Raw genomic sequence first — 287,005 nt, 5'->3', positions numbered from 1 at the left:
GAATCTTTTCAAAGCGGCTAAAAACGCAAAAGTGGAGCTGTCCTCGACAAGTTCGAGATGCACTGCTTTGGTGGCAAGACATATGAATACCGCAATATAATATTTTCTGGTACGCTGACCTCTACCAACGATAGGAAGCACATTAATTGGGGCCGGCATAGTCAAGACCGGTATGTGAAAACGGAGCAGAGGGTTTGACTCGAACGTCTGGAAGGGCTCCCATCAGCTGAGTAGCCGATTGAGCTTTCTGGCGAACACAAGTTACGCAACGATGTATATACCCACGAACTAAGGATCTTGCCGATATTATCCAATATTGCTGCCGGAGAACTCGGAGGGTCAATTGGACGCCTCCGTGAAGAGTGCGCTTGTGCACATGGTCGATTAGAAGTTCGGACACGCGATGCTTCGGCAATACAATGGGGTGCTTTTCGTCATAGCTGAGGGCCGAGTGCTCGAGCCGCCCGCCAAGCCGAATTAATGAGTGTTAAAGTACTAAGGGACTTTAACGTGGGTCCGGATGAGGAAACAGACAGGGAGAGAAATTGTTACAAGTTTTTCAATAACGTTTTTATTTTACAAAAATAGAACTAAACTTATCACAACATTAGAACAAAAAAAACTAGAAACTAAAAGAAAAAACTGACGACGGCTCCTATTGCGGCCTCGTCTCCTCTTTCTTTGCCTCCTGTTTAATTTTCTACTGCGGAGGCTTTCTGAAACAAAAGAATCCGCCTAATAAATACATTTGCGGACAAGTCAACAATCGCGCGCTCGTCATCTGTTTCTCGCGCTCCAGCGACAGTCTGGTGTGCTTGGAGGGGAGAGCTAGCTGGCTATCTAGCGCTCTAGCTAGTGGACTGTATTCTTCTCTTTCTGGTCGATGAGATTCTCTTTCTACGATCTCACCGACGCGCACAACCGGGTAGACGAGCTTTTCTCCGCTCTACCGGGTTCTCTTTGCAACGCCACGGACGGGAAACCAAATGGAGGTTGTAAGGCTCCAAGAGGCTATATCCCGCGAGCACGCTCCCCGTGCGGGTGGCGTTTCTACACCACCCACGCAAGAGGACGTCTTGTCCTAGTTCGGCTCCCTCGTCAGCTGCTCCTCAGGAGCGACCTGCGGTATGCACACGTGGTTGCCAAGCCGGCGATTCCTTCATCAAAGGAACGCCCGGCAGCCAGCCGTGGCTACCTCGACGGAGGCTCCTGTCCCGAGGAACTGGCCTGCGGCTCACCGATTCAGGACTCAATCCCCTGCAATTCCAACCACCCTACGTTCACAGCCCAGTGTGGTCGACTCACAGCTGGTAGTGGGTGTAGCGATGGAAGGAAGGCTCTTCGAACCCTTTGCTCCACCGTACGCTTAGGCCCTACTTATTGTCCCCTCACGACGGTATATTGGAGCGGGTTCTCCGACGCCCGATGCACGGAGAGCACCACGAAGTGATATTCTTTCTGAATATCTATCTTCCGGTGGCTCCTACGCCGTATAGCTCTAATCTTGGTCGGTGAAACTTTCCACCCCACCGGTCGGTGTACTCTCACTGGTACACAGGACGGGTGGTTCCAGTGGGTTTCGTATGACCTCTAGAAACGGTGAACTACCACTAGGTGATACCTGTATGTCGGTATCAGCCCTCCAGTAGCTCTAACCGGATAATTGGAAGAAGACTCAAGGCGATCCACACCGAATCTCCAACGTCGCAGTCGCATCCACGAACTGCAACGTTCAATCACAATCCTGCGTCTACGATCGCTTCACACTCGGCGTGCCTTGCGATCGCTGCAACGTCAGGCAGATTGTCCGTTTTCTGGGGAAAATCTCCAGTCGCTATGACGAGATTTTCCAATAAACTATTTGCCCGCAAACTGATTCTATTACGAGGAGAGAGATCGGCTCATCCACCTCGGAGCTCGTAGGGAAATGGGAACGCGACCGTCACAAGGTCCGCTCTCGATCGCCGACGGCTCAAGAATGAACCGTGACGATCTGCAAGCAGCGACGGCCGCGGCCGGCTCCGTCGCGCAAGCGCAGAACCGGGTAGCTACGCCTTGCGTTGCTGGGCCCGGGCTGCTACGCGCCGCGTGGCCACGGCGCGGCGCTGCCGCGTTTCGTCTATCGATCTTTTTCCGATAGATCTCTTTTCTCTCTCTTTCTCAGCGCTAACAACACATTCCTAGAATTTGCTCCAAAACTCGAGAATTTCAGTGAAGCTAGCTTGAAAAAACACGTAAATAGCCGCGGTATACCAATCTGAACGATGGAAAATTTCCATGTCAGCACAACCATCTAGAATTACGCGAATTCCATATAGATACGGGCATCGCGGCCGAGTTTCTGCGTCTCGGACTCATGCGATATTTAAACAATGAGTCTTTCCCGATGACCGGGTGTAATGAAAAAAGCGAACTAGATTTTGGAAGCGGCACCTTGTTCTTTAGCAATTTAAGTTCGGCGTTAAAGTAATTCTTTTGGACATAGGACATCCAAAAGAGAGAAGCGGCGCGTATTTCGTCGACAGTCAGCGTCCGTGAATTCGGGGATAGCGGAACTAGTTTTTTACGCGTTCTTTGAGTAAATCTTAATATATACGCTGTAACTCGACGGAGTCGAGTCCAGCTCGAGTATTGAGAAGGAAGGTCCCATTCTACAAGCGAAGACGCGTGGTGCACGTATGATTTGTGAGATTCAGATAACGCGATCTCACGCGTGTTTTGTCCGCCTGAATTAGAACGGTTATGGTCCGGCCAGAACACGGACGGACGGGACAGCCAGTCCGGTCCGGACCACCACAGCTTATGAACTGCAAGTTCGGAAGCGCAGATGCCGCGTGATGCGCAATCAGCTGGATTATCTTGAGATCTTACATGTTTCCACGTCATTTGTGGAAGGCGAGTCTGAACGTCGGACACGCGATTAGCAACGAATGTATTCCACGTAGACGGATGTTGTTTTAGCCACGCCAGAACTACCGTAGAATCGACCCATCCGTAGACGCGGGGAGTTTGAAACTTTAAGGAGGACAAAGTCCACTCGAGCAGTCGCGTTAACAATACGACCGCGTTTAATTCCAAGCGCGGAATGCTTACAGTTTTGAGCGGAGATACTTTACTTTTTGCTGTCAGCAATGTAACTTGAGCTTCGGATAGAGAGTGAAGGACTCTTAAATAAACCACGGCAGCATAGGCTCGATGTGACGCATCGGCAAATCCGTGTAATTCTATCGCGACATTATTGTTTCGCGCGCCGGTCCAGCGAGGTATTCTCACTTCACTCAATTGTGATAAATGTTCGCAATACTCGTGCCATTCCCTCAGGGGCTGCCAGCCTTTCAGCTGCAGTACGGGCTTAACGAACCCGGGGTACCCGAGTCATACACACACCGTAAGCCTCCTGTTGGTCGTCACAACGACCCATTCACAATTCCCTATTGGTTTTGTGAATGGTACGTGACGGCAGGAGGAACGGGGGTCTTGGCTTAACCGCCTGGGCCACGAGTATGGCGACTCTATAAAATCGCCCTCTAATCCTAAGCTATGGTGCGCGGCGATGGGATGCATGGTTGGGGGAGGAGGCCCAATCCCAAGCGACCACCTCCGGGGAACCTGCCGAACCCCCGGAGTATTAGGCTTACCCGGGTAAGGCGGCTCTGCCCGGGTGGACCTTTATTTCCGACCATCTCGTGGGACTATTATGGACACAGAAAATAAAATGGGGATGGGGCGGGTTTTGTCGGTTGGGGAGGACGGAGACGGGGTTGGGGTTAGGGTGGCGGCGCTCGCGCCCCACTCAGCGCCAGGTCCGGCTTCGTGGAGGGTGGAGGAGGACGACGAGACGGCGTCGGTCTCGTCCTTCTCCTCCAGCACGAGCCACATAGGCTCTAAGAGGAAGAGGACGGGGCAGGCCGTCGTCGAGGTGGGCGGGGCGATGAGCCCGTCGGTGAGGCTGAGTTGCCTCAGGGACGAGGTGACCGAGGAGATATCGGAGAGGATCTCCTCGTCCCTGAGGCGGGTGGAGAAAGTCACCGCTGCCTGCGCCCTTAAGGGGCAGAAAAGCGGTGGCGCGGAGGCCCTGAAGGCCGCGGCGGAGGAAATGAGGGAGGCGGCGCGGGAGCTCAGAGGGCGGAACGTCCGTCTGCAGCTCCTGTTGGAGGAGGAGCGACAGGGGAGGAGGAGGGCAGAGGCGCTGTGGAACAGCGCGGCCCTCCCTCCCATCCTCCCTCCTCCTCCACCGCCGCGTCCCTCGGCGGAGGTGAATAAGCGGAGTGCGGCGGCAGTGGTGCGGGGCACCGCGGGCCCCTCCACCCGCACTCCGCCCGTGAAGAAGTCCCCGTCCTCCTCAGAAGACGATCTTCTGAGGAGGATTGGGGACATGATTGATGGCAAGCTGGCCGCCTTCCGGGAGGAGCTCCTCGCCGGAAGAGCGGTCAGCAGGAAGGCGGTGCCTCCCCGACCTGTTCCGGTACAGTCGGGGAAGGCAAAGAAGGGCGGAGTGAAGGCTCCGCCCAGCGTTGCGCCACCAGGGCCCCGAGTCGCGACCCCCAAGGGGGGTGGTGTACCCGTGGCCGCGGTGGTCGCGCCCTCCACAGCACCCTCCCAAGGGGGGGTGGCGTGGAGTGAGGTGGTGGGGCGGAAGGCGAAGCGGGCGGCGAGGAAGGCCTCGCAACCGCAGCCTCCGCCTCCGCCGGCGGCGGCCAAGGTAAAGGCCGCGAAGGTCGGGAAGGCACGACCAGGTCGTCCCCCAAAAACGGCAGCGGTGACGCTGACCGTTGCACAGGGGGGCGACCTGACCCTCGCGGAGGCGATGCGGCTCGCCAGGGAGAATATCTCCCTGGAAGAGCTGGGCATCGCCTCCGTGAGGGCGAAGAGGGCCGTGACCGGGGGTCTCTTGCTGGAGATCCCCGGTGCAGAAGGCGGCGCGAAGGCGGATCGTCTCGCCCAGAGGCTCCGGGAGCAGCTGGGCGAGCGAGGTGTCCGGGTCGCCCGGCCCACGAAGCGCACGGAGATGCGCATTTGTGGGCTGGACGACTCGGTCAACGCACAGGATGTGTCCCGTGCCCTTGCGAGGGCGGGGGACTGTCCTGTGGAGGACTTGCGGATCGGAGAGATCCGCAGGTCGCCCTCCGGCCTCGGGTCGGTGTGGGCCCGGTGCCCCCTCTTCGCCGCCCGTAAGGTGGCGGAATCCGGGAGGGTGTTGGTGGGGTGGGTTTCGGCGCGAGTGGAAATCCTCGCGCCGCGCCCGCTCTAGTGTCACCGCTGCCTCGAATTGGGGCACGTGAGGCAGTGGTGCACCTCGCCGGTGGACCGCAGCGGTCAGTGTTACCGCTGCGGTGCCAAAGAGCACCGTGCGAGCCAGTGCTCGGCGGCCCCCCACTGCACGCTGTGTGCGGACATGGGGAGGCCAGCCGATCACAGGGTGGGGAGCAAGAAGTGCTCCCCCCCCTCCCGGAAGGAGAGGAAGAGGCGGGCTGCACCGGCTCCGGTGCCGAGGGCGGTGGCATCGTCCTCCATGGAGGTGGACGGTGCTACGGGGACGGACGGCCGGGAGGAGGCTGGCGCGGCCATTAATTAATGCCGCCCCGCCTCCTCCTCCAGGCCAACCTCAACCACTGCCGCGCGGCACAGGACTTGATGTCCCAAGTCCTCGCGGAGTGGGGGGTTGGCCTGGCGGTCGCCGCCGAGCCGTACCGCGTCCCTGATCACCCTCATTGGGTGGGCGACGCGGACGGCTTGGTGGCGACGGTATGGGGAGGGGGCGACGGGTCCCCACCGTTCTCCTTGTTGGAGCGCGGTCGGGGATTCGTCGCCGTGGACTGGGGGGGAGTCGCTGTGGTGGGGTGCTACATTTCGCCCCGTAGCGGTCACGCTGCGTTCGAGCTGTACTTGGCCGAGGTCGCGGCATGCGTGCAGCGCTACGCGGCCCGGCCGGTGCTGGTCCTGGGGGATTTTAATGCCAAGTCGGTGGCTTGGGGATCCCCCAGGACCTCCGTTCGCGGCGGGATCCTGGGCGATTGGGCGGCGGGGCTCGACCTCCGGGTATTGAACCGGGGGTCGGAGCACACATGCGTGCGGCGATATGGGGGGTCCATCGTGGATGTTGGATTCGCGACCCCCAACGCCGTGCGCATGGTGTCGGGTTGGCACGTGGTCGCGGGGGCGGAGACACTCTCCGATCACCGGTACATCCGGATGGAGGTCTCCGCCGCCGCGAGTGCATCCCGACACGGCCGCCTGCGTGGCGCCCCACCACGCCGCTGGGCGCTTCGGCGCCTGGACAAGGACGCCCTGATGGCAGCTGCCCTCGCTGCAACTTGGCCGCAGGGAGCGGCCGAGTTGCCGAGCATAGAGGAGGAGGTCGCCCGGCTCGGAGCATTGGTCGCGGGTATTTGCGACGCGGCGATGCCTCGGGTCGGGCGGTGTACTGGTGGTCGGACGCGATCGCGGAGTTGCGAGTCGCGACTGTCCGCGCCCGACGCCAGTGCACCCGCGCACGCCGTCGTCAACGTACAGGCGACGGCGTGGCGCGAGCGAGGGCAGCTGATGACCTGTATGGAGCATACCGCGTGGCGCGGGTTGCTCTGCAGGTCGCCATCAAACGGGCCAAGACCCAGGCATGGAAGGAGCTCCTCCAGACCCTTGATGACGATCCATGGGGGCGCCCATATAAGGTGGTGCTGAATAAGCTCCGCCCGTGGGCGCCCCCCGTCACCGAGGGTCTTGACCCCCGGCTGCTGGAGGACGTGGTCAATACACTCTTCCCAATTGGGGAGAGGGGACCGCGTCCTCCGGCGGCGGCGGCTGTCCCAGTGGAGTGGACGGCCGAGCTGGGGGTCACGCAGGAGGAGCTGGCAGCGGCCATCAGACGGCTCGGGGTTCGTAACACGGCCCCGGGTCCGGATGGTGTGCCCGGCCGGGTTTGGGTCTTGACCCAGGGCGTCCTTGGGGCCGACCTCAGGCGGTTGTTCGACCGCTGCCTGAGGGACGGGCGATTCCCCCCCAGTTGGAAGGTGGCGAGGATGGTCCTCCTCCGGAAGGAGGGTCGGCCCGCGGAGTCTCCCTCCGCATACCGGCCCATTTGTCTCCTCGACGAGGTGGGCAAGCTCTTCGAGCGTGTGATTGCTGCCCGCCTCGTCGAGCACCTGTCGCGGGGTGATCCCGGTCTGGCCGACAGCCAGTTCGGTTTCCGGGGGGGCCGATCGACTATCGACGCGATAGGTCGTGTGAGGGCCCTCTCGGAGGCGGCCGTCTCCCGGGGAGGGGTGGCACTGGCAATATCCTTGGATATTGCCAATGCCTTTAACACCCTCCCCTGGGAAGAGATAAGGAGGGGGCTCGAATATCATCGAGTCCCCCCTTGTCTCAGGGCGGTCGTCGGGGATTACCTCCGCGGCAGGTGGATCGAGTATCCGGGCCGGGATGGTGATATGCGGAGGGAGGTGTACTGCGGTGTTCCGCAGGGGTCGGTCCTCGGGCCACTCCTGTGGAACATCGCGTACGACTCGGTGTTGCGGGCCGGCCTCCCCGACGGCGTCAGCACGGTGTGTTATGCGGATGACACACTGGTGCTGGCCGTCGGGGCGCACTGGGGGAGGGCCATGCGTCGCGCGGAGGAGGGGTCGCAACGCGTCGTCGACCGGATCAGGGGGATGGGGATGACGGTGGCGGTCCATAAGACCGAGGTGATTGCGTTTCATTCACCTCGGCAGGATCCGCCACCCCCTCTGATTCGGGTGGGTGGGGCTGACATCGAGGTGAAGCCCCAGATCAGGTATCTGGGGCTGATCCTCGATAGCCACTGGCGTTTCGAGAAGCATTTCCGCTGCCTGGTCCCCCGGTTGGAAAGGATGGTTGCGGCTCTGGGCCGGATCCTGCCCAACCTGGGGGGCCCGGCGGGCCGAGTTCGTCGCCTCTATGTGGCAATGGTCCAGTCGGTGGCCCTATACGGGGCCCCCGTCTGGGCGGACGACCTGGCTGCCTCCCGGCGCAGCATGACTATGCTGCGTCGGGTGCAGAGGCGCATGGCGCTCAGGGTCGTCCGCGGGTATCGGACCATGTCACATGAGGCGGCGACGGTTCTAGCGGGGATGCCGCCCATGGACCTGCTCGCGCGGTCGCACGCGGTGATGTACCGGCACCGCGTCGACCGTCGCGCGGGGGTGGCGGCGGTCCCGGGCGGGCAGGAACCTGCTTGGGGCGATTTGAGGCGCCAGGCCCGGCAGTCCGTGTTGCTCGCGTGGCAGGAGCGGCTGGCTCTGCCAACCGCGGGGCACCGGACTGTCGGGGCTGTTCGGCCACTCCTGAAGGAGTGGCTGGACAGAGGCCATGGCAGCCTCACCTACCGGCTGGCACAGGTATTTTCCGGGCATGGCAGCTTCGGAAGATACCTGTGCCGGATAGGGAAGGAGCCGACGGCGCGTTGCTGCCACTGCGACGCTGAGCAGGACACGGCGGATCATACCCTGGAGGTATGCCCCGCGTGGGAGGGGGAGCGCCGTGTCCTGGTCGGCGTCGTCGGGCGGGATGTCTCGCTGCCGGGCGTGGTGCGCGCCATGCTCGGCAGCGAGGAGAAGTGGAGGGCCGTGGCCTCCTTCTGCGAGAACGTAATGTTGCAGAAGGAGGCCGCGGGGAGGGAGCGCGAGCTTCAGCGGCGTGCTGAAGCGCGCGCTCGTGCGGTGGCCCGAGGTCGTCGCCCGGTCGCGAGGCGTCGCGGGCGGCCGCCTCGGCGTGGCGGATGACCTAGGCTGGGAGGGGGGTCCTGAGGGGACCCTCCTCCCGCCAGGCGGCGCCGGGTCGGACCGGTTGGGGGTAGGAGTGCCTTCCCCTACCGGTCCGACGCAAGGGGAGGCACCCTCTGCGGTCTGGTGCGGCCATGAACGCCCGGCCGCCGAGGGATGGAAACGGGGTCGCGGGCGGTTGCGAGTTGGGGCTCGCAGCCGCCACTAAACGCGGCCCCGGGACGGATAGCGGCGGGATGGAGTGGCCCCGTCCCGCCGCTATGAGGCAGTGTGTCTACTGGGGGGACCGATTGTCCCCCCGGGGGATGGGCGCGAAAGCGCGGGCACGGGGAGGATACCGGAAGAATGCTTCGAGCGATTCCCGGTATCCTCCCAAAGCGTGCCGAAGGGTCACCGTGGGGTTTTTAGTGGGTAGGTCCCGCGCCTGTCGTTGTACGGGCGCGGGGAATCCCACACACCCCTCCCACCTCTCCCCAAGGAGGTGGGAGGGAGTCTTTCGAAGATTTTCCCCACGACAAAAAAAAAAAAAAAAAAAAAAAAAAAAAAAAAAAAAAAAAAAAAATACTCGTGCCATTTTTTACAAAGGTCGACAGGAGTTTCTTCGTCCCAATCTTTCTTTAGGAGCCAGAGCTCTTGAAGCATTAATTTTGCCACAATAATCACGGGGGAGGCCCATCCTAATGGATCGAATATCTTTGAAACGATCGAGAGTATGCTTCTTTTAGTACCTTTCGCGGGTAAACAAGAGTCGATGCGAAATCGGAAAGTATCTTCGGAAGGGTTCCATGCTACACCGAGAACTTCCTGAGACTCATCCTCACCGAGCGGATGGTCGGAAGTTGTTTCGCGATCTGAAGGAAGAATGTTTTCTAACAGTTCAGCCGCGTTGGCGGTCCACTTGCGAAGTTGAAACCCCCCTCGACTCAGGAGTTCGATTAATTGTCTACGAATTTCGCGGAGCGTATGAATATCGTCCGCACCAAAAATAGCGTCATCGACATAAATTGAATCTTGCACAACAGAAGTAGCGGCGGGAAGGTATGTGCCTTCGTCGAGAGCTAATTGATCTAAGACTTTAATGGCAAGATATGGCGCGGAGGCGAGACCATATGTCACGGTAAGTAATCGGTACGAAGAAATAGGCTGATTTTCGCACGGTCGCCATAACATTCTCTGATAGTCGGCATCCGCTGGATTGATTAGGATTTGTCTGAACATCTTTGCGATGTCCGCAGTGTATACGTAACGAAATAGCCGCCAGCGTAGAATAATAGCTGCTAAATCTCGCTGCAGTTTTGGACCTATCATAAGGTAGTCGTTTAACGATTTTCCGGAATTAGTTTTAGCGGACGCGTTGAATACGACTCTAAGCTTAGTCGTGCTACTGGACGGTCGCACTACAGGGTGATGAGGAATGTAGTATATGGATGAGATGTTCGAGGCTTGTTCTTCAATTTGTTCCATGTGACCCATGGAAAGGTATTCCGATAAAAAATCGTGATACTGAGACTTGAGATCCGGCTGTTTGAGCAACCGTTGCTCTAATTTAGCGTAAAAACGGGAAGCAACTTCTCGAGATCCTTCGAAATCGAATGGAGGTTTACTCTTAAATGGGAGCCGAATGATATATCGTCCTTGAGATGATCGAGTATGAGTATCGTGAAAAAAACGCTCACATTTTTCGTCTTCTTCGGAAATCGAGGATCTTACAGGGATTTCCTCGAGTTCCCAAAATCGACGCAACGAATAATCTAATTCTTCAGCAGATACGCAATTGACAAGAGAGGCTGATTCCTGACGGGAGTCACGCGATCCAATTGGTCCAGAAATAATCCATCCTAGGGCAGTGAGCTGAGCAGTGGGAGTACCGATCCCCTCAGGGGCTGCCAGCCTTTCAGCTGCAGTACGGGCTTAACGAACCCGGGGTACCCGAGTCATACACACACCGTAAGCCTCCTGTTGGTCGTCACAACGACCCATTCACAATTCCCTATTGGTTTTGTGAATGGTACGTGACGGCAGGAGGAACGGGGGTCATGGCTTAACCGCCTGGGCCACGAGTATGGCGACTCTATAAAATCGCCCTCCAATCCTAAGCTATGGTGCGCGGCGATGGGATGCATGGTTGGGGGAGAAGGCCCAATCCCAAGCGACCACCTCCGGGGAACCTGCCGAACCCCCGGAGTATTAGGCTTACCCGGGTAAGGCGGCTCTGCCCGGGTGGACCTTTATTTCCGACCATCTCGTGGGATTTTTATGGACACAGAAAATAAAATGGGGATGGGGCGGGTTTTGTCGGTTGGGGAGGACGGAGACGGGGTTGGGGTTAGGGTGGCGGCGCTCGCGCCCCACTCAGCGCCAGGTCCGGCTTCGTGGAGGGTGGAGGAGGACGACGAGACGGCGTCGGTCTCGTCCTTCTCCTCCAGCACGAGCCACATAGGCTCTAAGAGGAAGAGGACGGGGCAGGCCGTCGTCGAGGTGGGCGGGGCGATGAGCCCGTCGGTGAGGCTGAGTTGCCTCAGGGACGAGGTGACCGAGGAGATATCGGAGAGGATCTCCTCGTCCCTGAGGCGGGTGGAGAAAGTCGTCGCTGCCTGCGCCCTTAAGGGGCAGAAAAGCGGTGGCGCGGAGGCCCTGAAGGCCGCGGCGGAGGAAATGAGGGAGGCGGCGCGGGAGCTCAGAGGGCGGAACGCCCGTCTGCAGCTCCTGTTGGAGGAGGAGCGACAGGGGAGGAGGAGGGCAGAGGCGCTGTGGAACAGCGCGGCCCTCCCTCCCATCCTCCCTCCTCCTCCACCGCCGCGTCCCTCGGCGGAGGTGAATAAGCGGAGTGCGGCGGCAGTGGTGCGGGGCACCGCGGGCCCCTCCACCCGCACTCCGCCCGTGAAGAAGTCCCCGTCCTCCTCAGAAGACGATCTTCTGAGGAGGATTGGGGACATGATTGATGGCAAGCTGGCCGCCTTCCGGGAGGAGCTCCTCGCCGGAAGAGCGGTCAGCAGGAAGGCGGTGCCTCCCCGACCTGTTCCGGTACAGTCGGGGAAGGCAAAGAAGGGCGGAGTGAAGGCTCCGCCCAGCGTTGCGGCACCAGGGCCCCGGGTCGCGACCCCCAAGGGGGGTGGTGTACCCGTGGTCGCGGTGGTCGCGTCCTCCACAGCACCCTCCCAAGGGGGGGTGGCGTGGAGTGAGGTGGTGGGGCGGAAGGCGAAGCGGGCGGCGAGGAAGGCCTCGCAACCGCGGCCTCCGCCTCCGCCGCCGGCGGCCAAGGTAAAGGCCGCGAAGGTCGGGAAGGCACGACCAGGTCGTCCCCCACAAACGGCAGCGGTGACGCTGACCGTTGCGCAGGGGGGCGACCTGACCCTCGCGGAGGCGATGCGGCTCGCCAGGGAGAATATCTCCCTGGAAGAGCTGGGCATCGCCTCCGTGAGGGCGAAGAGGGCCGTGACCGGGGGTCTCTTGCTGGAGATCCCCGGTGCAGAAGGCGGCGCGAAGGCGGATCGTCGCGCCCAGAGGCTCCGGGAGCAGCTGGGCGAGCGAGGTGTCCGGGTCGCCCGGCCCACGAAGCGCACGGAGATGCGCGTTTGTGGGCTGGACGACTCGGTCAGCGCACAGGATGTGTCCCGTGCCCTTGCGAGGGCGGGGGACTGTCTTGTGGAGGACCTGCGGATCGGAGAGATCCGCAGGTCGCCCTCCGGCCTCGGGTCGGTGTGGGCCCGGTGCCCCCTCTCCGCCGCCCGTAAGGTGGCGGAATCCGGGAGGGTGTTGGTGGGGTGGGTTTCGGCGCGAGTGGAAATCCTCGCGCCGCGCCCGCTCCAGTGTCACCGCTGCCTCGAATTGGGGCACGTGAGGCAGTGGTGCACCTCGCCGGTGGACCGCAGCGGTCAGTGTTACCGCTGCGGTGCCAAAGAGCACCGTGCGAGCCAGTGCTCGGCGGCCCCCCACTGCCCGCTGTGTGCGGACATGGGGAGGCCAGCCGATCACAGGGTGGGGAGCAAGAAGTGCTCCCCCCCCTCCCGGAAGGAGAGGAAGAGGCGGGCTGCACCGGCTCCGGTGCCGAGGGCGGTGGCATCGTCCTCCATGGAGGTGGACGGTGCTACGGGGACGGACGGCCGGGAGGAGGCTGGCGCGGCCATTAATTAATGCCGCCCCGCCTCCTCCTCCAGGCCAACCTCAACCACTGCCGCGCGGCACAGGACTTGATGTCCCAAGTCCTCGTGGAGTGGGGGGTTGGCCTGGCGGTCGCCGCCGAGCCGTACCGCGTCCCTGATCACCCTCATTGGGTGGGCGACGCGGACGGCTTGGTGGCGACGGTATGGGGAGGGGGCGACGGGTCCCCACCGTTCTCCTTGTTGGAGCGCGGTCGGGGATTCGTCGCCGTGGACTGGGGGGGAGTCGCTGTGGTGGGGTGCTACATTTCGCCCCGTAGCGGTCACGCTGCGTTCGAGCTGTACTTGGCCGAGGTCGCGGCATGCGTGCAGCGCTACGCGGCCCGGCCGGTGCTGGTCCTGGGGGATTTTAATGCCAAGTCGGTGGCTTGGGGATCCCCCAGGACCTCCGTTCGCGGCGGAATCCTGGGCGATTGGGCGGCGGGGCTCGACCTCCGGGTATTGAACCGGGGGTCGGAGCACACATGCGTGCGGCGATATGGGGGGTCCATCGTGGATGTTGGATTCGCGACCCCCAACGCCGTGCGCATGGTGTCGGGTTGGCACGTGGTCGCGGGGGCAGAGACACTCTCCGATCACCGGTACATCCGGATGGAGGTCTCTGCCGCCGCGAGTGCATCCCGACACGGCCGCCTGCGTGGCACCCCACCACGCCGCTGGGCGCTTCGGCGCCTGGACAAGGACGCCCTGATGGCAGCTGCCCTCGCTGCAACTTGGCCGCAGGGAGCGGCCGAGTTGCCGAGCATAGAGGAGGAGGTCGCCCGGCTCGGAGCATTGGTCGCGGGTATTTGCGACGCGGCGATGCCTCGGGTCGGGCGGGCTTCTCCTCGCCGGGCGGTGTACTGGTGGTCGGACGCGATCGCGGAGTTGCGAGTCGCGACTGTCCGCGCCCGACGCCAGTGCACCCGCGCGCGCCGTCGTCAACGTACAGGCGACGGCGTGGCGCGAGCGAGGGCAGCTGATGACCTGTATGGAGCATACCGCGTGGCGCGGGTTGCTCTGCAGGTCGCCATCAAACGGGCCAAGACCCAGGCATGGAAGGAGCTCCTCCAGACCCTTGATGACGATCCATGGGGGCGCCCATATAAGGTGGTGCTGAATAAGCTCCGCCCGTGGGCGCCCCCCGTCACCGAGGGTCTTGACCCCCGGCTGCTGGAGGACGTGGTCAATACACTCTTCCCAATTGGGGAGAGGGGACCGCGTCCTCCGGCGGCGGCGGCTGTCCCAGTGGAGTGGACGGCCGAGCTGGGGGTCACGCAGGAGGAGCTGGCAGACGGCTCGGGGTTCGTAACACGGCCCCGGGTCCGGATGGTGTGCCCGGCCGGGTTTGGGTCTTGACCCAGGGCGTCCTTGGGGCCGACCTCAGGCGGTTGTTCGACCGCTGCCTGAGGGACGGGCGATTCCCCCCCAGTTGGAAGGTGGCGAGGATGGTCCTCCTCCGGAAGGAGGGTCGGCCCGCGGAGTCTCCCTCCGCATACCGGCCCATTTGTCTCCTCGACGAGGTGGGCAAGCTCTTCGAGCGTGTGATTGCTGCCCGCCTCGTCGAGCACCTGTCGCGGGGTGTTCCCGGTCTGGCCGACAGCCAGTTCGGTTTCCGGGGGGGCCGATCGACTATCGACGCGATAGGTCGTGTGAGGGCCCTCTCGGAGGCGGCCGTCTCCCGGGGAGGGGTGGCACTGGCAATATCCTTGGATATTGCCAATGCCTTTAACACCCTCCCCTGGGAAGAGATAAGGAGGGGGCTCGAATATCATCGAGTCCCCCCTTGTCTCAGGGCGGTCGTCGGGGATTACCTCCGCGGCAGGTGGATCGAGTATCCGGGCCGGGATGGTGATATGCGGAGGGAGGTGTACTGCGGTGTTCCGCAGGGGTCGGTCCTCGGGCCACTCCTGTGGAACATCGCGTACGACTCGGTGTTGCGGGCCGGCCTCCCCGACGGCGTCAGCACGGTGTGTTATGCGGATGACACACTGGTGCTGGCAGTCGGGGCGCACTGGGGGAGGGCCATGCGTCGCGCGGAGGAGGGGTCGCAACGCGTCGTCGACCGGATCAGGGGGATGGGGATGACGGTGGCGGTCCATAAGACCGAGGTGATTGCGTTTCATTCACCTCGGCAGGATCCGCCACCCCCTCTGATTCGGGTGGGTGGGGCTGACATCGAGGTGAAGCCCCAGATCAGGTATCTGGGGCTGATCCTCGATAGCCACTGGCGTTTCGAGAAGCATTTCCGCTGCCTGGTCCCCCGGTTGGAAAGGATGGTTGCGGCTCTGGGCCGGATCCTGCCCAACCTGGGGGGCCCGGCGGGCCGAGTTCGTCGCCTCTATGTGGCAATGGTCCAGTCGGTGGCCCTATACGGGGCCCCCGTCTGGGCGGACGACCTGGCTGCCTCCCGGCGCAGCATGACTATGCTGCGTCGGGTGCAGAGGCGCATGGCGCTCAGGGTCGTCCGCGGGTATCGGACCATGTCACATGAGGCGGCGACGGTTCTAGCGGGGATGCCGCCCATGGACCTGCTCGCGCGGTCGCACGCGGTGATGTACCGGCACCGCGTCGACCGTCGCGCGGGGGTGGGGGCGGTCCCGGGCGGGCAGGAACCTGCTTGGGGCGATTTGAAGCGCCAGGCCCGGCAGTCCGTGTTGCTCGCGTGGCAGGAGCGGCTGGCTCTGCCAACCGCGGGGCACCCGGACTGTCGGGGCTGTTCGGCCGCTCCTGAAGGAGTGGCTGGACAGAGGCCATGGCAGCCTCACCTACCGGCTGGCACAGGTATTTTCCGGGCATGGCAGCTTCGGAAGATACCTGTGCCGGATAGGGAAGGAGCCGACGGCGCGTTGCTGCCACTGCGACGCTGAGCAGGACACGGCGGATCATACCCTGGAGGTATGCCCCGCGTGGGAGGGGGAGCGCCGTGTCCTGGTCGGCGTTGTCGGGCGGGATGTCTCGCTGCCGGGCGTGGTGCGCGCCATGCTCGGCAGCGAGGAGAAGTGGAGGGCCGTGGCCTCCTTCTGCGAGAACGTAATGTTGCAGAAGGAGGCCGCGGGGAGGGAGCGCGAGCTTCAGCGGCGCGCTGAAGCTCGCGCTCGTGCGGTGGCCCGAGGTCGTCGCCCGGTCGCGAGGCGTCGCGGGCGGCCGCCTCGGCGTGGCGGATGACCTAGGGTGGGAGCGGGGTCCTGATGGGACCCTCCTCCCGCCAGGCGGCGCCGGGTCGGACCGGTTGGGGGTAGGAGTGCCTCCCCCTACCGGTCCGACGCAAGGGGAGGCACCCTCGGCGGTCTGGTGCGGCCATGAACGCCCGGCCGCCGAGGGGTGGAAACGGGGTCGCGGGCGGTTGCGAGTTGGGGCTCGCAGCCGCCACTAAACGCGGCCCCGGGACGGATAGCGGCGGGATGGAGTGGCCCCGTCCCGCCGCTATGAGGCAGTGTGTCTACTGGGGGGACCGATTGTCACCCCGGGGGATGGGCGCGAAAGCGCGGGCACGGGGAGGATACCGGAAGAATGCTTCGAGCGATTCCCGGTATCCTCCCAAAGCGTGCCGAAGGGTCACCGTGGGGTTTTTAGTGGGTAGGTCCCGCGCCTGTCGTTGTACGGGCGCGGGGAATCCCACACACCCCTCCCACCTCTCCCCAAGGAGGTGGGAGGGAGTCTTTCGAAGATTTTCCCCACGACAAAAAAAAAAAAAAAAAAAAAAAAAAGTGGGAGTACCGATTGGACCTTGACGAAGGTCGTCCAGTAAACGCGATCCGTACAAATCAGCACCGATTAAGACGTGAATCGGGTGACTGCTTAACGGGTTCGGATCTGCCAACGGCAAATCGCGTAAATGCGGCCAAGATTGCAAGTCAAGGCGCGCTCTTGAGCCAGCGTAAGAAGTGATGCGTTGATAAACGTGCGCTGACAGCGGAAAGGATACTTTAGCATTATGGCAAGATTCTAACTGTACGAGTACGCATGATTTTGATACTCCACTATATTGTTCCCCGAAGCATTGAATCTGAAGCCTCGCCCGATATCTTTTTGTATGCATCAACTGACAAACCGATTCAGAAATGAAGCTAAAGGAAGATCCTTGATCTAGCAACGCGCGGAGTTTGAAGGCACGACCTTCAGCTGTACGGAGCACAATCCACGCGGTAGCTAACAGTGTATTTGGAGAGGTGAATTTGGACGAGGAGACGGTCTGCACTGACGCCGGAAACTCTTTGTTTGTATCGTCGGATGCATTCGCTTTGTCGACGGAATCATTTACCGATATGTTGCAAGTCGTTTTGTTGAGAGAGGTAGCGGCTCGATGCAAAAGTGAGTGATGCGTGCGCTTACACAGAAAGCATCGACCAGTACTTTTGCACTCGGAAGTAAGGTGACCGGAGCGTAAGCAATTAAAACAAAGTCTATTTTGTTTCACAAATGAAACACGCTGATCCAGAGACTTAGCTTTATATCGTTCGCACTTAAAGAGCATATGATTACCGGCACAGTCAACACATTTAACAACCGAGACGTTATTAACGCTTGATCGATTCCTCGGTGCGTCGAAAACGACTTTGTTTTTGTACGACGGGCCGTCGTTGGCGGCGAGATAGTCGGTGAGACCGCGTATGCGAAGAGTCATGAACTCGTTAATTTCTTTATATGTGGGATACTTTTTAGAACTGCCACGATGCAAATTCCACTCGTCGCGGGTGCGTTTCGAAAATTTTTGCGCAATCAAATACACTAAAAGATCGTCCCACGAATCAACAGCGCGGTTAAGGTTTTTTAACGCGGTAAGGGTGGAAGTGACTGTATCCCGTAAACGCTTGAGCTCTGTCGCAAGCTCGGTCTTCATCGGCGGCAAACTAATAAATTTATGAATGTGCGAGTTAATGAGAGCAGTCTCATCTTCGTATTCGTCGACGAGCAATTTCCATGCAGCTACGTAACTTTCGTCGGACATGCTTATATTATCTATTAAGAGTGCCGCGTCACCGGTTACATTAGTTTTCAAATAATGTAGTTTTTGAATGTTTGAGAGCGACTTGTTTGCGTCGACGAGCGATTCGAATAAACCACGGAAGTTTCCCCATTGATTGAAATCTCCGGAAAACTTCGGAAGCGAAAGACGCGGTAATTGCGATGATGCGGAGGCAACAGAATCGTGACAAATAGAAACGTTACTTTGCTCAGACTGGGGTTTTCCACCGACGTCCAGCTGGGCAATGGCGTCGCTGAGAAAGTCAGAAGCGTCGAAGTAGGCGTCCTCCGCGTAGAGAAAAGTGTTGTCCTTGAAGTAGGAGATGCCCATCTGGTCCTCCGCTTTGGTAGACTGTAGTATCAACTGGTGGGTTGCACGGCATTCATCCCATAGTTTCTCCAAATTCTCCTTTCGATTTTTTGCCCTGGCTAACGAAACTTGAGCCTTTGGAAGTTTCTTATAATTAACGATCACTCGTCGTATCGCGGCAATGGTGGTGATCTGCTGTATAAAAAGGCTTTCTGCTCTTTCGGCCATGATTATAGTTCGAAGTGAGCGTGAGTCGAGTAATTAGCCTCAACGAATCAAACAATTTTTCCGCGATGACCTCGCTAGAATCACACGCACGGGTAGGCGTGGAATGGATAAAGGCACTGTTTTGAAACTTGAGTTTGTTTTTTGTTTTTTGTTTTAACGAAACAGCGCGAAGAGAGCGGATTGTAACGGTCCGAACAGGTCTCCGTCCGAGTGGAGAGCGTGGAGCGAAACAAGGTCACGGCAGTTTTCCCGAAACCAATACTCTTAATTTTTAATATGGCTCACACTGAACTACGTACACGAGCACAACCGAACTTTTACAGACACAGTCACCGCGGTTTATCCGGCTCGAAGGACCATTATGTTTCGGCTCGGTCTATATTGAATAAACCAATTCGCAGTGTGGATAGGATAGATTGGCCCACGGAACTGTGGATATTCCGGCTAATGAACTTTATTCTCCCTTCGCGTCTTATTCTTATAAAGCCTGACGAGCTCACTGTTAACAGGGTTACTTCTGTATGAATCGATTATCAGTTACAGACTAACTGTGCGAAGCGAGCGGTTAAATTTTGTATTCGCCGGCCGAGTATGAAAAACTATCCGACGAGACTCGGGTGTGTTCGCGTAACGGCAATAACATCAAGCCTTGTTGACGAGCTGCCAGCGGTTACGCCAAGGCGCTTTGAATATATGATATTGAACACTATTTTTAATTTCCTCATACGATGTAGGTATCTTACAAACAAGAGATTGAGCACACATCATATAATCATTTTGCTCATCAATCTCATTATACGAAATAGGTGGACGATGTTTAATCCTATCACTCCTTCTTACCTCGGGTGATAATTGCCTTTTATTACTAGATGAAGGGCCTGAAATATCTGTTTCAATTACAGATTTATTAAGTTTATGACTTAATTCGATATCTGTATTTGCTTTTAGTGTTTCGGATTCTACTATATCTGATTTATTACTATCAGATTTATGAGGCATCACTGATTTTGACTGCATGTCAGATGAATCAGTTTCAGACTGTACCATTACAGGCCTGGATTCCAAGAAATTTGTCTCATCTACAATCATATCCCTAACTATGGCAAATTTATTACTTTCCACGTCCCACACTTTGTACCCATTCGGTTCATATCCGACTAGAATACCTTTCCAAGACTTTTCTTCGAATTTTGTTTGTCTTGTTTTATTATGTATGTAGACCGTCGAACCGAAAATTTTTAAATACTTTAATTGAGGCTTTTTATTATGCCACAATTCATATGATGTTTTTGACTCTTTTAAAGCCTTAGTCGGGGTTAAATTTATCAGAAACGTAGCAGTAAGGACGGCTTCACCCCAAAAAACCTTTTCTAAATTTACCCCGGCAACCATTGCACGAGCCCTTTCTGTTATTGTCCTTACCATACGTTCCGACACACCATTTAACTGTGGAGTTCGAGGAACCGTTAAGTGGTAACTAATACCCTTTTCAACAAAATATCCCTTCATCTCGTTTGACAAATACTCTCTCCCGTTATCACAATACAAATTTGCAATTTTTAAATTAAAATGAGCTTCACTCTTAGCTACATAGTCTCGAAAGACTGAAAATACATCTGATTTATGTGTGATCAGGTACGTAACGCAATAGTGAGTGAATTCGTCTACAAAAAGAACAAAATAATTTTTGTCATTAATTATCGAAGGAGTGATTGGACCACAGACATCTGAATGTACTATAAACAATGGTCGTTTTACATGACTTTTGTCTTTTGCATTTCTGAACGGTAATCGTGCTTGTTTTCCCTTTATACAAGCTTCACATAATCTATCATGGACTTTAACTTTATTTAATTGGCCCATGTCTAAAAACATTTCTTTATTCTTTAACTCTAAGAATTTATTTTTCCCGATATGGCCTAATCGTTGATGCCATAATTCATAATTACTGGTTTCATTTAATAACATCGTTGAATTTACTTTATTTGAACAAACCGTAAATTCTATACCAGTTAAATTGTTCAGTGGCTTACCTGACCTAATGACCTTACCACTTTGAACTATTTTGACGCCTTCTTCGTCAAAAATTACGGTCATGCCGGCCTCTTGAATGCGTCGTACCGACAATAAATTGTACGGCACATCTGGGCAGTAGTAGACCTCCTCGATTGTACCTGGGATGCCCATATTCGTAGTTATCTGCAGCGAGCCCCTTTTCGTCGCTGCGATGAAGGTCCCGTTCTTCGCCACGGAAATTTTTATTGGCTCTTCCAAAACTTCAAAATCTCTTGTTAAATCCTGCCGATTGATCAGGTGATCCGATGCGCCCGAATCGAGCAGAAACGTTATTTTACTTCCATCATTTCCTTGATGAAAGTCCCCAGCCATAAATGCAAAGCTGGAGGTATTTTCCTTCGATGTAGACGGTGTGTTTTTCATCTGCACCGTCTGTACAGTTTTATCTTGCTCAGCCTGATGCTGATGCTGTATTGTTTTTTTATAATAATAACAATCTTTTTTATGTGACCTTTCCTGCCACAGTGATGACATTTAATAATATTTGTTTTAAATGATTGAAATTGTCGTCCTTTCAATTGTCCTTTATTCTTCTTAGACACATTTTTATTTCCGAAGTTTATTTTCTTCAGAACTTTATTTGTGTTAGAAAACTAAGGGTTCTAACCGGGGTCCGGACGAGGGAAATACTAGGGAAAGTGATTGATAAGTTTTTATTTGTAATTTTCGCTTGTCGCAAAGCGACAAGCCTTTTACTTAAATTTAACAAAAAATTAAAAAATAAAAAAATATAAAATTACAAAAAAAAGAATCAGTTTTTAATAATCCGGCCGGGGGGTTGCTTCACCGGCGTGGCCCCGGTTGGGATGGACCTTGGTTGCTGTAACAAAGGTTCGTTCAGATTAAATACGTGCGTACACGTATCGTAAACACACGCTCGTCAGCTGTTCGCCTCGCTCTCCTAGCGACTATCGGTGCGCTGGGAGGGGAAATCAGCTGTCGTTTAACGTGGATCAGTGGACTGTAAATTTGTACTTGTTCGCTGATAATTATTTATTAAAATTATCAGCGAGACTTTTACCCTGAACAGAAGAGAATTCACTCGTATCTGTCGGGGGCGACTTAGCCACGGACGGGTCACCAAATGGAGGTCGTAAAGCTCCAAATGGGTGGATCCCGTGAGCACGCTCCCCGTGCAGGTGACGTAGAAACGTCGTGCGAGGTGAATTTCTGCGACACTGTAAAATTACTGCACGGCGACCGTTTCTACCGGGGACCGTGACAGTAAAGTGTCCTTTGCAAAAAATCCCTCGCGGGTCCAACCGCACTATAAAGCCTACCCGGCGACCGTGTTACACGGGGACCGTATTTGGTAGGCGGCGTGACGGAAGGTGGGGCGACCTTGAACCCGAACTCCTCCGTAGGGTGTACGGTCGACTCGTACACCGACGGGTTTCTGGAGAGGGTTTTTCAGCGACCTTTGCACGAAGAGCACTCCACGAGGCGGTACCGATTCAACGGTATGACCTTTGGGAGGCTCCAAAGCCGTATAGCTTTAAAGGGATTCTGGGTGGGTACACCCTGAGTCCCTTACGTCGCGGTCGCGGCAACGACTGCAACGTACAATCCTTCCTAGCAAAGGCGGTCGCGCCACGCGCAGCGTGTATTACGACCTCCCTTTTGTCGCAGTTAGATTGTTATGGGAAAACTCTAACCGCAGCAACGGTGAGAATTCTTTAAAAAACAAGTCCAAACGTGATATGCGAGTCCGTACTTGAGGAGCGAGATCTTCTGGGATCCGCTCCCGTTCGCAGTCGGCTCGTGAATAATTGCGAATATCGTCGCGGATCGACAGACGAAGACTCGGTCGCGCCTTGTCGTCGCGACGCGGCGCTGCCGAATTCAGCTGTCGATCTCTTTTCAATATATCATACGGTTCTCTCTCTCGACGCTGACGTCACGATACCGTTTAAACTGGTGCGAAGCGAATCTTCGCGTGAGGTCTGCGTACAAAAACACGTAAACGGCCGCGGTTTTAAATCGTCCGAACGTTCAACGAACCTGACGAACGCTTAACCTTCCGCAGTGTCACGTACACAAACGGATACGGGAATCGCAGCCGAGAATTTAATATTTCAGACTAACGCGATTTTAAATAGTTTTTTAACATATTTAAACAATTTGCTTGAAGTACCTTCAGGCTTGTATCTCGCGACTCGTCATTTAATTTGACTTCATGATCAAGAAGTCGAGTCTTAACGAATGCCAGCGTTAAACTATCCTCCGATAGAGTTTCAATGGCGGTTATCACACCGTCATAGGAGGTAGGTAAGGTTAATAATAAATGAGACACCTTGTCTGTCTCTTCAAGTCTCGCACCCGCTGCTGTAAGCTCCGATATAATCTCATCGAACACTGAGAAATGTTTTAATAGTGGTGTATCGTTTTGTAATTTTAGTGTTAATAATCTCTTTCTTAACGCTAATTGAGTAGCAAGGCTTTTTCGCTCATAAATCGAGTCCAAATTTTTTATCACTTGTCTCGCACTATTGTTTGTTTCCGCAAAACTTAAAAAAGAGTCTGCTAAATATTCAATAATTATATTCTTTGCAGTCTTATCTGCTCTTATCCACTCGGCACTTAACATATCCGGAACTTCGTCGTCGATAACACCAATCACATTTACTTCTGTTAACAACGCACGAATTCTAAATTTCCAGACGCTATATTTCTCACCATCAAATGCTTTAATGTTCCTTTTCATGTTACACCTTCCATTGTTTCTTTAATATTTATAACAGCTATACACTAAATTACACTAATTATTACACTACGGATTATTATGCTAAGATACACACACTAGTATTTAAACATATATAGACAGCAATTATAGTTTTTGCTTTTAAGTTCTTTTTTTTTTTATTCCACACTACTCGCAGATAGCACAAAACTAAACTGGGCCCATAACCTATTGGAAATAGGTGGTGGAATAAAAAAAACAATTTACTTTATACAGGGTGGGGCAGTAACTATTAGCACCTCAGATATCTTCGAAACTATAAGTTTCACAGAAATATTTGCTAAAGTAAATTGCACAGTACGAAGGGCGCTATTGGGTGGCGATAATAGTTTTTTGCAGGTGGAGGTACTTCGGACATTTCAAGGTCACATCCATTTTTTTAAATGGATCGGTATGTTTTTGCTTCCGTATCACGATAGAGGATCTTAAAACGAGTTCAACGACCTATTACACAAGGTCATTGAAGGTCATAGAAAGTAGAGAAAGGCGATAATACTTATGGTTTTGGTAGTAAATGAAACATACGTATTGTCAACAGTAGAGGAATGCGTTATGCTTACCGTTTACTTCACTGAGAATAAACACTGCTTGAAGGACACTTTAATAGTTTGCAGAGTAAGATAAACATCATAAGATTAGTATCGATAAATCGGTCAATCCGGCACGATGTATCTGTTTAAAGAGCAGGTTGATATGCTTCTTATTTGTGGCGAATGCCAACAAAATTCTGTAAGGGCGAAAAACTTGTATGCTGAACGATATCCACATCGGTCTCAGCCTTCGCGTCAAAAATTTAAAAATGTGTATGATAAACTTAGGCAAACCGGTAGTTTAAGTGTTCGTAAAAGTGAACGCCAGAAACGAGTAATTAACGAAGAAATGGAAATCGGTATGCTCGCTAGTGTGTCTAGAAATTCTCATATTAGTTCGCGACAAATTGAACGCGAATCTGGCATTAGTAGGAGGAGCGTACTTCGCATTTTGCACCGTCACAAATTTCATCCGTATCATGTTAGTCTTCACCAAGAATTGCATGGGAACGACTTCATGAATCGCGTTGAGTTTTGTCGATGGGCTATACGTTAGATTCAAAACAATGAGCTTTTTTTTAATACCGTCTTATTTACTAATCAAGCAACATTCACAAATCACGGGAATGTTAATTTGCATAAGATGCATTTATGGGCAGCGGAAAATCCACATTGGCTGCGACAGGTTGAACATCAAAAACAATGGTCTGTGAATGTATGGCGCGGTATCATAGGTGATAAAATTATTGGACCTTATTTTATCAATGGAAATTTGGATGGCAACGTCTATGCTAATTTGATTAAGGATACATCGGGTCTTTTGCCAGAAGAGTTACCTTTATTTACACGACAAATCATGTGGTATCAACATGATGGATGCCTAGCACATTATTCATCGATTGCGCAAAGGGAACTCGATGAAAAATTTCGAATCCAATATCGTGGCCAGCTCGTTCACCAGCCATAACACCTTTAGATTTCTTTCTGTGGGGAACACTGAAAGAGAAAGTGTACAAAGAAGTACCAACTACATCTCACGATATGCAACAGCGAATTATTGCAGCCTGTGCATCAATAAGTTCTGACGCTGTAAGACTTGCAAGTCAATCAATCGTAAAAAGAATCCAACGGTGCATTGACAGTGATGGTCACCATTTCGAACACCTACTATAAACATGTTTCATTTACTACCAAAACCGTAAGTATTATCGCCTTTCTCTACTTTCTATGACCTTCAATGACCTTGTGTAATAGGTCGTTGAACTCGTTTTAAGATCCTCTATCGTGATACGGAAGCAAAAACATACCGATCCATTCAAAAAAATGGATGTGACCTTGAAATGTCCGAAGTACCTCCACCTGCAAAAAAAACCATTATCGCCACCCAATAGCGCTCTTCGTACTGTGCAATTTACTTTAGCAAATATTTCTGTGAAACTTATAGTTTCGAAGATATCTGAGGCGCTAATAGCTACTGCCCCACCCTGTATATAACTTTTACTAAGCTTTTACTAAACACGTGGAAGGCACGTCTTCACGCTTTCAAAGGAACATACAGAATGAATAGGTCAGTGACGAAAAATTCGTCCCGTACCCTCAGACCCAATCGGTCCTATACTTTGTCTAAACAAGCCAAGGAAGGGACACAGCTGCACCCTCTTGACTTGTATTTCGAAATATACGCGTCGATGGTTTTTGTCACATAAAGAAAGCTTCCTCTTTTAGAAGAGAAAAAACAACAAGCCTCCCCACCCCGGGAATCGGCCGACTCCGAGAGGTCCCTCACGCGACCTATCGCGTCGATCGTCGATCGACCCTCCCGGACGCTGTACTGGCAGTCGGCCAGGCCGGGGACACACCGCGACATGTGCTCAACGAGGCGGGCAGCAATCACTCGCTCGAAGAGCTTGCCCACCTCGTCGAGGAGACAGATGGGCCGGTATGCGGATGGAGACTCCGCGGGCCAACCCGCCTTCCGGAGGAGGACCACCCTCGCCACTTTCCAACTAGGGGGGAATCGCCCGTCCCTCAGGCATCGGTCAAACAACCGCCTGATGTCGGCCCCAAGGACGCTCTGGGTCAAAACCCAAACCCGGCCTGGCACACCATCCGGCCCCGGGGCCGTGCTACGCGCCTCAAGCCGCTTGATGGCCGTGGCCAGCTCCCCCTGCGAGACCCCCAGCTCGGCTGCCCACTCAATTGGGACAGCCGACGCCGCCGGAGGACGTGATCCTCCCACCCCAATTGGAAACAGCATTGACCACGTCCTCCAGCAGCCGGGAATCAAGACCCTCGGTGACAGAGGGCGCCCACGGGCGGCGCTTATTTAGCACAACCTTATACGGGCGCCCCCAAGGAACGTCATCGGGGGTTTGGAGGAGCTCCTTCCATGCCCGGGTTTTGGCCCGTTTGATGGCGACCTGCAGAGCAACCCGAGCCATACGGTATGACTCATACAGGTCATCTGCCCTCGCTCGCGCCACGCCATCGTCTCTTCGTAGACGACGGCGCGCGCGGGTGTACTGGCGTCGGGCGCGCACACTCGCGACGCGCAATTTTGCGATCGCGGCCGGCCAGCAGTACAGCGCCCGGCGTGGAGAAGCCCGCCCGACACAGGGCATCGTCGCGTCGCAAATATTTGCGACTAATCCCCCGAGCCGGGCGACCTCCTCCTCTATGCTCGGCAACTCGGCCGCCCACTGCGGCCAAGTTGCAGCGAGAGCAGCTGCACATCATAGCGTCCTTGTCCAGGCGCCAAAGCGCCCAGCGGCGCGGTGGGGCGCCAACCGGGCGATGGTGTCGGGATGTACATCCGGGGGCAGAGACCTCCATCTGAATATACCGGTGGTCCGAGAGTGTCTCTGCCCCCCCCCCCCGCCCAACCACCTGCCATCCCGACACCATGCGCACGGCGTTGGTGGTCGCGACTCCAACATCCACGATGGACACCCCATATCGCCGCACGCACGTGTGCTCCGACCACCGGTTCAGTAACAGAAGGTCGACCCCGGCCGCCCAGTCGCCCAGGATCCCACCGCGAACGGAGGTCCTGGGGGATCCCCATGCCACCGATTTTGCGTTAAAGTCCCCCAGGACCAGCACCGGCCTGGCCGCGAAGCGCTGCACGCACGCCGCGACCTCGGCCAGGTACTGCTCGAATGCGGCGTGGCCGCAGCGGAGCGAGATGTAGCACCCCACCACGGCGACTCCCCCTCAGTCCTCGGCGACGAAGCCCCGATCGCGCTCCAGGATGGAGAAAGGCGGGGACCCATCGCCTCCTACCCATACCGCCGCCACCAAACCGTCCGCCTCCCCCACCCAATGAGGGTGATCAAGGACGCTTAGGATTCGAGGGCGATGTCATATAGTCGCCATACTCGCGGCCCGGGCGGCTAAGCCAAGGCCCTCGTTCCTCCTGCCATCACGTACCATTCACAAAACCAAAGAAGGAATTGTGGGTCGTTATGACGACCAACAGGAGGCTTACGGTGTGATAAGCATCAGGTACCTCGGGGTCGCTACGCCCCGTGCTGCGGCCGACGATTGCCAGATACAGCCCCTGAGGGTTGCATACTAGCTTGCTGATTTCTTCCAACCTTACTGCTTCCATACTACCTTACCGGTTGCCTACTAACTAACTGCTTGTTTACAAGCTTACTGCCTGCTTACTAGCTTTCAACTTGCTTACAAGCTTACTGGGCGCTTACTAGCTTACTGCTTCCATACTAGCTTACTGCTTGCTTAGTAGCATACTGCATTCTTACTAGCGAGCTGCTTGTTTACTAGCATACTGCTTGCTTATTACCATTCCGCTCCCTTACTACCTCCCTGCTCGCTTACTAGCTTACTATTTGCTTACTAGCTTGCTGCTTGCCTTCTAGCTTACTGCTTGCTTACTAGTATACTGCTATCTTACTAGCTCACTGCTTTGTTACCAGCCTACTGCTTGCTTTCTGGCTTACTGAATGCTCACTAGCACGCTGCTTGCGTACCAGCTTACTGCCTGCTTACAAGCTTACAGCTAGCTTACTGGCATACTGCTTGCTTACTAGCTCACTGCTTTCTAACTGGCATACTGCTTTCTTACTAGCCAGCTGCTTGCTCAATAGCTAACTGCTTGCTTACTAGCTTGCTGCTTGCTTAGAAGCTTGCTGCTTGCTTCTAGCTTCCTTCTTGCTTACAAGCATACTGCTTCCTTACTAACTTACTGCTTTGTTATTAGCTTGCTGCTTTCTATCTAGCTTACTGCTTTCTATCTAGCTTACTGCTTGCTTACGATATGACAGTTTTTTTACCAACTTACTGCTTTGTTAATAGCTTACTGCTTTCTTTCTTGCTTACTGCTTCCTTACGAGATGACCGTTTTCTTACTAGCTTACTGCTTTATTAATAGCTTACTGCTTCCTTACTAGCCTGCTGCTTGCTTTCTAGCTCACTGCTTGCTTACAAGCTTACTGCATGTTTACTAGCTTACTGCTTGCATACCTGCTTACAGCTTGCTTACTAGCCTGCTGTTTTGTTACTAACTTACGGCTTTGATACTAACTTACTGCTTTCTTACCAGCTCACTGCTTGCTTACTAGCTTACCGGTTGCTTACTAACTTACTGCATGCATTCCAGCATACTACATTTTTACTAGCTCCCGCTCGCTTACTAGCTCACTGCTTGCTTAATATCTTCCTGCTTTCTTAGTAGCTACTAGCTTTCCTTCTAGCCTACTACTTGCTTCCTGGCCTGCTGCTTGCTTGCTAGCTTACCGGTTGCTTACTAGCTTCCTGCTCGCTTACTGGCCCACTGCTTGCTTACTAACTTACTACTTGCTTACTAGCTAACTGCTTGCTTAGGTGCTTGCTGCTTGCGTTCTAGCTTACAGCCTGCTTACTAGCATACTGGTCCCTTACTAGCTTCCTCATCGCTCTTCAAGCTTACTGCTTGTTTACTAGCTTACTACTTGCTTACTTGCTTACTGCTTGATTACCTGCTTACTGCTTGCTTACTAGCATACTGCGTTCTTACTAGCTAACTGCTTTCTGACTAGCCTGCAGCTTTCTTAGTGCTGGTTGCTTACTGGCTTACCGCTTCCTTACTAGATTTCTCCACGCTTACTGGCTCACAGCTTGTTTACTAGCTTACTGCTTGCTTACTACATTCATGCTTTCTTCTTAACCTACAGCTTTCTTACTAACTTACTGCTCTCTTACCAGCCGAATGTTTCCTTACTAGCTTCCTGCTTGCTTACTAGCTTACTGCTTTGTTGATAACTTACTACTTTGTAACTAGCTTGCTGCTTTGTTACCAGCTTACTGCTTACTTAATAGCTAAATGCTTCCTTACTAGCCTGCTGCTAGCTTTCCTGCTTACTGCTTGCTTACCAACTTGTTGCTTGCATCCTATCTTACTGCTTGCCTTCTAGCATACTGCTTCCATACTAGCTTCCTCCTCGCTTATTAGATCACTCCTTGCTTACTAGCTTTCTGCTTGCTCACTAGCTTACTGCTTGTTTAATAGCATACCGCTTTCTTACTAGCTAATTGCTTCCTTACGTGCCTCCAGCTTGCTTACTAGCATACTGATTCCTTACTATCTTCCTCCTCACATATTGGCTCACTGCTTGCTAAGTAGCTTTCCGGTTGCTTAGTAGCTTACTGCTTGCTTACTAGCACACTGCTAACCACCTAGCTTTCTGCATGCTTACCAGCTCACTGGTTGCTTAGTAGCATACTGCTTCCTTACTAGCTCCCAGCTCGCTAACTAGCCCGCTGCTTTCTGACTAACTAAGTGCTTTCTGACCTCCCTGCTGCTTGCTTACGTGCTTACTGGTTGCTTACTAGCTTACTGCTTGCATACTACCATACTGCTTCCTTACTAAATCCTCTTCGCTTACTAGCTCCCAGCGTACTTACTAGCTTACTGGTTGCTTACCAGCTTAGTGCTTGCTTCCTAGCTTACAGCTTACTTACGGGCTCCCTACTCCCTTACTAGCTAACTGCGTGCTCTGTTGCTTACTGCTTCGTTACTACCATCCTGCTTGCTTACGAGCTCACTGCTTTCTTACTAGCTACCACCTCGCTTACTCGCTCACTGCTTGCTTACTAGCTTTCTGCTAGCTTACTCGCAGACTGCTTGCTCACTAGCTTAATGCTTCCTTATGTGCTCCCTGCTTGCTTACTAGCACAAAGCTTGCTTTCTAGCTTACTGCCACGTTACGAGCTCCGTGCTCGCTTGCTAGCTTACTGCCTGCTTACTAGCTTCTTGCTTGCCTAGTAGCTAGCTGCTCGCTTACTAGCTTACTGCTTGCTAACTGGCTCACTGCTTGCTTACTGGATTACTGCTCGCTTACTAGCTCAATGCTTCCTTACTAGGTTACTGCTTCCTTACTAGCTTCTTGCTTGCATACTAGCTTACTGCTTGCTTACTAGCTTGATGCTTGTTTACTAGCTCACTGGTTGCTTACTAGCTTACTGCTTGCTTACTAGCTTACTGCCTCGTTACCAGCTCCCTGCTCGCTTGCTAGATTACTGCTTGCTTACTAGCTTCTTGCTTGCCTACTAGCTTGCCGCTCGTCCACTAGCTTGCTGCTTGCTTACTAGCTTACTGCTTGCTTCCTAGCTTACTGCTTGCTTAATAGCTTACAAGTTTGTTGCTAACATAGTACTTTGTTACTATCTTACTGCTTCCTTACTAACTAACTGCAGCCAGCTAGTAAGCAAGCAGTAAGCTAGTTCCAAAGCAGTATGCCAGTAATCAAGCAGTAAGCTAATAAGCAAGCAGTAAGATAGTAAGCAAGCAGTAAGCATGTAAGTAAGCAGTAAGATGGTAGGCAAGCAGTGAGATAGTACGCGAGCAGGGAGCTAGTAAAGGAGCATTATCCCAGTACGCAACCATTAAGCTAGTATGCAAGCAGCAAGGTAGTATGCAAGCAGTGATCTAGTAAGCGAGTAGTCACCTAGTAAGCAGGCAGTAAGCAAGTAAGAATGCAGTAAGCTAGCTAGCAAGCAGTAATCGAGTATGCTAGTTGTGAGCTAGAAAGCGAGCAGAAAGCTAGTGAGGAAGCACGAAGCTAGAAAGTATGCAGGAGCCTAACATGCCAGCAGTAAGCGAGTATGCAAGCAGTAAGCTAGTAAGCAAGCAGTAAGCTGGTAAGAAAGCAGTGAGCTAGAAAGCAACCAGCATGCCATTAAGAAAGCACTTAGCTATTAAGCAAGGAGTATGCCAGCCAACAAGCACTAAGCTAGATAGCAACCAGTGTGCTAGTAAGCGAGTTATGATTTAGTAAGCAAGCAGCAAGCCAGTATGCAAGGAGTAAGCTAGAATGCAAACAGCAGGCTAGAAAGCATGCAGTATGCGGACAAGCTAGCAGGAAGCTGGTAAGCAAGCACTGAGCTAGGAAGCGAGGAGGAAGCTGCTAAGGAAGCAGCATGATAGTAACCAAGCAGTAAGCTATAAAGCAACAAGTAAGCTAGCAAGCAAGCAGTATGCTGCTCCTCCAGACCCTTGATGACGATCCATGGGGGCGCCCATATAAGGTGGTGCTGAATAAGCTCCGCCCGTGGGCGCCCCCCGTCACCGAGGGTCTTCACCCCCGGCTGCTGGAGGACGTGGTCAATACACTCTTCCCAATTGGGGAGAGGGGACCGCGTCCTCCGGCGGCGGCGGCTGTCCCAGTGGAGTGGACGGCCGAGCTGGGGGTCACGCAGGAGGAGCTGGCAGCGGCCATCAGACGGCTCGGGGTTCGTAACACGGCCCCGGGTCCGGATGGTGTGCCCGGCCGGGTTTGGGTCTTGACCCAGGGCGTCCTTGGGGCCGACCTCAGGCGGTTGTTCGACCGCTGCCTGAGGGACGGGCGATTCCCCCCCAGTTGGAAGGTGGCGAGGATGGTCCTCCTCCGGAAGGAGGGTCGGCCCGCGGAGTCTCCCTCCGCATACCGGCCCATTTGTCTCCTCGACGAGGTGGGCAAGCTCTTCGAGCGTGTGATTGCTGCCCGCCTCGTCGAGCACCTGTCGCGGGGTGATCCCGGTCTGGCCGACTGCCAGTTCGGTTTCCGGGGGGGCCGATCGACTATCGACGCGATAGGTCGTGTGAGGGCCCTCTCGGAGGCGGCCGTCTCCCGGGGAGGGGTGGCATTGGCAATATCCTTGGATATTGCCAATGCCTTTAACACCCTCCCCTGGGAAGAGATAAGGAGGGGACTCGAATATCATCGAGTCCCCCCTTGTCTCAGGGCGGTCGTCGGGGATTATCTCCGCGGCAGGTTGATCGAGTATCCGGGCCGGGATGGTGATATGCGGAGGGAGGTGTACTGCGGTGTTCCGCAGGGGTCGGTCCTCGGGCCACTCCTGTGGAACATCGCGTACGACTCGGTGTTGCGGGCCGGCCTCCCCGACGGCGTCAGCACGGTGTGTTATGCGGATGACACACTGGTGCTGGCCGTCGGGGCGCACTGGGGGAGCGCCATGCGTCGCGCGGGGGAGGGGTCGCAACGCGTCGTCGACCGGATCAGGGGGATGGGGATGACGGTGGCGGTCCATAAGGCCGAGGTGATTGCGTTTCATTCACCTCGGCAGGATCCGCCACCCCCTCTGATTCGGGTGGGTGGGGCTGACATCGAGGTGAAGCCCCAGATCAGGTATCTAGGGCTGATCCTCGATAGCCACTGGCGTTTCGAGAAGCATTTCCGCTGCCTGGTCCCCCGGTTGGAAAGGATGGTTGCGGCTCTGGGCCGGATCCTGCCCAACCTGGGGGGCCCGGCGGGCCGAGTTCGTCGCCTCTATGTGGCAATGGTCCAGTCGGTGGCCCTATACGGGGCCCCCGTCTGGGCGGGCGACCTGGCTGCCTCCCGGCGCAGCATGACTATGCTGCGTCGGGTGCAGAGGCGCATGGCGCTCAGAGTCGTCCGCGGGTATCGGACCATGTCACATGAGGCGGCGACGGTTCTAGCGGGGATGCCGCCCATGGACCTGCTCGCGCGGTCGCACGCGGTGATGTACCGGCACCGCGTCGACCGTCGCGCGGGGGTGGCGGCGGTCCCGGGCGGGCAGGAACCTGCTTGGGGCGATTTGAGGCGCCAGGCCCGGCAGTCCGTGTTGCTCGCGTGGCAGGAGCGGCTGGCTCTGCCAACCGCGGGGCACCGGACTGTCGGGGCTGTTCGGCCACTCCTGAAGGAGTGGCTGGACAGAGGCCATGGCAGCCTCACCTACCGGCTGGCACAGGTATTTTCCGGGCATGGCAGCTTCGGAAGATACCTGTGCCGGATAGGGAAGGAGCCGACGGCGCGTTGCTGCCACTGCGACGCTTGGCAGGACACGGCGGATCATACCCTGGAGGTATGCCCCGCGTGGGAGGGGGAGCGCCGTGTCCTGGTCGGCGTCGTCGGGCGGGATGTCTCGCTGCCGGGCGTGGTGCGCGCCATGCTCGGCAGCGAGGAGAAGTGGAGGGCCGTGGCCTCCTTCTGCGAGAACGTAATGTTGCAGAAGGAGGCCGCGGGGAGGGAGCGCGAGCTTCAGCGGCGTGCTGAAGCGCGCGCTCGTGCGGTGGCCCGAGGTCGTCGCCCGGTCGCGAGGCGTCGCGGGCGGCCGCCTCGGCGTGGCGGATGACCTAGGCTGGGAGGGGGGTCCTGAGGGGACCCTCCTCCCGCCAGGCGGCGCCGGGTCGGACCGGTTGGGGGTAGGAGTGCCTTCCCCTACCGGTCCGACGCAAGGGGAGGCACCCTCTGCGGTCTGGTGCGGCCATGAACGCCCGGCCGCCGAGGGATGGAAACGGGGTCGCGGGCGGTTGCGAGTTGGGGCTCGCAGCCGCCACTAAACGCGGCCCCGGGACGGATAGCGGCGGGATGGAGTGGCCCCGTCCCGCCGCTATGAGGCAGTGTGTCTACTGGGGGGACCGATTGTCCCCCCGGGGGATGGGCGCGAAAGCGCGGGCACGGGGAGGATACCGGAAGAATGCTTCGAGCGATTCCCGGTATCCTCCCAAAGCGTGCCGAAGGGTCACCGTGGGGTTTTTAGTGGGTAGGTCCCGCGCCTGTCGTTGTACGGGCGCGGGGAATCCCACACACGCCTCCCACCTCTCCCCAAGGAGGTGGGAGGGAGTCTTTCGAAGATTTTCCCCACGACAAAAAAAAAAAAAAAAAAAAAAAAAAAAAGTAGGCGTGCAGTAGGCTAGAAAGCAAGCAGCAGGCTAGTAAGACAGCAGTTAGCTATTCAGCATGCAGTTACCAGGTAATCAAGCTGTAAGCTCGTAAGCAACCAGTAAGCAAATAAGCGAGCAGGAAGCTAGTGAGGAAGCAGTACGCTAGTATGCAAGCAGTAAGCCAGCAAACGACAAGTAAGATAGTAAGCAAGCAGCATGTTGGTAAGAATGCAATTAGCTGGTATGAAAGCAGCTAGCTATTAAGCAAGCTGTAAGCTAGCAAGCATGCAGTAAGCGAGTAAATTAGCAGTAAGCTAGTAAGCAGCTATTAAGCTAGTAAGCAAGCTGTAAGCTAGTAATGAAGCTGTAAGCAAGTAAGGAAGCATTCGCCAGGCAAGAGGGCAGTAAGTTAGGAAGAAAGCAGGAATCTGGCAAGCAAGTAGTAAGCTGGAAAGCAAGCAACAGGCTAGTAAGGAACCAGCATGATAGTTAGCAAGCAGTACGCTGGAAGCAATCAGTAAACTAGGTTCCTGCTTGCTTGCCAGCCTACTGGTTGCTTGCTAGCATACTGCTTGTATGCTACGATACTGCTTCGTTACTAGCTTCGTCCTCGCTTAATAGCTCACTGCGTGCTTACTAGCTTACTGCTTGTTAGTAGCTTACTCTTTGCTTACTACCTGACTGCTACCTTCCTACGTTCCTGCTTTCTACCTAACTTACTGCTTTCTTATGAACTTATTGGTCACTTACTAGCCTAACACTTCTTTAATAGCTTCCTGCTTGCGTACTAGCTTTCTTCTTTGTTAGTAACTTACTGTTTTCTTAATAGCCTGCTGCTTGCTTACTAGCTTACTGGTTGCTTACTATCTTACTGCTTGCTTACTAGCATAGTGATTCCTTACTAGCATCCTGCTCGCTTACAAGCTAATTGCTTTCTTACTGGCTTGCTGCTTGCTTTGTAGCTTACTGCTTGGTTACTAGCACGCAGTTCTCTCACTAGCTAATAGTTTTCTTACTAGCCTGCTTCGATCTGACCAGCTAACTGCTTGCTTACCAGCGTACTGCTTGCATAGTAGCTTACTGCTTGCTTACTAGCGTACTACTTCCTTAGTAGCGAATCACTTTCTTACTAGCCTGCTGCTCGGATACTAGCTCATTGCTTGCTTACTAGCTTACTCCTTGCTTACTAGCTTATTGCTTGCTTACTAGCTTACTACTTGCATACTAGCTAATTGCTACCTTACTAGCCTGCTCCTTGCTTACTAGCTTACTGCTTGCTTACAAACTTACTGCTTGCTTACTAGCTTACTGCTTGCTTACTAGCATTCTGCTTGCTTACTAGCAAACTGCTTCCTTACTAGCTTACCCGCTTGCTTACTAGCTCACTGCTTGCTTACTAGATTACTGCTCGCTGACTAGCTCACTGTTTGCTTACTAGCTTACCGCTCTCTTACCAGCTTACTGCTTGCTTACTTGCATACAGGCTTCTTACTAGCTAAGTGCTATCTTACTAGCCTGCCGCTTCCTTCCTAGCTTACTGGTTGCTTACTAGCTTACTGCTTGCTTACTAACTTACTGCTTGCTTACTAGCTTACAGCTTGGTTACTAGCTTACTGCTTGCATTGTTCCTTAATGCTTGTTTACTAGCTTACTGCTAGCTTATTATCACACTGCTAGCTTACTGTCTCACTGCATGCTTACTAGCGTACTGCTTGCTTACAAGCTTACAACTTGGTTTCAAGCTTACTGCTCGCTTACTATCTTCCTGCTTGCTTAATAGCATACTGCTTTCTTACTAGATTACAGATTGCTTCCGAACTTGCTGCTAGCTTTCTAGCTTTCCGCAAGCTTACTAGCATGCTGCTAGCTTAATAGCTTACTTGTAGCTTACTAGTGTAGGAAATGAAATTAAAATAGAATAAATGATGTTAAGTTTATTTGAACATGAAATAAAATAAAGGCTGTAAAAAATATAACTCGCTACGTCTTAACTCGCTCGTGTGGACTCTTCGACAGTTCGCTCGACTCTGCCCTTTTTTGTGCGTCTTCTAAACGAATGACGCCACCCACAACATTGACGGCATCGGCATCGATACCATTGCATAAACAATCATTCGGCTCCAAGCATTCGTCGCTTACTCATACCACTCGTGATTCACCCATACCATACACACACACACACCACATTCGGCCATCCTGCAGAGATATCTGCCCTCAGATATCAGATGTATTCTCACTATCCGTCAATGCATCTTCTAAGTCCTCAATCCACGATTTCAGGTATTCTGAAGTTGTCGATGTTTGTCGTGGCCCCTCGTGCTCACCTACTTTCTCTACCAAATACCGATCATTGCGCAGTACACGGGTAATTTGATACGGGCCTAAATATTTATGCGCAAACTTTAAACCTGGTCCTGATTGTGTCCTTTTGATAGCGACCAAATCTCCTTCGTGATAGTGATGAGCCTCTTTACGATTCCGGTTAAAACTACGCCGATTCTTCTGTTGGATTTTCAAAATGTTGTTTTTTACTTGCCGTCTCAATTCGTCTCGATTTTCTTGAAATAGTTCGTTCCACTCGTTGCTTATTATTTCTCGGACCTCGGGATTGTTCTTCAACCTCATATCAGTCCCGAATAGAATCTTAAAAGGTGTATTGCCGATACTGCGGTGAGGAGTTGCATTCAGGTAGTTTTGGCATACGTCTAGGTACCTGTGCCACTCATTAGGTTTTGGTGCGGCCAACGTAGTTAACACAGGAATGATTGTCCTGTTCACCCTTTCTACCTGGCCATTCGCTTTTGGTACCCCCGTTGTAATAAGGCCAGCTTCAATATTTTCTTCTCTGCAGTACTCCTGAAACTCTGCCGAAGTAAATGCAGTTCCACGGTCCGAAATAATCTTTCGGGGATTGCCAAAAATTTTCGCTTGTTTTTTCAAGTGGTTGACCTCTCCAGTACCGGTAGATTTTGTAGCATAGAGCCACACAAATTTAGAAAATCCATCTATCACTACGAATATGTGTTTGTAATTCTTCCGAGTTGACGGAAGCGGTCCTAAGTGATCAATGTGGTATACATCTAACGGAACGTCTCCTTTGTCGACAGGGTATAATAGTCCGTCTCGTTTTCCAGATTTTCGTTCAGCTAAAATACACGCAATGCAATTCTGAATCACTTTTTCCACTTTAGATCTTAGACCTTTGAACCAATAATCTTTTCTAACAAGGGTCTCGGTTTTACCACTAGAGAAGTGTCCGTTCTCATGCAACTGTCTTATTATTTGACCCTGCATAGCACGCGGCACTACTATGCGAACATCGTCGTCAATTACCTTAAACAAAAGTCCGTTTCTTATTACGTAGTCGCCATCATTATTTTGTGCACTATTCACAGAATCCATTATTTCCGATAACTCTTTGTCCGCTCATTGCGCTTTTCGCAATCTCACGAGCACACTCGTCTCACACTCACTGATAAGCATACACACCGGAATAGGCTTCCGACTTAGCGCATCGATATGTCGCATATTGCTCCCTGAGCGATGTTCAATAGTATAATTGAACTCCTCTAACAATAATGCCCACCTTGCAACTCGAACACATAAGTCTCTTTTTTTCATAGTGAGAGTAAACGCACGACAATCGGTTATTATTCTAAACGGTATTCCTAAAAGATAAACTCTAAACTTATGTAACGCTTTAACTATAGCTAATATCTTTAATTCATAACTAATGTATCGCGATTCTGCCTCTGATGTTTTCCAGCTCGCATAATATGTTGGATGGTAACGTTGATCGACATCGTCTCTCTGTAACCGGATGGCACCGAGTCCGACGCTCGACGCATCCGTATGGAGTTCTGTTTCCGCACCTACGCGGTATAATTTTAAAACCGGGTCACTGCTCAATGCAATTTTCAATTGTTTAAACGCTAGCATATGTTTTTCATTTAGTTCAAAATTTACGTCTTTTTTCAACAAGTTCGTCAAGGGTTGGGCTATTGTTGAATATTGTGGAATAAATTTACGAAAATACCCGGTTAATCCTAAGAAGCTCTGTACGTCTCTAACATTTTTTACTAATGGAAAATTCGTAACAGCTAATGTCTTACGCTTCGACGGACGTACGTGACCATCCTCAATTATGTGACCTAGATATTCTATGCTACGTTGAAGAAAACGACATTTCTTCCAATTCACTCGCAATCCATAATCACTTGCAATACACAATATCTCACGCAATCTTGATACGGCTTCATTTTCGTCATTCGCAGGAATAATTAAATCATCTATATATGTCAAAACAACACTTGTCTGTGTTACGAGCCAGGGCCGTGCAGCGCGCGTGGCCTGCGAGTGCGAGAAAGAGTATGGAATATGGTATCAATTTGTTAGTTAGGTACACGGACGAACCCGATGCGAAATCGGAGAGCCGCTAGGATAGTTGATAACGAGGACGAACCTGATGCGAAATCAGGGAGCCTCTGGGATGGAGTCACGTACGGACGAACCTGGTGCGAAACCAGGGAGCCGTAGGAGGGTGAAACGTCGTGAACGAACCCGATGCGAAATCGGGGAGTCACTAGGATTGTTGATAACGACGCAGACGAACCCAATGCGAAATTGGGGAGCTGCTAGGAGGTTGGAAGAAACGCAGACGAACTCAATGCGAAATCGAGGAGCTGCTGGGAGGTTGGATAAATCACAGACGAACCTGATGCGAAATCAGGGAGCTGTAGGATGCGGACGAACCTGATGCGAAATCAGGGAGCCGCTAGGATGGTAATAGATTGCGTGGACGAACTCGATGCGTAATCGAGGAGCCACTAGGTTGTAAGAGGTTGTATTTGGATTTGGGGATGTGTTAATTGAACTCGTAACTGTGAATTATTAAATATAATATAACCCGAGCGGTAAGGTTATATTATTATGGGAACGTTTAACTAATAATAATCGCTTTATATAATTGTGGGTTAAAGAAGTTGGGTAACTCTGATTTGATAATAAAAGTAGATATATTCTTAAATCAACAAATAAAATACAATTGTTTCGTGTATCTTATGTCGCGATCAAAGAATGAGTATATTTACCTAAAATGACCTTGCACGGTGTTGACGCACTGGCGATGCGGGGGTATGTCAGTTGGAAATAAAGGCCGCAATAGAATTTATGCCGGTTCACGGATTCTATATGGTTTGATACTAAAGGGTACGGTAGCCCGATCTCGCAAGATACAACTGACTATCAAATCGTATACGCGTGACAAGAGACGTGACGTTGACTCTAACGTGACGGTACGATTATGATCCCCTGAGTAATGAAATCACAGGGTTTATATACCAAAAAATCTGTGTGGGGCGGATTCAAAAGTACGTTAGAAATCACCGTGTGCACTATTCTCCGAATTGTATTAATTAACGGGCTGCTCTATTCTCCGAATTGTATTAATTAACGGGCTGCTGCATCGCGACGGAAGTGACCCCCATTTCAAAGGTTAGATAAGTAGCAGGGCGATTTCATAATGCACGCAAGTGGCAAGAAAAATTTGAGGAACGAAACGTTCGACATACGTAACATCTCCCCCCCCCAAGCTGAAACATCGCGTTATGCGTGATGCTTTCATATTAGATGGAAAGCGCCCTGTTACTTATTTACAAAAGAAAATAATAAAAGTCGCGAAAAGTAGAATAATTGAAAGCTAAATGTGTCGGGGTGTGTAGTATCATGTTGTGGTGTGTACTTATCGATACTGGTGCGTTGTGTTCTGGGTTTAAACCTTGGGCACGACGTAGCCCACCTCCAACCAGTGCTCGGCTACGTTCACAGGTGGTTGCCCCGGTAGTCGGTCCAGGTGGAGATCGGCAACGACTCCGTCTTCCGCGTTACCGATCCGGGATATTCGGCCTCTTCGAAGTAATGTTACGGATTGTAGTTATGTGTGAAATCAAGTCCTGTAAATAGTCTCCATATGATTTTAATTTCTCTTTATCTGGGAAGGAACTGGATTCTCGAGCTACTTTTCCAAAAATTAACTCGTATGGTGTGAAATTTGTTGCTTCGTGAACGGATGTGTTATATGAGAACATTGCAAAAGGAATTAATAAATCCCAATCTTCGTAATTATCCATGTAATGTTTGAGGTATTCAGTGAGCACGATGTGACTTCTTTCCAATGATCCATTAGTTTGTGGTCTGTATCCGGAAGTTGTTATTTGTTTGATTTTAAATATTTCTGCCAAATTCGTCATTAAATTTCCAATGAAACTAGTTCCTTTATCTGTTAATATTGCGCGAGGTGTACCGTAGATTGCGATAAAGTGTCGTGCGAAGGCATCTGCAATGGTCGCGGCTCGGATATTAGGTATTGCAACTGCCACGCAGTATTTCGTCAGATTGTCCTGTATGGTAAGAATATATCTATTTCCATTAGGCGTGATTGGAAGAGGTCCCACGGTGTCCAGTGATATTTTGTCAAATGCATCCAGCGGTGTGTCGGTGATCAACATGAGTTGGCGAGTCTTTGCTCGAACTAATTTTTGTTCTTGGCAACTTTGGCATGTCCTGATGTACTCTTGAATTTCGTTGCGCATTTTTGGCCAATGGAATTTTGATCGAATGCGTTTGTACGTTTTTGTTATCCCTTTATGTCCTCCAATTAAACTATCATGGGCTTCGCGAATTATGTCCAATCTATCCGATTCAGACGGTGTGGTGACAGCACAGCTGCATAGAGTAATTTGTTGATCTGTTTCGGTAAAAACTTCTTCTAATATTTTGTAAAATTTGTTAGCTGGTAATTTGTGTAAATCTCCTGTTACAGAGATTCGAAAGGAATTTATTTGATTTTGGTCCAGGGTATGTCTGAGAGTCTTTAACCCATGGGATACATCTTTTGCCGTAATATTGTCGTAAAAATTGTCAGAAATTACTATACTGAAGGTTTTAAACAATCCATTGTCTGAAGTCAATACGTGTCCCTTTTTCGGTTGCGCTGCCAAAAGATCCGGTTTATTAATTATTTCGGTGTCCAGTAATACTTTTCCTACGGTGGATATTAGGTTGCAATCTGCTGATATGAAGTGCGCGTAATGTCCGTTTTCCGCAGCGAGGGTGTTCGAAGAAACAGTTATTTTATAAGATTGTTTTGACGCAGTGTATCGGTGCTCGTTTTCGTCGGTTAAAACATCTGTGTCGGATGCGTATGGTAGGTAAGGGTCAGGCGTGTGGTCAAAGGCGTCAGGTAGCCGTTCTGCACTTGCTTCGGTTGCAACCCTTGCAGGTGGATGAATTATGGCTGGTTGTAAAATTTCGTCTGTAACATGCGGTGTTACCTGTGGAGTACTGAATACATTTTTACGAGGATTTTCCATAATTGTATTTTCATTATTGGTAATTTCAAGTGGTTCTTCAAAGGACATTAGGTCATCGGGTAAATTGTTATCTTCCTCCGGTAGTGTGTTCCTTGTGGAGTTTGCTGCTGGCAGTAAGTTGTTTATGATTTCCTGAGATTCGTCTGGCAATGTTACTTCGTGCGATAAGCTGGGTAGAGTTCGGTGTCTAGCTATTATCGGCGAGTGTTGAATTTTTCCATAAGAGGGGCCTTGTTCTTCGTCCGAGCTACTACTAGCCTCCCGGTATTTGGGTCGGTTTTCCCTATCTCGACGTAACTGTTGTATACGGTGACCTATGAATTGCTTATCGGCAGTCGGTGGTACTTGAGCCCGGAAGTCGGGATCGTCCTTTGACTCCCGCGGAATGAGCGGTAGACAGACTGATGGAGGGTTGCGCGATAACGCGTCCGCGTTCATGTTCGTTTTTCCACACTTGTGGATAACCTGATACTCGTATTCCGAAAGTCGTAATTTCCATTTTATTAGCCTGGAGGTCGGGTCCTTAACTGAATGTAGCCAGACTAAGGGACGGTGATCTGTGACAAGGGTGAATTTTGTTCCATAAATATAGGGTCGGAAATACTTTACTGCGTAAACCATTGCGAGACATTCCTTCTCTGTTGCCGAATAATTCTTTTCAGGTTTATTAAGGCTTCGAGATGCATATGCTATCGGTAAATCCTTTCCTATTTCCCCCTGGCTAAGTACAGCTCCTATGGCGTATTCGGATGCGTCTGTAGTCACGATAAAGGGTTTGGTGAAATCCGGATACTGCAATATAGGTTGTTGACAAAGTTCTTTACGTAATTGATTAAAACTTTGATCTTGTTCTTCTGTCCATTTAAATTTAATGCCCTTTCCTAGTAAATTGATCAATGGTTTTGACTTCACGGTGAAATCTGGTATAAATCTTCTGTAATATCCTGCTAAGCCCAAAAATTGTTGAATATTCTTCTGCGTTTTCGGTGTGGGAAAGTCTTGCACAGCTTTTAATTTTCTTGGATCCGGTCTTACCCCCTTTTCGGAAATTATATATCCTAAATATGCAACTTCTTTGCGTAGAAATTCGCATTTGTCAGTTTGAAGGGTTAAGCCCTGTTCCTGAAGGCGGTTCAATAATTTTTTAACTTTGATATTATGTTCTTGCAATGATGAAGCGTAAACGACAATGTCGTCCAGGTAAACGAAGAGGTCTGTTCCTTGTAATCCGGTGAGAACTTGATCCATGAGGCGTTGAAATGTAGGTGGAGCGTTCTTTAAGCCAAAAGGCATTCTTGAAAATTCGTAATGTCCATGCGGTGTGGTGAATGCTGTTTTTTGCTTATCCCTTGGATTCATTTCTATCTGGTGAAATCCACTGGCGAGATCAAAAACGGAAAAATATTTTGCTCCTCCTAATCGGTCCAAAATTTCTGTGATTTGTGGTAATGGATATTTGTCGGAGATTGTCTTTTCGTTTAATGCGCGAAAGTCTATTACCATGCGCCAACGTTTGTTTCCCTGTGAGTCAGCTTTCTTCGGTACGATCCATAAAGGTGAGTTGTAGGGTGATTTTGACGGAGTAATTATGCCTTGTGATAATAATGCGCTAACCTGTTTTTGTATTTCGTCCTGATGCACAGGCGGATATCGATATTGTCTTGTGTTTACTGGTATTTCGTCTATGGTGTGAATCGAATGATTAAAATCGGCTGCTTTTCCTAATTTGTCTCCAAGCAGAAAAAATCGGTCTGGAAATTCTTTTATTAAATCAGTGACAGATGCTCGTTCTTCCCTGTTTAAATGATTGGTATTTAGTGTATTTACGAGTTTTTCTATCCTATCTTCGGTGGTCCTGAATTTTGTTGGCTGTTCTGCATATGAGCAAAGGTCTTCGTCCGATGTGCTTAGAAAATCGTACGGTTCTATTATCTGTGGTTCTATCTCTACGTCGAGGTCTTCGCTGCTGGTGTTCGTTGCTAAGACGTGACATTTTCCGTTGTTATTTGTTACAGCTGCTTCCCCTACGTACAGTTGATCGTGAGTTTTAATACGTGGTAAATATCCTTCCTTTACTGTCGGGTTTGCTATTTTTACCGCGATTTGTTGTATCGTACGAGCTTCGAGCCTGTGTTTAGTCGGAGTTTGCGAGTTTAAAGATGAAAACAAATCATTGCGGTTTGAAAAACGTAATGGTCTAATAGGTTTGTCCCTTAATACCATGGTCCCATGATAATAAGAAATTTCGGCACCCTCTTGCATTAAAAATGGGCTTCCGATGAGTCCATCAGCGTCTATTGCAAGAGTTCTTACTATATAGAAAAATGCGGGTGTATCGTGAATATGGAGAATTGTGGTTCCTAACGTGTAAATTGGAGTTGTGGTTAATCCTGTTATTTCTATTTCTTCGCGAGAATTTATTATTGCTTTTGTTCCTAAAACATCGAGACGTACTAAGTTGATGGCTGCACCGCAATCGATTAAAAATGTTCCCTTTCCTAATTCCAGTTCTGGGACTTTGGTTTCGAGACGTGGGGCAGGTGTTTCTTTGATAAGGAGTCGTTTTCGAAGTGTACTGTTCTTTGACGACGGGTTTCGTTGCCGCTCATCGTGTCGCCGGTACGGTGAGCGCGATTGAAGTTTAAAGACCCGTTCGATTCGGCTGACGAGTCCCGCGAGTCACGTCGGTTTTTTGGATTACGCGGATTTTTCCTACAGGATTTCCCGTCGTGTCCCGTAGTTTCACAATACCAACAATATAATTTCGGTTCGCGATATCTTTCGGAATTTTTTAATATGGAATAATGATTTCCTTCATCCTTAGGAAAATTGTAAGAACGCCTCGAAGGGGAAATCGAGGGGCTCCTTTGTCGCACGGGCCATGCCGACGCATGTGGTTGTTCCTCTCGATCCTCTTGACCTTCGTATGTTCTAGCATGCCGCCCTCGGTCATAACGACTCGGCGAGCCAGGGTACGACACTTGATTGTCGCGGTGGCGATAATCTTCGGTTCCACGATCCTTTCGTGACCACCGTGCAGGTGATTCGTTCCGGGGCATTTGTCTCCGATTCCTTAGTTTCCTGTCTATATGCAGCACGGCGTCGTAAGCATCTTCAAGAGTCCGTATGTCTCTAAATTGTGCCGACACCTTCCAAGAAATACGATCCGGTAAGCCTTCGATGAAATTTCCCAAAACATCTCGTTCCATCTCCTTGATGAAATCTTCGGCGTTGTCCCGGTATCTTTCTCGAATGGCTCCGCGCGCGCAATAAACCAGGTGACTAGTCCTGTCGACGTACTGTCGCAAACTTTCACCCTCGCGAATACGTAAACTCGCGATGTCTACTTGGAAATACGACAAACTTTTTCCCGGCGCGAATCTTTTTTTTAAATGTTTAATCAATTCGCTAACACTCACGAATTTATGCTCTAAGGTGCACCTTCGTGCGGGACCTATGAGTTTAGTCAGAACAATCGCCAGATAATCGGCTTCCGAACCCTCAGGTATCAATGTTAACCCATCCTCCACACTTTGTGCAAAACGCGATAAAGATGGAGTTTCTCCGTCGAAAGTCAGTATCGTCGATGTAACGTTTTGTATGCATGTCTTTTGTGTCAAAAGTGACATTGAATTTGCAAGCGATAATGTCAAGTTCATAATATTGTTACGACGAAATATTTGCTTGTGAACTTGTCATTTTTAATAATTTATTTTAATTCAACTAGAGAAAACTAGTATATTTAAATCCAATTAACAATGTGTATTAACTAGCGAAAACTAGTATATTCTTAACAAGAGTTAACTGGTTGACTTAACTAGCGAAAACTAGTATATCGTCTAAATTCAAGAAGAGAAATTTCAACTTCTCAAGAAACCCAAAAATTACGTAGCGATTCTAAAATAGTTAAATCCCACCGCTGTCACCAGTTTCTGTTACGAGCCAGGGCCGTGCAGCGCGCGTGGCCTGCGAGTGCGAGAAAGAGTATGGAATATGGTATCAATTTGTTAGTTAGGTACACGGACGAACCCGATGCGAAATCGGGGAGCCGCTAGGGTAGTTGATAACGAGGACGAACCTGATGCGAAATCAGGGAGCCTCTGGGATGGAGTCACGTACGGACGAACCTGGTGCGAAACCAGGGAGCCGTAGGAGGGTGAAACGTCGTGAACGAACCCGATGCGAAATCGGGGAGTCACTAGGATTGTTGATAACGACGCAGACGAACCCAATGCGAAATTGGGGAGCTGCTAGGAGGTTGGAAGAAACGCAGACGAACTCAATGCGAAATCGAGGAGCTGCTGGGAGGTTGGATAAATCACAGACGAACCTGATGCGAAATCAGGGAGCTGTAGGATGCGGACGAACCTGATGCGAAATCAGGGAGCCGCTAGGATGGTAATAGATTGCGTGGACGAACTCGATGCGTAATCGAGGAGCCACTAGGTTGTAAGAGGTTGTATTTGGATTTGGGGATGTGTTAATTGAACTCGTAACTGTGAATTATTAAATATAATATAACCCGAGCGGTAAGGTTATATTATTATGGGAACGTTTAACTAATAATAATCGCTTTATATAATTGTGGGTTAAAGAAGTTGGGTAACTCTGATTTGATAAAAAAGTAGATATATTCTTAAATCAACAAATAAAATACAATTGTTTCGTGTATCTTATGTCGCGATCAAAGAATGAGTATATTTACCTAAAATGACCTTGCACGGTGTTGACGCACTGGCGATGCGGGGGTATGTCAGTTGGAAATAAAGGCCGCAATAGAATTTATGCCGGTTCACGGATTCTATATGGTTTGATACTAAAGGGTACGGTAGCCCGATCTCGCAAGATACAACTGACTATCAAATCGTATACGCGTGACAAGAGACGTGACGTTGACTCTAACGTGACGGTACGATTATGATCCCCTGAGTAATGAAATCACAGGGTTTATATACCAAAAAATCTGTGTGGGGCGGATTCAAAAGTACGTTAGAAATCACCGTGTGCACTATTCTCCGAATTGTATTAATTAACGGGCTGCTCTATTCTCCGAATTGTATTAATTAACGGGCTGCTGCATCGCGACGGAAGTGACCCCCATTTCAAAGGTTAGATAAGTAGCAGGGCGATTTCATAATGCACGCAAGTGGCAAGAAAAATTTGAGGAACGAAACGTTCGACATACGTAACATCTGAATCGGGTTACGAAATATATTATTGATATATTTTTGAAAGATAGCTGGAGAGTTGCAGAGACCAAATGGGGTTCTTAAAAATTCAAAATGCCCATCAGGTACTATAAATGCAGTGAATGTACAACTATTTTCCTCAATCGGGACGTGAAAAAAACCATCTTTTAAATCGAGAGTACTAAATATCGTCACGCCCTGTAAACGATCCAGCTGATCTTCTATCAACGGAAGCGGATAGCGATCTTTACATACTTTCTTATTAAGTAATCTATAATCTATACACAAACGCATTCCATTATCTTTCTTTTTTACCAGTACAATCGGACTGGCATATTCCGATGTACTTTCTCGCACTATTCCTTGTTGCATCCATTCATCTAACTGTTTATTAACTATTTCTCTTTACACTGGCGCTAATCTACGTGGAGGTTGATATATAGGTATATCATCTTTCAATACAATGTTCATTTTAATGTTAGACTTTTTAATAGTTTTAGGCTCATAATTACTTATTATATCTTCTATTTCTTGTTTAACGGTATCATTTTTAATATGCTGCAAATCTATTAAAGAATTAGTTACATTGTTCTCGGACTCATCGAAAGTATCTATGCAAAATATTTCTGGTACATCATAAGAATTCGTTACCCTGTTATCGCGTTTTGAAACCTCAACACTCTTACCGTCTAATGTCAATTTAGCCTCTTGCAACAATTCCAAGCCAATCAAAAAATTATGTCTCAAATATTCATCCGGTACCACGTGAATTAAGAATCGGAAAATATTTGTATCGATTTGTACGTTCGCATAAAAACTGCCTAAAGTAGTGACCTTACTTAAACCGAATCCTTTACAAGATATTTCTGTACCGTGTAAAGTTGGGCATCCTAACCTAATATATTGTTCGGCCTTCATTAAATGTAAATCGCTACCCATATCTATAAACGCTACTATCTGCTTACCTAGCAACGTAACAGGCTTGTATACTTTATTGTCCTGAACGGTCACTGCCGTATACTCGTTTACCTGCTTGTCCTGCCCCTTCTTACAATCCATGGCTCTGTGTCCGAAGTCTCGGCAAGCGAAACATCTTGGCCCTTTGCTTTTAACAAGACAGTCTACACCTCGATGGTTCCTCTCACAGCAATTGGAGCATCGTAATTGGTTATTCGGCACTTCTTTAACGTCTTGCTTTATTGTCTTCACTGGTGACCACTTGCTTTCCTTTGGCTTGATCGCTGGGTTGAACGGCAACGATCTTCCTTGCAAGGAAATCCTATCGAATGCTGCTAACATTTCCCCCTTAGTTGCTATCTTCTGCATTCGCGCCAGATCCCTTAATCCTCGATCAGGTATTCCTTCTATAATGTACTCTATCATTTCTGCGTCACTGATAGGTACGCGGTATCCTAAAATCACTTTTTGATGTACATATTCGCTGAACGTTTCTTCTTTCCTCCAAACACGCGCCTCAAAACGTCGTCTCATCTCAAGAACGCTTCCAGGATGGTAAAACATTTCCTGTAGATTCCTCAGTAATTCTTCTACTGACATTGCAATATGTTCAGGTTTCGAATGTAACTACTCAAGTGCATTACCCTTCCTTCGCGATCCCATCAACAGTTTAGCCATATCATCCGTCAGTTGATACGTCATTTTCAATGTTTGAACTTGACGCTCCCACGTGACGAATGTATTGCTACTTCCATCAAAATAACTTAATAAATCCGCAATGGCAGATATATTTACCGGTGGCGGTCGTCTTTGCCCCGTCGGTACGCTTGTTGATTCCCCTGCCTCACCTCTATCGAGATTAAGCCTCTGCATTTCTCGAAGTAATGCAATTTGTTGGCGAGCTAAATCAAGCTACCGCTCTACTAGTTGCTTCTCTCTTTGCGCAAGTTCCATTTCTCGCCGCATCTGTACCATATCACTTGCGCATCCTGAACTATTGTCACTCGCAGTTTCTTCGACCACGCTGCTAGTACATACTTTTAACCATTCGCTGGTCGGATCGGCTTCATGCAGCCGCTGAATCAATTCCGCTTTCAAACCAGATATTGAAAGTCCCTTCTCTCGTAGTTTTTCTTTCAATTCTGCGATGCAGAAATCACTTGCATCCCTCCTTACTGAAGCCATTTTACTGACCACCACAACTATGAGTCGTGACTTTCAACACTAGTCCTCGCAGTACACACTCTACACTTTCACCTCAACCCTTTTAAGGAAACTCTGTTCTCACAATACTTTACTGTCCACAAAAAACGTTCTGCTACGACTCGGTTTAAATTCTGATCGCGGACGTGCCCCCAATTTTGTAGGAAATGAAATTAAAATAGAATAAAAGATGTCAAGTTTATTTCAACATGAAATAAAATAAAGGTGGTAAAAAATATAACTCGCTACGTCTTAACTCGCTCGTGTGGACACTTCCACGGTTCGCTCGACTCTGCCCTTTTCTCCCAGGGCCAGCCACATGCATCTTCTAAACGAATGACGCCACCCGCAACATTGACGGCATCGGCATCGATACCCTTGCATAAACAATCATTCGGCTCCAAGCATCCGTCGCTTACTCATATCACTCATGATTCACACATACCATACACACACACACACCACACTAGCTTACTGCTTGCTTACTAGCTTTCTGCTTGCTAACTAGCCTCCTACCTGCTTTCTAGCTTCGTGCTTCCTTACTAACTTCCGGCTTGTCTTCTAGCTTACTGCATGCTTACTAGCTTACTGCTAGCTTACTCGCTTTCTGCTTGCTTGCTAGCTTGCTGCTTGCTTCTTGCTGACAAGCATACTGCTTCCTTACTAGCCAATTCTCTTCTTACTGGCTTCCTGCTTGCTTAATATCTTGTTGGTTACTAGCTTACTGCTTGCTTACAAGCTACCTGCGTTCTTACTAGCCTGCTCCTTGCTTAATAGCTTGCTGCTTGCTTACCACCTAAATGCTCTTTTGTTAGCATACTGCGTGCTTACTAGCATACTGCTTCCATACTATCTTCCTGCTTGCTTACTAGCTCACTGCTTGCCTACTAGCTTCCTGCTTCTTTACTAGCTCACTGCTTGCTTACTAGATTACTGCTTGCTTACTACCCTCCTTCAAGCTTACTGTCTCACTGCTTGCTTACTAGATTACTGCTTGTGCACTAGCTTGCAACTTGCTTAACAGCTTACTGCTTGCTAACTAGCCTACCGGTTAATTACTAGCCTAATGCTTGCTTTCTAGCATACTGCTTCCTTAGTAGCTTCCTGCTCGCTTACTAGCTCAGTGCTTGCTTACTAGATGACTGGATACTTACTAGCCTACAGCTTGCTTACAAGCATACCGCCTCCTTACTAGCCTGCTGCGTGCTTTCTAGCTTAAAGCTTGCATACTAGATAATTGCTTGCATACTAGCTTCCAGTTAGAATACTCGCATCCTGCTTGCTTGCTACCTTGCTGCTTGCTTTCGAGCTTACTGCGTGCTTTCTAGCTTACTGCTTGCTCACTAGCTTGCTGCTTGCTTTCTAGCTTACTGCTTGCTTACTAGCATACTGCTTTTTAACTAGCTAACTGCTTTCTTACTGGCTTCCTGCTTGCTTACTATCTTGTTGCTTGCATTCTAGATTACTGCATGATTACTAGCTTACTACTTGCTTACTAACTAACTGCTTTCTTACCAGCTTACTTCTTGCTTACAAGCCTGCTGCTTGCATACTAGCTTACCTGTTGTAAACGAGCTTACGCCTTGATTAATAGCAGGCTGCATTCTTACTAGCTTTCTGCTCGCTTACTAGCTCAAGGCTTGCTAACTATCAAATTGCTTTCTTAATAGCCTGTTCCTTGCCTTCTAGATTACAGCTGGTATCCAAGCTTACTGCTAGCTTATTTGCTTACTGCTTGCATACTAGCCAGCTGCTTGTTTTCTAGCTTAGTGCTTCCTTACTATCTTCCTGCTTGCTTACTAACTCGCTGTTTGCTTACTAGCTTGCCGCTTGCTTACATGCGTACTGCTAGCTTACTCGCTTCCTGCTTGCTTGCTAGTTGCAAACGAGCTAACGCCTTGATTAATAGCAGGCTGCATTCTTCCTAGATTCCTGCTCGTTTACTAACTCAAGGCTTGCTTACTATCAAACTGCTTTCTTAATAGCCTGCTCCTTGCTTTCTAGATTACAGCTGGCATTCAAGCTTACTGCTTGGTTACTAGCTTACTGGTCGCTGACTAGCTTACTGCATGATTACAAGCATCCTGTTCCTTACTAGCTCCCTGCTCGCTTGCTATCTCACTGCTTGCTTACGAGATTACTGCTTGCTTACTAGCTTGCTGCTTGCTATCTAGCTTACTGCTTGCTTGCTAGCATACTGCTTGCTTAATAGCAAGCTGCTTTCTTACCAGCCTGCAGCTTGCTTTCTAGCTTACTGCTTGCTTAATAGCTTGCTACTTGCTTACATGCTAATTGCTTCCACTCCAGCTTACTGGATGCTTACTAGCATGCTGCATGCTTTCTAGCATACTGCTTGATTACTTGCATACAGCTTTCTTACTAGCTAACTGCTTGCTTACTAGCATGCTGCTTCCTTACAAGCTTCACGCTCGCTTGATTGCTCACAGCTTGCATACGAGCTTACTGCTTGCTAACTAGCTTACTCCTTGCTTACCTTCTCACTGCTTGCTTTCCAGCTTAATGCTTGCTAACTAGCGTACTGCTTCCTTACTGGATTCCCACTCGCTCACTAGCTCACAGCTTGCTTCCTAGCTTACCTGGTAGCTTACTAGCTTGTTGCCTGCTTTGTAGCAATCTGCTTCCTTACTAGCATACTGCTTTCCTACTAGCTAACTGCTTTCTGTCTAGCCCGTTGCTTGCTTACTACCATACTGCTTGCTTACTAGCTTACTTGTTGCTTACTAGCATACTGCTTCCCTACTAGCGCCATGCACGCTTACTAGATCTCTACTTGCTTACTAGCTTACTACTTGCTTACTAGCATACTGCATCCATACTAGCTTCCCCCTCGCTTACTAGCACGATGCTTGCTTACTGGTTTACTGCTTGCCTTGTATCTTACTGCTTCTTTACTAGCATAATGTTTTCTTACTAGTTCACTGCATGCTGACTAACTTACTGCTTGCTTAGTATCTTACTTCATGCTAACTAGCGTACAGCTTCCTTACTGGATTCCCACTCGCTCACTAGTTCATCGCTTGCTCCCTAGCTTGCCTGGTAGCTTACTATCTTGTTGCCCGCTTTGTAGCTATCTGCTTCCTTACTAGCATACTGCTTTCCGTCTAGTTAACTGCTTTCTGTCTAGCCCGATGCTTGCTTACTACCATACAGCATGCTTACTAGCTTACTTGTTGCTTACTAGCTTACTGCTCTCTTTCTAGCCACCTCCTCGCTTACTAGCTCACAGCTTGCTTACTAGCTTACTGCGAACTTACACGCTTACTGCATGATTACTAGCCTGTTGCTTGCTTGCTAGCTTACCGCTTGCTTCCTAGCCTACTGCTTGCTACCTAGCTAACTGCTTGTTTACTAGTATACTGCTTGCTTGCTAGCTTACTGCATGCGTTCTAGCTGACAGCTTGCTTTCTAGCTTACTGCTTGCTTACTAGCATACTGCTTGCTTACAAGCAAACAGCATCCGTACTAGCTCCATGCTGGCTTATTAGTTTGCTGCTTGCTTTGTTGCTTACAGCTTGCTTTCTAGCTTAATGCTTGTTTACAAGCTTGCTGCATGCTTTCTAGCTAACAGCTTGCTTTCTAGCTTACTGCTTCCTTACTAGCTTCCTGCTTGCTTACTAGCACACTGCATGCTTACTAGATTACTACATGCTTACTAGCTTACTCCTACCTTACTCACTTACTGCTTGCTTTCTAGCTTGCTGCTGGCTTTCTAGCTTACTGCTCGCTTACTAGCATACTGCTATGTTCTTAGCATACTGCTTGCTTAGTAGCTAACAACTTTCTTACCAGCTTACTGCTTGCTTAGTAGCTTACTGCTTTATTACTAGCTAATTTCTTCCTTATTAGCCTGCTGCTTGCTTACTACCATACTTGTTTCTACCTAGCTAACTGCTTGCTTAATACCTAACTGCTTGTTTACTACCTTACTGCTCGCTTACAAACATACTGCTTCCTTACTATCTCCCTTCGCGCTTACCAGCTCACTGCTTTCTTACTATCGTACTGCTTGCTTACTATCTTAGTGCTTGCTTACAACATTCCTGCATTCTTCCTAACATACTGCATTCTTACTAACTTACCGCTCTCTTACCATACGAATGCTTACTAGCTTCCAGCTTGCTTACCAGCTTACTGCTTTGCTACAAACTTACTGCTTTGTTGCTAACTAAATGCTTCCTCACTAGCTCTTTGCTTGCTCTCTAACTACTGCTTTCTTACGAGCTCAATGCTTGCTTACCAACTTACCGGTTGCTTACTAGCTTACTGCTTGCTTACTAGCAAACTACTTTCTTACAATCTTCCTGCTCTCGTACTAGCTTACTGCTTCCTTAATACCTTCCTGCTTTCTTAGTAGGTACTAGCTTTCTTACTAACCTGCTGCTTGCTTCCTAGCCGGCTGCATGCTTACTAGCTTACCGTTTTCTCCCTAGCTTACTGCTTGCTTAGTAGCATACTACGTTCTTACTAGCTTCCTGCTCGCTTACTAGCTTACTCCTTGTTTACTACTTTGCTACTCGCTTACTGCATGCTTACTAGCTTCCAGCTTGCTTAGTAGCTTACTGGTTCCTTGGTAGCCTACAGCGTGCTTACTAGTACTCTGCTCCCTTACTAGATCCCTGCTCGCTTACTAGCGTAATGCTTGCTTACTAATTTACTGCATGGCCAATAGCTAACTGCTCTCTTGCTAGCTTGCTGCTTGGTTTCTAGCTTACTGCTTGCATACTAGCTTACTGCTTGCCTACTAGCTTACTGCTAGCTTACTCGCTTACTGCTTGCTTTCTAGCATACTATTTGCTCACTAGCATACTGCTTTCTTACTAGTTAACTCCTTCCTGACTAACCTGCTTCTTGCTTCCTAGTTTTGCTGCTCCCTTTCTAGCTTACTGCTTCCTTACTAACTTGCTGCTTGCTTTCTAGCATACTGCTCGCTTACTCTCATACTGCTTTCTAAATAGTTAACCGCTTCCTAAGAAACCAGCTGACTGCTCGCTTACTAGCTCACTGCATGCTTACAAGATTCCTGCTTGCTTACTGGCATGCTGCTTCCATACTAGCTTCCTGCTCGCTTACTGGTATACTGCTTTCTTACTAGCTCCCTGCTTGCTTACTAGCGCACTGCTTGCTCGCTAGCACACTGCACGCTTACTAGCTTACTGCCTGCTTACTAACTTACTGCTTGCTAACCAGATTATTCCTTGCGTACTATCTTACTGGTTGCTTGCTAGGTTACTGCTTGCTTACTGGCTTACTGGTTGCTCTCTAGCTTACAGCTTGCTTACAATTATACTGCCTCCTTTCTAGCTTCCTCCTCGCCTACTAGCTCACTGCTTGCTTGCTTACCTGCTGCTTGCTTTCAGGCTTGCTACTTGCTTACTAGCTTACTACGAGCTACCTAGATAACTGTGTTCTTACCATCTTACTGCTTGCTAACAAGCGTACTGGCTGCTTACTATTTAACTGCTTGCTCAATAGTTAACTGCTGTCTTACTAGCTCACTGCCTGCTTACTAGCTTACTGCATGCTTACTAGCTTGCTGCTTGCTCACTAGCTTGCTGCTTACATTATAGCTTACTGCTTGCTTACTAGCTGACTACTCGCTTACAAGCTCACTGCTTGCACACTAGCTTGCTGCTTGCATTCTTGCTTACAGCTTACTTACAAGCATACTGCTTTCTTACTAGCTACCAGCTTTCTGACTAGACTGCTGCCTGCATACAAGCTTACTGCTTCCTTAGTAACTTACTGCATGCTTTCTATCTTAGTGCTTGATTATTAGATTGCTGCTTGCTTTCTAGCTTACTGCTTGCTAACTAGCATACTGCTTCTTTACAAGCTTTCTCCTCGCTTACTAGCTCACTGATTACTTACTAGCTTACTGGCTGCTTAATAGCTTACAGCTAGCTTAATCGCTAAATGCTGGCTTACTACCTTGCTGCTTGCTTACAAGCTTGCTCCTTGCTTACTGGCGAACTGCCACCTTACTAACTAACTGCCTCCTTACTAGCCTGCTGCTTCCTTACTAGCAAAGTGCTTTGTTACTATCTTACTGCGTGCTCGCTAGCTTACTGCTTCCTTAGTTGCTTCTTGCTTGCTTACCAAGATACTGCTTTACTACAAACTTACTTCTTCCCTACTAACTAACTGCATTTTTACTAGCCTGTTGCTTGCTTACTAGCATACTGCTCTGATACCTACTTACAGCTTGCTTATTAGCATACTGCTTGCTTACTACCTAACTGCTTTCTGACAACACACCTGCTTTCTTCTTAACTTTCTGCTTTCTTACTAGCCAGCTGCTTGCTTACTAGCTCACTGCTTGCCTTCCAGCTTACCGCTTGCTAACTAGCGTACAGCTTCCTTGCTAGCTTCCCCCTCGCTTACTAGCTCACTGCTTGCCTACTAACATACTGCTAGCTTACTGGCTTACTGCTTACTTACTAGCTTACTGCTGGGCTACTATCTCAATGCTTGCTTACTAGACTACAGCTTGCTTACTAGAATACAGCTTCCTTACTAGCTTCCACCAGGCTTACTAGCTCACTGCTTGCTTATTAGCTTACTGCGTGCTTACTTGCTTGATACTTTTTTTTTTTTTTTTTTTTTTTTTGTCGTGGGGAAAATCTTCGAAAGACTCCCACCCACCTCCTTGGGGAGAGGTGGGAGGGGTGTGTGGGATTCCCCGCGCCCGTACAACGACAGGCGCGGGACCTACCCACTAAAAACCCCACGGTGACCCTTCGGCACGCTTTGGGAGGATACCGGGAATCGCTCGAAGCATTCTTCCGGTATCCTCCCCGTGCCCGCGCTTTCGCGCCCATCCCCCGGGGGGACAATCGGTCCCCCCAGTAGACACACTGCATCATAGCCTCATAGTGGCGGGACGGGGCCACTCCATCCCGCCGCTATCCGTCCCGGGGCCGCGTTTAGTGGCGGCTGCGAGCCCCAACTCGCAACCGCCCGCGACCCCGTTTCCACCCCTCGGCGGCCGGGCGTTCATGGCCGCACCAGACCGCCGAGGGTGCCTCCCCTTGCGTCGGACCGGTAGGGGGAGGCACTCCTACCCCCAACCGGTCCGACCCGGCGCCGCCTGGCGGGAGGAGGGTCCTGAGGGGACCCCCCACCCAGCCTAGGTCATCCGCCACGCCGAGGCGGCCGCCCGCGACGCCTCGCGACCGGGCGACGACCTCGGGCCACCGCACGAGCGCGAGCTTCAGCGCGCCGCTGAAGCTCGCGCTCCCTCCCCGCGGCCTCCTTCTGCAACATTACGTTCTCGCAGAAGGAGGCCACGGCCCTCCACTTCTCCTCGCTGCCGAGCATGGCGCGCACCACGCCCGGCAGCGAGACATCCCGCCCGACGACGCCGACCAGGACACGGCGCTCCCCCTCCCACGCGGGGCATACCTCCAGGGTATGATCCGCCGTGTCCTGCTCAGCGTTGCAGTGGCAGCAACGCGCCGTCGGCTCCTTCCCTATCCGGCACAGGTATCTTCCGAAGCTGCCATGCCCGGAAAACACCTGTGCCAGCCGGTAGGTGAGGCTGCCATGGCCTCTGTCCAGCCACTCCTTCAGGAGTGGCCGAACAGCCCCGACAGTCCGATGCCCCGCGGTTGGCAGAGCCAGCCGCTCCTGCCACGCGAGCAACACGGACTGCCGGGCCTGGCGCTTCAAATCGCCCCAAGCAGGTTCCTGCCCGCCCGGGACCGCCCCCACCCCCGCGCGACGGTCGACGCGGTGCCGGTACATCACCGCGTGCGACCGCGCGAGCAGGTCCATGGGCGGCATCCCCGCTAGAACCGTCGCCGCCTCATGTGACATGGTCCGATACCCGCGGACGACCCTGAGCGCCATGCGTCTCTGCACCCGACGCAGCATAGTCATGCTGCGCCGGGAGGCAGCCAGGTCGCCCGCCCAGACGGGGGCACCGTATAGGGCCACCGACTGGACCATTGCCACATAGAGGCGACGAACTCGGCCCGCCGGGCCCCCCAGGTTGGGCAGGATCCGGCCCAGAGCCGCAACCATCCTTTCCAACCGGGGCACCAGGCAGCGGAAATGCTCCTTGAAACGCCAGTGGCTATCGAGGATCAGCCCTAGATACCTGATCTGGGGCTTCACCTCGATGTCAGCCCCACCCACCCGGATCAGAGGGGGTGGCGGATCCTGCCGAGGTGAATGAAACGCAATCACCTCGTTCTTATGGACCGCCACCGTCATCCCCATCCCCCTGATCCGGTCGACGACGCGTTGCGACCCCTCCTCCGCGCGACGCATGGCCCTTCCCCAGTGCGCCCCGACGGCCAGCACCAGTGTGTCATCCGCATAACACACCGTGCTGACGCCGTCGGGGAGGCCGGCCCGCAACACCGAGTCGTACGCGATGTTCCACAGGAGTGGCCCGAGGACCGACCCCTGCGGAACACCGCAGTACACCTCCCTCCGCATATCACCATCCCGGCCCGGATACTCGATCCACCTGCCGCGGAGATAATCCCCGACGACCGCCCTGAGACAAGGGGGGACTCGATGATATTCGAGTCCCCTCCTTATCTCTTCCCAGGGGAGGGTGTTAAAGGCATTGGCAATATCCAAGGATATTGCCAATGCCACCCCTCCCCGGGAGACGGCCGCCTCCGAGAGGGCCCTCACACGACCTATCGCGTCGATAGTCGATCGGCCCCCCCGGAAACCGAACTGGCAGTCGGCCAGACCGGGATCACCCCGCCACAGGTGCTCGACTACTAGCCTTCTGCTTGCTTACTTGCTTACTGGTTGCTTACTGTCTTAGTGTTTGCTTACTAGCATACTGCTTCCTTACTAGCTTCCTGCTTGCTCACTAGCTCGCTGCTCGTTTACTAGATCACTGCTTGCATATTAGCTTACTGCTTGCTTAGAAGCTAATTGCTTTCATACCAGCTTACTGGTTGCTTACTAGCTTACTGCTTGCTTACTAGCATACTGCTACCTTACTAGCTCCCTGCTCGCTTACTAGCTCAATGCTTGCTTACCAGCTTACTGCCTTTTTACTAGCTTACCGCTAGCTTGCTCGCTTACTGCTTGCTTTCTAGGTTCCTGCTTGCTTACTAGCTTACTGCTAGCTTACTTTCTTTTTTTTTTTTGTCGTGGGGAAAATCTTCGAAAGACTCCCTCCCACCTCTTTGGGGAGAGGCGGCAGGGGTGTGTGGGATTCCCAGCGCCCGTAGAATGACAGACGCGGGACCTACCCACTAAAAACCCCACGGTGACCCTTCCGCATGATTTGGGAGGATACCGGGAATCGCTCGAAGCATTCTTCTGGTATCCTCCCCGTGCCCGCGCTTTGCGCCCATCCCAGGGGGGAACAAACGGTCCCCCCGGTAGACACTCTGTCTCATAGCGGCAGGATGGGGCCACTCCATCCCGCCGCTATCCGTCCCGGGGCCGCGATTAGTGGCGGCTGCAAGCCCCAACTCGCTACCGCCTGCGACCCCGTTTCTATCCCTCTGCGGCCGGGAGCTCATGGCCACCGAGGGTGCCTCCCCGAGGGTGCCTCCCCGTGGGCCGGACACACCCGGTCCGACCCTTCGCCGCCTGGCGGGAGGAGGCTCCCTTCAGGGCCCCCCTCTCAGCCAGGGTCATCCGTCGCGCAAAGACGGCCGCCCGCGACGCCAGGCGCCTAGGCGACGCCCTCGCGCCACCATACGAGCGCGAGTCTCAACGCGCCGCTGAAGCTCGCGCTCCCTTCCCGCGGCCTCCTTCTGCAGCATCACGGTCTCGCAGAAGGAGGCCACGGCCCTCCACTTCCTCTCGCAGCCGAGCATGGCACGCACCACACCCGGCAGCGAGACTTCCCGCCCGATGACGCCGACTAGGACACGACGCTCCCCCTCCTAGGCTGGGCATACCTGGAGGGTATGATCAGCCGTGTCCTGCTCGGCGTCACAATGACAGCAACGCGCCGTCGGCTTCTTTCCTATCCGGCACAGGTATCTTCCGAAGCTGCCATGACCGGAAAATACCTGTGCCAGCCGGTAAGTGAGGCTTCCATGGCCTCTGTCCAGCCACTCACTCAGGAGTGGCCGAACAGCCCCGACTGTCCGGTTCCCCGCGGTTGGCAGGGCCAACCGCTCCTGCCACCTGAGCACCACGAACTGCCGGGCCTGACGCTTCAAATCGTCCCAAGCAGGTTCCTGCTCTCCCAGAACCGCCACCACTCCCGCGCAACGGTCGATACGATGACGATACGTCATCGCGTGCGACCGCGCGAGGAGATCCATGGGCGGCATCCCCGCAAGAACCGTCGCCGCCTCATGCGACACGGTCCGGTAGCCGCGGACGACCCTCAGCGCAATCCGCCTCTGCATCAGACGCAGCATCGTCATGCTGCGCCGGGAGGCCGCCAGGTCGTCCGCCCAGACGGAGGCCCCGTATAGGGCCACTGACTGAACCATTGCCACATAGCGGCGGCGAACTCGTCCCGCCGGGCCCCCCAGGTTGGGGAGGATCCGGCCTAAAGCCGAGACCATCCTCTCCAACCGGGGAACCAGGCAGCGGAAATGCTCCTCGAAGCGCCAGTGGCTATCGAGGAACAGCCCCAGATACCTCATCCGGGGCTTCACCTCGATATCAGCCCCACCCACCCCGATCAGAGGGGGTGGCGGATCTTGCCGAGGTGAATGGAACGCTATCACCTCGGCCTTATGGACCGCCACCGTCATCCCCATCGCCCTGATCCGGTCGACGTCGCGTTGCGCCCCCTCCTCGGCGAGGCGCTTGGCCCTCCCCCACTGAGCCCCGACGGCCAGCACCAGTGTGTCATCTGCGTAACACACGGCACTGACGCCGTCGGGGAGGTCGGCCCGCAACACCGCGTCGTACGCGATGTTCCACAGGAGTGGCCCGAGGACCGACCCCTGCAGAACCCCGCAGTACACCTCCCTCCGCATATCACCATCCCGGCCCGGATACTCGATCCACCTGCCACGGAGATAATCCCCGACGACTGCCCTGTGATAAGGGGGGGCCCGATGATATTCGAGCCAGGGAAGGGTGTTAAACGCGTTGGCAATATCCAGCGATACCGCCAGCGCCACCACTCCCCGGAAGACGACCGATTCCGAGAGGGCCCTGACACGACTGATCGCGTCGACCGTAGACCGGCCCCCCCCCCACCCCCCGGAAACCGTACTGGCAGTCGGCCGGGCCCGGAGCAACTCGCGACAGGTGCTTAACAAGGCGGGCAGCAATCACTCGCTCGAATAGCTTGCGGACCTCGTCGAGGAGACAGATGGGCCGGTATGCGGATGGAGACTCCGCGGGCCGACCCTCCTTCCGGAGAAGGACCATCCTCTCCACCTTTCAAGTGGGGGAGAATCGCCCGTCCCTCAGGCATCGGTTAAACAACCGCCTGAGGTCGGCCCCAAAGACGCCGTGGGTTAAGACCCAAACCCGGCCGACACACCATCCGGGCCCGGGGCCGTGTTACGCGCCCCGAGCCGTCTGATGGCCGCGGCCAGCTCCCCCTGCGTGACCCCCGGCTCGGCCACCCACTCCAACGGGGCCGTCGCCTTTGCCGGAGGGCGTGGTCCTATCTCCCCAATTGCGAAGAGAGTATTGATCACGTGCTCTAGCAGCCGAGGTTCAAGACCCTCGGTGATGGGGGGCGCCCACGGGCGGAGCTTGATCAGCACCACCTTATAAGGGCGCCCCCAAGGGTCGTCATCAAGGGTCTCGAGGAGCTCCTTCCATGCTCGGGTCTTGGCCCGTTTGATGGCGACCTGCAGAGCCATCCGCGACATGCGGTATGCCTCATACAGGTCATCTGCCCTCGCTCGCGCCACGCTATCGTCTCTCCGTAGAGGACGGCCTGCGCGGACACATGCGTCTCGCGTTTCCGCGATCGCGGCCGACCACCAGTACACCGCCCGGCGATGAGAAGCCCGCTCGACCCGGGGCATCGCCGCGTCACATATGTTCGCAACCATCCCCCGAGCCGGGCGACCTCCTCCTCTATACTCGGCAACACGGCCGCCCCCTGCGGCCAAGTTGCAGCGAGGGCACCTGTCATCAGGGCGTCCTTGGCCAGGCGCCGAAGCGCCCAGCGGCGCGGCGGGGTACCACCCGGATGGTGGTGTCGGGATGCATCCCCCGCGGCGGCAGAGACCTCCATCCGGATATACCGGTGGTCCGATAGTGTCTCTGCCCCCGCGACCACGTGCCACCCCGACACCATGCGCACGGCTTTGGGGGTCGCGCATCCACGATAGACCCCCCATATCGCCGCACACACGTGTGCTCCGACCCCCGGTTCAGTAACCGAAGGTCGAGCCCCGCCGCCCAGTCGCCCATGATCCCGCCGCGAACGGAAGTCCTCGGGGACCCCCACGCCACCGTCTTGGCGTTGAAGTCCACCAGGACCAGCACCGTCCAGGCCGCGCAGCGCTGCACGCATGCCGCGACCGCTGCGAGGCGAGATGTAGCACCCAACCACGGCGACCCACCCCCAGTCCACGGCGACGAATCCCCGACCGCGCCCCAGCATGGAGAACGGCGGGGATTCGTCGCCACCTCCCCATACCGTCGCCACCAAGCCGTCCGCGTCGCCCACCCAGTGAGGGTGATCAGGGTCGCGGTACGGCTCGGCGGCGACAGCCAGGCCCCCCCCCCCACTAAGCGAGGGCTAGGGACATCATATCCTGTGCCGCGCGGTAGTGGTTGAGGTTGGCCTGGAGGAGGTGGCGGGGCGCCATTAATTACCCACCGCCCCAGCCTGCTCCCGGCTGTCCGTCCACGTGGCTCCGTCCACCTCCATGGTGGACGATGCCACCGCCCGCGGCGCCGGAGCCGGAAAGGCCCGCCTCTTCCTGTCCTTCCGGGAGGGGGGAGAGCACTTCCTGCTCCCCACCCTGTGGTCGGCTGGCATCCCCCTGTCCGCACATAGCGGGCAGCGGTTGGCCGCCGAGCACTGGCTCGTGCGGTGGTCCTTCGCCCCACAGCGGTAACATTGACCGCTGCGGTGCACCGGCGAGGTGCACCACTGCCTCACATGCCCTAATTCGTGGCAGCGGTGACACTGGAGCGGGCGCGGCGCGAGTGGAGATACTCGCGCCGAAACCAACCCCACCAAAACCTTCCCGAATTCCGCCAATTTATGGGCGGCGGTGAGGGGGCAGCGGACCCACACGGACCCCAGGCCGGAAGGAGATCTGCGGATCTCCCCGACCCGCAAGTCCCCCTCAGGGCAATCCCCCGCCCTTGCTAGGGCACGCGCCACGTCCTCCGCGGTGACCGAGTCCTCCAGCCCACACACGCGCATCTCCGTGCGTTTCGTGGGACGGGAGACCCGGACACCCCGCTCGCCCAGCTGCTCCCGGTGCCTCTGGGCGAGTCGGTCCGCCTTCACGCCGCCGTCTGGACCGGGGATCTCCAGCAGGAGACCCCCAGTCACGGCCCGCTTCGCCCTCACGGAAGCGATGCCAAGCTCTTCCAGGGACACATTGTTCCTGGCGTGCCGCATCGCCTCCGCGAGGGTCAGGTCGCCCCCCTACGCAACGGTAAGCGCTAACGCTGCCGTTTTGAGGGGGGCGGCCAAGTCGCGCCTTCGCGGCCTTTCCTTTGGCCGCGGGCGGCGGGGGCGTAGGCTGCGCCTGCGAGGCCTTCCTCGCCGCCCTCCTCGCCCTTCGCCCCACCACCTCGCTCCACGACACCCCTCCTTGGGGCGGTGCCGCGGAGGTCGCGGGAACCGGGACCACGGTTACGCTTCCCCCCTTGGGGGTCACGACCCGAGGTCCCTAAGTCGCCACGGTGGGCGGAGCCTTCGCTCCTCCCACCTTCGCCTTCCCCGGCCGTGCCGGCTCTAGTCGGGGTGGCACCACCGTCCCGCTGACCGCTCTTCCGAGGAGGAGCTTCTCCCGAAAGGCGGCCAGCCTCTTGTCAATCATGTCCCCTATCCTCCTCAGGAGATCGTCCTCTGAGGAGGACGGGGACCTCTGCGCGGGCGGAGTGCGGGTGGAAAGGCCCGTGTGGGCCCGCACCACCTCCGCCGCACTCCGCTTCATAACGACCGCAGGAGGGCGCGGCGTAGGAGGAGGGAGGACAGGAGGGAGGGCCGCGCTGTTCCAGCGCGCCTTTGCCCTCTACCTCCCCTGTCGCTCCACCTCCAACAGGAGCTGCAGACGGGCGTTCCGCCCGCTTAGCTCCCGCGCCGCGTCCCTCATCATTCGGGCAACCTCCCTCAGAGCCTCTGCCCCGACGCTCCTCTGCCCCTTAAAGGAGCAGGCAACGGCCACTTTCTCCACTCGTCTCAGGGACGAGGAGATCCTCTCCGATATCTCCTCGGTCACCTCGTCCCTGTGGCAACTCATCCGGACAACCGGGCTCATCGCCCTGCCCACTCCATTGTCCCGTCATCTTTCTCTTGGAGCCTATGAGGCTCCTGGTGGAGGAGAAGGATGAGACTGACGCAGTCTCGTCGTCCTCCTCCACCCTCCACGAAGCCGGGCCAGGCGCTGGAGGCGGCGTGAGCGCCGTCACTCCAGTCCCAACACCGCTTTCGTCCTCCCCCTCTGACTTACCCCGTCCCATCCCCATTTTAATTTACTCCATATTATTCCCACGAGCAGGTCGGAAAAAAAGGTCCGCCCGGGCAGAGCCGCCTTACCCGGGTAAGCCTATATACTCCGGGGGTTCGGCAGGTGCCCCGGAGGTGGTCGCTTGGGATTGGGCCTCCTCCCCCAACCATGCGTCCCATCGCCGGGCACCATAACTTAGGAGTGGAGGGCGATTTTATAGAGTCGCCATACTCGCGGTCCCGGGCGGTTAAGCCAAGGCCCCCGTTCCTGCTGCCGTCACGTACCATTCACAAAACCAAAAAAGGAATTGTGAATGGGTCTTTGTGACGACCAACAGGAGGCTTACGGTGTGATAAGCATCAGGTACCCGGGGTCGATAAGCCCCGTACTGCGGCCGACGATTGCCGGACACAGCCCCTGAGGGGTACTGCTGGCTTACTTGCTTGTTGCTTGTTTGCTAGCCTGCTGCTTGCTTTCTAGCTTAGTGCTTCCTGACTAGCTTCCTGCTTGCTTACTAGCTCACTGCTCGCTTACTAGATCACTGCTTGCATATTAGCTTACTGCTTCCTTAGAAGCTAATAGCTTTCATACCAGCTTACTGCTTGCTTACTAGCTTACTGGTTGCTTACTAGCTTACTGCTTGCTTACTGGCATACTGCTTTCTTTCTAGCTAATTGCTTTCTTACTAGCTAACTGCTTCCTTACTAGCCTGCTGCTTGCTTACTAGCTTTGTTTAAGTATCGCGTGAGTCCGAGGCGTAGAAACTCGGCCGCGATGCCTGTATCTGTATTGAATTCGCGTAATTCTAGATGGTTGTGCTGACGTGGAAATTTTCCATCGTTCAGATTAGTATACCGGGGTTATTGACGTGGTTTTTCAAGCTAGCTTCACTGAAATTCTCGAGTTTTGGAACAAATTCTAGGAATTGTGTTGTTAGCGCCGAGAAAGAGAGAGAAAAGAGATCTATCGGAGAAAGATCAATAGACGAAACGCGGCAGCACAGCGCCGTGGCCACGCGGCTGGTAGCAGCCCGGGCCCAGCAATGCGAGACGTAGCTACCTGGTTCTGCGCTTGCGCGACGGAGCCGGCCGCAGCCGTCGCTGCTTGCAGATCGTCACGGTTCATTCTTGAGCCGTCGGCGGTCGAGAGCGGACTCTGTGACGGTCGCGTTCCCATTTACCTACGAGCTTCGAGGAAGATGAGTCGATCTCACTCCTCGTAATAGAATCAGTTTGCGGACAAACAATTTATAGGAAAATCTCATCATAGCGACTGGAGATTTTGCCCAGAAAAAGGACCATCTGCCTGACGTTGCAGCGATCGCAAGGCATGCCGAGTGTGAAGCGATCGTAGACGCAGGATTGTGATTGAACGTTGCAGGTCGGGGATGCGACTGCGACGTTGGAGATTCGGTGTGGATCGGCTTGAGTCTTCTTCCAATTATCCGGTTAGAGCTACTGGAAGGCTGATAACGTCATACTGGTATCACCTAGAGGTAGTTCACCGTTCGTAGAAGTCATACGAAACCCACTGGAACCACCCGTCCTGTGTACCACTGAGAGTACACCGACCGGTGGGGTGGAAAGTTTCAACGAACAGATTAGAGCTATACGGCGTAGGGACAACCGGAGGATAGATATTCAGGAAGGATATCACTTTGTGGTGGTCTCCGTGCATCGGGCGTCGGAGAACCCGCTCCAATATACCGTCGTGAGGGGACAATAAGTAGAGCCTAAGCGTACGATGGAGCAAAGAGTTTGAAGAGCCTTCCTTCCATCGCTACACCCACTACCAGCTGTGAGTCGACCACACTGGGCTGTGAATCTAGGGTGGTTGGAATTGCAGGGGATTGAGTCCTGAACCGGTGAGCCGCAAGCCAGTTCCTCGGAACATAGGAGCCTCCGTCTAGGTAGCCACGGCTGGCTGCCGGGCGTGCCTTTGATGAAGGAATCTCCGGCTTTTTTTTTTTTTTTTTTTTTGTCGTGGGGAAAATCTTCGAAAGACTCCCTCCTACCTCCTTGGGAAGAGGTGGGAGGGGTGTGTGGGATTCCCCGCGCCCGTACAACGACAGGCGCGGGACCTACCCACTAAAAACCCCACGGTGACCCTTCGGCACGCTTTGGGAGGATACCGGGAATCGCTCGAAGCATTCTTCCGGTATCCTCCCCGAGGAATCTCCGGCTTGGCAACCACGTGTGCATACCGCAGGTTGCTCCTGAGGAGCAGCCGTCGAGGAAGCCGAACCAGGACAAGACGTCCTCTTGCGTGGGTGGTGTAGAAACGCCACCCGCACGGGGAGCGTGCTCGCGGGCTATAGTCTCTTGGAGCCTTACATCCTCCATTTGGTTTCCCGTCCGTGACATTGCGAAGAGAACCCGGTAGAACGGAGAAAAGCACGTCTACCCGGTTGTGCGCGTCGGTGAGATCGTAGGAAACGAATCTCATTTACCAGAAAGAGAAGAATATACAGTCCACTAGCTAGAGCGCTAGATAGCCAGCCAGCTCTCCCCTCCAAACACACCAGACTGTCGCTGGAGCGCGAGAAACAGCTGACGAGTGCGCGATTGTTGACTTGTCCGTAAAAGTATTTATTAGGCGGATTCTTTTGTTGCAGAAAGCCTCCGCAGTAGAACAAATTGGAGACGAAAAGAATAGGAGACGTCTGGCCAAAGCAGAGCCACCGTCCAAGACTTTTGTTTTCTGTTTTTCGTTTATTTTTACATTTTGTACTTGAATTTTCATTTATATTTTTGTAAAATAAAAACTTTATTGAAAAATTTGTAACAATTTCTTTCCCTGCCTGTTTCCTCATCCGGACCAACGTTAAAGACCCTTAGTACTTTAAAAAGCTTACTGCTGGCTTATCAGCTTCCTCCACGCTTAGTAGCGCACTGCTTGCTTACAAGATTACTGCTTGCTTACTAGCACACTGCTTCCTTACTAGCTTACTGCTTGCTAACTAGCTTGCTTCTTTGTTACTAACTAATTGCTTTCTTACTAGCCAGCTGCTTGCTTACTAGCTTAGTTGTTGGTTACTTTCTTACTGCATCCTTACTATGTTACACCTTGCTTACTGGTTTCCAACTCGCATACAACCTCACTGCTTGCATACTAGCTTACTGCTTGCTTACTAGCTTACTACTTGCCTACTAGCATACTGCTTTCTTACTAGATAACTGCTTTCTGACTAGGCTGCTGCTTGCTTACAAGCTTACTGCTTGCTTACTAGCTTACTGCCTGCTTACTGGCTTCCTCCTCCGTTACTAGCTCACTGCTTGCATACTAGCTTACAGCTTGATTACAAGCTAATTGCTTTCATACCAGCTTACTGCTAGCTTACTAGCTTACTGGCTGTGTTACCAACTTAATGCTTGCTTACTAGCATAGTGCTACCTTACAAGCTCCCTGCTCGCTTACTAGCCCACAGCTTGCTTACAAGATAAATGCTTGCTTACTAGTTTTCTGCTTGCTCAATATCTAACTGCTTTCTTACTAGCCTGCTGCTTGCTTTGTAGCTTACTGTTTGCTTACTAGCGTACTGCTTTGTTGCTATCTTACTGCTTGCATAATAGCTAACAGCTTTGTTACCAGCTTACTGCTTCCTTACTAGATTACTGGTTTCTTTCTAGCATACTGCTTTGTTACTAGCTTACTGCTTCCTTGCTAGCTTACCACTTGCTTTCTAGCATGCTGCTTCCTTATTAGCTTCCTGCTAGCTTACTACCTCACTGCTTGCTTACTATCTTCTTGGTTGCTTACTAGCTACTGCATGCTTACTAGCTGACTACACGCTTACAAGCTTACTAATTGCTTACTAGCATACGGCTTGCTTACTAGGTAACTGCTTGCTTACTAGCTAACTGCTTTCGTACCAGCTTACTGCATGCTTACTGTCCTACTGCCTGCTTACTATCATGCTGCTTCCTTACTAGCCTCCTCCTCGCTCACTAGCTCTCTGCTTGTATACCAGCTTACTGTTAGCTTTCTCGCTTACTGCATGCTTACTAGCCTGATGTTTGCTTTCTTGCTTACTGCTTGCTCACTAGCATCCTGCTTTCTCATTGGCTCACTACTTGCCTACCAGCTTAGAGCTTGCTTACATGCTTATTGCATGCTCACTAGCTTACTGCTTGCTTAATAGATTGCTGCCCTGCCTCGAATTGGCTCATGTGAGGCAGTGGTGCACCACGCCGGTGGACCGCAGCGGTCAATGTTACCGCTGCGGGGCGAAGGACCACCGCGCGAGCCAGTGCTCGGCGGCCCACCACAGCCCGCTATGTGCGGACAGGGGGATGCCAGGCGACCACAGGGTGGGGAGCAGGAAGTGCTCTCCCCCCTCCCGGAAGGACAGGAAGAGGCGGGCCTTTCCGGCTCCGGCGCCGCGGGCGATGGCATCGTCCACCATGGAGGTGGACGGTGCCACGTGGACGGACAGCCGGGAGCAGGCTGGGGCGGTGGGCAAATAATGGCGCCCCGCCTCCTCCTCCAGGCCAACCTCAACCACTGCCGCGCGGCTCAGGATATGATGTCCCTAGCCCTCGCTTAGTGGGGGGGGGGGGGCCTGGCTGTCGCCGCCGAGCCGTACCGCGTCCCTGATCACCCTCATTGGGTGGGCGACGCGGACGGCTTGGTGGCGACGGTATGTGGAGGTGGCGACGGGTCCCCGCCGTTCTCCATGCTGGAGCGCGGTCGGGGATTCGTCGCCGTGGACTGGGGGTGGGTCGCCGTGGTTGGGTGCTACATCTCGCCTCGCAGCGGTCGCGGTATGCGTGCAGCGCTGCGCGGCCCGGCCGGTGCTGGTCCTGGGGGACTTCAACGCCAAGACGGTGGCGTGGGGGTCCCCGAGGACTTCCGTTCGCGGCGGGATCATGGGCGACTGGGCGGCGGGGCTCGACCTTCGGTTAATGAACCGGGGGCCGGAGCACACGTGTGTGCGGCGATATGGGGGGTCTATCGTGGATGTTGGATTCGCAGAACGATCCAAGCTGTCGATCCGATTGTAAATGATATCGAGAACGGACCTTCGTCGCCCTGGCGCATTCTCCTAGGGAGTTGCCCTTGAAACTGTTATCGGACACGTGCCCACCGCGTCCCAGTTACGCTTGCCGCAGTGTAAACGTTGTGCAATCTTACAATAAATTTGCGACTGTGTGAATTACTGCGCCATTCTTCCCTGTTCCTCGTCCGCGCCTCTTTTCGTCTGGGCAGTAACAAAGTGGTCCTTCGAGCTGGATCTGAGGACGACGCAAAATGGAGACCGCACGAGCTGCAACATCAGCGCCGCTGACCAATCAGACCGTGGAAACCCACCTACACCAGCTGCAGGTCATCGCCCACCCCATCATCCGGATGGAGGTTAACTACCGGAAGGAAGGGCAGGCTAAGTTCTCTGCAGCTTCCGCCGATGGACAGCTCAAGAGATTGGACGGCGAGTGGATACGCTTCGAGAAGCTGTACCTGGAGTTTCTGCAGTTAGTCCCCGCTCACGCTAAGTCTATCATGCCGTACTTTACCGAGGAAACCTTCGAAAAGGTGTAGGAGAACTATTGGGCATCGTGCGACTTTTTCGCCGACGTTGCAGCGAAATGCACTGCGACCAGCGCCGCGCAACCGAGTCCCACTCCCGCGCCCACAGGCGACTCCATCTCCGTCGCGAAACTCGCGCGGATCCCGCTGCCCAAAGTCGCTGTGTCGTACGCCGAATGGCACAGTTTCCGCGATCTGTTCAAATCGCTCGTGTTAGACAATAAGTCCCTAACGAACGTGAAACGATTACACTATTTAAAATCGTCCGCCGAAGGTCATGCCGCGAACCTGATCGCGCATTTCTCGATAACCGACGCGAATTTTGAACCGGCCTGGATGACGCTAGCAGACCGGTACAATAACAAGCGCGTGATAGTATCAACATTATTAAGCAATTTCATCTCGCTGCCGGTTATTGTTAGCGAGTCCGCGGATGAATTATCTCGTCTTCGCGACACGACGAAGGAGTCGATCGCCATGTTGCGCAGTATCGGTCGCCCGGTGGATACATGGGATGACGTCATCGTCTTCCTGCTTACCGCCAAGCTAGACCGCCGTACGCTACGAGAGTGGGAGATATCCCGCGGAGCAAGCACCGAGCCTCCCACCTTCGACGAGCTCGACCAATTCCTCGTTGCGCGGATCCGCGCTCTCGAGGCGCTCCACGACAAGCCCGAAACATCGGCCGCGCGCCTCGCCGCGCCGCGATCGGCGTCCTCGACGGGAGTTCGCACGCACGCAGCGAATACAGCTGTGAACCGGTGCCCGATGTGCGGATCGAAGCATCCGTTATATCGATGTGCGGCGTTCCATAGCCTACAACCTACGCAGCGGCGAGACTTAGTGACTCGGACCAACGCCTGTTTTAACTGTCTTCGCGATGGACACATGGTTTCGACGTGTCCGGTTCGCACCACGTGCTCGCGATGTAACCGCAATCACCACAGTTTGTTACACGTTCCCGCGACGAGTGTCGAAGCGCCGACGGGCGGCGATCGTGCAGCGTCATCTTCGAAACCCACTGGCATTCCTTCGGGATCTAACGGCACTCGCTCCGTCTATACGTGCGCCGCGGCCCCTCCAGAGCGCGCGAGTACTCCTGTACTGCTCGCGACAGCTGTCGTGCAAGCGCGGTCGGCATCCGGGGGGCACGTCTCGGTCCGCGTATTTCTCGACCAGGAGTCGGAGGCCTCCTTTGTGTCCGAGTCCTTGGTACAGACACTCCACCTGCAAAAACGCAAGACCGCTACAGAAATCACGGGGGCGGGGGGAGTCTTAGTGGGAACATCGCTCGCGAAGGTCGAAATATTACTCCGGCATGCAGGTACTGACCTGGCTTATACAACAGTGACGGCTCTCGTCCTACCCCGCCTCACCGCCTACTTGGGAGTGTCCGGCTTCTCTCCGACTGCGTGGCCTCACATCCGAGACTTGCCCCTCGCAGATTCCAATTCGTCTGAATCCCGCGGCATCGTCGTCTTATTAGGCGCAGATTATTTCGGTGCGAACCTGCTCCCGGGATTGCGTCGTGGTCGAGCGCAGGACCCCATTGCGCAGCACGCCGTGTTCGGGTGGGTGGTCTCCGGGCCCACCGCTCGCGAGACGTCCTCGGTGGGTGTGTATCATGCTCGCGCGCTCGCTTCGCCGAAGGGAGATGACGTCGATTCCCTACTGCGTCGGTTCTGGGAGATTGAGGAGGTCGCGACTCCTTCTTCGCTATCGCCCGAAGAAGCTCGATGCGAACAACACATCGGGCGCGCGGTCGCACTCCTGCGATCCCTCGACAACAGATTGAAAAACGACACGACACTAGGAGCGCAATATGTCGAATTTTTGCGCGAATATGAGGCTCTTGGCCATATGGCTCCCGTCAGCACTCCGTTCGCGACGGAGCCGGTCTATTTACCACACCATGCAGTGGTGCACGAGCAGATCTCCAAGCTCCGCATAGTTTTTAATGCATCCGCTATGACCTCGAACGGCACGTCGCTCAACGACCACCTGGTGGGACCGAAATTACAGGCCGATTTGATTTCAATTCTGCTCCGGTGGCGAATCAAGCGCGTCGCTCTAAAGGCCGGCATACAAAAAATGTATCGTCAAATTTTAGTTGATCCGGAAGATCACGCGTACCAATTGCATCTTGTGGCCTCGCGAATCAACACAAGAACCGGGCACCTTCGCATTACGTACCGTTACGTATGGCACTGCCTCCGCACCATTTTTAGCGCAGCGGGTTCTACGGCAGCTGGCGGATGACGACGGAGACTCTGTCCCACGCGGTCGCCTCGTTCTCACCCACAACTTCTACGTCGACGACGTCATCTTCGGGGCTGACACTCTGGCCGAAGCCATCGCGACGCGTCACGACCTAACCTCGTTGCTCGCGAAAGGCGGGTTCTCGTTGGGGAAATGGGCAGCAACTGAGGCGGCCGCTCTCCCGGAAGGAGCCTTGCCGGAAAATTCCCTACCTTTAGGATCGGAGGATGAGCCATTCCATTCCGTTTTAGGGCTTCAGTGGAACCCCGAGAACGACGTGTTCGCGTATCGCGTGGACAAGCCCAGCGCAGCGACTCCCACGAAGCGATCCGTATTATCCATGACGGCGTGGCTATTCGACCCTCTTGGTTGTGTGTCACCGGTCATCATTGTCCCGAAAATTATCTTACAAAGCCTATGGATTCGCGGGGTCGACTGGGACACACCTCTTCCGCCGGAATTTCTGCAGGAGTGGTGTCGCTATGCAGCAGGACTGCATTTACTGCGTCACGTACGCGTACCACGACGGTGCGGACTGCCGCCGGGCAACATGGCGTTGGAGCTGCACGGGTTTGCCGACGCGTCCTCTCGTGCGTACGCGGCGGTGGTCTACGCCCGACTCGCGTCGGAAGGGGGAGCGGCGATCCTCGTCACGCTTCTCGTAGCTAAGACGCGTGTCGCCCCGGTCAAAACGTTGAGCATTCCTCGCCTCGAGTTGTGCGCCGCGGTGCTGCTCACGCGCCTCCTCGCGCGCATTCACGCCGAAACACCCTTCGTACGGGCTAGCATTTTTGCTTGGACGGACTCCCGGGTTGTCCTAGAATGGCTCCGCCGACACCCTTCTACGTGGCAGGTTTTTGTGGCGAATCGCGACTCCGAGATCCAGACTGCACTTCCCTCCGCGTCCTGGCAACACGTGCCGACCCGCGACAATCCCGCCGACTGCGCATCCCGGGGAATGTTACCCGAAGCCTTTCTCGCCCATACTCTGTGGTGGCACGGCCCCGGCTGGCTCTGGAGCCCACGATCAGACTGGCCCGCTCAGGACGACGCGTCCCCAACGGTCGCACCGGAAGTGCGTACGACAATCGCGCATTGCTCGGCTGCTCCCGCGAGTAGTCCCCTCGAACCCCTTCCGAATAGCGTCTCATCGTGGCCGCGACTTCTACGCATCACCGCACATATTCTGCGTTTCATCCACGCGAGCCAAGCATCTCTTGCTACTCGCGACCCGGGGCCCCTTTTTTTTTTTTTTTTTTTTTTTTGTCGTGGGGAAAATCTTCGAAAGACTCCCTCCCACCTCCTTGGGGAGAGGTGGGAGGGGTGTGTGGGATTCCCCGCGCCCGTACAACGACAGGGGCGGGACCTACCCACTAAAAACCCCACGGTGACCCTTCGGCACGCTTTGGGAGGATACCGGGAATCGCTCGAAGCATTCTTCCGGTATCCTCCCCGTGCCCGCGCTTTCGCGCCCATCCCCCGGGGGGACAATCGGTCCCCCCAGTAGACACACTGCCTCATAGCGGCGGGACGGGGCCACTCCAGCCCGCCGCTATCCGTCCCGGGGCCGCGTTTAGTGGCGGCTGCGAGTCCCAACTCGCAACCGCCCGCGACCCCGTTTCCACCCCTCGGCGGCCGGGCATTCATGGCCGCACCAGACCGCCGAGGGTGCCTCCCCTTGCGTCGGACCGGTAGGGGGAGGCACTCCTACCCCCAACCGGTCCGACCCGGCGCCGCCTGGAGGGAGGAGGGTCCCCTCAGGACCCCCCTCCCAGCCTAGGTCATCCGCCACGCCGAGGCGGCCGCCCGCGACGCCTCCCGACCGGGCGACGACCTCGGGCCACCGCACGAGCGCGAGCTTCAGCGCGCCGCTGAAGCTCGCGCTCCCTCCCCGCGGCCTCCTTCTGCAACATTACGTTCTCGCAGAAGGAGGCCACGGCCCTCCACTTCTCCTCGCTGCCGAGCATGGCGCGCACCACGCCCGGCAGCGAGACATCCCGCCCGACGACGCCGACCAGGACACGGCGCTCCCCCTCCCACGCGGGGCATACCTCCAGGGTATGATCCGCCGTGTCCTGCTCAGCGTCGCAGTGGCAGCAACGCGCCGTCGGCTCCTTCCCTATCCGGCACAGGTATCTTCCGAAGCTGCCATGCCCGGAAAACACCTGTGCCAGCCGGTAGGTGAGGCTGCCATGGCCTCTGTCCAGCCACTCCTTCAGGAGTGGCCGAATAGCCCCGACAGTCCGATGCCCCGTGGTTGGCAGAGCCAGCCGCTCCTGCCACGCGAGCAACACGGACTGCCGGGCCTGGCGCTTCAAATCGCCCCAAGCAGGTTCCTGCCCGCCCGGGACCGCCCCCACCCCCGCGCGACGGTCGACGCGGTGCCGGTACATCACCGCGTGCGACCGCGCGAGCAGGTCCATGGGCGGCATCCCCGCTAGAACCGTCGCCGCCTCATGTGACATGGTCCGATACCCGCGGACGACCCTGAGCGCCATGCGTCTCTGCACCCGACGCAGCATAGTCATGCTGCGCCGGGAGGCAGCCAGGTCGCCCGCCCAGACGGGGGCACCGTATAGGGCCACCGACTGGACCATTGCCACATAGAGGCGACGAACTCGGCCCGCCGGGCCCCCCAGGTTGGGCAGGATCCGGCCCAGAGCCGCAACCATCCTTTCCAACCGGGGGACCAGGCAGCGGAAATGCTCCTTGAAACGCCAGTGGCTATCGAGGATCAGCCCTAGATACCTGATCTGGGGCTTCACCTCGATGTCAGCCCCACCCACCCGGATCAGAGGGGGTGGCGGATCCTGCCGAGGTGAATGAAACGCAATCACCTCGGTCTTATGGACCGCCACCGTCATCCCCATCCCCCTGATCCGGTCGACGACGCGTTGCGACCCCTCCTCCGCGCGACGCATGGCCCTCCCCCAGTGCGCCCCGACGGCCAGCACCAGTGTGTCATCCGCATAACACACCGTGCTGACGCCGTCGGGGAGGCCGGCCCGCAACACCGAGTCGTACGCGATGTTCCACAGGAGTGGCCCGAGGACCGACCCCTGCGGAACACCGCAGTACACCTCCCTCCGCATATCACCATCCCGGCCCGGATACTCGATCCACCTGCCGCGGAGATAATCCCCGACGACCGCCCTGAGACAAGGGGGGACTCGATGATATTCGAGTCCCCTCCTTATCTCTTCCCAGGGGAGGGTGTTAAAGGCATTGGCAATATCCAAGGATATTGCCAATGCCACCCCTCCCCGGGAGACGGCCGCCTCCGAGAGGGCCCTCACACGACCTATCGCGTCGATAGTCGATCGGCCCCCCCGGAAACCGAACTGGCAGTCGGCCAGACCGGGATCACCCCGCGACAGGTGCTCGACTACTAGCCTTCTGCTTGCTTACTTGCTTACTGGTTGCTTACTGTCTTAGTGTTTGCTTACTAGCATACTGCTTCCTTACTAGCTTCCTGCTTGCTCACTAGCTCGCTGCTCGTTTACTAGATCACTGCTTGCATATTAGCTTACTGCTTGCTTAGAAGCTAATTGCTTTCATACCAGCTTACTGGTTGCTTACTAGCTTACTGCTTGCTTACTAGCATACTGCTACCTTACTAGCTCCCTGCTCGCTTACTAGCTCAATGCTTGCTTACCAGCTTACTGCCTTTTTACTAGCTTACCGCTAGCTTGCTCGCTTACTGCTTGCTGTCTAGGTTCCTGCTTGCTTACTAGCTTACTGCTAGCTTACTTTCTTTTTTTTTTTTGTCGTGGGGAAAATCTTCGAAAGACTCCCTCCCACCTCTTTGGGGAGAGGCGGCAGGGGTGTGTGGGATTCCCAGCGCCCGTAGAATGACAGACGCGGGACCTACCCACTAAAAACCCCACGGTGACCCTTCCGCATGATTTGGGAGGATACCGGGAATCGCTCGAAGCATTCTTCTGGTATCCTCCCCGTGCCCGCGCTTTGCGCCCATCCCAGGGGGGAACAAACGGTCCCCCCGGTAGACACTCTGTCTCATAGCGGCAGGATGGGGCCACTCCATCCCGCCGCTATCCGTCCCGGGGCCGCGATTAGTGGCGGCTGCAAGCCCCAACTCGCTACCGCCTGCGACCCCGTTTCTATCCCTCTGCGGCCGGGAGCTCATGGCCACCGAGGGTGCCTCCCCGAGGGTGCCTCCCCGTGGGCCGGACACACCCGGTCCGACCCTTCGCCGCCTGGCGGGAGGAGGCTCCCTTCAGGGCCCCCCTCTCAGCCAGGGTCATCCGTCGCGCAAAGACGGCCGCCCGCGACGCCAGGCGCCTAGGCGACGCCCTCGCGCCACCATACGAGCGCGAGTCTCAACGCGCCGCTGAAGCTCGCGCTCCCTTCCCGCGGCCTCCTTCTGCAGCATCACGGTCTCGCAGAAGGAGGCCACGGCCCTCCACTTCCTCTCGCAGCCGAGCATGGCACGCACCACACCCGGCAGCGAGACTTCCCGCCCGATGACGCCGACTAGGACACGACGCTCCCCCTCCTAGGCTGGGCATACCTGGAGGGTATGATCAGCCGTGTCCTGCTCGGCGTCACAATGACAGCAACGCGCCGTCGGCTTCTTTCCTATCCGGCACAGGTATCTTCCGAAGCTGCCATGACCGGAAAATACCTGTGCCAGCCGGTAAGTGAGGCTTCCATGGCCTCTGTCCAGCCACTCACTCAGGAGTGGCCGAACAGCCCCGACTGTCCGGTTCCCCGCGGTTGGCAGGGCCAACCGCTCCTGCCACCTGAGCACCACGAACTGCCGGGCCTGACGCTTCAAATCGTCCCAAGCAGGTTCCTGCTCTCCCAGGACCGCCACCACTCCCGCGCAACGGTCGATACGATGACGATACGTCATCGCGTGCGACCGCGCGAGGAGATCCATGGGCGGCATCCCCGCAAGAACCGTCGCCGCCTCATGCGACACGGTCCGGTAGCCGCGGACGACCCTCAGCGCAATCCGCCTCTGCATCAGACGCAGCATCGTCATGCTGCGCCGGGAGGCCGCCAGGTCGTCCGCCCAGACGGAGGCCCCGTATAGGGCCACTGACTGAACCATTGCCACATAGCGGCGGCGAACTCGTCCCGCCGGGCCCCCCAGGTTGGGGAGGATCCGGCCTAAAGCCGAGACCATCCTCTCCAACCGGGGAACCAGGCAGCGGAAATGCTCCTCGAAGCGCCAGTGGCTATCGAGGAACAGCCCCAGATACCTCATCCGGGGCTTCACCTCGATATCAGCCCCACCCACCCCGATCAGAGGGGGTGGCGGATCTTGCCGAGGTGAATGGAACGCTATCACCTCGGCCTTATGGACCGCCACCGTCATCCCCATCGCCCTGATCCGGTCGACGTCGCGTTGCGCCCCCTCCTCGGCGAGGCGCTTGGCCCTCCCCCACTGAGCCCCGACGGCCAGCACCAGTGTGTCATCTGCGTAACACACGGCACTGACGCCGTCGGGGAGGTCGGCCCGCAACACCGCGTCGTACGCGATGTTCCACAGGAGTGGCCCGAGGACCGACCCCTGCAGAACCCCGCAGTACACCTCCCTCCGCATATCACCATCCCGGCCCGGATACTCGATCCACCTGCCACGGAGATAATCCCCGACGACTGCCCTGTGATAAGGGGGGGCCCGATGATATTCGAGCCAGGGAAGGGTGTTAAACGCGTTGGCAATATCCAGCGATACCGCCAGCGCCACCACTCCCCGGAAGACGACCGATTCCGAGAGGGCCCTGACACGACTGATCGCGTCGACCGTAGACCGGCCCCCCCCCCACCCCCCGGAAACCGTACTGGCAGTCGGCCGGGCCCGGAGCAACTCGCGACAGGTGCTTAACAAGGCGGGCAGCAATCACTCGCTCGAATAGCTTGCGGACCTCGTCGAGGAGACAGATGGGCCGGTATGCGGATGGAGACTCCGCGGGCCGACCCTCCTTCCGGAGAAGGACCATCCTCTCCACCTTTCAAGTGGGGGAGAATCGCCCGTCCCTCAGGCATCGGTTAAACAACCGCCTGAGGTCGGCCCCAAAGACGCCGTGGGTTAAGACCCAAACCCGGCCGACACACCATCCGGGCCCGGGGCCGTGTTACGCGCCCCGAGCCGTCTGATGGCCGCGGCCAGCTCCCCCTGCGTGACCCCCGGCTCGGCCACCCACTCCAACGGGGCCGTCGCCTTTGCCGGAGGGCGTGGTCCTATCTCCCCAATTGCGAAGAGAGTATTGATCACGTGCTCTAGCAGCCGAGGTTCAAGACCCTCGGTGATGGGGGGCGCCCACGGGCGGAGCTTGATCAGCACCACCTTATAAGGGCGCCCCCAAGGGTCGTCATCAAGGGTCTCGAGGAGCTCCTTCCATGCTCGGGTCTTGGCCCGTTTGATGGCGACCTGCAGAGCCATCCGCGACATGCGGTATGCCTCATACAGGTCATCTGCCCTCGCTCGCGCCACGCTATCGTCTCTCCGTAGAGGACGGCCTGCGCGGACACATGCGTCTCGCGTTTCCGCGATCGCGGCCGACCACCAGTACACCGCCCGGCGATGAGAAGCCCGCTCGACCCGGGGCATCGCCGCGTCACATATGTTCGCAACCATCCCCCGAGCCGGGCGACCTCCTCCTCTATACTCGGCAACTCGGCCGCCCCCTGCGGCCAAGTTGCAGCGAGGGCACCTGTCATCAGGGCGTCCTTGGCCAGGCGCCGAAGCGCCCAGCGGCGCGGTGGGGTACCACCCGGATGGTGGTGTCGGGATGCATCCCCCGCGGCGGCAGAGACCTCCATCCGGATATACCGGTGGTCCGATAGTGTCTCTGCCCCCGCGACCACGTGCCACCCCGACACCATGCGCACGGCTTTGGGGGTCGCGCATCCACGATAGACCCCCCATATCGCCGCACACACGTGTGCTCCGACCCCCGGTTCAGTAACCGAAGGTCGAGCCCCGCCGCCCAGTCGCCCATGATCCCGCCGCGAACGGAAGTCCTCGGGGACCCCCACGCCACCGTCTTGGCGTTGAAGTCCACCAGGACCAGCACCGTCCAGGCCGCGCAGCGCTGCACGCATGCCGCGACCGCTGCGAGGCGAGATGTAGCACCCAACCACGGCGACCCACCCCCAGTCCACGGCGACGAATCCCCGACCGCGCCCCAGCATGGAGAACGGCGGGGATTCGTCGCCACCTCCCCATACCGTCGCCACCAAGCCGTCCGCGTCGCCCACCCAGTGAGGGTGATCAGGGTCGCGGTACGGCTCGGCGGCGACAGCCAGGCCCCCCCCCCCCACTAAGCGAGGGCTAGGGACATCATATCCTGTGCCGCGCGGTAGTGGTTGAGGTTGGCCTGGAGGAGGTGGCGGGGCGCCATTAATTACCCACCGCCCCAGCCTGCTCCCGGCTGTCCGTCCACGTGGCTCCGTCCACCTCCATGGTGGACGATGCCACCGCCCGCGGCGCCGGAGCCGGAAAGGCCCGCCTCTTCCTGTCCTTCCGGGAGGGGGGAGAGCACTTCCTGCTCCCCACCCTGTGGTCGGCTGGCATCCCCCTGTCCGCACATAGCGGGCAGCGGTTGGCCGCCGAGCACTGGCTCGTGCGGTGGTCCTTCGCCCCACAGCGGTAACATTGACCGCTGCGGTGCACCGGCGAGGTGCACCACTGCCTCACATGCCCTAATTCGTGGCAGCGGTGACACTGGAGCGGGCGCGGCGCGAGTGGAGATACTCGCGCCGAAACCAACCCCACCAAAACCTTCCCGAATTCCGCCAATTTATGGGCGGCGGTGAGGGGGCAGCGGACCCACACGGACCCCAGGCCGGAAGGAGATCTGCGGATCTCCCCGACCCGCAAGTCCCCCTCAGGGCAATCCCCCGCCCTTGCTAGGGCACGCGCCACGTCCTCCGCGGTGACCGAGTCCTCCAGCCCACACACGCGCATCTCCGTGCGTTTCGTGGGACGGGAGACCCGGACACCCCGCTCGCCCAGCTGCTCCCGGTGCCTCTGGGCGAGTCGGTCCGCCTTCACGCCGCCGTCTGGACCGGGGATCTCCAGCAGGAGACCCCCAGTCACGGCCCGCTTCGCCCTCACGGAAGCGATGCCAAGCTCTTCCAGGGACACATTGTTCCTGGCGTGCCGCATCGCCTCCGCGAGGGTCAGGTCGCCCCCCTACGCAACGGTAAGCGCTAACGCTGCCGTTTTGAGGGGGGCGGCCAAGTCGCGCCTTCGCGGCCTTTCCTTTGGCCGCGGGCGGCGGGGGCGTAGGCTGCGCCTGCGAGGCCTTCCTCGCCGCCCTCCTCGCCCTTCGCCCCACCACCTCGCTCCACGACACCCCTCCTTGGGGCGGTGCCGCGGAGGTCGCGGGAACCGGGACCACGGTTACGCTTCCCCCCTTGGGGGTCACGACCCGAGGTCCCTAAGTCGCCACGGTGGGCGGAGCCTTCGCTCCTCCCACCTTCGCCTTCCCCGGCCGTGCCGGCTCTAGTCGGGGTGGCACCACCGTCCCGCTGACCGCTCTTCCGAGGAGGAGCTTCTCCCGAAAGGCGGCCAGCCTCTTGTCAATCATGTCCCCTATCCTCCTCAGGAGATCGTCCTCTGAGGAGGACGGGGACCTCTGCGCGGGCGGAGTGCGGGTGGAAAGGCCCGTGTGGGCCCGCACCACCTCCGCCGCACTCCGCTTCATAACGACCGCAGGAGGGCGCGGCGTAGGAGGAGGGAGGACAGGAGGGAGGGCCGCGCTGTTCCAGCGCGCCTTTGCCCTCTACCTCCCCTGTCGCTCCACCTCCAACAGGAGCTGCAGACGGGCGTTCCGCCCGCTTAGCTCCCGCGCCGCGTCCCTCATCATTCGGGCAACCTCCCTCAGAGCCTCTGCCCCGACGCTCCTCTGCCCCTTAAAGGAGCAGGCAACGGCCACTTTCTCCACTCGTCTCAGGGACGAGGAGATCCTCTCCGATATCTCCTCGGTCACCTCGTCCCTGTGGCAACTCATCCGGACAACCGGGCTCATCGCCCTGCCCACTCCATTGTCCCGTCATCTTTCTCTTGGAGCCTATGAGGCTCCTGGTGGAGGAGAAGGATGAGACTGACGCAGTCTCGTCGTCCTCCTCCACCCTCCACGAAGCCGGGCCAGGCGCTGGAGGCGGCGTGAGCGCCGTCACTCCAGTCCCAACACCGCTTTCGTCCTCCCCCTCTGACTTACCCCGTCCCATCCCCATTTTAATTTACTCCATATTATTCCCACGAGCAGGTCGGAAAAAAAGGTCCGCCCGGGCAGAGCCGCCTTACCCGGGTAAGCCTATATACTCCGGGGGTTCGGCAGGTGCCCCGGAGGTGGTCGCTTGGGATTGGGCCTCCTCCCCCAACCATGCGTCCCATCGCCGGGCACCATAACTTAGGAGTGGAGGGCGATTTTATAGAGTCGCCATACTCGCGGTCCCGGGCGGTTAAGCCAAGGCCCCCGTTCCTGCTGCCGTCACGTACCATTCACAAAACCAAAAAAGGAATTGTGAATGGGTCTTTGTGACGACCAACAGGAGGCTTACGGTGTGATAAGCATCAGGTACCCGGGGTCGATAAGCCCCGTACTGCGGCCGACGATTGCCGGACACAGCCCCTGAGGGGTACTGCTGGCTTACTTGCTTGTTGCTTGTTTGCTAGCCTGCTGCTTGCTTTCTAGCTTAGTGCTTCCTGACTAGCTTCCTGCTTGCTTACTAGCTCACTGCTCGCTTACTAGATCACTGCTTGCATATTAGCTTACTGCTTCCTTAGAAGCTAATAGCTTTCATACCAGCTTACTGCTTGCTTACTAGCTTACTGGTTGCTTACTAGCTTACTGCTTGCTTACTGGCATACTGCTTTCTTTCTAGCTAATTGCTTTCTTACTAGCTAACTGCTTCCTTACTAGCCTGCTGCTTGCTTACTAGCTTTGTTTAAGTATCGCGTGAGTCCGAGGCGTAGAAACTCGGCCGCGATGCCTGTATCTGTATTGAATTCGCGTAATTCTAGATGGTTGTGCTGACGTGGAAATTTTCCATCGTTCAGATTAGTATACCGGGGTTATTGACGTGGTTTTTCAAGCTAGCTTCACTGAAATTCTCGAGTTTTGGAACAAATTCTAGGAATTGTGTTGTTAGCGCCGAGAAAGAGAGAGAAAAGAGATCTATCGGAGAAAGATCAATAGACGAAACGCGGCAGCACAGCGCCGTGGCCACGCGGCTGGTAGCAGCCCGGGCCCAGCAATGCGAGACGTAGCTACCTGGTTCTGCGCTTGCGCGACGGAGCCGGCCGCAGCCGTCGCTGCTTGCAGATCGTCACGGTTCATTCTTGAGCCGTCGGCGGTCGAGAGCGGACTCTGTGACGGTCGCGTTCCCATTTACCTACGAGCTTCGAGGAAGATGAGTCGATCTCACTCCTCGTAATAGAATCAGTTTGCGGACAAACAATTTATAGGAAAATCTCATCATAGCGACTGGAGATTTTGCCCAGAAAAAGGACCATCTGCCTGACGTTGCAGCGATCGCAAGGCATGCCGAGTGTGAAGCGATCGTAGACGCAGGATTGTGATTGAACGTTGCAGGTCGGGGATGCGACTGCGACGTTGGAGATTCGGTGTGGATCGGCTTGAGTCTTCTTCCAATTATCCGGTTAGAGCTACTGGAAGGCTGATAACGTCATACTGGTATCACCTAGAGGTAGTTCACCGTTCGTAGAAGTCATACGAAACCCACTGGAACCACCCGTCCTGTGTACCACTGAGAGTACACCGACCGGTGGGGTGGAAAGTTTCAACGAACAGATTAGAGCTATACGGCGTAGGGACAACCGGAGGATAGATATTCAGGAAGGATATCACTTTGTGGTGGTCTCCGTGCATCGGGCGTCGGAGAACCCGCTCCAATATACCGTCGTGAGGGGACAATAAGTAGAGCCTAAGCGTACGATGGAGCAAAGAGTTTGAAGAGCCTTCCTTCCATCGCTACACCCACTACCAGCTGTGAGTCGACCACACTGGGCTGTGAATCTAGGGTGGTTGGAATTGCAGGGGATTGAGTCCTGAACCGGTGAGCCGCAAGCCAGTTCCTCGGAACATAGGAGCCTCCGTCTAGGTAGCCACGGCTGGCTGCCGGGCGTGCCTTTGATGAAGGAATCTCCGGCTTTTTTTTTTTTTTTTTTTTTGTCGTGGGGAAAATCTTCGAAAGACTCCCTCCTACCTCCTTGGGAAGAGGTGGGAGGGGTGTGTGGGATTCCCCGCGCCCGTACAACGACAGGCGCGGGACCTACCCACTAAAAACCCCACGGTGACCCTTCGGCACGCTTTGGGAGGATACCGGGAATCGCTCGAAGCATTCTTCCGGTATCCTCCCCGAGGAATCTCCGGCTTGGCAACCACGTGTGCATACCGCAGGTTGCTCCTGAGGAGCAGCCGTCGAGGAAGCCGAACCAGGACAAGACGTCCTCTTGCGTGGGTGGTGTAGAAACGCCACCCGCACGGGGAGCGTGCTCGCGGGCTATAGTCTCTTGGAGCCTTACATCCTCCATTTGGTTTCCCGTCCGTGACATTGCGAAGAGAACCCGGTAGAACGGAGAAAAGCACGTCTACCCGGTTGTGCGCGTCGGTGAGATCGTAGGAAACGAATCTCATTTACCAGAAAGAGAAGAATATACAGTCCACTAGCTAGAGCGCTAGATAGCCAGCCAGCTCTCCCCTCCAAACACACCAGACTGTCGCTGGAGCGCGAGAAACAGCTGACGAGTGCGCGATTGTTGACTTGTCCGTAAAAGTATTTATTAGGCGGATTCTTTTGTTGCAGAAAGCCTCCGCAGTAGAACAAATTGGAGACGAAAAGAATAGGAGACGTCTGGCCAAAGCAGAGCCACCGTCCAAGACTTTTGTTTTCTGTTTTTCGTTTATTTTTACATTTTGTACTTGAATTTTCATTTATATTTTTGTAAAATAAAAACTTTATTGAAAAATTTGTAACAATTTCTTTCCCTGCCTGTTTCCTCATCCGGACCAACGTTAAAGACCCTTAGTACTTTAAAAAGCTTACTGCTGGCTTATCAGCTTCCTCCACGCTTAGTAGCGCACTGCTTGCTTACAAGATTACTGCTTGCTTACTAGCACACTGCTTCCTTACTAGCTTACTGCTTGCTAACTAGCTTGCTTCTTTGTTACTAACTAATTGCTTTCTTACTAGCCAGCTGCTTGCTTACTAGCTTAGTTGTTGGTTACTTTCTTACTGCATCCTTACTATGTTACACCTTGCTTACTGGTTTCCAACTCGCATACAACCTCACTGCTTGCATACTAGCTTACTGCTTGCTTACTAGCTTACTACTTGCCTACTAGCATACTGCTTTCTTACTAGATAACTGCTTTCTGACTAGGCTGCTGCTTGCTTACAAGCTTACTGCTTGCTTACTAGCTTACTGCCTGCTTACTGGCTTCCTCCTCCGTTACTAGCTCACTGCTTGCATACTAGCTTACAGCTTGATTACAAGCTAATTGCTTTCATACCAGCTTACTGCTAGCTTACTAGCTTACTGGCTGTGTTACCAACTTAATGCTTGCTTACTAGCATAGTGCTACCTTACAAGCTCCCTGCTCGCTTACTAGCCCACAGCTTGCTTACAAGATAAATGCTTGCTTACTAGTTTTCTGCTTGCTCAATATCTAACTGCTTTCTTACTAGCCTGCTGCTTGCTTTGTAGCTTACTGTTTGCTTACTAGCGTACTGCTTTGTTGCTATCTTACTGCTTGCATAATAGCTAACAGCTTTGTTACCAGCTTACTGCTTCCTTACTAGATTACTGGTTTCTTTCTAGCATACTGCTTTGTTACTAGCTTACTGCTTCCTTGCTAGCTTACCACTTGCTTTCTAGCATGCTGCTTCCTTATTAGCTTCCTGCTAGCTTACTACCTCACTGCTTGCTTACTATCTTCTTGGTTGCTTACTAGCTACTGCATGCTTACTAGCTGACTACACGCTTACAAGCTTACTAATTGCTTACTAGCATACGGCTTGCTTACTAGGTAACTGCTTGCTTACTAGCTAACTGCTTTCGTACCAGCTTACTGCATGCTTACTGTCCTACTGCCTGCTTACTATCATGCTGCTTCCTTACTAGCCTCCTCCTCGCTCACTAGCTCTCTGCTTGTATACCAGCTTACTGTTAGCTTTCTCGCTTACTGCATGCTTACTAGCCTGATGTTTGCTTTCTTGCTTACTGCTTGCTCACTAGCATCCTGCTTTCTCATTGGCTCACTACTTGCCTACCAGCTTAGAGCTTGCTTACATGCTTATTGCATGCTCACTAGCTTACTGCTTGCTTAATAGATTGCTGCCCTGCCTCGAATTGGCTCATGTGAGGCAGTGGTGCACCACGCCGGTGGACCGCAGCGGTCAATGTTACCGCTGCGGGGCGAAGGACCACCGCGCGAGCCAGTGCTCGGCGGCCCACCACAGCCCGCTATGTGCGGACAGGGGGATGCCAGGCGACCACAGGGTGGGGAGCAGGAAGTGCTCTCCCCCCTCCCGGAAGGACAGGAAGAGGCGGGCCTTTCCGGCTCCGGCGCCGCGGGCGATGGCATCGTCCACCATGGAGGTGGACGGTGCCACGTGGACGGACAGCCGGGAGCAGGCTGGGGCGGTGGGCAAATAATGGCGCCCCGCCTCCTCCTCCAGGCCAACCTCAACCACTGCCGCGCGGCTCAGGATATGATGTCCCTAGCCCTCGCTTAGTGGGGGGGGGGGGGCCTGGCTGTCGCCGCCGAGCCGTACCGCGTCCCTGATCACCCTCATTGGGTGGGCGACGCGGACGGCTTGGTGGCGACGGTATGTGGAGGTGGCGACGGGTCCCCGCCGTTCTCCATGCTGGAGCGCGGTCGGGGATTCGTCGCCGTGGACTGGGGGTGGGTCGCCGTGGTTGGGTGCTACATCTCGCCTCGCAGCGGTCGCGGTATGCGTGCAGCGCTGCGCGGCCCGGCCGGTGCTGGTCCTGGGGGACTTCAACGCCAAGACGGTGGCGTGGGGGTCCCCGAGGACTTCCGTTCGCGGCGGGATCATGGGCGACTGGGCGGCGGGGCTCGACCTTCGGTTAATGAACCGGGGGCCGGAGCACACGTGTGTGCGGCGATATGGGGGGTCTATCGTGGATGTTGGATTCGCAGAACGATCCAAGCTGTCGATCCGATTGTAAATGATATCGAGAACGGACCTTCGTCGCCCTGGCGCATTCTCCTAGGGAGTTGCCCTTGAAACTGTTATCGGACACGTGCCCACCGCGTCCCAGTTACGCTTGCCGCAGTGTAAACGTTGTGCAATCTTACAATAAATTTGCGACTGTGTGAATTACTGCGCCATTCTTCCCTGTTCCTCGTCCGCGCCTCTTTTCGTCTGGGCAGTAACAAAGTGGTCCTTCGAGCTGGATCTGAGGACGACGCAAAATGGAGACCGCACGAGCTGCAACATCAGCGCCGCTGACCAATCAGACCGTGGAAACCCACCTACACCAGCTGCAGGTCATCGCCCACCCCATCATCCGGATGGAGGTTAACTACCGGAAGGAAGGGCAGGCTAAGTTCTCTGCAGCTTCCGCCGATGGACAGCTCAAGAGATTGGACGGCGAGTGGATACGCTTCGAGAAGCTGTACCTGGAGTTTCTGCAGTTAGTCCCCGCTCACGCTAAGTCTATCATGCCGTACTTTACCGAGGAAACCTTCGAAAAGGTGTAGGAGAACTATTGGGCATCGTGCGACTTTTTCGCCGACGTTGCAGCGAAATGCACTGCGACCAGCGCCGCGCAACCGAGTCCCACTCCCGCGCCCACAGGCGACTCCATCTCCGTCGCGAAACTCGCGCGGATCCCGCTGCCCAAAGTCGCTGTGTCGTACGCCGAATGGCACAGTTTCCGCGATCTGTTCAAATCGCTCGTGTTAGACAATAAGTCCCTAACGAACGTGAAACGATTACACTATTTAAAATCGTCCGCCGAAGGTCATGCCGCGAACCTGATCGCGCATTTCTCGATAACCGACGCGAATTTTGAACCGGCCTGGATGACGCTAGCAGACCGGTACAATAACAAGCGCGTGATAGTATCAACATTATTAAGCAATTTCATCTCGCTGCCGGTTATTGTTAGCGAGTCCGCGGATGAATTATCTCGTCTTCGCGACACGACGAAGGAGTCGATCGCCATGTTGCGCAGTATCGGTCGCCCGGTGGATACATGGGATGACGTCATCGTCTTCCTGCTTACCGCCAAGCTAGACCGCCGTACGCTACGAGAGTGGGAGATATCCCGCGGAGCAAGCACCGAGCCTCCCACCTTCGACGAGCTCGACCAATTCCTCGTTGCGCGGATCCGCGCTCTCGAGGCGCTCCACGACAAGCCCGAAACATCGGCCGCGCGCCTCGCCGCGCCGCGATCGGCGTCCTCGACGGGAGTTCGCACGCACGCAGCGAATACAGCTGTGAACCGGTGCCCGATGTGCGGATCGAAGCATCCGTTATATCGATGTGCGGCGTTCCATAGCCTACAACCTACGCAGCGGCGAGACTTAGTGACTCGGACCAACGCCTGTTTTAACTGTCTTCGCGATGGACACATGGTTTCGACGTGTCCGGTTCGCACCACGTGCTCGCGATGTAACCGCAATCACCACAGTTTGTTACACGTTCCCGCGACGAGTGTCGAAGCGCCGACGGGCGGCGATCGTGCAGCGTCATCTTCGAAACCCACTGGCATTCCTTCGGGATCTAACGGCACTCGCTCCGTCTATACGTGCGCCGCGGCCCCTCCAGAGCGCGCGAGTACTCCTGTACTGCTCGCGACAGCTGTCGTGCAAGCGCGGTCGGCATCCGGGGGGCACGTCTCGGTCCGCGTATTTCTCGACCAGGAGTCGGAGGCCTCCTTTGTGTCCGAGTCCTTGGTACAGACACTCCACCTGCAAAAACGCAAGACCGCTACAGAAATCACGGGGGCGGGGGGAGTCTTAGTGGGAACATCGCTCGCGAAGGTCGAAATATTACTCCGGCATGCAGGTACTGACCTGGCTTATACAACAGTGACGGCTCTCGTCCTACCCCGCCTCACCGCCTACTTGGGAGTGTCCGGCTTCTCTCCGACTGCGTGGCCTCACATCCGAGACTTGCCCCTCGCAGATTCCAATTCGTCTGAATCCCGCGGCATCGTCGTCTTATTAGGCGCAGATTATTTCGGTGCGAACCTGCTCCCGGGATTGCGTCGTGGTCGAGCGCAGGACCCCATTGCGCAGCACGCCGTGTTCGGGTGGGTGGTCTCCGGGCCCACCGCTCGCGAGACGTCCTCGGTGGGTGTGTATCATGCTCGCGCGCTCGCTTCGCCGAAGGGAGATGACGTCGATTCCCTACTGCGTCGGTTCTGGGAGATTGAGGAGGTCGCGACTCCTTCTTCGCTATCGCCCGAAGAAGCTCGATGCGAACAACACATCGGGCGCGCGGTCGCACTCCTGCGATCCCTCGACAACAGATTGAAAAACGACACGACACTAGGAGCGCAATATGTCGAATTTTTGCGCGAATATGAGGCTCTTGGCCATATGGCTCCCGTCAGCACTCCGTTCGCGACGGAGCCGGTCTATTTACCACACCATGCAGTGGTGCACGAGCAGATCTCCAAGCTCCGCATAGTTTTTAATGCATCCGCTATGACCTCGAACGGCACGTCGCTCAACGACCACCTGGTGGGACCGAAATTACAGGCCGATTTGATTTCAATTCTGCTCCGGTGGCGAATCAAGCGCGTCGCTCTAAAGGCCGGCATACAAAAAATGTATCGTCAAATTTTAGTTGATCCGGAAGATCACGCGTACCAATTGCATCTTGTGGCCTCGCGAATCAACACAAGAACCGGGCACCTTCGCATTACGTACCGTTACGTATGGCACTGCCTCCGCACCATTTTTAGCGCAGCGGGTTCTACGGCAGCTGGCGGATGACGACGGAGACTCTGTCCCACGCGGTCGCCTCGTTCTCACCCACAACTTCTACGTCGACGACGTCATCTTCGGGGCTGACACTCTGGCCGAAGCCATCGCGACGCGTCACGACCTAACCTCGTTGCTCGCGAAAGGCGGGTTCTCGTTGGGGAAATGGGCAGCAACTGAGGCGGCCGCTCTCCCGGAAGGAGCCTTGCCGGAAAATTCCCTACCTTTAGGATCGGAGGATGAGCCATTCCATTCCGTTTTAGGGCTTCAGTGGAACCCCGAGAACGACGTGTTCGCGTATCGCGTGGACAAGCCCAGCGCAGCGACTCCCACGAAGCGATCCGTATTATCCATGACGGCGTGGCTATTCGACCCTCTTGGTTGTGTGTCACCGGTCATCATTGTCCCGAAAATTATCTTACAAAGCCTATGGATTCGCGGGGTCGACTGGGACACACCTCTTCCGCCGGAATTTCTGCAGGAGTGGTGTCGCTATGCAGCAGGACTGCATTTACTGCGTCACGTACGCGTACCACGACGGTGCGGACTGCCGCCGGGCAACATGGCGTTGGAGCTGCACGGGTTTGCCGACGCGTCCTCTCGTGCGTACGCGGCGGTGGTCTACGCCCGACTCGCGTCGGAAGGGGGAGCGGCGATCCTCGTCACGCTTCTCGTAGCTAAGACGCGTGTCGCCCCGGTCAAAACGTTGAGCATTCCTCGCCTCGAGTTGTGCGCCGCGGTGCTGCTCACGCGCCTCCTCGCGCGCATTCACGCCGAAACACCCTTCGTACGGGCTAGCATTTTTGCTTGGACGGACTCCCGGGTTGTCCTAGAATGGCTCCGCCGACACCCTTCTACGTGGCAGGTTTTTGTGGCGAATCGCGACTCCGAGATCCAGACTGCACTTCCCTCCGCGTCCTGGCAACACGTGCCGACCCGCGACAATCCCGCCGACTGCGCATCCCGGGGAATGTTACCCGAAGCCTTTCTCGCCCATACTCTGTGGTGGCACGGCCCCGGCTGGCTCTGGAGCCCACGATCAGACTGGCCCGCTCAGGACGACGCGTCCCCAACGGTCGCACCGGAAGTGCGTACGACAATCGCGCATTGCTCGGCTGCTCCCGCGAGTAGTCCCCTCGAACCCCTTCCGAATAGCGTCTCATCGTGGCCGCGACTTCTACGCATCACCGCACATATTCTGCGTTTCATCCACGCGAGCCAAGCATCTCTTGCTACTCGCGACCCGGGGCCCCTTTTTTTTTTTTTTTTTTTTTTTTGTCGTGGGGAAAATCTTCGAAAGACTCCCTCCCACCTCCTTGGGGAGAGGTGGGAGGGGTGTGTGGGATTCCCCGCGCCCGTACAACGACAGGGGCGGGACCTACCCACTAAAAACCCCACGGTGACCCTTCGGCACGCTTTGGGAGGATACCGGGAATCGCTCGAAGCATTCTTCCGGTATCCTCCCCGTGCCCGCGCTTTCGCGCCCATCCCCCGGGGGGACAATCGGTCCCCCCAGTAGACACACTGCCTCATAGCGGCGGGACGGGGCCACTCCAGCCCGCCGCTATCCGTCCCGGGGCCGCGTTTAGTGGCGGCTGCGAGTCCCAACTCGCAACCGCCCGCGACCCCGTTTCCACCCCTCGGCGGCCGGGCATTCATGGCCGCACCAGACCGCCGAGGGTGCCTCCCCTTGCGTCGGACCAGTAGGGGGAGGCACTCCTACCCCCAACCGGTCCGACCCGGCGCCGCCTGGAGGGAGGAGGGTCCCCTCAGGACCCCCCTCCCAGCCTAGGTCATCCGCCACGCCGAGGCGGCCGCCCGCGACGCCTCCCGACCGGGCGACGACCTCGGGCCACCGCACGAGCGCGAGCTTCAGCGCGCCGTGAAGCTCGCGCTCCCTCCCCGCGGCCCTCCACTTCTTCTCGCTGCCGAGCATGGCGCGCACCACGCCCAGCAGCGAGACATCCCGCCCGACGACGCCGACCAGGACACGGCGCTCCCCCTCCCACGCGGGGCATACCTCCAGGGTATGATCCGCCGTGTCCTGCTCAGCGTCGCAGTGGCAGCAACGCGCCGTCGGCTCCTTCCCTATCCGGCACAGGTATCTTCCGAAGCTGTCATGCCCGGAAAATACCTGTGCCAGCCGGTAGGTGAGGCTGCCATGGCCTCTGTCCAGCCACTCCTTCAGGAGTGGCCGAACAGCCCCGACAGTCCGGTGCCCCGCGGTTGGCAGAGCCAGCCGCTCCTGCCACGCGAGCAACACGGACTGCCGGGCCTGGCGCTTCAAATCGCCCCAAGCAGGTTCCTGCCCGCCCGGGACCGCCCCCACCCCCGCGCGACGGTCGACGCGGTGCCGGTACATCACCGCGTGCGACCGCGCGAGCAGGTCCATGGGCGGCATCCCCGCTAGAACCGTCGCCGCCTCATGTGACATGGTCCGATACCCGCGGACGACCCTGAGCGCCATGCGCCTCTGCACCCGACGCAGCATAGTCATGCTGCGCCGGGAGGCAGCCAGGTCGTCCGCCCAGACGGGGGCCCCGTATAGGGCCACCGACTGGACCATTGCCACATAGAGGCGACGAACTCGGCCCGCCGGGCCCCCCAGGTAGGGCAGGATCCGGCCCAGAGCCGCAACCATCCTTTCCAACCGGGGGACCAGGCAGCGGAAATGCTCCTCGAAACGCCAGTGGCTATCGAGGATCAGCCCCAGATACCTGATCTGGGGCTTCACCTCGATGTCAGCCCCACCCACCCGGATCAGAGGGGGTGGCGGATCCTGCCGAGGTGAAAGAAACGCAATCACCTCGGTCTTATGGACCGCCACCGTCATCCCCATCCCCCTGATCCGGTCGACGACGCGTTGCGACCCCTCCTCCGCGCGACGCATGGCCCTCCCCCAGTGCGCCCCGACGGCCAGCACCAGTGTGTCATCCGCATAACACACCGTGCTGACGCCGTCGGGGAGGCCGGCCCGCAACACCGAGTCGTACGCGATGTTCCACAGGAGTGGCCCGAGGACCGACCCCTGCGGAACACCGCAGTACACCTCCCTCCGCATATCACCATCCCGGCCCGGATACTCGATCCACCTGCCGCGGAGATAATCCCCGACGACCGCCCTGAGACAAGGGGGGACTCGATGATATTCGAGCCCCCTCCTTATCTCTTCCCAGGGGAGGGTGTTAAAGGCATTGGCAATATCCAAGGATATTGCCAATGCCACCCCTCCCCGGGAGACGGCCGCCCCCGAGAGGGCCCTCACACGACCTATCGCGTCGATAGTCGATCGGCCCCCCCGGAAACCGAACTGGCAGTCGGCCAGACCGGGATCACCCCGCGACAGGTGCTCGACGAGGCGGGCAGCAATCACCCGCTCGAAGAGCTTGCCCACCTCGTCGAGGAGACAAATGGGCCGGTATGCGGAGGGAGACTCCGCGGGCCGACCCTCCTTCCGGAGGAGGACCATCCTCGCCACCTTCCAACTGGGGGGGAATCGCCCGTCCCTCAGGCAGCGGTCGAACAACCGCCTGAGGTCGGCCCCAAGGACGCCCTGGGTCAAGACCCAAACCCGGCCGGGCACACCATCCGGACCCGGGGCCGTGTTACGAACCCCGAGCCGTCTGATGGCCGCTGCCAGCTCCTCCTGCGTGACCCCCAGCTCGGCCGTCCACTCCACTGGGACAGCCGCCGCCGCCGGAGGACGCGGTCCCCTCTCCCGAATTGGGAAGAGTGTATTGACCACGTCCTCCAGCAGCCGGGGGTCAAGACCCTCGGTGACGGGGGGCGCCCACGGGCGGAGCTTATTCAGCACCACCTTATATGGGCGCCCCCATGGATCGTCATCAAGGGTCTGGAGGAGCTCCTTCCATGCCTGGGTCTTGGCCCGTTTGATGGCGACCTGCAGAGCAACCCGCGCCACGCGGTATGCTCCATACAGGTCATCAGCTGCCCTCGCTCGCACCACGCCGTCGCCTGTACGTTGACGACGGCGCGCGCGGGTGTACTGGCGTCGGGCGCGGACAGTCGCGACTCGCAACTCCGCGATCGCGTCCGACCACCAGTACACCGCCCGGCGAGGAGAAGCCCGCCCGACCCGAGGCATCCCCGCGTCGCAAATACCCGCGACCAATGCTCCGAGCCGGGCGACCTCCTCTTCTATGCTCGGCAACTCGGCCGCTCCCTGCGGCCAAGTTGCAGCGAGGGCAGCTGCCATCAGGGCGTCCTTGTCCAGGCGCCGAAGCGGCCAGCGGCGTGGTGGGGTGCCACGCAGGCGGCCGTGTCGGGATGCACTCGCGGCGGCAGAGACCTCCATCCGGATGTACCGGTGATCGGAGAGTGTCTCTGCCCCCGCGACCACGTGCCAACCCGACACCATGCGCACGGCGTTGGGGGTCGCGAATCCAACATCCACGATGGACCCCCCATATCGCCGCACGCATGTGTGCTCCGACCCCCGGTTCAATACCCGGAGGTCGAGCCCCGCCGCCCAATCGCCCAGGATCCCACCGCGAACGGAGGTCCTGGGGGATCCCCAAGCCACCGACTTGGCATTAAAATCCCCCAGGACCAGCACCGGCCGGGCCGCGTAGCGCTGCACGCATGCCGCGACCTCGGCCAAGTACAGCTCGAACGCAGCGTGACCGCTACAGGGCGAAATGTAGCACCCCACCACAGCGACTCCCCCCCAGTCCACGGCGACGAATCCCCGACCGCGCTCCAACAAGGAGAACGGTGGGGACCCGTCGCCCCCACCCCATACCGTCGCCACCAAGCCGTCCGCGTCGCCAACCCAATGAGGGTGATCAGGGACGCGGTACGGCTCGGCGGCGACCGCCAGGCCAACCCCCCACTCCGCGAGGACTTGGGACATCAAGTCCTGTGCCGCGCGGCAGTGGTTGAGGTTGGCCTGGAGGAGGAGGCGGGGCGGCATTAATTAATGGCCGCGCCAGCCACCTCCCGGTCGTCCGTCCCCGTAGCACCGTCCACCTCCATGGAGGACGATGCCACCGCCCTCGGCACCGGAGCCGGTGCAGCCCGCCTCTTCCTCTCCTTCCGGGAGGGGGGGGGAGCACTTCTTGCTCCCCACCCTGTGATCGGCTGGCCTCCCCATGTCCGCACACAGCGGGCAGTGGGGGGCCGCAGAGCACTGGCTCGCACGGTGCTCTTTGGCACCGCAGCGGTAACACTGACCGCTGCGGTCCACCGGCGAGGTGCACCACTGCCTCACGTGCCCCAATTCGAGGCAGCGGTGACACTGGAGCGGGCGCGGCGCGAGGATTTCCACTCGCGCCGAAACCCACCCCACCAACACCCTCCCGGATTCCGCCACCTTACGGGCGGCGGAGAGGGGGCACCGGGCCCACACCGACCCGAGGCCGGAGGGCGACCTGCGGATCTCTCCGATCCGCAGGTCCTCCACAGGACAGTCCCCCGCCCTCGCAAGGGCACGGGACACATCCTGTGCGCTGACCGAGTCGTCCAGCCCACAAACGCGCATCTCCGTGCGCTTCGTGGGCCGGGCGACCCGGACACCTCGCTCGCCCAGCTGCTCCCGGAGCCTCTGGGCGAGACGATCCGCCTTCGCGCCGCCTTCTGCACCGGGGATCTCCAGCAAGAGACCCCCGGTCACGGCCCTCTTCGCCCTCACGGAGGCGATGCCCAGCTCTTCCAGGGAGATATTCTCCCTGGCGAGCCGCATCGCCTCCGCGAGGGTCAGGTCGCCCCCCTGCGCAACGGTCAGCGTCACCGCTGCCGTTTTTGGGGGACGACCTGGTCGTGCCTTCCCGACCTTCGCGGCCTTTACCTTGGCCGCCGGCGGCGGAGGCGGAGGCTGCGGTTGCGAGGCCTTCCTCGCCTTCCGCCCCACCACCTCACTCCACGCCACCCCCCTTTGGGAGGGTGCCGTGGAGGACGCGACCACCGCGACCACGGGTACACCACCCCCCTTGGGGGTCGCGACCCGGGGCCCTGGTGCCGCAACGCTGGGCGGAGCCTTCACTCCGCCCTTCTTTGCCTTCCCCGACTGTACCGGAACAGGTCGGGGAGGCACCGCCTTCCTGCTGACCGCTCTTCCGGCGAGGAGCTCCTCCCGGAAGGCGGCCAGCTTGCCATCAATCATGTCCCCAATCCTCCTCAGAAGATCGTCTTCTGAGGAGGACGGGGACTTCTTCACGGGCGGAGTGCGGGTGGAGGGGCCCGCGGTGCCCCGCACCACTGCCGCCGCACTCCGCTTATTTACCTCCGCCGAGGGACGTGGCGGTGGAGGAGGAGGGAGGATGGGAGGGAGGGCCGCGCTGTTCCACAGCGCCTCTGCCCTCCTCCTCCCCTGTCGCTCCTCCTCCAACAGGAGCTGCAGACGGGCGTTCCGCCCTCTGAGCACCCGCGCCGCCTCCCTCATTTCCTCCGCTGCGGCCTTCAGGGCCTCCGCACCACCGCTTTTCTGCCCCTTAAAGGCGCAGGCAGCGGCGACTTTCTCCACCCGCTTCAGGGACGAGGAGATCCTCTCCGATATCTCCTCGGTCACCTCGTCCCTGAGGCAACTCAGCCTCACCGACGGGCTCATCGCCCCGCCCACCTCGACGACGGCCTGCCCCGCCCTCTTCCTCTTAGAGCCTATGAGGCTCCTGGTGGAGGAGAAGGACGAGACTGACGCAGTCTCGTCGTCCTCCTCCACCTTCCACGAAGCCGGGCCAGGCGCTGGAGGCGGCGCGAGCGCCGTCACTCCAGTCCCAACACCGCCTTCGTCCTCCCCCTCTGACTTACCCCGTCCCATCCCCGTTTTAATATTGAACTCCATAATATTCCCACGAGCAGGTCGGAAGAAAAGGTCCGCCCGGGCAGAGCCGCCTTACCCGGGTAAGCCTATATACTCCGGGGGTTCGGCAGGTTCCCCCGGAGGTGGTCGCTTGGGATTGGGCCTTCTCCCCCAACCATGCATCCCATCGCCGCGCACCATAGCTTAGGATTGGAGGGCGATTTTATAGAGCCGCCATACTCGTGGCCCAGGCGGTTAAGCCAAGACCCCCGTTCCTCCTGCCGTCACGTACCATTCACAAAACCAATAGGGAATTGTGAATGGGTCGTTGTGACGACCAACAGGAGGCTTACGGTGTGTGTATGACTCGGGTACCCCGGGTTCGTTAAGCCCGTACTGCAGCTGAAAGGCTGGCAGCCCCTGAGGGGATGCTTACTGGCTTGCTGCTTGTACAAAAGCCCACTGCTTTCTTAATTGCCTGATACTTGTTTATTGGCTGACAGGTTGCTTACTAGCTTACTGCTTGCTTCCTAGCATACTGCTCTGTTACTAGCTTACTGCTTACTTACTAGATAGCAGCTTCCTTACCAGCTTACGGCTTGCTTACTAGATTACTGCCTACTTACTGGCTCACATCTTGCTTGCTAGCACACTGCTTTCCTACTAGCTTATAGCTTTCTATATATCCTGCTGCTTGCTTACTAGCTTACTGGTTGCTTACTAGCTTACTGTTTGAACCTACTTGCATTCTGCTTCCTTACGAGGTCCCTGCTCGCTCACTAGCTGACTTCTTCCATTCTAGCTTACTGCTTCCTTACGAGCTCCCTGCTCCCTTACCGGTCAACTGCTATCTTGCTAGTCTGCTGTTTGCTTTCCAGCTTATTGCTAGCTTACTAGCTTGGTGCTTGCTTCTAGCTTACTGCTTCCTTACTAGCTTACAGCTTGCTTAGTATCTAACTGATTTCTTACAAGGCTGCTGCTTCCTTTCAAGCTGACTGCTTGCTTATTAGCTCACGGCTTGCTTACTAGCATACTCCTTCCTTACTAGCGTAATGCTTTCTTAGTAGCTAATGTCTTGCTCACTAGCCTGCTCCTTTCTTTCTAGCTTACTGCTTGCTTACTATCTTGTTGCATGCTTTCCAGCTTACTGCTTGCCTACTAGCACTCTACTTCCTTACAAGCTTCCCCCTCGCTTACTAGCTCACTGCATGCTTACTAGCTCACTGCTTGCTTACTAGCATCCTGCTCCCTTACCAGCTCACTCCGTGCTTACAGGGTCAATGCATGCTTACTAGCTTACTGCTTGCTTACTAGCTTACTGCTTGCTTACTGGCTTACTGCATGCTTGCTAGCTTACTGCTTGCTTTATAGCTAACTGCTTTCTTGCTAGCCTACTGCTTCCTTACTAGCCTGCTGCTTGCTTACTAGCTTACTTGTTTCTTAATTGCTTACTGCTTGCTTAGTAGCTTACTGCGTGCTGAGTAGCATACTGCTTCCTTACTAGCTCCCAGCTCGCTTGCGAGGTCACTGCTTCCTTACTAGCTTGCTGCTTGCTTTCTTGCTTACTGCTAGCTTACTCGCTTACTGCTTGCTTAGTAGCCTGCTGCTTGCTTTATAGCTTAGTGCTTCCTTACCAGCGTGCTGCTTGCTTACGTTCATACTGCACCCATAGAAGCTCCCAGATCGCTTACTTGCTCTGTTTAAATATCGCGTTAATTCGACGTATTTTCGAGTAAAACATAATTCGTCACCCGGTATTGTGTGGTCAGCGTACGTAAGACCAGAGGTACCTCAGTCGTCGTCTCCGCTACGCGAAAACAGTACGGGATAGAAAAACAGCCGCTCTCGGATTTTTTTCGAGACCTCACGCGATCTACCACGTAACGCTCAATTTCGAAACAAAAGTTTCGACGCGCGTGTCTAGAGAAGGTACGACAATTTTGTATTAGACAAAGACGGACTCAAAAAACGTTTACAGCGCCGCTCTACGGAGGTTTCACCCTTCGAGCGGACATTTTGACTGTCCGTGCTCGTCCGTCACTCTTAATCTGGAACCGGCAGGGAGCACATGGGCATACGACCCTGCTCCTCGGACATTCCATTGTTCTCGAATAGTTACGAGTTACTCGAACTTTTCGAATAAATTCTAAACGTGGAATAGGTAGAACTCCATGCGAGAACGGATTGTAAAAACAGTCCTTTACCGTGACTCCTTCCGTAACCCGTTTCCAATTTAAATTAAAAAATCGCAAACGAGGAAAGGAATCGAATACGAGGACGGATTGTGAATCAATCCTTTCCCGTGATTCCTTTCGCAACTCGCTATAATACGATATAGATCTGGTCGGGTTTCGACCAGATCAAAGCGACTGTAAAATTTCGTGAGTTATAATCCGAAATTTCTATTCAGCGGTGGCTATAGTCCACGCCAGTCTGAAATCAGACACGTATCGCTGGAATCAGAGGTCGTGTCCGAGGTTTCGAATTTGAATCTCGAACCTCTCTCGACTGTCGAACAGTGCAAACCCACCCTTAAGGGCCTTCGTGGCGTGCATACCCTGGGTGGTCTTGCCGTCCTCCAGTCGGTGTTCGGGACAATCTTTGAGTTTCGGCATCCGGCGACCAGCTAGAGCGCAGTTCAATCATCGCCAGTGTGTACGGACACTGTGTGTAGAACCGCTCAGTATAGCGCCGTGGTGTACACACTATAATTATCAGTCGCTGCATGCGCTGTAAAGGTGCTGCAACACACAGTGCCCGTACGCATTACGAGGACGGTGAACGGCCGAGGAGCAGGCAAATAGTTGGAGCCTTACAATCTCCTTCTGTTAACCTCTCCTGCGACAGTCGAAATTAGCAGTCGAAAAAATCGAGATCGATTCTCGTCTTCCAAATCTGCAAACAAACGTTTCCTGGTTTAAAGGGAACGTTCACACATACAGTCCACTAGCTTAGCTGCGTAACGCCGCGGCCGAGTTCCCCGCTCGTGAGTGCGACAAGCACAACCAAGAGCGCGTGATCCTTAGAACGAGACGGACAACGTGACTCAAGTTACTCGGTATTTACGCATAGTCTCGTCTCTTTTGTTTCAGGGTAGAGCGACGCGAACCGCCAAAGGAGATGGCCCATCGGCGGGGCTTCTTTCTGGCCAGACGCCGGCCAGACGTCCAGGCGTTTAATAATAAGAGTCTGTGTTTGTGTTTGTCCTGAAAAAACATGCAAAATAAACGTATATAATAAAATAAAATCAACGTGCAATTACTACTTTTCCAACGTCCTTTCCCTCGTGATCCGGACCTCCGTTAGACGAGGCGTTCAATTAAAATATTTGAACCCTCCCTATTCTAACAAGTTCACTGGTTGCATACTAACATACTGCTTGCTTACATGCTTACTACTTCCTTACTAGATAATTGCTTTCTTACCAGCTTACTGCTGCCTTGCTAGCCTGCTGCTTGCTTTCTAGCTTACTGCACGCTTACTTGCTTCCTGCTTGTTATCAAGCTTTCTGCTTGCTTACTAGCAGAGTGCTTTCTTACTAGCTATCTGCTTCCCTACTAGCTTCCTGCACGCTTACTAGCCCACAGCTCGCTTACTTGTTCACTGCTTGCTTTCTAGCATACTGCTAGCTTACTAGCTTGCTGCTTGCTTTCTAGCCTACGGCTTGCTTACTAGCATACAGCTTCCTTACAAGCTTCCTCCAGGATTACTCGCTCAATGCTAGCTTACTAGCTTACTGCGTGCGTACTAGCTTGTTGCATGCTTTCCATCTTACTGCTTGCCTACAAGCTTACTGGTAGCTTACTAGCTTACTGCTTGCATACTAGCCTGGTGCTTGCTTTCTAGTTTACTGCTTGCTTACTAGCCCACAGCTCGCTTACTAATTCACTGCTTGCATACTAGATTAGTGCTTGCTTCCAAGCTAATTGCTTTCATACCAGCTTTCCGCTTATTTACTAGTTTCCTGCTCGCTTACTAGCTTACTGCTTGCTTACTATCTTACTGCTTGCTTGATAGCCTACTGCTTGCTTACCAGCTTACTACTTCCTTACTATCTACCCGCTTTCTTAGCAGCCTACTGCTTGCTTACAAGCTTACTGCTTGCTTACTAGCTTACTGCCTGCTTACTAGCTTCCTCCTCGCTTACTAATTCACTGCTTGCATACTAGATTAGTGCTTGTTTCCAAGCTAATTGCTTTCATACCAGCTTTCCGCTTATTTACTAGTTTCCTGCTCGCTTACTAGCTCACTGCTTGCTTACTATCTTACTGCTTGCTTGCTAGCCTACTGCTTGCTTACTATCTTGCTGCTTGCTTACTAGCAGGCTGCTTCCTTACAAGCTCACTGCTTGCTTATTAGCATACAGCGTTCTTACTAGCTAGTTGCTTCCTTACTAACCTGCTGTTTGATTACTAGCTTCATTGTTTCTTACCAAGTTACTGCTTGCTTACTAGATTGGTGCTTTCTTACTAGCTTACTGCTTGCTTACTAGCATACTTATTACTTACTAGCTTCCTGCTCGCTTATAAGCTCACTGCTTGCTTACTATCTTACTGGTTGCTTGATAGCCTACTGCTTGCTTACCAGCTTACTACTTCCTTACTATCTACCCGCTTTCTTAGCAGCCTACTGCTTGCTTACAAGCTTACTGCTTGCTTACTAGCTTACTGCCTGCTTACTAGCTTCCTCCTCGCTTACTAATTCACTGCTTGCATACTAGATTAGTGCTTGCTTCCAAGCTAATTGCTTTCATACCAGCTTTCCGCTTATTTACTAGTTTCCTGCTCGCTTACTAGCTCACTGCTTGCTTACTATCTTACTGCTTGCTTGCTAGCCTACTGCTTGCTAACCAGCTTACTACTTCCTTACCAGCTTACTGCTTGCTTACAATCTTACTGCTTGCTTACTAGCTTACTTGTTCCTTACTAGCTTACTACTTGCCTGCTAGCATACTGCTTCCTTACTAACAAACTGCATTCCTACTAGCTTACTGCGTGCATACTAGCATAGTGCTAGGTTACACGCTTACAGCTAGCTTACTTGCCCGCTGCTTGCTTTCTACCTAACTGCTTTCTTACTACATTCCAGCTTTCTACATAGCCTACTGCTTCCTTACTAGCCAGCTGCTTGCTTACATAACATACTGCCTGCTTACAAGCTTACTGCTTCCTTACCAGCTTCCTACTCGCTTACTAGCTCACGGCTTGCATACCAACTTACTGGCTGCTTAATTGCTTACTGCTAGCATAATCGCCTAATGCTTGCTTACTAGCTTGCTGCTTACCTACCAGCTTATTGCTTGTTTACTAGCACACTGGTTGCTTAATAGCTAACTACTTTCTTTCTAGCCAGCTGCTTGCTTACTAGCTTGTTGCATGTTTTCTAGCTTACTGCTTGCTTACTAGCACACTGGTTCGTTACTAGCTAATTGCATCCTTTCTAGCCTGTTGCCTGCTTACTAGCTTACTTGTTGCTTATATTCTTGTGACCGTTCCCCCTTGGACGGCCCGATTCGAGGGGGACGCGTAGGATGGTGGGCGGTGCCGACTCAGTCGGCGATCGAGGGTTCGCAGCGGTGAGTGACGTAGGCCGGGTGGATGTTTTGAGCGTGTTTATTACTAACTTAACCTACTTACAAATGTCGGTAGGGCCAGGGTAGGAAAGAAGGAACGGTTCGACCCAGTATCCAGGGTTATAGGAGGTTTGGCGGATTGGTCGCGAGAGTGCCCTTCGCACTCTCGTGTTCGCAAAAAGTCGGAGCTCGTGTAGACTCGTATGGTTCGTACGTATCTCTCGCCACTTAATTTGGCTTCGACGAGCAAGACACGAGTCCGCCGAATCCGGCCGGTGGCCCGGTATTAATACTCGCGCGGCGCGTAATTAGCGGTGAGAAGTCGCGGACGCCTAGCGGCCGCGCGGGAAACCACCGGTCGCGGGGACTCAGCCGCGACCGTGCTCGGGTCGCGGTCCCGCGTCGGACATGCGCGTTACAATCTTAATGCTTTCTGCCTAGCATACTTCTCCCTTAATAGATTCCTGCTCGCTTACTAGCTTTCTACGTGCTTACCAGCTTACTGCTTACTTACTAGCTTACTACTCGCTTACTAGATAACTGCTTCCTTACCAGCTTACAGCTTGCTTACTAAATTCCTGCTCACTTACTAGCTCACTGCGTGTTTACTAGCTCACTGCTTGCTTACTAGCTTACTGATTGCGCACTAGCTGCGTGCTTGCTTACTAGCTTACTGCTTGCTAACTAGCGTACTGCTTCCTTACTAGCTTCCCCCTCGCTTACTAGCTCACTGCTTGCTTACCATCTTACTGGTAGCTTACTAGCTTAATGCTTGCTTAATAGCATAATGCTGTTTTACTAGCACACTGCACTCTTACTAGCTAATTGCTTCCATACTAGGCTGTTACTTGCTTACTAGCTTACTTGTTGCTTACTAGCTTACTGCTTGCTTACTAGCATACTGGTAGCATACTAACTTACTGCTTGCTTAGTAGCATACTGCTTCCTTAGTAGCACCCTACTCGCTTACTAGCTCACTGCTTGCATACTAGCAGAGTGCTTTCTTACTAGCTATCTGAATCCATACTGACTTCCTTCACGCCTACTAGCACACAGCTCGCTTACTTGTTCAATACTTGCTTTCTAGCTTATTGCTTCTTTTCTAGCTTACTGCTAGCTTACTCGCTTACTGCTTGCTTAGTAGCCTGCTGCTTGGTTTGTAGCTTAGTGCTTCGTTACTACCTTACTGCTTGCTTACTAGCAGAGTGCTTTCTTACTAGCTATCTGCATCCCTACTAGCTTCCTTCACGCTGACTAGCTCACTGCTTGCTTACTAGCTTACGGGCTGCTTAGGAGCATACTGCTAGTTTAATCGCTTACTGCTTTGTTACTAACTTACTGCTTTGTAACTATCTTACTGCTTTGTCACTAGCTTACTGCTTTCTTACTAGCCTTCTGCTTGATTTTCTGCTTAGTGCTAGCTCATTAGCCTGCTCCTTGCTTATTATCTTGCTGCTTGCATTCTAGCTTACTGTGTGCCTCCTAGGCTACTGCTTCCTTACTAGCTTCCTCCTCACTTACCAGCTCACTGCTTGCTTACTACCTAACTACTTACTTATTAACTTACAACTTCCTTACTAGCTAACTGCTTTCTTACCAGCTCACTGCTTGCTTACTACCTTACTACTTACTTATTAACTAAGAACTTCCTTACTAGCTAACTGCTCCATTACCAGCTTACATCTTTCTTACTAGAGTACCGGATGCTTACTAGCTTACCGCATGCTTACTAGCTTACCGCATGCTTACTAGCATATTGCTCTCTTACTAGCTGCCTGCTTTCTTGCTAGCCTGCTGCTTGGTTTCTAGCCTACTGCCTGCTTACTAGCTTACTGCTAGCTTACTCGCTTACTGCTCGCTTACTAGCCAGCCGCATGCTTTCAAGCATACTGCTTGCTTACTATGAATCTCCTTCCCTACTAGCTTCCTCCTCGCTTACTAGCTCACTGCACGCTAACTAGCTTTCTGTGTACTATCTCGTTTACTGCTCGCTTACTAGCCAGCCGCATGCTTTCAAGCATACTGCTTGCTTACTATGAATCTTCTTCCCTACTAGCTTCCTCCTCGCTTACTAGCTCACTGCACGCTAACTAGCTTTCTGTGTACTATCTCGTTTACTGCTCGCTTACTAGCCAGCCGCAAGTTTTCATGCATACTGCTTGCTTACTATCATTTTTTTTTTTACTAGCTTCCCCCTCGCTTAGTATCTCACTGCATGCATACTAGCTTACTGCTAGCTTACTCGCTTACTGCTCGCTTACTAGCCAGCCGCATGCTTTCAAGCATACTGCTTGCTTACTATGAATCTTCTTCCCTACTAGCTTCCTCCTCGCTTACTAGCTCACTGCACGCTAACTAGCTTTCTGTGTACTATCTCGTTTACTGCTCGCTTACTAGCCAGCCGCAAGTTTTCATGCATACTGCTTGCTTACTATCATTTTTTTTTTACTAGCTTCCCCCTCGCTTAGTATCTCACTGCATGCATACTAGCTTACTGCTAGCTTACTCGCCTACAGCTTGCTTACTAACCTGCACCTTGCTTTCTAGCTTACTGATAGCTTACTCGCTTACTGCTTGCTTACTAGCAAAATGCTTTCGTACTAGCTCCCTGCTCGCTTATTAGCTCACTGCTTGCTTACCAGCTTACTGCTTGCTTACTATCTTACTGATTGCTTACTGGCATACTGCATTCTTATTAGCCAGCTGCTTGCTTAATAGCTTACTGCTTGCTTTCTAGACTAGTGCTTCCTTACTGGCTTACCGCTTGCTTACTAGCTTACTGCTTGCTCAACAGCTAACAGCTTTCTCAATAGCCTGCTGCTTGCTTTCTAGCAAAGTGCTTCCTTACTAGCTTCCTGATTCCTTACAAGCAAATTGCCTGCACACTAGGTTACTGCCTGCTTACTAATTAATTGCTTTCTTCCTAGCTCACTGCTTGTTTACTAGCTTACCGTTTGCTTGCAAGCTTACTGCTTGCTTACCAGCTTACTACTTGTTTACTAGCTTACTGCTTGCTTGCAAGCTTACTGCTTGCTTACTAGATAACTGCTTTCTTAATAGACAGCTGCTTGCTTTCTAGCTTACAGCTTGCTTACGAGCGTATTGCTTCCTTATCAGCTTCCTCCTCGCTTACAAGTTAACTGCTTGCTCAACAGCTAACCGCTTTCTTAATAGCCTGCCGCTTGCTTACAAGATTACTGGTTGCCTACTGGCATACTGCTTTCTTACTATCCAGCTGCTTGCTTACTAGCTTACTGCTTGCTTTCTAGCTTAGTGCTTCCTTACTAGCTTACTGCTTGCTAACTAGCTTACTGCTTGCACACTAGGTAACTGCTTGCGTACCAGCGAGTTGCTTTCTTACAAGCTCACTGCTTGCTTACTAGCTTACTACTTGCTTACAAGCTAACAGTTTTGTCGAATGTCTGTCATTAATTTTCACTAGGCATAAATCATTTATAGCAAACGAGTCTTTGGTGCGTCTATTCTTATTATCAAATCTATTTTTTTCGTATTCAGCATTTCTTCTAATGTTAGAGTCTGCCTTATCGCGTATGGTATTTAAATTCAATTGCTCTGTAGCCATAATAGAAATTTTGCTTATCGCAGGTAAATTTATTTGTCGCCCAAATAGCACTTCGGCAGGGGAGTATTGAGTGGTTCTATGGCGTGTGCTGTTAATTATTAACTGAATATCAGCCAGTCGGTCCTGCCAACGTTCACTACAGCCAGCTTCGGTTACTGACAACAAATTTTTCAATAGACTCATCACCCGTTCAACCTGACCATTTGCCCTACTATTGCACGTAGATATGAAATGTAATTCGATATGGTTCTCTTCGCAGTAATCACGGAATTTCCCACCCGAAAATGAAGTACCTTGATCTGAAATGATACGGTTTGGTGTACCAAAAATGGAAATAGTCGTTTTAAGAAACGTCACAGCCGCTTCTGCCGTAAGATTAGAGGTTCTAGATAGTAACGTAAACTTAGTGAACGCATCAACGAGTGCAAATGCATATTCTTTCAATTGACTTTTACCAGTTAGTTTTCCAGATGCGTCTATATGCACGGTGTGCCATGGTAACGCGACCTTCGGAATAGGGCACAATGGCAGTTCATTAGGACCATTTTTACTTTTAGCCGTTGCACACACTAAACATCTGTCTATGAATTGTCTGGTTCTTTCAGCCATTTTAGGGAACCAATACAAATCGTATAATTTGTCAAGTGTTTTCTCGTATCCAATGTGCATTAGGGAGATATGTACATGATTTATTAATGACTGTTAGAATAGGGAGGTTTCAAATATTTTACTTGAACGCCTCGTCTAACGGAGGTCCGGATCACGAGGGAAAGGACGTTGGAAATGTAGTAATTGCACGTTAGTTTTATTTTTCGCTTCGCCGAATTGTCGACGAAGCCGTTTATTTTTCACAGTTTTGTCAGGACGAACACAAAACACAAACTCTTAACTTTAACTCGAACCGCCTGGACGTCTGGCCGGCGTCTGGCCAGAAAAAACCCCGCCGATGGGCCGTCTCCGTTCGGCGGTTCGCGTTGCTCTATCCTGAAACAAAAGAGACGAGACTATGCGTAAATATCGAGTAACGTGAGTCACGTTGTCCGTCTCGTTCTAAGGTTCACGCGCTCTTGGTTGTGCTTGTCGCACTTGCGAGCGGGGAACTCGGCCGCCGCGTTACGCAGCTAAGCTAGTGGACTGTATGTGTGAACGTTCCCTTTAAACCAGGAAACGTTTGATTGCAGATTTGGGAGACGAGAATCGATCTCGATTTTTCCCGACTGCTAATTTCGACTGTCGCCGGAGAGGTTAACAGAGGGAGGTTGTAAGGCTCCAACTATTTACCTGCTCCTCGGCCGTTTATCGTCCTCGTAATGCGTACGGGCACTGTGTGGTGCAGCACCTTTACAGCGCATGCAGCGACTTATAATTATAGTGCGTACACCACGGCGCTATACTGAGCGGTTCTACGCACAGGGTCCGTACACACTGGCGATGATTGAACAGCGCTCTAGCTGGTCGCCGGATGCCGGAACTCAAGTATTGTCCCGAACACCGACTGGAGGACGGTAATACCACCCAGGGTATGCACGCCACGAAGGCCCCTAAGGGTGGGTTTGCACCGTTCGACCGTCGAGAGGTTCGAGATTCAAATTCGAAACCTCGGACACGACCTCTGATTGCAGCGATACGTGTCTGATGTCAGACTGATGTGGACTATAGCCACCGCTGAATGGGAATTTCGGATTATAATTCACGAAATTCTACAGTCGCTTTGATCTGGTCGAAACCCGACCTGATCTATCGAATTACACCGAGTTGCGAAAGGAATCACGGGAAGAGATTGATTCACAATCCGTCCTCGTATTCGATTCCTTTCCTCGTTTACGATTTTTTAATTTAAATTGTGAACGGGTTACGGAAGGAGTCACGGTAAAAGATTGTTTTTACAATCCGTTCTCGTATGGAGTCCTTCCTATTCCACGTTCAGAATTTTATTCGAAAAGTTCGAGTGACTCGTAACTATTCGAGAACTATGGAATGCCCGAGGAGCGGGGTCGTATGCCCATGTGCTCCCTGCCGGTTCCAGATTAAGAGTGACGGACGAGCACGGACAGTCAAAATGTTCGCTCGAAGGGTGAAACCTCCGTAGAGCGGCGCTGTGAACGTTTTTTGAGTCCGTCTTTGTCTAATACAAAATTGTCGTACCTTCTCTAGACACGCGCGTCGAAACTTTCGTTTCGAAATTGAGCGTTACGTGATCGATCGCGTGAGGTCTCGAAAAAAACCCGAGAGCGGCTGTTTTTCTATCCCGTACTGTTTTCGCGTAGCGGACACGACGACCGAGGTACCTCTGGTCTTACGTACGCCGAAAAACAATACCGGGTGACGAATTATATTTTACTCGAAAATACGTCGAATTAACGCGATATTTAAACATACCGCCCCCCTTGCACGGTCCGTGCAATAATCCGGAGGAGCGGTAATTCGCGGTCACATGCAATCTACCGTAGAGAAGGTCGTTGTACACATAATTATATAAATCAAAGTACTTACTTAACGCCGAGCTAAGGCCCGTCTGCCCTCCAAAATTTGAAGGGTGGTAAGCACCGCCTCCTGGAGCATGCTCCTATCCAAGCCTTCCCTGGCTGTGGGCCTGTGTCGCCGGTGCTGGCGGTCTCGGGGGCGGCTGACCCCACCCTCCCTGGCTCGTCCTCGTGCGGGGCTTGTCGGGTTTTGTCCCCTCGAGCTCGATACGGGCACCGATGGTTGACCTCCGGGTGGTAGTGCCGGAGTGGAGACCGGCCGCGCTGTGGTCGGGTCGACTGCAGCTCGGTAGTTGCAGGCGATCAAACGTCCTCCCCTGGCCCATTTTAGGCGAAAGTGCCCTCCGGGCACCTTGCATTTAAGGCGCCGGGACGTCCACGGTACGTGCGCCGGTACCCGGAGGACGTCCTGCCCCAAATTTAGCAGGAAGTCTTGGGACGGACCTGGTGTCTCCGTTGGCGTGGGTGTCGTGGTCGGCGCTGCCTCCATTGTTTCTGGTGCGTCCGTTAGCGGACGGGAGGTGTCGACCAGTTTCAGCAGCTGGTCGAACTGTTTGTCGATTTCCGGGTCTCGTTGAGGCCCCACGACGGTTTTGGCACTTTCGTCCGAGGAGCTGCTTGACGCCATTGTTTTTTGATTTTTCTTCCGCGTATGACTTGGAACTGAGCGAATTCGGCCTACGGGTCCTGCTTTTAAAGCCTGGGACTCTCGCGAATTGCTCCCTTCCTTAATTGTTAACGGGATGGTAGGGAATAGATTCCCCTATCCTCGTTTTGTCACCACATACGCAGGACACGTGGTAATCAACACCGTTGTTATTACCACCAGCGGTTACCACATTCTTGTTTCTTTGTACCGCGGAATTCGGGATTTCTTATGTCCCGGTAGCGTCGTCTTCGTTTATTGACGGCGTCGACTGTTCCACGGGCAATTTACACAGACGTGTGATTGGCCGTGTGTAGGTGGAAGTAGCTGTGCGTACTTTTACAACCCGTACGTGCCTATCCTTACCCGGGAATGTTTCCTCTATTCTTCCCATTTCCCATTGATTGGGGGGTAAGAGGGGGTTTTGCACTAATACCAAATCGTTTGGTTGTAGCTGCAATTGGGCGGTACGCCACTTAAAGCGGTTCTGGAGGTGCGTGAGATAATCACGCGTCCAATGCCTCCAGAGTTGCTCGTGGAATTTTTGAATCGCCCTCCATCGCGTCAGCCGCGAGAGGTTTTCATTTTCCACGGTCTCGACCGGAAGTGCGTTTACCGGACTTCCGATTAAAAAAGTGGCCCGGTGTGAGAGGTGCATAATCCTCCGGGTTATCGCTTAAAGCGGCGATCGGTCGAGAATTTAGGCTCGCTTCGATCTTGCAGAGCAGTGTCTGCATTTCTTCGCTTGTTGGCGCGAAATTACCGAGTATGCGTTTCAGGTGATGTTTCACCGATTTCACACCGGCTTCTTGCATACCGCCGAAGTGTGGTGCACTAGGTGGATTAAATTTCCACCGAATGCCTTTCTGGCCGCACGTATTTCGCATTTCCTGTGTATTATACACGAGGTTGAAATGCTCTCTCAATTCTCGATCCGCTCCGACGAAATTGGTCCCGTTGTCACTGCATATGCAGGACGGAACTCCTCGACGGGCGATGAATCGTTCTAAGGCGGCCAAGAACGCACTCGTTGAATAATCGTGAACGAGTTCGATATGCACGGCTCTTGTAGCGAAACAGATAAAAACTGCTATGTAAGCTTTGTGAGCCGTTTTCCCTCGACCGGCGGAATCGCGGACCTTGTACGGTCCAGCGTAATCTACTCCGCAGTTCGAGAAAGGTCGTGCAGGGCGGCTGCGTTCTGGTATTAAATCCTGCATTATTTGCGTGGAGGTGGTTGCTTTCCATCTCACGCATCGCATGCATTTGTGGATAACCGTCCGCGCCGCATTACGAGCGCCGATGATCCAGAATTTCTGTCTCACCGTGTACATGGTTAGTTGCAGACCCCCGTGCAACGTATTCACGTGACATTGCCTGATTATCATGTTTGAAACATGATGTTTCGGCAGAATTATTGGGTGTTTGGTCTCCCATGCGAGTGCCGCATTCTCCAACCTTCCACCCACTCTTAAGACATCTCGGTCGTCGAGGAAGGGGTTTAGGCTTTTTAATGGAGATTTTGCAGGGATTTCCCGTTGCTTTTTTAAGCATTGGTATTCGTCTGCAAAGTGCGTGCGTTGCAAGTAGCGTGCAATCCTTTCCGTTGCACGCCGTATTTCCGAGGCTTCGATAATTTTGGCGTCGAATGACCGGCGTTCCCCGTCCCACTCCCTTCGGAACCGAAGGCAGTAGGCGGTGACGCGTAGTAGTTTACTCCATTCAGAAAATCGGAATACAAAATCCCATTCCTTTTCCGGAGTGGCTACGAGGGTATGCGATACGCGTTTACCCTCCTCGGTCTCGATTGAAGCGGGCATTTTCGGCCAACTTTCTTCCGCCAGTCGAAGCCACGTCGGCCCTGAAATCCATAGCTCCGACTGAATAAGTTCCGCAGCTTCTACTCCACGCGAATTTAAATCTGCGGGGTTTGAGCGTGTGGGAACGTGATACCATTCAGCGTTTGGGAGCATAGTTTGGATTTTGGAGACACGGTTGGCGATTAAAACCTTCCATGTCGATGCATGCTTTCTCATCCAAGCGAGTGCAATCGTAGAATCTGTCCAGCAGATTATGCGGTCCAGCTTCATCGGAAGGGACCGCTTTACGTGCATCACAAGCTCGGAGAGGAGTACAGCCCCGTTTAATTCCAGGACGGGGATGGACTGCGTTTTAATTGGAGCCACTCGCGTTTTTGCCATTATCAATGTCGAAAAGACTTCATTGCTCGTTGTCGTCACGCGTAAATACGTGACGGCAGAGTAGGCTGCGAGGGAGGCATCGCAGAATCCGTGCAACTCCACGGTCGCGGTATCTGCTCCATAACGTATCCATCTTGGAATTTTTAGTTCCTTTAAACTACTCCAATCCGTGCAGAACGTATTCCACGTTTTCTGCGTATTCGCGGAGATTTGGTCGTCCCACTGGATTTTCTCCAGCCACTGGGACTGCATTAAAATCTTTGCGCGTATTACGACGGGTGATAACCAGCCGAGCGGATCGAAGAGTTTGGCAATTTCCGAAAACAAATTTCTCTTTGTCATCGGTGATGCCGACGGTTGAAACCGTTGGAGATTGAAATAGAAATAATCTCCAGACGGAATCCATCGTAGACCAAGCACTTTTAGTTCGGAATCCTCGAACAGGGTGAGGTCCACGGCGTGGGAGTGAGCGCTGTGGGGGATGTTTCGCAGCAACTGTGGCGAATTTCCAGCCCACTTTCTCAGCTGAAACCCACCTCCTTGCAGAAGGTCACACACTTGCGTGCGGATTTCCTCCAGCAAGGGTTTGTCCGGTGCTCCCATGAATACATCATCGACGTAAATGTCCTTCTCGAGAATCGGGGCGGCTAAGGGAAATTTTCTCCCATCCTGCTCCTTTAATTCGAGAAGGGTACGCATCGATAAGTATGGGGCGCACGCCGTTCCGTATGTGACGGTATTTAGTTCGAACGCTTGCAGCTGTTCGGTTTCGGGTGCACACCACACGATGCATTGGAATCGACGATCCTGTGGGGCGACGAGAATCTGTCGAAACATTTTCTCAATGTCGGCCACTAACACGTATTCGTACACACGCCACCTCGTTAATACCGAGGTGATATCGTTTTGTAATTTCGGACCTACGTGTAGGATGTCGTTTAGGGAGCGACCTCCAGTCGTCCTACTGGTCGCATTGAATACGACCCGTAGTTTCGTGGTCGTACTGTCCGTACGGACGACCGCTCTATGGGGTATGTAGAGTCTAGTTCGGTCGATGGGCTCGATACGAGCCATATGACCAAGGGACTCGTACTCGGTTAAAAACTCCGAGTATTCTTGACCCAGGGTCGGATTTGTTTCTAGTTTCCTTCGCAGCCTTGCGAGAGCGGAGAGCGCGATATGGAATGAATTTCCCAACGCTTCTTCCGGTCTCGGGCAATTGAAGGGGAGTCGTACTAGAAACCTCCCAGTCTCGTTACGGACGACGGTTTTTCGGAAGAATGCTTCGCACTCTTCCTCTGCCTTTGTACGCAGTGGCGTCGCGGGAATTTCTTCCGATTCCCAGAATTTCCGAATCGCTTGATCCAGCGATTCGAGTACGGTGCAATGCAACGTCCGTACTGTATTCGGGGTTGCGCCCGCTGCACTTATCGGCCCGGAGATTACCCAGCCGAACGCAGTCTCTTGGGCTATCGGACCTTCCGCTGTTACGCGGCGGAATCCCGGACGCAGAATCTGCGCGTATAAGTCGGCGCCGATCAAAATCTCAATGTTTTGATCAGCTGTGACGTCGGAATCGGCGAGAGGTAGGTCCCGAAACGCTTCGTAGCCGAGCGTTTTTTTGGACGACGTTGCGTAGGTCGTGATTCGAGGCACGACGTACGCGTCGACCGTACATGTCGGTTTCCTATCTTCCTTCGCGCTGAGGTTCATTCCGACGCTATATTTGATCGCGTCTGTTCGTTTTCCTCCCAAGCCCGTTACCGTGGCTGGAGTTTTCCTTCGTGCGAGTTTGAGGTCATTCACCAAACTCGCGGAAATGAAGGAAGTTTCCGAACCTTGATCGAGCAGTGCGCGCGCGATTCGCGACGCACCGTGTTTTCCATACACTCGCACTCGAGCCGTAGCCAACAACACGGGCCTCGGTACATGTGTACCGAATGTCGTACAGTGCGACGTCGTGGCTTTCGGTGTGTTGGCGCTCGGCGAGGTTTTTCCTTTTGGCCTGAATTTTCCAGGCCGCCGGGGTGGGGCTTCTGACCGCCTTTCCTCTTTATCGCCGTACTCGGTTTCCGATACCGGCTGATTATTCTGAGGCTCCCGTGATATTTCGAAGTGCAGCAGGGTATGGTGTTTTCCGCTGCACCTCGTGCACGCCGTGGGGCTTTTGCACTTCATTACCGTATGGGTGGTGCCCAAGCATTGTATGCACCACCGACTACGTTTTACGTATTGACTGCGCATTTTTGCAGTCAATCGCATGAAGTTGTCGCAATTCGTCAACTTGTGCGGCCCTGTACAGAATCCACACGACTTTGTTGACGTAGTTCCAACCTGCCTGTTGTCGTGACTCGTTTCCCGGGGTTTTTCCGCCCGGATGTGGTCTAGGACAGCATTATGGCTGCGCACGTGTTTGGAGGCGTCACCGGAAACCCGAGTGGCCTTCGTATTTCGTGCATTTTTGGTTGAAAGCCCTAAGGCTGCATTCCGCCGCTCCTCGGTCATGGAAAGCAGAGCGCACGATTCTCGTTCCACGAACCTCCTTACGTCCTCGAACGTAGGATAGTCGGGCGAGCTGCCTAGTGTCCTCTGCCATTTCAACTCCATTTCAGGGGTGAAATGTTGCTTCGCCCAGTGCGCTAGTAGCCATTCTACCAGCTGTTCTGGGGTTCCCTTTTTCCGGAGGGCAGCGAGGGCTTCTGTGCAATCCACCGTGATCTGCTGCATACTAGCTAGATCATTTAGATCGATGGGGTTCATGTACAGAAGTTTGTCTAGTAGTTTTCCCGTTACTAGACGTGGGAGACCGAATTTGCTCTTGAGCTTTTTCCACGCTTCCGGGAAATTGCGACCGACGATTTCTATAGACGAAATCGTCGCCAGAGCCGGTCCTTCTAAGCATGCGTTTAAATGATGCAGTTTTTGTACATCGGACAACCATGCATTGTTGATCACCCCGGAGGTGAACAGATCCTCGAAGTGTTCCCACTCTCGAGGATCCCCTCCGAATTTTGGTAATCTTTGTTTTGGGAGCTCGATCGGTATACTGCATTGAGCTTCCGACGCCGCCGGTTTTGGATCCCCGGCGAGTCGTTCTATCTCAGCGCTTACGAATTCCACGAAATCGTGATAGTCGTTTTCGGCAGTGGCCATACCGTTCTGTTTAAAGAATTCGTATTCCTGCCTTTGCGCTGGCTGTACTAATTTCCGTACAGCCGAGTACCGATCTGTGAGTTCCCTCCATAAGTTTTTGGCAAACTCGAGCTTTTCCTCAAGGCCTCGTACCGAGTAGCTCGCTTTTCCCTTCTTCTTGAGGTTAATGCCCAACTTATTGAGTCGGTATGCACCCTCGGTCAAGGCATCGATGTGATCATCGAGCTCCGACCACGTGGCTTGTTTAGCTACCGCCATAGTTGGATTTTCGAGGATAAAACCGCTCGAAATAACCTCTTACGTGGGTAATTCCACACGTGTACAATCGTGCACCTTTTCCTGGTCCAATAAACCTCGTTTAGATCCGGCTCGAAGGACCTTATGTTAGAATAGGGAGGTTTCAAATATTTTACTTGAACGCCTCGTCTAACGGAGGTCCGGATCACGAGGGAAAGGACGTTGGAAATGTAGTAATTGCACGTTAGTTTTATTTTTCGCTTCGCCGAATTGTCGACGAAGCCGTTTATTTTTCACAGTTTTGTCAGGACGAACACAAAACACAAACTCTTAACTTTAACTCGAACCGCCTGGACGTCTGGCCGGCGTCTGGCCAGAAAAAACCCCGCCGATGGGCCGTCTCCGTTCGGCGGTTCGCGTTGCTCTATCCTGAAACAAAAGAGACGAGACTATGCGTAAATATCGAGTAACGTGAGTCACGTTGTCCGTCTCGTTCTAAGGTTCACGCGCTCTTGGTTGTGCTTGTCGCACTTGCGAGCGGGGAACTCGGCCGCCGCGTTACGCAGCTAAGCTAGTGGACTGTATGTGTGAACGTTCCCTTTAAACCAGGAAACGTTTGATTGCAGATTTGGGAGACGAGAATCGATCTCGATTTTTCCCGACTGCTAATTTCGACTGTCGCCGGAGAGGTTAACAGAGGGAGGTTGTAAGGCTCCAACTATTTACCTGCTCCTCGGCCGTTTATCGTCCTCGTAATGCGTACGGGCACTGTGTGGTGCAGCACCTTTACAGCGCATGCAGCGACTTATAATTATAGTGCGTACACCACGGCGCTATACTGAGCGGTTCTACGCACAGGGTCCGTACACACTGGCGATGATTGAACAGCGCTCTAGCTGGTCGCCGGATGCCGGAACTCAAGTATTGTCCCGAACACCGACTGGAGGACGGTAATACCACCCAGGGTATGCACGCCACGAAGGCCCCTAAGGGTGGGTTTGCACCGTTCGACCGTCGAGAGGTTCGAGATTCAAATTCGAAACCTCGGACACGACCTCTGATTGCAGCGATACGTGTCTGATGTCAGACTGATGTGGACTATAGCCACCGCTGAATGGGAATTTCGGATTATAATTCACGAAATTCTACAGTCGCTTTGATCTGGTCGAAACCCGACCTGATCTATCGAATTACACCGAGTTGCGAAAGGAATCACGGGAAGAGATTGATTCACAATCCGTCCTCGTATTCGATTCCTTTCCTCGTTTACGATTTTTTAATTTAAATTGTGAACGGGTTACGGAAGGAGTCACGGTAAAAGATTGTTTTTACAATCCGTTCTCGTATGGAGTCCTTCCTATTCCACGTTCAGAATTTTATTCGAAAAGTTCGAGTGACTCGTAACTATTCGAGAACTATGGAATGCCCGAGGAGCGGGGTCGTATGCCCATGTGCTCCCTGCCGGTTCCAGATTAAGAGTGACGGACGAGCACGGACAGTCAAAATGTTCGCTCGAAGGGTGAAACCTCCGTAGAGCGGCGCTGTGAACGTTTTTTGAGTCCGTCTTTGTCTAATACAAAATTGTCGTACCTTCTCTAGACACGCGCGTCGAAACTTTCGTTTCGAAATTGAGCGTTACGTGATCGATCGCGTGAGGTCTCGAAAAAAACCCGAGAGCGGCTGTTTTTCTATCCCGTACTGTTTTCGCGTAGCGGACACGACGACCGAGGTACCTCTGGTCTTACGTACGCCGAAAAACAATACCGGGTGACGAATTATATTTTACTCGAAAATACGTCGAATTAACGCGATATTTAAACAATGACCATGCCAAAGTGTTAGGTATAATGGGAAGCCATAAATTCTGTTTATTCCGTTGCACTCTGCGATATAAAATATTATCTCGTATGTCGTACGTGTATTTCATTTCATCAGGGCAATCGTTACTTTTGATTTTTGATATTACTTTAATAATTTCAGGATCGCGCTTCTGCTCCGCAATCAACCAATCTTTTGAAAGAGAAGCGAAATTTACTGTTAAAATAGTGTCAGAAGTATTTTCTTTAGTGCAATCAATCGGATCTCTAGACAAATCCTCAGGGACGAGGTGACCGAGGAGATATCGGAGAGGATCTCCTCGTCCCTGAGGCGGGTGGAGAAAGTCGCCGCTGCCTGCGCCTTTAAGGGGCAGAAAAGCGGTGGCGCGGAGGCCCTGAAGGCCGCGGCGGAGGAAATGAGGGAGGCGGCGCGGGAGCTCAGAGGGCGGAACGCCCGTCTGCAGCTCCTGTTGGAGGAGGAGCGACAGGGGAGGAGGAGGGCAGAGGCGCTGTGGAACAGCGCGGCCCTCCCTCCCATCCTCCCTCCTCCTCCACCGCCGCGTCCCTCGGCGGAGGTAAATAAGCGGAGTGCGGCGGCAGTGGTGCGGGGCACGGCGGGCCCCTCCACCCGCACTCCGCCCGTGAAGAAGCCCCCGTCCTCCTCAGAAGACGATCTTCTGAGGAGGATTGGGGACATGATTGATGGCAAGCTGGCCGCCTTCCGGGAGGAGCTCCTCGCCGGAAGAGCGGTCAGCAGGAAGGCGGTGCCTCCCCGACCTGTTCCGGTACAGTCGGGGAAGGCAAAGAAGGGCGGAGTGAAGGCTCCGCCCAGCGTTGCGGCACCAGGGCCCCGGGTCGCGACCCCCAAGGGGGGTGGTGTACCCGTGGTCGCGGTGGTCGCGTCCTCCACAGCACCCTCCCAAGGGGGGGTGGCGTGGAGTGAGGTGGTGGGGCGGAAGGCGAAGCGGGCGGCGAGGAAGGCCTCGCAACCGCAGCCTCCGCCTCCGCCGCCGCCGGCCAAGGTAAAGGCCGCGAAGGTCGGGAAGGCACGACCAGGTCGTCCCCCAAAAACGGCAGCGGTGACGCTGACCGTTGCGCAGGGGGGCGACCTGACCCTCGCGGAGGCGATGCCCAGCTCTTCCAGGGAGATATTCTCCCTGGCGAGCCGCATCGCCTCCGTGAGGGCGAAGAGGGCCGTGACCGGGGGTCTCTTGCTGGAGATCCCCGGTGCAGAAGGCGGCGCGAAGGCGGATCGTCTCGCCCAGAGGCTCCGGGAGCAGCTGGGCGAGCGAGGTGTCCGGGTCGCCCGGCCCACGAAGCGCACGGAGATGCGCGTTTGTGGGCTGGACGACTCGGTCAGCGCACAGGATGTGTCCCGTGCCCTTGCGAGGGCGGGGGACTGTACTGTGGAGGACCTGCGGATCGGAGAGATCCGCAGGTCGCCCTCCAGCCTCGGGTCGGTGTGGGCCCGGTGCCCCCTCTCCGCCGCCCCTAAGGTGGCGGAATCCGGGAGGGTGTTGGTGGGGTGGGTTTCGGCGCGAGTGGAAATTCTCGCGCCGCGCCCGCTCCAGTGTCACCGCTGCCTCGAATTGGGGCACGTGAGGCAGTGGTGCACCTCGCCGGTGGACCGCAGCGGTCAGTGTTACCGCTGCGGTGCCAAAGAGCACCGTGCGAGCCAGTGCTCGGCGGCCCCCCACTGCCCGCTGTGTGCGGACATGGGGAGGCCAGCCGATCACAGGGTGGGGAGCAAGAAGTGCTCCCCCCCCTCCCGGAAGGAGAGGAAGAGGCGGGCTGCACCGGCTCCGGTGCCGAGGGCGGTGGCATCGTCCTCCATGGAGGTGGACGGTGCTACGGGGACGGACGGCCGGGAGGAGGCTGGCGCGGCCATTAATTAATGCCGCCCCGCCTCCTCCTCCAGGCCAACCTCAACCACTGCCGCGCGGCACAGGACTTGATGTCCCAAGTCCTCGCGGAGTGGGGGGTTGGCCTGGCGGTCGCCGCCGAGCCGTACCGCGTCCCTGATCACCCTCATTGGGTTGGCGACGCGGACGGCTTGGTGGCGACGGTATGGGGAGGGGGCGACGGGTCCCCACCGTTCTCCTTGTTGGAGCGCGGTCGGGGATTCGTCGCCGTGGACTGGGGGGGAGTCGCTGTGGTGGGGTGCTACATTTCGCCCCGTAGCGGTCACGCTGCGTTCGAGCTGTACTTGGCCGAGGTCGCGGCATGCGTGCAGCGCTACGCGGCCCGGCCGGTGCTGGTCCTGGGGGATTTTAATGCCAAGTCGGTGGCTTGGGGATCCCCCAGGACCTCCGTTCGCGGCGGGATCCTGGGCGATTGGGCGGCGGGGCTCGACCTCCGGGTATTGAACCGGGGGTCGGAGCACACATGCGTGCGGCGATATGGGGGGTCCATCGTGGATGTTGGATTCGCGACCCCCAACGCCGTGCGCATGGTGTCGGGTTGGCACGTGGTCGCGGGGGCAGAGACACTCTCCGATCACCGGTACATCCGGATGGAGGTCTCTGCCGCCGCGAGTGCATCCCGACACGGCCGCCTGCGTGGCACCCCACCACGCCGCTGGGCGCTTCGGCGCCTGGACAAGGACGCTCTGATGGCAGCTGCCCTCGCTGCAACTTGGCCGCTGGGAGCGGCCGAGTTGCCGAGCATAGAGGAGGAGGTCGCCCGGCTCGGAGCATTGGTCGCGGGTATTTGCGACGCGGCGATGCCTCGGGTCGGGCGGGCTTCTCCTCGCCGGGCGGTGTACTGGTGGTCGGACGCGATCGCGGAGTTGCGAGTCGCGACTGTCCGCGCCCGACGCCAGTACACCCGCGCGCGCCGTCGTCAACGTACAGGCGACGGCGTGGCGCGAGCGAGGGCAGCTGATGACCTGTATGGAGCATACCGCGTGGCGCGGGTTGCTCTGCAGGTCGCCATCAAACGGGCCAAGACCCAGGCATGGAAGGAGCTCCTCCAGACCCTTGATGACGATCCATGGGGGCGCCCATATAAGGTGGTGCTGAATAAGCTCCGCCCGTGGGCGCCCCCCGTCACCGAGGGTCTTGACCCCCGGCTGCTGGAGGACGTGGTCAATACACTCTTGCCAATTGGGGAGAGGGGACCGCGTCCTCCGGCGGCGGCGGCTGTCCCAGTGGAGTGGACGGCCGAGCTGGGGGTCACGCAGGAGGAGCTGGCAGCGGCCATCAGACGGCTCGGGGTTCGTAACACGGCCCCGGGTCCGGATGGTGTGCCCGGCCGGGTTTGGGTCTTGACCCAGGGCGTCCTTGGGGCCGACCTCAGGCGGTTGTTCGACCGCTGCCTGAGGGACGGGCGATTCCCCCCCAGTTGGAAGGTGGCGAGGATGGTCCTCCTCCGGAAGGAGGGTCGGCCCGCGGAGTCTCCCTCCGCATACAGGCCCATTTGTCTCCTCGACGAGGTGGGCAAGCTCTTCGAGCGTGTGATTGCTGCCCGCCTCGTCGAGCACCTGTCGCGGGGTGATCCCGGTCTGGCCGACTGCCAGTTCGGTTTCCGGGGGGGCCGATCGACTATCGACGCGATAGGTCGTGTGAGGGCCCTCTCGGAGGCGGCCGTCTCCCGGGGAGGGGTGGCATTGGCAATATCCTTGGATATTGCCAATGCCTTTAACACCCTCCCCTGGGAAGAGATAAGGAGGGGGCTCGAATATCATCGAGTCCCCCCTTGTCTCAGGGCGGTCGTCGGGGATTATCTCCGCGGCAGGTGGATCGAGTATCCGGGCCGGGATGGTGATATGCGGAGGGAGGTGTACTGCGGTGTTCCGCAGGGGTCGGTCCTCGGGCCACTCCTGTGGAACATCGCGTACGACTCGGTGTTGCGGGCCGGCCTCCCCGACGGCGTCAGCACGGTGTGTTATGCGGATGACACACTGGTGCTGGCCGTCGGGGCGCACTGGGGGAGGGCCATGCGTCGCGCGGAGGAGGGGTCGCAACGCGTCGTCGACCGGATCAGGGGGATGGGGATGATGGTGGCGGTCCATAAGACCGAGGTGATTGCGTTTCATTCACCTCGGCAGGATCCGCCACCCCCTCTGATTCGGGTGGGTGGGGCTGACATCGAGGTGAAGCCCCAGATCAGGTATCTGGGGCTGATCCTCGATAGCCACTGGCGTTTCGAGAAGCATTTCCGCTGCCTGGTCCCCCGGTTGGAAAGGATGGTTGCGGCTCTGGGCCGGATCCTGCCCAACTTGGGGGGCCCGGCGGGCAGAGTTCGTCGCCTCTATGTGGCAATGGTCCAGTCGGTGGCCCTATACGGGGCCCCCGTCTGGGCGGACGACCTGGCTGCCTCCCGGCGCAGCATGACTATGCTGCGTCGGGTGCAGAGGCGCATGGCGCTCAGGGTCGTCCGCGGGTATCGGACCATGTCACATGAGGCGGCGACGGTTCTAGCGGGGATGCCGCCCATGGACCTGCTCGCGCGGTCGCACGCGGTGATGTACCGGCACCGCGTCGACCGTCGCGCGGGGGTGGGGGCGGTCCCGGGCGGGCAGGAACCTGCTTGGGGCGATTTGAAGCGCCAGGCCCGGCAGTCCGTGTTGCTCGCGTGGCAGGAGCGGCTGGCTCTGCCAACCGCGGGGCACCGGACTGTCGGGGCTGTTCGGCCACTCCTGAAGGAGTGGATGGACAGAGGCCATGGCAGCCTCACCTACCGGCTGGCACAGGTATTTTCCGGGCATGGCAGCTTCGGAAGATACCTGTGCCGGATAGGGAAGGAGCCGACGGCGCGTTGCTGCCACTGCGACGCTGAGCAGGACACGGCGGATCATACCCTGGAGGTATGCCCCGCGTGGGAGGGGGAGCGCCGTGTCCTGGTCGGCGTCGTCGGGCGGGATGTCTCGCTGCCGGGCGTGGTGCGCGCCATGCTCGGCAGCGAGGAGAAGTGGAGGGCCGTGGCCTCCTTCTGCGAGATCGTAATGTTGCAGATGGAGGCCGCGGGGAGGGAGCGCGAGCTTCAGCGGCGCGCTGAAGCTCGCGCTCGTGCGGTGGCCCGAGGTCGTCGCCCGGTCGCGAGGCGTCGCGGGCGGCCGCCTCGGCGTGGCGGATGACCTAGGCTGGGAGGGGGGTCCTGAGGGGACCCTCCTCCCGCCAGGCGGCGCCGGGTCGGACCGGTTGGGGGTAGGAGTGCCTCCTCCTACCGGTCCGACGCAAGGGGAGGCACCCTCGGCGGTCTGGTGCGGCCATGAACGCCCGGCCGCCGAGGGGTGGAAACGGGGTCGCGGGCGGTTGCGAGTTGGGGCTCGCAGCCGCCACTAAACGCGGCCCCGGGACGGATAGCGGCGGGATGGAGTGGCCCCGTCCCGCCGCTATGAGGCAGTGTGTCTACTGGGGGGACCGATTGTCCCCCCGGGGGATGGACGCGAATGCGCGGGCACGGGGAGGATACCGGAAGAATGCTTCGAGCGATTCCCGGTATCCTCCCAAAGCGTGCCGAAGGGTCACCGTGGGGTTTTTAGTGGGTAGGTCCCGCGCCTGTCGTTGTACGGGCGCGGGGAATCCCACACACCCCTCCCACCTCTCCCCAAGGAGGTGGGAGGGAGTCTTTCGAAGATTTTCCCCACGACAAAAAAAAAAAAAAAAAAAAAAAAAAAAGGTAACACGCGGTATTTACTGCTTCTGCCCATAATTTTTGATCCATGTTCTTTGCGTGAATCATAGAACGTGTACTTTCAATGAGCGTACGAATTTCGCGTTCAGCGCGACCATTCTGCTCATGAATGTATGGTGACGAGCGTTCGTGGATTATACCTTTTTCCTCTAAAAAGGTCCGGAGCTGGCTGCAGGTGCACTCTGCCCCATTGTCCGAGCGCAGGTCTTTGATTTTCGTTCCAGTCTGCGTCGATACGAATGCCTCGTACTCCTTAAATTTGCTGAATGCTTTTGATTTATGGCTCATGAATTATACCTTCCTATAGCTGGTACTCTCGTCCTTAAACAGTAAAAAGAACCGCGTGTTGCTCGGTGAGTTTATGTTTACAGGGCCACAGACATCGATATGAATTTTCTCCCCTGGCCCGTAATTGTCTTCAACCCCGATGCTTGGTTGCGGCCTTCGGGACTGCTTACCCATAATGCATCCTTCACAAAAAAACTTTGTCAAATTGTCCTTTTCAATTCCATGGATGCCGAGTTGTTCACACGTGTGCTTTACGGCGCGCTCATTTACGTGTCTCATTCGCTCATGCCAAAGTTTTAATTTTTCCTGGCCATCTGCTAATTTCAGCGCTTTACAGTCAATGGGCACTTTCACTTTGAAACACATTTTAAACAGTTTCCCGTGCGGTATTCCAGGTGCGGCGAGTTTTCCTTTACTATCGCGAACTTCACATTTGTTTTCAAACGAATGAAAAGAGTACCGTTTTTTGTTCACTGAGCCCATAGAAAACAAATTACACTTTAGTTCAGGTACATAGAGCACATCTTGTAATTCACGTTTGTATAGCACTCCCTCAAGCACTTCTTGGATTTTAATTGTTCCGATGCCAGCCGCTAAGATGATGCGACCATCCGCTACTTTAACCGCATGACTATTTGAATTCGGCTGCAGTGCCGAAGAATAGTCTTTGCGGAAAGTCATATGCATTCCGGCACCCGAATCGGCAATCCACACGTCACTGTCACTTTCACTGGTGCATTTATATCTTGCAACAATGTCACACGCCAACGCTGGCGCATTTCTCGCTAAACTGTCCGATGATTTTCCAGCTTGATTTTTTGGACATTCACATGCCCAGTGGCTTTTTTCTTTGCAGACTCAACACCGCGTTCGTTTTTTCAACTCCTCGATATCCTTCTTGGAGCGTTTCTTTCTCTTTGCGTTGTTCGGGGACGTCTTTTGAACACGAAGTGCAAGCGTCGACACTTCATCCTCAGCAAAACGCCTGTCTTCCTTGATCAGTCTGCTCATCAAGTTGGTTTCCTTTTTTTCCGTAGCAGGAGTGCAATCCCACGTGTGATGAAAAATGGAGAACTTCGAGGTCAACTGCGCAGCAGTTTTGTTATGACAGCTTTGTCCGACGGTTCCTCACCCGCATCCTGCAGGCGTCTACAGATGCTCTCCAGTATCTCTAAATTATCTGCAATGGGCTCCTCTCCATTAACGCGAAAATTATAAAACTGCTCCCAGGTAGTCTGTGCAACGTCTTCACTTGCATCTCCGTACAGGTCCCTCAGCTTGTACCACACTTCCTTCGCAGTGGAGCAGTTGTACAAATTGCGGCGAAGATTTGGGGCGATTGTACTCAGTATAATCATTTTTACCTGCGCTGATTTTTGACCGTGCACTTTGAACTCCGTTGCTTTGTCTTCTGCAGGTTTTACTATTGTACCATCTACGAAGCCAAGCAAACCTTTTGCTTCTAGCGCAATCACTACTCCAGATTTCCACATGGAGTAGTTAGTGCCGCCCAGATTCACGATTTCCAATCCAACTTCTATGTCAAACATTGCGAAGAAATCACTTACACAATTGGTACCCAATAAAAAAAACCTTTATTCACCCAGCCAGAGTGGCTTATCAACAAACAAATTCTTTCTAGCAGGCGCAGTGGAAGCATGCTGGGCCCATAAACTATTAAGGATCTATCTTTGAGATAAATTTCCCCAACCGCTTACAGCAGAAAGAAGAAAAAATATTTTGTTGAAAAGGAATAAGGTGCAAGACACGGAGGTGACAAAATATATGGAAGACGTTTCTCCACGGTCAGGGTTATCGCACACCAAACTACAAACCAGGAAAAATTCCGGCTATATATGCATCGCCAAACGGTCGGCAGACCTATTGGTTTTATGACATGACCTGTGCTGACGTCAAACAGAGAAAAATAGCGAAGATTCGGAAATACGAAATATACCTCTTCTAAATCTGTTCTCATCAGCTAGTAAGCAAGCAGTGAGCTAGTAAGCAAGCAGTGAGCTAGTAAGCAAGCAACAAGCTAGTAAGCAAGCAGTAAGCTAGGAAGCAGGCAGTGAGCTAGTAAGCGAGGGGGAAGCTAGTAAGGGAGCAGAATGCCAGTAAGCAAGCATTGAGCAAGAAAGCACGCAGCAAGCTAGTAAGCAAGCAGCGAGGTAGAAAGGAAGCTTTGAGCTAATAAGCGAGCAGGGAGCTGGAAAGGAAGCAGTATGCTAGTAAGCAAGCAGTGAGCTAGTATGCAAGCTGTGGGCTAGTAAGCGACGAGGAATCTAGTAAGGTAGCAGCATGATAGAAGGCAATCAGTAAGGTTGTAAGCATCAAGTAAGCTAGTAAGCAAGCAATAAGCTACTAAGCAAGCAGTGAACTAGTAAGCAAGCAGTAAGCTGGTGAGCAAGCAGTAAGCTGGTAAGGAAGCAGTGAGCTAGTATGCAAGCTGTGGGCTAGTAAGCATGCAGTAAGCCGGTAGGCATGCAGTAAGCTAGTAAGCAAGCAGTGAGCTAGTATGCAAGCTGTGGGCTAGTAAGCGACGAGGAATCTAGTAAGGTAGCAGCATGATAGAAGGCAATCAGTAAGGTTGTAAGCATCAAGTAAGCTAGTAAGCAAGCAGTGAACTAGTAAGCAAGCAGTAAGCTGGTGAGCAAGCAGTAAGCTGGTAAGGAAGCAGTATGCTTGTAAGCAAGCAGTAAGCAAGTAAGCAAGCTGTAAGCTAGTAAGCATGCAGTGAGCCAGTAAGAGAGCAGGATGCTAGTAAGGGAGCAACACGCTAGTAAGCTAGCAGAAGCTGGTAAGCAACAAGTAAGCTAGAAAGCAAGCAGCAAGTTAGAAAGAAAGCAGTTAGCTATAGAGCAAGCAGTAAGCTAGTAAGCACGCACGACGCTAATATGGAAACGGTATGCTAGTAAGCAAGCAGTAAGTTAGTAAGCCAGCAGTATGCTAGTAAGCAAGCAGCATCTTAGTAAGCAAGTAACAGGCTAGTAAGAAAGCTGGTAGCAATTAAGGAAGCAGTAATCCAAAGTATCCAAGCAGTAAGCTGGTAAGAATGTAGTTAGTTAGTAAGCAATTAGTAAGCTAGTAAGCATGCAGGAGGCTTGGATGCAAACAGTGAGCTACTAAGGCAGGACGGAGTTAGTAAGCAAGCAGTATGCTAGCAAGCAATCAGTACGCTAGAAAGCCAGCATTGAGCTAGTAAGCGATCAGGGAGCTAGTAAGGAAGCATTATGCCAGTAAGCAAGATGTAACCTAGTAAGCAACCAGTAAGCAATTATGCAAGCAGTTAGGTGGTAAGAAAGCTGTTAGTTAGTAAGCAAGTAGTAAGCTAGTAAGCATGCAATAAGGTAGCAAGCAAGCAGTGTGTAAGCAAGCGATAAGATAGTATCCTAGCAGTGAGCTAGTAAGCGTGCAGGGAGCTAGTACTGGAGCAGTATGCTAGAAAGGAAGCAGTAAACTAGTGTGCTAGCATTAAGCTAGTAACAAAGCAGTATGTTTGTAACGAGGCAGTATGCTAGTAAGCAAGCAATAAGCTGGTAAGCAAGCAGCAGGCTAGTCAGGAAGCAGTTAATTAGTAAGAAAGCAGTATGCTAGTAAGCAAGCAGTATACTAGGAAGCAAGCAGCATGGTAGTATGGAAGCTGTAATCTAGAAAGCAAGCTGCAGTCTAGTAAGCAAGCAGTAAGCGAGTATGCTAGCAGCAGGGTATTAAGAAAGCCGTTAGCTAGTAGGATAGCAATAGGTTAGTACGCAAGTAGTAAACTAGTCAGCAAGCAGTATGCTAGAAAGCAAACAGCAAGCTAGTAAGAAAGCATTCGGCTAGTACGAGAGCAGTACGCTAGAAAGCAAGCAGCAGGCTAGTAAGCATGCGGTAAGCTCTTAAGCCGGCAGTAAGTTTGTAACCTAGCTGTGAGCTTGTAACGCGCATATCCGAGGCGGGACAGCGAACCGAGCACCGTCGCGGCCGAGTCCCCGCGACCGGTGGTTTCCCGCGCGGCCGCTAGGCGTCCGCGGCTTCTCGCCACTTATTACGCGCCGCGCGAGTATTAATACCGGGCCACCGGCCGGATTCGGCGAACTCGTGTCTTGCTCCTCGAAGCGTGTTGAAGTGACGGGAGATTATGTACGAAGCATACGGGTCTACACGAGCTCCGACTTTTTGCAAACACGAGAGTGCGACGGGCACTCTCGCGACCAATCCGGCGAACCTCCCGTAACCCTGGATACTGGGTCGAACCGCTCCTTCTTTCCTACCCTGGCCCTACCGACATCGCGGCCTCGTAGCAGCGTAGGTAGGGTATTGCCTGACTCCGCACCCACTGTGGCCTCCGACCGACACCGCACATCCAATAACCCTGGATACTTGGTCGAACCTCTTCCCTATTTCCTACCCTGGCCCTACCGACATCGCGGCCTCGTAGCAACATAGGTAGGGTATTGCATTACCGTCCTGTACCGACACCTCGGCCACATCCCGACACCCACCAAACCTCCAATAACCCTGGATACTGGGTCGAACCTCTTCCTTCTTTCCTACCCTGGCCCTACCGACATCGCGGCCTCGTAGCAGCGTAGGTAGGGTACTGTATGCCCGCTCCCCTCCGCTGAGCGCCTGAACGCTCATCGCGCCGCTCTCTTCGAGCGACCGACCGCTCGCTGCGCTCCCCTCCGCTGAGCGCCTGCACGCTTATTGCGCCGCTCCCTTCGACCGACCGACCGCTCGCCGCGCTCCCCTCCGCTGAGCGCCTGAACGCTCATTGCGCCGCCCTCGCCGAGTGACCGCTCGCTGCTCTCGTCGAGCGACCGACCGCTCACCGCGCCGTCCTCCGTAGCCATAAGTGTACATAGACTAAGTTTTGTAAGTAGATTAATGTAGAAATAAATAAGACTGAAACAGCAACCCGGCCTACGTCACTCACCGCAGCGAACCCTCGACCGCCGACTGAGTCGGCGCCGCCACCTTCCTTCGCGTCCCCCTCGAATCGGACCGTCCACGGGGGAACGGTCACAAGCTAGTAAGCAAGCAGTAAGCTGGTATGGAGGCAGTATACTACAAAGCAAGCAGTAAGGTAATAAGCAACAGGTACGAAAGTGAGCAATCAGGAGGCTAGTAAGAAAGCAAGTAGCTAGTAAGAAAGCAGTATGCCAGTAAGCAGGCAGTAAGCTAGGAAGCTAGCAGCGGGCTAGTAAGAAAGCAGTTAACTAGTAAGAAAGCAGTAGGCTATTGTGCAAGCAGCAAGCTAGTAACCATGGAGTAAGCTAGCAAGCAGTGAGCTGGTGGGTGCAGTGAGCTGGTAATCGAGGAGGAAGCTGCTAAGGAAGCAGTAAGCTAGAAGGCAACCAGCAGGATAGTAAGAAAGCAGTAAGGCTGTAAGCAACCAGTAAACTCATAAGAAAGCAGCGAGCTAGTAAGCTGGCAGTATGCTGGAAAGCAAGCAGCAAGCTAGTAAAAAAGCAGTAAGCTGGTAAGATAGCAGGTAGCTAGTAAAGAGGTAGTATGCTATTAAGCAAGCAGCAAGCTTGTAAGCAAGCAGTAAGCTGGTAAGACAGCAGGTAGCTAGTAAGCAGGTAGTAAGCTAGTAAGCAAGTAGTATATAGTAAGCAAGCAGTGAGCTAGTAAGTGGGCAGGAAGCTAGTAAGAAAGAAGATAGCTAGTAAGAAAGCAATTGACTAGTATGAAAGAAGTTAGCTAGTAAGCAACCAGTAAGCTTGTAAGCAAGCAGTAAGCTAGTAAGCAAGCAGTATGCTGGTGAGAAAGCAGTAAGCAATTATGAAAGTAGTAAGCTTGTAAGCAAGCAGTACACCAGTAAGCATGCAGTGAGATAGTAAGCGAGCTGGAAGCTAGTAAGGAAGAAGTAAGGTAGTAAGCAAGCAGTAGGCTAGATACCGTGCAGCAAGCAAGTCAGCAAGCAGCAAGCTTGTGAGCAAGCAGTAAGCGAGTAGGAAACCAGTAAGCAAGGAGTAGGCTAGTAAGTAAGCAGTAAGCTTGTAAGCAGGCTGTAAGTTAGTAAGCAAGCTGTAAACTCGTAAGCAAGCCGTATGTTTGTAAGCCAGCAGGAAGCTAGTAAGGAAGCAGTATGCTAGTAACCGAGCAGTAAGCTAGTAAGCATCAACTATACTAGTAAGCAAGCAGCAGGCTAGTAAGAAAGCAATTAGCTAGTAAGAAAGCTGTTAGCTAGTGAACAAGCAGTAATAAGCTTGTAAGCAAGCAGTGAGCTATTAAGCAAGCAGTAGGATTGTAAGCAATCAGTGAGCTAGTAAGCAAGCAGTGAACACGTATGCGTGCAGCGAGCTAGTAACAAAGCAGCAATGTAGTAAGCAAGCTGTATGCCTTTGAGAAAGCTGTAAGCTAGTATGCAAGCAGTAAGCTAGTAAGCAAGGAGTAAGCTTGCAAGCGAGCACTAAGCTAGTAAGTAAGCAGTGAGCAAGAAAGCGAGCCGCAATCTAGTAAGCAAGCAGTAAGCTAGTATGCAAGTAGTAAGCTTGTAAGCAAGCAGTAAGCTTGTAAGCAAGCACTAAACTACTAAGCAAGTAGTGTGCTAGCAAGAAAACAATTAGCTAGTAGGAAAGCAGTATGCTAGTAAGTAAGTAGTATGCTAGTAAACAAGCAGTAAGCTAGTAAGCAGCCAGAAAGCTTGTAAGCAAACAGCAGGCTAGTCAGAAATCAGTTAGGTAGTAAGAACGCAGCATGCTAGTAAGCAGGCGGAAGGCTAGAAAGCAAGCAGCAAACTAGGAAGCAAGCTGTAAGCTAGTAGGAAAGCAGTATGCTAGTAAGCAAGCAGTGAGATATTGAGCGAGCAGGGAGCTAGTTACATAGCAGTAATCAAGTAAGCAAGCAGTAAGCTTGAAACCAAGCGGTAAGCTAGTAAGCAAGCAGTTAGCTAGTAAGCAAGCAGTAGGCTAGTAAGCAAGCGGCAAGCTAAAAAGCATGTTGCAATCTAGTAAGCAAGCAGTATGCTAGTAAGCAAGCAGTAAGTTAGTAACAAAGCAGTATGGTAGTAAGCAAGCAGCAAACTAGGAAGCAATCTGTATGCTAGTAAGAAAGCAGTATGCTAGTAAGCAAGCAGTGAGATATTGAGCGAGCAGGGAGCTAGTTACATAGCAGTAATCAAGTAAGCAAGCAGTAAGCTTGAAACCAAGCGGTAAGCTAGTAAGCAAGCAGTTAGCTAGTAAGCAAGCAGTAGGCTAGTAAGCAAGCGGCAAGCTAAAAAGCATGTTGCAATCTAGTATGCAAGCAGTATGCTAGTAAGCAAGCAGTAAGTTAGTAACAAAGCAGTATGGTAGTAAGCAAGCAGCAGGCTAGTAAGAAAGCAGTTAGTTAGTAAGCAAGAAGCAGGCTAGTAAGAACGCAGTTAGTTAGTAAAGATGCAGTAAGCTCGTAACAGAGCAGTATGTTAGTAACAAACCATTAAGCTATTAAGTAAGCAGTAAGCTTGCATGCAAGCAGTAATCTAGTAGGCAAGCAGTAAGCTAGTGGGCGAGCAGCAAGCTAGTAAGCAAGCTAGAATATAGTAAACAAGCAGTAAGCTAGCAAGCAACCAGTAAGCTAGTAAGCAAGCTGCTGGCCAGTAAGAAAGCAGCAAGTTAAGAAGTAAGCAGGAATGCAGTGAGAATGCAGTTTGGTAGTAAGCAAGCAGTAAGCAAGTAAGCAAGCAATACGCTAGTGTTTAAAGATTGCATAATGCCGAGCGATTATTCTCGGCCGCAATTACCGTTAATCCTGTTAACGTACAATTCGAAGGAGATTATCTCTAATAGGATTTGTACAGAAAGCAGTGATAGAAAAACGCGTGTATTACTAGTTTTTCTGGCATCGGTAACGGCTCGTTACCTTTGATTCGAGTGTGCCAACGGCGTTGATGACGTCAGTATCGTGAGAGAGCAGCGAGAAGCAAATAATTAGACAAAGATAGACTGCCGAAATTTAGACAGCGCCGCGGAACGATTAATTAGAGTACCACGGCAACGTCTTCGGCTGTCAGTCCGCACAGTCCCACAACGACTTCTGAAGAAGACACATCGGCACCCGATCGTGTCCGGACAGATTTCGAGCGAATCTCGTGAGTGAAATTCTCGAGATAAAGCTAGTAGACGATTATTGAATAAAGGGTGCAACGAGTCTATGTTCAGTCTGGTGCGGGTCCTCTGATTGACCTCGCACAGCTGAGAATTCATTGAAACTCAAATTAGCATTCATTAATTTAGACTTTGCTTATCAAACGAATCGACTTTCGATTCGAATAAAAGCATTCAGGAGTTTCATTCCGGAAAGTCCCAAACAAGCTCAATTTCTATTTTCTGTCTAGTTTGGAGGGTTCGAGAATAGACCAATAAGGTGCACGACCCCCCTCGTGCAGTATTATTTTGTCGTTTCAAGCGTATAGACGTTTGAAACACAGAGAAGTGGGCGGATACCGTTCAAACTTCTCTGTGATTGTCGTTCGGCTTAGGAGACACCGAAGGGAGGCACCTACGTGGTGAACCTCCAGGTGGGCTCACTGGAGTCAGGTCAGCGTCCACTTCGGACGCTTGACTTTCGGTCTTCGATTCCTTCCCTCTACAGACCCCGCCGGTGTAACGCTTAGAGCAGCACCTGTGCGGAGAGGTTAAGGAGTCGCGGGTCAGGCCCCCACGTAGTTCAAATACTGTCACGAATCACATCGAGTGGTGCATTCGTGCAGTAAACCACGTGCATTCGGGCTTCGCAGTGCAACTCTTGACCAACAAGTCATCTGTTGGAACGTTAAAGAGAAGCCGTAGATCGACGGTCGTGTCGTTGTACTGCAGTGCGACTCGACGCACAGAATCCGTGGGCATACTCACGGGATCAGTGCATTTGGAGCCTTACAACCTCCACTTGCATCCCCGTCCACTAGACAATCGACTCAGTTCGGCGTCGAAAGGAAATTTAATTCTTTTCACGCCATATATTAAATACAGTCCATTTGCGAGCTCGTATATTACGAGTGAGCGAAATTCTCCGCTCCTATACATTCGAATATCGAAGCCAGGAGCGCGAGGACACACACGCGGCGAATATACGTGTAACGTGTTTACGTGTCAAACACATTGCCGTGTTTCTCTGTTCACAAACCCATGGCTTATCTCAACGTCTCGGTTCCGACATAGGATTGGCAACGATATTATTTGCATAGTTTAATAAGAATTCTTTTAGTTTCTTATTGTTTATTTTATTTTTATTTTTATAATAAACAGTTTTTGAAAAAGAAAATCTTACACATTCTCAATCACTTCCCACAATAAAGATCCGATACCTCTATCCGGACTTCGTAGTTAAAAGCATCAGCTTTTTAACAGCTAGTAAGCAAGCGGCAAGCTAGAAAGCATGTAGCAGTCTAGTAAGCAAGCAGTAAGCTTGTAAGCAAGCAGTAAACTAGTAAGCAAGCAGTAAGCATGTAAGCAAGCAGTAAGCTGGTAAGGAAGCAGGTAGCTAGTTTTCGAGCAGGAAGCTAGTATGGAAGCAGTTTGCTAGTAAGCACGCTGTAATCTAGTAAGCAAGCAGCCGGCTGGTAAGAAAGCAGTTAGTTAGTAAGGAAGCAGTAAGGTAGTAGCAAAGCAGTAAGTTAGTAACAAGCCAGTAAGCTACTAAGCATGCAGTAAGCTAGTAAGGAAGTAGTGGGCAAGTAAGCAAGAAGTAAGTTAGTAAGCCAGCAGTAAGCTCGAAAGCAAGCAGCCAGATAGTAAGCAAGCAGTTAGCTAGTAAGCAAGTAGTATTGATTAGAATAAGGTATAAGAATTAGGATAAGATGTAGAAATACGTTTATTGTACCGTCTTCGTGTTTAGATTAAGGTGCGAGCGGTGTGGATTGCGCGAAAGAGAGAGAGAATGAGTGTTGTGAGAGCGAGTCCTTTGTGCCGACGGTTGGCGCGACCGTCACCGATCTATGGACGAGATTTGAAACATCAGCGGTTTGTCGTGCGCGATCCTGTAACGGCACAACGATCCAAGCTGTCGATCCGATTGTACGTGATATCGAGAACGGGCCTTCGTCGCCCTTGCGCATTCTCCTAGGGAGTTGCCCTTGCAACTGTTATCGGACACGTGCCCACCGCGTCCCAGTTACGCTTGCCGCAGTGTGAACGTTGTGCAATCTTACAATAAATTTGTGACTGTGTGAATTGCTCCGCCATTCTTCGCGTCCCTGTTCCTCATGCGCGCCTCTTTTCGTCTGTACATGTATGCTAGTAAGCAAGCAGTGAGCTAGTAAGCGGGCAGGGAGCAAGTAAGGAAGCGGTATGTTAGCAAGCAAGCAGCGAGCTAGTAAGAAAGCAGTAAGTTAGTAACAAAGCACTAAGCAAGTAAGCAACCAGTAAGCTAGAAAGCAAGCAGTAAGCTAGTAACAAAGCAGTAAGTTTGTAGTGAAGCAGTAACCTGGTAAGCAAGCTGGAAGCAAGTAAGCATTCGTCTGGTAAGAGAGCGGTAAGTTAGTAAGAATGCAGTAAGTTAGGAAAAAAGCAGGAATGTTGTAAGCAAGCAGTAAGCTAGTAAGCAAGCAGTACGATAGTAACAAAACAGTATGTTATCAACAAAGCAGTAAGCTAGTAAGCAAGCAGAAAGCTGGTAAGGAAGCTGTTATCGAGTGAGCAAGCGGCAGGCTAGTAAGAAAGCAGTTATCTAGTAAGAAAGCAGTAGGCTAGTGAGCAAGCAGTAAGCTAATAAGCGAGCAGTAAGCTGGTATGCAAGCAGCAGGCTGGTCAGAAAGCTGCAAGCTAGTAGGAAAGCAGAATGCTAGTAAGCAAGCAGTAAGATTGGTAGCAAGCTGAAGCTTGTGTGCCAGCAGTAAGCTAGTGAGCAACCTGTAAGCTAATAAGCAAGCAGCAGGATAGTCAGAAAGCTATAAGCTAGTAGGAAAGCAGTGTGCTAGCAAACAAGATGTGAGCCAGTAAGTAAGCAGTAATTTTGTAAGCAAGCCGTAAGCTGGTAAGGAAGCTGCTATCTAGTAAGTAGGCCGTGAGCTAGTAACAAAGCAGTATGCTAGTAAGCAAGCAGTAAGCTAGTAAGCACGCAGTAAGCTAGTAAGCAACCTGTAATCTAGTAAGAAAGCGGTAAGCTGGTAAAGGAGCGCTTAGCTTGTAAGCAAGATACAGGCTAGTAAGAAAGCAATTAGCTAGTAAGAAAGCAGCGTGCTAGTAAGCAAGGAGTAAGATAGAAAGCAACCAGTAAGGCAGTAAGCATGCAGTGAGCTAGTAAGCGAGGAGGAAGCCAGTAAAGACGCAGTTTGATAGTAAGCAAGCTGTATGCTAGTAAGCAAGCATTAAGCTAGTAAGCAAGCAGTAAGCAGGTATGGAAGCAGTATACTAGGAAGCAAGCAGTAAGCTAATAAGCAACAGGTACGAAAGTGAGCAATCAGCGGGCTAGTAAGAAAGCAAGTAGCTAGTAAGGAAGCAGTATGCCAGTAAGCAAGCACTAAGCTAGGAAGCAAGCAGTGAGCTAGTAACCGAGCAGCAGCCTAGTAAGAAAGCAATTAGCAAGTAAGAAAGTAGTACGCTAGTAAGCAAGCAGTTAGCTGGTCAGAATGCAGCAGGCTAGTACGAAAACAGCGTGCTAGTAACCATGCAGTAAGCTACGAAGCAAGCAGCAAGCCGGTAAGGAAGCAGTTAGGTAGTAAGCAAGCATAAGCTAGTAACAAGCGGTAAGCTAGTAAGCACGCAGTAAGCGCGTAAGCTAGTACTAACCTAGTAAGCAAGCCTGAGCTATTAAGCGAGGAGGAAGCTAGTAACGAAGCATTATGCTAGCATGCATGCAGTATGCTAATAAGCAACCAGTAAGCTGGCAAGCAAGCAGGTTGCGAGTCAGCTAGCATTAAGCTTCAAAGCAAGCGGTAAGCAAGTAAGGAAGCAGTTAGGTAGTAAACAAGCAGTAAGCTAGTAAGCAAGAAGCAAGCTAGTAAGCGAGCAGGGAGCTAGTAAGGAAGCAGTATTACAGGAAGCAAGCACACCAAAACATCTGGTGGCAGACGTCGTAATGCCAGACGATTGGCGGAAGGAGGCCACCGTATAAGTAGCTGTGCTGCTCTTTACTGCCTGAAGGTGTCGGCTGGGAAACCATGCTAGTATCCTAGGTATGGAGACGGGCCTCGAAACGTGGATCGCTCCCCTGGCCATTAGAAGACTCCGCCTAGACCAGCTCAACTCCGAGCTGTAAGCCGGTGGTGTACGGCTCTGTCATACTCGGAGTCCTTGCCATACGGACGCTGCATATAGGAAGGATATGCAGCGCATGACGAAACACTGACTGAAAGGTACGCCAACGACGAAAGACAACATGTATTTATACATGTAAGACCGTCGTCGCGCTGCTGACAGCAGCTCACGTCGTTGTCGATGGCAAAAGGACACTGAAACGTCAAGAGCATAGTTGATGATGGCAAAGTGAGTTCGACTAGTCGTGCTAAGGACGAGTTCCACGTTTTGGAGCTAATGCTACAGGGACATGATGCCCGAGGTCATGTCCTAGTTACGCAGCGGGTTCCCTGCAAAAACAGGGAGCAGAAACCGGGTGTAGCGAAGCAGAGGGAACATCTGCTTGAGGTTTGTTCCCCACGTGTTTGCCGTGCGTGGCGACCTGTGTCGGCGGAAAGGAGGATCCTGGGATCTGAGGGCCCTCTCTCCTGCGGGAGTGTAGCTGCCCAACACGTACCTTTGGCCTCTGCTTCGTCTAGACAGGCGGCTAGGCGAGAAAAGCAGCCCTGTGCCTAGTCAATCGGCTCGGAACACCATTCGTGGGTTCTATTGGGCGAGGAAGTGAACCTAGGAGTCTGGGGAAAGCCCGGTCGGCCTTTGTTCGCGGACTATATCCCGGGTGCAAGTCCTAACCCAGGCAGAGCCGGGTTCCATTTGAGGGTCCATGGAGGCCGGGACACACGCCGGGACGAAAAGGAATATACACAAGTATGGATCCAAAAATAAAATTAACCCCCATAGACGCCTCGGTACCCCGCAAGGGGGAAAAGGGAGTTAAGGAGGTCGCTGTCGCTGCTCCCGGCAGAACGACGGCGGTGAGTAAGAGAGCTGGGGTGGTCTTACCACCTCAGAAAAAAGTTAAGGCGGTTGAAGTGGGTAAGGGCACAAAGACGCCCCCCTGCACCAGACCCCCAACGACTAAGGGCAAGGCTTCACCACCTAAGCCAACAGGGAAAACATCCCCTGTGCCCGCGATCAAGAAGGACGGACCGGGGACACCACCCCGCACAAATCCACCGAAGAAGCCGGAGGCCAAAAAACCGAAGGCGACTTCCCAAGGCAACGCCACGTCCACGGAAGGAGGGTTGGGCCAAGAAGTAGATAGCGACGGTTGGGTAACCGTCGTTAAGGAGAAGCCGCAAAGGGCAGAAAAAGCCCGGGAAAGCGGCGAGGAATTGCCACGAAAGGTGTCGGCGGAGGCGACACCTAGCCCTTCGAACAGGCCTCTCGACCAAACCAGTGGGGAGGCCTCGAAACTGGTCAAGGGTATCTGGACCAACTGTCTTGGAAAAGAATCCAGGCTCAGTAAGGAGACCGGAGCCTTGATCGTAGGCAACGCGGCAGCTCTCTACGCGCTAGTCCAGGAGGTTCTTATTCAGAACTCTTTCCTAAAAGGACAGCTCGCGGCGATCCGGCAAGAGGTGAGAGCCTCCCAGAGGATCGCAGAGAGGGTTGCCCCTACGGTTTCGCAAACGACGGGATCCCGTCCGACTGCGAAACCTGTACCAGTTCGTGCAGCAACAACCTACGCGCAAGCGGTAAATGTTGATGCCAATCGAGTTTCCCCGGAGGCGGTTAAACCACCACGATACGTGGTGCGTATTTTCCCGCCGAAAGGGAAAGGACAGAACAGTGACGTTACCAAACAAACTGTTCTGTCCCTGGTTAAGCCGGCGAAAGCTACGATCCGCGTGAGGTCTGTCCGACGCATCCACTCCGGTGGCATAGCCGTCAAGACTGAACGGAAGGAGGATCTAAAGGCCTTCGTCAACTGCGCGAAGCTGGAAGAAGTAGGACTTTCAGCTACTCTACGGACTTTGAGGAACCCTACACTTATTGTGTACGACGTCCCCAAGTCGATGAGGAAAGAGGAGGTTTCTTCCAGCATTTGGAAGCAAAACTTCAGTGATATGGCCCAGGGGGATGTGTCGTCCAGCCTGAAGGTCCGGTTTGCAACCGGCCCGAAGGAAAAGGACACTGCCAACTGGGTCCTGGAAGTCAGTCCGCAGGTTCGCCAGCGGCTGAAGAGCTCGGGCAGAGTGTGCCTGGGGTGGTCCGCATGCAGAGTGCAGGACTACGCCATATGGCCAAACATTGCAAAGCGCAGAACGAGGTTTGCGGTCACTGCTCCGAACAAGGGCATTACATTGCCTCTTGTACAGCGAAGAGTAAGTCCCCAACTTGCTCGAACTGTAAAGCAAGAGGTAAACAGCACAACCATAAGTCACGAGACAAAAACTGCCCTGCCTATAAGGCAGCTCTCGACCTTGCAGTATCTCGTACCAATTATGGATAGACACGACCCGGAGAATCCTCTAAGGCAATTGCGCAGCATAATATGCGGCGTGCGTTAATTGTTCATGGTGAGGTGAGCGAGCTAATGCACACAAAGGAGATCGACGTGTTGCTCATGCAGGAACCTTACCAATTTCAGGGACAGATTCCAGGCTTTGGGCTCACGGCGAAGGTGATCGCTGAGAATGATCGGGCTATGGCTGCAATAGTGGTCAGATACCCGGACATATCGGTGGTGAAAATCACACAGCTGTGTGATACTCACACCTCCTGCGTTTGCATTAGCGGACCCTTCGGTAGTTTCTACCTCGTTAGCCAGTACTTTCAATGCTCGGAAGACATTGAACCAAGTCTGGCACGTTTGGAGAAGACACTCGATGCTCTCCAACACCGTCGAGTCGTGATAGCCGCGGACGTCAATGCCAAATCCCACCTTTGGGGGGGGGGGGGGGAGAAAGCGTTCGACCGGACACGCGAGGCGAAAAACTCGAAGAGTTTATCGCATTACACGACTTGACGATTTTGAACGAGGCTGGTAGTATCCCTACATACTGCAGCCCTGCCGGTGAGTCATGGATCGATGTCACATTATCGACACCAGACATGGCGAAAATTGTACAAAACTGGACGGTCCACGAGGATTGGACCTCCAGTGATCATCGATTTATTGATTTTGTCTTGTAGTTCACGGACGTGAACGAGAATCGAAGCCCACAGCCTCGATTCCGCACGTTGCATGCGAACTGGGAGCGTTTTGATCAAGTTCTACTTGAGGGCGCGAGGCAATTATCCCTCGGCACTGATTGCCGCAGGGAAGTCGAACACCTAGCACAAGAGGTCGAGAAATCGATCATCGATGCGTGCAATGCCTGAATGCGCCCCAAGAAGTGGCATTCAAAGTCCGTTCCATGGTGGACGGAAAATTTGACGAGAATGAAAGCGCGAGTCTATCGACTTAGACGAGCCTTTCAGCGCGAGAGGAACTCGGAGGAGAGAGCGGTAAAGCAGGCTGAGTATCGAACATCTAGACTCGTCTACACAGCCGCAGTGCGCGCTGCGAAAGCACAAAGCTGGCAGAACTTTGTGACGGAGCAGGGGAACAAAGAGCCATGGGGACTTGTTTACAAGATCGCCCAGAAGAAACTCTGTGTTGAGACTGCGGTCTCTAACATTCGAACGCCGGAAGGATATACGACTGACTGGGAATCGACTGCCTCGCAGCTCCTACAGGCGCTAATCCCGGACGACTCGTCCACGGATGAAACGCCGGAGCAAGCAAACACCAGAGCTGATGCTGCAACCGATCCGCCGACTGAAGACTGTCCAGTCTTCACGAGGAATGAGCTCGGAGCTGCAGTATCACGCTTAAAGCGAGGTAAATGCCCTGGGCTGGACCGTATAGAGACCGAAGTAGTTAAATGTGCTTATGGATCCATCCATAGTGCTCTACTAAGACTCTACAACGGGTGTCTAGCGCACGGGGTCTTCCCCGTTAGGTGGAAAATCGGCTCGATCAGAGCAATCTTGAAAGGGCCCGATAAACCACCAACGGATGTCAAGTCGTATAGACCGATATGCCTACTTTCCATCCTAGGCAAAGTGTTAGAAAGACTAATGCTTAATCGAATGAGTAATATATTCCTAAACCCAGAACATAGTTCCGATCGGCAATACGGATTCAGGCCTGGACGATCTACGGAAGACGCCGTGGTGAAGCTCAGGGAATTGATATCCCAGCGAGAGGAACGATATGTGATTCTCTTGAAAGGAAATCTGGATAGAGAACGACCTCCTGCGATAAGGATAAACGGGAGAAGTGTGGCACTCAAGCAAACCATAAGGTACTTGGGTGTTCACATGGATGCGCGAATGGGAGTAAGATCCCACGTCGAATACTTGAATGCCAAAGTCATGCGAACGTTTTATACGCTAGCAAGACTTGCTCGATCAAACTGGGGATTGGGACACAGAACCATGCGTACTTTGTACAAAGGTCTCTTCGTCCCGATCACGACATACGCCGCCGCCGGATGGGTAGACATGCTTACCTCTGTGACAAGAATTAAACTTGCCGGGGCGCAGAGACATGTTTTGCACGCCGTCACCAAGGCCTATCGCACGGCATCTACCGACGCGATCACAGTGATCGCCGGGACGATGCCGATAGACTTGGTGTTAGTGGAGCGCGCGTGTGCATACCGGATAAGAAGACAAATGAATATCGAAGTCGGAAATTGTCGAATAAGTCGAACCGATTTGGCGGCTGGAGAAGTTACCGCTGCTCAGGCGAAAGCCTTGGTGCGAGCGGAACTTCTCAATATGTGGCAATTGAGATGGTCGTCATCGGAGAAAGGTAGGGTCACCTTCCGCTACTTCTCTGATGTATCTGACCGTCTCGATGGAAGCTGGGTGATCTTGGATCACTACGTGGTACAATTCCTAAGCGGGCACGGAGATTTCCGAGCCAAGCTCAAGGAATTTGCTTTTGTACCGCACGAGAATTGCGATTGTGGCCAAGTGGAGACACCACACCACGTCCTATTCGAGTGCCTGAGGTACAGAGACGCGCGAGAACTCCTGAGACAAGCGGCTGAAGAAACTGGCCATCCGTGGCCGGTGACCGAAGCCGAACTTTAACACAAGATCTATTCAGGGAGTTCCGGACGTATACGCGCTCGGTACTACTTACGAAAGCAAGGCGAAACCAAAATCGCAATTGAACGCACTACGCTACGTAACAGAATGAGAGAAGTCTGCGGATTCTCTCTAAGAACCATGCTTGAAAATGTACTCGAACGGATGCTAGGTCATGTGCTTCGGCAGTGACCTCCTCGGGCCAGGATACAAGGCCCGCTTGCTTCGGCAAGCGTTCCTGGATTGGGTTGGACTCGAGGTGGCAGCAGGTTTCGACGTCGTTAGCCTCCAAAAAAGCATAACGACGCGTGAAAAGTAGATGCCCGAACAACAGGCAAAATGTAGTTGCTGGTATGGACCTTCGGTCTGAGGTACAGCAAAGTCCCCAAATGGCAACGCGCTTGGACAGAATAACGGCTACACACTACATGTCTCAGGGCAGTCGTCGGGGATTATCTCCGCGGCAGGTGGATGGAGTATCCGGACCGGGATGGTGATATGCGGAGGGAGGTGTACTGCGGGGTTCCGCAGGGGTCGGTTCTTGGGCCACTCCTGTGGAACATCGCGTACGACGCAGTGTTGCGGGCCGACCTCCCCGACGGCGTCAGTGCCGTGTGTTACGCAGATGACACACTGCTGCTGCCCGTCGGGGCTCAGTGGGGGAGGGCCAAGCGCCTCGCCGAGGAGGGGGCGCAACGCGTCGTCGACCGGATCAGGGGGATGGGGATGACGGTGGCGGTCCATAAGACCGAGGTGATAGCGTTCCATTCACCTCGGCAGGATCCGTCACCCACTCTGATCCGGGTAGGTGGGGCTGATATCGAGGTGAAGCCCCGGATGAGGTATCTGGAGCTGATCCTCGATAGCCACTGGCGCTTCGAGGAGCATTTCCGCTGCCTGGTTCCCCGGTTAGAGAGGATGGTCTCGGCTTTAGGCTGGATCCTCCCCAACCTGGGGGGCCCGCGGGACGAATTTGCCGCCTCTATATGGCAATAGTTCAGTCGGTGGCCCCATACTGGGCCCCCGTCTGGGCGGACGACCTGGCGGCCACCCGGCACAGCATGACGATGCTGCGTCGGGTGCAGAGGCGGATGGCGCTGAGGGTCGTCCGCGGCTACCGCACCGTGTCGCATGAGGCGGCGACGGTTCTTGCGAGGATGCCGCCCATGGATCTCCTCGCGCGGTCGCACGCGATGATGTATCGCCATCACGTCGACCGTCGCGCGGGAGTAGGGGCGGTCCCGGGAGAGCAGGAACCTGCTTGGGGCGATTTGAAGCGCCAGGCCCGGCAGTTCGTGGTGCTCGCGTGGCTCGAGCGGTTGTCCCTGCCTACTGCGGGGCACCGGACAAGTCGGGGCTGTTCAGCCACTCCTGTGAGTGACTGGACAGAGACCATGGAAGCCTCACTTACCGGCTGGCACAGGTGTTTTCCGGGCATGGCAGATTGGGAAGATACATGTGCCGGATAGGGAAGGAGCCGACGGCGCGTTGCTGCCATTGTGGCGCCAAGTAGGACACGGCTGATCATACCCTTCAGGTATGCCCAGCGTGGGAGGGGGAGCGCCGTGTCCTGGTCGGCGTCACAGCGAGAGGAAGTGGAGGGCCGTGGCCTCCTTCTGCGAGACCGTAATGCTGCAGAAGGAGGCCGCGGGAAGGGATCGCGAGCTTCAGCGGCGCGCTGAGTCTCCCGCTCGTATGGTGGCGCGAGGGCGTCCCCCAGGCGCCAGGCGTCGCGGGCGGCCGCTTTTGCGAGGCGGATGACCCTGGCTGGGAGGGGGGCCCTGAGGGGAGCCTCCTACCGCCAGGCGGCGAAGGGTCGGACCGGGAGGGTCCGGCCCACAGCGAGGCACCCTCGGTGGCCTGGTGCGGCCATGAGCTCCCGGCCGCCGAGGGGTAGAAACGGGGTCGCTGGCGGTTGCGAGTTGGGGCTCGCAACGGGAGGATACCGGAAGAATTCTTCGAGCGATTCCCGGTATCCTCCCAAATCGTGCGGAAGGGTCACCGTGGGGTTTTTAGTGGGTAGGTCCCGCGCCCGTCATTCTACGGGCGCGGGGAATCCCACACAACCCTCCCGCCTCTCCCCAAAGAGGTGGGAGGGAGTCTTTCGAAGATTTTCCCCACGACAAAAAAAAAAAAAAAAAAAAAAGCCTGCAACTTGCTTACTAGCAGACAGCTTCCTTACTAGCTTCCTGCTCGCTTACTAGCTCACTGCTTGCTTACTGGATAACTGGTTACTTACTAGCCTACTGCTTGCTCACTAGCATATTGCTTCCTTACTAGCTTCCCGCTCGCTTACTAGCTCACTGCTTGCTTACTAGCATACTGCTTTCCTACTAGCTAACTGCTTTCTTACTAGCCAGCTGCTAGCTTAATAGCTTACTTGTAGCTTACTAGTGTAGGAAATGAAATTAAAATAGAACAAAAGATGTTAAGTTTATTTGAACATGAAATAAAATAAAGGTTGCAAAAAATATAACTCGCTACATCTTAACTCGCTCGTGTGAACTATTCGACGGTTCGCTCGACTCTGCCTTTTTCCCCAGGGCCAGCTTACTGCTTGCTTACTAGCTTACTGCTTGCTTACTAGCCTACTTCAAGCTTACTGTCTCACTGCTTGCTTACTAGATTACTGCTTGTGCACTAGCTTGCAACTTGCTTAACAGCTTACTGCTTGCTAACTAGCCTACCGGTTAATTACTAGCCTACTGCTTGCTTTCTAGCATGCTGCTTCCTTACTAGCTTCCTGCTCGCTTACTAGCTCAGTGCTTGCTTACTAGATGAATGGATACTTACTAGCCTACTGCTTGCTTACTAGCATACCGCCTCCTTACTAGCCTCCTGCGAGCTTTCTAGCTTAAACCTTGCATACTAGATAATTGCTTGCATACTAGCTTACAGCTAGAATACTCGCTCCCTGCTTGCTTGCTAGCTTGCTGCTTGCTTTCGAGCTTACTGCGTGCTTTCTAGCTTACTGCTTGCTCACTAGCTTGCTGCTTGCTTTCTAGCTTACTGCTTGCTTACTAGCATACTACTTTTTAACTAGCTAACTGCTTTCTTACTGGCTTCCTGCTTGCTTACTATCTTGTTGCTTACAAGGTTACTGCTTGCTTACTGGCTAACTGCTTTCTTAATAGCCTGCTGCTTGCTTTCTGGCGTACTGCTTGCTTACTAGCTTGCTGCTGGCTTACTAGCTTAATACTCGCTTACTAACTAACTGCTTTCTGACTAGCCGGCTGCTTGCTTATAACATTACCGCTTGCTTACTAGCTTACAGCCTTCTTTTTAACTTACTGCTCTCTTCCTAGCCGAATGATTCCTTACTATCTCTCAGGTTGCTTACTAGTTTACAACTTGCTTAATGGCATACTGCTTTCTTACTAGCTAGCTGTTTGCTTTCTAGCTTATTGCATGCTTACTAGCTTGCTGCCTGCTCACTAGCCTACAGCTTTCTTACTATCTAACTGCTATCTTACAAGTCTGCTGCTTGCTTACTAGCTTACCGGTTACTTACTAGGTTACCGCTTGCTTACTAGCTTACTGCCTGCGTACTAGCATGCTGCTTCCTTACTAGCTGATAGCTTTCTTACTAGCCAGATGCTTGCTTACTAGCTTACCTGTTGCAAACGAGCTTACGCCTTGATTAACAGCAGGCTGCATTCTTACTAGCTTCCTGCTCGCTTACTAGCTCAAGGCTTGATAACTATCAAACTGCATTCTTACTAGCCTGCTCCTTGCTTTCTAGATTACAGCTGGCATCCAAGCATACTGCTAGCTTATTTGCTTACTGCATACATACTAGCCAGCTGCTAGCTTACTAGTATAATGCTTCCTTACTACCACCCTGCACGCTTACTAGCTCACGGCTTGCTTACCAGCTTACTGCATGCTTACATTCTTACTGCTTGCTTACTAGCTTACTGCTTGGTTATTAGTTTACAGATTGCTTACTGTCATACTGCGAGCTCATTTGCTTACTGGATGCTTACAAGCTAACTGGATGCTTAGTAGCATTCTGCTCACTTAAAAGGTCCCTGCTCGCTTACTAGCGTACTGCTTGCTTACTGGCTTCCTCCTCGCCTACTAGATCACTGCCTGCTTACCAGGTTACTGCTTGCTTACTAGCCGCTGATTGTTTTCTAGTATACTGCTTCCTTACTAGCTTCCTGCGCGCTTACTATCTCACAGCTCGCTTACTGGCTCACTGCTTGCTTACTAGCATCCTCCTCGCTTACTAGCTCACTGCTTTCATCCTAGCTTACTGCTTGCTTACAAGCTAATTACTTCCATGCCAGCTTACTGCTTGCTTATTAGCTTACTGGTTGCTTACTAGCTAACTGCATGCTTACTAGCATTCTGCTCCCTTACTAGGTCCTTCCTCCCATACTAGCTTACGGCTTGCTTCCTAGCTTGATGTTTCCATGCTAGCTGGCAGCTTGCTTACTGGCATACTGCTTTCTTACTAGCCAGCTGCATGCATTCTAGGTCGCTTCTTCAATGCTAGCTTGCAGCTTGCTTACGAGCTAACTGCTGGTATACTCGCATACTGCTTCCATAATAGCAAATTTCTTTCTTACTGGTCAGCTCCTTGCTTTCTAGCTTATTGCTTGCTACTACCTCACTGCACGCTTACTAGCTTACTGCTTGCTTACTAGCATACTGCCTTCTTACTAGTTAATTGCACTTTTACTAGCCTGCAGCTTGATTACTAGCTCACCTGTTTCTTACCAGCTTAGTGCTTGCTTTCTACCTTAATGCTTGTTTACTAACTTACTAATTCCTTACTAGCTAACTGCTTTTTTACCAGCTTACAGCTTGCTTACAAGATTACTGCTTACTTACTGGCTTATAGCTAGCTTACTATCAAACTGCCTTCCTACTAGCTCACTCCTTGCTGACTAACTTACTGCTTGCTTAGTAGCTTACTGCTTGCTTACTAGCATGCTGCTTCCTTACTAGCTTCCTGCTCGCTTGATTTCTCACAGCATGCATACGAGCTTACTGCTTGCTAACTAGCTTACTCCTTGCTTACAATCTCACTGCTTGCTTTCCAGCTTACTGCTTGCTAACTAGCGTACTACTTCATTACTGGATTCGCACTCGCGCACTAGCTCACTGCTTGCTCCCTAGCTTACCTGGTAGCTTACTAGCTTGTTGCCTGCTTTGTAGCTATCTGCTTCCTTACTAGCATACTGCTTTCCATCTAGTTAACTGCTCTCTGTCTAGCCCGATGCTTGCTTACTACCATACAGCATGCTTACTAGCTCACTTTTTGATTACTAGCTTACTGCTTCCTTTCTAGCTACCTCCTCGCTTACTAGCTCACAGCTTGCTTACTACCATACTGCTAACTTACTCGCTTACTGCATGCTTACTAGCCTGTTGCTTGCTTGCTAGCTTACCGCTTGCTTCCTAGCCTTTCTAGCTTGCTACCTAGATTACTGCTTGCTTACTAGCTTACTGCTTGCTTACTAGCATACTGCTTCCTTACCAGCTTACTGCTCGCATACTAGCTAACAGCTTGCTTACTATCATACTGCTTCCGTACTGGCTCCCCCCCCCCCCGCATACTAGCTCGCTGCATGCTTACTAGCGTACTCCATGTTTACTAGCTTTTTGCTTGCTTACTAGCACACTGCTTACTTACCAGCTAACTGTTTGCATACTAGCTTACTGCTTGCTTACTAGCTTACTGCTTGCTTACTAGCTGACTGGTTTCATACCAGCTTACAGCTTGCATATTAGCTTACTTATTGATTACTAGCTTACTGCTTGCCTACTAGCTTCCAACACGCTTACTAGCTTACTGCTTGCCAGCTAGCATACTGCTTGCTTAATAGCTATCTGCTTCCTTATTAGCCCTCTGCTTGCTTTTTAGCTTAGTGCTGGCGTATTAGGTTGCTGCTTTCTTATTGGTTTGCTGCTTGCTTTCTAGCTTACTGCTTGCATACTAGCCTACTGCTTCCTTACTAACTTACTGCTTCCTTACTAGCCTGCTGCTTGCTTACTAGCATACTGGTTTGTTACTAACTTGCTGCTGCCTTACTAGCTCCCTGCTTCCTTGCAAGCTTCCTGCTCGCTTACTGGCTCACTGTATGCTTACTAGCATTCTCCATGCTTTCTAGCTCACAGCTTGCTTACTAGCTAGCTGCTTTCTTACCAGCCTCCTGCTTGCTTTCTTGCTCACTGCTTGACTACTAGCTTACGGCTTGCTTGTCAGTTTGCTGCTTGCTTACTAGCTTCCTCCTCGCCTACTATTTCGCTGCCTGCTTACCAGCTTACTACTTGCTCACTAGATTACAGGTAGCTAACTCGCTTATTGTCTGGTTACTAGCTTCCTCCTCGCTTACTAGCTCAGTGCTTGCTTACCAGCTTACTGCTTGCATACAACCTAACTGCTTTCTTGCAACATTCCTGCTTTCTTCCTAACGTACTGCTTTCTTACTAGCCAGCTGCTTGCATACTCGATTACTGCTAGCTTACTCGCATTCTGCTTTCATACTGGCTTGCTCCTGGCTCCGAGGTTACTAAACTACTGCTTGCTTACTTGCCTACTACTTCCTTACCAGCAAGCTGCTGTCTTACCAGCTTACTGCTTGCTTATTTGCTTACTGTTTGCGAACTTTTTTTTTTTTTTTTTTTTTTTTTTTTTTTTTTTGTCGTGGGGAAAATCTTCGAAAGACTCCCTCCCACCTCCTTGGGGAGAGGTGGGAGGGGTGTGTGGGATTCCCCGCGCCCGTACAACGACAGGCGCGGGACCTACCCACTAAAAACCCCACGGTGACCCTTCGGCACGCTTTGGGAGGATACCGGGAATCGCTCGAAGCATTCTTCCGGTATCCTCCCCGTGCCCGCGCTTTCGCGCCCATCCCCCGGGGGGACAATCGGTCCCCCCAGTAGACACACTGCCTCATAGCGGCGGGACGGGGCCACTCCATCCCACCGCTATCCGTCCCGGGGCCGCGTTTAGTGGCGGCTGCGAGCCCCAACTCGCAACCGCCCGCGACCCCGTTTCCACCCCTCGGCGGCCGGGCGTTCATGGCCGCACCAGACCGCCGAGGGTGCCTCCCCTTGCGTTGGACCGGTAGGGGGAGGCACTCCTACCCCCAACCGGTCCGACCCGGCGCCGCCTGGCGGGAGGAGGGTCCCCTCAGGACCCCCCTCCCAGCCTAGGTCATCCGCCACGCCGAGGCGGCCGCCCGCGACGCCTCGCGACCGGGCGACGACCTCGGGCCACCGCACGAGCGCGAGCTTCAGCGCGCCGCTGAAGCTCGCGCTCCCTCCCCGCGGCCTCCTTCTGCAACATTACGTTCTCGCAGAAGGAGGCCACGGCCCTCCACTTCTCCTCGCTGCCGAGCATGGCGCGCACCACGCCCCGCAGCGAGACATCCCGCCCGACAACGCCGACCAGGACACGGCGCTCCCCCTCCCACGCGGGGCATACCTCCCGGGTATGATCCGCCGTGTCCTGCTCAGCGTCGCAGTGGCAGCAACGCGCCGTCGGCTCCTTCCCTATCCGGCACAGGTATCTTCCGAAGCTGCCATGCCCGGAAAATACCTGTGCCAGCCGGTAGGTGAGGCTGCCATGGCCTCTGTCCAGCCACTCCTTCAGGAGCGGCCGAACAGCCCCGACAGTCCGGTGCCCCGCGGTTGGCAGAGCCAGCCGCTCCTGCCACGCGAGCAACACGGACTGCCGGGCCTGGCGCTTCAAATCGCCCCAAGCAGGTTCCTGCCCGCCCGGGACCGCCCCCACCCCCGCGCGACGGTCGACGCGGTGCCGGTACATCACCGCGTGCGACCGCGCGAGCAGGTCCATGGGCGGCATCCCCGCTAGAACCGTCGCCGCCTCATGTGACATGGTCCGATACCCGCGGACGACCCTGAGCGCCATGCGCCTCTGCACCCGACGCAGCATAGTCATGCTGCGCCGGGAGGCAGCCAGGTCGTCCGCCCAGACGGGGGCCCCGTATAGGGCCACCGACTGGACCATTGCCACATAGAGGCGACGAACTCGGCCCGCCGGGCCCCCCAGGTTGGGCAGGATCCGGCCCAGAGCCGCAACCATCCTTTCCAACCGGGGGACCAGGCAGCGGAAATGCTCCTCGAAACGCCAGTGGCTATCGAGGATCAGCCCTAGATACCTGATCTGGGGCTTCACCTCAATGTCAGCCCCACCCACCCGGATCAGAGGGGGTGGCGGATCCTGCCGAGGTGAATGAAACGCAATCACCTCGGTCTTATGGACCGCCACCGTCATCCCCATCCCCCTGATCCGGTCGACGACGCGTTGCGACCCCTCCTCCGCGCGACGCATGGCCCTCCCCCAGTGCGCCCTGACGGCCAGCACCAGTGTGTCATCCGCATAACACACCGTGCTGACGCCGTCGGGGAGGCTGGCCCGCAACACCGAGTCGTACGCGATGTTCCACAGGAGTGGCCCGAGGACCGACCCCTGCGGAACACCGCAGTACACCTCCCTCCGCATATCACCATCCCGGCCCGGATACTCGATCCACCTGCCGCGGAGATAATCCCCGACGACCGCCCTGAGACGAGGGGGGACTCGATGATATTCGAGCCCCCTCCTTATCCCTTCCCAGGGGAGGGTGTTAAAGGCATTGGCAATATCCAAGGATATTGCCAATGCCACCCCTCCCCGGGAGACGGCCGCCTCCGAGAGGGCCCTCACACGACCTATCGCGTCGATAGTCGATCGGCCCCCCCGGAAACCGAACTGGCAGTCGGCCAGACCGGGATCACCCCGCGACAGGTGCTCGACGAGGCGGGCAGCAATCACACGCTCGAAGAGCTTGCCCACCTCGTCGAGGAGACAAATGGGCCGGTATGCGGAGGGAGACTCCGCGGGCCGACCCTCCTTCCGGAGGAGGACCATCCTCGCCACCTTCCAGCTGGGGGGGAATCGCCCGTCCCTCAGGCAGCGGTCGAACAACCGCCTGAGGTCGGCCCCAAGGACGCCCTGGGTCAAGACCCAAACCCGGCCGGGCACACCATCCGGACCCGGGGCCGTGTTACGTACCCCGAGCCGTCTGATGGCCGCTGCCAGCTCCTCCTGCGTGACCCCCAGCTCGGCCGTCCACTCCACTGGGACAGCCGCCGCCGCCGGAGGACGCGGTCCCCTCTCCCCAATTGGGAAGAGTGTATTGACCACGTCCTCCAGCAGCCGGGGGTCAAGACCCTCGGTGACGGGGGGCGCCCACGGGTGGAGCTTATTCAGCACCACCTTATATGGGCGCCCCCATGGATCGTCATCAAGGGTCTGGAGGAGCTCCTTCCATGCCTGGGTCTTGGCCCGTTTGATGGCGACCTGCAGAGCAACCCGCGCCACGCGGTATGCTCCATACAGGTCATCAGCTGCCCTCGCTCGCGCCACGCCGTCGCCTGTACGTTGACGACGGCGCGCGCGGGTGTACTGGCGTCGGGCGCGGACAGTCGCGACTCGCAACTCCGCGATCGCGTCCGACCACCAGTACACCGCCCGGCGAGGAGAAGCCCGCCCGACCCGAGGCATCGCCGCGTCGCAAATACCCGCGACCAATGCTCCGAGCCGGGCGACCTCCTCCTCTATGCTCGGCAACTCGGCCGCTCCCTGCGGCCAAGTTGCAGCGAGAGCAGCAGCCATCATAGCGTCCTTGTCCAGGCGCCGAAGCGCCCAGCGGCGCGGTGGGGCGCCAACTGGGCGGTGGTGTCGGGATATACATCCGGGGGCAAAGACCTCCATCCGAATATACCGGTGGTCCGAGAGTGTTTCTGCCCCCCCCCCAACCACCTGCCATCCCGACACCATGCGCACGGCGTTGGGGGTCGCGAATCCAACATCCACGATGGACCCCCCATATCGCCGCACGCATGTGTGCTCCGACCCCCGGTTCAATACCCGGAGGTCGAGCCCCGCCGCCCAATCGCCCAGGATCCCGCCGCGAACGGAGGTCCTGGGGGATCCCCAAGCCACCGACTTGGCATTAAAATCCCCCAGGACCAGCACCGGCCGGGCCGCGTAGCGCTGCACGCATGCCGCGACCTCGGCCAAGTACAGCTCGAACGCAGCGTGACCGCTACGGGGCGAAATGTAGCACCCCACCACAGCGACTCCCCCCCAGTCCACGGCGACGAATCCCCGACCGCGCTCCAACAAGGAGAACGGTGGGGACCCGTCGCCCCCTCCCCATACCGTCGCCACCAAGCCGTCCGCGTCGCCCACCCAATGAGGGTGATCAGGGACGCGGTACGGCTCGGCGGCGACCGCCAGGCCAACCCCCCACTCCGCGAGGACTTGGGACATCAAGTCCTGTGCCGCGCGGCAGTGGTTGAGGTTGGCCTGGAGGAGGAGGCGGGGCGGCATTAATTAATGGCCGCGCCAGCCTCCTCCCGGCCGTCCGTCCCCGTAGCACCGTCCACCTCCATGGAGGACGATGCCACCGCCCTCGGCACCGGAGCCGGTGCAGCCCGCCTCTTCCTCTCCTTCCGGGAGGGGGGGGGAGCACTTCTTGCTCCCCACCCTGTGATCGGCTGGTCTCCCCATGTCCGCACACAGCGGGCAGTGGGGGGCCGCCGAGCACTGGCTCGCACGGTGCTCTTTGGCACCGCAGCGGTAACACTGACCGCTGCGGTCCACCGGCGAGGTGCACCACTGCCTCGCGTGCCCCAATTCGAGGCAGCGGTGACACTGGAGCGGGCGCGGCGCGAGGATTTCCACTCGTGCCGAAACCCACCCCACCAACACCCTCCCGGATTCCGCCACCTTACGGGCGGCGGAGAGGGGGCACCGGGCCCACACCGACCCGAGGCCGGAGGGCGACCTGCGGATCTCTCCGATCCGCAGGTCCTCCACAGGACAGTCCCCCGCCCTCGCAAGGGCACGGGACACATCCTGTGCGCTGACCGAATCGTCCAGCCCACAAACGCGCATCTCCGTGCGCTTCGTGGGCCGGGCTACCCGGACACCTCGCTCGCCCAGCTGCTCCCGGAGCCTCTGGGCGCGACGATCCGCCTTCGCGCCGCCTTCTGCACCGGGGATCTCCAGCAAGAGACCCCCGGTCACGGCCCTCTTCGCCCTCACGGAGGCGATGCCCAGCTCTTCCAGGGAGATATTCTCCCTGGCGAGCCGCATCGCCTCCGCGAGGGTCAGGTCGCCCCCCTGCGCAACGGTCAGCGTCACCGCTGCCGTTTTTGGGGGACGACCTGGTCGTGCCTTCCCGACCTTCGCGGCCTTTACCTTGGCCGCCGGCGGCGGAGGCGGAGGCCGCGGTTGCGAGGCCTTCCTCGCCGCCCGCTTCGCCTTCCGCCCCACCACCTCACTCCACGCCACCCCCCCTTGGGAGGGTGCTGTGGAGGACGCGACCACCGCGACCACGGGTACACCACCCCCCTTGGGGGTCGCGACCCGGGGCCCTGGTGCCGCAACGCTGGGCGGAGCCTTCACTCCGCCCTTCTTTGCCTTCCCCGACTGTACCGGAACAGGTCGGGGAGGCACCGCCTTCCTGCTGACCGCTCTTCCGGCGAGGAGCTCCTCCCGGAAGGCGGCCAGCTTGCCATCAATCATGTCCCCAATCCTCCTCAGAAGATCGTCTTCTGAGGAGGACGGGGACTTCTTCACGGGCGGAGTGCGGGTGGAGGGGCCCGCGGTGCCCCGCACCACTGCGGCCGCACTCCGCTTATTTACCTCCGCCGAGGGACGCGGCGGTGGAGGAGGAGGGAGGATGGGAGGGAGGGCCGCGCTGTTCCACAGCGCCTCTGCCCTCCTCCTCCCCTGTCGCTCCTCCTCCAACAGGAGCTGCAGACGGGCGTTCCGCCCTCTGAGCTCCCGCGCCGCCTCCCTCATTTCCTCCGCCGCGGCCTTCAGGGCCTCCGCGCCACCGCTTTTCTGCCCCTTAAAGGCGCAGGCAGCGGCGACTTTCTCCACCCGCCTCAGGGACGAGGAGATCCTCTCCGATATCTCCTCGGTCACCTCGTCCCTGAGGCAACTCAGCCTCACCGACGGGCTCATCGCCCCGCCCACCTCGACGACGGCCTGCCCCGTCCTCTTCCTCTTAGAGCCTATGTGGCTCGTGCTGGAGGAGAAGGACGAGACCGACGCCGTCTCGTCGTCCTCCTCCACCCTCCACGATGCCGGAGCTGGCGCTGAGTGGGGCGCGAGCGCCGCCACGCTAACCCCAACCCCGTCTCCGTCCTCCCCAACCGACAAAACCCGCCCCATCCCCATTTTATTTTCTGTGTCCATAAAAATCCCACGAGATGGTCGGAAATAAAGGTCCACCCGGGCAGAGCCGCCTTACCCGGGTAAGCCTAATACTCCGGGGGTTCGGCAGGTTCCCCGGAGGTGGTCGCTTGGGATTGGGCCTTCTCCCCCAACCATGCATCCCATCGCCGCGCACCATAGCTTAGGATTGGAGGGCGATTTTATAGAGTCGCCATACTCGTGGCCCAGGCGGTTAAGCCAAGACCCCCGTTCCTCCTGCCGTCACGTACCATTCACAAAACCAATAGGGAATTGTGAATGGGTCGTTGTGACGACCAACAGGAGGCTTACGGTGTGTGTATGACTCGGGTACCCCGGGTTCGTTAAGCCCGTACTGCAGCTGAAAGGCTGGCAGCCCCTGAGGGGATGCTGCTACCTTACTAACTTCCTGCTCGCTCACTGTCTCACTGCTCGCTTACTACCTCACTGATTGCTTACTATCTTACTGCTTGCTTAGTAGCTTACTGCTTGCTTACTGGCTTACTGCTTGCTTACTACCTTCCTGCTTTCTTTGTAGTTACCAGCTTTCATACAGTCCTGCTGCTTGCTTAGTAGCCTACTGCTTGCTTACTATCTTACTGCTTGCTCACTAGCTTACCAGTTCCTTACTAGCAAACTGCTTTCTTACCAGCTTACTGCTTGCTATGTAGCTTACTGCTTGCTTACTAGCTTACTGCTAGCATTCGAGCTTACTACTTCCATACTAGCTAACTGCTTGCTTACTAGCTTACTCCTTGCTTACTATCTTGCTGCTTGCTTACTAGCTGACTGCTTGCATACTAGCTGGCTGGCTGCTTTAAAGCCTACTGCTAGCATAATCGCTTAATGCTTGCTCACTAGCATGCTGCTAGCTTACTAGCTTGCTGCTGGCTTACTAGCTCACTGTTTGCTTACTAGCTTACAGCTTGCTGAATAGCCAACTGCTTTCCTAATAACCTGCTGCTTGCTTTCTAGGTTATTGCTTTCTTACTAGCATGCTGCTTGCTTTCTAGCTTACTGTTTCCTTGCTATTATTCAGCTTCCTTAATAGCTTCCATTTGGCTTACTATCTCACTGCCTTTTTTTTTTTTTTTTGTCGTGGGGAAAATCTTGGATAGACTCCCCCTCACCTCTTTGGGGTGAGGCGGGAGGGGTGTGTGGGATTCCCAGCGCCCGCAGAATGACGAGCGCAGGACCTACCCACTAAAAACCCCACGGCGAGCCTTCCGCACGATTTGGGAGGATGCCGGGAATTGCTCGAAGCATTCTTCCGGTATCCTCCCCGTGCCCGCGCTTTGCGCCCATCCCCGGGGGAGATAAACGGTCCCCCCGGTAGACACTCTGTCTCATAGCGGCAGGACGGGGACACTCCATCCCGCCCATCCATCCCGCCATTTTCCCCACGACAAAAAAAAAAAAAAAAAAAAAGTGGATATCGAGGATTAACCCCAGATACCTCATCCGGGGCTTCACCTTGATATCAGCCCCACCCACCCGGATCGGCGGGGGTGGTGAATCCTGCCGAGGTGAATGGAACGCTATCACCTCGGTCTTATGGACCGCCACCGTCATCCCCATTCCCCTGATCAGGTCGATGACGCGTTGCGCCCCCTCCTCGGCGAGGCGCTTATCCCTCCCCCACTGAGCCCCGATAGCCAGCATCAGTGTGTCATCTGCATAACGCCCCTCCTTATCTCTTCCCAGGGAAGGTTGTTAAAGGCGTTGGCAATATCCAAGGATACTGCTAAAGCCACCCCACCCCGGGAGACGGCCGACTCCGAGAGGGCCCACACGCGACCTATCGCGTCGATCGTCGATTGACCCTCCCGGAAGCGGTACTGGCAGTCGGCCATGCCTGGGGCACACCACGACAGGTGCTCAACGAGGCGGGCGGCAATCACGCGCTCGAACAGCTTGCCCACCTCGTCGAGGAGACAGATGGGCCGGTATGCCAGAGGGAGACTCTGCGGGGCGACCCGCCGTCCGGAGGCGGACCATCCTCGCCACTTTCCAACTAGCGGAGAATCGCCCATCCCTCAGGCGTCGGTGAAACAACCGCCTGAGGTCGGCCCCAAGGACGCCCTGGGTCAAAACCCAAACCCGGCCAGGCACACCATCCTGCCCCGGGGCCGTATTACGCGCCACGAGCCGTTTGATGGCCGTGGTCAGCTCCCCCTGCGTGACCCCCAGCTCGGCCAACCACTCAATTGGGACAGCCGACGCCGCCGGAGGACGTAATCCTCCCACCCCAATTGGAAAGAGAGTATTGACCACGACCTCCAGCAGCCGGGGAGCAAGACCCTCGGTGACAGGGGCCGCCCACGGGCGGACCTTATATAGCACCACCTTATACGGGCGCCCCCAAGGATCGTCAACGAGGGTCTGGAGGAGCTCCTTCCATGCCCGGGTTTTGGCCCGTTTGATGGCGACCTGCAGAGCAACCCGAGCCGTATGGTATGACTCATACAGGTCATCTGCCCTCGCTCGCGCCACGCCATCGTCTCTTCGTAGACGACGGCGCGCGCGGGTGTACTGCCGTCGGGCGCGCACACTCGCGACGCGCAATTCTGCGATCGCGGCCGACCACCAGAACACCGCCCGGCGAGGAGAAGCTCGCCCGGCACTGGGCATCGCCACGTCGCAAATATCTGCGACTAGTCCCCCAAGCCGGGCGACCGCATCCTCTATGCTCGGCAATTTGGCCGTAGGGGGCGAGAACAGCTGCCATCATAGCGTCCTTGTGCAGACGCCCAAGCGCCCAGCGGCGCGGTGGGACGCCAACCGGGCAGTGGTGTCGGGATGTACATCCGAGGGCAGATACCACCATCCGAATATACCGGTGGTCCGAGAGTGTCTCTGCCCCCCCAACCAACTGCCATCCCGACACCATGCGCACGGCGTTGGTGGTCGCGAATCCAACATCCACGATGGACCCCGCCCCCCTACATCGCCGCACGTACGTGTGCTCCGACCCCCAGTTCAGTAACCGAGGGTCGAGCTCGGCCGCCCAGTCGCCCAGGATCCCTCCGCGAAGGAGGTCTTGGGGGATCACCACGACACCGACGTGGCGTTAAAGTCCCCCAAGACCAGCACCGGTCTGGTCGCGCAGCGCTGCACGCATGCCGCGACTTCGGTCAGGTAGTGCTCGAACGCGGTGTGGCCGCTGCGGGGCCAGATGTAGTACCCCACCACGGCGACTCCCTCCCAGTCCACGGCGACGAAGCCCCGACCGCGTTCCAGTATGGAGAAAGGCGGGGGACCCGTCGCCTCCTAACCATACCGCCGCCACCTAGCCGTCCGCGTCCCCCACCCAATGTGGGTGATCAAGGCCGCGGTACGGCTCGATGGCGACCGCGAGGCCAACCCCTCACTTCGCGAGGACCTGGAACATCATGTCCTGTGCCGCGCGGCAGTGATTGAGGTTGGCCTGGAGGAAGAGACGGGGCGGCATTATTTAGCGGCCGCCCCAGCCTCCTCCCGGCTGTCCGTCCCCGTGGCACCGACCACCTCCATTGTGGACGATGCCACTAACCGCGGAGCCTGAACCGGAGAGGGCTGATTCCCCCTCTTCACCCGGGAAGGGGGAGAGCACTTTTTGGTTCCCACCCTGTGATCTGCCAGCCTCCCCATGTCCGCACATAGCGGGCAGTGGGGGTTCGCCGAGCACTGGCTCGCGCGGTGGTCTTTTGCTCCGTAGCGGTAACACTGACCACAGCGATCCACCAGCGCGGTGCACCACTGCCTCACGTGCCCCAACTCGAGGCAGCGGCGACACTTTTTTTTTTCTTTTTTTTTTTTTGTCATGGGAAAAATCTTCGAAAGACTCCATTCCACCACTTTGGGGAGAGGCGGGAAGGGTGTGTGGAATTCCCCGCGCCCGTAGAATGACGGGCGCGGAACCTACCCATGAAAAACCCCACGGTGACCCTTCCGCACGATTTGGGTGGATACCGGGAATCGCTCGAAGCATTCTTCCGGTATCCTCCCCGTGCCCGCGCTTTGCGCCCATCCCCGGGGAGACAGACGGTCCCCCCGGTAGACACTCTGTCTCATAGCGGCAGGACGGGGCTACTCCATCCCGCCGCCATCCGTCCCGGGGCCGCGTTTAGTGGCGGCTGCGAGCCCCAACTCGCAACCGCCTGCGACCCCGTTTCTGCCCCTCGGCGGCCGGGAGCTCATGGCCGCTGCAGGCCACCATACGAGCGCGAGCCTCAGCGCGCCGCAGAAGCTCGCGCTCCCTTCCCGCGGCCTCTTTCTGCAGCATTACGGTCTCGCAGAAGGTGGCCACGGCCCTCCACTTCCTCTCGCTGCCGAGGATGGCGCGCACCACACCCGGCAGCGAGACTTCCTGCCCTATGACGCCGACCAGGACACGGCGCTCCCCCTCCCACGCTGGGCATACCTGGAGGGTATGATCAGCCTTGTCCTGCTCGGCGTCACAATGGCAGCAACGCGCCGTCGGCTCCTTCCCTATCCGGCACGGGTATCTTCCGAAGCTGCCATGCCCGGAAAATAACTGTGCCAGCCGGTAAGTGAGTCTTCCATGGCCTCTGTCCAGCCACTCACTCAGGTGTGGCCGGACAGCCCCGACAGTCCGGTGCCCCGCGGTTGGAAGGGCCGACCGCTCCTGCCACGCGAGCACCACGAACTGCCGGGCCTGGCGCTTCAAATCGCCCCAAGCAGGTTCCTGCTCTCCCGGGACCGTCCCAACCCCCGCGCGACGTTCGACACGATGACGATACACCATCGCGTGCGGCCGCGCGAGGAGATCCATGGGCGGCATCCCCGCAAGAACCGTCGCCGCCTCATGCGACACGGTCCGGTAGCTGCGGACGAACCTCAGCGCAATCCGGATCTGCACCCGACGCAGCATCGTCATGATGGTCGACCGCCCAGACGGGGGCCCCGTATAGGGCCACCGACTGAACCATTGCCACATAGAGGCGGCGAACTCGTCCCGCCGGGCCCCCCAGGTTCGGGAGGATCCGGCCTAAAGATGAGACCATTCTCTCCAACCGGGGAACCAGGCAGCGGAAATGCTCCTCGAAGCGCCAGTGGCTATCGAGGATCAGCCCCTGATACCTCATCCGCTTACTAGCATACTGCTTTTTTACAAGCTAATTGGTTTCTTGCTATCCTGCTGCCTGTTTACTAGCGTACTTGTTCCTTACTAGCTTATTGCTTGCTTACTAACATGCTGTTTGCTTACTAACTTATTGCTTGCTTACTAGCTTACTGCTTGCTTACTGGCTTGCTGCTTGCTTTCTAGCATACTGCTTGCTTACTAGCATACTGCTTCCATACTAGCATCCTGCTTGATTACTAGCTCACTGCCTGCTGTTTACATTACTGCTTGCTTACTAGCTTACTGCTAGCTCACTCGCTTCCTGCTTGCATACTGGCTCCCAGTTTGCTTACTAGCTTACTGCATGCTTACTAGCTTGCTGTTTGCTCACTAGCCAACTGCTTTCTTACTAGCTGATTGGTTGCTCACCACCTTCCTTTCTAGACAACTCCTTTCATACTAGCTAACTGCTTTCTTATTAGTCTGCTGCATGCTTACTAGCTTACTGGATGCTTACTAGATAATTGCTTTCTTACTTGCCAGCTGCTTGCTTATTAGCGTCCTGCTCGTTTACTAGCTCACTGATTGCTTACTTGCTTACTGCTCGTTTACAAGCATACTGCTTTGGAACTAGCTTTCCGCTTGCTTACTAGCTTGCTGCATGATTACTTACTTACTGCTTGTTTCCTAGCTAATTGTTTTCTCAATAGCCTGCTGCTTGCTTTCTAGCTTACTGCTTGCTCTCAAGTTTACTGGTTGCATACTAGCTTGCTGCTTGCGTACTAGCATACTGATTCCTTATTAGCTTCCTGCTGGCTTACTAGCATACTGCTTCCTTACTAGCATTCTGCCTTCTTACTAGCTCACTGCTTGCTTCCTAGCTTACTGCTCGCTTACTAGCTCACTGCTTGCTAACTAGCTTACAGCTTCTTTACCAGCTTCCTGCTTGCTTACTAGCATACTGCTTTCTTACTAGCTACATGCTTCCTTACTAACCTGCTGCTTGTTAACTAGATTACTTGATGCTTTCAACTTACTGCTTGGTTACTAGCATACTGCATTGGTACTAGCTTACTGCTTGCTTACTAGCTAACAGCTTCCTTACCAGCTTACTGCTTGCTTACTAGCTTACTGCATTGTTACTAACATACTGCTTCGTTACTAACTTATTGCTTCCTTTCTAGCTTACAGCTAACTTAAACGCTTACTGCTTAATTGCTAGCTTAGTGCTTACTTTCTATCTTACTGCTTGGTTACTTGCTTACAGCTTGCACACTAGCTTACTGCTTGCGTACTAGCATACTGCTTCCTTCCTAGTTCCCTGCTCGCTTAATAGCTAAAAGGTCTCTTACTAGCCTGCTGCTTGCTATCTAGCTTACTGCTTGCTTACTAGCATACTCCTCCCTTACTAGCTCCCTGCTCGCTTAATAGCTAGCAGCTTCCTTACTAGCCTGCTGCTTGCTTACTATCTTACTGCTTACATACTAGCATACTGCTTCCCGACGAGCCCCCTGCTCGCTTACTAGCTCAATGCTTGCTTACTAGCTTACTGCTTGCTTACTAGCTAAGTGCTTTCTTACTAGCCTGCTCCATACTCCCTAGCTTACTGCTTGCATAATAGCTTGCTGCTTGGATTCTAGCTTACTCTTTGATTACTAGCATTCTCATCGCTTACTAGCTCACCGGCTGCTTACTAGCTTACAGTTTGCTTTCTAGCATACTGCTTGCTTACTAGTTTACTGCTTGCTTACTAGCTTCCTCATTGTTTACTAGCTCACTGCCTGCTGTCTAGATAACTGCTTGCTTACTAGCTTACTGCTAGCCCACTCGCTTCCTGCTTGCATACTGGCTCCCAACTTGCTTACTAGCTTACTGGTTGCTTGGTAACTTACTGCTTGCTTACTAGCATACTGCTTGCTTACTAGTTCACTGCTTGCTTACTAGCTTCCTCATTGTTTACTAGCTCACTGCATGCTTACAAGATTACTGCTTGCTTATTTGCTTAGTGCTAGCTTAATCGCTTGTTGCTAGCTTGCTAGCTTACTGCTTGCTTACTAGCATACTGCTTCCTTGCTAGCTCCCTGCTCGCTAACTAGCTCATTGGATGCTTACTAGCTTCCCGTTTGCTTACTAGCTCACTGCTTGCTTACTAGATTACTGCTCGGGGACTAGGTCACTGCTTGGTAACTAGCTTACAGCTTGCTTACAAGTTTACTGGTTGCATACTAGCATACTGCTTGCTTCCTAGCTAACTGCTTTCTCAATAGCCTGGTGCTTGCTTTCTAGCTTACTGCTTGCTTTCAAGTTTACTGGTAGCATATTAGCTTACTGCTTACATACTAGCACACTGCTTCCTTACTAGCTTCCTGCTTGCTTACCAGCTTACTGCTTTGCCACAAACCTACGGCTCACTTACTATCTAACTGCATTTGCACCAGCCAGCTGCTTGCTTACAAGATTACTGCTTTGTTACTAGCTCCCTTCTCGCTTACAAGCTCATTGCTTGCTTACTAGATTGCTGCTTGCTCTATAGCTTACTGCATGCTTAATTGCTAACTGCTTCCTTACTAGCTTGCTATGTGCTTCCTAGATTGTCGCTTGCTTCCTAGATTGCTGCTTGCTTTCTGGCTTGCCGCTTGCTCACTGGAGTACTGCTTGCTTTACTAGCTTAATGCTTGCTTACTAGCTAACTGCTTTCTTACTAGATACCTGCTTTTTTCTTAACTTACAGCTTTCTTACTTTCCATCTGCTGGCTTACTAGCTTACTGCTCGCATAATTGCTAACTGCATCCTTACTAGCTTACTGGTTGCTTACTATCTTACTGGTAGCATAGAAGTTTCCTGGTCGCTTACTAGCTCACTGCTTGCTTACTAACATACTGCTTGCTTACTACCTTACTGCTTCGTTACTAGCTTCCTGCTCGCTTACTAGCTCATAGCATGCTTACTAGATTACAGATTGATTACTAGCTAATTGCTTGCTTACTAGATTACTGCTTGATTACTAGCTTACTGCTAGCTTAATCGCTTACTACTTGCTTACGTAGCTTACAAATTGCTTTCCAGCTTACTGCTTGTAATCCTCATAGACACCCGCGAACCCACCCGAAGGGCTGGCTTGTAGGTAGTGTCGGACTCATACCGACTAAAACCCCACGGTGACCATCCACAGATGCCTGGCGAGGGACCGGAAACTCTAATGAGACATCACAGAGTCCCCCTCCGCGTCGTGCATTTTCAGGCCCCTCCCGGTGGGAGGCACTCCTCCCACCACCTGCTGGACTCATCCGCAGCCAACGGGCCAACCTGCAGCCTTAGGTAACACCTGCGGCATATATCCCATGCCCCGGGCCATTTACACACACATTCACCCACGCAAAGCATTCATACCGGTGTGTGGTCCGCGGAAGCTTTCGCTCCAACCTCCGGGATGCCATGCGAGGATGCGGTCACCAGCCTCCTCAGGTTGGTGGCCCCATCCCCGAATCCCATCCCAGCGGGTACCCCTATCCGCCACCTGGGGACGCGCCAGGTAGGGGTTCACCTCCCCTGCCGCCTGGACAACCAAACGGGTGCGTGGTGTTTCGAGGTTACTGCTTGCTTACTAACTTACTGTTTGCTTATTTGCCAACTACTTCCTTACAAGCTTACTGCTTGCTTAATAGCTTACTGGTTTGTTACTAACTAACTGCTTTCTTACTAGCTTGCTGCTTGCTTCCTAGGATACTGCTTCCTTACTAGCTTCCTGCTCGCTTACTAGCTCACTGTTTGCTTACTATCATGCTACTGACTTACTAGCTTACTACCTCCTTACTAGCTACCTGCTTTCCTACCAGCTTACTGCTTGCTTTCTAGCTTACAGGTTGCTTACTAGCATACTGCTCTCTTACTAGTCAACTGCTTTTTTACTAGCTTGCAGCTTGCTTACTTGCTTGCTTATTGCTTACAAGCTTACTGATTGCTTACTAGCTTAATGATTGCTTACTAGCCTGCAGCTTGCTTTCTAACTTACTGCTTCCTTACTAGTTTTCTGCTTGCTCAATAGCTAACTGATTTGTTTCTAGCTCACTGCATGCTTACTAGCTGAATGCTTGCTTACTATCTAACTGCTTTCTTACTAGCCCGCTGCATGCTTTCTAGCTTACTGTTTCCTTACTTGCATACTGGTTTCCTACTAACCGACAGCTTTCTGAATACCCCGATGCTTGCTCACTACCTTACTGGATGCTTACTAGCTTACTGCTTGCTTACTAGCATACTGCTTCCTTACGAGCTCCCTGCTCGCTTAATAGCTCATTGCTTGCTTAGTAGCTCACTACTTTCTTACTAGCCCGCCGCTTGCTTTGTAGCTTACTGCTTGCTTACTAGCTCACTGCTTCTTTACTAGCTCACTACTTTCTAACTAGCCTGCTCCTTGCTTCTTATCTTACTGCTTGCTCACTAGCTCACTGGTTGCTTTACCTCTTACTGCTAGCTAAATAGCTCGCTGCTTGCTTCTAGCTTTCTGCTTCCTTTCAAGCTTACCGCTTGCTTAATTGCTAACTGATTCCTTACTAGTCTGCTGCTTGCTTTCTAGCTGACTGCTTGCTTACTAGCCCACTGCTCGCTTACTAGATCACTGCTTGCATATTAGCTTACTGCTTCCTTAGAAGCTAATTGCTTTCATACCAGCTTACTGCTTGCTTACTAGCTTACTGGTTGCTTACTAGCTTACTGCTTGCTTACTGGCATATTGCTTTCTTTCCAGCTAATTGCTTTCTTACTAGCTAACTGCTTCCTTACTAGCCTGCTGCTTGCTTACTAGCTTTGTTTAAGTATCGCGTGAGTCCGAGACGTAGAAACTCGGCCGCAATGCCTGTATCTGTATTGAATTCGCGTAATTCTAGATGGTTGTGCTGACGTAGAAATTTTCCATCGTTCAGATTGGTATACCGGGGTTATTGACGTGGTTTTTCAAGCTAGCTTCACTGAAATTCTCGAGTTTTGGAGCAAATTCTAGGAATGTGTTGTTAGCGCTGAGAAAGAGAGAGAAAAGAGATCTATCGGAGAAAGATCGATTGACGAAACGCGGCAGCGCCGCGCCGTGGCCACGCGGCTGGTAGCAGCCCGGGCCCAGCAATGCGAGACGTAGCTACCCTGTTCTGCGCTTGCGCGATGGAGCCGGCCGCAGCCGGCGCTGCTTGCAGATCGTAACGGTTCATTGTTGAGCCGCCGGCGGTCGAGAGTGGACTCTGTGACGGTCGCCTTCCCATTTACCTACGAGCTTCGAGGGAGATGAGTCGATCTCGCTCCTCGTAATAGAATCAGTTTGCGGACAAACAATTTATTGGAAAATCTCGTCATAGCGACTGGAGATTTTCCCCAGAAAAAGGACCACCTGCCTGACGTTGCAGCGATCGCAAGGCACGCCGAGTGTGAAACGATCGTAGACGCAGGATTGTGATTGAACGTTGCAGGTCGTGGATGAGTCTGCGACGTTGGAGATTCGGTGTGGATCGCCTTGAGTCTTCTTCCTATTATCCGGTTAGAGCTACCGGAAGGCTGATACCGACATACTGGTATCACCTAGTGGTAGTTCACCGTTCGTAGAAGTCATACGAACCCCACTGGAACCACCCGTCCTGTGTACCACTGAGAGTACACCGACCGGTGGGGTGGAAAGTTTCAACGAACAGATTAGAGCTATACGGCGTAGGGGCAACCGGAAGATAGATATTCAGGAAGGATATCACTTCGTGGTGCTCTCCGTGCATCGGGCGTCGGAGAACCCGCTCCAATATACCGTCGTGAGGGGACAATAAGTAGAGCCTAAGCGTACGATGGAGCAAAGAGTTTGAAGAGCCTTCCTTGCATCGCTACACCCACTACCAGCTGTGAGTCGACCACACTGGGCTGTGAATGTAGGGTGGTTGGAATTGCAGGGGATTGAGTCCTGAACCGGTGAGCCCCAAGCCAGTTCCTCGGAACATAGGGGCCTCCGTCGAAGTAGCCACGGCTGGCTGCCGGGCGTGCCTTTGATGAAGGAATCGCCGGCTTGGCAACCACGTGTGCATACCGCAGGTTGCTCCTGAGGAGCAGCCGTCGAGGAAGCCGAACCAGGACAAGACCTCCTCTTGCGTGGGTGGTGTAGAAACGCCACCCGCAAGGGGAGTGTGCTCGCAGGATATAGCCTCTTGGAGCCTTACAACCTCCATTGGGTTTCCCGTCCGTGGCATTGCGAAGAGAACCCGGTAGAACGGAGAAAAGCACGTCTACCCGGTTGTGCGCGTCGGTGAGATCGTAGGAAACGAATCTCATTTACCAGAAAGAGAAGAATATACAGTCCATTAGCTAGAGCGCTAGATAGCCAGCCAGCTCTCCCCTCCAAATACACCAGACTGCACCTGGAGCGCGAGAAACAGCTGACGAGTGCGCGATTGTTTACTTGTCCGCAAAAGTATTTATTAGGCGGATTCTTTTGTTGCAGAAAGCCTCCGCAGTAGAACAAATTGGAGACGAAAAGAATAGGAGCCGTCTGGCCAAAGCAGAGCCACCGTCCAAGATTTTTGTTTTCTGTTTTTCGTTTATTTTTACATTTTGTACTTGAATTTTCATTTATATTTTTGTAAAATAAAAACTTTATTGAAAAATTTGTAACAATTTCTTTCCCTGCCTGTTTCCTCATCCGGCCCCACGTTAAAGACCCTTAGTACTTGTTTAAATATCGCATGAGTCCGAGACGCAGAAACTCGGCCGCAATGCCTGTATCTATATTGAATTCGCGTAATTCTAGATGGTTGTGCTGACATGGAAATTTTCCATCGTTCAGATTGGTATACCGCGGCTATTTACGTGTTTTTTCAAGCTAGCTTCACTGAAATTCTCGAGTTTTGGAGCAAATTCTAGGAATGTGTTGTTAGCGCTGAGAAAGAGAGAGAAAAGAGATCTATCGGAAAAAGATCGATAGACGAAACGCGGCAGCTACCCGGTTCTGCGCTTGCGCGACGGAGCTGGCCGCGGCCGTCGCTGCTTGCAGATCGTCACGGTTCATTCTTGAGCCGTCGGCGATCGAGAGCGGACCTTGTGACGGTCGCGTTCCCATTTCCCTACGAGCTCCGAGGAGGATGAGTCGATCTCGCTCCTCGTAATAGAATCAGTTTGCGGACAAATAGTTTATTGGAAAATCTCGTCATAGCGACTTGAGATTTTCCCCAGAAAACGGACAATCTGCGACATATCTATATTGAATTCGCGTAATTCTGAATCATTGCCACATAGAGGCGGCGAACTCGTCGGGCCCCCCAGGTTGGGGAGGATCCGGCCTAAAGCCGAGACCATCCTCTCCAACCGGGGAACCAGACAGCGGAAATGCTCCTCGAAGCGCCAGTGGCTATCGAGGATCAGCCCCAGATACCTCATCCGGGGCTTCACCTCGATATCAGCCCCACCCACCCGGATCAGAGGGGGTGGTCGTTCCTGCCGAGACTAGCTTACTACTTGCTTACTAGCTAACTGCTTTGTTGCTAGCTAACTGCTTTCTTACTAGCCCCCTGCTTGCTTTCGAGCTTACTGCTTGCATTCTTGCTTCCTGCTCGCTTACTAGCTCCCTGCTCGCTTACTTGCTCACTGCTTGCTTACTAGCTAACTGCTTGCTTACTAGATAGCTGCTTTCTTACTAGCCTGCTGCTTGCTTTCTAGCTCACTGCTTGCTTACTAGCTTGATGCTTGTTCTCAAGCTTACTGCTTTCTTACTAGCTTCCTGTTACCGCTGCGGTGCCAAAGAGCACCGTGCGAGCCAGTGCTCGGCGGCCCCCCACTGCCTGCTGTGTGCGGACATGGGGAGGCCAGCCGAACACAGGGTGGGGAGCAAGAAGTGCTCCCCCCCACCCTCCCGGAAGGAGAGGAACAGGCGGGCTGCACCGGCTCCGGTGCCGAGGGCGGTGGCATCGTCCTCCATGGAGGTGGACGGTGCTACGGGGACGGACGGCCGGGAGGAGGCTGGCGCGGCCATTAATTAATGCCGCCCCACCTCCTCCTCCAGGCCAACCTCAACCACTGCCGCGCGGCACAGGACTTGATGTCCCAAGTCCTCGCGGAGTGGGGGGTTGGCCTGGCGGTCGCCGCCGAGCCCTACCGCGTCCCTGATCACCCTCATTGGGTGGGCGACGCGGACGGCTTGGTGGCGACGGTATGGGGAGGGGGCGACGGGTCCCCACCGTTCTCCTTGTTGGAGCGCGGTCGGGGATTCGTCGCCGTGGACTGGGGGGGAGTCGCTGTGGTGGGGTGCTACATTTCGCCCCGTAGCGGTCACGCTGCGTTCGTGCTGTACTTGGCCGAGGTCGCGGCATGCGTGCAGCGCTACGCGGCCCGGCCGGTGCTGGTCCTGGGGGATTTTAATGCCAAGTCGGTGGCTTGGGGATCCCCCAGGACCTCCGTTCGCGGCGGGATCCTGGACGATTGGGCGGCGGGGCTCGACCTCCGGGTATTGAACCGGGGGTCGGAGCACACATGCGTGCGGCGATATGGGGGGTCCATCGTGGATGTTGGATTCGCGACCCCCAACGCCGTGCGCATGGTGTCGGGTTGGCACGTGGTCGCGGGGGCAGAGACACTCTCCGATCACCGGTACATCCGGATGGAGGTCTCTGCCGCCGCGAGTGCATCCCGACACGGCCGCCTGCGTGGCACCCCACCACGCCGCTGGGCGCTTCGGCGCCTGGACAAGGACGCCCTGATGGCAGCTGCCCTCGCTGCAACTTGGCCGCAGGGAGCGGCCGAGTTGCCGAGCATAGAGGAGGAGGTCGCCCGGCTCGGGGCATTGGTCGCGGGTATTTGCGACGCGGCGATGCCTCGGGTCGGGCGGGCTTCTCCTCGCCGGGCGGTGTACTGGTGGTCGGACGCGATCGCGGAGTTGCGAGTCGCGACTGTCCGCGCCCGACGCCAGTACACCCGCGCGCGCCGTCGTCAACGTACAGGCGACGGCGTGGCGCGAGCGAGGGCAGCTGATGACCTGTATGGAGCATACCGCGTGGCGCGGGTTGCTCTGCAGGTCGCCATCAAACGGGCCAAGACCCGGGCATGGAAGGAGCTCCTCCAGACCCTTGATGACGATCCATGGGGGCGCCCATATAAGGTGGTGCTGAATAAGCTCCGCCCGTGGGCGCCCCCCGTCACCGAGGGTCTTGACCCCCGGCTGCTGGAGGACGTGGTCAATACACTCTTGCCAATTGGGGAGAGGGGACCGCGTCCTCCGGCGGCGGCGGCTGTCCCAGTGGAGTGGACGGCCGAGCTGGGGGTCACGCAGGAGGAGCTGGCAGCGGCCATCAGACGGCTCGGGGTTCGTAACATGGCCCCGGGTCCGGATGGTGTGCCCGGCCGGGTTTGGGTCTTGACCCAGGGCGTCCTTGGGGCCGACCTCAGGCGGTTGTTCGACCGCTGCCTGAGGGACGGGCGATTCCCCCCCAGTTGGAAGGTGGCGAGGATGGTCCTCCTCCGGAAGGAGGGTCGGCCCGCGGAGTCTCCCTCCGCATACCGGCCCATTTGTCTCCTCGACGAGGTGGGCAAGCTCTTCGAGCGGGTGATTGCTGCCCGCCTCGTCGAGCACCTGTCGCGGGGTGATCCCGGTCTGGCCGACTGCCAGTTCGGTTTCCGGGGGGGCCGATCGACTATCGACGCGATAGGTCGTGTGAGGGCCCTCTCGGGGGCGGCCGTCTCCCGGGGAGGGGTGGCATTGGCAATATCCAAGAATATTGCCAATGCCTTTAACACCCTCCCCTGGGAAGAGATAAGGAGGGGACTCGAATATCATCGGGTCCCCCCTTGTCTCAGGGCGGTCGTCGGGGATTATCTCCGCGGCAGGTGGATCGAGTATCCGGGCCGGGATTGTGATGTGCGGAGGGAGGTGTACTGCGGTGTTCCGCAGGGGTCGGTCCTCGGGCCACTCCTGTGGAACAACGCGTACGACTCGGTGTTGCGGGCCGGCCTCCCCGACGGCGTCAGCACGGTGTGTTATGCGGATGACACACTGGTGCTGGCCGTCGGGCGCACTGGGGGAGGGCCATGCGTCGCGCGGAGGAGGGGCCGCAACGCGTCGTCGACCGGATCAGGGGGATGGGGATGACGGTGGCGGTCCATAAGACCGAGGTGATTGCGTTTCATTCACCTCGGCAGGATCCGCCACCCCCTCTGATCCGGGTGGGTGGGGCTGACATCGAGGTGAAGCCCCAGATCAGGTATCTAGGGCTGATCCTCGATAGCCACTGGCGTTTCGACGAGCATTTCCGCTGCCTGGTCCCCCGGTTGGAAAGGATGGTTGCGACTCTGGGCCGGATCCTGCCCAACCTGGGGGGCCCGGCGGGCCGAGTTCGTCGCCTCTATGTGGCAATGGTCCAGTCGGTGGCCCTATACGGGGCCCCCGTCTGGGCGGACGACCTGGCTGCCTCCCGGCGCAGCATGACTATGCTGCGTCGGGTGCAGAGGCGCATGGCGCTCAGGGTCGTCCGCGGGTATCGGACCATGTCACATGAGGCGGCGACGGTTCTAGCGGGGATGCCGCCCATGGACCTGCTCGCGCGGTCGCACGCGGTGATGTACCGGCACCGCGTCGACCGTCGCGCGGGGGTGGGGGCGGTCCCGGGCGGGCAGGAACCTGCTTGGGGCGATTTGAAGCGCCAGGCCCGGCAGTCCGTGTTGCTCGCGTGGCAGGAGCGGCTGGCTCTGCCAACCGCGGGGCACCGGACTGTCGGGGCTGTTCGGCCACTCCTGAAGGAGTGGCTGGACAGAGGCCATGGCAGCCTCACCTACCGGCTGGCACAGGTATTTTCCGGGCATGGCAGCTTCGGAAGATACCTGTGCCGGATAGGGAAGGAGCCGACGGCGCGTTGCTACCACTGCGACGCTGAGCAGGACACGGCGGATCATACCCTGGAGGTATGCCCCGCGTGGGAGGGGGAGCGCCGTGTCCTGGTCGGCGTCGTCGGGCGGGATGTCTCGCTGCCGGGCGTGGTGCGCGCCATGCTCGGCAGCGAGGAGAAGTGGAGGGCCGTGGCCTCCTTCTGCGAGAACGTAATGTTGCAGAAGGAGGCCGCGGGGAGGGAGCGCGAGCTTCAGCGGCGCGCTGAAGTTCGCGCTCGTGCGGTGGCCCGAGGTCGTCGCCCGGTCGCGAGGTGTCGCGGGCGGCCGCCTCGGCGTGGCGGATGACCTAGGCTGGGAGGGGGGTCCTGAGGGGACCCTCCTCCCGCCAGGCGGCGCCGGGTCGGACCGGTTGGGGGTAGGAGTGCCTCCCCCTACCGGTCCGACGCAAGGGGAGGCACCCTCGGCGGTCTGGTGCGGCCATGAACGCCCGGCCGCCGAGGGGTGGAAACGGGGTCGCGGGCGGTTGCGAGTTGGGGCTCGCAGCCGCCACTAAACGCGGCCCCGGGACGGATAGCGGCGGGATGGAGTGGCCCCGTCCCGCCGCTATGAGGCAGTGTGTCTACTGGGGGGACCGATTGTCCCCCCGGGGGATGGGCGCGAAAGCGCGGGCACGGGGAGGATACCGGAAGAATGCTTCGAGCGATTCCCGGTATCCTCCCAAAGCGTGCCGAAGGGTCACCGTGGGGTTTTTAGTGGGTAGGTCCCGCGCCTGTCGTTGTACGGTCGCAGGGAATCCCACACACCCCTCCCACCTCTCCCCAAGGAGGTGGGAGGGAATCTTTCGAAGATTTTCCCCACGACAAAAAAAAAAAAAAAAAAAAAAAGTACCTGGCCGAGGTCGCGGCATGCGTGCAGCGCTGCGCGGTCCGGCCGGTGCTCGTCCTGGGGGACTTCAACGCCAAGTCGGTGGCGGAGGTGTCCCCCAGGACTTCCGTTCGCGGCGGGATCCAGGGCTACTGGGCGGCGGGGCTCGACATTCGGTTACTGAACCGGGGGTCGGAGCACACGTGTGTGCGGCGATATGGGGGGTCTATCGTGGATGTTGGATTCGCGACCCCCAACGCCGTGCCCATGGTGTCGGGATGGCACGTGGTCGCGGGGGCGGAGACACTCTCGGACCACCGCTATATCCGGATGGAGGTCTCCGCCGCCGCGGGGGATGCATCCCGACACCACCGTCCGGGTGGTACCCCACCACGCCGCTGGGCGCTTCGGCGCCTGGACAAGGACGTCCTGATGGCAGCTGCCCACGCTGCAACTTGGCCGCAGATGGCGGCCGAGTTGCCGAGTATAGAGGCGGAGGTCGCCCGGCACGGGGGGATGGTCGCGAACATATGTGACGCAGCGATGCCCCGGGTCGGGCGGGCTTCTCCTCGCCGGGCGGTGTACTGGTGGTCGGCCGCGATCGCGGAAATGCGAGACGCCAGTGTCCGCGCCCGACGCCAGTACACCCGCGCGCGCCGTCGTCTACGGAGAGACGATAGCGTGGCGCGAGCGAGGGCAGATGACCTGTATGAGGCATACCGCATGTCGCGGATGGCTCTGCAGGTCGCCATCAAACGGGCCAAGCCCCGGGCATGGAAGGAGCTCCTCGAGACCCTTGATGACAACCCTTGGGGGCGCCCTTATAAGGTGGTGCTGAACAAACTCCGCCCGTGGGCGCCCCCCGTCACCGAGGGTCATGACCCCCGGTTGCTGGAGGACGTGGTCAATACTCTCTTCCCAATTGGGGAGATGCGACCACGTCCTCCGGCAGAGACGACAGCCCCGTTGGAGTGGGTGGCCGAGCCGGGGGTTACGCAGGAGGAGCTGGCCGCGACCATCAGACGGCTCGGGGCGCGTAACACGGCCCCGGGTCCGGATGGTGTACCCGGCCGGGTTTGTGTCTTAACCCACGGCGTCCTTGGGGCCGACCTCAGGCGCTTGTTTAGCCGATGCCTGTGGGACGGGCGATTCTCCCCCAGTTGGAAAGTGGCGAGGATGGTACTCCTCCGGAAGGAGGGTCGGCCCGCGGTGTCTCCATCCGCATACCGGCCCATCTGTCTCCTCGTCGAGGTGGGCAAGCTCTTCGAGCGAGAGATTGCTGCCCCCCTCGTCGAGCAGCTGTCGCGGGATGCTCCGGGCTTGGCCGACCGCCAGTACGGTTTCCGGGGGGGGGGGGGGCCGGTCGACGGTCGACGCGATCAGTCGGGTCAGGGTCCTCTCGGAGTCGGCCGTCTCCCGGGGAGGGGTGGCGTTGGCGGTATCGCTGGATATTGCCAACGCGTTTAACGCCCTTCCCTGGGAGGAGATACGGAGGGGGCTCGAATATCATCGGGTCCCACCTTGTCTCAGTGCAGTCGTCGGGGATTATCTCCGCGGCAGGTGGATCGAGTATCCGGGCCGGGATGGTGATATGCGGAGGGAGGTGTACTGCGGGGTTCCGCAGGGGTCGGTCCTAGGGCCACTCCTGTGGAACATCGCGTACGACGCGGTGTTGCGGGCCGACCTCCCCGACGGCGTCAGTGCCGTGTGTTACGCAGATGACACACTGGTGCTGGCCGTCGGGGCTCAGTGGCGGAGGGCCAAGCACCTCGCCGAGGAGGGGGCGCAACGCGTCGTCGACCGGATCTGGGGGATGGGGATGACGGTGGCGGTCCATAAGACCGAGGTGATAGCGTTCCATTCACGACGGCAGGATCCGCCACCCCCTCTGATCCGGGTGGGTAGGGCTGATATCGAGGTGAAGCCCCGGATGTGGTATCTGGGGCTGATACTCGATAGCCACTGGCGCTTCGAGGAGCATTTCCGCTGCCTGGTTCCCCGGTTGGAGAGGATGTTCTCGGCTTTAGGCCAGCTAGTATGCAAGCAGTGAGCTTGTAAGCAAGAAGGAGGCTAGTCAGAAATCAGTTATCTAGTAAGATATCTATGATATTTAGATATCTATGCTAGTAAGCAAGCAGTGCGCCAGTAAGCAACCAGTATGCTAGTAAGCTAGCAGGAAGCTAGAAAGCATGCAGCAATCAAATAATCAAGCACTAAGTTAGAAAGCATGCAGTAAGCTACTAAGGAAACAGTAAGCTTGTATGCAAGCAGCCGTCTAGTCAGAAAGCTGGTAGCTAGTAAGAAAGCAGTATGCTTGTAAGCAAGCTGTAAGCAAGAATGCAAGCACCAAGCTTGTAAGCAAGCAGCCTGCTAGTAAGCATGCCGTAAGCTAGAAAGCCAGCAGCAATATAGTAAGCATGCAGTAAGCTAGAATGCAAGGAGCAGGCTAGAAGGAAGGCAGTTAGCTTGAAAGCATGCAGTAAGCTAGAAGCAAGAGGCAAGCTAGCAAGCAGGTAGTAAGCGGCTAAGAATGCAGTGAGCTAGTAACCGTGGAGGGTGCTAGTAAGGAAGCAGTATGCTACTATGTAAACTGTAAGCTAGAAGCAAGTAGGAAGCTGATAAGCTAGCTGTAAGCTTGTAAGCAAGCAGTAAGCTAGAATGCACGCAGTAGGCCAGTAAGCAGCCAGTAAGCGAGTAAGCTAGCTGTAAGCTAGTAAGCTTGCAGGAAGCTAGTAAGGAAGCAGTATGCTAGGAAGCAGGCAGTAAGCTAGTGAGGAAGCACTAAGCTAGAACGCTAGCGGCAAGCTAGTAAGGAAGCAGTATGCCAGTAAGCAAGCAGTACGCTAGTAAGCTTGCAGGAAGCTAGTAAGGAAGCAGTATGCTAGGAAGCAGGCAGTAAGCTAGTGAGGAAGCACTAAGCTAGAACGCTAGCGGCAAGCTAGTAAGGAAGCAGTATGCCAGTAAGCAAGCAGTACGCTAGTAAGCATGCAGCTGGCTAGTAAGACAGCAGTAAGTTACGAAGAAAGCAGGAATATAGTATGAAAGCAGTTACGAAGTAAGCAAGCAGTAAGCTAGTAAGCAAGCTGGGAGCCAGTACGCAAGCAGGATGCGAGTAAGCTAGCAGTAGTCTAGGAAGCAAGCAATAATCTAGGCAGCAGGCAGTGAGCTAGTAAGCAGCCATTAAGCTTGTAAGCGAGGTGAAAGCTAGTAATGAAAGAGTAAGCTAGAAAGCATGCAGCAAGCTATTATGCATGCAGTAAGCTAGAAAGCAAGCAGCAGACAATTACGAAAGTAGTAAGTTACTGACACAGAAGAAAGCTAGTCAGCACGCAGGAAGCTATTAAGGAAGCATTAGGCTAGTAAGTGGCCAGTAAGATCATAAGAAAGCAGTAACTTAGGAAGGAAGCAGGAATTGAGGAAGGTAGCAGTTAGGTAGTAAGCAAGCAGTAAGCTAGTAAGCAAGCAGTAACCTAGTAAGCGAGCAGTAGGCTGTTGAGAAAGCTAGGAAGCATGCAGTGAGCTAGTAAGTAGGCAAATAATTAGTAAGGAAGCAGTATGCTAGTAAGCCAGCAGGAAGCTAATAAGGAATCAGTATGCTAGTATGCAAGCAGTAAGATATTATGCAACCAGTAAACTTGAAAGCAAGAAGTAAGCTAGTAAGCAAGCAGCAAGGTAGTATGCAAGCAGTGATCTAGTAAGCGAGTAGTCACCTAGTAAGCAAGCAGTAAGCGAGTAAGAATGCAGTAAGCTAGTTAGCAAGCTGTAATCTAGTATGCTAGTTGTGAGCTCGAAAGCGAGCAGAAAGCTTGTAAGGAAGCACGAAGCTAGAAAGCATGCAGGAGGCTAGCATGCAAGCAGTAAGCGAGTATGCAAGCAGTAAGCTAGTAAGCAAGCAGTAAGCTGGTAAGAAAGCAGTGAGCTGGAAAGCAACCAGCTTGCCATTAAGAAAGCAGTTTGACATTAAGCAAGGAGTATGCCAGCTAACAAGCACTAAGCTAGATAGCAAGCAGTGTGCTAGTAAGCGAGTTGTGATATAGTAAGCAAGCAGCAAGCCAGTATGCAAGGAGTAAGCTAGCAAGCAAGCAGTATCCCCTCAGGGGCTGCCAGCCTTTCAGCTGCAGTACGGGCTTAACGAACCCGGGGTACCCGAGTCATACACACACCGTAAGCCTCCTGTTGGTCGTCACAACGACCCATTCACAATTCCCTATTGGTTTTGTGAATGGTACGTGACGGCAGGAGGAACGGGGGTCTTGGCTTAACCGCCTGGGCCACGAGTATGGCGACTCTATAAAATCGCCCTCCAATCCTAAGCTATGGTGCGCGGCGATGGGATGCATGGTTGGGGGAGAAGGCCCAATCCCAAGCGACCACCTCCGGGGAACCTGCCGAACCCCCGGAGTATTAGGCTTACCCGGGTAAGGCGGCTCTGCCCGGGTGGACCTTTATTTCCGACCATCTCGTGGGATTCTTATGGACACAGAAAATAAAATGGGGATGGGGCGGGTTTTGTCGGTTGGGGAGGACGGAGACGGGGTTGGGGTTAGGGTGGCGGCGCTCGCGCCCCACTGAGCGCCAGGTCCGGCTTCGTGGAGGGCGGAGGTGGACGACGAGACGGCGTCGGTCTCGTCCTTCTCCTCCAGCACGAGCCACATAGGCTCTAAGAGGAAGAGGACGGGGCAGGCCGTCGTCGAGGTGGGCGGGGCGATGAGCCCGTCGGTGAGGCTGAGTTGCCTCAGGGACGAGGTGACCGAGGAGATATCGGAGAGGATCTCCTCGTCCCTGAGGCGGGTGGAGAAAGTTGCCGCTGCCTGCGCCTTTAAGGGGCAGAAAAGCGGTGGCGCGGAGGCCCTGAAGGCCGCGGCGGAGGAAATGAAGGAGGCGGCGCGGGAGCTCAGAGGGCGGAACGCCCGTCTGCAGCTCCTGTTGGAGGAGGAGCGACAGGGGAGGAGGAGGGCAGAGGCGCTGTGGAACAGCGCGGCCCTCCCTCCCATCCTCCCTCCTCCTCCACCGCCGCGTCCCTCGGCGGAGGTAAATAAGCGGAGTGCGGCGGCAGTGGTGCGGGGCACCGCGGGCCCCTCCACCCGCACTCCGCCCGTGAAGAAGTCCCCGTCCTCCTCAGAAGACGATCTTCTGAGGAGGATTGGGGACATGATTGATGGCAAGCTGGCCGCCTTCCGGGAGGAGCTCCTCGCCGGAAGAGCGGTCAGCAGGAAGGCGGTGCCACCCCGACCTGTTCCGGTACAGTCGGGGAAGGCAAAGAAGGGCGGAGTGAAGGCTCCGCCCAGCGTTGCGGCACCAGGGCCCCGGGTCGCGACCCCCAAGGGGGGTGGTGTACCCGTGGTCGCGGTGGTCGCGTCCTCCACAGCACCCTCCCAAGGGGGGGTGGCGTGGAGTGAGGTGGTGGGGCGGAAGGCGAAGCGGGCGGCGAGGAAGGCCTCGCAACCGCGGCCTCCGCCTCCGCCGCCGGCGGCCAAGGTAAAGGCCGCGAAGGTCGGGAAGGCACGACCAGGTCGTCCCCCAAAAACGGCAGCGGTGACGCTGACCGTTGCGCAGGGGGGCGACCTGACCCTCGCGGAGGCGATGCGGCTCGCCAGGGAGAATATCTCCCTGGAAGAGCTGGGCATCGCCTCCGTGAGGGCGAAGAGGGCCGTGACCGGGGGTCTCTTGCTGGAGATCCCCGGTGCAGAAGGCGGCGCGAAGGCGGATCGTCTCGCCCAGAGGCTCCGGGAGCAGCTGGGCGAGCGAGGTGTCCGGGTCCCCCGGCCCACGAAGCGCACGGAGATGCGCGTTTGTGGGCTGGACGACTCGGTCAGCGCACAGGATGTGTCCTGTGGAGGACCTGCGGATCGGAGAGATCCGCAGGTCGCCCTCCGGCCTCGGGTCGGTGTGGGCCCGGTGCCCCCTCTCCGCCGCCCGTAAGGTGGCGGAATCCGGCAGGGTGTTGGTGGGGTGGGTTTCGGCGCGAGTGGAAATCCTCGCGCCGCGCCCGCTCCAGTGTCACCGCTGCCTCGAATTGGGGCACGTGAGGCAGTGGTGCACCTCGCCGGTGGACCGCAGCGGTCAGTGTTACCGCTGCGGTGCCAAAGAGCACCGTGCGAGCCAATGCTCGGCGGCCCCCCACTGCCCGCTGTGTGCGGACATGGGGAGGCCAGCCGATCACAGGGTGGGGAGCAAGAAGTGCTCCCCCCCCTCCCGGAAGGAGAGGAAGAGGCGGGCTGCACCGGCTCCGGTGCCGAGGGCGGTGGCATCGTCCTCCATGGAGGTGGACGGTGCTACGGGGACGGACGGCCGGGAGGAGGCTGGCGCGGCCATTAATTAATGCCGCCCCGCCTCCTCCTCCAGGCCAACCTCAACCACTGCCGCGCGGCACAGGACTTGATGTCCCAAGTCCTCGCGGAGTGGGGGGTTGGCCTGGCGGTCGCCGCCGAGCCGTACCGCGTCCCTGATCACCCTCATTGGGTGGGCGACGCGGACGGCTTGGTGGCGACGGTATGGGGAGGGGGCGACGGGTTCCCACCGTTCTCCTTGTTGGAGCGCGGTCGGGGATTCGTCGCCGTGGACTGGGGGGGAGTCGCTGTGGTGGGGTGCTACATTTCGCCCCGTAGCGGTCACGCTGCGTTCGAGCTGTACTTGGCCGAGGTCGCGGCATGCGTGCAGCGCTACGCGGCCCGGCCGGTGCTGGTCCTGGGGGATTTTAATGCCAAGTCGGTGGCCTGGGGATCCCCCAGGACCTCCGTTCGCGGCGGGATCCTGGGCGATTGGGCGGCGGGGCTCGACCTCCGGGTATTGAACCGGGGGTCGGAGCACACATGCGTGCGGCGATATGGGGGGTCCATCGTGGATGTTGGATTCGCGACCCCCAACGCCGTGCGCATGGTGTCGGGATGGCAGGTGGTTGGGGGGGGGGCAGAAACACTCTCGGACCACCGGTATATTCGGATGGAGGTCTTTGCCCCCGGATGTATATCCCGACACCACCGCCCAGTTGGCGCCCCACCGCGCCGCTGGGCGCTTCGGCGCCTGGACAAGGACGCTATGATGGCTGCTGCTCTCGCTGCAACTTGGCCGCAGGGAGCGGCCGAGTTGCCGAGCATAGAGGAGGAGGTCGCCCGGCTCGGAGCATTGGTCGCGGGTATTTGCGACGCGGCGATGCCTCGGGTCGGGCGGGCTTCTCCTCGCCGGGCGGTGTACTGGTGGTCGGACGCGATCGCGGAGTTGCGAGTCGCGACTGTCCGCGCCCGACGCCAGTACACCCGCGCGCGCCGTCGTCAACGTACAGGCGACGGCGTGGCGCGAGCGAGGGCAGCTGATGACCTGTATGGAGCATACCGCGTGGCGCGGGTTGCTCTGCAGGTCGCCATCAAACGGGCCAAGACCCAGGCATGGAAGGAGCTCCTCCAGACCCTTGATGACGATCCATGGGGGCGCCCATATAAGGTGGTGCTGAATAAGCTCCGCCCGTGGGCGCCCCCCGTCACCGAGGGTCTTGACCCCCGGCTGCTGGAGGACGTGGTCAATACACTCTTCCCAATTGGGGAGAGGGGACCGCGTCCTCCGGCGGCGGCGGCTGTCCCAGTGGAGTGGACGGCCGAGCTGGGGGTCACGCAGGAGGAGCTGGCAGCGGCCATCAGACGGCTCGGGGTTCGTAACACGGCCCCGGGTCCGGATGGTGTGCCCGGCCGGGTTTGGGTCTTGACCCAGGGCGTCCTTGGGGCCGACCTCAGGCGGTTGTTCGACCGCTGCCTGAGGGACGGGCGATTCCCCCCCAGTTGGAAGGTGGCGAGGATGGTCCTCCTCCGGAAGGAGGGTCGGCCCGCGGAGTCTCCCTCCGCATACCGGCCCATTTGTCTCCTCGACGAGGTGGGCAAGCTCTTCGAGCGTGTGATTGCTGCCCGCCTCGTCGAGCACCTGTCGCGTGGTGATCCCGGTCTGGCCGACTGCCAGTTCGGTTTCCGGGGGGGCCGATCGACTATCGACGCGATAGGTCGTGTGAGGGCCCTCTCGGAGGCGGCCGTCTCCCGGGGAGGGGTGGCATTGGCAATATCCTTGGATATTGCCAATGCCTTTAACACCCTCCCCTGGGAAGAGATAAGGAGGGGGCTCGAATATCATCGAGTCCCCCCTTGTCTCAGGGCGGTCGTCGGGGATTATCTCCGCGGCAGGTGGATCGAGTATCCGGGCCGGGATGGTGATATGCGGAGGGAGGTGTACTGCGGTGTTCCGCAGGGGTCGGTCCTCGGGCCACTCCTGTGGAACATCGCGTACGACTCGGTGTTGCGGGCCGGCCTCCCCGACGGCGTCAGCATGGTGTGTTATGCGGATGACACACTGGTGCTGGCCGTCGGGGCGCACTGGGGGAGGGCCATGCGTCGCGCGGAGGAGGGGTCGCAACGCGTCGTCGACCGGATCAGGGGGATGGGGATGACGGTGGCGGTCCATAAGACCGAGGTGATTGCGTTTCATTCACCTCGGCAGGATCCGCCACCCCCTCTGATTCGGGTGGGTGGGGCTGACATCGAGGTGAAGCCCCAGATCAGGTATCTGGGGCTGATCCTCGATAGCCACTGGCGTTTCGAGAAGCATTTCCGCTGCCTGGTCCCCCGGTTGGAAAGGATGGTTGCGGCTCTGGGCCGTATCCTGCCCAACCTGGGGGGCCCGGCGGGCCGAGTTCGTCGCCTCTATGTGGCAATGGTCCAGTCGGTGGCCCTATACGGGGCCCCCGTCTGGGCGGACGACCTGGCTGCCTCCCGGCGCAGCATGACTATGCTGCGTCGGGTGCAGAGGCGCATGGCGCTCAGGGTCGTCCGCGGGTATCGGACCATGTCACATGAGGCGGCGACGGTTCTAGCGGGGATGCCGCCCATGGACCTGCTCGCGCGGTCGCACGCGGTGATGTACCGGCACCGCGTCGACCGTCGCGCGGGGGTGGGGGCGGTCCCGGGCGGGCAGGAACCTGCTTGGGGCGATTTGAAGCGCCAGGCCCGGCAGTCCGTGTTGCTCGCGTGGCAGGAGCGGCTGGCTCTGCCAACCGCGGGGCACCGGACTGTCGGGGCGGTTCGGCCACTCCTGAAGGAGTGGCTGGACAGAGGCCATGGCAGCCTCACCTACCGGATGGCACAGGTATTTTCCGGGCATGGCAGCTTCGGAAGATACCTGTGCCGGATAGGGAAGGAGCCGACGGCGCGTTGCTGCCACTGCGACGCTGAGCAGGACACGGCGGATCATACCCTGGAGGTATGCCCCGCGTGGGAGGGGGAGCGCCGTGTCCTGGTCGGCGTCGTCGGGCGGGATGTCTCGCTGCCGGGCGTGGTGCGCGCCATGCTCGGCAGCGAGGAGAAGTGGAGGGCCGTGGCCTCCTTCTGCGAGAACGTAATGTTGCAGAAGGAGGCCGCGGGGAGGGAGCGCGAGCTTCAGCGGCGCGCTGAGGCTCGCGCTCGTGCGGTGGCCCGAGGTCGTCGCCCGGTCGCGAGGCGTCGCGGGCGGCCGCCTCGGCGTGGCGGATGACCTAGGCTGGGAGGGGGGTCCTGAGGGGACCCTCCTCCCGCCAGGCGGCGCCGGGTCGGACCGGTTGGGGGTAGGAGTGCCTCCCCCTACCGGTCCGACGCAAGGGGAGGCACCCTCGGTGGTCTGGTGCGGCCATGAACGCCCGGCCGCCGAGGGGTGGAAAGGGGGTCGCGGGCGGTTGCGAGTTGGGGCTCGCAGCCGCCACTAAACGCGGCCCCGGGACGGATAGCGGCGGGATGGAGTGGCCCCGTCCCGCCGCTATGAGGCAGTGTGTCTACTGGGGGGACCGATTGTCCCGCCGGGGGATGGGCGCGAAAGCGCGGGCACGGGGAGGATACCGGAAGAATGCTTCGAGCGATTCCCGGTATCCTCCCAAAGCGTGCCGATGGGTCACCGTGGGGTTTTTAGTGGGTAGGTCCCGCGCCTGTCGTTGTACGGGCGCGGGGAATCCCACACACCCCTCCCACCTCTCCCCAAGGAGGTGGGAGGGAGTCTTTCGAAGATTTTCCCCACGACAAAAAAAAAAAAAAAAAAAAAAAAAAAAAGCGCCCAGTGGCGCGGTGGTGTACCACCCGGACGGTGGCGTCGGGATGTATCCCCCGCGGCGGCAGAGACCTCCATCCGGATATACCGGTGGTCCGAGAGTGTCTCTGCCTCAACGATCACGTGCCACCCCGACACCATGCGCACGGCGTTGGGGGTCGCGAATCCAACATCCACGATAGACCCCCCATATCGCCGCACACACGTGTGCTCCGACTCCCGGTTCAGTAACCGAAGGTCGAGACCCGCCGCCCAGTCGCCCAGGATCCCGCCGCGAACGGAAGTCCTGGGGGACCCCCACGCCACCGACTTAGCGTTGTAGTCTCCCAGGACCAGCACCGGCCGGGCCGCGCAGCGCTGCACGCATGCCGCGACCTCGGCCAGGTACTGCTCGAACGCGACGTGACCGCTGCGAGGCGATATGTAACACCCCACCACGGCGACTCCCCCCCAGTCCACGGCGACGAATCCCCGACCGCGCTCCAGCATGGAGAACGGCGGGGACCCGTCGCCACCTCCCCATACCGTCGCCACCAAGCCGTCCGCGTCCCCCACCCAATGAGGGTGATCAGGGACGCGGTAACTTACTAGCATACTGCGTTCTTACTAGCTGATTACTTTCTTACTTTCAAGCTGCTTGCCTACTAGCTTACTTGTTGCTTACCAGCTTACTGCTTGCTCACTAGCTTACCGCTTCCTTACTGCCATACGACCTGCTCAATAGCTAACTGCTTTCTTAAAAGCCTGCTGGTTGCTTTCTAGCTTACTGCTTGCTTGCTAGCTTACTGCTTGCTTACCAGCTTACTGCTCTCTTGCTAGCCTGGTGCTTGCTTTCCAGCATAATGCTGGCTTACTAGCTTGCTGCTTGCTGCCAGCTTACTGCTTGCTTACTAGCATGCTGCTTCCTTACTAACTTCCTGCTCGCTTACTGGCTCACTGCATGCTTACCGGCTTACTGCTTGCTTACTAGCTTACTTGTTGCTTACTAGCCCCATGCATGCTTACTGCAATACCGCTTCCTTTCTAGGTATCTCCTCGCTTTCCAGCTTACTGCTTGCTTACTAGATTACTGCTTGCTCAATAGCTAACTGCTTCCTTACTAGCCTGCTGCTTGCTTTCTAGCCCACCGCTTGCCTACCAGCCTACGGCTTCCTCACAAGCTTGCTCCTGGCTTACTAGCTCAATGCTTCCTTACTAGCTCGATGCTCGCTTACTAGCTCACTGCATGCCTACTAGATTCCAGCTTGCTTACTGGCATGCTGCCACCATAGTAGCTTCTTGCTCGGTGACAGGCTCACATCTTGCTTACTAGCTCACTGCTCGCTTATTAGCACACAGCATGCTATCTATCTTACTGCTTGCTTGCTAGCATACTGCATGCTTAATAGCTAACTGCTCCCAAACTAGCTCCCTGCTCGCTTTCTGTCTTACTGCTTCCTTACTAGCTCGATTCTCGCTTACTAGCTCACTGTATGCCTACTAGATTCCTGCTTGCCTACTGGCATACTACCTCCATACTAGCTTCCTGATCACTTACTAGCTCATTTCTTGTATAATAGCATACTGCTTGCTTACTAGCTTACTGCTTGCTTACTAGCATACTGCTTCCTTACTAGCTTCCTGATCGGATACTAACTCACTTCTTGCTTACTAGCTTACTGCTTGCTTACTAGCTTACTGCTTGCTCCCCATCATGCTGCTTCCTTACTAGGCTCCTCCTCGCTTACTAGCTCACTGCTTGTATACCAGCTTACTACTAGCTCGTTCGCTTACTGCATACATATTAGCCCTCTGCTTGCTTTCTAGCTTACTGCGTGCATACTATCGTGCTGCTAGCTTTCTAGCTTCCAGCTTGCTTACTATGATAATGCTTTCTTACTAGCTTCCAGCTTCTTTACTAGCCCACTGCTTGCTTAAATGCTTACTGCTTGCTTACTAGCTTACTGCTTGCGTACCATCATGCTGCTTCCTTACTAGATTCTTCCTCGATTACTAGATCACTGCTTACTTACTAGCTTACTGCCAGCATCCTCGCATAACTGCATGTTTACAAGACTGATGCTTGCGTTTTAGCTTAGTGCTTGCTTACTAGCTTGCAGCTGGCATTCTAGCTTACTGCTTGATTACTAGCATACTGCCTTCAACTAGCTTGCTGCTTTTTTACTAGCTTCCTGCTTTTTTACTAGCCCTCTGCTTGCTTTCTAGCATACTGCTTCCTTAGTAGCTTCCTGCTTGCTTACTAGCTTACTGGTTACTTACTAGTATCCTGCTTGCTTACTAGCATTCTGCTCCCTTACTAGCTTACTGCTTGCTTACTAGCATTCAGCACACTTACAAGCTTACTGCGTGCTTGCTAGCTGACTGCTTGGTAGCTAGCATACTGCTTTCAACTAGCTTCCTGCTTTTTTACTAGCCTGCTGCTAGCTGTCAAGCATACTGCTTTGTTACTAGCGTCATGCTTGCTTACTGGCTTACAGGTTGCTTATTTGCTTACTGCTTGCATACTAGCATTCAGCTCCCTTACTAGATCCCTCGTCGCTTACTAGCACACAGCATGCTTAGTAGCTTACTGATAGCATACCCGCTTACTGCATGATTACAAGCCTGCTGCTTGCTTACTAGCTTGCTGCTTGCATTGTAGCTTACAGCCTGATTACTAGCATACTGCCTTGAACTAGCTTCCAGCTCCTTGACTAGCCTGCTGCTTGCTTACAGGCTTACTGTTTGCTTAGTATCTTACTGCAGGCTTACTGGCTTGCTGCTTGCTTTCTAACTTCCAGGTTGCTTACTGCCATACTGCTTCCTTATTAGCTAGCAGCTTTCTGACTAGCCTGACGCTTGCTTGCTAGCTCGCTGCTTGTTTACTAGCTTACTGGCTGCTTAATAGCTTAGTGCTAGCTTAATCGCTTAATGCTCGCTTACTACCTTGCTGCTTTCTTACAAGCTTACTAATTGCTTACTAGTATACGGCTTCCTTACTAGCTAAGTGCTTTCTAACTAGCTTGCTGCTTGCTTTCTAGCTTACTGCTGTCCTAATAGACTGCAGTTTGCTTTCTAGCTTACCGCTTGCTTACTAGCTTCCGGCTTGCTTTCTACCTTACTGCTTGCTTGCTATTATACAGCTTCCTTACCAGCTTCCATTTGGCTTACTATCTCACTGCTTGCTTACTCGCATACTGCTTGCTTACTAGGTAACTGCTTGCTTACTAGCTAACTGCTTACGTACCAGCTTACTGCATGCTTACTGTCCTACTGCCTGCTTACTATCATGCTGCTTCCTTACTAGCCTCCTCCTCGCTCACTAGCTCTCTGCTTGTATACCAACTTACTGCTAGCTTTCTCGCTTACTGCATGCTTACTAGCCTGATGCTTGTTTTCTACCTTGCTGCTTGCATAGAAGCATGATGCTAGCTTTCTAGCTTCCAGCTCGCTTTCTAGCATACTGCTTTCATACTAGCTAGCAGCTTTCTGACTTGCGTGCTGCTTGCTTCAAGCTTACTGTTTGCTTAGTAGCTCAATGCTTGCTTACTAGGTTACTGCTTCCTTACTAGCTTCCTGCTTGCTTACTAGCCTGATGTTTGCTTTCTAGCTTGCTATTGCTTACTAGCATACTGCTTGCTTACTAGGTCCCTACTCGCTTACTATCTTACTGCTTTCTTACTGGCTTGCTGCTTGCATTCTAACATACTACTTCCTTACTAGCTTCCTGCTCGCTTACTAGCTTACTTCATGCTTACTAGCTTGCTGCTTGCTTTCTAGCTTACTGATCCCTTGCAAGCATACTGCTTCCTTACTAGCATTCTTCTCTCTTACTTGGTCCACGCTCGCTTACTAGCTTACTGCCAGCTTGCTAACTTGCTGGTTCCTTTCTAGCTTACTGCTTGCTTACTAGCATCCTGCTTTCTCATTGGCTCACTGCTTGCCTACCAGCTTAGAGCTTGCTTACATGCTTATGGCATGCTTACTAGCTTACTGCTTGCTTAATAGATTGCTGCCCTGCCTCGAATTGGGGCATGTGAGGCAGTGGTGCACCACGCCGGTGGACCGCAGCGGTCAATGTTACCGCTGCGGGGCGAAGGACCACCGCGCGAGCCAGTGCTCGGCGGCCCACCACTACCCGCTATGTGCGGACAGGGGGATGCCAACCGACCACAGGGTGGGGAGCAGGAAGTGCTCTCCCCCCTCCCGGAAGGAGAGGACGAGGCGGGCCGATCCGGCTCCGGCGCCGCGGGCGATGGCCACGTCAACCATGGAGGTGGACGGTGCCACGGGGACGGACAGCCGGGAGGAGGCTGGGGCTGTCGGTAATTAATGGCGCCCCGCCTCCTCCTCCAGGCCAACCTCAACCACTGCCGCGCGGCACAGGATATGATGTCCCAAGTCTTCGCGGAGTGGGGGGTTGGCCTGGCTGGCGCCGCCGAGCCTTACCGCGTCCCTGATCACCCTCATTGGTTGGGCGACGCGGACGGCTTAGTGGCGACGGTATGGGAAGGTGGCGACGGGTCCCCGCCGTTCTCCATGCTGGAGCGCGGTCGGGGATCCGTCGCCGTGGTGGGGTGCTACATCTCGCCTCGCAGCGGTCGCGGCATGCGTGCAGCGCTGCGCGGCCCGGCCGGTGCTGGTCCTGGGGGACTTCAACGCCAAGACGGTGGCGTGGGGGTCCCCGAGGACTTCCGTTCGCGGGGGGATCATGGGCGACTGGGCGGCGGGGCTCGACCTTCGGTTACTGAACCCGGGGTCGGAGCACACGTGTGTGCGGCGATATGGGGGGTCTATCGTGGATGTTGGATTCGCGACCCCCAACGCTGTGCGCATGGTGTCGGGGTGGCACGTGGTCGCGGGGGCAGAGACACTCTCGGACCACCGGTATATCCGGATGGAGGTCTCTGCCGCCGCGGGGAATGCATCCCGACAACATCGTCCGGGTGGTACCCCACCGCGCCGCTGAGCGATTCGGCGCCTGGACAAGGACGCCCTGATGGCACCTGCCCTCGCTGCAACTTGGCCGCAGGGGGCGGCCGAGTTGTCGAGTATAGTGGAGGTGGTCGCCCGGCTCGGGGGGGGGGGGGGGGTGGTCGCGAACATATGTGACACGGCGATGCCCCGGGTCGGGCGGGCTTCTCCTCGCCGGGCGGTGTACTGGTGGTCGGCCGCGATCGCGGAAACGCGAGACGCGAGTGTCCGCGCCCGACGCCAGTACACCCGCGCGCGCCGTAGTCTACGGAGAGACGATAGCGTGGCGCGAGCGAGGGCAGATGATCTGTATGAGGCATACCGCATGTCGCGGATGGCTTTGCAGGTCGCCATCAAATGGGCCAAGAGCCGGGCATGGAAGGAGCTCCCCGAGACCCTTGATGACGACCCTTGGGGGCGCCCTTATAAGGTGGTGCTGAACAAGCTCCGCCCGTGGGCGCCCCCCGTCACCGAGGGTCTTGACCCCCGGCTGCTGGAGGACGTGGTCAATACTCTCTCCCCAATTGGGGAGATAGGACCACGTCCTCCGTCAGAGGCGACGGCCCCGTTGGAGTGGGTGGCCGAGCCGGGGGTCACGCAGGGGGAGCTGGCCGCGGCCATCAGACGGCTCGGGGCGCGTAACACGGCCCCGGGTCCGGATGGTGTGCGCGGCCGTGTTTGGGTCTTAACCCACGGCGTCCTTGGGGCCGACCTCAGGCGGTTGTTTAACCGATGCCTGAGGGACGGGCGATTCCCCCCCCAGTTGGAAGGTAGCGAGGATGGTCCTCATCCGGAAGGAGGGTCGGCCCGCGGAGTCTCCATCCGCATACCGGCCCATCTGTCTCCTCGACGAGGTGGGCAAGCTCTTCGAGCGAGTGATTGCTGCCCGTGTTACGAGCCAGGGCCGTGCAGCGCGCGTGGCCTGCGAGTGCGAGAGAGAGTATGGAATATGGTATCAATTTGTTAGTTAGGTACACGGACGAACCCGATGCGAAATTGGGGAGCCGCTAGGATAGTTGATAACGAGGACGAACCTGATGCGAAATCAGGGAGCCTCTGGGATGGAGTCACGTACGGACGAACCTGGTGCGAAACCAGGGAGCCGTAGGAGGGTGAAACGTCGTGAACGAACCCGATGCGAAATCGGGGAGTCACTAGGATTGTTGATAACGACGCAGACGAACCCAATTGCGAAATCGGGGAGCTGCTAGGAGGTTGGAAGAAACGCAGACGAAGTCGATGCGTAATCGAGGAGCTGCTGGGAGTTTGGATAAATCACAGACGAACCTGATGCGAAATCAGGGAGCTGTAGGATGCGGACGAACCTGATGCGTAATCAGGGAGCCGCTAGGATGGTAATAGATTGCGTGGACGAACTCGATGCGTAATCGAGGAGCCACTAGGTTGTAAGAGGTTGTATTTGGATTTGGGGATGTGTTAATTCAACTCGTAACTATGAATTATTAAGTATAATATAACCCGAGCGGTAAGGTTATATTATTATGGGAACGTTTAACTAATAATAATCGCTTTATATAATTGTGGGTTAAAGAAGTTGGGTAACTCTGATTTGATAATAAAAGTAGATATATTCTTAAATCAACAAATAAAATACAATTGTTTCGTGTATCTTATGTCGCGATCAAAGAATGATTATATTTACCTAAAGAGATCTTGCGCGGTGTTGACGCACTGGCGATGCGGGGGCATGTCAGTTGAAAGTAATGGCCGCAATAGAATTTACGCCGGTTCACGGATTCTATATGGTATAATATTGATACGACAGGGAACTGTAGCCCGATCTCACAAATACAACTGACTAACAAAAATCGTATACGCGTAACGAGAGTCGTGGAGTCGACACTAAGCGTGACGGTACGATTATAATCCCCCGAGTAATGAAATCACGGGGTTTATATACCAAAAAATCTGTGTGGGGCGGATTCAAAAGTACGTTAGAAATCACCGTGTGCACTATTCTCCGAATTGTATTAATTAACGGGCTGCTCTATTCTCCGAATTGTATTAATTAACGAGCTGCTGCATCGCGACGGAAGTGACCCCCATTTCAAAGGTTAGATAAGTAGCAGGGCGATTTCATAATGCACGCAAGTGGCAAGAAAAATTTGAGGAACGAAACGTTCGACATACGTAACACCCGCATCGTCGAGCACCTGTCGCGGGGTGCTCCGGGCCTGGCCGACTGCCAGTACGGTTTCCGGGGGGGGGGGGGGCCGGTCGACGATCGACGCGATCAGTCGGGTCAGGGCCCTCTCGGAGTCGGCCATCTCCCGGGGAGGGGTGGCGTTGGCGGTATCGCTGGATATTGCCAACGCGTTTAACACCCTTCCCTGGAGGGAGATACGGAGGGGGCTCGAATATCATCGGGTACCCCCGTGTCTCAGGGCAGTTGTCGGGGATTACCTCCGCGGCAGGTGGATCGAGTATCCGGGCCGGGATGGTGATATGCGGAGGGAGGTGTAGTGCGGAGTTCCGCTGGGGTCGGACCTCGGGCCACTCCTGTGGAACATCGCGTACGACGCGATGTTGCGGGCCGATCTCCCCGACGGCGTCAGTGCCATGTGTTACGCAGATGACACACTGGTGCTGGCCGTCGGGGCTCAGTGGGGGAGGGCCAAGCGCCTCGCCGAGGAGGGGGCGCAACGTGACGTCGACCGGATCAGAGGGATGGGGATGACGGTGGCGGTCCATAAGACCGAGGTGATAGCGTTCCATTCACCTCGACAGGAACCGCCACCCCCTCTGATCCGAGTGGGTGGGGCTGATATCGAGGTGAAGCCTCGGATGAGGTATCTGGGGCTGACCCCCATAGCCACTGGCGCTTCGAGGAGCATTTTCGCTGCCTGGTTCCCCGGTTGGAGAGGATCGTCTCGGCTTTATGCCGGATCTTCCCCAACCTGGGGGGCCCGGCTGGACGAGTTCGCCGCCTCTATGTGGCAATGGTTCAGTCGGTAGCCCTATACGGAGCCCCCGTCTAGGCGGACGACCTGGCGGCCTCCCGGCGCAGCATGACGATGCTGCGTCCGGTGTAGAGGCGGATGGCGCTGGAGGTCGTCCGCGGCTACGGGACCGTGTCGCATGAGGCGGCGACGGGTCTTGCGGGGGTGCCGCCCACGAGGCCCTCCCGCCACCACACGTGCGCGAACCTCAGCACGCCGCTGAAGCTTGTGTTCCCTGCCGGCGGTCTCCTTCTGCAACATTACGCTCTCACAGAAGGTCGCCATGGCCCTCCACTTCCCCTCGCTGCCGAGCATGGCGCGCACCATGCCCGGCAGCGAGACATCCCGCCCGATGGCGCTGACCAGGACACGGCGCTCCTCCTCCCACGCAGGGCACATCTCGAGGGTATGTTCAGCCGTGTCCTGCTCAGCGTCACAATGGCAGAAACACGCCGTCGGCTCCTTCCCTATCCGGCACAGGTATCTCCCGAAGCTGCCATGCCCGGAGAACACCTGTGCCATCCGGTAAATGAGGCTTCCATGGCCACAGTCCAGCTACTCACTCAGGAGTGGCCGAACAGCCCCGACTGTCCGGTGCCCCGCGGTTCGCAGAGCCAACCGATCCTGCCACGCGATCGTCACGAACTGCCGGGCCTGGCGCTTCAAATCGCTCCACGCAGGTTCCTGCGCTCCCGGGACTGCTCCCACCCCCGCGCGACGGTCGACGCGCTGACGATACAGCACCGCGTGCGACCGCGCGAGGAGGTCCATGGGCGGCATACCCGCAAGAACCGTCGACGCCTCATGCGACACGGTCCGGTACCCGCGGACGACCCGCAACGCCATCCGCCTCTGTACCCGACGTAGCATCGTCATGCTGCGCCGCGAGGCCGCCAGGTCGTCGGTCTAGACGGGGGCCTCGTAAAGGGCCACCGACTGTACTATTGCCACATAGAGGCTGTGCACTCTGGCAGCCGGGCCCCCCAGGTAGAGTAGGATTTGGCCTAAAGCCGCGACCATTCCCTCCAACCTGGGACCAGGCAACGGAAATGCTCCTCGAAGCGCCAGTGGCTATCGAGGATCAGCCCCACATACCTTATCTGGGGTTTCACCTCGATATCAGCCTCGCCTACCCGGATCAGAGGGGGTGGCGGATCCTGCCGAGGTGAATGGAAAGCTATCACCGCGGTCTTATGGACCGCCACCGTCATCCCCATCCCCCTGATCCGACCGACGGCGCGCTGCGCCCCCTCCTCCGCGAGGCGCTTGGCCCTCCCCCAGTGCGCCCCAACGCCCAGCACCAGTGTATCATCTGCACAACACACGGCGCTGGCGCCGTCGGGGAGGTCGGGCCGCAACACCTTATCGTACGCGATGTTCCACAGGAGTGGCCCGAGGACCGACCCCTGCGGAACGCCGCAGTACACCTCCCTCCACATATCACCATCCCGGCCCGAATACTCGATCCACCTGCCACGGGGATAATACCCGACGACTGCCCTGAGATAATGAGGGACACGATGATCTTCGAGCCCCCTCCTTATCTCTTCCCAGGGAAGGGTGTTAAACACGTTGGCAATATCCAGCGATACCGCCACCCCTCCCCGGGAGACAGCCGACTCCGAGAGAACCCTGACCTGACTGATCGCGTCGACCGTCGACCGGCCCCCCCCCCCCCTCGGAAACCGTACTGGCAGTCGGCCAGGTCGGGGGTACAAGGCGACAGGTGCTCAACGAGGCGGGCGGCAATCACGCGCTCGAAGAGCTTGCCCACCTCGTCGAGGAGACAGATGGGCCGGTATGCCGGAGGGAGACTCTGCGGGCCGACCCGCCTTCCGGAGGAGGACCATCCTCGCCACTTTTCGACTAAGGGGGAATCGCCCGTCCCTCAGGCATCGGTCAAACAACCGCCTGAGGTCGGCTCCAAGGACGCCCTGGGTCAAAACCCAAACCCCGCCAGGCACACCATCGGGCCCCGTGGCCGTGTTACGCGCCCCGAGCCGTTTGATGGCCGCGGCCAGCTCCCCCTGCCTGACCCCCGGCTCGGCCACCCACTCCAACGAGGCCGTCGCCTCTGCCGGAGGACGTGGTCCTACCTCCCCAATTGGTAAGAGAGTATTGACCACGTCCTCCAGCAGCCGGGGATCAAGACCCTCGGTGATAGGGGTTGCCTACGGGCGGAGCTTATTTAGCCCCACCTTATACGGGCGCCCCAAGGATCGTCATCGAGGGTCTGGAGGAGCTCCTTCCATGCCCGCGTTTTGGCCCGATGGTGGCGACCTGCAGAGCAACACGAGCCGTACTCTATGACTCATACAGGTCATATGCCCTCGCTCGCGCCACGCTATCGTCTCTCCGTAGACGACGGCGCGCGCGGGTGTACTGGCGTTGGGCGCGCACACTCACGACGCGCAATTCTGCGATCGCGGCCGGCCACCAGTACACCGCCCGCCGAGGAGAAGCCCGCCCGACCCGGGGCATCGCCGCGTCGCAATATTTGCAGCTAATCCCCCGAACCGCGCGACGTCCTCCTCTATGCTCGACAACTCGGCCGCCCCCTGCGGCGAGGGCGGCGGTGTCGGGATGTACATCCGGGGGCAGGGACCTCCATCCGAATATACCGGTGGTCCGAGAGTGTCCCTGCCACCCCCCCCCCCCCAACCACCTGCCATCCCGACACCATGCGCACGGCGTTGGTGGTCGCAAATCCAACATCCACGATGGATCCCCCATATCGCCGCACGCACGTGTGCTCCGACCCCCGGTTCAATAACCGAAGGTTGAGCCTGGCCGCCCAGTCGCCCAGGATCCCACCGCGAACGGAGGTCCTGGGGGATCCCCTAGCCACCGACTTGGCGTTAAAGTCCTCCAGGACCAGCACCAGCAGGGCCACGCAGCGCTGCACGCATGCTGCGACCTTTGCAAGGTACTGCGCGAACGCGGCGTGGCCGCTGCAGGGCGAGATGTAGCACCCCACCACGGCGACAAAGCCCCGACCGCGCTCCAGGATGGAAAAAGGCGATTTTTACTAGCCTGCTCCTTGCCTACTAGCTTCCTGCTTCTTTACTGGCTCACTGCTTGCTTACTAGATTACTGCTTGCTTACTACCCTACTTCAAGCTTACTGTCTCACTGCTTGCTTTCTAGATTACTGCTTGTGCACTATCTTGCAACTTGCTTAACAGCTTACTGCTTGCTAACTAGCCTACCAGTTAATTACTAGCCTACTGCTTGCTTTCTAGCATACTGCTTCCTTACTAGCTTCCTGCTCGCGGACTAGCTCAGGGCTTGCTTACTAGATGACTGGATACTTACTAGCCAACTGCCTGCTTACTAGCATACCGCCTCCTTACTAGCCTGCTGCGTGCTTTCTAGCTTAAAGCTTGCATACTAGATAATTGCTTGCACACTAGCTTACAGCTAGAATACTCGCTTCCTGCTTGCTTGCTAGCTTGCTGCTTGCTTTCTAGCATACTGCTTGCTTACTTGCATACAGCTTTCTTACTAGCTAACTGCTTGCTTACTTGCATGCTGCTTCCTTACAAGCTTCATGCTCGCTTGATTGCTCACAGCTTGCATACGAGCTTACTGCTTGCTAACTAGCTTACTCCTTGCATACCTTCTCACTGCTTGCTTTCCAGCTTACTGCGTGCTAACTTGCGTACTGCTTCCTTACTGGATTCCCACTCGCTCACTAGCTCACTGCTTGCTTCCTAGCTTACCTGGTAGCTTACTAACTTGTTGCCTGCTTTGTAGCTTTCTGCTTCCTTACTAGCATACTGCTTTCCACCTAGCTAACTGCTTTCTGTTTAGCCCGTTGCTTGCTTACTACCATACAGCTTGCTTACTAGCTTACTTGTTCCTTACTAGCATACTGCTTCCCTACTAGCGCCTTGCACGCTTACTAGATCTCTACTTGCTTACTAGCTTACTACTTGCTTACTAGCATACTGCTTCCATACTAGCTTCCCCCTCGCTTACTAGCACACTGCTTGCTTACTGGTATACTGCTTGCTTTGTAGCTTACTGCTTCCTTACTAGCATACTGATTTCTTACTAGTTCACTGCATGCTGACTAACTTACTGCTTGCTTAGTATCTTACTGCATGCTAACAAGCGTACTGCTTCGTTACTGGATTCCCACTCGCTTACTAGTTCACCGCTTGCTCCCTAGCTTACCTGGTAGCTTACTAGCTTGTTGCCCGCTTTGTAGCTATCTGCTTCCTTACTAGCATACTGCTTTCTGTCAAGCCCGATGCTTGCTTACTACCATACAGCATGCTTACTAGCTTACTTGTTGCTTACTAGCTTACTGCTTTCTTCCTAGCTACCTCCTCGCTTACTAGCTCACAGCTTGCTTACTAGCTTACTGCTAACTTACACGCTTACTGCATGCTTACTAGCCTGTTGCTTGCTTGCTAGCCGGCTGCATGCTTACTAGCTTACCGTTTGCTATCTAGCTTACTGCTTGCTTACTAGCATACTACTTTCTTACTAGCTTCCTGCTCGCTTACTAGCTTACTCCTTGTTTACCAGTTTGCTACTCGCTTACTGCATGCTTACTAGCTTCCGGCTCGCTTACTATCTCACTGCATGGTTACTAGCGTACTGCTTGCGTACAAGCTTACTACTTGCTCACTAGCTAACTGCTTTCCTACCAGTAAACTGTTTGCTTAATAGATTACTACTTTGCTACAAGCATTCTACCTTCTTACTAGCTCACTACTTCCTATGTGCTTGCTTACTAGCATAATGCTACCTTACTAGCACTCTGCTCACTTACTAGCTCGCTGCTTGCTTCCAATGTTACTGCTAGTTTACTCGCTTACTGATTGCTTACTAGCTAACTGCTTGCTTACTAGCTAGCTGCTTTCTTACTAGCCTCCTGCTTGCTTACTACCATACTGCTTGCTTACTAGCTTACTGCTTGCTTACTAACTTTCTGCTTGCTTACTACCTAACTACTTCCTTACTGGGTCCCTGCTCGCATACTATCTGGCTGCTTGCTTATTAGCATTGTTACGTATGCCGAACGTTTCGTTCCCCAATTTTTCTGTACCACTTGCGTGCATTAGGAAAACGCCCTGCTACTTATCTACCCTTTGGAATGTAGAGTCAGTTCTCACGAGATGCAGCTGCTCGGTGACTAACGCAATTCGGAGATTACTATATATGGTGATGTCTAACGTGCATTTGAATCCTCCCCCACGGATTTTTGGGTATATAAACCCCTTGATTTTCTTACTCGTGGGATCATAATCGTACCGTCACGTTAGAGTCAACGTCACGTCTCTTGTCACGCGTATACGATTTGATAGTCAGTTGTATCTTGCGAGATCGGGCTACCGTACCCTTTCGTATCAAACCATATAGAATCCGTGAACCGGCATAAATTCTATTGCGGCCTTTATTTCCAACTGACATACCCCCGCATCGCCAGTGCGTCAACACCGTGCAAGGTCATTTTAGGTAAATATAATCATTCTTTGATCGCGACATAAGATACACGAAACACTTGCATTTTATGTGTTGATTTAAGAATATATCTACTTTTATTATGAAATCAGAGTTATCCAACTTCTTTAACCCATAATTATATAAAGCGATTATTATTAGTTAAACGTTCCCATAATAATATAACCTTACCGCTCGGGTTATATTATACTTAATAATTCATAGTTACGAGTTGAATTAACACATCCCCAAATCCAAATACAACCTCTTACAACCTAGTGGCTCCTCGATTACGCATCGAGTTCGTCCACGCAATCTATTACCATCCCAGCGGCTCCCTGATTACGCATCAGGTTCGTCCGCATCCTACAGCTCCCTGATTTCGCATCAGGTTCGTCTGTCATTTATCCAACCTCCCAGCAGCTCCTCGATTACGCATTGAGTTCGTCTGCGTTTCTTCCAACCTCCTAGCAGCTCCCCGATTTCGCATTGGGTTCGTCTGCGTCGTTATCAACAATCCTAGTGACTCCCCGATTTCGCATCGGGTTCGTTCACGACGTTTCACCCTCCTACGGCTCCCTGGTTTCGTACCAGGTTCGTCCGTACGTGACTCCATCCCAGGGGCTCCCTGATTTCGCGTCAGGTTCGTCCTCGTTATCAACTATCCTAGCGGCTCCCCGATTTTGCATCGGGTTCGTCCGTGTACCTAACTAACAAATTGATACCATATTCCATACTCTCTCTCGCACTCGCCAGCCACGCGCGCTGCACGGCCCTGGCTCGTAACAGAAACTGGTGACAGCGGTGGGATTTAACTATTTTAGAATCGCTACGTAATTTTTGGGTTTCTTGAGAAGTTAAAATTTTTCTTATTGAATTTAGACGATATACTAGTTTTCGCTAGTTAAGTCAACCAGTTAACTCTTGTTAAGAATATACTAGTTTTCGCTAGTTAATACACATTGTTAATTGGATTCAAATATACTAGTTTCCTGTAGTTGAACTAAAATAAATTATTAGAAATGACAAGTTTACAAGCAAATATTTCTTCGAACGATATTATGAACTTAACATTATCGCTGGCAAATTCAATGTCACTGTTGACACAAAAGACATGCATACAGAACGTTACATCGACGATACCGACTTTTGACGGAAAAACTCCATCTTTATCGCGTTTTGCACAAAGTGTGGAGGACGGATTAACATTGATACCTGTGGGTTCGGAAGCCGATTATCTGGCGATAGTTCTGACTAAACTTATAGGTCCTGCACGTAGGTGTACCTTAGAGCATAAATTTGTGAATGTTAACGAGTTAATTAAACATTTAGAAAAGAGATTCGCGCCGGGAAAAAGTTTGTCATACTTCCAAGTGGACATCGCGAGTTTACGTATTCGCGAGGGTGAAAGTCTGCGAGAGTACGTCGACAGAACTAGCCACCTGGTTTATTGCGCGCGCGGAGCCATTCGAGAAAGATACCGGGACAACGTCGAAGATTTCATCAAGGAGATGGAAAGAGATGTGTTGGAAAACTTCATCGAAGGCCTACCGGATCGGATTTCTTGGAAGGTGTCGGCACAGTTTAGAGACATACGGACTCTTGAAGATGCTTACGACGCCGTGCTGCAAATAGACAGAAAACTAAAGAACCGAAGACAGATGCTCCGGAACGAATCGCCTGCAAGGTGGTCACGAAAGGACCGTGAGACTGATGATTATCGCCACCGCGACAGTGAAGTGTCGTATCCTGGCTCGCCAAGTCGTTATGACCGAGGGCGGTACGCTAGGACATATGAATCTCAAGAGGATCGAGAAGAGCAACCACGTGCGGCCGCATGGACCGTGCGACAAAGGAGCCCCTCGATTTCCCCTTCGAGGCGGTCTTACGATTTCCCTAAAGATGAAGGAAATCATTATTCCATATTAAAAAATTCCGAAAGATTCCGCGAACCAAAATTATATTGTTGGCATTGCGAAACCACGGGACACGACGGAAAATCTTGTAAGAAGAACCCGCGTAATCCGAAATATAGACGCGACTCGCGGGACTCGTCGGCCGAATCGAATGGGTCTTTAAACTTCAATCGCGCTCACCGTTCCGGCGACACGATGAGCGGAAACGAAAACCGTCGTCAAAAGACAGTACCCTTCGAAAACGACTCCTTATCAAAGAAACACCTGCCCCACGTCTCGAAACCAAAATCCCAGAACTGGAATCAGGGAAGGGAACATTTTTGATTGATTGCGGTGCAGCCATTAATTTAGTACCTATCGATGTTTTAGGGAAAAAAGCAATAATAAATTCTCGCGAAGAAATAGAAATAATTGTGTAGGGATATGGTTATGTAATAACAATTTAGATATTATCCCTCGTAATTTCGGTGCTCACACAAGTTTTTAATGTCACAATTTCTCTCAATGACACATTCACATCCAACACACTGAACTCATCCCTTTATCGTTCGCTTTCTTATATTTCGGTTCTCGCACTCGTTCATTGCCACATCGATTTCGGCCCTTTACACATCTCTCGCTCGCGCGTACGCTCTCACTCTCTCTCACTCTCTCTCACTCTCGCTCTCGCGGTCGCTTGCCTTTCGGCAGTGTTTATCTTCGCGATTCTTTCATCACCCACACTGTCACCCACACTCGGCCGTCCTGCAGCGATGTCTGGCCTCAGACATTTTCCGCGTTTTCTTCGTCGCTTCGGTCGGAGCCTGAGTCGTGGACCCAAACTTTCATGTACTCTGCTGCTGTGCTGGTTTCCCCCGGGCCTTCGTGATCGCCTACCCTCTCTACAATATATCGTTCATTTCGCAGCACTCTCGTTACACGATACGGACCGTAATACTTTGCCGATAACTTTGCCCCCGGCCCTTGCTGAGTCCTCTTAATCGCCACTAAGTCACCGATTACATAATTCCTCGCAGTTTTACGACGCTTATTAAAACTATTTCTATTCTCCTGTTGCATTTCCGCGATCTTTTCCCTAGCGCAATCCCGTAACTCACATCTGTCTTCGTCGAACAGGGTGACCCACTCACGTTCTAGGAGTTCTCTCAGAGGTAAGTCATTCCGCAGCCGCATATTAACCCCGAACATTACCCGAAACGGAGTCATCCCTGTGCTTCGACTAGCCGTAGCGTTTAAAAACTTCTGACAACGGTCGAGATGTTTGTACCATTCATCCGGGCGAGAAGCTGCGAGTTTTGTTAGGATGGGTATTAGGATCCGGTTTATACTCTCTACTTGCCCATTACTCCGTGGCATTCCGGTGGTGATTGTTATATGTTCTATTCCCTCTGTTGCGCAATAATTTCTAAATTCCCCGGAGGTAAAGGCCGTACCGCGATCGGATATAATGCGACGCGGGTTCCCGAAGATTGCGGACTGCTTTCTAAGTCTATCTATTACCTCGGCGGACGTGGTGCTTTTGGTCGCATACAGCCATACAAATTTGGCAAAACCGTCGACAACCAGGAAAATGTGCTTATAACTTTTTCTAGTTGACATAAGTGGTCCCACGTGATCTACATGAAACGTATCTAAGGGGGTTTCGCCTTTTTGCACCGGGTGCAGAAAGCCTTCCCCTTTTCCGTGTTTCCGTTCCGCGAGGATACAACTAACGCAATTCTCTATTACCCTTTCGATTTTTGGTTTCATGTGCGCAAACCAATAGTCTCGTTTGACGATTGCCTCCGTTTTCCCAACAGCGAAATGTCCGACCTCGTGAGCTCTCCTAATTACGCTAGTTTGCATTGACCGCGGTACGACTAGCTTATAGTCGCCATCAACAGACTTAAATAACAGATCGCTTTGCACGCAATATCCATCGATCGGTTTTTCCTTTATTGCATCGAGTAGTTTGCGAATACCCTCGTCCGACGCTTGGGCTTTCTTTAGACGCGCATTTATACTATCATCGCTTTCTTTAACTAACATGCATTCGGGCAGAGGGTAGCGGCTAAGTGCATCTACGTGTCGCATACTGTTTCCCGAACGGTGCTCAATCGTGTATTGGAATTCTTCGAGCAACAGCGCCCATCGCGCCACACGCACGCAAAGATCCTTTTTTCGCATTGTTAGGGCGAACGCGCGGCAATCTGTCACTATTTTAAACGGTATACCCAGTAGGTATACGCGGAACTTTCGAAGAGACTTGATAATCGCCAAACATTCTAATTCATAACTGGTATAGTTAGCTTCGGCAGTGCTCGTTTTACCACTTTTTTTTTTTTTTTTTTTTTTGTCGTGGGGAAAATCTTCGAAAGACTCCCTCCCACCTCCTTGGGGAGAGGTGGGAGGGGTGTGTGGGATTCCCCGCGCCCGTACAACGACAGGCGCGGGACCTACCCACTAAAAACCCCACGGTGACCCTTCGGCACGCTTTGGGAGGATACCGGGAATCGCTCGAAGCATTCTTCCGGTATCCTCCCCGTGCCCGCGCTTTCGCGCCCATCCCCCGGGGGGACAATCGGTCCCCCCAGTAGACACACTGCCTCATAGCGGCGGGACGGGGCCACTCCATCCCGCCGCCATCCGTCCCGGGGCCGCGTTTAGTGGCGGCTGCGAGCCCCAACTCGCAACCGCCCGCGACCCCGTTTCCACCCCTCGGCGGCCGGGCGTTCATGGCCGCACCAGACCGCCGAGGGTGCCTCCCCTTGCGTCGGACCGGTAGGGGGAGGCACTCCTACCCCCAACCGGTCCGACCCGGCACCGCCTGGCGGGAGGAGGGTCCCCTCACGACCCCCCTCCCAGCCTAGGTCATCCGCCACGCCGAGGCGGCCGCCCGCGACGCCTCGCGACCGGGCGACGACTTCGGGCCACCGCACGAGCGCGAGCATCAGCGCGCCGCTGAAGCTCGCGCTCCCTCCCCGCGGCCTCCTTCTGCAACATTACGTTCTCGCAGAAGGAGGCCACGGCCCTCCACTTCTCCTCGCTGCCGAGCATGGCGCGCACCACGCCCGGCAGCGAGACATCCCGCCCGACGACACCGACCAGGACACGGCGCTCCCCCTCCCACGCGGGGCATACCTCCAGGGTATGATCCGCCGTGTCCTGCTCAGCGTCGCAGTGGCAGCAACGCGCCGTCGGCTCCTTCCCTATCCGGCACAGGTATCTTCCGAAGCTGCCATGCCCGGAAAATGCCTGTGCCAGCCGGTAGGTGAGGCTGCCATGGCCTCTGTCCAGCCACTCCTTCATAGTCATGCTGCGCCGGGAGGCAGCCAGGTCGTCCGCCAAGACGGGGGCCCCGTATAGGGCCACCGACTGGACCATTGCCACATAGAGGCGATGAACTCGGCCCGCCGGGCCCCCCAGGTTGGGCAGGATCCGGCCCAGAGCCGCAACCATCCTTTCCAAGCGGGGGACCAGGCAGCGGAAATGCTCCTCGAAACGCCAGTGGCTATCGAGGATCAGCCCCAGATACCTGATCTGGGGCTTCACCTCGATGTCAGCCCCACCCACCCGAATCAGAGGGGGTGGCGGATCCTGCCGAGGTGAATGAAACGCAATCACCTCGGTCTTATGGACCGCCACCGTCATCCCCATCCCCCTGATCCGGTCGACGACGCGTTGCGACCCCTCCTCCGCGCGACGCATGGCCCTCCCCCAGTGCGCCCCGACGGCCAGCACCAGTGTGTCATCCGCATAACACACCGTGCTGACGCCGTCGGGGAGGCCGGCCCGCAACACCGAGTCGTACGCGATGTTCCACAGGAGTGGCCCGAGGACCGACCCCTGCGGAACACCGCAGTACACCTCCCTCCGCATATCACCATCCCGGCCCGGATACTTGATCCACCTGCCGCGGAGATAATCCCCGACGACCGCCCTGAGACAAGGGGGGACTCGATGATATTCGAGTCCCCTCCTTATCTCTTCCCAGGGGAGGGTGTTAAAGGCATTGGCAATATCCAAGGATATTGCCAATGCCACCCCTCCCCGGGAGACGGCCGCCTCCGAGAGGGCCCTCACACGACCTATCGCGTCGATAGTCGATCGGCCCCTCCGGAAACCGAACTGGCAGTCGGCCAGACCGGGATCACCCCGCGACAGGTGCTCGACGAGGCGGGCAGCAATCACACGCTCGAAGAGCTTGCCCACCTCGTCGAGGAGACAAATGGGCCGGTATGCGGAGGGAGACTCCGCGGGCCGACCCTCCTTCCGGAGGAGGACCATCCTCGCCACCTTCCAACTGGGGGGGAATCGCCCGTCCCTCAGGCAGCGGTCGAACATCCGCCTGAGGTCGGCCCCAAGGACGCCCTGGGTCAAGACCCAAACCCGGCCGGGCACACCATCCGGACCCGGGGCCGTGTTACGAACCCCGAGCCGTCTGATGGCCGCTGCCAGCTCCTCCTGCGTGACCCCCAGCTCGGCCGTCCACTCCACTGGGACAGCCGCCGCCGCCGGAGGACGCGGTCCCCTCTCCCCAATTGGGAAGAGTGTATTGACCACGTCCTCCAGCAGCCGGGGGTCAAGACCCTCGGTGACGGGGGGCGCCCACGGGCGGAGCTTATTCAGCACCACCTTATATGGGCGCCCCCATGGATCGTCATCAAGGGTCTGGAGGAGCTCCTTCCATGCCTGGGTCTTGGCCCGTTTGATGGCGACCTGCAGAGCAACCCGCGCCACGCGGTATGCCCCATACAGGTCATCAGCTGCCCTCGCTCGCGCCACGCCGTCGCCTGTACGTTGACGACGGCGCGCGCGGATGTACTGGCGTCGGGCGCGGACAGTCGCGACTCGCAACTCCGCGATCGCGTCCGACCACCAGTACACCGCCCGGCGAGGAGAAGCCCGCCCGACCCGAGGCATCGCCGCGTCGCAAATACCCGCGACCAATGCTCCGAGCCGGGCGACCTCCTCCTCTATGCTCGGCAACTCGGCCGCCCTCTGCGGCCAAGTTGCAGCGAGGGCCGCCGCCATCAGGGCATCCTTGTCCAGGCGCCGAGGCGCCCAGTGGCGCGGTGGGTTACCACCCGGACGGTGGTGTCGGGATGCATCCCCCGCGGCGGCAGAGACCACCATCCGGATATACCGGTGATCGGAGAGTGTCCCTGCCCCCGCGACCACGTGCCAACCCGACACCATGCGCACGGCGTTGGGGGTCGCGAATCCAACATCCACGATGGACCCCCCATATCGCCGCACGCATGTGTGCTCCGACCCCCGGTTCAATACCCGGAGGTCGAGCCCCTCCGCCCAATCGCCCAGGATCCCGCCGCGAACGGAGGTCCTGGGGGATCCCCAAGCCACCGACTTGGCATTAAAATCCCCCAGGACCAGCACCGGCCGGGCCGCGTAGCGCTGCACGCATGCCGCGACCTCGGCCAAGTACAGCTCGAACGCAGCGTGACCGCTACGGGGCGAAATGTAGCACCCCACCACAGCGACTCCCCCCCAGTCCACGGCGACGAATCCCCGACCGCGCTCCAACTCTCCGATCCGCAGGTCCTCCACAGGACAGTCCCCCGCCCTCGCAAGGGCACGGGACACATCCTGTGCGCTGACCGAGTCGTCCAGCCCACAAACGCGCATCTCCGTGCGCTTCGTGGGCCGGGCGACCCGGACACCTCGCTCGCCCAGCTGCTCCCGGAGCCTCTGGGCGAGACGATCCGCCTTCGCGCTGCCTTCTGCACCGGGGATCTCCAGCAAGAGACCCCCGGTCACGGCCCTCTTCGCCCTCACGGAGGCGATGCGCAGCTCTTCCAGGGAGATATTCTCCCTGGCGAGCCGCATCGCCTCCGCGAGGGTCAGGTCGCCCCCCTGCGCAACGGTCAGCGTCACCGCTGCCGTTTTTGGGGGACGACCTGGTCGTGCCTTCCCGACCTTCGAGGCCTTTACCTTGGCCGCCGGCGGCGGAGGCGGAGGCTGCGGTTGCGAGGCCTTCCTCGCCGCCCGCTTCGCCTTCCGCCCCACCACCTCACTCCACGCCACCCCCCCTTGGGAGGGTGCTGTGGAGGACGCGACTACCGCAACCACGGGTACACCACCCCCCTTGGGGGTCGCGACCCGGGGCCCTGGTGCCGCAACGCTGGGCGGAGCCTTCACTCCGCCCTTCTTTGCCTTCCCCGACTGTACCGGAACAGGTCGGGGAGGCACCGCCTTCCTGCTGACCGCTCTTCCGGCGAGGAGCTCCTCCCGGAAGGCGGCCAGCTTGCCATCAATCATGTCCCCAATCCTCCTCAGAAGATCGTCTTCTGAGGAGGACGGGGACTTCTTCACGGGCGGAGTGCGGGTGGAGGGGCCCGCGGTGCCCCGCACCACTGCCGCCGCACTCCGCTTATTTACCTCCGCCGAGGGACGCGGCGGTGGAGGAGGAGGGAGGATGGGAGGGAGGGCCGCGCTGTTCCACAGCGCCTCTGCCCTCCTCCTCCCCTGTCGCTCCTCCTCCAACAGGAGCTGCAGACGGGCGTTCCGCCCTTTGAGCTCCCGCGCGGCCTCCCTCATCTCCTCCGCCGCGGCCTTCAGGGCCTCCGCGCCACCGCTTGTCTGCCCCTTAAAGGCGCAGGCAGCGGCGACTTTCTCCACCCGCCTCAGGGACGAGGAGATCCTCTCCGATATCTCCTCGGTCACCTCGTCCCTGAGGCAACTCAGCCTCACCGACGGGCTCATCGCCCCGCCCACCTCGACGACGGCCTGCCCCGTCCTCTTCCTCTTAGAGCCTATGTGGCTCGTGCTGGAGGAGAAGGACGAGACCGACGCCGTCTCGTCGTCCTCCTCCACCCTCCACGAAGCCGGACCTGACGCTGAGTGGGGCGCGAGCGCCGCCACCCTAGCCCCAACCCCGTCTCCGTCCTCCCCAACCGACAAAACCCGCCCCATCCCCATTTTATTTTCTGTGTCCATAATAATCCCACGAGATGGTCGGAAATAAAGGTCCACCCGGGCAGAGCCGCCTTACCCGGGTAAGGCTATATACTCCGGGGGTTCGGCAGGTTCCCCGGAGGTGGTCGCTTGGGATTGGGCCTTCTCCCCCAACCATGCATCCCATCGCCGCGCACCATAGCTTAGGATTGGAGGGCAATTTTATAGAGTCGCCATACTCGTGGCCCAGGCGGTTAAGCCAAGACCCCCGTTCCTCCTGCCGTCACGTACCATTCACAAAACCAATAGGGAATTGTGAATGGGTCGTTGTGACGACCAACAGGAGGCTTACGGTGTGTGTATGACTCGGGTACCCCGGGTTCGTTAAGCCCGTACTGCAGCTGAAAGGCTGGCAGCCCCTGAGGGTCTAGCCAGCTGCTTGCTTAAAATCTTACTGTTTGCTTACTATCGTACTGCTTGCTTACAAGCTTCCCGCTAGATTACTAGCTTAGTACTTGCTTTCTAGCATACTGCATCCTTACTAGCTTCCTACTTGTTTACTAGCACACTGGTTGCATGCTAGCCTGCCGCTTGCTTACTAGCATTGTGCTCCCTTACTAGATCCCTGCTCTCTTACTAGCTTACTGCTTGCATACTATCATGATGCTTCCTCACAAACTTTCTCCTGGCTTACTAGCTCACTGCTTGCTTAGCAGCCTACTGCCTGCTTACTAGCTTACTACTTCCTTACTGGCTAACTGCTTCCTTACCAGCCTACAGCTTCCTTACTAGCTTATTGCTCGCTTACTAGCGTACTGCATGCTTACATGCATAATGCTTTCTAACTAGCTGGTTGCTTTCTTACTAACTTGCTGCTTGCTTTCCATATTACTGCTTGCATTCCAGGTCACTGCTTGCTGTCTACATTACTGGTTGCTTACTAGCCAGCTGCTTGCTTACTAGCTTACTTGTTGCTTACTAGCTTACTGCTTGGTTACTAGCTTACTACTTCCATACTAGCTTCCGGCTCGCTTACAACCTCACTGCTTTCTTGCTAGGTTGCTGCTCGCTTACTAGCTCACTGCTTGCATACTAGCTTACTGGATGCTTACTAGCTTACTGCTTCTTTACTAGCTAACTGCTTTCTTACCAGCTTACCGCATGCTCACAAGCTAACAGCTACATTACTAGCTTACTGCTTTCTGACTAGCCCGATGCTTGCTTACTAGTTTACTGCTTGCTTGCTAGCATACTGCTTCCTTACTGGCATACATCTTCCTTACTAGCATACTTATTTCTTACATGCTAATTGCTTTTCTGCTAGCCTGCTGCTTGCCTACTAACTTACTTGTTTCTTACTAGCCTACTGGTATCTTACTAGCTTACTGCTTGCTTACTAGCTCACTGCTTGCTTACTAGCTTACTGCTTGCTCAATAGCTAACTGCTTCCTTGCTAGCCTGATGCTTGCTTTCCAGCATAATGCTTGCTGACTACCTTACTGCTTGCTTACTAGCTTACTGCTTTCTGTCTAGCTAACTGCTTTCTTACCAGCTTACTGCATACTTACAAGCTTGCAGCTTAGAGGAGGATGTCGCCCGGCTCGGAGCATTGGTCGCGGGTATTTGCGACGCGGCGATGCCTCGGGTCGGGCGGGCTTCTCCTCGCCGGGCGGTGTACTGGTGGTCGGACGCGATCGCGGAGTTGCGAGTCGCGACTGTCCGCGCCCGACGCCAGTACACCCGCGCGCGCCGTCGTCAACGTACAGGCGACGGCGTGGCGCGAGCGAGGGCAGCTGATGACCTGTATGGAGCATACCGCGTGGCGCGGGTTGCTCTGCAGGTCGCCATCAAACGGGCCAAGACCCAGGCATGGAAGGAGCTCCTCCAGACCCTTGATCATGATCCATGGGGGTGCCCATATAAGGTGGTGCTGAATAAGCTCCGCCCGTGGGCGCCCCCCGTCACCGAGGGTCTTGACCCCCGGCTGCTGGAGGACGTGGTCAATACACTCTTCCCAATTGGGGAGAGGGGACCGCGTCCTCCGCCGGCCGCGGCTGTCCCAGTGGAGTGGACGGCCGAGCTGGGGGTCACGCAGGAGGAGCTGGCAGCGGCCATCAGACGGCTCGGGGTTCGTAACACGGCCCCGGGTCCGGATGGTGTGCCCGGCCGGGTTTGGGTCTTGACCCAGGGCGTCCTTGGGGACGACCTCAGGCGGTTGTTCGACCGCTGCCTAAGGGACGGGCGATTCCCCCCCAGTTGGAAGGTGGCGAGGATGGTCCTCCTCCGGAAGGAGGGTCGGCCCGCGGAGTCTCCCTCCGCATACCGGCCCATTTGTCTCCTCGACGAGGTGGGCAAGCTCTTCGAGCGTGTGATTGCTGCCCGCCTCGTCGAGCACCTGTCGCGGGGTGATCCCGGTCTGGCCGACTGCCAGTTCGGTTTCCGGGGGGGCCGATCGACTATCGACGCGATAGGTCGTGTGAGGGCCCTCTCGGAGGCGGCCGTCTCCCGGGGAGGGGTGGCATTGGCAATATCCTTGGATATTGCCAATGCCTTTAACACCCTCCCCTGGGAAGAGATAAGGAGGGGACTCGAATATCATCGAGTCCCCCCTTGTCTCAGGGCGGTCGTCGGGGATTATCTCCGCGGCAGGTGGATCGAGTATCCGGGCCGGGATGGTGATATGCGGAAGGAGGTGTACTGCGGTGTTCCGCAGGGGTCGGTCCTCGGGCCACTCCTGTGGAACATCGCGTACGACTCGGTGTTGCGGGCCGGCTTCCCCGACGGCGTCAGCACGGTGTGTTATGCGGATGACACACTGGTGCTGGCCGTCGGGGCGCACTGGGGGAGGGCCATGCGTCGCGCGGAGGAGGGGTCGCAACGCGTCGTCGACCGGATCAGGGGGATGGGGATGACGGTGGCGGTCCATAAGACCGAGGTGATTGCGTTTCATTCACCTCGGCAGGATCCTCCACCCCCTCTGATCCGGGTGGGTGGGGCTGACATCGAGGTGAAGCCCCAGATCAGGTATCTAGGGCTGATCCTCGATAGCCACTGGCGTTTCGAGGAGCATTTCCGCTGCCTGGTCCCCCGGTTGGAAAGGATGGTTGCGGCTCTGGGCCGGATCCTGCCCGGCCTGGGGGGCCCGGCGGGCCAAGTTCGTCGCCTCTATGTGGCAATGGTCCAGTCGGTGGTCCTATACGGGGCCCCCGTCTGGGCGGGCGACCTGGCTGCCTCCCGGCGCAGCATGACTATGCTGCGTCGGGTGCAGAGGCGCATGGCGCTCAGGGTCGTCCGCGGGTATCGGACCATGTCACGTGGGGCGGCGACGGTTCTGGCGGGGATGCCGCCCATGGACCTGCTCGCGCGGTCGCACGCGGTGATGTACCGGCACCGCGTCGACCGTCGCGCGGGGGTGGGGGCGGTCCCGGGCGGGCAGGAACCTCCTTGGGGCGATTTGAAGCGCCAGGCCCGGCAGTCCGTGTTGCTCGCGTGGCAGGAGCGGCTGGCTCTGCCAACCGCGGGGCACCGGACTGTCGGGGCTGTTCGGCCACTCCTGAAGGAGTGGCTGGACAGAGGCCATGGCAGCCTCACCTACCGGCTGGCACAGGTATTTTCCGGGCATGGCAGCTTCGGAAGATACCTGTGCCGGATAGGGAAGGAGCCGACGGCGCGTTGCTGCCACTGCGACGCTGAGCAGGACACGGCGGATCATACCCTGGAGGTATGCCCCGCGTGGGAGGGGGAGCGCCGTGTCCTGGTCGGCGTCGTCGGGCGGGATGTCTCGCTGCCGGGCGTGGTGCGCGCCATGCTCGGCAGCGAGGAGAAGTGGAGGGCCGTGGCCTCCTTCTGCGAGAACGTAATGTTGCAGAAGGAGGCCGCGCTGAAGCTCGCGCTCGTGCGGTGGCCCGAGGTCGTCGCCCGGTCGCGAGGCGTCGCGGGCGGCCGCCTCGGCGTGGCGGATGACCTAGGCTGGGAGGGGGGTCCTGAGGGGACCCTCCTCCCGCCAGGCGGCGCCGGGTCGGACCGGTTGGGGGTAGGAGTGCCTCCCCCTACCGGTCCGACGCAAGGGGAGGCACCCTCGGCGGTCTGGTGCGGCCATGAACGCCCGGCCGCCGAGGGGTGGAAACGGGGTCGCAGGCGGTTGCGAGTTGGGGCTCGCAGCCGCCACTAAACGCGGCCCCGGGACGGATGGCGGCGGGATGGAGTGGCCACGTCTTGCCGCTATGAGACAGAGTGTCTACCGGGGGGACTGTTTGTCCCCCCCCCCCCCGGGGGTGGGCGCAAAGCGCGGGCACGGGGAGGATACCGGAGGAATGCTTCGAGCGTTTCCCGGTATCCTCCCAAATCGTGCGGAAGGGCCACCGTGGGGTTTTTAGAGGGTAGGTCCCACGCCCGTCGTTCTACGGGCGCGGGGAATCCCACACACCGCTCCCGTCTCTCCCCAAAGAGGTGGGTGGGAGTCTTTCGAAGATTTTCCCCACGACAAAAAAAAAAAAAAAAAAGTCGTTATCTAGTATGCATGCAATAAGCTAGTAAGCGTGCAGTAAGCTACTAAGCAAGCAGTAATCTAGTATGCAACCAGTATGCTAGTAAGCAAGCAGTAAGCTAGAAAGCAAGCTGCAAGATAGTAAGCAACCAGTAAGCCAGTAAGCAAACAGTAAGCTGGTCAGATAGCTGTTAGCTAGTAAACAAGTTGTAAGCCAGTAAGCAAGCTGTAAGCTAGAAAGCAAGCGGCAAGCTACTATGCAAGCAGTGAGCTGCTAAGCAACGAGGAGGCTAGTCAGAAATCAGTTATCTAGTAAGAAAGCTGTATGCTAGTAAGCAAGCAGTACGCTAGTAAGCAAGCAGTAAGCTAGTTCCAAAGCTGTATGCCAGTAATCAAGCAGTAAGCTAATAAGCAAGCAGTAAGATAGTAAGCAAGCAGTAAGCATGTAAATAAGCAGTAAGATGGTAGGCAAGCAGTGAGATAGTACGCGAGCAGGGAGCTAGTGAAGGAGCATTATCCTAGTACGCATCCATTAAGCTAGTAAGCAAGCAGCAAGGTAGTATGCAAGCAGTGAGGTAGTAAGCGAGTAGTCACCTAGTAAGCAAGCAGTAAGCGAGTAAGAATGCTGTAAGCCAGTTAGCAAGCAGTAATCTAGTATGCTAGTTGTGAACTAGGAAGCGAGCAGAAAGCTAGTAAGGAAGCACGAAGCTAGAAAGCATGCAGGAGGCTAACATGCAAGCAGTAAGCGAGTATGCAAGCAGTAAGCTAGTAAGCAAGCAGTAAGGTGGTAAGAAAGCAGTGAGCTACAAAGCAACCAGCATGCCATTAAGAAAGCAGTTAGCTATTAAGCAAGGAGTATGCCAGCCAACAAGCACTAAGCTAGATAGCAAGCAGTGTGCTAGTAAGCGAGTTGTGATATAGTAAGCAAGCAGCAAGCCAGTATGCAAGGAGTAAGCTAGAATGCAAACAGCAGGCTAGAAAGCATGCAGTATGCGGACGAGCTAGCAGTAAGCTGGTAAGCAAGCACTGAGCTAGTAAGCGAGGAGGAAGCTGCTAAGGAAGCAGCCTGATAGTAACCAAGCAGTAAGCTAGTAAGCAACAAGTAAGCTAGCAAGCAAGCAGTATGCTAGTAAGCATCCAGTAAGCTAGTAAGCAAGCTTGAAGCTAGTAAGCCAGCAGTAAGCTTGTACGCAAGCAGTAAGCTGGTAAGCAAGTAGGTAGCAAGTAAGGATGTAGTATGTTAGTATGCAAGCAGTAAGCTGGTAAGCTAGCTGTGTGCTAGAAAGCAAGCAGCAGGCTAGTAAGCAAGCAGCAGGCAAGCAAGAAAGGCTGGTAGCTGCAAAGAAAGCAGGGAGGTAGTAAGCAAGCATAGAGCTAGTAAGCAGGCTGGGAACTTGTAGCAAAGTAGTAATCTATTAAGCGAGCAGTTTCGTGGTAGGAAAGCAGTTATCTAGTAAGCAAGTAGTAAGCTTGTAAGCAACCAGTACGCTAGTAACCATGCACTGAGATAGTAAGCGAGCAGGAAGCTAGTAAGCATACAGTAAGCGAGTAGCAAACTAGTAAACAAGGAGTAAGCTAGTAAGCGAACAGGAAGCTAGTAAGATAGTAGTATGCTAGTAAGCATGCAGTAAGCTAGTAAGCAACCGGTAAGCTAGTAAGCAAGCATTGAGCTAGTAAGGAGGCAGTAAGTTAGAGAGCAAGGAGTGAGCTAGTGAGGAAGCATTTAGTTAGCAACAAAGCAGTAAGTTTGTAGCAAAGCAGTAAGCCGGTAAGCAAGCTGGAAGCTAGTAAGCATTTGTCTGGTAAGAGAGCGATAAGTTAGTAAGAATGCAGTATGTTAGGAAGAATGCAGGAACATTGTAAGCAAGCACTAAGGTAGTAAGCAAGCAGTACGATAGTAAGCAAACAGTAAGATTGTAAGCAAGCAGCAGGATAGTGAGCGTGCAATAAGCGAGTTAGCTAGCAGTGAGCTAGTAAGCGAGCAGAGGCTAGTAAGGAAGCAGAATGCTAGTAAGCAAGCAGTAAGCAAGTGAGGAAGCAGCAGGCTACTAAGAAACCACTTAGCTATCAGGAAAGCAGTATGCTGGTAGGCAGGAAGCAGTCTAGCTAGAAAGCAGTTAGCTATTGAGCAAACAGTAAGCTAGTATGCAAGCAGTGAGTTATTAAGCGACCAGGGAGCACGTAAGGAAGCAGTATGATAGTAAGCATGTAGTAAGCTAGTAAGCAGCCAGTAAGGTTGTAAGCAAGAAGTAAGCTAGAAAGCATGCAACAGGCTAGTAGGAAAGCATTTAGCTATTAAGCAAGCAGTAAGCTAGTAACAAAGCAGTAAGCTACCAACAAAACAGTAAGCTAGTAAGCAAGCAGGAAGCTAGTAAGGAAGCATTCGGCTAGTAAGAGAGCAGTAAGTTAGTAAGAAACCGGTAAGTCCGGGAGAAAGCTGGAATGTGGTAAGAAAGTAGTTATGTAGTAACTAAGCAGTAAGCTAGAAAGCCAGCAGCAGGCTAATAAGGATGTAGTAAACTAGTAAGCAAGCAGTAAGCTTGTAAGTAAGCAGTAAGCTAGAAAGCAGGCGGTGAACTATTATGCTAGCAGGGAGCTCGTAAGGAAGCAGTATGCTAGTATGCAAGCAGCAAGCTAGTAAGCAACCAGAAAGGTAGCAAGCAAGCCTCAGGCTAGTCAGAAAATTGTTAGATACTAGGAAAGCAGTGTTCTAGTAGGGAAGCAGCATACTAGTAAGCAAGCAGTGAGCTAGTAAACAAGCAGTGAGATACTAAGTGAGCAGCGGGGTAGTAAGGAAGCAGTGATCTAGTTAGCGAGAAGGTAGCTAGAAAGGAAGCAGCAGGCTTGTAAGATAGCAGTTAGATAGTAAGAAAGCTGTAGGCTGGTGAGCAGGCAGCAAGCTAGTAAGCATGCAGTAAGGTAGAAAGCAAACAGCTAGCTATTAAGAAAGCAGTATGCCACTAAGCAAGGAGTAAACTAGTAAGCAGCCTGAGAGATAGTAAGGAACCATTCGGCTAGGAAGAGAGCAGTAAGTTAGCAAGGAGGCTGTAAGCTAGTAAGCAAGCAGTAATGTTATAAGCAAGCAGCCGGATAGTCAAAAAGCAGTTAGCTAGAAAGCAAGCAGTAAGCTCGGAAGCAAGCAGCAAGCTTGCAAGCGAGCAGGAAGCGAGTATTCTTGCTGTAAGCTAGTATGCAAGCAATTATCTAGTATGCAAGCTTTAAGCTAGAAAGCACGCAGCAGGCTAGTTAGGAGGCGGTATGCGGGTAAGCAAGCAGTAGGCTAGTAAGTATCCAGTCATCTGGTAAGCAAGCACTGACTAGTAAGCGAGCAGGAAGCTAGTAAGGAAGCAGTATGCTAGAAAGCAAGCAGAAGGCTAGTAAGTAACCGGTAGGCTAGTTAGCAAGCAGTAAGCTGTTAAGCAAGTTGTAAGCTAGTACGCAAGCAGTATGCCAGTGAGTAAGGAGTAAGCTAGTGTGGTGTGTGTGTGTATATGGTATGTGTGAATCATGAGTGGTATGAGTAAGCGACGAATGCTTGGAGCCGAATGATTGTTTATGCAATGGTATCGATGCCGATGCCGTCAATGTTGTGGATGGCGTCATTCGGTTTGAAGACGCACGTGGCTGGCCCTTTTTTTTTTTTTTTTTTTGTCGTGGAGAAAATCTTCGAAAGACTCCCTCCCACCTCTTTGGGGAGAGGCGGGAGGGGTGTGTGGGATTCCCCGCGCCCGTAGAATGACGGACGCGGGACCTACCCACTAAAAACGCCACGGTGACCCTTCCGCACGATTTGGGAGGATACCGGGAATTGCTCGAAGCATTCTTCCGGTATCCTCCCCGTGCCCGCGCTTTGCGCCCATCCCCGGAGGGGACAAATGGTCCCCCCGGTAGACACACTGTCTCATAGCGGCAGGTCGTGGCCAATCCATCCCGCCGCCATCCGTCCCGGGGCCGCATTTAGTGGCGGGCTGCGAGCCCCAACTCGCAACCGCCTGCGACCCCGTTTCTACCCCTCGGCGGCCGGGAGCTGATGGCCGCTCCAGGCCACCGAGGGTGCCACCCCGTGGGCCGGACCCACCCGGTCCGACCCATCGCCGCCTGGCGGGAGGAGGCTCCCCTCTGGGCCCCCTCCCAGCCAGGGTCATCCGCCGCGCAGAGGCCGCCGCCCGCGACGCCTGGCGCCCAGGCGACGCCCTCGCGCCACCATACGAGCGCGAGCCTCAGTACGCCGCTGAGGCTCGCGCTCCCTTCCCGCGGCCTCCTTTTGCAGCATTACGGTCTCGCAGAAGGAGGCCACGGCCCTCCACTTCCTCTCGCTGCCGAGCATGGCGCGCACCACACCCGGCAGCGAGACATCCCGCCCTATGACGCCGACCAGGACACGTCGCTCCCCCTCCCAAGCTGGGTATACCTGGAGGGTATGATCAGCCGTGTCCTGCTCGGCGTCACAATCGCAGCAACGCGCCGTCGGCTCCTTCCCTATCCGGCACAGGTACCTTCCGAAGCTACCATGCCCGGAAAATACCTGTGCCATCCGGTAAGTAAGGCTTCCATGGCCTCTGTCCAGCCACTCACACAGGAGTGGCCGAACAGCCCCAACTGGCCAGTGCCCCGCAGTTGGCAGGGCCAACCGCTCCTGCCACGCGAGCACCACGAACTGCCGGGCCTGGCGCTTCAAATCGCCCCAAGCAGGTTCCTGCTCTCCCGGGACCGCCCCCACTCCCGCGCGACGGACGACACGATGACGATACATCATCGCGTGCGACCGCGCGAGGAGATCCATGGGCGGCATCACCGCAAGAACCGTCGCCGCTTCATGCGACACGGTCCGGTAGCCGCGGACGACCCTCAGCGCCATCCGCCTCTGCACACGACGCAGCATCGTCATGCTGCGCCTGGAGGCCGCCAGGTCGTCCGCCCAGACGAGGGCCCCGTATAGGGCCACCGACTGAACCATTTCCACATAGAGGCGGCGAACTCGTCCCGCCGGGCCCCCCAGGTTGGGGAGGATCCGGTCATGTCCGAGACCATCCTCTCCAACCGGGGAACCAGGCAGCGGAAATGCTCCTCGAAGCGCCAGTGGCTATCGAGGATCAGCCCCAGATACCTCATCCGGGGCTTCACCTCGATATCAGCCCCACCCACCCGGATCAGAGGGGGTGGCGGATCCTGCCGAGGTGAGTGGAACGCTATCACCTCGGTCTTATGGACCGCCACCGTCATCCCCATCCCCCTGATCCGGTCGACGACGCGTTGCGCCCCCTCCTCGGCGAGGCGCTTCGCCCTCCCCCACTGAGCCCCGACGGCCAGCACCAGTGTGTCATCTGCGTAACACACGGCACTGACGCCGTCGGGGAGGTCGGCCCGCAACACCGCGTCGTACGCGATGTTCCACAGGAGTGGCCCTAGGACCGACCCCTGCGGAACCCCGCAGTAGACCTCCCTCCGCATATCACCATCCCGGCCCGGATACTCGATCCACCTGCCGCGGAGATAATCCCCGACGACTGCCCTGAGACACGGGGGAACCCGATGATATTCGAGCCTCCTCCGTATCTCCCCCCAGAGAAGGGTGTTAAACGCGTTGGCAATATCCAGCGATACCGCCAACGCCACTCCTCCACGGGAGACGGCCGACTCCGAGAGGACCCTGACCCGACTAATCGCGTCGACCGTCGGCCGGCCCCCCCGGAAACCGTACTGGCAGTCGGCCAGGCCCGGAGCACCCCGCGACAGGTGCTCGACGAGGCGGGCAGCAATCACTCGCTCGAAGAGCTTGCCCACCTCGCCGAGGAGACAGATGGGCCGGTATGCGGATGGAGAATCCGCGGGCCGACCCTCCTTCCGGAGGAGGACCATCCTCGCCACCTTCCAACTGAGGGGGAATCGCCCGTCCCTCAGGCATCGGTTAAACAACCGCCTGAGGTCGGCCCCAAGGACGCCGTGGGTCAAGACCCAAACCCGGCCAGGCACACCATCCGGACCCGGGGCCGTGTTACGCGCCCCGAGCCGTCTGATTTCTGCGGCCAGCTCCCCCTGCGTGAACCCCGTCTCGGCCAACCACTCCAACGGGGCCGTCGTCTCTGCCGGAGGACGTGGTCCCATCTCCCCAATTGGGAAGAGAGTATTGACCACGCCCTCCAGCAGCCGGGGGTCAAGACCCTCGGTGACGGGGGGCGCCCACGGGCGGAGCTTGTTCAGCACCACCTTATAAGGGCGCCCCCAAGGGTCGTCATCAAGGGTCTCGAGGAGCTCCTTCCATGCCCGGGTCTTGGCCCGTTTGATGGCGACCTGCAGAGCCATCCGCGACATGCGGCATGCCTCATACAGGACATCTGCCCTCGCTCGCGCCACGCTATCGTCTCTCCGTAGACGACGGCGCGCGCGGGTGTACTGGCGTCGGGCGCGGATACTCGCGTCTCGCATTTCCGCGATCGCGGCCGACCACCAGTACACCGCCCGGCGTGGTGAAGCCCGCCCGACCCGGGGCAACGCCGCGTTACATATGTTCGCCCTCTGCGGCCAAGTTGCAGCGAGGGCAGCCGCCATCAGGGCATCCTTGTCCAGGCGCCGAAGCGCCCAGCGGCGCGGTGGGTTACCACCCGGACGGTGGTGTCGGGATGCATCCCCCGCGGCGGCAGAGACCTCCATCCGGTTATACCGGTGATCCGAGAGTGTCTCTGCCCCCGCGACCACGTGCCATACCGACACCATGCGCACGGCGTTGGGGGTCGCGAATCCAACATCCACGATAGACCCCCCATATCGCCGCACTCACGTGTGCCCCGACCCCCGGTTCAGTAAGCGAAGGCGAGTCCCGCCGCCCACTCGCCCAGGATCCCGCCGCGAACGGAAGTCCTGGGGGACCCCCACGCCACCGACTTGGCGTTGAAGTCTCCCAGGACCAACGCCGGCCGGGCCGCGCAGCGCTGCACGCATGCCGCGACCTCGGCTAGGTACTGCTCGAACGCGACGTGACCGCTGCGAGGCGATATGTAGCACCCCACCACGGCGACTCCCCCCCAGTCCACGGCGACGAATCCCCGACCGCGCTCCAGCATGGAGAACGGCGGGGACCCGTCGCCACCTCCCCATACCGTCGCCCACCCAATGAGGGTGATCAGGGACGCGGTACGGCTCGGCGGCGACAGCCAGGCCAACCCCCCACTCCGCGAGGACTAGGGACATCATATCCTGTGCCGCGCGGCAGTGGTTGACGTTGGCCTGGTGGAGGAGGCGGGGCGCCATTAATTACCGACCGCCCCAGCCTCCTCTCGGCTGTCCGTCCCCGTGGCACCGTCCACCTCCATGGTGGACGATGCCACCGCCCGCGGCGCCGGAGTCGGAACGGCCCGCCTCTTCCTCTCTTTCCGGGAGGGTGGGAGCACTTCCTGCTCCCCTGCCTGTGGTCGGCTGGCATCCCCCTGTCCGCACATAGCGGGCAGTGGAGGGCCGCCGAGCACTGGCTCGCGCGGTGGTCCTTTGCCCCGCAGCGGTAACATTGACCGCTGCGGTCCACCGGCGAGGTGCACCACTGCCTCACATGCCCCAATTCGAGGCAGCGGTGACACTGGAGCGGGCGCGGCGCGAACATCTCCACTCGCGCCGAAACCCACCCCACCAAAACCCTCCCGGATTCCGCCAATTTATGGGCGACGGAGAGGGGGCAGCGGGTCCACACGGACCCCAGGCCGGAAGGAGATCTGCGGATCTCCCCGACCCGCAAATCCCCCTCAGGGCAATCCCCCGCCCTTGCTAGAGCACGCGCCACGTCCTCCGCGGTGGCCGAGTCGTCCAGCCCACACACGCGCATCTTCGTGCGCTTCGTGGGCCGGGTGACCCGGACACCCCGCTCGCCCAGCTGCTCCCGGAGCCTCTGGGCGAGTCGGTCGGCCTTCACGCCGCCGTCTGGACCGGGGATCTCCAGCAGGAGACCCCCAGTCACGGCCCGCTTCGCCCTGACGGAAGCGATGCCAAGCTCTTCCAGGGACACATTGTCCCTGGCAAGCCGCATCGCCTCCGCGAGGGTCAGGTCGCCCCCCTGCGCAACGGTCAGCGCTGCCGCTGCCGTTTTAGGGGGGCGGCCAAGTCGCGCCTTCGCGGCCTTTCCTTTGACCGCGGGCGGCGGGGGCGGAGGCTGCGCCTGCGGGGCCTTCCTCGCCGCCCTCCTCGCCCTCCGCCCCACCACCTCGCTCCACGACACCCCCCCTTGGGGCGGTGCCGCGGAGGACGCGGGAACCGGGACCACGGGTACGCTTCCCCCCTTGGGGGTCACGACCCGAGGCCCCGGAGTCGCCACGGTGGGCGGAGCCTTCGCTCCCCCCACCTTCGCCTTCCCCGGCCGCGCTGGCACTGGTCGGGGAGGCACCACCCTCCCACCGACCGCTCTTCCGGGGAGGAGCTCCTCCCGGAAAGCGGCCAGCTTCTTCTCAATCATGTCCCCTATCCTCCTCAGGAGATCGTCCTCTGAGGAGGACGGGGACCTCTGCGCGGGCGGAGTGCGTTTGGAAGGGCCCGTGGAGGCCCGTACCACCTCCGCCGCACTCCGGTTCCTAACGGCCACAGGAGGGCGCGGCGTAGGAGGAGGGAGGACAGGAGGGAGGGCCGCGCTGCTCCAGCGCGCCTCTGCCCTCATCCTCCCCCGTCGTTCCGCCCGCTTAGCTCCCGCGCCGCGTCCTTCATCATTTGGGCAGCCTCCCTAAGAGCCTCTGCCCCGCCGCTCTTCTGCCCCTTAAAAGAGCAGGCAGCGGCCACTTTCTCCACTCGTCTCAGGGACGAGGAGATCCTCTCCGATATCTCCTCGGTCACCTCGTTCCTGAGGCAGCTCATCCGGACAACCGGGCTCATCGCCCTGCCCACTTCATTGACGGCCTGCTTCGTCATCTTTCTCTTGGAGCCTATAAGGCTCCTGGTGGAGGAGAAGGACGAGACTGACGCAGTCTCGTCGTCCTCGTCCACCCTCCACGAAGCCGGACCAGGCGCTGGAGACGGCGCGAGCGCCGTCACTCCAGTCCCAACACCGCTTTCCTCCTTTCCCTCTGACTTACCCCGTCCCATCCCCGTTTTAATTTTATACTCCATATTATTCCCACGAGCAGGTCGGAAGAAAAGGTCCGCCCGGGCAGAGCCGCCTTACTCGGGTAAGCCTATATACTCCGGGGGTTCGGCAGGTGCCCCGGAGGTGGTCGCTTGGGATTGGGCCTCCTCCCCCAACCATGCATCCCATCGCCGGGCACCATAACTTAGGATTGGAGGGCGATTTTAAAGACTCGCCATACTCGCGGTCCCGGGCGGTTAAGCCAAGGCCCCCGTTCCTCCTGCCGTCACGTACCATTCACAAAACCAAAAAAGGAATTGTGAATGGGTCTTTGTGACGACCAACAGGAGGCTTATGGTGTGATAAGCATCAGGTACCTCGGGGTCGCTACGCCCCGTACTGCGGCCGACGATTGCCGGACACAGCCCCTGAGGGACTCTCGCTGCAACTTGGCCGTAGGGGGCGGTAGAGTTGCCGAGCATAGAGGAGGAGGTCGCCGGCTCGGGGGATTAGTCACAAATACTTGCGACGCGGCGATGCCCCGGGTCGGGCGGGCTTCTCCTCGCCGGGCGGTGTACTGGTGGCCGGCCGCGATCGCAGAATTGCGCGTAGCGAGTGTGCGCGACCAACGCCAGTACACCCGCGCGCGCCGTCGCCTACGAAGAGACGATGGCGGTAAGCGAACGAGGGCAGATGACCTGTACGAGTCATACCGTACAGCTCAAGTTGCGATGCAGGTCGCCATCAAACGGTCCAAAACCCGGACATGGAAGGAGCTCCTCCAGACCCTCGATGACGATCCTTGGGGGCGCCCGTATAAGGTGGTGCTAAATAAGCTCCGCCCGTGGGCGACCCCTGTCACCGAGGGTCTTTTTTTTTTTTTTTTTTTTGTGGTGGGGAAAATCTTCGAGCGACTCCCTCCCACCTCTTCGGGGAGAGGCGGGAGGGGCGTGTGGGATTCCCCGCGCCCGCAGAATGACGGGCGCGCGACCTACCCACTAAAAACCCCGCGGTGACCCTTCCGCACGATTTGGGACGATAACGGGAATCGCTCGAAGTATTTTTCCGGAATCCTCCCCGTGCCCGCGCTTTGTGCCCATCCCCGAGGGGGACAAACGGTCCACCCGGTAGACACTCTGTCTCATAGCGGCAGGACGGGGCCACTCCATCCCGCCGCCATCCGTCCCGGGGCCGCGTTCAGTGGCGGCAGCGCGCCCCAACTCGCAACCGCCTGCGGCCCCGTTTCTACCCCTCGGCGGCCGGAAGCTCATGGCCGCTCCAGGCCACCGAGGGTGCCTCCCCGTGGGCCGGACCCACCCGGTCCGACCCTTCGCCGCCTGGCGGGAGGAGGCTCCCCTCAGGGCACCCTCCCCCCCCAAGCCCGCGACGCCCTCGCGCCACCATACGAGCGCGAGCCTCAGCGCGCCGCTGAAGGTCGCGCTGCCTTCCCGTGGCCTCCTTCTGCAGCATCACGGTCTCGCAGAAGGAGGCTACGGCCATCCACTTCCTCTCGCTGCCGAGCATGGCGCGCATCACACCCGGCAGCGAGACTTCCCGCCCTATGACGCCGTCCAGGACACGGCGCTCCCCCTCCCACGCTGGGCATACCTGGAGGGTATGATCAGCCGTGCCCTGCTCGGCGTCACAATGACAGCAACGCGCCGTCGGCTCCTTCCCTATCCGGCACAGGAATCTTCCGAAGCTGCCATGTCCGGAAAATACCTGTGCCAGCCGGTATGTGAGGCTTCCATTGCCTCTGTCCAGCCACTCACTCCAGGGTGGCCGAACAGCCCCGTCTGTCCGGTGACCCGTGGTTGGCAGAGCCAAACGCTCCTGCCACGCGAGCATCACGAACTGCCGGGCCTGGCGCTTCAAATCGCTCCAAGCAGGTTCCTGCACTACCGGGACCGCCCCCACCCCCGCGCGACGGTCGTAGCGGTGACGATACAGCACCGCGTGCGTCCGCGCGAGGAGGTCCATGGGCGGCATCCCCGCAAGAACCGTCGCCCGACCAGACGGGGGCCCCGTAAAGGACTACCGACTGCACCATTGCCACATAGTGACGGCGAACTCGGCCCGCCGGTCCCCCCCTAATGGGTAGGATTCGGCCCAAAGCCGCGACCATTCTCTCCAAGCGTGGAACCAGGCAGCGAAAATGCTCCTCGAAGCGCCAGTGGCTATCGAGGATCAACCCCAGATACCTCATGTGGGGCTTCACCTCGATATCAGCCTCACGCACCTGCATCAGGGGGGGGGGGCGAATCCTGCCGAGGTGAATGGAACGCTATAACCTCGGGCTTATGGACCACCACCTTCATTCCCATCCCCCTGATCCGGCCGACGACGCGCTGCGCCCCCACCTCCGCGCGGCACGTGGCCCTCCCCAGGGCGCCCTGACGGCCAGCACCAGTGTGTCATCTGCATAACACCCGGCGCTGACGTCGTCAGGGAGGTCGGCCCGCAACATCTTATCGTACGCGATGTTCCACAGGAGTGGCCCGAGGACCGACCCCTGCGGAACACCGCAGTACACCTCTCTCCGCATATCACCATCCCGGCCCGGATTATCGATCCACCTGCCACGGAGATAATCCCCGACGGCTGCCCTGAGATATGGTGGTACCCGATGATCTTCGAGCCCACTCCATATCTCTCCCCAGGGATGGGTGTTAAAGGCGTTGGCACTATCCAACGATACTGCCAAAGCCATCCCTCGCCGGGAAACGGCTGACTCCGAGAGGGCCCTGGCGCGACCTATCGCGTCGATTGTCGATCGACCTTCCCGGAAACCGTAATGGCAGTCGGCCAGGCCGGGAGCACCACGCGACAGGTCCTCGACGAGGAGGGCACCAATCACGCGCTCAAAGAGCTTGCCCACCTCGTGGAGGAGACAGATGGGCCGGTATGCCGGAGGGATATTCTGCGGGCCGACCCGCCTTCCGGAGGAGGACCATCCTCGCCACTTTCCACCTAGGGGGGAATCGCCCGTCCCTCTGGCATCGGTCAAACAACCGCCTGAGGTTGGCCCCAAGGACGCACTGGGTCAAAACCCAAACCAGGCCGGGCACACCATCCGGCCCCGTGGCCGTGTTACGCGCCCCGAGCCGTTAGATCGCCGTCGCCAGCTCCTCCTGCGTGATCACCAACACGGCCACCCACTCAATTGCGACAGCCGGCGCCGCCGGAGGACGTGATCCTCCCTCCCCAATTGGAAAGAGAGTATGGACCACGTCCTCCAGCAGCCGGGGGTCAAGATCCTCGGTGACAGCGGGCGCTCACGGGCGGAGCTTATTTAGCACCACCTTATACGGGTGCCCCCAAGGATCGTAATCGAGGGTTTGGCGGAGCTCCTTCCATGCCCGGGTTTTGGTCCGTTTGATGGCGATCTGCAGAGCAACACGAGCCGTAGAGTATGACTCATACAGGTCATCTGACCTCGCTCGCGCCACGCCATCGTCTCTTAGTAGGCGACGGCGCGAGCGGGTGTACTGGCGTCGGGCGCACACTCGCAACGCGCAATTCTGCGATCGCGGCCGACCACCAGTACACCTCCCGGCGTGGAGAAGCCCGCCCGAGCCAAGGCATCGTCGCGTCGCAAATATTTGCGACTAACCCCCCGAGCCGAACGACCTCCTCGGCTATGCTTGGCAACTCGGCCGCCCCCTGCGGCCAAGTTGCAGCGAGGGCAGCTGCCATCATAGAGTCCTTGTCCAGGCGCTGAAGCGCCCAGCGGCGCGGTGGGGTACAATCAGCCGGTGGTGTCGGGATGTACAACTGGGGGCAGAGACCTGCATCCGAATATACCGGTGGTCCGAGAGTGTCTCTGCCCCCCCCCCCCAACCACCTGCAATCCCGACACCATACGCACGGCGTTGGTGGTCGCGAATCCAACATCCACGATGGACCTCCCATATCGCCGCTCGCACGTGTTCTCCGAGCCCCGGTTCAGTATCCGAAGGTCGAGCCCGGCCGCCCAGTCGCCCGGGGTCTCGCCGCGAACAGAGGTCCTAGCGAATCCGCACGCCACCGACTTGGCGTTAAAACCCCCAGGACCATCACCGGCCGGGCCGTGCAGTTCTGCACGCATGCCGCGACCTCGGCCAGGTACTGCTCGAACGCGGCGTGGCCGCTGCGGGGCGAGATGTAGCACCCCACCACGGCGACTCCCCCTTAGTCCACGGCGACGAATCTCCGAACGCGCTCCAGGATGGTGCAAGGCGCGGTCCCGTCAACTCCTACCAATACCGCCGCCACCTAGCCGTCCGCGTCCCGCACCCAATGAGGATGATCAAGGACGCGGTACGGCTCGGCGCGACCGCCAGGCCAACCCCCCACTCCGTGACGACTTGGGACATCTTGTCCTGTGCCGCGCGGCAGTGGTTGAGTTTGGCCTGGAGGAGGAGACGGGGCGGCACTACTTAGCGGCCGCCCCAACCTCCTCCTGGCTGTCCGTCCCCGTGGCACCGTCTACCTCCATTATGTACGATGCCAACGACCGCGGTGCCTGAACCGGAGAGGGCCGACCCCCCCTCATCTTCCGGGAGGGGGGAGAGCACTTTTTGCACCCCACCCTGTGATCGGCCGGCCTCCCCAATTCCGCACATAGCGGGCAGTGGGGGGCCGCCGAGCACTGGCTCGCCCGGTGGTCTTTCGCACCGCAGCGGTAACATTGACGCTTGCGGTACACCGGCGAGGTGCACCACTGCCTCACGTGCCCGAACTCGAGGCACCGGTGACACTGGTGTGGGCGCGGCGCGAGTATCTCCACTCGCGCCAAAACCAACCCCACCAACACCCACCCGGACTCCGCCACCTTGCGGGCACCGGAGAGAGGGCACCGGGCCCACACCGACCCCAGGCCGGAAGAAGACCTGCGGATCTCCCCGATCCACACGTCTCCATCGGGGCAGTCCCCCGTCGTCGCTATGGCACGAGATACATCCTGCGTTGTGACCGAATCGTCCAGCCCACAAACGCGCATCTCCGTGCGCTTCGCGGGCCTCGCAACCCGGACAGCCCGCCCAGCTGTCCCCGGAGCCTCTGGGAGAGTCGGTCCGCCTTCTCCCAGCCCTACGGTCCGGGAATCTCCAGCAGGAGGCCCCCGGACACGGCCCTCTTCTTCCTTACTAGCCTGCTGCTCGCATACAAGCTTACTGGTTGCTTACCAGCTAACTGGATGCTTAGTAGCATTCTGCTCCCCTACAAGCTTACTGGTTGCTTACCAGCTTACTGCCTGCTTGCTAGCATACTGCTTGCTTCCTAGCCAAATGCTTGCTTTTTAGCACACTGATTCCTTACTAGCTTCCTGCTTGCTTAATAGCTCACTGGTTCCTTAATAGCTTACTGCTTCCTTACCAGCTTACTGCTCGCTTACTAACTTACTGCTTGCTTGCTAGCTTACTGCTTCCATACTAGCTTCTTGCTTGCTTACCAGGATACTGCCTTACTACAAGCTTACTTCTTCCTTACTATCGAACAGCATTTTTACTAGCCTGCTGCTTGCTTACTAGCTTACTGCATCGTAACTAACTTACTGCTTTGTCACTAACTTACTGCTTTGTTACTAACTTACTGCTTTGATACTAACTTACGGCTTTGTTACTAGCTTACTGCGTGCTTACTAGCTTAAAGCTTGCCTACTAGCTTACAGCTTGCTTACTAGCTTACTGCTTGCTTACTAGCTTACACCTTGCCCACAAACTTACCGCTTGCTAACTATCCTACTACTAGCTTACTCCCTTACTGCTTGCTTTCTAACTTACTGTTTGCTTCGTAGCTTACTGCTCGCTTACTAGCTTACTCCTTGCTTACTAGCTTACTGCTAGCTTACTAGCATCCTGCTTCCTTACTAGGCCCATGTTCGCTTACTAGCTTACGGTTTGCTTACAAGCATAATTCTTCCTTACTAGCACACTGCTCGCTTAGTACCTTACTGGTTGCTTACTAGCTAACTGGATGCTTAGTAGCATTCTGCACCATTACAAGGACCCTCCTCGCTTGCCAGCTTACTGCTTGCTTACATGCTTACTGCTTGCTTGCTAGCATACTGCTTGCTTACTAGCCAGCTGTTTGCTCTCGAGCATACTGCTTCCTTACTAGCTTCCTGTTTGCTTACTAGCTTGCTGGTTCCTTAGTAGCTTACTGCTAGCTTACTAGCACTCTGCTTACTTACTAGATTAGTGCATGCTGATTAGCTTACTGGTTTGTTACTAGCCTGCTGCTTGCTTACTAGCATACTGCTTGCTTAGTAGCTAACTGCCAACATACTCGCTTACAGCTTGCTTACTAGCCCGCTGCTTGCTTTCGACCATACTGCTAGCTTACTAGCACACTGCTTCCATACTAGCTTGCTGCTTGCTCTCTAGCTACCTACTCGCATACTAGCATGCTGCTTCGTTACTAGCTTCCTTCACGCATACTAGTATTCTGCTTGCTTGCCAGGTTACTGCTTGCTTACTACCTCCCTGCTTGCTTACTAGCTCACTGCTACCTTACTAGCTTCCTGCTTGCTCACTGGCTTACTGCTTTCTTGGTAACTTACTGCTTTGTTACTAGCTTACTGCTTAATTAATAGATAAATGCTACCTTACTAGCCTGCTACTTGCTATCTAGCTTACTTCTTGCTTACTAGCTTGCAGCTCCCTTATTCGCTTACTGCTTGTTTACTAGCCCGCTGCTTGCCTACTAGCTTCTTCCTCACTTACTGTCTCGCTGCTTGCTTACTGGCGTAATGCCTCCTAACTAGCTTCCTGGTTGCTAACTAGCTCCCTGCTTGCTTACTAGATTACTGCTTGCTTACTAGATTACTGCTTGCTTACTAGCTTACTGCTCGCTTACTAGGTCACTGCTTTTTTTTTTTTTGTCGTGGGGAAAATCTTGGAAAGACTCCCTCCCACCTCTTTGGGGAGAGATGGGAGGGGTGTGTGGGATTCCCCGCGCCCGTACCACGACAGGCGCGGGACCTACCCACTAAAAACCCCACGGTGACCCTGCCGCACGATTTGGGAGGATACCGGGAATCGCTCGAAGCATTCTTCCGGTATCCTACCCGTGCCCCCGCTTTGCGCCCATCCCAGGGGGGGACAAACGGTCCCCCCGGTAAACACTGTCTCATAGCGGCAGGACGGGGCCACTCCATCCCGCCGCCATCCGTCTCGGGGCCGCGCTCAGTGGCGGCTGCAAGCCCCAACTCGCAACCACCTGCGGCCCCGTTTCTACCTCTCGGCGGCCGGGAGCTCATGGCCGCTCAAGGCCACCGAGGGTGCCTCCCCGTGGGCCGGACCCACGCGGTCCGAACCTTCGCTGCCTGGCGGGAGGAGGCTCCCCTCAGGGCCCCCCTCCCAGCCAGGGTCATCCGCCGCGCAAAGGCGGCCGCCCGCGACGCCTGGCGCCTGGGCGACGCCCTCGCGACACCATACGAGCGCGAGCCTCAGCACGCCGCTGAATCTCAGGCTCCCTTCCCGCGACCTCCTCCTGCAGCATTAAGGTCTCGCAGAAGGAAGCCAACTAGCTTACTACTTTTTTTTTTTTTTTTTTTTTTTTTTTTGTCGTGGGGAAAATCTTCGAAAGAGTCCCTCCCACCTCCTTGGGGAGAGGTGGGAGGGGTGTGTGGGATTCCCCGCGCCCGTACAACGACAGGCGCGGGACCTACCCACTAAAAACCCCACGGTGACCCTTGGGCACGCTTTGGGAGGATACCGGGAATCGCTCGAAGCATTCTTCCGGTATCCTCCCCGTGCCCGCGCTTTCGCGCCCATCCCCCGGGGGGACAATCGGTCCCCCCAGTAGACACACTGCCTCATAGCGGCGGGACGGGGCCACTCCATCCCGCCGCTATCCGTCCCGGGGCCGCGTTTAGTGGCGGCTGCGAGCCCCAACTCGCAACCGCCCGCGACCCCGTTTCCACCCCTCGGCGGCCGGGCGTTCATGGCCGCACCAGACCGCCGAGGGTGCCTCCCCTTGCGTCGGACCGGTAGGGGGAGGCACTCCTACCCCCAACCGGTCCGACCCGGCGCCGCCTGGCGGGAGGAGGGTCCCCTCAGGACCCCCCTCCCAGCCTAGGTCATCCGCCACGCCGAGGCGGCCGCCCGCGACGCCTCGCGACCGGGCGACGACCTCGGGCCACCGCACGAGCGCGAGCTTCAGCGCGCCGCGTAAGCTCGCGCTCCCTCCCCGCGGCCTCCTTCTGCAACATTACGTTCTCGCAGAAGGAGGCCACGGCCCTCCACTTCTCCTCGCTGCCGAGCATGGCGCGCACCACGCCCGGCAGCGAGACATCCCGCCCGACGACGCCGACCAGGACACGGCGCTCCCCCTCCCACGCGGGGCATACCTCCAGGGTATGATCCGCCGTGTCCTGCTCAGCGTCGCAGTGGCAGCAACGCGCCGTCGGCTCCTTCCCTATCCGGCACAGGTATCTTCCGAAGCTGCCATGCCCGGAAAATACCTGTGCCAGCCGGTAGGTGAGGCTGCCATGGTCTCTGTCCAGCCACTCCTTCAGGAGTGGCCGAACAGCCCCGACAGTCCGGTGCCCCGCGGTTGGCAGAGCCAGCCGCTCCTGCCACGCGAGCAACACGGACTGCCGGGCCTGGCGCTTCAAATCGCCCCAAGCAGGTTCCTGCCCGCCCGGGACCGCCCCCACCTCCGCGCGACGGTCGACGCGGTGCCGGTACATCACCGCGTGCGACCGCGCGAGCAGGTCCATGGGCGGCATCCCCGCTAGAACCGTCGCCGCCTCATGTGACATGGTCCGATACCCGCGGACGACCCTGAGCGCCATGCGCCTCTGCACCCGACGCAGCATAGTCATGCTGCGCCGGGAGGCAGCCAGGTCGTCCGCCCAGACGGGGGCCCCGTATAGGGCCACCGACTGGACCATTGCCACATAGAGGCGACGAACTCGGCCCGCCGGGCCCCCCAGGTTAGGCAGGATCCGGCCCAGAGCCGCAACCATCCTTTCCAACCGGGGGACCAGGCAGCGGAAATGCTTCTCGAAACGCCAGTGGCTATCGAGGATCAGCCCCAGATACCTGATCTGGGGCTTCACCTCGATGTCAGCCCCACCCACCCGAATCAGAGGGGGTGGCGGATCCTGCCGAGGTGAATGAAACGCAATCACCTCGGTCTTATGGACCGCCACCGTCATCCCCATCCCCCTGATCCGGTCGACGACGCGTTGCGACCCCTCCTCCGCGCGACGCATGGCCCTCCCCCAGTGCGCCCCGACGGCCAGCACCAGTGTGTCATCCGCATAACACACCGTGCTGACGCCGTCGGGGAGGCCGGCCCGCAACACCGAGTCGTACGCAATGTTCCACAGGAGTGGCCCGAGGACCGACCCCTGCGGAACACCGCAGTACACCTCCCTCCGCATATCACCATCCCGGCCCGGATACTCGATCCACCTGCCGCGGAGATAATCCCCGACGACCGCCCTGAGACAAGGGGGGACTCGATGATATTCGAGTCCCCTCCTTATCTCTTCCCAGGGGAGGGTGTTAAAGGCATTGGCAATATCCAAGGAGATTCCCAATGCCACCCCTCCCCGGGAGACGGCCGCCCCCGAGAGGGCCCTCACACGACCTATCGCGTCGATAGTCGATCGGCCCCCCCGGAAACCGAACTGGCAGTCGGCCAGACCGGGATCACCCCGCGACAGGTGCTCGACGAGGCGGGCAGCAATCACACGCTCGAAGAGCTTGCCCACCTCGTCGAGGAGACAAATGGGCCGGTATGCGGAGGGAGACTCCGCGGGCCGACCCTCCTTCCGGAGGAGGACCATCCTCGCCACCTTCCAACTGGGGGGAATCGCCCGTCCCTCAGGCAGCGGTCGAACAACCGCCTGAGGTCGGCCCCAAGGACGCCCTGGGTCAAGACCCAAACCCGGCCGGGCACACCATCCGGACCCGGGGCCGTGTTACGAACCCCGAGCCGTCTGATGGCCGCTGCCAGCTCCTCCTGCGTGACCCCCAGCTCGGCCGTCCACTCCACTGGGACAGCCGCCGCTGCCGGAGGACGCGGTCCCCTCTCCCCAATTGGGAAGAGTGTATTGACCACGTCCTCCAGCAGCCGGGGGTCAAGACCCTCGGTGACGGGGGGCGCCCACGGGCGGAGCTTATTCAGCACCACCTTATATGGGCGCCCCCATGGATCGTCATCAAGGGTCTGGAGGAGCTCCTTCCATGCCCGGGTCTTGGCCCGTTTGATGGCGACCTGCAGAGCAACCCGCGCCACGCGGTATGCTCCATACAGGTCATCAGCTGCCCTCGCTCGCGCCACGCCGTCGCCTGTACGTTGACGACGGCGCGCGCGGGTGTACTGGCGTCGGGCGCGGACAGTCGCGACTCGCAACTCCGCGATCGCGTCCGACCACCAGTACACCGCCCTGCGAGGAGAAGCCCGCCCGACCCGAGGCATCGCCGCGTCGCAAATACCCGCGACCAATGCTCCGAGCCGGGCGACCTCCTCCTCTATGCTCGGCAACTCGGCCGCTCCCTGCGGCCAAGTTGCAGCGAGGGCAGCTGCCATCAGGGCGTCCTTGTCCAGGCGCCGAAGCGCCCAGCGGCGTGGTGGGGTGCCACGCAGGCGGCCGTGTCGGGATGCACTCGCGGCGGCAGAGACCTCCATCCGGATGTACCGGTGATCGGAGAGTGTCTCTGCCCCCGCGACCACGTGCCAACCCGACACCATGCGCACGGCGTTGGGGGTCGCGAATCCAACATCCACGATGGACCCCCCATATCGCCGCACGCATGTGTGCTCCGACCCCCGGTTCAACACCCGGAGGTCGAGCCCCGCCGCCCAATCGCCCAGGATCCCGCCGCGAACGGAGGTCCTGGGGGATCCCCAAGCCACCGACTTGGCATTAAAATCCCCCAGGACCAGTACCGGCCGGGCCGCGTAGCGCTGCACGCATGCCGCGACCTCGGCCAAGTACAGCTCGGACGCAGCGTGACCGCTACGGGGCGAAATGTAGCACCCCACCACAGCGACTCCCCCCCAGTCCACGGCGACGAATCCCCGACCGCGCTCCAACAAGGAGAACGGTGGGGACCCGTCGCCCCCTCCCCATACCGTCGCCACCAAGCCGTCCGCGTCGCCCACCCAATGAGGGTGATCAGGGACGCGGTACGGCTCGGCGGCGACCGCCAGGCCAACCCCCCACTCCGCGAGGACTTGGGACATCAAGTCCTGTGCCGCGCGGCAGTGGTTGAGGTTGGCCTGGAGGAGGAGGCGGGGCGGCATTAATTAATGGCCGCGCCAGCCTCCTCCCGGCCGTCCTTCCCCGTAGCACCGTCCACCTCCATGGAGGACGATGCCACCGCCCTCGGCACCGGAGCCGGTGCAGCCCGCCTCTTCCTCTCCTTCCGGGAGGGGGGGGAGCACTTCTTGCTCCCCACCGTGTGATCGGCTGGCCTCCCCATGTCCGCACACAGCGGGCAGTGGGGGGCCGCCGAGCACTGGCTCGCACGGTGCTCTTTGGCACCGCAGCGGTAACACTGACCGCTGCGGTCCACCGGCGAGGTGCACCACTGCCTCACGTGCCCCAATTCGAGGCAGCGGTGACACTGGAGCGGGCGCGGCGCGAGGATTTCCACACGCACCGAAACCCACCCCACCAATACCCTCCCGGATTCCGCCACCTTACGGGCGGCGGAGAGGGGGCACCGGGCCCACACCGACCCGAGGCCGGAGGGCGACCTGCGGATCTCTCCGATCCGCAGGTCCTCCACAGGACAGTCCCCCGCCCTCGCAAGGGCACGGGACACATCCTGTGCGCTGACCGATCTCCAGCAAGAGACCCCCGGTCACGGCCCTCTTCGCCCTCACGGAGGCGATGCCCAGCTCTTCCAGGGAGATATTCTCCCTGGCGAGCCGCATCGCCTCCGCGAGGGTCAGGTCGCCCCCCTGCGCAACGGTCAGCGTCACCGCTGCCGTTTTTGGGGGACGACCTGGTCGTGCCTTCCCGACCTTCGCGGCCTTTACCTTGGCCGCCGCCGGCGGAGGCGGAGGCTGCGGTTGCGAGGCCTTCCTCGCCGCTCGCTTCGCCTTCCGCCCCACCACCTCACTCCACGCCACCCCCCCTTGGGAGGGTGCTGTGGAGGACGCGACCACCGCGACCACGGGTACACCACCCCCCTTGGGGGTCGCGACCCGGGGCCCTGGTGCCGCAACGCTGGGCGGAGCCTTCACTCCGCCCTTCTTTGCCTTCCCCGACTGTACCGGAACAGGTCGGGGAGGCACCGCCTTCCTGCTGACCGCTCTTCCGGCGAGGAGCTCCTCCCGGAAGGCGGCCAGCTTGCCATCAATCATGTCCCCAATCCTCCTCAGAAGATCGTCTTCTGAGGAGGACGGGGACTTCTTCACGGGCGGAGTGCGGGTGGAGGGGCCCGCGGTGCCCCGCACCACTGCCGCCGCACTCCGCTTATTTACCTCCGCCGAGGGACGCGGCGGTGGAGGAGGAGGGAGGATGGGAGGGAGGGCCGCGCTGTTCCACAGCGCCTCTGCCCTCCTCCTCCCCTGTCGCTCCTCCTCCAACAGGAGCTGCAGACGGGCGTTCCGCCCTCTGAGCTCCCGCGCGGCCTCCCTCATCTCCTCCGCCGCGGCCTTCAGGGCCTCCGCGCCACCGCTTGTCTGCCCCTTAAAGGCGCAGGCAGCGGCGACTTTCTCCACCCGCCTCAGGGACGAGGAGATCCTCTCCGATATCTCCTCGGTCACCTCGTCCCTGAGGCAACTCAGCCTCACCGACGGGCTCATCGCCCCGCCCACCTCGACGACGGCCTGCCCCGTCCTCTTCCTCTTAGAGCCTATGTGGCTCGTGCTGGAGGAGAAGGACGAGACCGACGCCGTCTCGTCGTCCTCCTCCACCCTCCACGAAGCCGGACCTGACGCTGAGTGGGGCGCGAGCGCCGCCACCCTAGCCCCAACCCCGTCTCCGTCCTCCCCAACCGACAAAACCCGCCCCATCCCCATTTTATTTTCTGTGTCCATAATAATCCCACGAGATGGTCGGAAATAAAGGTCCACCCGGGCAGAGCCGCCTTACCCGGGTAAGCCTAATACTCCGGGGGTTCGGCAGGTTCCCCGGAGGTGGTCGCTTGGGATTGGGCCTTCTCCCCCAACCATGCATCCCATCGCCGCGCACCATAGCTTAGGATTGGAGGGCGATTTTATAGAGTCGCCATACTCGTGGCCCAGGCGGTTAAGCCAAGACCCCCGTTCCTCCTGCCGTCACGTACCATTCACAAAACCAATAGGGAATTGTGAATGGGTCGTTGTGACGACCAACAGGAGGCTTACGGTGTGTGTATGACTCGGGTACCCCGGGTTCGTTAAGCCCGTACTGCAGCTGAAAGGCTGGCAGCCCCTGAGGGGTTGTACGACTGCCCTTTCGCACCGAGCCGCCTGTTAACATCGGCGAGCCTGTTCCCGCGCGGTCGCACTCCTGCGATCCCTCGATCGCAGACCACGACACTAGGAGCGCAATATGTCGAGTTTTTGCGCGAATATGATGCTCTTGGCCATATGGCTCCCGTCAGCACTCCGTTCGCGACGGAGCCGGTCTATTTACCACACCATGCAGTGGTGCACGAGCAGACCTCCAAGCTCCGCATAGTTTTTAATGCGTCCGCTGTGACCTCGAACGGCACGTCGCTCAACGACCACCTCCTGGTGGGACCGAAATTACAGGCCGATTTGATTTCAATTCTGCTCCAGTGGCGAATCAAGCGCGTCGCTCTAAAGGCCGACATATAAAAAATGTATCGTCAAATTTTAGTTGATCCGGAAGATCACGCGTACCAATGCATCTTGTGGCCTCGCGAATGAACACAAGAACCGGGCACCTTCGCATTACGTACCGTTGCGTATGGCACTGCCTCCGCACCATTTTTAGCGCAGCGGGTTCTACGGCAGCTGACGGATGACGACGGAAGCTCTTTCCCACGCGATCGCCTCGTTCTCACCCACAACTTCTACGTCGACGACGTCATCTTCGGGGCTGACACTCTGGCCGAAGCCATCGCGACGCGTCACGACCTAACCTCGTTGCTCGCGAATGGCGGGATCTCGTTGGGGAAATGGGCAGCAATTGAGGCGGCCGCTCTCCCGGAAGGAGCCTTGCCGGAAAATTCCCTTCCCTTAGGATGGGAGGATGAGCCATTCCATTCCGTTTTAGGGCTTCAGTGGAACCCCGAGAACGACGTGTTCGCGTTTCGCGTGGACAAGCCCAGCGCAGCGACTCCCACGAAGCGATCCGTATTATCCATGACGGCGCGGCTATTCGACCCTCTTGGTTGTGTGTCACCGGTCATCATTGTCGCGAAAATTATCTTACAAAGCCTATGGATTCGCGGGGTCGACTGGGAGTCACCTCTTCCGCCGGAATTGCTGCAGGAGTGGTGACGCTATGCAGCGGAACTGCATTTACTGCGTCACGTACGCGTACCACGATGGTGCGGGCTGTCGCCGGGCAACATGGCGTTGGAGCTGCACGGGTTTGCCGACGCGTCCTCTCGTGCGTACGCGGCGGTGGTCTACGCCCGAGTCGCGTCGGAAGGGGGAGCGGCGATCCTCGTCACGCTTCTCGTAGCTAAGACGCGTGTCGCCCCGGTCAAAACGTTGAGCATTCCTCGCCTCGAGTTGTGCGCCGCGGTGCTGCTCACGCGCCTCCTCGCGCGCATTCACGCCGAAACATCCTTCGTACGGGCTAGCATTTTTGCTTGGACGGACTCCCGGGTTGTCCTAGAATGGCTCCGCCGACACCCTTCTACATGGCAGGTTTTTGTGACGAATCGCGACTCCGAGATCCAGACTGCACTTCCCTCGGCGTCCTGGCAACACGTGCCGACCCGCGACAATCCCGCCGACTGCGCATCCCGGGGAATGTTACCCGAAGCCTTTCTCGCCCATACTCTGTGGTGGCACGGCCCCGGCTGGCTCTGGAGCCCTCGCTCAGACTGGCCCGCTCAGGACGACGCGTCCCCAACGGTCGCACCGGAAGTGCGTACGACAATCGCGCATTACTCGGCTACTCCCGCGAGTAGTCCCCTCGAACCCCTTCCGAATGGCGTCCCATCGTGGCCGCGACTTCTACGCATCACCGCTCATATTCTGCGTTTCATCCACGCGAGCCAAGCATCCCTTGCTACACGCGACCCGGGGCCGCTCGATGTTCGCGACATACCGGATAGCCGCCGGGCGCGTGTATTTTGGTTTCGGTGGATACAGTTTAACGAGTTTCGAGCGGAATTACGTAATCTTCGGGAGGGAAAGCCCGTCTCCACGTCGAGTCCGCTGACCACGCTCGTCCCATTTGTCGACGAAGACAGCGTAATCCGGGTGGGGCGACGCATCCATCACGCGCCAGGCCCATATGACGCCCGGCAGGCGATAATCCTTCCGCGGTCACCACTCACGGCCCGCATCATTGAGCATGCGCATCTACGAGCAATGCACGGGGGCCCCCAACTCACTCTCGGGGTGTTAAGAAGCACCTATTGGATGTTGGGCGCCAGATCAGCGGTTCGCTCCGTGGTACACCGTTGCGTGGTCTGCACCCGATATCGCGCTCAAACTGGAGTACAGTTGATGGCTGATCTACCTCCCGCTCGGATTACCCCCTCGCGTCCATTCTCACGTGTGGGAGTCGACTACGCCAGGCCCTTGTCCACTAGGATCGCTCGAGGTCGCGGATCTCGGACCCGCAAGGCCTATATCTGCGTATTCGTATGCGTTGCCACAAGGGCAGTTCACTTAGAACTGGTGTCCAATTGCTCGTCCGCCGGCTTCCTTGCAGCGCTTCAGCGCTTCGTTTCTCAACGCGGTAGGCCAACCGAGGTTTGGAGTGACAACGGCACCAACTTCCGCGGCGCGGATCGTGAGCTGCGGGCCTCCATCCGGTCGGCAACGCGGTCTGCCGGGTTCACCGCGTTCATTCAGGCCGAGGAGTTATCGTGGCGATTCATCCCCCCCCCCCCCCCAATGCCACGCACTTCGGAGGCTTGTGGAAAGCCGGGGTGAAAAGCGTGAAGCATCGTCTTCGTAGGGTCACCCGCGAGCACCCTCCCACCTTCGAGGAACTCGCGACGCTGTTAGCCATGGTCGAGGCGTGCCTCAATTCGCGTCCGCTTACACCCCTGTCGACGGATGTGGACGATAGTGCGGCACTCACTCCGGGACATTTTCTAATCGGCGGCCCCCTGCTAGCGCTTCCGCTTCGCGTTCCCGAAGCAGCGGCGACGTCGCTGCTCTCCCGTTGGCAGCTCGTCACCCGAATACGCGATCATTTTTGGAAGCGGTGGCAGCGCGACTACGTGCTGTCCCTTCAGCAGCGATATCGGCGGTCCCGGCCAGCGCGCGACTTCCAACCCAACGACCTCGTGGTCATCAGGGACGATAATCTTCCCCCGGGTCAGTGGAGGTTAGGACGAATAGTCCGAGCATACCCCGGTCGAGATGGGCGAGTCCGCGTGGTCTCCATCCGCACGTCGCGCGGTGAATTTGAGCGACCTATCACTCGCCTGGTCCTCCTGCCGGTCGCGGAGGACACCGACGGCGTGACGGCGGGCGGTGAAAATCCCGAAGGGGCATCGGTCGCGCTTCACGCGGCCGAGGCGGGCGGCATGTTTAGAATAAGGTATAAGAATTAGGATAAGATGTAGAAATACGTTTATTGTACCGTCTTCGTGTATAGATTAAGGTGCGAGCGGTGTGTATTGCGTGAGAGAGAGTGAATGAGTGTTGTGAGAGCGTGTCATGTGTGCCGACGGTTGACGCGACCGTCACCGATCTATGGACGAGATTTGAAAGATCAACGGTTTGTCGTGCGCGATCCTGTAACGGCAGAACGATCCAAGCTGTCGATCCGATTGTAAATGATATCGAGAACGGACCTTCATCGCCCTGGCGCATTCTCCTAGGGAGTTGCCCTTGACACTGTTATCGGACACGTGCCCACCGCGTCGCAGTTACGCTTGCCGCAGTGTGAACGTTGTGCAATCTTACAATAAATTTGCGACTGTGTGAATTACTCCGCCATTCTTCGCGTCCCTGTTCCTCGTCCGCGCCTCTTTTCGTCTGCGCATTAACACTAGCTAACTGCTTTCTTACTAGCCTCCTGCTTGCTTTCTAGCTTACTGCTGTCTTACAAGCTCACTGCTTGCCTACCAGCTTACTGCTTGCTTACATGCTTCCTGCTTGCTTACTAGCCTGGTTGCTTACGAGCCTACTGGTTGCTTACCAGCTTACTGCTTGCTTACTGGCATTCTGCTCTCTTACTAGCTCGCTGCTTGCTTACTAGCTAACTGCAAACTTACTCGATTACTACTTGCTTTCTAGCTAACTGCTTGATTACTCATTAGCTGCTTTCATACTAGCCTCCTGCTTGCGTTCTACCTCACTGCTTGCCCACTATCTTACTGCCTTCTTACTAGCTCACTCCTGCCCTACTATCATACTGCTAGCTCACTAGCTTACACCTAGCTTACACGCTTACTGTTTTTTTTTTTTTTTTTTTTTTTTTTTTGTCGTGGGGAAAATCTTCGAAAGGCTCCCTCCCACCTATTTGGGGAGAGGCGGGAGGGTTGTGTGGGATTCCCCGTGCCCGTGGAATGACGGACGCAGGATCTACTCACTAAAAACCCCACGGTGACCCTTCCGCACGATTTGGGAGGACACCGGGAATCGCTCGAAGCATTCTTCCGGTATCCTCCCTGTGCCCGCGCTTTGCGCCCATCCCCGGGGGGGGGGGGGACAAACGGTCCCCCCGGTAGACACACTGTCTCATAGCGGCAGGACGGGGCCACTCCATCCCGCCGCCATCCGTTCTGGGGCCGCATTTAGTGGCGGGCTGCGAGCCCCAACTCGCAACCGCCTGCGACCCCGTTTCTACCCCTCGGCGGCCGGAAGCTGATGGCCGCTCCAGGCCACCGAGGGTGCCTCCCCGTGGGCCAGACCCACCCGGTCCGACCCATCGCCGCCTGGCTGGAGGAGGCTCCCCTCAGGGCCCCCCTCCCAGCCAGGGTCATCCGCCGCGCAAAGGCCGCCGCCCGCGACGCCTGGCGCCCGGGCGACGCCCTCGCGCCACCATACGAGCGCGAGCCTCAGCGCGCCGCTGAAGCTCGCGCTCCCTTCCCGCCGCCTCCTTTTGCAGCATTACGGTCTCGCAGAAGGAGGCCACGGCCCTACACATCCTCTCGCTGCCGAGCATGGCGCGCACCACACCCGGCAGCGAGACATCCCGCCCTATGACGCCGACCAGGACACGTCGCTCCCGCTCCCACGCTGGGCATACCTGGAGGGTATGATCAGCTGTGTCCTGCTCGGCGTCACAATGGCAGCAACGCGCCGTCGGCTCCTTCCCTATCCGACACAGGTATCTTCCGAAGCTACCATGCCCGGAAAATACCTGTGGCATCCGGTAAGTAAGGCTTCCATGGCCTCTGTCCAGCCACTCACACAGGAGTGGCCGAACAGCCCCGACTGTCCGGTGCCCCGCAGTTGGCAGGGCCAAACTAGCTTGCTGCTTGCTTTCTAGCTTACTGCTTGCTTACTAGCATACTGCTTTTTAACTAGCTAACTGCTTTCTTACTGGCTTCCTGCTTGCTTACTATCTTGTTGCTTACTAGGTTACTGCTTGCTTACTGGCTAACTGCTTTCTTAATAGCCTGCTGCTTGCTTACTTGCTTGCCGGTTACTTACTAGTTTACTGCTTGCTTACTAGCTTACTGCCTACTTACTAGCATGCTGCTTCCTTACTAGCTAATGGCTTTCTTACTAGCCAGATGCTTGCTTACTAGCTTATCTGTTGCAAACGAGCTTACGCCTTGATTAATAGCAGGCTGCATTCTTACTAGCTTCCTGCTCGCTTACTAGCTCAAGGCTTGCTAACTATCAAACTGCTTTCTTACTAGCCTTCTCCTTGCTTTCTAGATTACAGCTGGGATCCAAGCTTACTGCTAGCTTATTTGCTTACTGCTTGTGTTTCGGCTCGGTCTATATTGAATAAACCAATTCGCAGTGTGGATAGGATAGATTGGCCCACGGAACTGTGGATATTCCGGCTAATGAACTTTATTCTCCCTTCGCGTCTTATTCTTATAAAGCCTGACGAGCTCACTGTTAACAGGGTTACTTCTGTATGAATCGATTATCAGTTACAGACTAACTGTTCGAAGCGAGCGGTTAAATTTTGTATTCGCCGGCCGGGTATGAAAAACTGTCCGGCAAGACTCGGGCGTGTTCGCGTATCGGCAATAACATCAAGCCTTGTTGACGAGCTGCCAGCGGTTACGCCAAGGCGCTTTGAATATATGATATTGAACATACCGCCCGCCTCGCATTCGAAAGAAGCGAAACGGTATATATAAGTTCGCAACAGAAAAAAAAACTAAAGAATTTCATTCACTGATTCGCAAACATTAGGAGCGCTGATCGATCAAATGTGGCATACATTTTATAGGCGCATCGAAGGAACAAGAATAGAATAATTAACAATAACTTAATATTATGACTTAATGGCTAACGGAATTTATATGCAAGTAATACATAATGAGCTTGAAACAACGCATTAACTTATAGACAATCACACACAGGGAAGTTAGAATATGTATAATCTAATTATTTCGCAGCGTTTAGATCACTCTCATTCAAAACTGGAATAGGTAGCGGGCAGATCTGCGTTACAGGTCGCTTCAATTCGCCGTCTACCGTGCGTACGGTGACGACACGAACCCTTTGGTCCGAACCAGGGTGTAATCGAGTGATACGCGCGAGTTGCCATTTAGATGGCGGAAGGGAACTATCTTTTAAAATGACGAGATCATTTAAACGCAAGTTAGCGCAGTCCTGTTGCCACTTTCGACGTTGATGTAACGAGTGGAGATAATCTGCTGACCAGGAACGCCAGATCTGCTCGGTTATTCTTCGGACGTGTTGCCATCGATCGAGCCTATTCGGATTAATATCTAGCGTAGATTCCTCTGGAACCGCTACAATAGGTCGACCTATAATAAAGTGACCGGGAGTCAGTGCGGATAGGTCGGTTGGATCGTCGGTGACAGCGTATATCGGGCGTGAGTTCAAACACGCCTCGATTTGGCACAATACGGTTGAGAACTCGATTTGAGACAAAGTATGAGCTCCCACTGCTCGCTTCAGGTGATACTTAACACTTTTTACTCCCGCCTCCCAGAGTCCACCAAAATGCGGAGCGGAAGGGGGGATAAATTTCCACGTGACTCCGTCAGTCGCCAACGAACTCTTGAGAGTTGCATCTGCGATTAAAGCATGAAAAGTTCGTTGTAATTCACGATCGGCACCTCGGAAATTTGTACCGTTATCGGAGTACAAGAACGTGGGAAGCCCACGGCGACTGGAGAATCTTTTCAAAGCGGCTAAAGACGCAGAAGTGGAGCTGTCCTCGACAAGTTCGACATGCACTGCTTTGGTGGCAAGACATATGAATACCGCAATATAATATTTTCTGGTACGCTGACCTCTACCAACGATAGGAAGCACATTAATTGGACCGGCATAGTCAAGACCGGTATGTGAAAACGGAGCAGAGGGTTTGACTCGAACGTCTGGAAGGGCTCCCATCAGCTGAGTAGCCGATTGAGCTTTCTGGCGAACACAAGTTACGCAACGATGTATATACCCGCGAACTAAGGATCTTGCCGATATTATCCAATATTGCTGCCGGAGAACTCGGAGGGTCAATTGGACGCCTCCGTGAAGAGTGCGCTTGTGCACATGGTCGATTAGAAGTTCGGACACGCGATGCTTCGGCAATACAATGGGGTGCTTTTCGTCATAGCTCAGGGCCGAGTGCTCGAGCCGCCCGCCAAGCCGAATTAATGAGTCTTTCCCGATGACCGGGTGTAATGAAATAAGCGAACTAGATTTTGGAAGCGGCACCTTGTTCTTTAGCAATTTAAGTTCGGCGTTAAAGTAATTCTTTTGGACATAGGACATCCAAAAGAGAGAAGCGGCGCGTATTTCGTCGACAGTCAGCGTCCGTGAATTCGGGGATAGCGGAACTAGTTTTTTACGCGTTCTTTGAGTAAATCTTAATATGTACGCTGTACCTCGACGGAGTCGAGTCCAGCTCGAGTATTGAGAAGGAAGGTCCCATTCTACAAGCGAAGACGCGTGGTGCACGTATGATTTGTGAGATTCAGATAACGCGATCTCACGCGTGTTTTGTCCGCCTGAATTAGAACGGTTATGGTCCGGCCAGAACACGGACGGACGGGACAGCCAGTCCGGTCCGGACCACCACAGCTTATGAACTGCAAGTTCGGAAGCGCAGATGCCGCGTGATGCGCAATCAGCTGGATTATCTTGAGATCTTACATGTTTCCACGTCATTTGTGGAAGGCGAGTCTGAACGTCGGACCCGCGATTAGCAACGAATGTATTCCACGTAGACGGATGTTGTTTTAGCCACGCCAGAACTACCGTAGAATCGGTCCATCCGTAGACGCGGGGGGTTTGAAACTTTAAGGAGGACAAAGTCCACTCGAGCAGTCGCGTTAACAATACGACCGCGTTTAATTCCAAGCGCGGAATGCTTACAGTTTTGAGCGGAGCTACTTTACTTTTTGCTGTCAGCAATGTAACTTGAGCTTCGGATAGAGAGTGAAGGACTCTTAAATAAACCACGGCAGCATAGGCTCGATGTGACGCATCGGCAAATCCGTGTAATTCTATCGCGACATTATTGTTTCGCGCGCCGGTCCAGCGAGGTATTCTCACTTCACTCAATTGTGATAAATGTTCGCAATACTCGTGCCATTTTTTACAAAGGTCGACAGGAATTTCTTCGTCCCAATCTTTCTTTAGGAGCCAGAGCTTTTGAAGCATTAATTTTGCCACAATAATCACGGGGGAGGCCCATCCTAATGGATCGAATACCTTTGAAACGATCGAGAGTATGCTTCTTTTAGTACCTTTCGTGGGTAAACAAGAGTCGATGCGAAATCGGAAAGTATCTTCGGAAGGGTTCCATGCAACACTGAGAACTTTCTGAGACTCATCTTCACCGAGCGGATGGTCGAAAGTTGTTTCGCGATCTGAAGGAGGAATGTTTTCTAACAGTTCAGCCGCGTTGGCGGTCCACTTGCGAAGTTGAAACCCCCCTCGACTCAGGAGTTCGATTAATTGTCTACGAATTTCGCGGAGCGTATGAATATCGTCCGCACCAAAAATAGCGTCATCGACATAAATTGAATCTTGCACAACAGAAGTAGCGGCGGGAAGGTACGTGCCTTTGTCGAGAGCTAATTGATCTAAGACTTTAATGGCAAGATATGGCGCGGAGGCGAGACCATATGTCACGGTAAGTAATCGGTACGAAGAAATAGGCTGATTTTCGCACGGTCGCCATAACATTCTCTGATAGTCGGCATCCGCTGGATTGATTAGGCTTTGTCTGAACATCTTTGCGATGTCCGCAGTGTATACGTAACGAAATAGCCGCCAGCGTAGAATAATAGCTGCTAAATCTCACTGCAGTTTTGGACCTATCATAAGGTAGTCGTTTAACGATTTTCCGGAATTAGTTTTAGCGGACGCGTTGAATACGACTCTAAGCTTAGTCGTGCTACTGGACGGTCGCACTACAGGGTGATGAGGAATGTAGTATATGGATGAGATGTTCGAGGCTTGTTCTTCAATTTGTTCCATGTGACCCATGGAAAGGTATTCTGATAAAAAATCGTGATACTGAGACTTGAGATCCGGCTGTTTGTGCAACCGCAATTCGAAATCGAATGGAGGTTTACTCTTAAATGGGAGCCGAACGATATATCGTCCTTGAGATGATCGAGTATGAGTATCGTGAAAAAAACGCTCACATTTTCCGTCTTCTTCGGAAATCGAGGATCATGCAGGGATTTCCTCGAGTTCCCAAAATCGACGCAACGAATAATCTAACTCTTCAGCAGATACGCAGTTGACAAGAGAGGCTGATTCCTGACGGGAGTCACGCGATCCAATTGGTCCGAAAATAATCCATCCTAGGGCAGTGAGCTGAGCAGTGGGAGTACCGATTGGACCTTGACGAAGGTCGTTCAGTAAAAGCGATCCGTACAAATCAGCACCGATTAAGACGTGAATCGGGTGACTGCTTAACGGGTTCGGATCTGCCAACGGCAAATCGCGTAAATGCGGCCAAGATTGCAAGTCAAGGCGCGCTCTTGAGCCAGCGTAAGAAGTGATGCGTTGATAAACGTGCGCTGACAGCGGAAAGGATACTTTAGCATTATGGCAAGATTCTAACTGTACGAGTACGCATGATTTTGATACTCCACTATATTGTTCCCCGAAGCATTGAATCTGAAGCCTCGCCCGATATCTTTTTGTATGCATCAACTGACAGACCGATTCAGAAATGAAGCTAAAGGTAGATCCTTGATCTAGCAACGCGCGGAGTTTGAAGGCACGACCTTCAGCTGTACGGAGCACAATCCACGCGGTAGCTAACAGTGTATTTGGAGAGGTGAATTTAGACGAGGAGACGGTCTGCACTGACGCCGGAAACTCTTTGTTTGTATCGTCGGATGCATTCGCTTTGTCGACGGAATCATTTACCGATATGTTGCAAGTCGTTTTGTTGAGAGAGGTAGCGGCTCGATGCAAAAGAGAGTGATGCGTTCGCTTAGACAGAAAGCATCGACCAGTACTTTTGCACTCGGAAGTAAGGTGACCGGAGCGTAAGCAATTAAAACAAAGTCTATTTTGTTTCACAAATGAAACACGCTGATCCAGAGACTTAGCTTTAAATCGTTCGCACTTAAAGAGCATATGATTAACGGCACAGTCAACACATTTAACAACCGAGACGTTATTAACGCTTGATCGATTCCTCGGTGCGTCGAGAACGACTTCGTTTTTGTACGACGGGCCGTCGTTGGCGGCGAGATAGTCGGTGAGACCGCGTATGCGAAGAGTCATGAACTCGTTAATTTCTTTATATGTGGGATACTTTTTAGAACTGCCACGATGCAAATTCCACTCGTCGCGGGTGCGTTTCGAAAATTTTTGCGCAATCAAATACATAATGAATGTGCGAGTTAATGAGAGCAGTCTCATCTTCGTATTCGTCGACGAGCAATTTCCATGCAGTTACGTAACTTTCGTCGGACATGCTTATATTATCTATTAAGAGTGCCGCGTCACCGGTTACATTAGTTTTCAAATAATGTAGTTTTTGAATGTTTGAGAGCGACTTGTTTGCGTCGACGAGCGATTCGAATAAACCACGGAAGTTTCCCCATTGATTGAAATCTCCGGAAAACTTCGGAAGCGAAAGACGCGGTAATTGCGATGATGCGGAGGCAACAGAATCGTGACAAATAGAAACGTTACTTTGCTCAGACTGGGGTTTTCCACCGACGTCCAGCTGGGCAATGGCGTCGCTGAGAAAGTCAGAAGCGTCGAAGTAGGCGTCCTCCGCGTAGAGAAAAGTGTTGTCCTTGAAGTAGGAGATGCCCATCTGGTCCTCCGCTTTGGTAGACTGTAGTATCAACTGGTGGGTTGCACGGCATTCATCCCATAGTTTCTCCAAATTCTCCTTTCGATTTTTTGCCCTGGCTAACGAAACTTGAGCCTTTGGAAGTTTCTTATAATTAACGATCACTCGTCGTATCGCGGCAATGGTGGTGATCTGCTGTATAAAAAGGCTTTCTGCTCTTTCGGCCATGATTATAGTTCGAAGTGAGCGCGAGTCGAGTAATTAGCCTCAACGAATCAAACAATTTTTCCGCGATGACCTCGCTAGAATCACACGCACGGGTAGGCGTGGAATGGATAAAGGCACTGTTTTGAAACTTGAGTTTGTCTTTTGTTTTTTGTTTTAACGAAACAGCGCGAAGAGAGCGGATTGTAACGGTCCGAACAGGTCTCCGTCCGAGTGGAGAGCGTGGAGCGAAACAAGGTCACGGCAGTTTTCCCGAAACCAATACTCTTAATTTTTAATATGGCTCACACTGAACTCCGTACACGAGCACAACCGAACTTTTACAGACACAGTCACCGCGGTTTATCCGGCTCGAAGGACCATTATGTTTCGGCTCGGTCTATATTTGTTTAAATATCGCGTGAGTCCGAGACGGAGAAACTCGGCCGCGATGCCCGTATCTATATTGAATTCGCGGAATTCTAAATGGTTGTGCTGACGTGGAAATTTTCCATCGTTCAGTTTTGTATACCGCGGCTATTTACGTGTTTTTTCCAATTAGCTTCACGGGAATTCTCGAGTTTTGAGAGAAATTCTAGGAATTGTGTTGCTAGCGACGAGAAAGAGAGAGAAACGAGATTTATCGAAGAAAGGTCGATAGACGAAACGCGGCAGCGCCGCGCCGTGGCCACGCAGCGAGGAGCTGCCTGGGGCCCAGCAGCGCGATGCGTCGCTAACCAGTACTGCGCCTGCGCGACGGAGCCAGCCGGGGCCGTGGCTGCTTGCAGATCGTCACGCTTCAGTACTGAGCCGTCGGTGATCCAGAGCAGACCTATTTACGATCTCGCTCCGGTTTTCAATCGAAGCTCAGAAGAGTGTGAGCTAAGCTCGCTCTTAAGTAGAAACAGCAAGTGGACAGCGATAATAATTTAGTGGAAAATCTCGTCATCGTGACTTGAGATTTTCCCAGAGATAGGACAATCTGCCTGTTGTTGTAGCGATCGCACGGCACGCCGGGTGTGAAGCGATCGTAGACGCAGGAGTGTGATTGAACGTTGCCGGTCGTGGATGCGACTGCGACGTTGGAGACTCGGTGTCGATCGCCTTGAATCTTCTTCCAATTATCCGGTTAGAGCTACTGGAAGGCTGATACTGATATACTAGTATCGCCTGGTGGTAGTTCACCGTTTGTAGAAGTCGTACGAAACCCACTGAAGCCACCCGTCCTGTGTACCGTAGAGAGTACACCGACCGGTGGGGTGGAAAGTTTCACCGACCAGTCTGGAGCTATACGGCTTAGGAGCAACCGGAAGGTAGATATTCAGGAAGGATATCACCTCGTGGTGCTCTCCGTGCATCGGGCTTCTGAGAACCCGTTCCAATATACCGTCGTGAGGGGACAATATGTAGAGCCTAAGCGTACGGTGGGGCAAAGGGTTCGAAGAGCTTTCCTCCCACCTCTACACCTACTACCAGCTGTGAGTCGACCACACTGGGCTGTAAAAGTAGGGTGGATAGGTTAGCAGGGGAATTTCGTCCTAATCTGGCGAGCCGCAGGCCAGTTCCTCGGACTATAGGAGCCGCCGTCGAGGCCGCTACGGCTGGCTGTCGGGCATTCCTGGTTGAAAGGAATCGCTGGCTAGGCAGCTGCGTAGGCAGGCCGCAGGTCGCTCCTGAGGAGCAGCTGACGAGGGAGCCGAACCAGGGCAAAACGTCTTCTTGCGTAGGTGGTGTCCAGACGCCACTCGCACGGTGAGCGTGCTTGCGGGATATAGCCTCTTGGAGCCTTACAACCTCCATTTGGTTTCCCGTCCGTGGCATTGCGAGAGCGAACCCGGTAGATCGGAGGAGATCTTCATCTACCCGGTTGTGCACGTCGGTGAGATCGTAAGAAACGAATCTCATCGACCAGAAAGAATATACAGTCCACTGGTTAGAGCGCTAAATTGCCAGCCAGCTCTCCCCTCCAAACACACTAGACTGTCGCTGGAGCGCGAGAAGCAGCTGACGCGCGCGTTAACGTGTAAGCTGTCCGCAAAATATTCATACCTTGCTGTACAATTGTGTTACAGAAGGCCTCCACCAAGGTAAATGAATTAGGAGAAAGAAAAGAGGAGACCGGCCGGAAAAGCGAGCCGTGTTTTCCGCAATTTTTGTTTTCCATTATATTTATTTTTCACATTTTAGTTTTGTAAGAAATTATATTTTGTAAAATAAATTTAATTTTTTTTGTAAAAGTTGTAACTGTTTCTCTACCTGTCTGTTCCCTCATCCGGACCCACGTTAAAGTCCCTTAGTACTTTAACAATATTGAATAAACCAATTCGCAGTGTGGATAGGATAGATTGGCCCACGGAACTGTGGATATTCCGGCTAATGAACTTTATCCTCCCTCCGCGTCTTATTCTTATAAAGCCTGACGAGCTCACTGTTAACAGGGTTACTTCTGTATGAATCGATAATCAGTTACAGACTAACTGTGCGAAGCGAGCGGTTAAATTTTGTATTCGCCGGCCGAGTATGAAAAACTGTCCGGCGAGACTCGGGCGTGTTCGCGTAACGGCAATAACATCAAGCATTGTTGACGAGCTGCCAGCGGTTACGCCAAGGCGCCTTGAATATATGATATTGAACAGCTTGCATACAAGCCAGCTGCTTGTTTTCTAGCTTAGTGCTTCCTTAATTTTTTCCTGCTTGCTTACTAACTCGCTGTTTGCCTACTAGCTTACCGCTTGCTTACTTGCTTACTGCTAGCTAACTCGCTTCCTGCTTGCTTACTAGTTGCAAACGAGCTTACGCCTTGATTAATAGCAGGCTGCATTCTTCCCCTCAGGGGCTGCCAGCCTTTCAGCTGCAGTTCGGGCTTAACGAACCCGGGGTACCCGAGTCATACACACACCCTAAGCCTCCTGTTGGTCGTCACAACGACCCATTCACAATTCCCTATTGGTTTTGTGAATGGTACGTGACGGCAGGAGGAACGGGGGTCTTGGCTTAACCGCCTGGGCCACGAGTATGGCGACTCTATAAAATCGCCCTCCAATCCTAAGCTATGGTGCGCGGCGATGGGATGCATGGTTGGGGGAGAAGGCCCAATCCCAAGCGACCACCTCCGGGGAACCTGCCGAACCCCCGGAGTATTAGGCTTACCCGGGTAAGGCGGCTCTGCCCGGGTGGACCTTTATTTCCGACCATCTCGTGGGACTATTATGGACACAGAAAATAAAATGGGGATGGGGCGGGTTTTGTCGGTTGGGGAGGACGGAGACGGAGTTGGGGTTAGGGTGGCGGCGCTCGCGCCCCACTCAGCGCCAGGTCCGGCTTCGTGGAGGGTGGAGGAGGAAGACGAGACGGCGTCGGTCTCGTCCTTCTCCTCCAGCACGAGCCACATAGGCTCTAAGAGGAAGAGGACGAGGCAGGCCGTCGTCGAGGTGGACGGGGCGATGAGCCCGTCGGTGAGGCTGAGTTGCCTCAGGGACGAGGTGACCGAGGAGATATCGGAGAGGATCTCCTCGTCCCTGAGGCGGGTGGAGAAAGTCGCCGCTGCCTGCGCCTTTAAGGGGCAGAAAAGCGGTGGCGCGGAGGCCCTGAAGGCCGCGGCGGAGGAAATGAGGGAGGCGGCGCGGGAGCTCAGAGGGCGGAACGCCCGTCTGCAGCTCCTGTTGGAGGAGGAGCGACAGGGGAGGAGGAGGGCAGAGGCGCTGTGGAACAGCGCGGCCCTCCCTCCCATCCTCCCTCCTCCTCCACCGCCGCGTCCCTCGGCGGAGGTAAATAAGCGGAGTGCGGCGGCAGTGGTGCGGGGCACCGCGGGCCCCTCCACCCGCACTCCGCCCGTGAAGAAGTCCCCGTCCTCCTCAGAAGACGATCTTCTGAGGAGGATTGGGGACATGATTGATGGCAAGCTGGCCGCCTTCCGGGAGGAGCTCCTCGCCGGAAGAGCGGTCAGCAGGAAGGCGGTGCCTCCCCGACCTGTTCCGGTACAGTCGGGGAAGGCAAAGAAGGGCGGAGTGAAGGCTCCGCCCAGCGTTGCGGCACCAGGGCCCCGGGTCGCGACCCCCAAGGGGGGTGGTGTACCCGTGGTCGCGGTGGTCGCGTCCTCCACAGCACCCTCCCAAGGGGGGGTGGCGTGGAGTGAGGTGGTGGGGCGGAAGGCGAAGCGGGCGGCGAGGAAGGCCTCGCAACCGCAGCCTCCGCCTCCGCCGCCGGCGGCCAAGGTAAAGGCCGCGAAGGTCGGGAAGGCACGACCAGGTCGTCCCCCAAAAACGGCAGCGGTGACGCTGACCGTTGCGCAGGGGGGCGACCTGACCCTCCGGGAGGCGATGCGGCTCGCCAGGGAGAATATCTCCCTGGAAGAGCTGGGCATCGCCTCCGTGAGGGCGAAGAGGGCCGTGACCGGGGGTCTCTTGCTGGAGATCCCCGGTGCAGAAGGCGGCGCGAAGGCGGATCGTCTCGCCCAGAGGCTCCGCGAGCAGCTGGGCGAGCGAGGTGTCCGGGTCGCCCGGCCCACGAAGCGCACGGAGATGCGCGTTTGTGGGCTGGACGACTCGGTCAGCGCACAGGATGTGTCCCGTGCCCTTGCGAGGGCGGGGGACTGTCCTGTGGAAGACCTGCGGATCGGAGAGATCCGCAGGTCGCCCTCCGGCCTCGGGTCGGTGTGGGCCCGGTACCCCCTCTCCGCCGCCCGTAAGGTGGCGGAATCCGGGAGGGTGTTGGTGGGGTGGGTTTCGGCGCGAGTGGAAATCCTCGCGCCGCGCCCGCTTCAGTGTCACCGCTGCCTCGAATTGGGGCACGTGAGGCAGTGGTGCACCTCGCCGGTGGACCGCAGCGGTCAGTGTTACCGCTGCGGGGCCAAAGAGCACCGTGCGAGCCAGTGCTCGGCGGCCCCCCACTGCCCGCTGTGTGCGGACATGGGGAGGCCAGCCGATCACAGGGTGGGGAGCAAGAAGTGCTCCCCCCCCCTCCCGGAAGGAGAGGAAGAGGCGGGCTGCACCGGCTCCGGTGCCGAGGGCGGTGGCATCGTCCTCCATGGAGGTGGACGGTGCTACGGGGACGGACGGCCGGGAGGAGGCTGGCGCGGCCATTAATTAATGCCGCCCCGCCTCCTCCTCCAGGCCAACCTCAACCACTGCCGCGCGGCACAGGACTTGATGTCCCAAGTCCTCGCGGAGTGGGGGGTTGGCCTGGCGGTCGCCGCCGAGCCGTACCGCGTCCCTGATCACCCTCATTGGGTGGGCGACGCGGACGGCTTGGTGGCGACGGTATGGGGAGGGGGCGACGGGTCCCCACCGTTCTCCTTGTTGGAGCGCGGTCGGGGATTCGTCGCCGTGGACTGGGGGGGAGTCGCTGTGGTGGGGTGCTACATTTCGCCCCGTAGCGGTCACGCTGCGTTCGAGCTGTACTTGGCCGAGGTCGCGGCATGCGTGCAGCGCTACGCGGCCCGGCCGGTGCTGGTCCTGGGGGATTTTAATGCCAAGTCGGTGGCTTGGGGATCCCCCAGGACCTCCGTTCGCGGCGGGATCCTGGGCGATTGGGCGGCGGGGCTCGACCTCCGGGTATTGAACCGGGGGTCGGAGCACACATGCGTGCGGCGATATGGGGGGTCCATCGTGGATGTTGGATTCGCGACCCCCAACGCCGTGCGCATGGTGTCGGGTTGGCACGTGGTCGCGGGGGCAGACACTCTCCGATCACCGGTACATCCGGATGGAGGTCTCTGCCGCCGCGAGTGCATCCCGACACGGCCGCCTGCGTGGCACCCCACCACGCCGCTGGGCGCTTCGGCGCCTGGACAAGGACGCCCTGATGGCAGCTGCCCTCGCTGCAACTTGGCCGCAGGGAGCGGCCGAGTTGCCGAGCATAGAGGAGGAGGTCGCCCGGCTCGGAGCATTGGTCGCGGGTATTTGCGACGCGGCGATGCCTCGGGTCGGGCGGGCTTCTCCTCGCCGGGCGGTGTACTGGTGGTCGGACGCGATCGCGGAGTTGCGAGTCGCGACTGTCCGCGCCCGACGCCAGTACACCCACGCGCGCCGTCGTCAACGTACAGGCGACGGCGTGGCGCGAGCGAGGGCAGCTGATGACCTGTATGGAGCATACCGCGTGGCGCGGGTTGCTCTGCAGGTCGCCATCAAACGGGCCAAGACCCAGGCATGGAAGGAGCTCCTCCAGACCCTTGATGACGATCCATGGGGGCGCCCATATAAGGTGGTGCTGAATAAGCTCCGCCCGTGGGCGCCCCCCGTCACCGAGGGTCTTGACCCCCGGCTGCTGGAGGACGTGGTCAATACACTCTTCCCAATTGGGGAGAGGGGATCGCGTCCTCCGGCGGCGGCGGCTGTCCCAGTGGAGTGGACGGCCGAGCTGGGGGTCACGCAGGAGGAGCTGGCAGCGGCCATCAGACGGCTCGGGGTTCGTAACCCGGCCCCGGGTCCGGATGGTGTGCCCGGCCGGGTTTGGGTCTTGACCCAGGGCGTCCTTGGGGCCGACCTCAGGCGGTTGTTCGACCGCTGCCTGAGGGACGGGCGATTCCCCCCCAGTTGGAAGGTGGCGAGGATGGTCCTCCTCCGGAAGGAGGGTCGGCCCGCGGAGTCTCCCTCCGCATACCGGCCCATTTGTCTCCTCGACGAGGTGGGCAAGCTCTTCGAGCGTGTGATTGCTGCCCGCCTCGTCGAGCACCTGTCGCGGGGTGATCCCGGTCTGGCCGACTGCCAGTTCGGTTTCCGGGGGGGCCGATCGACTATCGACGCGACAGGTCGTGTGAGGGCCCTCTCGGAGGCGGCCGTCTCCCGGGGAGGGGTGGCATTGGCAATATGCTTGGATATTGCCAATGCCTTTAACACCCTCCCCTGGGAAGAGATAAGGAGGGGGCTCGAATATCATCGAGTCCCCCCTTGTCTCAGGGCGGTCATCGGGGATTATCTCCGCGGCAGGTGGATCGAGTATCCGGGCCGGGATGGTGATATGCGGAGGGAGGTGTACTGCGGCGTTCCGCAGGGGTCGGTCCTCGGGCCACTCCTGTGGAACATCGCGTACGACTCGGTGTTGCGGGGCGGCCTCCCCGACGGCGTCAGCACGGTGTGTTATGCGGATGACACACTGGTGCTGGCCGTCGGGGCGCACTGGGGGAGGGCCATGCGTCGCGCGGAGGAGGGGTCGCAACGCGTCGTCGACCGGATCAGGGGGATGGGGATGACGGTGGCGGTCCATAAGACTGAGGTGATTGCGTTTCATTCACCTCGGCAGGATCCGCCACCCCCTCTGATTCGGGTGGGTGGGGCTGACATCGAGGTGAAGCCCCAGATCAGGTATCTGGGGCTGATCCTCGATAGCCACTGGCGTTTCGAGAAGCATTTCCGCTGCCTGGTCCCCCGGTTGGAAAGGATGGTTGCGGCTCTGGGCCGGATCCTGCCCAACCTGGGGGGCCCGGCGGGCCGAGTTCGTCGCCTCTATGTGGCAATGGTCCAGTCGGTGGCCCTATACGGGGCCCCCGTCTGGGCGGACGACCTGGCTGCCTCCCGGCGCAGCATGACTATGCTGCGTCGGGTGCAGAGGCGCATGGCGCTCAGGGTCGTCCGCGGGTATCGGACCATGTCACATGAGGCGGCGACGGTTCTAGCGGGGATGCCGCCCATGGACCTGCTCGCGCGGTCGCACGCGGTGATGTACCGGCACCGCGTCGACCGTCGCGCGGGGGTGGGGGCGGTCCCTGGCGGGCAGGAACCTGCTTGGGGCGATTTGAAGCGCCAGGCCCGGCAGTCCGTGTTGCTCGCGTGGCAGGAGCGGCTGGCTCTGCCAACCGCGGGGCACCGGACTGTCGGGGCGGTTCGGCCACTCCTGGAGGAGTGGCTGGACAGAGGCCATGGCAGCCTCACCTACCGGATGGCACAGGTGTTTTCCGGGCATGGCAGCTTCGGAAGATACCTGTGCCGGATAGGGAAGGAGCCGACGGCGCGTTGCTGCCACTGCGACGCTGAGCAGGACACGGCGGATCATACCCTGGAGGTATGTCCCGCGTGGGAGGGGGAGCGCCGTGTCCTGGTCGGCGTCGTCGGGCGGGATGTCTCGCTGCCGGGCGTGGTGCGCGCCATGCTCGGCAGCGAGGAGAAGTGGAGGGCCGTGGCCTCCTTCTGCGAGAACGTAATGTTGCAGAAGGAGGCCGCGGGGAGGGAGCGCGAGCTTCAGCGGCGCACTGAAGCTCGCGCTCGTGCGGTGGCCCGAGGTCGTCGCCCGGTCGCGAGGCGTCGCGGGCGGCCGCCTCGGCGTGGCGGATGACCTAGGCTGGGAGGGGGGTCCTGAGGGGACCCTCCTCCCGCCAGGCGGCGCCGGGTCGGACCGGTTGGGGGTAGGAGTGCCTCCCCCTACCGGTCCGACGCAAGGAGAGGCACCCTCGGCGGTCTGGTGCGGCCATGAACGCCCGGCCGCCGAGGGGTGGAAACGGGGTCGCGGGCGGTTGCGAGTTGGGGCTCGCAGCCGCCACTAAACGCGGCCCCGGGACGGATAGCGGCGGGATGGAGTGGCCCCGTCCCGCCGCTATGAGGCAGTGTGTCTACTGGGGGGACCGATTGTCCCCCCGGGGGATGGGCGCGAAAGCGCGGGCACGGGGAGGATACCGGAAGAATGCTTCGAGCGATTCCCGGTATCCTCCCAAAGCGTGCCCAAGGGTCACCGTGGGGTTTTTAGTGGGTAGGTCCCGCGCCTGTCGTTGTACGGGCGCGGGGAATCCCACACACCCCTCCCACCTCTCCCCAAGGAGGTGGGAGGGAGTCTTTCGAAGATTTTCCCCACGACAAAAAAAAAAAAAAAAAAAAAAGGCTGCATTCTTACTAGCTTCCTGCTCATTTACAAGCTCAAGGCTTGCTTACTATCAAACTGCTTTCTTACTAGCCTGCTCCTTGCTTTCTAGATTACAGCTGGCATTCAAGCTTACTGCTTGGTTACTAGCTTACTGGTTGCTGACTAGCTTACTGCATGATTACAAGCATCCTGTTCCTTACTAGCTCCCTGCTCGCTTGCTATCTCACTGCTTGCTTACGAGATTACTGCTTGCTCACTAGCTTGCTGCTTGCTATCTAGCTTACTGCTTGCTTGCCAGCATACTGCTTGCTTAATAGCAAACTGCTTTCTTACTTGCCTGCAGCTTGCTTTCTAGCTTAGTACTTGCTTAGTAGCTTGCTACTTGCTTACATGCTAATTGCTTCCATTCCAGCTTACTGCTTGCTTACTAGCATGCTACATGCTTTCTAGCATACTGCTTACTTACTTGCATACAGCTTTCTTACTAGCTAACTGCTTGCTCACTAGCATGCTGCTACCTTACAAGCTTCATGCTCGCTTGATTGCTCACAGCTTGCATACGAGCTTACTGCTTGCTAACTAGCTTACTCCTTGCTTACCTTCTCACTGCTTGCTTTCCAGCTTACTGCTTGCTAACTAGCGTACTGCTTCCTTACTGGATTCCCACTCGCTCACTAGCTCACTGCTTGCTTCCTAGCTTACCTGCTAGCTTACTAGCTTGTTGCCTGCATTCTAGCTTTCTGCTTCCTTACTAGCATACTGCTTTCCTACTAGCTAACTGCTTTCTGTCTAGCCCGTTGCTTGCTTACTAGATCTCTACTTTCTTACTAGCATACTGCTTCCATACTAGCTTCCCCCACGCTTACTAGCACACTGCTTGCTTACTGGTTTACTGCTTGCTTTGTAGCTTACTGCTTCCTTACTAGCATACTGCTTTCTTACTAACCCGATGCTTGCTTACTACCATACAGCATGCTTACCAGCTTACTTGTTGCTTACTAGCTTACTGCTTTCTTTCTAGCGACCTCCTCGCTTACTAGCTCACAGCTTGCCTACTAGCTTACTGCTAACTTACTCACTTGCTGCTTGCTTGCTTATCTGCTGCTTGCTTTCGGGCTTACTACTTGCTTACTAGCTTCCTACGGGCTACCTAGATAACTGTGTACTTACCATCTTACTGCTTGCTAACAAGTTTACTGGCTGCTTACTATTTAACTGCTTGCTCAATAGTTAACTGCTGTCTTACTAGCTCACTGCCTGCTTACTAGCTTACTGCATGCTTACTAGATTGCTGCTTGCTCACTAGCTTGCTGCTTACTTTATAGCTTACTGCTTGCTTACTAGTTTACTGCATGCTTACTAGCTCACTGCTTTCTTACCAGCTTACTGCTTGCTTACTACCTTACTGGTTACTTACTAGCTCGCTGCTCGCTTACTGGCTCACTGCATGCTTACTAGCTTCCTGCTTGGTCACTGGCATGCTGCTTCCTTAACAGCTTCCTGCTCGCTTACTAGCTTACTGCTAGCTTACTCGCTTACTTCTTGCTTACTAGCTTACTGCTTGCTTACTAGCTTACTGCTAGCTTACTAGGATACTGCTTCCTCACTAGCTAACTGCATTCTTACTAGCGTGCTGCATGCTTACAAGCTTACTCCTTTCTTAGTAGTTTACAGCTGTCTCAATAGCTAACTGCGTTCTTTCTAGCCTGCTGCATGCTTTCTGGCTTAGTGCTTGCCTACTACGCAACTGCTTCCTTACAAGCTAATTGCTCTTTTACTATCCTGCTGTCAGCTCACTAGCTCAATGCTCACTTACTAGCTCGCTGATTGCTTAGTAGCTTACTCCATTCTTGCTAGCTTTACTAGCACACTGCTTGATAACTAGCTTATAGGTTGCTTACTAGCATGCTGCTTCTTTACAAGCCTCCTGCCCGCTTACTTGCTTACTGGTTGCTTACTAGCTTACAGGATGCCTACTATCATACTGCTTCCTTACTAGCTCCCTGCACGCTTACTAGCTTCCTGCTGGCTTACTAGCTCACAGCTTGCTTACTTGCTTAGTGCATCCTTACTAGCTTCCTCCTGGCATACTAGCTCACTGCTAGCTTACTAGCTTACTGCTTGCATAGTAGCTAACAGCTATCTTACCAGCTTACTGTTTGCTTACTGGCTTATTGGTTGCTTACTAGCTTAGAGCTTGCTTACTATCATACTGCCCCATTTCTATCTTCCTCCTCGCCTACTAGCTCACTGCTTGCTTACCAGCTTGCTGCTAGATTACTCCCCTGCTGCTTGCTAGCTAGCCTGCTGCTTGCTTTCGGTCTTACTGCTTGCTTATTAGCCTGCAGCTTGCTTTCTACCTTAGTGCTTGCTTACAAGCATACTGATTTCTTACTAACTCAGTGCTTTGTCACTAGCTTACTGCTTGCTTACCAGCTAACTGCTTGCGTACTAGCATACCGCTTTGTTACTAGCTTACTGCTTCCATACTAGATGGCTGCTTGCTTAGTAGCTTACTGCACGCTTACAAGCTTATTGCTTGCTTACTATCTTACTGGTTGCTTGCTAGCTTACTGTTTGCTTACTAGCATACGGCTTTCTTGCTGGCATCCTGCTTGCCTACTAGCTTACTGCTTGCATACTAGCTTACTGCATGCTTACTAGCTTACGACTTGCTTACTGACAAACTGCTTCCTTACCAGCCTATTGATTGCTTACTAGCTTACTGGATGCTTACTAGGTTACTGCTTGCTTAGTAGCGTAATGCTTGCTTACTAGCTCCGTGCTCGCTAACTAGCTCACTGCTTGCTTACTAGCTTCCTGATCGCTTACTAGCTCACTTCTTGCCTACTACCTTACTGCTTGCCTACTAGCTTACTGCTGGCTTACTAGCTTACTGGTTACTTACTAGCTTACAGCTTGCAACTAGCACACTGCTTCCTTACTAGTTCCCTGCGCGCTTACTAGCCTACTGCTTGCGTACAAGATTTCTGCTTCCTTACTAGCTTACTGCTTGCTTAATTGCATACTGCTTTCTTACTAGCTAACTGCTCTCTTACTATCTTACTGCTTGCTTACTAGCATACTGCTTCCCTACTATCTTCCTGATCGCTTAATACCTGACACCTTGCCAACTAGCTTACTGCTTGCTTACTAGCTCGATGCTTGCCTCCAAGCTTACAGCTTGCTTTCTCGCTTCCTGCTTGCTTGCTAGCTTGCATCTTGCTTTCGAGCTAACTGCTGGTATACACGCATACTGCTTTCTTACTAGCTAGCAGATTTCTGACTAGCCTGCTGCTTGCTTACTAGCATCCACCTCGCTTACTAGCTTACTGCTTGCGTACTAGCTTTTTTTTCCGTGGGGAAAATCTTCGTAAGACTCCCCTCCACCTCTTTGGGAAGAGGTGGGAGGGGTATGTGGGAATCCACGCAACCATGGAATGACGGGCGCGGGACCTACCCACTAAAAACCCCACGGTGACCCTTCCGCAAGATTTGGGTGGATACCGGGAATCGCTCGAAACATACTTCCGTTATCCTCCCCGTGCCTGCGCTGTACGCCCATCCACAGGGGGACAAAAGGTTCCTCCTGGCTGTCACCCTATGTCATGGCGGCAGGACGAGGTCACTCCGTCCTACCGCTACCTGTCTCGGGGCCGCGTTCACTGGCGGTTGCGAGCCCTAACTCGCAACCGCCGGCGACCCCATATTTACCCCTCGGCAGCTGGTGGCTGGTGGCCACTCCATGCCACCGAGGGTGCCTTCCGATGCGCCGGACCGGAATTGGGGTTGCACTCCCACTTCGGTCCGATCCCACGCCTCGTGGCTGGAGCAGGCTCCCTTCAGGATCCCCCTCCCAGCTAGGGTCATCCGCCACGCCGCGGTGGCCACCCACAACGCCCGGCGCCTGGGCGTCTCCCCCCTTCCACCAAACGTGCACGAGCCCCAGCACGCCGCTGAAGCTCGCGCTCCCTGCCTGCGGCCTCCTTCTGCAACATTACTTTCTCGCAGATGATGACCACGGCCCTCCACTTTCGCTCGCTGCCGAGCATGGCGCGCACCATGCCCGGCAGCGAGACATCCCGCGCGATGACGCCGACCAGGACACGGCGCTCCCACTCCCACGCAGCGCACACCACGAGGGTGTGTTCAGCGGTGTCCTGGTCAGCGTCACAATGGTAGCAACGCGCCGTCGGCTCCTTCCCTATCCGGCACAGGTATCTCCCGAAGCTGCGATGCCCGGAGAAAACCTGTGCAATACGGTAAGTGAGGCTTGCATGGCCTCTGTCCAGCCACTCACTCAGGAGTGGCCGAACAGCCCCGACTGTCCGGTTCCCCGCGGTTGGCAGAGCCAACCTCTCCTGCCACGCGATCATCACGAATTGGCGTGCCTGGCGCGTCCAATCGCCCCAAGCAGGTTCCTGCGCTCCCGGGACCACTCCCACCCCCGCATGACGGTCGACGCGGTGACGATGCAGCACCGCGTGCGTCCGCGCGAGGAGGTCCATGGGCTGCATCCCCGCCAGAACCGTCGCCGCCTCATGCGACACGGTCTGGTATCCGCGAACGACCCGCAACGCCATCAGCCTCTGCACCCGACGCAGGATGGTCATGCTGCGCTGGGAGGCCGCCAGGTCGTCCGCCCTGACGGGAGCCCCGTAAAGGGCCACCGACTGTACCATTGCCAGATAGAGGCGGCGCACTTTGCCAGCCGGGCCCCCCAGGTCGGGTAGGATTCGGCCTCAAGCCGCGGCCATCCCCTCCAACCGGGGGACCAGGCAACGGAAATGCTCCACGAAGCGCCAGTGGCTATCGAGGATCAGCACCAGATACCTCATCTGGGGTTTCACCTCGATATCAGCCTCACCTACCCGGAACAGAGGGGGTGGCAGATCCTGCCGAGGTGAATGGAAAGCTATCACCTCGGTCTTATGGAACGCCACCGTCATACCCATCCCCCTGATCCGACCGACGACGCGCTGCGCCCCCTCCTCCGCGAGACGTTTGGCCCTCCCCCAGTGCGCCCCGATGGCCAGCGCCAGTGTGTCATCTACATAACACACGGCGCTGACGCCGTCGGGGTAGTCAGCCCGCAACACCTTATCGTATGCGACGTTTCACAGGACTGGCCCGAGGACCGATCCCTGCGGAACGCCGCAGTACACCTCCCTCCGCATATCTTCATCCCGGCCCGGATACTCGATCCACCTGCCACGGAGATAATCCCCGACGACTGCTCTGAGATAAGGAGGGACCCGATGATCCTCGAGCCCCCTCCTTATCACCCCCCAGGGAATGGTGGTAAACGCGTTGGCAATGCCCAGCGATACCGCCAACGCCACCCCCCACCGGGAGACGGCCGACTCCGAGAGGGCCCTGACCCGACTGATCGCGTCGACCGTCGGCCGGCCGCCCCGGAAACCGTACTGGCAGTCGGCCAGGCCCGGAGCACGCCGCGACAGGTGCTCGATGAGGCGGGCAGCAATCACTCGCTCGAAGAGCTTGCCCACCTCGTCGAGGAGACAGATCGGCCGGTATGCGGATGGAGATTGCGCAGGCCGACCCTCCTTCCGGAGGAGGACCATCCTCGCTACCTTCCAACTGGGTGGGAATCGCCCGTCCCTCAGGCATCGGTTGAACAATCGCCTGAGGTCGGCCCCAAGGACGCCGTGGGTTAAGACCCAAACCCGGCCGGGCAAACTATCCGGACCCGGGGCCGTGTTACGCGCCCCGAGCCGTCAGATGGCCGAGGCCAGCTCCCCCTGCGTGACCCCCGGCAGCTTGGTTACTAGCCTACTGCGTGCTTACTAGCTTACAGCTTCCTTGCTAGCTTGCTGCTCGCTAACAAGCTTGCTGCTTGCTTACTAGCTCACTGCTTGCTTAGTAGCTTACTGCTTGCTTACTAGCGTACTTCTTGTGCAATAGCTAACTGCTTTCTTGTTAGGCTGCTGCATGCTTTCCAGCATTCTGCTTGTATACTAGCTTGCGGCTCGCATGCTCCTGTCTGTGCCGTTCGCACTCAAGAGCGGAGATTACAGACACGTCTCGACGAACTGAGATATGTGTAAGTGGACTGTATATATGAACGTTCTCACAAATCGAGAACCGTTCGATCGCTGTGAGGAAGAAGAGATCTAATTTCTCAATTCTCCGCTTTTTAGCGATGTTTGAATGCCGCAGGAAATGACAACAGGTGGAGATCGTAAAGCTCCAAATGCTGACCAAACCGCAGTTTCTCACCGTTCCCTGCGTACAAGACGCGGTGTGATGTAGCCCTTAACGGCGCACGTAGCGTCTTACGTTTAAAGGAGCATACACCACGGTGCTCATTATGCGTTGCTCTACGCACAGGATACGTACTCACTGGCGGTCAAGGAGCGTTGCTCGAGCAGGTTGAGAACTAAGAAGTCCGGAATGTCTTAGCACATAGGGTATCGGTCAGATACCACCCTAGGGGTGATATACAAAACCGTCCGGACAATTCAACTTGTCGCACGACCGCGTCAAATGCAGCAGTCCGTACGACAAATTCTTACACGACCGCGAAACTCAAGCGTCACGTGAAGATAATCAACCTCACTCGACCGCGTCAAATACAGCAGTCCGTGGAGAAATCAGTATTGAGTTGGCCGTAGCCACTGGCCGAAACTGGACTTCCGACGACCGCTGGTTGCAGCGAGACGTTGGAAAGTCAGCCTCACGACCGCGTCAAATACAGCAGTCCGTGATAATGCCAGCCTCGCACGACCGCGTCAAATGCAGCAGTCCGTGGAGTCGTCAGTACTGATCGGGCCGTAGCCCTTGCTGAGACTGGAGTTTCGACACACGGGAAACGATTCTTATCTCGATTCCCCTTTCATGAGCGCGTAGCACAAACGTCACATGAAAGTTGGACGAAAACCCACAGTCTTTTAAATTTTGTTAATAATCTCGCCAAGCGGGAACCGAAGTTTATCAATTCCCTCACGCGACCACGTAACTCGAGCGTCACGTGCTATTCGGCGAGATTGTACAGTTAATAATCGGGGCAGATAAAATGCCGCACCGATTTAGTTTATTCTGAGCAACAATTTAATATTCACAACGAAAGGTTCGAGTGTGCTCAGAACCTATATTCGGAGATTTGGTTTCTTCGCTGAGCGGAATCGTTTGTCGATCAGCTCGCTGCGAGGACCCGCTATCGAGTCTCGAATCTAAGAAGCGAACAGACATCCGCAGTCGCGGCCACGAGAGGGGTAATCACCACCTCGCGGCGCTATCCCTGCTCTTCAATGTCTATCTCTTCTTAATTTCAATATTCCTCTACCCTCTCTGTTTATGGATCTTCGACGATCGATCCCAAGTAAATGTATTGAGTCGATCACGTGACTGAGAGCAACCAACACTCGCGTATGGTATTTCTATCCTATATCGTTCCGTGTTCCGATCTACGCATCAGAGAGTCTCTGGAATGTCGCGTACACGAAAACAATACCGTACGAGGAAGTTATGGTTCTCAGTTATAATTCACGTTAAAATGAATATTTCCCTAAACGGTTCTCAAATCCGTCAATTAACGCGATATTTAAACAATAATGCTTCTTTAATAACTGCCTGCCCGCATACTAGCTCACTGCTTGCTTACCAGCTTACTGCTTACTTACATGCGTATTGCTTGCTTACTAGATAACTGCTTTCATACAAGCTTACCGTTTGCTTACTAGCCAACAGCTTGCTTACTAGCTAACTGCTTTCTTACAAGCTTACTGCTTGCTCACCAGCTTACTGCTTGCTTATATGCTTATTGCTTGCTTACTAGGTCCCTGCACGCTTACTAGCTTACTGCTTGCTCACTAGCTTGCTTCTTGCATTCTAGCTTACTACTTGCATTCTAGCTTCCTCCTCGCTTACTAACTCACTGCTTGCTTACTAGACCGCTGGTTGCTTTCAAGCATACTGCTTCCTTACTAGCTTCCTGCTCGCTCACTATCTTAAAGCTCGCTTACTAGTTCACTGCTTGCTTACAAGATTTCAGCTTGCTTACAAGCTTACTGCTTGCTTACTAGCATCCTCCTCGCTTACTAGCTCACTGCTTGCATCCTAGGTTACTGCTTGCTTACATGCTAATTGCTTTCATGCCAGCTTACTGCTTGCTTATTAGCCTACTGGTTGCTTACTAGCTTGCTGATTGCTTTCTAGCATACTGCTTGCTCTCTAGCATACTGCTTGCTAACTAGCATACTGCTTGCTCACCAGCTTACAGCATGCTTACTAGCTTGCTGCTTGCTAACTAGCTTGCTTGTTGCTTACTAGCGTACTGCTTGCTTACTAGCATTCTGCTAGACTTAGTAGCTTCCAGTTCGCTTACTAGCACACTGCCTGCTGACTAACTTACTGCTTGCTTACAAGCTCGCTGCTTCCTTACTAGCTTACTGCTTGCTTACAAGCTCACTGCTTGATTACTAACTTAATACTTGCTTACTAGCTTACTACTTCTTTACTAGCGACCTGCTCGCTTACTAGCTTACAGCTAGCTTACTAGCTTACTGCATTGTTACTAACTTACTGCTTTGTTACTAGCTTACTGCTTTCTTACTAGCCTGCTGCTTGCTTTCTTGCTTAATGTTTGCTTACTAGCTCACAGCTTACTTACAAGCTTAATGCTTGCTTACTAGCTAACTGCTTTCGAACTAGCTTGCTGCTTGCTTGCTAGCTTAGTTGTTCCTTACTAGCTTAGTGTTTGCTTACTAGCATACTTTTTTTTTTTTTTTTTTTTGTCGTGGGGAAAATCTTCGAAAGACTCCCTCCCACCTCCTTGGGGAGAGGTGGGAGGGGTGTGTGGGATTCCCCGCGCCCGTACAACGACAGGCGCGGGACCTACCCACTAAAAACCCCACGGTGACCCTTCGGCACGCTTTGGGAGGATACCGGGAATCGCTCGAAGCATTCTTCCGGTATCCTCCCCGTGCCCGCGCTTTCGCGCCCATCCCCCGGGGGGACAATCGGTCCCCCCAGTAGACACACTGCCTCATAGCGGCGGGACGGGGCCACTCCATCCCGCCGCTATCCGTCCCGGGGCCGCGTTTAGTGGCGGCTGCGAGCCCCAACTCGCAACCGCCCGCGACCCCGTTTCCACCCCTCGGCGGCCGGGCGTTCATGGCCGCACCAGACCGCCGAGGGTGCCTCCCCTTGCATCGGACCGGTAGGGGGAGGCACTCCTACCCCCAACCGGTCCGACCCGACGCCGCCTGGCGGGAGGAGGGTCCCCTCAGGACCCCCCTCCCAGCCTAGGTCATCCGCCACGCCGAGGCGGCCGCCCGCGACGCCTCGCGACCGGGCGACGACCTCGGGCCACCGCACGCTGAAGCTCGCGCTCCCTCCCCGCGGCCTCCTTCTGCAACATTACGTTCTCGCAGAAGGAGGCCACGGCCCTCCACTTCTCCTCGCTGCCGAGCATGGCGCGCACCACGCCCGGCAGCGAGACATCCCGCCCGACGACGCCGACCAGGACACGGCGCTCCCCCTCCCAGGCGGGGCATACCTCCAGGGTATGATCCGCCGTGTCCTGCTCAGCGTCGCAGTGGCAGCAACGCGCCGTCGGCTCCTTCCCTATCCGGCACAGGTATCTTCCGAAGCTGCCATGCCCGGAAAACACCTGTGCCAGCCGGTAGGTGAGGCTGCCATGGCCTCTGTCCAGCCACTCCTTCAGGAGTGGCCGAACAGCCCCGACAGTCCGGTGCCCCGCGGTTGGCAGAGCCAGCCGCTCCTGCCACGCGAGCAACACGGACTGCCGGGCCTGGCGCTTCAAATCGCCCCAAGCAGGTTCCTGCCCGCCCGGGACCGCCCCCACCCCCGCGCGACGGTCGACGCGGTGCCGGTACATCACCGCGTGCGACCGCGCGAGCAGGTCCATGGGCGGCATCCCCGCTAGAACCGTCTTCGTGGCATACTTGCTCACTGCTCGATTGCTAGCTTTTTGGTTGCTAACTGGCATGCTGCTTCCTTACTAGCTTCCTCCTCGCGTACAAGCTTACTGCTAGGTTACTCGCTTACAGCATGCTTACTAGCTTCCACCTCGCTTACTAGCACACTGCTTGCATGATAGCTTACTGCCCGCTTCCTAGCTTACTACCTGCTTACTAACTAACTGCTTGCTTACCAGCTTATTCCTTGCTTACTATCCTACTGGTTGCTTTCCAGCTTACTGCTTGCATAGTAGCTTACTGCATGCTTACCAGCTTACTGCTTGTTTGCTGGCATACTGCTTGCTTAATAGCTAACTGCTTGCTTACTAGCTTGGTGTTTGCTCACTAGCCAACTGCTTCCTTACTAATATTCCGCTTGCTTACTAGCTCACTACATGCTTACTGGCTTACAGCTAGCTTACTAGCTTGCTGTTTGCTCACTAGCCAACTGCTTCCTTTCTAGCTTACTGCATGCTTACTAGCTTCCTGCCTACTTAGTAACTAACTGCTTGCTTAACAGCTGATTGCTTGCTTACTATCTTACTGGTTGCTTGCTAGCTTACTGCTTGCTTACTAGCTTACTGCTTGCTTACTAGCTAACTGCTTTCTCACTAGCTTCCTCCTGGCTTAATAGCTCGCTACTTGCCTACAAGCTTCCTGTTTGCTCACTAGCCAACTGCTTTCGTACATGTATTCTGCTTGCTTACTAGTTCACTACATGCTTACAAGCTTTCTGCTTGCTTACTAGCTTGCTGTTTGCTCACTAGACAACTGCTTTTTTACTAGCTTACTGGTTGCTTACTACCTTACTGCTTTCTTACTAGCACACTGCTTTCATACTAGCAAACTGCTTTCTTATTAGCCTGCTGCTTGCTTACTAGCTTACTGGATGCTTACTTCCTTACTACTTGCATACTAGCATACTGCTTTGTTACTAGCTTACTGCTTGCTCACAAGCTAACAGCTTTCATTCCAGCTTACTGCTTGCTTACTAGCTTATTGCTTTGTTACTAACATACAGCTTTCTTACTAGCTTCCTGCTCGCTTACTAGTTCATTGCTTGTTTACTAGATTGCAACTTGCTTACTAGATAAGTGCTTTCATACCAGCTTACTGCTTGCATGCTAACTTACTTTTTGGTTACTAGCTTACTGCTAGCTTACTATCATGCTGCTTTCTTACTAGCTTCCTCATCGCTTACTGCCTTACTGGTTGCTTACTATCCTGCTGCTTGCTTTCTTGGTTAGTGCTTCCTTACTAGCTTACTGCTTGCTTACTCGATAACAGCTTTCTTACAAGTCTGCTCCTTGCTTTCTAGCTTATTGCTTGCCTACTAGCTTGCTGCGTGCTTAAAACCATACCGCTTCTTTACTAGCTTCCTGATCGCTTACTAGCTCACTTCTTGCTTACTAGCTTGCTGCTTCCTTACTAGCTTAGTGCTTGCTTGCTAGCTTACTGGTTGCTTACTAGCTTACTGGTCGCATAATACCTTACAACAATCTTACTAGCCTACTGGTTGCTTACTACCTTACTGCTTGCTGACTAATTTACTACTAGCTTACTAGTTCACTGCTTGCGTACTAGATTATTGCATGCTTATATGCTCCCTGCTTGCTCAGTGGCTTGCTTACTAGCCTGCTGCTTGCTCACTAGCCTACTACTTTCTTACTAGCTTGCTGCTAGCTTATTCGCTTACAGCTTGCTTTCAGGCTTACTCCTTGCTTTCTATCTTACTGCTTGCTTACTAGCATGCTGCTTCCCCACTAGATTCCTGCTCGCTTACCAGCACACTGCTTGCATACTGTTAAAGTACTAAGGGACTTTAACGTGGGTCCGGATGAGGAAACAGACAGGGAGAGAAATTGTTACAAGTTTTTCAATAAAGTTTTTATTTTACAAAATTATAAATGAACTTTTTACAAAATTAGAACAAAAACTAGAAACTAAAGAATGATTGGAGGGTGGCTCGCTTTTTTGGCCCCGTCTCCTCTTTCTTTGTCTCCTATTTAATTTTCTACTGCGGAGGCTTTCTGACACAAAAGAATCCGTCTAATAAATACATTTGCGGACAAGTCCACAATCGCGCGCTCGTCAGCTGTTTCCCGCGCTCCAGCGACAGTCTGGTGTGCTTGGAGGGGAGAGCTGGCTGGCTATCTAGCGCTCTAGCTAGTGGACTGTATATTCTTCTCTTTCTGGTCCATGAGATTCTCTTTCTACGATCTCACCGACGCGCACAACCGGGTAGACGAGCTTTTCTTCGTTCTACCGGGTTCTCTTTGCAATGCCACTGACGGGAAACCAAATGGAGGTTGTAAGGCTCCAAGAAGCTATATCCCGCGAGCACGCTCCCCGTGCGGGTGGCGTTTCTACACCACCCACGCAAGAGGACGTCTTGTCCTAGTTCGGCTCCCTCGTCAGCTGCTCCTCAGGAGCGACCTGCGGTATGCACACGTGGTTGCCAAGCCGGCGATTCCTTCATCAAAGGAACGCCCGGCAGCCAGCCGTGGCTACCTCGACGGAGGCTCCTGTGTTCCGAGCAACTGGCCTGCGACTCACCGGTTCAGGACTCAATCCCCTGCAATTCCAACCACCCTACGTTCACAGCCCAGTGTGGTCGACTCACAGCTGGTAGTGGGTGTAGCGATGGAAGGAAGGCTCTTCGAACCCTTTGCTCCACCGTACGCTTAGGCCCTACTTATTGTCCCCTCACGACGGTATATTGGAGCGGGTTCTCTGACGCCCGATGCACGGAGAGCACGACAAAGTGATATTCTTTCTGAATATCTATCTTCCGGTTGCTCCTACGCCGTATAGCTCTAATCTTGGTCGGTGAAACTTTCCACCCCACCGGTCGGTGTACTCTCACTGGTACACAGGACGGGTGGTTCCAGTGGGTTTCGTATGACCTCTACGAACGGTGAACTACCACTAGGTGATACCTGTACGTCGGTATCAGCCTTCCAGTAGCTCTAACCGGATAATTGGAAGAAGACTCAAGGCGCTCCACACCGAATCTCCAACGTCGCAGTCGCATCCACGAACTGCAACGTTCAGTCACAATCCTGCGTCTACGATCGCTTCACACTCGGCGTGCCTTGCGATCGCTGCAACGTCAGGCAGATTGTCCTTTTTCTGGGGAAAATCTCAAGTCGCTATGACGAGATTTTCCAATAAACTATTTGTCCGCAAACTGATTCTATTACGAGGAGCGAGATCGACTCATCCTCTTCGGAGCTCGTAGGGAAAATGGGAACGCGACCGTCACAAGGTCCGCTCTCGATCGCCGACGGCTCAAGAATGAACCGTGACGATCTGCAAGCAGCGACGGCCGCGGCCGGCTCCGTCGCGCAAGCGCAGAACCGGGTAGCTACGCCTCGCGTTGCTGGGCCCGGGCTGCTACGCGCCGCGTGGCCACGGCGCGGCGCTGCCGCGTTTCGTCTATCGATCTTTTTCCGATAGATCTCTTTTCTCTCTCTTTCTCAGCGCTAACAACACATTCCTAGAATTTGCTCCAAAACTCGAGAATTTCAGTGAAGCTAGCCTGAAAAAACACGTAAATAGCCGCGGTATACCAATCTGAACGATGGAAAATTTCCATGTCAGCACAACCATCTAGAATTACGCGAATTCAATATAGATACGGGCATCGCGGCCGAGTTTCTGCGTCTCGGACTCATGCGATATTTAAACACATACTATTATACTGCTGGCTTACTAGCATAATGCTAGCTTACTCGCCTACTGCTTGCTCACTAGACCCCTGCTTTCTTTCTAGCTTACTGCTTCTTTACTTGCTTTCTGCTTGCGTACTAGCTTACTGCTGGCTTACAGGCTCAGTACTGGCTTACTAGGTAACTGCCTACTTACCAGCATACTACTTGCTTACTGGTTTACTGTATTGTTACCAGATCCCTGCTCGCTCACAAGCCCACTGATTGCTTAAAAGCTTACTGCTTGCTTACAGGATTACTGGTTGCTTACTAGATTTCTTCACCCTCACCAGGTCACAGCATATCGCTCCCTTACTTGCTTCCTGCTCGCTTACTAGCTCACTGCATGCTTACTAGCACACTGCTTGCTTACCAGCCTACTGCTAGCTTACCTGAATACTGCTTGCTTACTAGCTTCCTCCTAGCTCACTAGGTCACAGCTAGCTTAATGGCATACCGCTTCCTTAATAGCTTACAGCATGCTTACTAGCTTGTTGCTTGAATTCTAGATTACTTCTTGCTTACTTGTATCCTGCTTTCCTACTAGCAAACCGCACTCTGACTAACCTGCTGCGTGCTTACTAGGTTACTGGTTGCTTACAAGCATACTGCTTGCTTACTAGCATACTGCTTCCTTAGTAGCTTCCTCCTCGCTTACTAGCTCACTGCATGCTTACTGGCTTATTGCTAGCATACTCGCCTACTGCATGCTTACTGGACTGTTGCTTGTTTCAATGCAGGCTTACTGCTTGCTTAGTAGTTTACTGCTTGCACAATTGCTAACTGCTTTCTTACTAACTTACTGCTCAGTTACTACCTAACTGCCTTCTTACTACATTCCTGCTTTCATCCTAACTTACCGCCTTCTTACTAACTTACAACTCTCTTACCAGCCGAATGCTTCCTAACTAGCTTCCTGCTTGCTGACAAGCTTGCCGCTTGCTTCCTAGCTCACTGCTTGCCTTCTAGCATAGTTCTTCCCTAGTAGCTTCCTCCTCGCTTATTAGCTCAATGTTAACTTACAAGTTTACTGCTTGCTTAGTAGCATACTGCTTTCTGACTAGCTAATTGCTTCCTTACTATCTCACTGCATGCTTACTAGCTTACTACCAGCTTACTCGCCTACTACCATGCTTACTAGCCTGCTGCTTGCTTTGTAGCTTACTGCTTGCATGCTACCTTGCTGCTTGCTCCCTAGCTTACAGCTACCTTACTAGTATACTGCATCCATACTAGCATCCTCCTCTCTTACTAGCTCACTGCTTGCTTTCTAGCTTACTTCTTGCTTACTAGCTTGCTGCTAGCCATCTAGCGTACTGCTTGCTTGCTAGTACAGTGCATTCTTACTAGCTCACTGCATGCTTACTAGCTTACTGCTTGCTTCCATGCTTACTGCCTGGTCACTAGCTTTCTACTTGCTTACAAGCTCGCTGCTTCCTTACTAGCTTACTGCTTGCTTACAAGCTCACTGCTTGATTACTAACTTAATACTTGCTTACTAGCTTACTACTTCTTTACTAGCGACCTGCTCGCTTACTAGCTTACAGCTAGCTTACTAGCTTACTGCATTGTTACTAACTTACTGCTTTGTTACTAGCTTACTGCTTTCTTACTAGCCTGCTGCTTGCTTTCTTGCTTAATGTTTGCTTACTAGCTCACAGCTTACTTACAAGCTTAATGCTTGCTTACTAGCTAACTGCTTTCGAACTAGCTTGCTGCTTGCTTGCTAGCTTAGTTGTTCCTTACTAGCTTAGTGTTTGCTTACTAGCATACTTTTTTTTTTTTTTTTTTTTGTCGTGGGGAAAATCTTCGAAAGACTCCCTCCCACCTCCTTGGGGAGAGGTGGGAGGGGTGTGTGGGATTCCCCGCGCCCGTACAACGACAGGCGCGGGACCTACCCACTAAAAACCCCACGGTGACCCTTCGGCACGCTTTGGGAGGATACCGGGAATCGCTCGAAGCATTCTTCCGGTATCCTCCCCGTGCCCGCGCTTTCGCGCCCATCCCCCGGGGGGACAATCGGTCCCCCCAGTAGATACACTGCCTCATAGCGGCGGGACGGGGCCACTCCATCCCGCCGCTATCCGTCCCGGGGCCGCGTTTAGTGGCGGCTGCGAGCCCCAACTCGCAACCGCCCGCGACCCCGTTTCCACCCCTCGGCGGCCGGGCGTTCATGGCCGCACCAGACCGCCGAGGGTGCCTCCCCTTGCGTCGGACCGGTAGGGGGAGGCACTCCGACCCCCAACCGGTCCGACCCGGCGCCGCCTGGCGGGAGGAGGATCCCCTCAGGACCCCCCTCCCAGCCTAGGTCATCCGCCACGCCGAGGCGGCCGCCCGCGACGCCTCGCGACCGGGCGACGACCTCGGGCCACCGCACGAGCGCGAGCTTCAACGCGCCGCTGAAGCTCGCGCTCCCTCCCCGCGGCCTCCTTCTGCAACATTACGTTCTCGCAGAAGGAGGCCACGGCCCCTTACTAGCATACTGCTTCCTTACTAGCTATCTGCTTTCTCAACAGCGTACTGCTTGCTCACAAGATTAATGCTTTGTTACTATCTCCCAACTCGCTTACTAGCTTACTGCTTGCTTACTAGTTTACAGCTTGCACAATAGCTAGCTGCTTTCCTGCTAGCCTGCTGCTTGCTTTCCAGCATAATGCTTGCTTACTAGCTTACTGCTTGTTTACTACCTTGCTGCCAACCTCTGACTAGCCAACTTCTTTGATACGAGCTCACTGCTTGCTTACTAGATTACTTGCTTACTTTTTTTTTTTTTTTTTTTTTTTTGTACGTGGGGAAATCCTCATGGACATCCGCGGGCCCAACCAAAGGGCGGGCTGGCGGGTAGTGTCGGACTCTTACCGACTAAAACCCCACGGTGACCATCCTCAGACGCCTGGCGGGGGACCGGGAACTCTAGTGAGACATCACAGATTCCCCCGCCGCGTCGTGCCTTTTCAGGCCCCTCCCGGTGGGAGGCACTCCTCCCACCGCATTCCCACTCAACCGCAGGCGCCTGGTCACCATCGCCCACGGCCCCGTGACATAGGACTAAGCCGCCGACTGGGTGGCCACGTTGGCCGCTCGACTCGTCCGCAGCCAACGGGCCAACCTGCAGCCTTAGGTAACACCCGCGGCAAATATCCCATGCCCCGGGCCACTCACACACACATTCGCCCACGCAAAGCATTCATACCGGTGTTTGGTCCGCGGGAGCTTTCGCTCCAACCTCCGGGATCACATGCGAGGATGCGGCCACCAGCCTCCTCAGGTTAGTGACCCCATCCCCGCATGCCATCCTAGTGGCTACCCCTATCCGCCCCCTGGGGACGCGCCACGTAGGGGTTCACCTCCCCTGCCGCCTGGACAACCAAACGGGTGCGTGGAACTGCTTGCTTACAAGCTTACTGCTAACTTACTCGTTTGCAGCTTGCTTGCTGGCTTGCTGCTCGCTCACTAGCTCACTGCTTGCGTACTAGCGTACCGCTTCCTTACTAGCATACTGCTTTCTTACAAGTTAATTGCTTTTTCACTAGCCTGCTGCTTGCTTACTAGCTTACTTGTTTCTTGCTAGCTTACTGCTTCCTTATTGGGTTCCTGCTCGCTTACTAGCTTACTGCTTGCTTACTAGTTTACTGCTTGCACAATAACTAGCTGCTTTCTTGCTAGCCTGCGTCTTGCTTTCCAGCATAATGTTTCCTTACTAGATTACTGCTTCCTTACTAGCTAGCTGCTTTCTTACCAGCTCAATGCTTGCTTAGTAGCTTACAAGTTGCACCCTCGGCGGTCTGGTGCGGCCATGAACGCCCGGCCGCCGAGGGGTGGAAACGGGGTCGCGGGCGGTTGCGAGTTGGGGCTCGCAGCCGCCACTAAACGCGGCCCCGGGACGGATAGCGGCGGGATGGAGTGGCCCCGTCCCGCCGCTATGAGGCAGTGTGTCTACTGGGGGGACCGATTGTTCCCCCGGGGGATGGGCGCGAAAGCGCGGGCACGGGGAGGATACCGGAAGAATGCTTCGAGCGATTCCCGGTATCCTCCCAAAGCGTGCCGAAGGGTCACCGTGGGGTTTTTAGTGGGTAGGTCCCGCGCCTGTCGTTGTACGGGCGCGGGGAATCCCACACACCCCTCCCACCTCTCCCCAAGGAGGTGGGAGGGAGTCTTTCGAAGATTTTCCCCACGACAAAAAAAAAAAAAAAAAAAAAAAAAAGGGCGTCGCCCGGGCGCCAGGCGTCGCGGGCGGCGGCCTTTGCGCAGCGGATGACCCTGGCTGGGAGGGGAGCCCTGAGGGGAGCCTCCTCCCGCCAGGCGGCGATGGGTCGGACCGGGTGGGTTCGGCCCACGGAGAGGCACCCTCGGTGGCCTGGAGCGGCCATGAGCTCCCGGCCGCCGAGGGGTAGAAACGGGGTCGCAGGCGGTTGCGAGTTGAGGCTCGCAGCCCGCCACTAAATGCGGCCCCGGGACGGATCGCGGCGGGATGGAGTGGCCCCGTCCTGCCGCTATGAGACAGTGTGTCTACCGGGGGGACCGTTTGTCCCCCCCGGGGATGGGCGCAAAGCGCGGGCACGGGGAGGATACCGGAAGAATGCTTCGAGCGATTCCCGGTATCCTCCCAAATCGTGCGGATGGGTCACCGTGGGGTTTTTAGTGGGTAGGTCCCGCGCCCGTCATGTTACGGGCGCGGGGAATCCCACACAACCCTCCCTCCTCTCCCCAAAGAGGTGGGTGGGAGTCTTTCGAAGATTTTCCCCACGACAAAAAAAAAAAAAAAAAAAAAAAAAGATGTGTCCGCGGAGGTGGCCGCTTGGGATTGAGCTTTCTCCCCCAACCATGCATCCCATCGCCGCGCACCATAGCTTAGGATTCGAGGGCGATTTTATAGAGTCGCCATAATCGCGGCACGGTCGGCTAAGCCAAGGCCCCCGTTCCTCCTGCCGTCACGAACCATTCACAAAACCAAAGAAGGAATTGTGGATGGGTTGCTGTGACGACCAACAGGCTTACGGTGTGTTAAGCATCAGGTACCTCGGGGTCGCTACGCCACGTACTGCGGCCGCCGATTGCCGGACACAGACCCAGAGGGTTGAATACTAGCTTGCTGTTTTCGTCCTAGCTTACTGCTTCCTCACTAGCTTACTGGTTGCCTACTACCTTACTGCTTGTTTACAAACTTACTGCCTGCGTACTAGCTTTCAACTTGCTTACAAGCTTACTGGTTGTTTATTAGCTTACTGCTTGCTTACTAGCTTACTGCTTGCTTAGTAGCATACTGATTTCTTACTAGCCAGCTGCTTGCTTACTAGCTTACTGCTTGCTTATTAGCATTCTGCACCCTTACTAGCTCCCTGCTCGATTACTAGCTTACTGCTTGCTTACTAGCTTGCCGCTTGCTTTCGGGCTAACTGGTTGATTACTAGCCTGCAGCTTGCATTCTAGCTTACTTCTTGTTTACTAGCATACTGATTTCTTACTAACATACTGCTTGCTTACAACCTTACAGCTTGCTTAATAGCTTACTGCTTGCTTAATAGCTTACTGCTTGCTTACTAGCTAACTGCTTTCTTACTACGTTCCTGCTTTCTTCCTAACTTACTGCTGTCTTACTAGCTTACTGGTTCCTTGCTAGCTCCCTGCTCGCTTCCTAGATCACTGCTTGTTTACCAGCTTTCTGCTTGCTTACTAGCTCACTGCTTGCTTACTAGATTACTGCTTGCTTACTAGCTTACTGGTAGCCTACTCCCTTACTGCTTGCTAACAAGCCATCTGCTTGCTTTCTAACTTAGTGCTTCCTTACCTGCTTCCTGCTTGCTTACTAGCTCACTGCCTGCTTGCTACATTAATGCTGGTTTACTACCTTACACCTTGCTTACTAGCTCACTTCTTGCCTACTAGTTTACTGCTTTCTTACTAGCCTGTTCCTTGCATTGTAGCTTATTGCTTCCTTACTAGCTTATTGCTTGCTTACTAGCATACTGGCTCCTTAATAGCATATTGCTAGCGTACTAGCATTCTGCTCTCTTACTAGGTCCATGCATACTTATTAGCTTATTGCTTGCTTACTGGCATACTGCGTCATAACTAGGATCCTGCTCGCTTGCAAGCTTACTGGTTGCTTAACAGCTTACTGATTGTTTACTAGCTTACAGCATTGTTACTAACTTTCTGCTTGCTTACCATCTTACTGCTTCCTTACTAGGTCCCTGCTCACTTACTAGCTTACTGCTTGCGTACTGGCTTGTTGTTTGCTTTCTAACATGCAGCTTCAATACTAGCTTCCTGCTTGCTTACTGGCTTACTGCTAGCTTACTCGTTTAATGCTTGCTTACTAGCTAACAGCTTGCTCAATAGTTAACTGCATCCTTACTAGCCTCCAGCTTGCTTTCTAGCTTACTGCACGCTTACTAGCATTCTGCATTCTTACTGGGCCCATGCTCGCTTACTAGCTTACTGCTTGCTTACTACTATAATGCTTCCTTACTACCACCGTGCACGCTTACTAGCTCACGGCTTGCTTACCAGCTTACTGCATGCTTACATTCTTACTGCTTGCTTACTAGTTTACTGCTTGGTTATTAGTTTACAGCTTGATTACTGTCATACTGCTAGCTCATTTGCTTACTGGATGCTTACAAGCTAACTGGATGCTTAGTAGTATTCTGCTCCCTTAAAAGGTCCCTGCTCGCTTGCTAGCGTACGGCTTGCTTACTGCGTCCTTACTGGCTTCCTCCTCGCTTACTAGATCACTGCATGCTTACTGCCTTACTGGTTGCTTTCTATCTTACTCCTTGCTTACTAGCACGCTGCTTTCTTACTAGCTAATTGCTTTCTTACTAGCCTGTACCTTGCTTACAAGCTAACAGCTTCTTTTCCAGCTTACTGCTTTCTTACTAGATTACCGGTTGCTTAACTAACCTACAGCTTGCTTACTATCAAACTACTTCCCTACTAGCTTCCTCCGCGCTTACTAGCTCAGTGCACTCTTACTAGCTTACTCGATGCTTACTAGCTTGCTGCTTGCGCAATAGCCCACTGCCTTCTTACTAGTTACCTGCTTTCATAATAACCTGCTGCTTGTTTACTAGCTTACAGGTTGCTAACTAACTCACTGCTTGCTTACTAGCTTACTGCTTGCTTACTAGCTTACTGCTAACTTACTAGCAGTTTGCTCTCTTGCTGGGTCCATGCTCGTTTACTAGCTTACTGCTTGCTTACTGTCATAATGCTTCCTTACTAGCTCCCTGCTCGCTTACAAGCTCACTGCTTCCTTACCAGCTTAGTGCTTTCTTACTAGCTAACTGCTTTCTTACCAGCTTACAGCTTGCTTCTAGCTTACTCGTTGCTTACTAGCTCACTGCTTGCTTACTACAATGCAGCTTCCTTACTAGATTCCTCCTCGCTTATTAGCTCACTGCTTGCTTACTAGCTTACTGCTTGCATAATAACTTACTGGTTGCTTACAAGCTTTCTGATTACTTACTAGATTATTACATGCTCAACAGCTAACTGCAATCTTAATAGCCCGCTGCTTACTTTCTAGCTTACTCCTTGCTTACTAGCTAAATGCTTTCTTACTACCTTCCAGCTTTCTTCCTAACTTACTGATTTCTTACAAGACTAATGTTTCCTTATTAGCTTACTGCTTCGTTTCTGACTTACTGCTTGCATACTAGCTTACTAGCTTACTGCTTGCTTACTAGCTAATTGCATTCTTATTACCCTGTTGCTTGCTTACTAGCTTACGTCGTTGTTACTAACATACTGCTCTGTTACTAGCTTGCAGCTTGCTTACTAGCTTACTGCTTGCTTAGTAGCATACTGCTTCCTCACTAGCTCCCTGCTCGCTTCCTAGCCCACTGATTGCTTACTAGCTAACAGCTTTCTGTCTAGCCCGATGCTAGCTTACTACCATACAGCATGCTTACTAGCTTACTTTTTGCTTACTAGCTTACTGCTTCCTTTCTAGCTACCTCCTCGCTTACTAGCTCACAGCTTGCTTACTAGCTTACTGCTAACTTACACGCTTACTGCATGCTTACTAGCCTGTTGCTTGCTTGCTAGCTTACCGCTTGCTTTCTAGCCTACTGCTTGCTACCTAGATTAGTGCTTGCTTACTAGTATACTGCTTGCTTACTAGCTTGCAGCATGCGTTCTAGCTTACAGCCTGCTTTCTAGCTTACTGCTTGCTTACTAGCATACTGCATGCCTACTAGCTTACAGCTTGCATACTATGTTCCTGCTCGCTTATTAGCTGACTGCATGCTTACCAGCTTACTCCATGTTTACTGGCTTACTGCTTGTGTACTAGCTTACTGCTTGCTTACTAGCATACTGCTTACTTACCAGCTAAATGTTTGCATATTAGCTTACTGCTTGCTTCCTAGCTTACTGCTTGCTTACTAGCTGACTGGTTTCAGACAAGCTTACAGCTTGCATATTAGCTTACTTATTGATTACTAGCTTACTGCTTGCCTACTAGCTTCCTACACGCTTACTAGCTTACTGCTTGCCAGCTAGCATACTGCTTGCTTAATAGCTATCTGCTTCCCTACTAGCCCTTTGCTTGCTTTTTAGCTTAGTGCTTCCGTATTAGGTTGCAGCTTGGTTATTGGTTTGCTGCATGCTTTCAGGCTTCCTGCTTGCATACTAGCCTACTGCTTCCTTACTAACTTACTGCTTCCTTACTAGCCTGCTGCTTGCTTACTAGCATACCGTTTTGTTACTAACTTGCTGCTGCCTTACCAGCTCCCTGCTTCCTTGCCAGCTTCCTGCTCGCTTACTGGCTCACTGCATGCTTACTAGCATAATCCATGCTTTCTAGATCACGGCTTGCTTAATAGTTAATTGCTTTCTTACAAGTCTCCTGCTTGCTTTCTAACTTACTGCTTGCTTACAAACTTACTGCTAGCCTACTCGCTTCCAGCTGGCTTGCTAGCTTGCTGCTTGCTTCAGAGCTTACTGCATGCATACTGGCATACAGCTTTCTTCCTATCTAATTGCTTTCTTAATTGTCAGCTGCTTTCTTACCAGTTTACTGCATGCATACTTGCTTACTATTTGCTTACTAGCCCACTGCTTGCTTACTAACTTACTACTTACTACTACTTGCTTACTACTTGCTTACTAGCTTACAACCAGCTTACTCGCTTACTGCTTGCTTACCAGCCCGATGCTTGCTTTCTGCCATACTGCTTCATTACTAGCTTCCTGCTTGCTTACTAGCTTACTGCTGCTTATTAGCTTACCGCCTGCTTTCTAGCTTACTGCTTGGTTACAAGCTTGATGCCTGATTACTAGCTTATTACTTGCTTACAAGCTTACTGGTTGCTTACTAGTTTCCTGCTCGCTTACTAGCTAACTGCCTGATTACTATCTCACTGCTCGCTTACTAGCTTGCTGCTTGCTTACTAGCTTGCTGCATGCTTTCTAGCTTACTCCTTGCTTACAGGCATACTGCTTACTTACTAGCCAACAGCTTGCCTACTAGGTTACTGCTTGCTTAACAGCTTACAGCTCGCTTACTCCCTTACTGCTTGCTTACTAGCCCGCTGCTTGCTCTCTAACATACTGCGTCCTTACTAGCTTCCTGCTTGCTTAACAGCTTACTGCAAGCTTACTAGCATCCCGCTCCCTTACTCGGTCCATGCTAGCTTACAAGCTTACTACTCGCTTAGTAGCTCACTGGTTGCATACTAGCTTGCTGCTTGCTTTCTAGCTTACAGCTTGCTTGCTAGCACACTGCTTGCTTGCTATCTTACTGCTAGCTTACTAGCTAGCTGCTTTCTTACCAGCCTCCTGCTTGCTTTCTTGCTCACTGCTTGCCTACTAGCTAACGGCTGGCTTGTCAGTTTGCTGCTTGCTTACTAGCTTCCTCCTCGCCTACTATTTCGCTGCCTGCTTACCAGCTTACTGCTTGCTTACTAGCCCGCTGCTTGCTTTCTAGCTTACTGTTTCCATTCTAGCTTCTTGCTTGATTACTAGCTCACTGCTTGCTTACTAGCTCACTGATTCCATACCAGCATACTGCTTGTTTACTAGCTATTTCCTTTCTGACCAGCTTTCTGCTTGCTCACTAGCTTACTGGTTGCTTACTAGATCACTGCTTGCTTACTAGCATACTGGTTCCTTACTAGCTTCCCGCTTGCTCACTAGCACACTGCTTGCTGTGTAGGTTACTGCTTACTTGCTAGCTTGCTTCTTGCTATCGAGCATACTGTGGCTTACTAGCACACGGCTTTCTTGCTAGCTAATTGCGTTCTTACTATCCAGTTGCTTGCTTACTAGCTTACTGCTGGGATACTAGCATACTGCTTCCTTACTAGCTGCCGGCTCGCTTACTATCTCCCTGCTTGCTAACTAGCTCACTGCTAGCTTACTCGCTTACAGCTTGCTTACTAGCCCGCTGCTTGCATCTAAGCATACTGCTTGCCTTCTAGCATACTGCTGCCTTACTAGCTTCCACCTCGCTTATTAGCTTAATGCTTGCTTACTACCATACTTCTTGCTTACTAGTACACAGCTTCCTCGCTAGCTTCCTCCTTGCTTATTACCTCACACCTTGCTTAGTAGCTTACTGGTTGCTTACTATCTTACTAGTAGCTTACTATCATACTGATTCCTTACTATCTAACTGCTTACTAACTACCTTACTGCTTGGTTACTAGCATACTCCTTCCCTACTAGCTTCCTGATCGCTTACTAGCTCACTTCTTGCCTACTAGCTTACAGCTTGCTTACTAGCATACTGCTTTCTTGCCAGCTCTCTTCTTGCCTACTTGCTTACTGCTTGTTTACTCGCCTAATGCTTGCTTACTAGCCAGCTGCTTGCTTTCTAGCCTAGTGCTTCCTTACTAGCTTCCTGCTTGCTTTCTAGCTCACAGCTTGCTTACTAGCTTACTGCTTACTTTCTAGATTACTGCTTGCTTACTAGTTTGCTCCTTGCTCAATAGCTAAACGCTTTCTCTCTAGCCAGCAGAATGCTTTCTAGCATACTGCTTCCATTCAAGCTTCCTGTTCACTTACTGTCCTACTGCTTGCTTACAAGATTACTGGTTGCTTACAAAATTGCAGCTTGCTCAATAACTAACTGCTTCCTTATTAGCCTGCTAATAGCTTACTTGCTTACTGCTTCCCTACTAGCTTCCTGCTCGCTTACTAGCTCACTTCTTGCATACTATCTCACTGCATACTTACTAGTCTGCTGCATGCTTACTAGCTCACTGCTTGCTTACTAGCTAACAGCTTTCTTACCAACTTTCTGTTTGCATACTGGCTTACTGGTTGCTCACTAGCTTACAGCTTGCTTACTACCATACTGCCTCCTTTCTAGCTTTCTCCTCGCCTACTAGCTCACTGCTTGCTTACCAGCTTGCTGCTAGCTTACTCGCATGCTGCATGCATGCTAGCCTGCTGCTCGCTTACAAGCTTACTGCTAGGTTACTCACTTACAGCATGCTTACTAGCTTCCACCTCGCTTACTAGCACACTACTTGCATGCTAGCTTACAGCTTGTTTACTAGGTAATTGCTTTCTGGCCAGCTTACTGGGTGCTTGCTCCCTTTCTGCTTGCTTACTAGCTTGCTGCTTGCTTACCAGTCTGCTGCTTGCCCACTAGCCTACTGCTTCCTTAGTAGCTAACTGCTTCCTTACTAGTCTGCTACTTTTTTTTTTTTTTTTTTTTTGTCGTGGGGAAAATCTTCGAAAGACTCCCTCCCACCTCCTTGGGGAGAGGTGGGAGGGGTGTGTGGGATTCCCCGCGCCCGTACAACGACAGGCGCGGGACCTACCCACTAAAAACCCCACGGTGACCCTTCGGCACGCTTTGGGAGGATACCGGGAATCGCTCGAAGTATTCTTCCGGTATCCTCCCTGTGCCCGCGCTTTCGCGCCCATCCCCCGGGGGGACAATCGGTTCCCCCAGTATACACACTGCCTCATAGCGGCGGGACGGGGCCACTCCAACCCGCCGCTATCCGTCCCGGGGCCGCGTTTAGTGGCGGCTGCGAGCCCCAACTCGCAACCGCCCGCGACTCCGTTTCCACCCCTCGGCGGCCGGGCGTTCATGGCCGCACCAGACCGCCGAGGGTGCCTCCCCTTGCGTCGGACCGGTAGGGGGAGGCACTCCTACCCCCAACCGGTCCGACCCGGCGCCGCCTGGCGGGAGGAGGGTCTCCTCAGGACCCCCCTCCCAGCCTAGGTCATCCGCCACGCCGAGGCGGCCGCCCGCGACGCCTCGCGACCGGGCGACGACCTCGGGCCACCGCACGAGCGCGAGCTTCAACGCGGCCTCCTTCTGCAACATTACGTTCTCGCAGAAGGAGGCCGCGGCCCTCCACTTCTCCTCGCTGCCGAGCATGGCGCGCACCACGCCCGGCAGCGAGACATCCCGCCCGACGACGCCGACCAGGACACGGCGCTCCCCCTCCCACGCGGGGCATACCTCCAGGGTATGATCCGCCGTGTCCTGCTCAGCGTCGCAGTGGCAGCAACGCGCCGTCGGCTCCTTCCCTATCCGGCACAGGTATCTTCCGAAGCTGCCATGCCCGGAAAATACCTGTGCCAGCCGGTAGGTGAGGCTGCCATGGCCTCTGTCCAGCCACTCCTTCAGGAGTGGCCGAACAGCCCTGACAGTCCGGTGCCCCGCGGTTGGCAGAGCCAGCCGCTCCTGCCACGCGAGCAACACGGACTGCCGGGCCTGGCGCTTCAAATCGCCCCAAGCAGGTTCCTGCCCGCCCGGGACCGCCCCCACCCCCGCGCGACGGTCGACGCGGTGCCGGTACATCACCGCGTGCGACCGCGCGAGCAGGTCCATGGGCGGCATCCCCGCCAGAACCGTCGCCGCCTCATGTGACACAGTCCGATACCCGCGGACGACCCTGAGCGCCATGCGCCTCTGCACCCGACGCAGCATAGTCATGCTGCGCCGGGAGGCAGCCAGGTCGCCCGCCCAGACGGGGGCCCCGTATAGGACCACCGACTGGACCATTGCCACATAGAGGCGACGAACTCGGCCCGCCGGGCCCCCCAGGTTGGGCAGGATCCGGCCCAGAGCCGCAACCATCCTTTCCAACCGGGGGACCAGGCAGCGGAAATGCTCCTCGAAACGCCAGTGGCTATCGAGGATCAGCCCCAGATACCTGATCTGGGGCTTCACCTCGATGTCAGCCCCACCCACCCGGATCAGAGGGGGTGGCGGATCCTGCCGAGGTGAATGAAACGCAATCACCTCGGTCTTATGGACCGCCACCGTCATCCCCATCCCCCTGATCCGGTCGACGACGCGTTGCGACCCCTCCTCCGCGCGACGCATGGCCCTCCCCCAGTGCGCCCCGACGGCCAGCACCAGTGTGTCATCCGCATAACACACCGTGCTGACGCCGTCGGGGAGGCCGGCCCGCAACACCGAGTCGTACGCGATGTTCCACAGGAGTGGCCCGAGGACCGACCCCTGCGGAACACCGCAGTACACCTCCCTCCGCATATCACCATCCCGGCCCGGATACTCGATCCACCTGCCGCGGAGATAATCCCCGACGACCGCCCTGAGACAGAATAGCCGTGGGTTTCCCGTGCGTTTCCTGCCAAAAGGCCCTACACGCACGGCCCCCACGGGCGCGGGATTGGGATACGCCCAATCAGCGCGTCCCCGTCTGGACGAGGACTACCAGTATGCCGGCGGGATGTAGGTCCCGACGACAAGTCACTGGTGGGGCCGAGCGCCTTTCCTCGCTCTACCGACATAGCAGGTCGGTGCCCGAGCTGTATCCGCAGCTCCCCCGTCGAAGGCCAAGAATGGGCCCTCTAGCCAGCATGTAGCTATCAACCACTGCCCCCGCGATGGTCCTTCCCACGACCGGGCCCGAGGCACTCCTCGGTGGGCCCCCGGTCCCCGCGGTACCAGTCTAGATCACTGGTCGGATCTGCGTGGCATGCCACTACCGATTGGTGACCCTACAACCACCGGCATCGGTCGGCCCGCGCCTCGGGTACGTGGAGACGCTACCCTCCAAAGGGTCCTACAGGAATCAACCACTAGGGTCTTTGACCTGCAGGACCCCCCCTGCGACCACAGGACACCCCACACACAATCACACATTTCTTCTCATTCGCACTCTTCTAGCAAACACATCCACCGCAAACTTACAGAATCTTTCGTACGTTTCCTTGCATCCCAATACACCACTCACATCCACATACCCATCCTCCATCCTAACCGACACACCACACTCAACTGGGCACCTCACATCAGCATACAACGGACATTCAACCAACACATGCTTCCAATCCTCACACTCAGCACCACACAAACACTCCTTACTTACACTCAACCCACGGTCATACAAAAATGCATTCATACTGCCATGCCCAGTCAACAAGTAACACACATACAGCCCTGGCTCAAAACTCACATTCATCCCCGAAAACCTAACACTCGGTATAAATTCATACGTCACTCTTCCATTCCGACTCTCGTCCCATCTTCTCTGCCAGTGTTCATATGCTCTCACATTCATAAACTTCTTGCACTCCTCCAGCGACATACCCTCCACCTCAGTATCATCCACAAAATCCCTCACACTCAACCTCACACCCCTAGCTATCCTAAACGATGCACTCCTCACCCTACACTCGAGGTCCCATGGCAACGCCCCCATGAGCACTTGCATGGCCTCCGTCGACACTGTCCTACACACATTCAAACACGCATACATAACCAGCCGCTGACATCTATTCAACAAATCCCTTGCATACCGAAACTCCATCACATCACCCCATACACTGGCACCATACATCACACACGACACAAACAAACCCTTATATATCATTCGCATAGCACGCTTTCTCATACCCCATTCACGCCTAAGCACACGCCTCATCTGCCCTACCACATTCGTAACTTTCACCCTCAAATACTCTAAATGCACTTTAAAGTGCATTCTCTCACTCATCCACACACCCAAATACTTAACACTCTCCACATACGCAATCAATCTACCACCCACACGGACATTCGGACGTCTGGTAGCAGCCAGACTCCCTTTCAACAACATCAAAACAGTCTTACTCTCAGACACACCCACACCAACACGCTGCCCCCAATCACTCACAATCGTCATCCACTCCGTTCCCTTTCGCTCTAGCTCCACCCGATTCCGCCCTTCCACCAACAAAACCAAATCATCCGCATACGCCACACACTTACATCCAGCCTCGGTCAGCCGCCACAGGAGTTCATCCATCATCAGGTTCCATATAAATGGACCACAGATGGAACCCTGCGGACAGCCCCGCCGCACCTCCTTCCACACTACATCATTCGCACCCACCATACACACCATCCTCTCCCTAAAATAACTCTCCCATAACCCGATCTCCTCGCATCCCACATCCCTTAACTTCCCAATCACCCTCCCCCATTCAAGATTATCAAACGCACCCTTGAAATCGACAAACACTCCAAGCACATACTTCCTCTCACTATCTCTCACATACTCCTTCACACACAACCAAGCACTCTCCGTCGACCTGCCCCTCACAAACCCATGCTGCGCCGGGCTCATCCTGTCACCCACCTTTCGCTCAAGCCTCCTCACCATCATCTTCTCTAGCACTTTCCCAAACACCGACAACAGACATATCGGCCTGTAGGACCCAGGATCCGACCGCACTTTCTCCGGCGATTTCAACAACACAATCATTCTCGCTTTCTTCCACTCAACCGGAAAATACCCCCCGGCCAAGCACAAATCATACACTCTCTTCAACCACTCCGGAATCACCCTCCACACAACACGCAACATTTCCACACTGATCCCATCCAACCCCGGCGCCTTACGCAACTTCAAAGCTCTCACAGATTCATCCACTTCATTCCATTCAAAACCCATCCCACCGAGGTCCCCATACAGCCTCCGTCCTTCATCCATACCTATGTTGGCAGCAGGGAAAAACCTGTCCATCAACATATCCACACTCTCCCTCCACGTACTTGATACCACACCATCCACCTTCATCGCACTCAATCTATCCCTCGCATACTTCCCACGACAAATCTTGTACACAGGACCCCATGGATCAAGGTTGGAAGATTCACTCACAAACTCTCTCCAATTCCGTTCTTTCGCTCTCCACACCTTCACGTTCTTCAGCCTCTCCAAAGCCTCCGTCCACCACACAATCTTCCCCACATTCACGCGCTTAACCTCCTTAAACCTTCTCCTGTTCGCCTCACGTATCCACGACATCATTATCTCCAACATCCTATCCACACCCATTCCATCCATGTCCCCTCCATACGACCGCAAGCCCTCCCTCAAATCATCCATATACCCCTCCCAGTCAGCATTCCTAGTGGACCATCTGGTCCCCACATCCACTTCATCCCTACCCACCTGATCACTCGTCATCACAACCAAAATCACATTATGATCACTCACTCCCCAATCATGCTTGACACTCCATTCAAACCTGCACCCCACACACACATCATTCACAATCGTCACATCTATATCACTCTCACCCCTCATACCCGAAAACGTATAATATTCACTCGGCTCATTCAGCACAGACATCCCATTCGCCAAGATCCATTCCTCTAACACCTCCCCACGCATCTCACTCACCCGTGACCGGCCACCGCCCTTGCTAAACCACAAGGGCGAAACAGCGTTCGCATCCATCCCAACTAACACACACCTGCCCCTCGCAAAATTCCGCACCCCATCCATATAAGCCAAATACGGCTCGATGTCCTGCCCATACTGGCAGTACATCGACACCACATACATCTCCCCAAAATCCCCTTTCAACCAAACACAGACACCCCACTCATTCGTACACTCTCTCACACACATAACCTCCAGCCGCGCATCATTCACAACTATAGCAGCTCTAACCACTCCACCCTCACACACATACACATCCATACCAAGCGGCAAACCTCTCACCCTCCCATCCATAAAATACGGTTCCTGCAATAGTGCAACACTCACACCACGCTCACTTACAACCTTACCCAAATCACACATTACCGCATACGCTCTCTGACAATTACACTGCACTATATTAAGTCCCGTATTAGCCATTGCTAATTCTCTGTCTCTCTCTATCTAACATTCTCAAATACTCCGGGCACTCCTCAGACACAACCGCGTGATCACACCTCATACCCCTAATCTTGCAGTTACGACACACCACATCCTTCTTACAACTACCTCTCAAATGTCCAGTCTCACCACACCGCTGACACAATCTCTCAGTCACACTACACTCACGCATCATGTGCCCAAAAGCATAACACTTGTGACATCTCAGCACACTCAAGAACTCTCTCACCTTACACGCATGCCATTTCACATACACACGCCCCTCCTTACACAGTACATCCCTCACCTTCCCACTCACTTCCATAATCACATTCCCAACACTTACATTCTTCCTATTCACCCTACTCAATATTCTCACCCGCTCCCTAAATTCACTCTCACTAACACTACCCTTAATATTCTTCTCATACATTTCATTCATGAACTCCTGACTCGCCATCTCATTCGGCACATCATACACAATCACCTTAGGACCTATCTTCCTAGGCAATTCCACTTTCAAACCAATTTCATCAAACTTCTTACATTCACGCACCGACTTCAAATCACTCTCACTCGCCGTCTCAATCGCTATACCACCCGCTCTGATCTTCCTCACCGCTTTCACACGCACATTCAACACACCACTCACCTCACGCATCACTTTCTCCTTCACCTGCTCACTCGTCGCTTTCACCGTCGCATCCTTAGGCCTAACGACCACCGCATACGACTTCGCATTCGACCGCACACTCTCCGATTTACCCACACCAGACATACCAGGCACACCCCTCACCACACTAGTACCAGCCACACTCGCATAACTCCCACCACCCATCCCACTCATTCCACTCATCCCCATACTCATAAGCCTCTCGCACTCATCCAATCTTCCTTGCAGCCTCTCATTCTTATTCATCAGCCTAATCAATTGCTCCTCATACTCACTCACAGCACTCAAAATAACCTGACTCGCAGCCTTTGACACTCTATTAGAGTCAACAAACACAAACGCACGCAACCTCAACCCAATCATTCTCATCCTCGCCACATCATCATCCACATCCTCACCCACACTTTCCACTCCGCCTTCCCTAACATCCCTCATATCCTTCCTCCGCTTCCCCAACACCGGACTCCTCTCCCCACTACACACTGAAGAGGCCCTGGACCTAGCATAACCAGACCCAGATGCCCCCATCCCCACATCCACACACTCCTCCATCCGACTCTCCTTCTCGTCATTCCCCCCCTTATCCCCAGAAGAACAATTATCCATATAGTTCCCACGAGCAGGGACGAACTAAAAGTCACTTCCCGGGTGACGCCCTTTCCGAGAAGAAGGCTCGATACTCAGGAGATCGCCAGGTGTCCTGAGGTGACCGCTAGGGATTGAAGCTACCCCTCCAATCATGCATCCCATCACCGCGCATCATAGCTTGGGATTCGGGGGTAATTTACAGAGTTACCATCCTCACGGCCCAGGCGGTTAAGCCAAGACCCCCGGCCCGACCTGCCATCGCGTACCATTCGCAAAACCTAAAAGGAATTGCGAACGGGTCGTCGCGACGACCAACAGGGGGTTACGGTGTGTGTATGACTCAGGTACCCCGGGTTCGTTAAGCCCGTACTGCAGCTGAATGGCTGACAGCCCCTGGGGGGACCGCCCTGAGACAAGGGGGGACTCGATGATATTCGAGTCCCCTCCTTATCTCTTCCCAGGGGAGGGTGTTAAAGGCATTGGCAATATCCAAGGATATCGCCAATGCCACCCCTCCCCGGGAGACGGCCGCCTCCGAGAGGGCCCTCACACGACCTATCGCGTCGATAGTCGATCGGCCCCCCCGGAAACCGAACTGGCAGTCGGCCAGACCGGGATCACCCCGCGACAGGTGCTCGATGAGGCGGGCAGCAATCACTCGCTCGAAGAGCTTGCCCACCTCGTCGAGGAGACAAATGGGCCGGTATGCGGAGGGAGACTCCGCGGGCCGACCCTCCTTCCGGAGGAGGACCATCCTCGCCACCTTCCAACTGGGGGGGAATCGCCCGTCCCTCAGGCAGCGGTCGAACAACCGCCTGAGGTCGGCCCCAAGGACGCCCTGGGTCAGGACCCAAACCCGGCCGGGCACACCATCCGGACCCGGGGCCGTGTTACGAACCCCGAGCCGTCTGATGGCCGCAGCCAGCTCCTCCTGCGTGACCCCCAGCTCGGCCGTCCACTCCACTGGGACAGCCGCCGCCGCCGGAGGACGCGGTCCCCTCTCCCCAATTGGGAAGAGTGTATTGACCACGTCCTCCAGCAGCCGGGGGTCAAGACCCTCGGTGACGGGGGGCGCCCACGGGCGGAGCTTATTCAGCACCACCTTGTATGGGCGCCCCCATGGATCGTCATCAAGGGTCTGGAGGAGCTCCTTCCATGCCTGGGTCTTGGCCCGTTTGATGGCGACCTGCAGAGCAACCCACGCCACGCGGTATGCTCCATACAGGTCATCAGCTGCCCTCGCTCGCGCCACGCCGTCGCCTGTACGTTGACGACGGTGCGCGCGGGTGTACTGGCGTCGGGCGCGGAGAGTCGCGACTCGCAACTCCGCGATCGCGTCCGACCACCAGTACACCGCCCGGCGAGGAGAAACCCGCCCGACACGAGGCATCGCCGCGTCGCAAATACCCGCGACCAATGCTCCGGGCCGGGCGACCTCCTCCTCTATGCTCGGCAACTCGGCCGCTCCCTGCGGCCAAGTTGCAGCGAGGGCAGCTGCCATCAGGGCGTCCTTGTCCAGGCGCCGAAGCGCCCAGCGGCGTGGTGGGGTGCCACGCAGGCGGCCGTGTCGGGATGCACTCGCGGCGGCAGAGACCTCCATCCGGATGTACCGGTGATCGGAGAGTGTCTCTGCCCCCGCGACCACGTGCCAACCCGACACCATGCGCACAGCGTTGGGGGTCCCGAATCCAACATCCACGATGGACCCCCCATATCGCCGCCTGCACGTGTGCTCCGACCCACGGTTCAGTAACCGAAGATCGAGCCCGGCCGCCCAGTCGCCCAGGGTCTCGCCGCGAACAGAGGTCCTAGCGAATCCGTACGCCACCGACTTGGCGTTAAAATCCCCCAGGAACATCACCAGCCGGGCCGCGCAGAGCTGCACGCATGCCGCGACCTCGGCCAGGTACTGCTCGAACGCGGCGTGGCCGCTGTGGGGCGAGATGTAGCACCCCACCACGGCGACTCCCCCTTAGTCCACGGCGACGAGCCTCTGACCGCGCTCCAGGACGGAGAAAGGCGGGGTCCCGTCGACTCCTAACAATACCGCCGTCACCAAGCCGTCCACGTCCCGCACACAATGAGGGTGATCAAGGACGCGGTACGGCACGGCGGCGACCGCCAGGCCAACCCCTCTCTCCGCGAGGACTTGGGACATCTTGTCCTGTGCCGCCCGTCAGTGGTTGAGGTTGGCCTGGAGGAGGAGACGGGGCGGCATTACTTGGCGGCCGGCCCAGCCTCCTCCCGGCTGTCCGTCCCCGTGGCACTGTCCACCTCCATTGTGGACGATGCCACCGACCGCGGTGCCTGAACCAGTGAGGGCGACAACCCCCCAATCTTCTTCCGGGAGGGGGGAGAGCACTTTTTGTTCCACACCCTGTGATCTGCCGGCCTCCCCATGTTCGCACATAGCGGGCAGTGGGGGGTCGCCGAGCACTGGCTCGCGCGGTGGTCTTTCGCTCCGTAGCGGTAACACTGACCGCTGCGGTCCACCGGCGAGGTGCACCACTGCCTCACGTGCCCCAACTTGAGGCAGCGGCGACATTGGAGTGGGCGCGGCGGAAGTATCTCCACTCGCGCCGAAACCTACCCCACCAAAACCCTCCCGCATTCCGCCACTTTGCGGGCAGCGAAGAGGGGCACCGGGCCCACACAGACCACAGGCCGGAAGAAGACCTGCGGATCCCTCCGACCCGCACGTCTCTTTCAGGGCAGTCCCCCGCCCTCGCTAGGGTATGAGACACCTCCTGCGCTGAGACCGAGTCGTGCAGCCCACAAACGCGCATCACCGTGCGCTTCGTGGGCCTGGCGACCCGGACATCCCGCTCGCCCAACTGCTCTCGGAGACTCTGTGCGAGTCGGTCCGCCATCTCGGGGTGGCACGTGGTCGCGGGGGCAGAGACACTCTCGGACCACCGCTATATCCGGATGGAGGTCTGTGCCGCCGCGGGGGATGCATCCCGACACCATCGTCCGGGTGGTACCCCACCACGCCGCTGGGCGCTTCGGCGCCTCGACAAGGACGTCCTGATGGCAGCTGCCCTCGCTGCAACTTGGCCGCAGGGGGAGGCCGAGTTGCCGAGTATAGAGGAGGAGGTCGCCCGGCATGGGGGGATGGTCGCGAACATATGTGACGCGGCGATGCCCTGGGTCGGGCGGGCTTCTCCTCGCTGGGCGGTGTACTGGTGGTCGGCCGCGATCGCGGAAATGCGAGACGCGAGTGTCCGCGCCCGACGCCAGTACACCCGCGCGCGCCGTCGTCTACGGAGAGACGATAGCGTGGCGCGAGCGAGGGCAGATGACCTGTATGAGGCATACCGCATGTCGCGGATGGCTCTGCAGGTCACCATCAAACGGGCCAAGACCCGGGCATGGAAGGAGCTCCTCGAGACCCTTGATGACGACCCTTGGGGGCGCCCTTAAAAGGTGGTGCTGAACAAGCTCCGCCCGTGGGCGCCCCCCGTCACCGAGGGTCTTGACCCCCGGCTGCTGGAGGGCGTGGTCAATACTCTCTTCCCAATTGGGGAGTTGGGACCACGTCCTCCGGCAGAGACGACGGCCCGGTTGGAGTGGGTGGCCAAGCCGGGGGTTGTTTAACCGATGCTTGAGGGACGGGCGATTCCCCCCCCAGCTGGAAGGTAGCGAGGATGGTCCTCCTGCGGAAGGAGGATCGGCCCGCGGAGTCTCCATCCGCATACCGGCCCATCTGTCTCCTCGACGAGGTGGGCAAGCTCTTCGAGCGAGTGATTGCTGCCCGCCTCGTCGAGCACCTGTCGCGGCGTGCCCCCGGCCAGGCCGACTGCCATTGCGGCTTCCGGGAGGGTCGATCGACGATCGACGCGATAGGTCGCGTGAGGGACCTCTCGGAGTCGGCCGATTCCCGGGGTGGGGAGGCTTTGGCAGTATCCTTGGATATTGCCAACGCCTTTAACAACCTTCCCTGGGAAGAGATAAGGAGGGGGCTCGTCGGGAAGATCATCGGGTCCCTCCTTATCTCAGGGCAGTCGTCGGGGATTATCTCCGTGGCAGGTGGATCGAGTATCCCGGCCGGGATGGCGATATGCGGAAGGAGGTGTACTGCGGCGTTCCGCGGGGGTCGGTCCTCGGGCCACTCCTGCGGAACATCGCGTACGAAGCGGTGTTGCGGGCCGACCTCCCCGACGGCGTCAGTGCCGTGTGTTACGCAGATGACTCACTGGTGCTGGCTGTCGGGGCTCAGTGGGGATGGGCCAAGCGCCTCGCCGAGGAGGGGGCGCAACGCGTTGTCGACCGGATCAGGGGGATGGGGATGACGGTGGCGGTTCATGAGACCGAGGTGATAGCGTTCCATTCACCTCGGCAGGATCCGCCACCCCCTCCGATCCGGGTGGGTGGGGCTGATATCGAGGTGAAGCCCCGGATGAGGTATCTGGTGCTGATCCTGGATAGCCACTGGCGCTTCGAGCAGCATTTCCGCTGCCTGGTTCCCCTGTTGGAGAGGGTGGTCTCGGCTTTAGGCCGGATCCTCCCCACCTTGGGGGGCCCGGCGGGACGAGTTCGTCGCCTCTATGTGGTTCAGTCGGTGGCCCTATACGGGGCCCACGTCTGGGCGGACGACCTGGCGGCCTCCCGGCGCAGCATGACGATGCTGCGTCGGATGCAGAGGCGGATGGCGCTGAGGGTCGTCCGCGGCCACCGGACCGTGTCGCACGAGGCGGCGACGGTTCTTGCGGGGATGCCGCCCATGGATCTCCTCGCGCGGTCGCAAGCGATGATGTATCGTCATCGTGTCGACCGTCGCACGAGACTGGCGGCTGTCCCGGGAGAGCAGGAACAGTGGCTGGACAGAGGCCATGGAAGCCTCACTTACCGGCTGGCACAGGTATTTTCCAGGCATGGCAGCTTCGGACACGGCTGATCATACCCTCCAGGTATGCCAAGCGTAGGAGGGGGAGCGCCGTGACCTGGTCGGCGTCATAGGGCGGGAAGTCTCGCTGCCGGGTGTGGTGCGCGCCATGCTCGGCAGCGAGAGGAAGTGGAGGGCCGTGGCCTCCTTCTGCGAGACCGTAATGCTACAGAAGGAGGTCGCGGGATGGGGGCGCGAGTGCGTCGCCCAGGCGCCAGGCGTCGCGGGCGGCCGCCTTTGCGCGGCGGATGACCCTGGTTGGGAGGGGGGCCCTGAGGGGAGCCTCCTCCCGCCAGGCGTCGAAGGGTCGGACCGGGTGGGGCCGGCCCACGGGGAGGCACCCTCGGTGGCCTGGAGCGGCCATGAGCTCCCGGCCGCCGAGGGGTAGAAACGGGGTCGCAGGCGGGTGCGAGTTGGGACTCGCACCCGCCACTAAACGCGGCCCCGGGACGGATGGCGGCGAGATGGAGTGGCCCCGTCCTACCGCTATGAGACAGAGTGTCTACCGGGGGGACTGTTTGTCCCCCCCCCCCCCCGGGTTTGGGCACAAAGCGCGGGCACGGGGAGGATACCGGAAGAAGGCTTCGAGCGATACCCGGTATCCTCCCAAATCGTGCGGAAGGGTCACCGTGGGGTTTTTAGTGGGTAGGTCCTGAAAGAGGTGGGAGGGAATCTTTCGAAGATTTTCCCCACGACAAAAAAAAAAAAAAAGTCGTTATCTAGTAAGCATGCAGTAAACTAGCAAGCAAGCAGTAAGCAATTGACAAAGCAGTGAGTTAGTAAGAAATCAGTATGCTAGTAAGCAAGCAGTAAGCTAGAAAGCACGCTGCAGGCTAGTAAGCAAGCAGTAAGACCGAAAGCAGCAGCAGGCTAGCTAGGAAGCAGCAGGCTACCTAGCAAGCAGCAGGCGAGTAAGCTAGCAGCAAGCTGGAAAGCAAGAAGTGAGCTAGTAGGCGAGGAGGAAGATAGAAAGGCGGCAGTATGATAGTAAGCAAGCTGCAAGCTAGTAAGCAACCAGTAAGCTAGTAAGCAAACAGTAAGCTGGTAAGATAGCTGTCAGCTAGTAAGCAAGTTGTAAGCTAGTAAGCAAGCTGTAAGCTAGAAAGCTAGCGGCAAGCTAGTATGCAAGCAGTGAGCTGCTAAGCGAGTAGTGAGCTAGTAAGCTGGCTGTAAGCAAGAATGCAAGCAGCCAACTAGTATGCAAGCAGTGAGCTTGTAAGCAAGAAGGAGACTAGTCAGAAATCAGTTACCTAGTAAGAAAGCTGTATGCTAGTAAGCAAGCAGTACGCTAGCAAGCAACCAGTATGCTAGTAAGCTAGCAGGAAGCTAGAAAGCATGCATCGATCTAATAATCAAGCACTAAGATAGAAAGCATGCAGTAAGCTACTAAGGAAACAATAAGCTTGTATGCAAACAGCTGTCTAGACAGAAAGCTGGTAGCTAGTAAGAAAGCAGTATGCCAGGAAGCAGGCAGTAAGCTAGTGAGGAAGCACTAAGCTAAAACGCAAGCGGCAAGCTAGTAAGGAAGCAGTAGGCCAGTAAGCAAGCAGTACGCTAGTAAGCAAACACTAAGCTTGCAAGCAAGCAGCGGGCTAGTGTGATAGCTATTAGTTACTACGGAAGCCGTTAGCTAGGAAGAAAGCAGTAAGCAAGTAAGCAAGCAGCCAGCTAGTAGGCAAGCAGTAAGCTAGTTCCAAAGCAGTATGCCAGTAATCAAGCAGTAAGCTAATAAGCAAGCAGTAAGATAGTAAGCAAGCAGTAAGCATGTAAGTAAGCCGTAAGATGGTAGGCAAGCAGTGAGATAGTACGCGAGCAGGGAGCTAGTAAAGGTGCATTATCCTAGTACGCAACCATTAAGCTAGTAAGCAAGCAGCAAGGTAGTATGCAAGCAGTGATCTAGTAAGCGAGTAGTCACCTAGTAAGCAAGCAGTAAGCGAGTAAGAATGCAGTAAGCTAGTTAGCAGGCAGTAATCTAGTATGCTAGTTGTGAGCTAGAAAGCGAGCTGAAAGCTAGTAGGGAAGCACGAAGCTAGAAAGCATGCAGGAGACTAGCATGCAAGCAGTAAGCGAGTATGCAAGGAGTAAGCTAGAATGCAAACAGCAGGCTAGAAAGCATGCAGTATGTGGACAAGCTATCAGTAAGCTGGTAAGCAAGCACTGAGCTAGTAAGCGAGGAAGAAGCTGCTAAGGAAGCAGCATGATAGTAACCAAGCAGTAAGCTAGTAAGCAACAAGTAAGCTAGCAAGCAAGCAGTATGCTAGTAAGCATCCAGTAAGCTAGCAAGCAAGCAGTAAGCTAGTAAGCAAGCACGAAGCTAGTAAGCCATCTGTAAGCTTGTACGCAAGCAGTAAGCTGGTAAGCAAGCAGGTAGCAAGTAAGGATGTAGTAAGGTAGTAAGCAGGCAGTAAGTTAGTAAGCAAGCAGTGAGCTAGTAAGCAAGGAGGGAGATAGTAAGGGAGCTGTGTGCTAGAAAGCAAGCCGTAAGCTTGAAAACAAGCAGCGAGCAAGTAGGCGTGCAGTAGGCTGGAAAGCAAGCAGCAGGCTAGTAAGACAGCAGTTAGCTATTCAGCATGCAGTAAACAATTAATCAAGCTGTAAGCTCGTAAGCAACCAGTAAGCAAATAAGCGACCAGGAAGCTAGTGAGGAAGCAGTACGTTAGTATGCAAGCAGTAAGCCAGCAAACTACAAGTAAGATAGTAAGCAAGCAGCATGTTGGTAAGAATGCAATTAGCTGGTATGAAAGCAGCTAGCTATTAAGCAAGCTGTAAGCTAGCAAGCATGCAGCATGCTAACAAGCGTGCAGTAAGCGAGTAAATTAGCAGTAAGCTAGTAAGCAGCTAGTAAGCTAGTAAGCAAGCTGTAAGCTAGTAAACAAGGTGTGAGCTAGTAAGCGATCTGGAAGCTAGTAAGGAAGCAGTAAGCTAGGAAGCGAGCAGTAGGCTAGAATCCAAGCAGCAAGCTAGTCAGCAAGCAGCAAGCTAGTAAGCAAGCACTAAGCGAGTACAAAACTAGTAAGCAACCAGTAAGCTAGTAAGCAAGCAGTGAAGTAGTAAGAAAGCAGTAAGTTAGTAACAGAGCTGTAAGCTAGTAAGCAAGCAGGAAGCTAGAATGGATGCATTCGTCTAGTAAGAAAGAAGTAAGTTAGTAAGAAAGCAGCATGTTATTAAGCAAGCAGTGAGCTTGTGTGAAACCAATTAGTTAGTAACAAAGCAGCAAGTTAGTACGCAAACAGTAAGTAGATAATCAAGCTGTAAGCTAGCAAGAATGCTGTTAGCTAGTAAGGAAGCAGAAAGTTAGTAAGAAGGCAGTATGTTAGTAAGCGAGCAGTGAGCTAGTAAGTGAGCAGGAATCTAGTAAGGAGGCAGTATGCTAGTGAGTAAGCAGTAAGCAAGTAAGCAAGAAGTAAGCTAGTAATGAAGTTGTAAGCAAGTAAGGAGCATTCGCCAGGCAAGAGGGCAGTAAGTTAGGAAGAAAGCAGGAATCTGGCAAGCAAGTAGTAAGCTGGAAAGCAAGCAACAAGCTAGTAAGGAACCAGCATGATAGTTAGCAAGCAGTACGCTCGAAGCAATCAGTAAACTAGGTTCTTGCTTGCTTTCCAGCATACTGCTTTGTTACTAACTTACTGTCTTGTTACTAACTTACTGCTATGTTACTTGCTTTCTGCTTTCTTACTAGCCAACTGCATTCTCACTATCTTACTGTAAGCTTACTAACTTACTGCATGCTTACTAGCTTACTAGCTGCTATCTTACCAGCTTACTGCTTGCTTACTAGCTTCCTGATTGTTTACTAGCTCACGAATTGCTTACAAGATTACTGCTTGCTTATTAGCTTACTGCTAGCTTACTCGCTTCCTGCTTGCTTGCCAGCCTACTGGTTGCTTGCTAGCAAACTGCTTGCATGCTATGATACTGCTTCGTTACTAGCTTCCTCCTCGCTTAATAGCTCACTGCGTGCTTACTAGCTTCCTGCTTGTTACTAGCTTACTCCTTGCTTACTACCTGACTGCTACCTTCCTACATTCCTGCTTTCTTCCTAACTTACACTTCTTAACACTTCTTTAATAGCTTCCTCCTTGCGTACTAGCTTTCTTCTTTGTTAGTAACTTACTGTTTTCTTAATAGTCAGCTGCTTGCTTACTAGCTTACTGATTGCTTACTATCTTACTGCTTGCTTACTAGCATAGTGATTCCTTACTAGCATCCTGCTCGCTTACAGGCTAATTGCTTTCTTACTGGCTTGCTGCTTGCTTTGTAGCTTACTTCTTGGTTACTAGCACGCTGTTCTCTTACTAGCTAATAGTTTTCTTACTAGCCTGCTGCGATCTGACCAGCTAACTGCTTGCTTACTAGCATACTGCTTGCGTAGTAGCTTACTGCTTGCTTACTAGATTACTGCTCGCTGACTAGCTCACTGCTTGCTTACTAGCTTACCGCTCTCTTACCAGCTTACTCCTTGCTTACTAGCATAAAGGTTTCTTACTAGCTAAGTGCTATCTTACTAGCCTGCCG

The 287,005-nt window shown here is 55.3% G+C and overlaps 2 protein-coding genes across 2 annotated transcripts; both read left to right on the top strand.

Annotated features, from left to right (window-relative positions):
• Nucleotides 1-70,527: 70,527 nt before the first annotated feature.
• Nucleotides 70,528-82,753, top strand: LOC143350758 (uncharacterized). Its single transcript, XM_076782762.1, has 3 exons — nucleotides 70,528-70,671; nucleotides 70,778-71,496; nucleotides 82,738-82,753. Exons 1-3 carry the CDS (start codon nucleotides 70,528-70,530, stop codon nucleotides 82,751-82,753), a joined length of 879 nt encoding a protein of 292 aa, XP_076638877.1.
• A 4,756-nt stretch (nucleotides 82,754-87,509) lies between these two features.
• Nucleotides 87,510-226,552, top strand: LOC143350757 (uncharacterized). Its single transcript, XM_076782761.1, has 3 exons — nucleotides 87,510-87,653; nucleotides 87,760-88,498; nucleotides 226,044-226,552. The coding sequence occupies exons 1-3, from the start codon at nucleotides 87,510-87,512 to the stop codon at nucleotides 226,550-226,552; spliced, it is 1,392 nt and encodes a 463-aa protein (XP_076638876.1).
• The last annotated feature ends 60,453 nt before the right edge of the window (nucleotides 226,553-287,005 follow it).

This window comes from Colletes latitarsis, unplaced genomic scaffold (assembly GCF_051014445.1).
Source record: "Colletes latitarsis isolate SP2378_abdomen unplaced genomic scaffold, iyColLati1 scaffold0030, whole genome shotgun sequence".
Classification (NCBI taxonomy): Eukaryota; Metazoa; Arthropoda; class Insecta; order Hymenoptera; family Colletidae; genus Colletes; species Colletes latitarsis.
The sequence above is the reverse complement of the archived record's forward strand: the minus strand, read 5'-3'. Positions and strand labels throughout refer to the sequence as shown.

Excerpts from the sequence above, each read along its gene's own strand:
- LOC143350758 (XM_076782762.1), top strand. The coding sequence starts at position 70,528 with ATGGCTCCCGTCAGCACTCCGTTCGCGACGGAGCCGGTCTATTTACCA. Across the intron at positions 70,672-70,777 it reads CGTCGCTCAACGACCACCTG|TTGATCCGGAAGATCACGCG; the intron begins GTGGGACCGAAA and ends GTCAAATTTTAG.
- LOC143350757 (XM_076782761.1), top strand. The coding sequence starts at position 87,510 with ATGGCTCCCGTCAGCACTCCGTTCGCGACGGAGCCGGTCTATTTACCA. Across the intron at positions 87,654-87,759 it reads CGTCGCTCAACGACCACCTG|TTGATCCGGAAGATCACGCG; the intron begins GTGGGACCGAAA and ends GTCAAATTTTAG. Across the intron at positions 88,499-226,043 it reads GTTTGCCGACGCGTCCTCTC|CGCAGCGGGTTCTACGGCAG; the intron begins GTGCGTACGCGG and ends CACCATTTTTAG.